This window comes from Mytilus edulis, chromosome 11 (assembly GCF_963676685.1).
Source record: "Mytilus edulis chromosome 11, xbMytEdul2.2, whole genome shotgun sequence".
Classification (NCBI taxonomy): domain Eukaryota; kingdom Metazoa; phylum Mollusca; class Bivalvia; order Mytilida; family Mytilidae; genus Mytilus; species Mytilus edulis.
In genome coordinates, this window is record NC_092354.1 from 13,253,442 (window position 1) to 13,494,489 (window position 241,048).

Below are 241,048 nucleotides of genomic sequence, written 5' to 3' on the forward strand. Positions count from 1 at the left end.
TTAAAAGCTCCCTTTTTTGCATGACAATCAAGCGTGTTACGGTTTCAACTGTTTATTCATATAAGCCCGACACACTCCAAAGAGAAGTACTGACTCAGTAATAGGGAACGCTATGACTGCCTTATGTTAATGATCAGTATTATATGCAGTGCTCACAACATTATATGCAGTGCTCACAACATTATATGAAGTGCTCACAACATTATACGCAGTGGTCCAAACAGTATATGCAGTGGTCACAACATTATATGAAGTGGTCAAAACATTATATGAAGTGGTCACAACATTATATGCAGTGGTCACAACATTATACGTTTTTTGTTGATGAAGGTTATGATCAGTGATGGTGATGATGATGTTTGATGTATGGTGAGATTGATGTATGATGAGATGATTCGAACAGTTGTTGAAGTCATGTCATCAAGGCAATTTGATTGAAAACTATATCAGAAACAAAATAACGCCTGCTATTGTCTGCAATTCGACAGATATAATTTTATTAATTTATTGGAAGTTCATTCTGAGGAAAAGATGAAACTAAGAGGTGAATGAATGAACTAGTTCTGTTCGTCGTAAGAAATACGCATGGCATAATGTAAGTTAAATAAAGAAAATTTGAGTTAATGAAATATCGAAGGAAAATTTGTATGATATATTCCTCGAGTTCATTTCCTACTGAAGAACTTTGGCAAGGTGCCACTTTATAGTCAGTACTCAGTTTTAAAAAGCTTAATTGCCATTTAAATAAAATAGTCAGCTAAGTACCATATTACGCAAGCTTATATATGTCACGATAGAGTCATTTTTGGCATCGATTTTCAGAATTTGGCATTTTTACATGAATAATTATCTAACAGATATGGAAAATGCAGTTTAAAGCATTTCATTGTAGGTGTTTAAAATAACTTTACATCAATTATTCCATTTTTTTACAAGCTTTTTAGCACGCCAACCAGTTTGTCTTCTAAATATGACCAGCAGTCTTATATAGAGATATAAACTTTCATAAGAAAAATTAACCCTTTTAAGACCAAGTTTAACATTTTCATTTCAAGTTATCATGTCTTATGAAAACTGAGTTTGTTGGGGTGATTAAAACGTTTAATACGTTTGTTCGTCAGTCTGAACGGTTAATAAAAGAGAGGTAACTCTGCAAATTTTCAAACAAACCACAAGCACAATCAAACTACTGACGTACTGTTTACGCGGTTAATCATTTAATCCGATGGCTGTCGAATAACTCACATAAATTTTCATCTCTCTATAAACAACTAAAGAAAACCCTCAACACGGAACAAAAAAAGCTCTTACCTCATTGAAAGTTTAAGATATATATCATTTTCTATATATATATATACTTGAAAAATAATATATGGAATTAAAGTAGTCCCGTGATAGGTATTTGAATTAAAAAAGTCTTTCTATTTAAAGCTAAAATGAAGATCGAATTTAAAGACTAATGGTGTTGGTTTCTTTAAATATTTTTTGATAATTTCATGACATGGGAAATTATGATAAAGTGAATCCCTTGATGGAGGGGCTTCATGCTGTATGAGATGGAAGATTTTCTAATTTGACTTCATCTTAGTAATGACAATTTATCGGATTTTTCAGTAGCACAATATTGTTAAAGGATTTATGAGTTTCATACGTTTTGTTTGGTGTATGATATTAGACTCTCAGTTTCTTAAAGAACCATGAACACAAAATCTGTTGATCGGTGTACCATGCATGATTTATATGTTGAAATTGAATAATGTTATGAAAATAAATAAGCAAAATCCAGCCGCAAACATTGTCTTGAACGGTTTGGTTTGTGTTGCTCAGTCTTTAGTATTCAATGTTGTCTTTTATGTACTATTGTTTATTTGTTTTCTTTTATCGTTCGCCTCTCATTATACTATTCTCTAAAGGTGATATTAGGGTCTGATGTCCCCACACATGCTCTATTCTGGCGTTTTTTTACCTTTTAAACGTTTAATCTCGATAAAATCCCCCAAAAATCAATACTATAATGTTTTTTTTTCTCTGTTTCTTATTGTACTTGTTTAATAAAAAAATATACGTTGATATTTTGAGAAATAACCTTTAATGAATAAAACTCTCTTATTATTTTTTTCTGATTTACCCAATCTCACCAAAGTTTAATATCCCATTAAAAAAGATTTCATAATTCTTTTCCTTTTTTCTGTTTATTCTTGTGCTTGTTTAATTCCAAAAATAAAGACGTGAATATCATGAGAAATAACCTTTAGTTAATAATTAAGACATTCTTAGTAAATGTTTTCTGATTTAACAAAGCTTACCGAAGTTTGAATTCACAAAAGTAATGATTTGTTTATATATCTTGAATATGAAAGTAAACTTTCGATTGGTCAAGTTTGTTACATGTACCCTATTATATGTATATTATATACTGTAAGTTTACCTGCAGTTAACTCTCATTCTTACAGGTGTTTACATGGTAGAATGTCATCTAGTACATCTAGTATCGGGTGGCGGTTATTTATTTGAAAGTATTGTAACTTCCATGTTGGATCGTGGCAGTAATTGATAAGCTAATGACGTCAAACAATTTAGTTGTAGGTGCATATTTTCTTTTAAGTATATGATTGATGACGTCTTTATCTAATACATTCGTTTATTAGGTACGGGGTAATAATCGTGATGCATTTTGTAAATGATACAAGAATTTAATACCCAGGAAAATGTGTATGAATGGATTAATTATTTTTGAGAAGTTATCATAGTTAAAATCATGTAAATGATACAAACCTATTTTGCACATCTAGTGTTTAAAACACACATTGTTATTAGAGACAGTTGTATTATAGTAAAAAAAAACAAAAAAAACAAAAAAAAAAACAAACTTGCGCGACCGGACCACGAAAAGTAAAGCGATGGGAAATTAAATTGCCTGTATTACAAGACAGTCAACACATATACTTAACTTAATACAGTTGTTTGTTTTTTACAACTTAAAATGATGATTAAGAAGTGTATGAGGTACGTTATAGAGGCATTATATAGACTAAACAATTCTGTGAGAAGTTGCAAAATCGTTTTTGCTAGTTTCAAAGAATGCATGATAGGAGATAAATAAATCAAATATATGTAATTGAAATCTACACAATCTGAGATAACCAGAGTTGAAATTCTTTTGAAAATGGTAAGTTATCTATTGTCATATATGAAAGTGTGTTTTACAGCTATCCATAAATTAATTATTTATAATTCATGTCAAAATGCCAGATTTTAATTGGTTAATACGAGGGAGATAATATATTCTATTCCATGGCAAATACTCTATTACCCTTCACAGATACGCTAAATTAATTTTGCACTTTATGAGATACGGATGGTTGTTATGTACAATACGTCATAGTTATTATTTTTGAATTTTAATGGTAATAGACAGTAATAACATAACATTCAGTTTAATAAATTGAATAACACAAAGTTGCGCGGATGATAGAGCAGATTGTTACCCCCGAAAAGACATTGTCAACCTTATTTTAATAAGAAACAAGTTTTATGTTTGAGCACGTTGTTTCAGATGAATTATATCTTATGTAATGAAGAACGTCATTACAAGACCTGATTAAAGTAATATTGTGTTTCTTTACATTTTCAGAATGTCTGTTGTAAGAGGTTAAAGATATTTCTTTCAAATAATATGTTTAGAAAAGTATCGCGCTTATCACTACAATCTATAAAAAGTCACTTGTTAGAGTAACAATATCACATTAAGACTGAAATAATGAATATTGAATACGCCAATGACATTGGACGACCAAAAAAAAAAATCAAATATAAAAGAAAAAGACGATGTGGTATGATTGCCAATGAGACAACTCTTCACAATAGACCAAATGACACAGAAATTAACAACTATAGGTCACCGTACGGGTTCATGTTTTCGTGTTGATAATAGTCTGTTATTATCATTATTTCCTTATGGCTGGACGTTTGTCGTTTGCTTATTTTCCAGTATTTTTCTTAAATTAGATTATTATAATATGCAGTTGATAAGGATGAGTACAAGTTTGTCCCAAAAGAAATTCTAAACAAAAGTGACAAACTTATGTATTTTTTTCTTACAAATTAAAGTTTGAGAATATAAAAACAAAATATCTTAAACAGGTTACCAAAAGTGAAGTCATTATTAATCAATGTGATAAACAAGATACAGATTTAAATATCACATATGAAGACACAAAAATTATTTCAAGCCCTCTATAAAAGAAATCATTGAGCGAGTGTAATTATGAAAATCATCATTGTGCTATAATAATGTTTTTTTATGTATTGAATCATTGAAATTTTTCGTTCTTTTAATTATTTGAGATTTCTTTAGACGACACTTTTTTTCAAAATAAAAAAAATACCACTGTATTTTTCTTTTATTTGTAAAGTTTCTTCTTCAATAAACACATTCTTCTTCATATCTTTTTGTTTCTTAGCTATCATTTTAGAAAACGACGAGTATAATATTGGAGTTTTCATATCTATTAAGTTTATCGTAAGCTTTTTACATTCTGAATAACTTATATTAAAAAAAAAAACACTAACTTTTTTCAGCACTTTGGACTTATTAACTTATAAGGTATGAAATCTTGAATCTAAACAATTTCTGTATTGAACGCTTCCTAGAAGCGACAATGACTTACATACATTTTTGTTTTTAAATCTATGTCAGTCAGGAAACTACAAGTTCGGCATAACTGTTTAATTGTCAAAAAGTGTATTTTAAAATAAAATTTCTTACAAATTAAAGCTTGAGAATATAAGAAAACAAAATATCTTAAAAAGGTTACCAAAAGTGATGTCATTATTAAGCATTGTGATAAACATGATGCAGATTTAAAAATCACATATGAAGACACAAAAAATTATTTCAAGCCCTCTTTAAAAGAAATCATTGAGCTAGTGCAATTATTAAAATTATCATTGTGCTATAATTTATTTTTTTGTATTGAATCATTGACATTTTTCGTTCTTTTAATTATTTGAGATTTCTTTAGACGACACTTTTTTTCTTTACTTTGTAAAGTTTCTTCTTCAATAAACATATTCTTCTTCCAATCATTTTGTTTCTTAGCTATCAGGGTTATTTAAGAAAAGTTACTAATCAAGAAAAAGTCAGAAACAATGTCTACCAAGAGACAACACATTCTATAAGTTGTCGCATAGTGTCCTTTTTTCCTTAATTGTTCAATTATTTCCATTTTAACATGAGTTCGGCATGTTCAATTTTCTTTATTTTGATTGATAGTTAGGCATTTATGTAGATTGCATAGACAACATTTCGTGGTATTACGTTCATGTTTGTTAGTATTTTACAAAGTTCATATTACATCATGCATCCTATTCACATATCAATATATAACGACAGATGTTGAAAAACCGGTTTTGCAACAATAACAAATTGACCAAGATATTTTCATTGAAAAACATTGTCAATAAAGTACATTATTTTGACAAGTATAAACTTGACAAGCCCTTTTTATTAGTATAAATGTATTCCCTTGAATAACGTTACTGTATGATATGATAAGGGACAACATAAAAAAATTCGATGCAGGTTAAACAAATAAGTCCAATCTTAAATGTGTTTGGACCTTTCATGAAAATAAAATGTAACAAATCGTGCAGAATGGTCATTTAGGGGGTTGGGGCTCATCTAAGATACCAGGCTTATAATTCGGTATGCTAGAGGCTTGTTTCGTCTACACAACACTCATTGGTGAAGACTCATTAGTGGCACTTTATTGAAAAACGTTTGAATCCCAACTCAAATATGTAGAGGAAGAGCATAACGAAGAGAAAATTAAAAAGAAGTGAAAGGTTTTATGGCATGTACGTCATTGGAATTAATATTAAATAAACTCATCACAGATAAAAGGATTAAAATTTAGTATTTGCACAAGACGCCCGTTTCGTCTACAAAAGACTCATCAGTGACGCTCGAATCAAAATAAGTTTAAAAGGTCAAATAAGTACGAAGTTGAAGAGCATTGCGGACCAAAAATTCCTAAAAGTTTTGCCAAATACAGCTTAGGTAATATATTTGAGGTAGAAAAGCCTTAGTATTTCAAAACATTCAAAATTTTGTGAACAGTTAATTTTTAATTATGACCATAAAAATGATAATTCATGTCAACACAGAAGTGCTGACTACTGGGCTGGTGATACCCCCGGGGAATAAACACTTCACCAGCAGTGGCATCAACCCAGTGGTTGTAAATAAACTCATCACATGGTAGTTAAACATAATGCATATCAACACATCTTTGTCTCGATGAATAAAAAACTTATGTTTAACAAAAAAATAGAAAGTAATATAGTAAGACTAGATACAAATAAAAAATGTTATATAGGATATAAGATTTAATACGACAGAGACAATTTCATGTACAATGTACACATACAGTCCGTATGGGTAGACTTTACATAGATAAATTCAGCCGTATAAGAAAAGCAAAATAAGAATGTTAAATTTGATGTATGCCTTTTTGTGCTACTTTGTTACATTTGTTGTTTATGTAGTGATATTAAGATGATAACACAATATTGACTGTTGTACCCCTATTTTTGACATTTTTACTCTTTGAGTATGTTTGTTTTGTTCATGCATCGTTGACAATGTAATGGAATTTGATGCGACTGTCATACAAGTGAGAGGTTTAGCTAGCTATAAAACCAGGTTCAATCCACCATTTTCTACATTAGAAAATGCCTGTACCAAGTCAGGAATATGACAGTTGTTATCCATTCGTTTGATGTGTTTGGACTTTTGATTTTGCCTTTTGATTTTTGATTTTCCTTTTTGAATTTTCCTCGGAGTTCAGTATTTTTGTGTTTTTACTTTTTCCGTATGGAGTTTAAAATGACCATTCTCAATAATGGGCAAAATTGAACAGCTCTCTCATATTACCATAAATTTAAAATAGAAATGGGTTCCTAGCTAAGCTACAAACCTATCAGCCAGATATCTAACACAAACAAGTCAGAGTTGTATATTATTCAATGAGTCAGAAATAATCAATGAATGTATTCAAATAAGCGTTAAGAAAATCAGATATTAAAAAAAACCTCATCAAAACTCTATACAATTTATTAAGTGGGCAAGTAGAAAATGCAGGGTGCAAATTGATTGCATAGTTTATTTAAAAATTTATTCACATTACCAGTATTAATGTTGATGCATCAGCATATGCACATCAATGTTTCCAGTGAGGTACGCCCAAAGACACTACAAAAACCCCACCTTTCATTGTTGAGGAACCCAAAGGGTGACTGGGGAAAAGAAGTATTGTCAGTAATCCGACAGTAAAATCCTTGCTAAAGTGGTGCGTCTGTTAATTTGTGCAGGATGCATAAATTCACAGCCACGTCCGGTCAAAATTGTGACGTTAACATTGATTTCTGGTGAAAAGAGAGTACAAGACTCTCTTCAAGTTGAAAAACTTTGCAACAACTCTTTGGTGCAAATGTAGGTAGCCTGTTGCAGTGCTAAATTTCTGACATATCCGATTTACTCACATTTTCCAGTGGCGGTCCAAATTTTCGGCCTTTTATTCCAATCTACCCCTATTACAAGACCATCCTTTTTGCATGTATTGTTGATTTGCTCTCATCCAGAGCTTATATCAAATATTTGCGTCTGGATATTATGCAACTAACAATCAGACATTGTTCAGAAAACAACACTAAAATGCATTTTAAATACATCTCATCAATGAATATTCCTATACCGGTTAATCAATATTTTAAAAATAAGTTACGAGGTGTGGGGTTGCGGAGGGGGTCCAGGAGAAATATATGTGAATTAGATGTTTGTATCCTACATTAAACTTTTAATGTGGTTCCTAAATGTGTCAGACCAGTCCAACATTTTCGTGTTGCTTAGTCTCTAGTTTTCTATGTTGTGTCTTCTGTGTTATTGTTTGTCTTTTTATTTTTAGCCATGGCGTTGTCGGTTTGTTTTCGATCTATGAGTTTGACTGTCCCTCTGGTATATATCGTTTCTCTTTTTCACATTCAAGTAACTCAAACATGTAACTATTCTTTTAAGAAATATTACGACCTTAGAAGACAATGTGTGTGGTATGTCTTTTTATCATGCCAAATGTTTAATTCTTCTTCCACTTCTTCTTATTCATCATAATTTTGTTTATTTTTATCAATATCATTATTACATAGCATTAGTATTGTATTATCTTAGCATTGAATCTTGTGTTTACATTAATTGCGATCTTGAAATACACGGATTTTCGTTAAAGAAAAACTGCGCGTTTTCTGTTATTTTTGGGGGGTTTCCTAAAAGAAATGTTGAATTATCTTGAAAGAGACACATTTGTGGTTAGAAAAGAGGCTGCACTTGTGATATTTGCTCAATCCAGATTGAATACATTGAATATCAGATTAGTACCCATATTTTGCAAACTCATCGGTTTTTTTTTAAAGTGCATTATGTGATTAGTATAGTCAGTTGCGAGACTTATCTTGAAAATACAAAAGTAAAAAATAATAAATAATCTTTTTTGAAAGTATGCCTAATCTGTCTACGCAGTTAGTCTCATTTCGTATATGCAAACCATTTTGTTTTCTAAAATGGTCCACCTTGTTTCAGTATATTACTAATTGCATCTGTATATTACTAATGCATACACTTGTAAAATTTGTGCAAAGTGCTTCTCGATGTTGTATTTCATTTTGCCTTTCAAAAGAGGCAGATGATACCAATTAGACAATTAACACTGATATTATGCAGTGCCTTAATTATGGCAACAAACGACAAACGAAGAAAAAAAATAAAAACGCAAAACAATTTAGAAAAAAAGTGAAGGTTGAGCAAAATGAACGCCATCAAAAACGGATGGTGACCTAAACTTACCCATGCGAATAAGCAGATCCTGCCACAGATATAGCACCCATCTTGTTAGATTCAACCCCAGATATCTTGGATGAGTGTTTAGTAAAAACAAAAACTATGGATACTAATATCGAATAAATGATAAATACTCCATATGATGGTGCTACTGATTTTTTTTACATATGTGTGGATAGGTCATATATTTTGTTATAAAGTTAATTTCACGGTCTATCATACGAATTAAGAAAAATATTTATGAATAGATTAATATAAAAATACCGGCTGTTTGCTAAAAAAATCCAACATTCAAAATATAAATGTTACCATTAATTAAACCATAATAAATAAGATGAGTTTTAAAAACAAATTGGAAGTTATTCCTTCCTTTGACAAGCTTATTATTCTCCTAGAAAGAATGACTATAGTAAACAATAAGATATTTTTCTTTATATATTTAACACTGAACACTAACATAATAACAAAATTGTGCACCTTTTTATTAGAATCTAGTCATTATACAGGACATTTTAAGAAAAACATGGTTAATTGATAAAATTGAGAATGGAAATGGGGAATGTGTCAAATAGACAACAACCCGACCAAATAAAAAACAACAGCAGAGGGTCACCAACAGGTCTTCAATGTAGCGAGAAATTCCCGCACCCGGAGGCGTCCTTCAGCTGGCCCCTAAACAAATATATACTGGTCCAGTGATAATGAACGCCATACTAATTTCCAAATTGTACACAAGAAACTAAAATTAAAATAATACAAGACTAACAAAGGCCAGAGGTTCCTGACTTGGGACAGGCGCAAAAATGCGGCGGGGTTAAACATGTTTGTGAGATCTCAACCCTCCCCCTATACCTCTAACCAATGTAGTAATGAACCTGGTTTTATGGCTAATCAAACTTCATGCTTATATGGCAATGTTAAAATACCTCTAAAATGACAACATTACGTCACAGGAATACAGTAAAAACAAATGCAAGAATACTCAGGACAGAGAAATACATACATAAATAATACAATAGTACATTTTAACATGTAAACCACAGAATAAGGAAATTTAACACGGTTTTAGCTTGTATAATTTTGAATAGTTCATTTATAGTAATGCATATATAGAGATGGTATGTTACACATTTTTGGTCATGCTTGTTTTTACATTAAAAAAGTTCAATACAAATTCATGCATATAAATTATATTTCGATCTATTTCGAGATATTCTTAGTTAACTTGTTGTACCAAACAAAAAAATATGAAGATATTTGTTTTTATTTTAAAAAAGACATTCTCAACAATCTACTAATGTCCTATATTTTGGCAAGACGTTCTTGTCAAAGGAATTTTTCTTCGAGATGTTTTCTTTTTTATTGTTAGCATTTTTACATGTCAGCATCATTTGTATATCTAAGTATTGCATCTTAAAAGTTTTAAAAAAATGAAAAAAACAATTTCTTTGGTAATGATTTAAACTAGCGTCGTTTTTTTAACATATTTGTTTTTTAGTTTGGGTTAAACAAAATTTAATACTGAAACAATGCCTGATGTTTAGTGTGTTAATATTATGTTGAAAGACTGAACTAGATGTGAACGTCAAAAACAATGAAAAAAAAAGAATACTGCCGACAGAATATGGACACAATATATTTTGATTTGCTTCATATATTTTGTAAAAATATCTGAACGACATCTTATTTTATGTCAAAATTTTCGAAAACAATGAGGTTACTAACCCATCATGAGACATGTATGTGATCAACCAACGCAAGTTCAATCATAAAAAAAAAATATTGCACTTCACGATCATTTGAAAGACATAGCTAAGTGTTTATTTCAATTTCTCAGACGATATCATTATATTGATCCTTAAATCACATTATTTCAAATAAATCAGTTTCGTATTTAAATTAACTTCTTAGAATGTAGATTTTAAACTCTTTTAGGGCAATTTTTAGTAACAACAAACAAAAGAACTATGTCAATTGGAAACTGCTTTGATACTATAACTCCCCTTGAATTTTACTAGGTAACATTTGTGTTCGCTATGGAGATTCCGTATATCGTCAAGTTATTGGAATTCCAAAGGGGACTAGCTGTGCACAACTTATTGCGCTAAAATCAGCAAAGACCCATCGAAACAACATCTGATAAAAACACTTTTAGATGTTTGGATGATATATTGACTTTCTATTTCGCTGCACTCCTGCATAGTAGCATGTGCCACAGCAGTTAGAATTCATGCTTGTAAATCCCACTTTTCCAACAGTTCCAACCCCCTTTTGGTCCATTATTTTCTATCCCTTAATGGCCTTATGAACATTCTTTTTATACGCCCGTTTACGGGACGTATTGTATACCGTTGTCTGTCTGTCCGTCCATCTGTCCGTCCGTCTGTCCGTCCGTCGTCAACATGTCGGACATTAACTCAAAACGCTTTAACTAATTTGTATAAAACTTTGGTGAATTTGTCATATCTATTGACGTGAGCTCCCTTTCGTTTTTAATAAATTTCTGAGTTATGGGGTTTTATTGATTAAAAAAAGGGTGATTTTCCAGTTTCCGGACAATAACTCAAGAAAGCTTTCACCAACTTGCAAGAAATTGTGGTGAATTGTTTATATCTATTAACTCAAAAATGCTTTCAGCAATTCTTATGAAACTTTGGTGGATTGTTTATATCTCTTGATGTAAGCTCCCTTTGGAATTTTATAAATGTAACATTTTATATTTCTGAGTTATGGGGTTTTATTCATTAAAAAAGGGGGATTTTCCAGTTTTCAGACAATAACTCAAAAATGCTGTCAGCGATTCTCATGAAACTTTGGTGAATTATTTATATCTATTGATGTAAGCTTCCATTTGATATTCATAAATTTCTAATATGACATTGAGAATGAATTAAACTTTATTGATCTTTATTCTTTGAAAATGTAACGGGCGTATCATGCGCTCATGGCGCAGCTGTTTATTTATTTTGCCATTCAAAAATATTATTAGATGAAAATGAAAATAGGAAAATCATCAGTATTGGCAGAATGATAGAAATTCTTACAAGCCTGATAGTCATTTTACATGCCTGGGCTGAAGAGCCTGTGCCCAACTGTGTAGACTGTATGTGTGGATCTAACATGGCAAATTCTGACCTGTGATCTTTGGGGGATGTTGGTGTGTATCTAAACATGTCATTTTGTTTATTAAGGACTTATGCAAATGTTCATATTAAACCAAAAATCAGATCAGTTTAGAACAAAATAGATTGTTTAAAGTCACCTATGGCTAGTGACCTGAGGCTATTTTAAACTTGACCTTGTGACTTGAGTGTGGTACCCTACTACCCCATAAGTTTAATTGTTTTACATAAATCTTTGTTCCAGTTGTATAGATTTCGAAAATACTGCTAATGAGTGAAATTCTCATATTAATCATGTGTCTGCATAAATCTGACTAATCTTTTAATCCCCTATCCACTTCACATACATCCCCACAAGGGTGACAAGGGAATAGAAAAAATGTCACTCTTGATCTTCAGCGTCTTCTTGTTAAACCCTTTTCATGTGGGGCATTGGTTTGGTTGTGCGGGATGGCCTATTATAGGACATATACATATTGTATGTTAATGTATAGTTAACTGTCTCGTCCTATATTTGCATGAAATATTTGTCACTGGATTTTTTTATAACCAACAATCAACCAATCTTCACATGTACATATCCATATATAGTGTAGCTTACACCGTTTTCTTAGTATTTCCCTGGTTTACTTTTTGGATGATGTACAATAATGTCTTGCATTTTGAAGAACACTATTAAAATAAAGTATTGTTAAATAGAATTTGAGAAAATTCATGTTGAATTTGACTACAAAGCAAATATTCATGTATTTTGCTGTTAAAATTATTATTTTTAGGTGACTTATTTAGCAAGAATGCATTATTAGTATATTTTTCAAATAATTCCTGAGTCATGGACAACAAAACAGTTCAATTAAATGAATATATGTAATGATATATTATAAAGCATTGAAAGTGAGTATTTAATATGGTTCAAAATAATATTAATTAACAAAATAAAACAATATTAAATTAACTTTCCTGAAACAATGCACAGAGTCATAACAGTTGTCCTTTAAAAAGGTTGATTAAACAAAATGTGTTAATTATTTCATCATGTACTTAATGCGTCATATTGGACAAAATGTTGTGGATGTTGCATCTCCTCTCCAGATGAATTATTGGAATGAATAAAATATCTATAAATAATTTATCATGTTAGTTGCTAGCTAAAGGTGGTTTACAGTTAAAAAGAAATACAAAACTTATTCAAAGAGCAAAGTTAGCAGCATTACTGTATTTTTCTTCATGTGAACTCTGTCATTTTTTATATAAATTGTGTCCTGTTAGCATGGTTAATCAAAATCCATTAATGTCTTTTGACTTGTTTTGGTTTTGGGGCTGCTGTCTTTTTGGCATATAGCCAACATCTCCTTTTTTCATGTTTTCAATGTTAGCATGAATTGCAATCCACATCAACAAATATGTTACATGCACATGCATATATGTGTAATGTTATCTAGTTGTAACATTCAAGCGTTTATATTTATATTTAAATTTCATCATTAAAGGACTTTCTATTCATGAGCCATATTTTTCTACATGTGTTTTGGTTTCTATTTTTTGGGGGTTGATATATCATTGATATCAATATCCCACATCTTCTCTCATCATGCTCAATCATATCTTTTCTGCCTTTTTTACATGACTAATTTATTTATTATGTTTATAATTATTTTATGTTTAACATTGAATATGTGAAAAATAAAACGAAAACATTATATCTGTAAGCATAATTTTGTTTATGTAAATATGGTATAAACTAAGTATTTCATGAAGTTCAAAATATTTTTTGTATATATTGTATTAACAAGTTAATTGTCACGAAATTGACTTAGTAAACTTCTTTGTATGTCTCAAAATTAAATTTTAAAAATGTCTATAATTCTTATTCAAAATAAATAATTAAAATATATTTACTGATCATGAATTCATGACCATGCAAATGTGACATTAGAATAGGTAAAAATCAGGATGTTAATCCTGAATAGGTAATAATCAGGAATTGTTATATACATGCTATAGGTAATAACAGATTAACCATCAATAGTTTATTGCCTTGAGAGATGAATTTTAAACTGTCATGGGTATTGAAGGTGATTTTTGACTGATGTTCACAAATTTCAATTGTCCTCTTCAAAATGTGGATATATTCAAAATAAATTAAAAATTTAAAAACAATATGAAACAACAGGATATAGTTTTATGTTTGGTATTTTGGATATAATAAATGCAGTTTTTAAAGTGATATGAGTATTGATTAATCAGCCTAAAAATGGGTAAATAACTAAAATAAAATAAGGAAAGTGTTGTCTGGGGTTAATAAACTGCAAAGCAATATTTAATACAAGCTGAAATAAGTAAAAAGTATACTGGGTAACACAAAAGATGTCAAATTAAACTCTAGTTTACTACTAAATTTAAGAAGGAAATGTTAGCTATTTTAGATTGCTAAAACTTTAAAAGGGAGGATTTACCTTCAGAGAAAGGTCCTACATTTACCTAAAAAACGTTTATTCATTCGTGACACAAAATTCTTATATGCACTTAATTGAGGAAGGGAAAGTCTATAGCATAGTATTACTGCATTTAATTCTCTCTTTTTCATCCTTTAAACTTATCTTTGTAGTAATTTATAAAAGAATCACCTGTTGTGTTTTATAAAGAAATAACTACATTGTATGTCTACCTTTAAGGAATTGATCAAAACAAGTATGGTGTTAACCTCAATTAATCCTTCAATGAAAGTACACACCTAAGAAAACATTATATAGAAAGAAAGACAATATCTTTGAGAATTTAGACCCCCAAAAAAGGTTTTATTCTTCTTGTTGTATGGGACTTATAAATTCAGTTGTATAAGTCCTAGAACTTTTTTATCAAGCAAAGTATGAGTGTTAGTTTTCTCTTGGGTAACTACAGTTATTGTAATTGTGACTTTCTTCTAGGTATTGTATATAGTATTAGATTAGTTACAGTATTACAGTACTTTATTATCAATGTATGTTTTTTTTTGTAGAATTCACATTGGTTTGAGCATAATTCCCAGCCAGAATATGAAGCCAGCTACATATTGCACTGTGATTTTGATGCATAGGAAATATAGATGTCACTGAGTCACTCTAATAGCTGCAAATTGTAAAACATTTGATAAGTTCATAATTTAGTGTTAGTTCTTTATTGTTTTGCGGAAATAACGAATAGCATTATGCCATGATGGAGGGTAGTAATGCCCTTTACAGTCAGACGTCAAAAGGCCATTTTCGGCTACCGTTAGCGTCAAATTGGTTAAAATTTTACCATGATTCGTCAAAATATCCATATCGTGATTCGTCAAAATATCCATATCGTGATTCGTCAGAGGTCTCAAATAATAATCGTTACCGTTATTTTTGGAAAATATTTAACGTGATTCGTCAAAATCAGTCGATTTTTTTATTGTCTGAAAGAACGTATGATTTTATCGACCTGCACCAAAAATACCGTTAACGTCATCGTTAAGAAAGAAATTGTGCATTGAACAAATTGCAAACTTACAATTTGTATGGAAGACCACATTACTGGATGACTACGAATACCTTGGATAATTATTCATATGAAATAGCAATTTTGGAATTTGAGAATTCATAGTGATAGTGCATCCTACATGTATCTGAATTCCATGAATCATTGTACCTTGGATAATCATTCATTTAAAATAGCAATTTTGGAATAATGCATATTTATAGTTTCAGTGAATATTAATAGTGCATCATATCTGAATTTAGGAATACCTTGGATAATCATTTATTTAAAATAGTAATTTGGAGAATGATAATTTCTAGTCTCAGTGAAATGTATAGTGCATCACATCTGAAATTAATGCTGCATTGCAATTGTTAACTACCAACAGGGGGTGTTAAACAACCCTGATAGCCCATAAGGGTCTTTCACTGTCCGTCACTATTGTTCAGTGTCAAATGTCTGCTTGCTGTACTTAAAGTCTGAATGTACATGTATATTAATCGTAGTCTAAATTACTGTTCAAAGTGAAACTGTCATTTAATACTGGTCAAGCATATTAAACAATACATGTACTTCAAAGTATCGTTTAATTGTCTCGCCTGCCACAAAAGTTGAAGTATGCATGAAATAGGTAATGCAATCTGGTAGCGGCGACAGTGTAACCTATTTGTATAAAGCTTTACATTTTTGAAGCTCAAAGACCTGGATGCTTCTTATCTTGTATTCAGATAGCAAATATGTTATGAAGTTTCTGTCTGTCATATGTCTATCGCACTTATATGACTGCTTGATAAAAATTACTGTTTTTTGAACAGTGAAATACTCTCTTATGTTTAATGAGTACATGTAATTGGATAATTTTATTTGGTATATGGGTATCTTGCAAGGTCTTCATGTCTGTCAGGTAGGGTTCACCTGACCTTGAATTTATTTAATGGATCAGTGATTTAGGTTATTTAGTTAGAAGTTACATTGTCAAGTCCGTTTCTCAGATCCTTTAAGCACTAGATCAACTATAGTTGGTGTATGTATGGAATGATTGTAAGGTGTTTATGTCTGACTGGTAGGTTTCATCAGACCTTGACCTCAATGTCATGGTACATTGAACAATGTTAAGTTTTTGTGGTTTGGTCTATATCCCAATGTTTCTCAGATGCTATAAGCTATAGGATCACTATATTTGGCATATGGAATAATCGTATGGTGTACATGTTTGATTGGCATGTTTCATCTGACCGTGACCTCATTTTCATGGTTCATTGAACAATATTTTGTTTTCATAGTTTGGATGTTTGGTCTATTTCTCAGATACCTTTGTAGTATAAACCACTAGATTTGGATCATGGAATGATTGTAAGCTGTACATTATCTGTCAGTCTTGGTCAATTTGACCGTTACTTCTTTTTCATGGATTATTGATAATGTCATGAATGTACAGTGTATGTGATACTTTCAATTGTAGTAAAACTTTCATATTACAGATTTTCAACATAAATTCAATTATGAACGTAGGTAAAGCATACGTGACAATTAGCGTTTGCACTCTTGTTTATATCTCCATTGATCATGTTGATCATAGCTGCTTTTTGTTAAAAATAAGTCAGACAACTATTTACAATGATTAACATTCATTTGATAATATTGTAGTCTTGTATAATGTAAAATAATCAGAATAAGGAGATGTGGTATGAATTTTTGATGACACAACCATCAACCGTAGACCAAGTGATATAAATGCTAGTAACTATAGGTCACTGTCCATCCTTCAACAATGAGAAACACTAATACCGCAGAATTGGCAACCTATAACATGTGACACAATGTAAAAAAAATCAGACGAGAAACCCAACAGTTTGATTTATATACAAAAGCAACAAACAAACAAATATATATGAAAAACAGCAACAAACAAAAGCCACTACAAACATTCACAAATTAGCCTGTGTCAGGGTGTTGCAACCCACCATACATGACTTGTGTTAGCATTAAAGTAAAATACTTATAAAAAAAGTATTGATACAAAAAAAAAATAAAAACTTAAGAACCATATATGACTACCAACATTTGTAGAGGTCACCAGTTGGCGACAAAATTTAATAACAATAAGGTCAGTTAAGGATATAAAACAATAATTCCTTGATGATCATTTCTGAGGTCTCCTTTTTTTCATAGATCCATTGATGACAAATGTATTATGGTTTACCAAAGTCTGTTATATATGTGATCCAATATTTACAGGTTTTTGCCCTGAGGCATGTTTCTCTACAGATCCATTTCATTTGCTTTTAAATAAATGCCTTCAAAATATCTCAATATCTTTTTGCAACCATTTCAATATACACAAGTAGCATGACAAGGGCGTGCCTGTATTATGTACTATAAGCGAGCTGATTGTTTTAATTTTATTTAAGGGATGAAGCATATTTTTGGGGTTTTAATTTGCTATAATTCGAAAACTTTAGTAAAAGAAAAATAATAACCAAAAAAATAGCTTTCAACAAAAAACAAAAACAGTCATGAAGACTAGTGGATTTTATTTTTATAAGATGATGATAAATAAAATGATGTGGTACTTGTTTGCAAATAAGACAAAAATTCACCCGAGACCCAACATGCCCAATTGCATAGAAGTTAGCAACTCTTGTTGGAAAATTTGATGAGGTCAGAATATTTATTTCCAACATATAGGCGGAAAGATTATATATTTTCACTCAGACAAATGAAGACTAGACCTAAAATTCTATAGATATGCAAATATCATTACTGCCAATGGTTGATACAAGCAAAGAGGGATGTTATTGTCCAAAATGGTGAAATTTCTGATGAGTGTAGTGAGTAAAAAAAAAGTTGGAAAATTTCATTAATAAAAATATTTATGTCTAAGGCACGCCCAAATCAGTTCTGCTAACGGTACGGTTGCCATCATTGCCGTATGAAATAAGACCTCGGGAATAAGCAGTTTAAAACGGGGATAAGTATGACAAGTATGCATATTCCCACTGGGTTTACAATATATTGACTGTTCTGATGAAGCAATGTGATTCGTAAAACTACACCTTTGACTTAATTAAAAAGTTGTTCTTTTCTATAATTTTGAAAAGTATAAACTGTAAAATACTGTTAAAGATACATTTGGTTACAAAGAAATTGGAAAATCTTTTTTCGATTCATCTGAAAGGTGATTTTTTTTTCATATGTAGTATTGCATTGCATATAAATCAGTCCCATGTTAATTTACTGGTTCAGAATTTTTTTCAAAGATATGTTAGGCAAGGGAGTGTAAAAAAAGTTGATAAATTTAACAAACAACCAAATTAGTTGCGAATACCAAAATGTTCAGTGGCAAATATTTCAATATACTATTTTTTTTTACAATCAGTTTCTATTTAAATCAATGTTTTAGATGGGTGTGACAATTGTGTCTATTTTGTAACAACCTTCTAAATACGCAGGGGAAATTTTTTTACAAATGATTTAGCCTATCCCGGAATGTCAGAAACTTTGCATCTGTGACTTTTAATAGTCTTAATGACTTGATCAATGTTTGGAAGTTGCGACACTTAGCTTTGACTATATAATGGTTGTAGCAAACATATTTTCACTGTAACAACCTTTTCGGCGTTTAAACAGTTCATGTATGACTGTTTCAACGTTTTTCGCGTTGGGACAGTTATAAAATAACTGTTACAACTTTCAAATGGTTGCAGCAGTCGTATCATAACTGTGCCAACATTTTCGGCGTTTAAACAGTTTAGTTATGACTGTTGCAACGTTTTTCTAGTAGGGACAGTTGTAAATCAACTGTTACAACTTTAAAATAGTTGTATCAGTCCTATAATGACTGTGACAACTATATTTAGCGATGTGCAGTCGATTTATGTCGGAGACAAACACTTTTAAAGTTGGAACAGTTGAAAATAACTGAAACAGGTAAATTTTACAACTGTTACAACTTTGACAAATATTATCAATAGTAGAACGACTGTTACTGGTATGAACAGTTGTTTTTTCGTCCAGTAGTGTCTATTGTTTTGCTTTTTTAACTATTTTTGATTCGAGCGTCACTGATGAGTTGTTTGTAGACGAAACGCTTGTCTAATATTTTTTTTTAATCTTGGTATCTAATGTCCGTCGGATAGGGACGTTAAATCCGAGGTCCCGTGTTCAGGGAGTAGCACGCTCTTTGCACGTAAAAGATCCTTCTCAACAAACTGTTTTTGAGTGGTCCATAAGTGACCGGTTGTTTGGCAAAATTATTTCATACTGGTTCTGGCTTTGTTACTTTTTTCTGTGGTTTATAATTTAATTATTTGGTAATTTGATTTTCATGGTCCAAGTTTTGTCTAAAATCTGTTAGTATTCATACTTTGATGAGTTGAGCCTTTTTTCAATTAATGTTTTATAGTTTGTACTTTTATGTCGTAGTGTTACACCACTGTCTTTGGTTAGGGTGAAGGTTGGCGCCAGATAAAACTTTCAAACCCGCTGCATTTGTTTGCACTTGTCCTAAGTCCGGAACCTGATGTTTAGTGGTTGTAGATTGTTGATGTTGTTCATAAGTGTTTCTCGTTTCTCGTTTTTTATTTAGATTAAACCGTTGGTTTTCCTGTTTGAATGGTTTTACACTAGTCATTTTTGGGGCCCTTACCTGAGCTGTATTTGGCAAAACTTTTTTAGGATTTTTTGGTCCTCAATGCTCTTCAACTTCGTACTTTATTTGGCCTTTTAAATAATTTTTCATTCGAGTGTCACTTATGAGTCTTTTGTAGACGAAACATGCGTCTGGCGTAAATATAAAATGTCAATCCCGGTATCTATGATGAGTCTAATTATAGCTTGCTGTTCGGTGTTTGCCAAGGATCCGTGTTGAAAGCCGAACTTTGACCTATATTGATTTATTTTTACATTTGTGACTTGGATGGAGAGTTGTCTCATTGGCACTCATACCACATCTTCTTTCATCTATCTATGATGAGTTTATTTACAACTACTAGGTTGATGCTTCTGAGGGTGAAGATATTCCCCCGAGTGTATCACAAGACTAGTTGTCAGCACTTTTGTTCAAAATTCAAAGTTTTATATTCAGTTGATAAACAATTAATGTTATTTCTGGAAGTAAAGCTGGTATAGATAAGGTTATTGATCATATATTCACAAAGAATATTTCACCGGAATGTGAATTATGGTACTTATCTCTGCTTGTCGTTAATAATCATGCTTCTCGTATCAGATTTATCGTTTTCCTGACCTTTTTATTTTTTTTTTATTTAATCAATGTGTTGTTTGTTTGATCTCAGTTTTTCATTGGTCATCATTCGATTATGACGTCAAATTTTCTTGCTTTCCTCTGAATTTTCTTATTATGACGTCATGAAAAAGGCGACAATGCCTGATGACGTCGCATAAAGAGAACACATCATTGTGCATGTCGTTCGAAAAGAATGAATAACAGTGTCTGCATATTGTCTAAAATTCAATAAAGAAACAGAATCCACCACCAAATCTCATGAAATACGATATTTATCCACTCTCGACTGTTTAATGTTAAAATTAACTGTCTCGAGTGGATAAACCTCTTATCACACTCGATGCAGTGGAAGAATCTCTATGTATCCATCAGTTTTGTTACAAAAGATATATATGAATACTCATTGCAACATTAACATTTATATTTTTTTTAGCTATCAGCCGTTTGCTCTTTACTTTTTTGCAATAAGCCAAATTTCACCATTACTATCAAATGATAGTTTCTTTGGAAAATATAATAATTCTGCATTAACAGCTTGATCTGACTGACGAAATGTCCTTACAAGACATTACTAAAACCACTCCATTTTGTAACTGCTACATATACGGTTCATCGTAGTGTAACATACATAGGGTACGTAACTATTTCACTGTGAGTTCGTACCAGAGTATTTACAGCCAGGGCCTTACAATATGTTGCGTTAGTTTGGTAAATTGCATAATCGGGGATATTATACATAGACGATGTGCACAAATATTTATTATGGTTTGGGTTATTTAACGATGTTTGCCAACTGAAGATAAATTTTGAAGACTTTGGTTATTATCTAGAAAACTATATACTAAAAAAAAAAAAGAACTGCAACAACCTAAATTTTTCTTTTACAGTCGGTAAAATGTTTCTTGAATAAGCTCCGCTATGCACAAACTAGACCCTGCTTCCGCGATTCGCCAAAAAACTAGACTTCAATTTTATGGCCAACCTGTGATCACATCAGTAACCCAATATCGATAGATCCAGGTTCTTCTCATTAAAAAGAAGAAGGTAACAACCACAGAAATAGCGTTAAATTTCACATGTTTCCGTCGCAACGTTAAACAATTTTTCAGATAAATCATAGTATTGATGAATCTAAAATTACAACAAGCGAATTGTCTGAACATTCCTAAATTTATGGCAGAAAATAATTCTGAAAAAAGATGAATGAAAGACTGAACATAACTGGTTGATTTATTGTTCACTTTTTAGAACTAGTCAGATTACAATTACCGTTCAGATAAAAATTGGTTTGCTAGTGACAAATATCGGCACAGACAGTAATGAACCTTCTTCGTGCAAATTCCTTTTGGCCCACACGATCTTAATTTAGTGCAGTGCTGAGACACCGTCATCAAACTGCAAGGTCCGAGGTACAAAAGAAAAGCTGCTAGGACCTGAAAAAGTTTGAGACTATGTAAATTAAGTTTTTTGTATCCTATATTAATTTTTTTGAGATGGTCTTTTAAATGTGTCAGAAAAATCCTTTATTTACACGTTCAAGCAACTCGAACATATACTATCTTTAGTAAATATACGACCTTAACATGTTTGTAGTATGTTTTGTCATCCTGTCAAATGTATGATTCTTCTCTATTTTTTATCTTGTTGTTCTTTTTGTTATTATTACATATCATCATTAGTGTTTGATTTAAGCATTAGATTTTATATTTACATTTAATTGCAATCTTGAAATACTGGGATTTTCTCAAAAAAAAATTACACGTTTTCTATTATATTTTTGGGTTCTCACAAATAAAGAAGAGCTATTCAAAGATTTAAGCATTCTTCAAAAACTAGTTTTTTTTTACAACTATATTACACAAACAATTATCAAATTATTGTTTTAACCCGAAATTATACATTTTATAGGAAAAAGATGGGGAAACTGAACCCAAGCGACAACCCCTATCAATAAAGTATCGAAGTAAACTGTGTGGTATCTATTTTATATTGTCAACTGAATAGTTCTTCCTAATCCTTTGGTGATTCGTATTATTTTAATGTCATTATTCCATATCATCATTATTGTTATGTCTTAGCGTCGATTCTTATATTTACAATTCTAATATGACGTCCTTATTTCGCTTTGTAAACAAAGCTGTGTTATAATTAGCACAAAATATGTTTGACACATTCGCACAAACTTACTGTTTATATTCGCGTTATTTTCATGTTATCCTGATAAAATATATACATTTTAGCAGCTTACATAAATTTTTATTATATATTGTTTATCAAACAACATATATTTACCCTGCTATTAGTTTTTAAACTTACTGAATATGAAAATGTAATGAACATACTCCACTTGGAGGAAACGTCCACAGCCAAATATTTCAAGGTATTTTGTACGCTTCGACCTATAAAAATACTGTATTTGTCCTATTAGAATCGAAATAATTCCTTCATGTCATGCTCCATACTCATTTTAACATGGGTAGGCATTATATGTGACCATATTTTACACCTTACTAACGCGCAGTGTAAAATATCGACAAATATTATGCATACTTATGTTAAAATGAGCATAGAGCATGGCATTAAGGAATTATCTCTTAATTAGTGACGTTCCTCAAATACTGGGATTTTCATTGAATACTGCATGTTTTCTGTTACTTTTATAAAGTTTTCATCTCAAAAGTTATTTAATAAAATAACATTTCTTGTATCTATTTCATCGTTTTATTCAGTGACACCATATCGTTGTATGATTTAATATTTTCAAACGTTATGTGTTTTGTTTTGGGGAAGCTACTGGACTGTCATCGTCCGCCCTGTAGTCATTTGTTGTAGTGGCAAGGTATATATGCTAAATTCAAATATGTGATATGTTAACTAAAATCAAATTTGCAATAAATCTCTTAGATTGTTCTGCATATATCCTTAAGCGATATGTGTGGAACTGGCATATAAAATATGTAAAAAAAATGTAATAAATCCTACAGTCATTTAGGGGAAGAAGCATCTAAGATACCAGACGTATGATTTGGTATGGTCAGAGGCTTGTTTCGTCTACACAAAACTCATAAGTGAAGACTCATAAGTGGCGCTCTATTAAAAAAGTTTGAATCGAAACTCAAATATGTAGTGAAAGAGCATTACAAAGAGAAAATTTCAAAGAGTGAACTGTTTCATGGTTTCTATATCATTGGAATCATTATAGAATGGCGTTTGAACATAAGGGAACAACACATATTTGTTAGATGAATGAAAAAGCCTGTGTTAAATAAAACAATTGAACGTAATATAGTATAGAGTTATGAAGAGGAAAGAATAAAAATGACACCCCGAAAATTTTATGGACACCATCACGAATAAGTTGATCTATACGATTTTTCTGTGTCTAAACTAACTAACTACATTTTTACCACGTCTTAGATTGTGTTTTACCATCTACGTCGTCTTGTCTGTTGAGTATCGAACGTCACCTATTCCCGAATATGAATGTTTTGCCGAGTGTGAATTTGCATTGCTTTTAGACGTGTCTCTGTATTTTACATCAAACATTCATGTAAGTCTGGTTCGATATTGTTTGATGTCTTATCGTTTGCGGTTTGAATTCTATTTTCATTTTCTTAATGTATGTAAAAGTTAAGATAATTAATCAGCTAGTTCATTGAGATGATTAAATAAAAACAGATTAAAACGACAGATAATTTCATGTACAATGTACACATACAGAGTTTAAAATTACCATTCTCCATTATGGGCAAAATTGAACAGCCCTCACATATTACCATACATTTACAATAGAAATGGGTCCCTATTTAGGCTACAAATCTATCAGTCAGATATCTAACACAAACAAGTCAGAATTGTATATTATTTCATAAGTAAAAAAATAATCATGAATGTATTATTTACAATTATATATAACACAAAAAAACAAACATCAAAACTCTCTACAATTTTCCATAGTGGGCAAGTAAAAAATGCAGGGTCCATATTAATTGCATAGTTTATTTGAAACATTGTTTACATTACCAGTATTAATTTTGATGCATCAGCATTTCCAGTGAAGTATACCCAAAGTCACTACAAAAAGAAAACACCTTTCATTGTGGAGGAACCCACATGGTGACTGGTGAAAAGAAGTATGGTAACTAAACCGGTTGTTAAACCTGTGCTAAAGTGGAGCGTCTTTTAGTTTGTGTAGAATACATAAATTCACTGCCAAGTAAGGCCAAAATTGAGACGTTGAACTTGATGCCTGGTGTAAAGAAAATGCAAGGCTATCTACAAGTTAAAAAACTTTGCAACAACTGTTTGATGCACCTGTAAGCGGCCTTTTGCAATGCTTAATTTCTGTCCATATCCAATTTATTCTCTTGTTCCAGTGGCTGTCCAAATTTTCAGCCTTTCATCCCCGTCTACCCCTTTTACAGAACCTATCTTTTTGTACGTATTGTTAACGTGTTGTTGAACAGAGCTTGTATAAAATATTTTCCACTGGATATAAAGCAACTAATATTAAGTCATTGTTCAGGAAACAACACTAAAATGCCCTAAAAACCATCCTATCAAAGCATATGCATATACCAGTTAATCGATATTTTTTAAATTAAGTTACAAGGATTGAGGAAGAGGATTGTCCAGCAAAAATAAATGTGAATTCATTCAATGTATGCTTTATTACACTTTTGATATGGTCCCTAAATGTGTCAAACCAGTCCAACATTAACACGTTTAAGTAACTCGAACATGTAAATAAACGACCATAGAAGACAATTTTTATTAGTGTGTCTTGTCATCCTGCCAAATGTTTAAATCTTTTCCACTTATTCTTCTTCATCTTTTTTTCAATCATGATCCTTATTGCATATGATCATTATTGATTTATCTAAGCATTGAATCGTATGTTAATATTTAATGGATGTCTTGAAATACTGGGATGTCTCGTTAAAAAAAGAACTGCGTGTTTTCTGTTATTTTTTTGGGGTGTTTTCTCAAAAATAAAACATGTGGGGTTTTCTTCAAAAGGACACATTTGTATTTTGGGATATAGGTTGATATTGTGATATTTGCACTATCGAGAATGAATACGTTTAATGTCAGTTTAGATCCTTTATTTTGCAGACTTGTCTTTTTGTTTTGTAAAGTGCATTTAGGTAGACCATTTGTACTAATCTTAAATAAATGATAAATACAGTGATGGTGCTACTGGACTATTAATACATACCTGTGGAAAGGTCATTTTTGGAATATCGAAGTATGATTGTTATGAAGGTAATTTAACGGTCAATCATACGAATTAAGATTAACATTGATGAATAGATAGATATAAAAATATCGTTGGTTTGTAAAAAAGTCCAACATTCAAAATATAGATGTTAAAATTAAAAGAATTAAACAATAATAAATAACACGGGTTTTACAAAGAAATTAAGAATTATTCCTGCCTTTGACAAGTATGTGTACCTACGATACGATTGTATGAAATAAACACAGTTGTTACAATGTTTTCAATTTGTCTTGTGACAATGTAAGAACAGTCAACTGTATTGAATACAATGGATATGTTCCAACTGTCATTATCACAATCCCGCTTCTTTTTTTTGTTGTGACATCACATAATGAGGTTTCTCATCGAATTTGTACTTACATGAATATCACGATTGGTGCCATGTGTGACGCATCATCTGGTTACATTTCCGAACAATTTCAGATCACTAATCGCGTTTGGTGTGGTTTGTTTGTCAGTTTTTGTTTTCTATGCTAAGCATTCTTTTGTACATTTTTGTCGTTTTTTTGTTTTGCTTTTTGTCAAATGAGTATGTAACGGACTCAGTAGTATAGCGTTTATAAGGACACTGTGAGTATAATATAATGACACAACCTTACCAATTATTTATGGAAGTATACCCTTCCTACTTGAAGAAGGCGTTCAAGTAAAATCACCATATAGGCATATTATTTGACAACAAATTATCAAGGTGCATTATTGGTATTTCCTTTCAATTTCATGCATCTTAATTTGTATAGTAAATACACTGTACTGATATTTTACTATATTTCATCCAAAATACACATGTTACAAAAATGCAAAAAAATAACTCAAATTATTTTTTTGGAAATCATTGTTTACAATTTCAAAATCCCAAACAAGTTTTAGCTTGAAATGCCTTTGTGCAGTATTGGTAATAAAATCCCTTAAATACCTTTACTGGCTGACATGATTTACTTGTCAGACCAATCCTACGTGTGCATGTTCAAAGACATCGAACAACTAGCTTAGTTTGTACATTTTGCCTTGATATTATATCATCATTATATTTCTATTTAAGTTGTGAATCTTTTTGTTTTTATATTTAATGACGTTCTTGAAATACTGTTATTCTCTTTAAATACTGCATGTGTCTTGTTATTTTTCACGAATTCCTCGAAAAAATCATTTCATGAAAATCACATTACTTGTCTTCGTTTAGAACAGATTTTCAATTGGATTTTTCAGTAACACAATATTTGTTGATGAAATATATTATTTTTGAATTTAAAAATAAAATAAATTATGCTTTGTACCTGTCAGTCACTGTGAGAAACATCTGTCTTGTAGCTGTTGGCTGCTATGGCATGATTTATATATTAATTTTATTTGAATTTCTATAACAAAGTATGCAACCACTTCGGGCAATACATCCCTAAAATTATTTGGCTTTTCTCATAAAACAATACTTGGTATGTGAGGATCCTGGAGTTTACTGAAAAAGCTTTTGTTTAACCTTCAAAATGTTTTTGTCTTTTCACAAACGTGTAAAATTGCTTCAAAAAATCAGTATCATAGTTTTATTTGTTTTCTTTTCCTTCTCCCTTGTTTATTAAAAAAAAGTAATAAGTGAACGAATATTCTTTAACGAAGAACAGAATAAAATATATATCTGCTTCAAACAAGCTGAAAGATGTGTAAATTTATAAATACATTTGCATAAGGTAATGCTATATATATCTGAATTGTTAAAAGTAATACTTCCCAAAATGTTAAGCGCTATTATGAACTCACATTTGTATAATATTTGAATACCATTCTTACAATTGTATACACAAATTAGCCTGCAGTATATCATTGATCAGGTGACGATTATCCATTGGACGAGTTTAACTTTATCATCATTGCTGGGTCGTTACATTAAATGAATAGAGTTTGGTTTCAGAGGTCCATTGTTGTTAATATTCGATATAGTTAATCGTGTTATCTTTATCAAAATATAAATAAAGATATGATTCAGACCTAACGGTATTAGTTTTATACTGTATTTAAAGTTCGATGGGATAGATAAGTCCAATAAAGTCACTATAAGTTATCAATAACACCCTCTTTATAGCGTAACGTGAAATTAAAGGACACATTGGACAGTGCTAGCTTCTTTTCACTCTTTATTATAAGGTTCTCTATGAACATGATGACGTATGTTGATAAAAATAAAGAAAAAAAGTTCATAGAAGTGCCGATTGTTTGTTGAAAACATGTCTTTTAAATGTCACACATATGTTGCCAATAAAAAAAAATCATTGTGATAATATAAGTTTCAGAGAAAATGCTTTTTTTTATATTTCAAAGAATACACTTTCCCTTCCTAAACAAGAGATGTGTTTTTAATATTGTAATGAAACAAAGTTGAGCTATTTTGTTCAATCCGTCTTTCAGTTTCAAATGGGACAATACTAGTGGCAATGATAATAAAAGTCAAGAGTACCATAACTGATATAGGACACGCCTTAGAGTATTTTACATTTTTTCTATACGGTGCTCCATTTTCATTATTATTATATTTTCAAGCCCTTGATGAAAAATGAATTTAAAGAAAAATATAAGAATACTTTTGTAACTAGAATACAAAGTTATGATGAAAATAGAAAACTCAAATGCTGAACTAAGTTTAGAATTAGTGAACAAAATTTAGAAATAAAAAAAAAGTTGAAATTATACAATTCCTAGAAATGATATAATATGTAAACTGTGCCATTTGATGGAGGATGAAAAACACTTCCTGCTTGATAGTAAAATTAACTAAAAAACTAAGAAATAATATAGTTGAAAATTGTTTACCTTCTCATAATTATGTCTCCTACCCAAGAACTAAAAGTAGAAGAAACGCCTCTATCATGGAACTTATTTTTTGAAGTTGGCTCCTTTATAAAATAGTCATTTGAACTGAGGGCAGAAACCTTATATTTTTTATCATGTGTTCATTCCTTATAGAATTGTTATTTCTTTGCGTCATAGTGTATGGTTTTGTTTCTTTGTTGTGTCTCATAAACTAATAATATATATATATGACAATAACGATATTATTAAATTATGCTGTAATAATTTTTTAGAAATGTCAATAGACAGATAATGAATAGCCTACATTTTATGGAGATAGAGTCCTAAAGATAATCTTAAACATTTCAGGGAAGGTAACGCTAGGCCACCTAAAGCTGAATTATAAGTTCAGTCTAGGTGGCCGAGTGCTCTAACGCGATGAACACAGTGCAGGCGATGTTGTCTCGATATCCCAATAAGCATGAGTTCGAATCCCGGCGAGGGAGGAACAAAAATTGGCTACTGCAAATTTGCTGGTTTCACGTTGTTGTGCTGATATTTAGAGTAGTTATGAATATAAAATGTGTTTTCAGCCCTGTATCACCATCACTGGTGATCCAATGGATGGATATGTCGTGGAGTTGTCACTTGTTTAGACGTATTTATCAAAATTATTATTTCTGTGACTGTATCTTACGATCCTTTACGATATATATTTAGCTAATATGCAATCAATTCCATCTGCATGCCTAATATATCATGTACTGTGTAACAACTCTTGATTCTTCTGACGAGAAAAGGTAACACTAGGCCAACGAAAGCTGAATTATTAGTTCAGTCTAGATGGCCGAGTGGTCTAGAGCGATGGACACAGTGCAGGCGGTGTTGTCTCGATATCCCAATAGCATGAGTTCGAACAACAAATTGCTTCCGCAAATTTTCAGATGTAACATATTGTTCTGATTATTAGAGTAGTTATGTATATATATATATATATATATATAAAACAAACGTTGCACTTTGACATTGACATTTGATTTTCCTTTGTTTAAATGTACTAATTAATTACTTAGAAAACAGCTCAATGATACCAATGGGTTTTAAAAACATATCGCATCCGGAGGCGGGTTTCAGCTGGCCCCTAAACAAAAATGTGTACTAATTCAACGAAAATGACCTCACACTAAATTCCGAAAAATATAAATGAACCAAAATTAAAAAAAAAAACTCTTCCTATACCTCTAGCTAATGTAGAATAAACAATCACACATCAATACGCACAGTAAAATCGTTTAAAGAAGTCCGAGTCCGATGTTAGAATAGGTGACAGAAGAAACTAAGCAAAATGATAATGATACGTAAATTAACAAAGGACTAAAGCAGTTAGTGGCAGGCCAGCTCCAGACCTCAATTTAACTGATGGAAAGATTAGGTCTTCATCATATGCAAATCATATGCATATACATACATTTGAATAAAAGAAAAACATAGAACAAATACATTAGTATTTCATTTATAGTCCATTGTTAATTCAAGTAAATACATCTACACTTTACTCTTACGAAATTCTAATACGTAACACATTATACACATATGTAACCAAATACTAATAGTAAATAGTTCTAAAATAAAAAGTTCCTCTTCTTTCGTCACTGCTCGTTTATAAAAATCTATGTGCAATGAGTAAAGACAGAACTAATGGATTTAACTTAGATTTTGATTATTTTATGAAAAAGGCAATATGAAAATAAGATGATATGGCATGATTGCCAATGAGACAACTCACAACAAGATACCTATTGACGTAGAAGTTGATGATCAACTGGCGCCCTTCAATGAGCAATCTGTAACAGTCCCCGAAATGACAAAAGTAAATATAAGAATCCAAACAACAACAAACTACCGGTCTGATTTTTTAGAAAAAAAAAAAAAAAAAAGAAAACCAAATATTATATACAGCAGCAAACGACATGACTAATGAATTTTGATGAATCTCATGTAGACAAAACGCAAGTCTGGCATACTAAATTATAAGCCTGGTATTTTCAATGTCATTCTATGTTATTATCAATCCGGGACCGATACCTCCTCTGGTAAACTGTAAGTCTCAGTAGTAACAACGTATGCAACGTATTCATGCACAATGTACAATGAGCCAAAGGATTTCTGACCCTTTCAAGAAGCCTTAGGCTGATTGATATTTTAGTCTTAGATACATGATTTTTTTACTAGTTGTTATTGGCTTTAAACTAGCTATCAGTATGTGCGAGTACTCTCAGAGTTGTTGTTAGGATGATGATGATGAGTTTTTTTTATACGACTTTGGCTACCCATGAGGGTCTTGTACGGTCGGCCAGTTGTTAGGAATGAATAAGGAATGAATAAATACCCTGCCACGTCTTTTTTGTTAAATGTTTTTTTTTTCTGCTTTGTATCGATCTAATGAGTTAAGTTTTTTTCAACTAATTTTTCTCAAGTATGTTCTTATTTTTTGCTGTTACACCACTGCCCCAGGTTTAGGAAGGCTTAAGAGTAGAGTTTGTCTTTTTGTGTCGTAATTTTATAATAATGTCTTAGATTAGGGTGAAAGTTAGCGCCTGTTAAAATCTTTAAACCCGCTGCATTTTTATGTACCTTCCCTAAGTCAGGAACCTGTTGTTCAGTGGTTGTCATTTATTTTTGTGTTTCATAGGTGTTCTCGTTTCTCGTTTTTTTATAAAGATTAGACCGTTAGATTTCCTGTTTTAAAAAATTGTTTTACATTAGTCATTTTGGGCCATTTATAACTTACTGTTCGCTGTGAGCCAATGCTCAGTGTTGAAGGCCGTACTTTAACCTATAACTGTTAACTATATATATATTGTGACTTGGATGGAGAGTCTCATTGGCACTCATATCACGTTTTTTTATTTATACTGTCCCAAGTCAGGAGACTGTAGTTCAGTGGTTGTCATTGATTCATGTCTGTGATACTAGTATTTGTGTTTCGTAAACTGTTTTGCAATAAATGTCGGGGCTTTCTATAGCCGACTATATGGTATGTTTTGTTCTCATTGCTGTAGGCCTCACGGTTGCTCATAATTGCTTACGTTCACTTCATGTGAACTTTGGTGAATAGTTGTCTCATTGACAATCATAATAAATCTCTTTACTTTAATGAACCAAATATTTGTATCTATCAAAGGATTTAGAGAAAGATTTAAAGTAAGTTGGTTTAATATTGTATATTACCCTATAGATAAGTATGGTTTGTTTTGTCGTTTCATTGCCGTTTTCCTACATCATATATTCATATAGATAATCGTATGGAAAATAAAATAGATAAACATTCAATGCAAAAAAGTTTATTCTATTAGCAAACAGAGATGAAGATAGTAAATAATAATATGACAACTTCGGTTTTTATTGTCGGTTCATTAGTTCTCTCTAAGTTTTCTTACAGACGCCTCCATTATCATGATCAGTGTAGCCACTTTGACATGTCTCCCAACAATTGCCATTCAGTTTGATTTCATTTTCTTTGCAATACAGTCTCTGAGGTCGTGTGACCTTTATACCGGGTCCGTCATTTGGTTCGCAAACACAGCATCCTACAGGTCTATAACCATCTTTACATTTAGGGTAACACAGTTCGGCGAGTCTTTCTTCGTTATTTCGACAACTTTGCCTTTGTGCAAGAGTTTTCCGTATACCTGGGCCGCCAGTTGGTGTACATATACAGCATCCACTTGCATGGTATCCACCTTTGCATTTTGGATAGCAAATACGTCCTTTCATCTCTTCGTTCGATCTACACCTTTGTCGTTGGAAGAGTGACACTTTTATGCCTACGTTTGTTTTTCTGCACGTGCATCCATCGTCATGATAATGACCCGGACAGTTGTTACAACAACCCCATAATGTGCAACAACATCCCTTTCCATATATACGTGCATCGCTCCAACAACTGGTACCATCATCTCGTAGTCCAGAAGGACATGCTGTTTTATCAGGTGTTCTACCAGAACCTCTTCCGTAGCTATCTAACCAACAACTTGTCCCGTCGTCGCGTTGATTAGGAGGACAATTTGCTTTATCCGGAACACGACCGGCTCCTCTTCCATATGAATCTTTCCAACAACTTGTACCGTCGTCACGCATTCCAGCTGGGCAAGGGCGTTTATCAGCTGGTCTGACTTTTCTTCGATATTGATCTGCTTGTCGTTTGGCTATACCTTCGTGCATGGCTTCCAAACCTAAGCCTGTAAATTAAAACAGTTGTGATTGGGTTTGATTGGAAATTATGTTTTGTAAAGGTGCGATAAACTTCAAATAGAGCGACTTTAAAAACTTCGTCCGCTTGCATTGGATATGTGTGATATGCGTTACTTCTTGTCGAAACTTAATTCAGTCTGTTCGAAACGGAACATTGTAATTGCATTATATCATTATGCTAGAGACTTCAGAATATCCGATATCGCTTCTAATAATCACCACGCAAGGATTGACAAGACATTAGGATATTTAATGAATTTATCAGATGTTGTGAAAGTTTGCCCCAACGTTATCACAGTTTGTTCATAAGACATTTAAGCAACATGTATTCTCTTAGATAACAACCAAATCAATATCAGCATTTATCGGAGGTTCAAATTTATAAACATAAGATTGAACATGTCAATCACTTAACTGAATATGAGAATATGAAAGTGATGTGCCATCACATACTTTATTAGGGCTGATAAATTATTATTTACAAATATAGTAATATGCCAAAAAAATATTATCAATAAAGTTCTGAATAAATGAAACTGTTATATTCACAAGCATTTTAGATTGCGTTCGATAAACATTTTTTTTTTATATTGACATCTATTTTCTAAATCAATTTACGACATTTGAAAATGGATAAACTACTGTTGAATTTAATTTAAGATGTTGTGCACGGAACATATGTATGTACATATATTTTATATAAGATAATGAGTGATTTCATCATTTTCCAATTTTTATTCTTACCTAATTAAAAAAAAAACACGCAGTTCCTGTATAAGCAATTTTAAGCTGCACATTACTTTGGATATGTTTGAAATATCCCAAAGACAGCATATAATTAATACAAAACTTGTAAAATGAGTATGCATACATACCTAATACCAAGATGATACCAAGCCTCAGCAATAACATTGTTGAATAGTATATTAATCAAAAGTAAGATTGTTAAACACTATACAACATCACATGATATAAACGTTTATTTTATAGGCAATTAAAAAAACACAGGAAAATTGAACAATGTCAATCGTTGAAACTCCGCCTTCTTTAGTATTTTGTTACAGATTATTTTTTATGCTTTAAATCGATTCAATCGAATTTAAAATTTTGATATTAAACTGTTAACATCAAGTGCGTTATACTTATTCGTCATATCATCACCAATAGTAATAAAATTGATATCAATAAATTAAATTAAATTAGGTCGACGCATTTCGACCTTGTATATCATTTTCTCCGTACATTTTCATGCGGTGGCCATTCATGCTAATGGAACTATGTCGAAATGAAGTTGCAGGTGGAAATTACAAAATTGATCATGTGATTAGATAGAACAGTTCTCGACTTGAATATTCAAATTATTACCGATTTCAAAAAGATTAAAGTACAAAATTAAACCCAGAGACCTTTTTTATCAGTTTGTATTTCCAAATAAAGCAGTATGTTTTTGAATGGTTCACATTGGCCCTAAAATTGAATAAAAGTTATTTTAGTTATAAAAATTAAAAACAAATGATGATAAATTATCTAAAGATATATAACAAAAACAAATTCAACAAACGTTGGCTCATTATAACTATTGTGATATCGTTATGATGTCATAATTATGCACTCTTATAAAATTATAAAAAAAAAATAACAATGCTGGCTAATTATTGCATAAATTTGATTTATGAGTTTGACTGTTCCTCTGGTATCTTTCGCCCTTCTTTTCGATAGAACATCATTTTTCTGCGTCCATGAAATACTTCTGTTTAAAAGTACCTCAATATTCAATGTAAAAACTGGGGTCATGGACCTTATTTATGTTATAAAACATTGTAATTAACAAAATCATACTAACCTCCTATGGTAATATAAGGAAACATAATTGTTCTTCAATGAGGTGACAATAAATGATGGAATTTGTTGAGCTTCAATGAGATGATTGTTATTTAGAAATTTACCAAAATTTCAGTAAAAAGGGAGTCGAGGGCCTTAACATCTTCAAAGATTCAAAAAACACAAAGTTTGTCAACAAGTTCATTATAATTTTCTGATCTTAATTGATAGTGATAGCCAGTTTTGCTGTCGAAGGTTACATTTTTGAAAGACGTCTTCCTCCATTTATTGAAACTACACGTCACGATAAGAGTGCTGAGAGCACTAACAACCAAACAATTTAATAGCAAAATGGTAAATCATGTTCACTTGATCACTGATAAAGATTATACACGATAAGATAATAATAAAATAATAATTTGTGAATGCTGCATGCAGATTAATTCCTTTAGCGATTTTGACTATACTTTAAGGTAGCACAATACAAAGATTTTTTCATCCCCAATTAGACACCTTTAAACTGATGCAATTCCACTCATCTTTCTTTAAATTTTATAAATGAGGTACCAAAAGAAAGAAGAAGGATTAATCTTTCAAATTGTGATAATTTCATTATGACATAATTATTACATAATTAATTGTTATGTAATAAGTTGCCATATTGTGATGTCCATACTTGAATGAATTTAGCTTCTTTGTTATTCATAGCATACCAAAATATTTTATAGATTCTTGCACAACACAGTTTGACCTCCAACACGGTGTCTCAGATTTTTCCTATTGCATTTCATTCTCTCATAAATCTTCAATGAAGTTTGCAACATCAATTCATAAGAGACCACTAAATTCAATTGGGTGTAAAATTTGTTCTATTGATGTTTTTGGAAATCTGAGACACCGTTTTGGAGGTCAAGCTGTGTTGTACAAGAATCTATAAAATATTTTGGGATGCTATGAATAACAAAGATAATTTGAAAGATAAATCTTTCTTCTTTCTTTTGGTACCTCATTTATAAAATATAAAGAAGGATGAAATGAATTACATCAGTTTAAAGTTGATTGATTTGGAGTGAAAAAATCTTTGTATCGTGCTACCTTAAGTCGATCACCTCTTCAACGATTGCATTGGATTTTGAATTTACAAAATTGTGGATCTTTGCTTCACTGTTCAAAGATATACAAATTGTCGAACGCGCAACTTGTGAAGTGAAATTGGTACTGTTTATATTAATAAGGCGATGTTACTTCAACATTACAACTAACAGAAGAAAGAAAGATAACCCAAATATTTAATTACCAGTTCTATTACATTTATACTTGCTGGTATGCGTTATAAGTTCTTTTGTAGTATAAAACTTTACTATAGCAGCCTCTAATAAACTAAAAAATATCTTATTGCTCATTTTGTATTCCTTCAAGTAGAATAACCCCCTTTTCCTGCAGCAAATATTGTGTAGGCAAATAACTGTTTGGGAATCTGCGCGTAGGCATACTATCTGTATAAGAATATGTTCATAGGCAAAACAACTGTTCGTGAAAAGCTGCGTAGCAAAGAGAAATGGCGCACAAATGAGTTTAGCTAGCTATAAAACAGGTTAAATTCATTATTTTCTACGGAATGTGACAGTTGTTACAAAAAGAATTTAAATCACGTTGGTTAATAGTAAATCTTAAAGCAGCATATCTTGTGGGTTATGCCCTGCCTCATTACTAAAAGTTGACTTCAAATTTTCAATAAAAAAACCTTTTTAGGGTGATTCACCCTGAGCAGATGGTCCAAAATCAGGGTTGCAGATACCAAAGGGACAAGTCAAAAAATTATGTGCAGAAAGAAAAACACCAGAACATACATTGGCTAAGTATAATATAGATAAAATAAAATCAACAGTCTGAAAAATCCTACACAGAAAAGTGAGGAATAAGCGATACGATCGCCAAAACAACAAGACAAGAATTATCGTTAATATTCCAGGCCTGTAATCAAATCCTGCTCCACAAGTTGTACCCATAAGGATGAATGTTAAGTGAGAAATGTTTAGAAAGTTAATTATTTAATTATTTCAACCGTTTATACTTTACTTTCCAACTGTCAACCTCCAATTTCTCAACAGTAACATCACATCTACCTAATAAGTTTATATTTTTACACATCTCGAACACTTTTGTTTTTCATTTAGCAACAGCATAAAGAATTGTATATTTTTTAAAATTTTATTCAAACATATGGACAGTGTAATCCTTTTGTTACCAATCCTTTATAATCTGGAAGTTACTATTCATCCACTTGATATTAGCTCTTGTTGTCTCAATTGCTCTATCGAATGCTGCTGTTGAAGCGCCTAAATTTGGCTGACTATCCTTAAAAGCTTCAACCTGTCAAAAGATAAATATGTGAATGTTAAATGAAAACTGAAGGGCAAAATAAATAAAGAAAAGACTACAGACAAAAATGAATATGACAAAGATATCAAAACAAATAAAGGTAGAATAGAAAACAAAATTTTAAAGCCAATTCATTTATCTAAACATGCTTTAAAAAATCTTTATCGACGTTCAGTATGATTACTCCTAAGCAATATCAATAACAATGGGTTTGCCAAAGCATTTGTTATAAACATGGGAAACGAAAAACTATAAAAGAAACAAGAGATTAAGCGACAGGTTGAAGCTTTTAAGGATATCATATTTGTTACATTTTTGACACCGGACCGATTAATACATTATTTTTTTTCTAAGAACACCAGATAAAATGAATAAGTAGTGCACCTAGTTAAGCAGAAACTACTAACAGTTCTGTCGCGTCTTAGTACTTGTTCAGAAGGTTTTATAGGCTGTAATGTATCAATCGGTCCGGTGTAAAAAATGTAACAAATATGATATGGTAAAGTTTCAAATATCCGCTATTTCTGCCATTTTTTTTTAGCGTTTTACGTCCCCTCGACACATTTTAATGACTTCAATGACCCGTCTGATCTTCCTCCCCAATACCACCTTTTAATGACTTCAATGACCCGTCTGATCTTCCTCCCCTATACAGCCTTTTAATGACTTCAATGACCTGTCTGATCTTCCTCCCCTATACCACCTTTTAATGACTTCAATGACCTGTCTGATCTTCCTCCCCAATACCAACTTTTAATGACTTCAATGACCCGTCTGATCTTCCTCCCCAATACCACCTTTCAATGACTTCAGTAACCCGTCTGATCTTTGACAAAATTTAGATTTGTAGTATGCTACAAATTTTGTTAAACTAAACTCATTTTTGTTGAACAAAACTCACCTTTGTCCGTACAAAATTGAATGTCGAGTACAAAACAACAAGAGTCCCATTCGGCGCCCCGTAAGCCCCGTTAGCAGATAAACGCCAGTGATCTGTACTTGTTAGCAGATAAATGCCAGTGATCCGTACTTGTTAGCAGATAAACGCCAGTGATCCGTACTTGTTAGCAGTAATTGCTTTACTTATGACAATCGTTGTGCTCATAATATAATCATTTCATTATATACAAAATATTACATAAAAAGTTTCCATGATGACAAAACTTCCTTTGTTTCACTGGTATACAGAAAAACTCACTTACAATTAAAAATAAAAAGATGCGAACGCATCCAATAAAAGTTTGTTTTTAAAATCATGAAAAAGAATATACGGTATCGTTTAAATGATAAAACGCTTAGGAATTAAGAATAAAATGGAATGACGTTTGCGCCCTACGGTTAGGGCATTCTTTACGTTATATTATATATATGTCGATGTACAATTTGTGATTTTGTACAGGTTATAACATGTACAAAAATGTTGTACATGTTATAATTTGTACAATGCAAAAATATAAGTTGAAACATGTAAAAAAGTACCTCATACATGTTACAACATGTACAAAATATTGCTTAAAAATGGTTTTAACTTGTTCAAAACTTGAAAATAAATATGTTTCTATCATTACAAAGGATGCCATGAACTTCAATAATATTTTCATATTTTGTTTGTTTTTGTCCATTCATGTTAGTGTGAAATCGTTTTGATACAGTTAATGACCAGATAAATAATTTTTATGATTACTTTATACCTGAAGGTGTAATGGTCGTTTAAATTAAAAATGATAGAATTTGTTCATACATTGCCAAAATGTAGTATATATTGTGATATGATGAAAAAAATTGATAAATGATAGGTCACCGGGCTTTTTCTTAAGCTAAGAGGGCTCTTTCTGGAGGTGTTATTACTGCTGTCAATACTAGTGAGGGTTTATCTGAAATTTCAAATTTTGACATCAAGCATGAAATAAAGAGGGCCCTTTCTGACCATCAGACACAACCTGATGCTTTGACAAAAAAATCTCATAACCTAGAGTAAATGTTCTCTCCCAAGGTGAAGAAATTATCATCCATATTTCGTCTATTAATAGGGGCCATGCTGATTCGATAAACATAAAAGGCGTGGTGATGAATGTGAATGAACATGGCGGCTATAAAGTTGGAACTGAAGTTGAGCAAATAAACGGATTCTTCAGTAGAAACCAGGTTCAATTATTTTGCAACTGCAAATTTAAATGCGTCTGAAGTCTAAGTGAGTGATATGAGTGTGAGAGAGATAGTGGGTAAACTAGTATTGAGCGGAGGGAAAGGTTTTGTGCATTGTCAGTGTAAGAAAGGCAGTTGTAAGTCTTGTAGATTTTAATGTAGAAGAACTAATTTTGTGTGCATTTAAAGTGTCGCATGTCTCTGTTTTGTAACAACAAGTAAACAAATATTGCTTCTAAAATTTATGAAAATGTAGTATTTTTTGCATGCTGTAGATAATCCCCCTTCTTTTGCTTTTGATTATTGTTCTTTATTATTCAATCAATTTCAACCAAACATGTACAATGATGTATATTCTGCTTTGTTATCATTTTCAAATTTTGTACAGGTTAAAAGCATTTTTAAGCAATATTTTGTACAGGTAATAACATGTACGAGGTACTTTTGTACGTGTTATAACTTGTATTTTAGCATTGTACAATTTATAACATGTACAATATGATTGTGCATGTTATAACCTGTACAAAAGTGCAACAATTGTACATGACATATACATTGATGAATCATATATATATAAAATATGTGTATCTTACTTTTGATGTCTTATTTTAGTTTAAAATGCACGCTTTGGGTAGTTACATATTTTAAACTACACAACGAAAAAGAATATATGATCTGTAAATAAGCTCAGATTTTATCCAACCATAAATGCACGTCAGAATAATAAATTATGTTATAACAAACCAGTAAAATTCTCATATAGACTGCAGGGATGGGGTCGATTACTTTAAAATGTAATCGATTAAATTACAATTACTTTGCTAATAAAATGTAATCGATTACATTACAATTACACCCTATTTCATATGTAATCGATTACATTAGATTACTTTTCTTTAAAGTAATCATGATTACTTTTGATTACTTATGATTACATTGTATATTGCAATAACAAAGTTTTTTTTATAACTTTTTATTATCACAAAAAAGCTAATTTTGGTGATTTTTGTAAAGCCTTAATTTATTCATGTTTTTTAAAAGAATAAAGACAAGTACAGTGTAACATGTGTATTTGATAAAATAGCTATAGACAAGTGTGATTTCTCTATGTAAAAGATATAACTTGATTTTATTTCTACAAATTTTAACCAACCCCATAATTAACAAAAAACTTGAACAAATAAGGAAAAAATTAATTAAGTATAGTTTTATTGTCTGTTGGGACATAATTGACACATCCATGAATGTTTTTACAGGTGTTAATCACTACTTCCTAATTTTTAACAAACAATAGGTGAGCTTGGGTATTAAAATTTTATTGTCTTTATAACAATATCAATAAAGTTAAAAGTGCTTGATTGTCATTATTTTTTTAAATTTTATAAATTTTTAATCTAATTAATAGAATTATGTCAGGTGAAAGCACAAAACAGCTTTGTAACTTGGAAAGTATATACATTTCTCTTTAAATTAAGAAACAGTTTAGAGTAATAAAAGATATTTTGTATTGATGAAACTTCTGACATCAGCTATTGTTCACTATGCATATTGTTTGTAATATTATGTCATATGTATATATTGAACATGTACTTGTTTATACTGATGAGTCGTTACACTCAAAGTTAATAAATAATAAAAATTGGAAAGCACATATTATACACAAATTCATGGAAAACTAAAAAAAATCAATAAATGAAATCTGGTTTTAACTTCCATTTTGAATTAAGTGGGCTCATTTATTTATGTCGACCATCACAGTCAAAGAGGAACTAAATGTTTTCTGCATTTGAATTTCAATGTAGTTATGTAAAAATATTGGGTAAACTTTTATGAGATTGGAGTTAATATCAGAAGTTTTCAATCAAAGAAAATAAATGCTTTCAAGGCATATTCTTGTATCATAAGAGCTCAATCTCACAAAGAAATATAAGAGAGGCAATTTTCTTTAGTAAACTGTTAACAAAATAAAACACTTGGTTATACAAACTTGTTATACAATTTATCACATTAAACAAGGTCCCATCATTGGGAATACTAGTTTCATGATTTTTCATTCAAGCTTTACATTTTCTTATTTTCATCTTGTATATCAAAAATTATTTTCATATATATATACAAGATTTGTAATCAACAAGTAATCATATGAATGTAATCTTAAAGTAATCACAATTACACCTGTTTTTGCCATGTAATCGATTACATTACGATTACATGTAATCAGAAATTGCATGATTACTGATTACATAGGATTACACTGCAAAATGTAATCGATTACAGCTGATTACGATTACTGATTACGATTACCCCATGTCTGATAGACTGTATCTGTACTCGATCGTACTGATTGTTGAAATTTTCGAGACATGTTTCTATAATTGAAACACGTGCATTGCCAAAACGATTTAAAGTACTGGTAGTGGTACCCACTTCAAATAAATTATTTCTATCAAATTAAAAGGCAAATGTTTAAATCAGATTTTGTTTTTGCTTTTTAACAGTTCTCATCATAACAACAGTTGTCTTTCCTGAGCCATCGAAATTGTGAAAATAAACATAACGAGGGACGAAAAACTATGCTTTAAACACGTGCCTTGGAAAGTTGTAATTAAAATCTTTTTTAATTAGATGACATGTGACGCCATTTGAACACATCATTTCGTAAAATAATGCATTCAACACTTTTATTAATTAGTCTATTACTACCTACATCTATAAAATGCAATCAGCTAGTTATTGATTTTCTGTCAACTCGTAATGAGTTCAAGGCAAATTCCGAATATTGTATGATCAGGTTAAGTCTGAGAAACCCGAAAAAATTATACAAGATGGATAAAAAATTGAACTGAAATTTTATCTTTCTTTCGCAAAATCTTTTGTAAATTATGATACTTAATCGCCACAATTTTCATTTGTTTTTTCAATATGCAAAAATGGCGACCGCCAGCGGTAACCCTGTTTATATTGATATCGTCTCTGCAATCTTGACTGATGGCGTACATTAGCTGTATGGTATGTTTTATGATTTATTTGTACCTACTAAAGTGGCTATTGAAGTACATGTATGCAATAAAGTTTAGTTACTTGTTACAATACAATCAATGTTCATGCTTTTTTTTAATAAATAAGAAGTGATATCAGTAACTGCAACAGGTTACAAATGATAAACGAACTCCTAATAATATTTCGATTGCACTAACAAATAGTTTTTATGGTCTCCGGCAGTGCAGCAAAATCGTGCTTCCAAACAACAAGTCTACTTATATTATCTACTCAATGATGCATCAAAGTAATTTTAGCAATCCTTGGACATAAAACACACCGTTTCTTATTCAGTGCTTTTTGTAATGTTATTTGTATTTTGGTCATTTATTTCCGTTTTCAGTTATTGTTTTGTCAGTTTGTATTCTACTTATAAGTTCAAATATCCATTCTGTTTCTTTCGCATCTTAAACAAATTCAGTACTGGTATAATCTAGTCATTATCAACATAAAAGTAAGCAAGAAATATCTTGTGGAGAATTGTCTCATTGGCAATCATACCACATCTTCTTTTTAATATATAGCAACTTGGCAATGTTCTGTGACGTATACTGCTCTCACTTTTTTTAAATAATAATCTTGTTATCAGTCCATCTACTCCGCTCAATGTTGTAACCTTTCTCAGTTGACTTCAGATATTTGATTTTGATTACCCCAGTAACGATACAAGGAAGAACAGTCAACACTAAGGTTGTGAATTCGAACTCCGCATGTGCGGGTGCACTCGACTCCAATCTTAATTGACTAGAATATTCAATTTTCCTATCATACCTTTGTATCTTCTCTTTAGTTTAAAACAAAAATTGAGAATGGAAACTGGGAATGTGTCAATCAGGGGCACTGGCAAATCTAGAATTTTTCATAAGTTGGGGCCCACTGACTGCCTACGAGGGGGCCCGCTCCAGTCACGCTTCAGTGATTCCCTATATAAGCAACCAGATTCCCCCACAAAAAGCCCCCCCCCCCCTTCTGAGGGGAAAAATCCAGCATCCACAGGTGGTCTTCAGCTGGCCCCTAAACACATATTTGTTCTAATAGTATATGGACGTCACATTTAACTCCGAAACAAATACATCATATAACTGAACCGTAATTTAACAAAAACCTACAATTAACAATTGTCAGAGGTTCCTGACTTCAGCTTGTGAAATAAAATATATGGTACGTGCTATACTGCCTTTCTTTATCTATACTGCAGTGTTTTGTTAACTATTCACTTATATTATCTGAAGTAATATTACGTGTTTGTTTGTTAGTAAAATAGTCGACGTTGTGAAACGTCCTACGCAATAACTGAACGATTAAAAAAATACATGTACAATTATTCTCTGTGCATATTCAATTACAAGTTTTCCATAAAATTACACACCTGTGCAAGGTTACTCAACTCTTACATAATTTTCTGAAGGTAAACATGTAGATTTGTTTTCAAACTTTAGTATATTTAATTTTCTTTTGCATTTAGATAGCACTGCACGAATTTGTTCTAGGGCATACTGTCCAAAACTATTCTGGGGTACACATTTCATTACCGAATGTGATTATCAACAGTGATAAGGAGTTGTATTTTCCCCTTTGACTAATAAACGGAATCACATTCTATGGGATATTTTACATGCAAATTAACATTTATACGAAAAACAAACATGACAGCAACTACCTCCGGCAGTCAAGAATGAGCAAAACCTATACCATATAGTCAACAAGTATATTATCTTTTTGTTGGTGAATAACAGAACTTACAATTTTGTTTCGTTTAAGTATTGTCTTCTGTATTGGACAGGTTTATTCGTATTATTTGTTGTTTTCTAGTTAATAGAAAATAGTGTGATGCTATTTATATTAAACATATTAGCATATGTGTAATCTTGACTTATGGCTGACATTGGCTATATGTTTTCTCATTTATTTGTACTTACTAAAACAGTGACTAATAAATGATTAAATAAAACTGAGAATAGAAATGGGGAATGTGTCAAAGAGACAACAACCCGACCACAGAACAGACAACAACAGAAGGTCACCAATAGGTCTTCAATGCAGCCAGAAATTCCCGCACCCGGAGGCGTGCTTCAGCTGGCCCCTAAAAAAATATATATACTTGTTCAATGATAATGGACGTCATACTAAACTCCAAATTATACACAAGAAACTAAAAGTAAAAATAATACAATACTAACAAAGGCCAAAGGCTCCTGACTTGAGACAGGCGCAAAAATGAAGTACATATATGTAATAAAGTTACGTAACGTGTTACAATACAATCAATGTACATGCATTTATTTAATTAATAACAATTACTTTTGAAACGTGCCTTATGCCAGTAACTGCCAGATATTTCATTTGTACTCTATAAGGTTAAAAAAGATTAAATAACTCAGGAGAATATCTCCATTGCACTAATGAATAGTTTTGATAGTCTTGGGCACAGTACTGATATTTAAAATAAGCCTAAAATCACAATAGCTTTTGTTTCACATTCGAGCGAACCAGCTCAACAGGTTTTTAGTTTGTGTCGAACAACTGATATTTTTCATTCTAGCGATTTGAGTTGCCATAAAATCTGTGTTTGCGACTATCAAAATATCAATTGATGGCGGCAACATTTGAACTACAGTATTGCTTTTTTTTTTTATAGTTATCTTTATACGGAAAATCTTACTAGCAATTTAATTTTTGGCGTTTTCTTTTAGATAGATTCATTAACAAACTATCTGAACAAAATTCTGTTTTTTTAATTCATCTACGTCTGTTGAAGCAATATGACATTTTCGAAAAAAGGTTTGTTGGGTCAGATCAAGTTATTTTGTCCTTACAAAGTAGTACTATCATATTTTAAGAAAAGCGAGCGGGATAAAACAATAGCTTTATGTAATCATGCTAATGTACAAATAATATATATATAAGGAGATATAATACGATTGAAATTAATCTTAACACGGAGAAACATATCCAATAAGTTATTTTCAATTACACAGATTAAGAAATTTGTCGAAAATCTATGCTCCAATACTTAGTATTACAAAAACATATTCCCTTACTGCAATGAGCATGATTATTAGAATATGGATAACAAAAGAAAAATAACCATACTAAATTTTACAAAGTAGTACTATCATATTTTAAGAAAAGCGAGCGGGATAAAACAATAGCGTCATGTAATCATGCTAATGTACAAATAATATATATATATTAGGAGATATAATACAATTGAAAATAATCTTAACACGGAGAAACATATCCAATAAGTTATTTTCAATTACACAGATTAAGAAATTTGTCGAAAATATATGCTCCAATACTTAGTATTACAAAAATATATTCCCGTACTGCAATAAGCATGATTATTAAAATATGGATAGCAAAAGAAAAATAACCATACTAAATTCTAATCACTTGTGTCCAAAAAATATATCATTGCATATAACTATACTTATATGGCAATTAGTTTTACACTGATAAAAGAAGCTAACTTAAAGTACTTAGTTTGCAAATTGTTTTAATTGCCAGACTATATTTTCATGTAATTTCATCGATTTACTATTTATATATCTACATGCAAGTTTTAATTATGCACCAGCTGCTCAACAATACAGCATGTACATTGACATTTCTTGTATTTCCGCCTACCCAACATAATTTCAATGCATAGTTTAGTATGATCTTGAACATTTCTTTGTTAGAAAAGGACCGAGAAGGTATGTTTAGTACAAAGTAAAACAATTTTGTTTAATAGTTGAGTAGACAATTTTCAGTTATATGAATTGTTTTTAATAGTTATCAAAGGACTAGGCTTATCATTTAATACGAGTTTTATCTAATATGAAGCTGTTTTTCTTCAAAACTTGTCCTGTTCTAATTTTATAGAGACATTTTTATAAATTGTATGATTTTAGTGATGTCTTTTATTAAGTTTAGAAGATATATTTTTAATTTTTGTCATCCATATATTTATTCTATTGGATAACATCAGTTAGCTGTATGTATTTCGAATCCATTCTTAATGTTTATTTTGATTTTGTAAATCTGTAAAGTTTGTTCTTAGACAATTTTGTCTCTCTGTACCGTTTAGGCATGACCTCATACACTACATGTTTAAGACATTGAGCTTGAACTCTGTGATTGCCAGTATTCGCTGATAAGGTATAATGTACAATGAAAATAAATCCAGAGATAAGATGTTTGCTTTGACTGATTAAAATTGTATGTAATTTCTTTTTGACAAACGAAACAAAAATGTGTACTCATACGGTATAAAATTTATGTGCACAAATTTTGTGAGAAAAAGATATATACGACTTCAATTAGGTACGGTTTGATGACTAGTTAATCTAAGATTATTTGGTTTATTTAGAATTGAACTCTTTTTAAAATAAAATGATTAGTAGTTAATTCAAATGATTTCTATTATTAACGCTTTGACGCGTTAATTTTAAAATGATTGTTCATCTTCAAGTAAAATATAAAGCACTGTTTTATTCTTTTTTCTTTGTACTTTGCATTGCAACTTAAAAGTTTTGTTATACTAACTTGTGCTCTTCGAGTTTGATCATGCAGTTATTTCCAAGAAATTTAATGACATTTAGAGAAACATGAACTGAGATGGTGAATTATCGTAATTTATAACCACTAGAAATTTTACAGAAAGCCTACGTTTTTTTTTTACCTCACCGGGTTTATCCTTACATAACAAACACGACGCGTGTTACATGTGGAGTAAGATCTGCTTTATCCTCAGGAGCCATTGGTATAACCCTGTCTTGATTGGGTTCGTGTTGCTTAGTTTTACGTTTTCAATATTGTGATTTGAATATAGTTGTCTGTGTGTAGGTCTTATTCATTCTGGGTTTGTCAGTTTATTTTACACGTATGAGTTTGAATGTCTATTTGATTTCTTTCACCACTATTTTAAAATATTTCTTCGACGAATTGAACATTCTTTATACAACACAACAATAGCAACTAGATGGAGCTGCTTATCATTTAACGCACCTGACTGTATCATGTTTGTTTTTTATCGACTTATTGTTCTTGTTTGATCCGTTAGTACGATATGTCCTAATCAATCCACCATTTTTTCTCAAAATGTCCTGTACCTAGTCGGGAAAATGGAAATTGTTACTTTCTAATTCGTGTGTGTTGCATTGTCATTTGGTTTTTTGGTGCATTTCAGTGTTTCTGTTGTTTTGTTGTTTTCCTCATTTTTTTGTGTTTGTAGCCCGGATTTGTCTTTTTTCTCAATCGATTTATGACTCTTGAACATCGGTATACTGTTGTTGCCTTTAATCATTAAGAATGTATTGCTTACTTTTGGAATTGCATTAGGACGAAAAAGCGTTGACCGAAACACATTTTGTATCAATGAATAACCATATATATCACATGTTGGTTTTTTTCCTATGCATTGTTGCTATATTGTCACGGGAAGCACGTGTTGTCTGGGCATACAATAAAATATGGAATGCCTATCAATAGTTTTCAACCAATTAGAAGTTTGGCTTCTTATGCAGCATACATATAAAAAAAATATACCCAGCTTGTAACAGAAAACATATTTTATTTGTAAAACTCTGTAATCTTTTATCGACAATGCACTTTTATTCTCTTTACTTAATTTACGTTTATGATAATAAGTTAAATAGAAGAAGTTGTCAAACATCCTACACAACAATTCAACGATTAAAAAATCCTTGTTAAATATTTGTCTGTGCATATTTAATTACAATTTTTGACAAAAGTACAAACATGTGTAAGGTGATTACATATCAATAAGTTTTTTTTCTGAATTTAAACATGTAAATTTGCATAGCGACATTTAAGAAAGCATAATTTAAATAAAAAGTTACATCATTAGTTTACGAGGAAGACATGTGTTGCTAAAGTTTTAAAAGTCAATCAATAGCCGGAGAATGCACTTCAACCTTATACTTGTTTGGCTTTCTAACTATTTTGTCCTGAGCGTCACTGATGAGTCGTGTGTAGACAAAACGTGCGTCTCAAATGATAAGCCTGGGGCCTTTGATAATTTTAATTTGAAAAAGTAATTGTTATACTTATATAATACAAAATTTGAATTATTAATTAAATATTTATATCTGCCAGACTTAAACTTAGTAAATATAGTGAATATGTTAAGAATATTTGGTGGTATATTAATGCTAAGATTTATTTTAGAATTTAGTTAACAAACATTGCCAAAATGACTCCTTTATAATTTATAAAAATGTTTTGACAAACATGACAAATTATTTTTGATTTCAGTCATTACGGGAGTCTTCTGGACATCAAAGCGACAATTGGTTAACATTTTATGATGTTGAAAGTTCTACTTTTGCTTATATTAGTGGCATTGACCCTACAAGGTATTTGTTTGATATTTCAAGTTGCAATGATTGTTTTTTGTTTGTTCACACACTTAGTTATTTCATTGTAGCCGTTTTATTTTATTGGTGAAAAAAAACACCCTTTCGACTGGAAAATTCTATTCCATCAACAAGAGCTGGAAAACTCGTCTTTACTCTATGATTAAAAACATAAATCATATTATGAAAAAAAACCAGTTTGCTGTTATACATGTAGCCGTGGATAATTCGAGAATACGCCATTTTATCTAACAATTAAAAAATTTAATAACATTAAAATATCGTTATAATATTTTTTCTGAACATATTTCTCTTTTCAAGAAGTCAATGGGCGTCGATATAACCGACACCGACGTCATCATAACCGGAAGAAAGGTAAGACACACTTATGTTTCAGATAAACTCATCATAGATACCACGATTCAAATTTTATATATTTGCCAGACGCGCGTGTCGTCTACAAAAGACTCATCAGAGACGCTCGAAGCAAAACTTGTTTAAAGGCCAACCTGAAATAGTGGTAAAATTACATATTAATTTGTACTTACTTTACAAACCTCGATCTACAATGAATGCTTTGTCGAAATTTTTAAAGGTGAAAATGTGATCATTGTCCTCCTCTGTCAACTTTGAAAGAAGTAGACTACTGGTACTTAAATTATAAATTACACTGACAAACCGACCGTAGACGAAAAGACAAACAAAAGTCTATAAAACACGATGTATGCACATAACTAAAATCTGCGAAACACGCAGTTCACATAATCATAATCATATAATAACTTTATTCTATTCCTTAAACTTGCGAAAATTCATCCTTGCCGTTATATAATCATCACAAGGTAATATTATGTTACATAGACGTTAATCACTGTTGATTATACTGCATTATCTATCTCTCACATTGAAAATATACACCCTTAACAAGTCATTCAGATCTAATTACTAACAAACCGTGCCCCACTTCGATCCAAGATGAGTTGAAGTATCACTTGACAATTAAATTTGAAAAAAAGAAATGTTATGCTTTGCATTTCTAGATCGCTAAAAGAAAAAAAAGTTGTTATGCTTATGAGATGTATGTATTTATAATTACAATTTTTGTTTCAATGATTTTAAAGTTTTTGAAGATACAACATGTACAATAATCATTGCTTTAATCACAACTAAAAATCAAAGCAAAATATTTTAAATTTATGTAAGAAATAGTGAACGCTCTATTAACATTTCAGAAGTATCTTCCTGGCGCCATTCTAATCAGTACAGAGGTAATGTCAAACAATATTTTTCTAATTCTTATATCGATACAATAATGAGATGTCCGTTTTTAACCGGATTTTTGTGACAAAAATGTCGGTTATTGATTTGGGGATGTACGGCGGGCTGTCGGGTGGTCGGTCGGTCGGGCGGTCGGTCGAGCGGTCTGGCGGCAACCAAATGTTGTCCGTGCATTTACTCATGAACCGTTCATCCAAAGCTTTTAAGATTTTAATATGATGTTACTGACAACAAAATGAAGGTCAAGCATGACGATTTTCATTTTTACTGTTCAGGAGTTATGGTTCTTGAAAGATTGAAAAATGGAGTTTCCAGTCGTGTCCGTGCATTTACTCATGAACTGTTCAAACAAAGCTTCCCAAATTTTAATATGTTGTTACTGATGACAAAATGGAGGTCAAGTTCAAGAATGACGATTTTGACTTTTACCGTTCAGGAGTTATAGTTCTTGAAAGATTGAAAAATGGTGTTTCCAGTCGTGTCCCTGCATTTACTCATGAACTGTTCAAACAAAGCTTCCCAAATTTTAATATGTTATTACTGATGACAAAATGGAGGTCAAGTTCAAGAATGACGATTTTGACTTTTACCGTTCAGGAGTTATTGTTTTTGAAAGATTGTAAAATGGCGTTTCCAGTCGTGTTCGTGCATATACACAACTGTTCAACCAAAGCTTCACAAATTTTAATATGTTGTTACTGATGACAAAATGGAGGTCAAGTTCAAGAATGACGATTTTGACTTATACCGTTCAGGATTTATGGTTCTTGAAAGATTGAAAAATGGCGTTTCCAGTCGTGTCCGTGCATTTACTCATGAACTGTTCAACCAAAGCTTTTCAAATTTTGATATGTTGTTACTGATAACAAAATGGAGGTCAAGTTCGATACTGTTGATTTTGACTTTTACCGTTCAGGAGTTATGGTTCTTGAAAGATAAAAAATGGCGTTTCCATTCATGTTGTTGCATTTACTAATGAACCATTCAACCTATGCTCTTTCAAATTTTAATATGTTGATACTGATGACAAAATGGAGGTCAAATTTTATTTTGACGATTTTGACTTTTACTGTTCATCAGTTATGGTTCTTGTGATATTGCCAGGACACAAATAAATGTTAATAAATCCGGTTTGCTGTCGTTGTGACAGCCTCTTGTTTTGTAGTGCTATTGAAACACTCTCATGTTCACAGACTTAATATTCTAATGTCTATAGTTCATTGTCGGTACATGGAGATCGTTTAGTTTTGTAGTTGGTTGCAATAGACATTATCGTCATTTTGATGTCCACGAAACTTGTCCTTATAATGTGCGACACGTGAACTATTGACGTCCTACAACAACCCCTTTGTATTTGTTGTGTTGTCATTCATTATTGGTCTAATCAAACCATATGACAATGAACTATAGACTTTAGAAATTGTTTCATCTTACCTAAAATGTGAAGGATTAAATTGAGTTCGTGACCTTTTATAGCTGACTATGCGGTATGGGCTTTGCTCATTGTTGAAAGCCGTACGGTATCCTATAGTTGTTAATTTCTGTGTCATTTTGGTCTCTTGTGGAGAGTTGTCTCATTGGCAATCATACCACATTTTCTTTTTTTATAATTAAGCAAAACATAAAATGCTACAGTGTTTTTATTGAAAACGTGTAGGGTTCAGCTTTCCTAATAGAAGTTTTTTTTAAAGTGAATAACATGTTTGGTTTAATATGATATATATCATATTATAAGAAACTCCTATCTAAACCCTTAGTCTAAAATAATTCTTTAACTATGCATTTATTTATACGAAATATAAACTGATTTCCTCATTTTTGAAACTTCTGTCAGACCTTGTTAAAACAATCAAAAAGTCTATGTATTTCGAACAAATGAAGTGAGATTTTACTTATATTTTTCATTCAATGTCAAGACCTAAACGTTTATGTGTATTTGATAATATATACTAGTTCAGGTATTTCACATCCAAAATTTTATGGAAATATTCTTTATAAAGCACAAAAATGTCAGTATTCTCCTCAGAAACTAACAAAACCTTTAAATAGACTTATTAAAAGGGGATATAGTTACGATACTGTTGTCAGGTCATTAAAGATTGCATATTTTGGCTTTAACATTGATTCACTGATAGGGTCTTTGCATCGGAACTAAACACATTTACTTCTAAAAAAACAGTTGTTGGCATGACACGGGTTATGTTCTTCTCATATATTTTATGATAGTATGATACTAAACCCCTAACGGGAGGGATTGTACCTGATATTCATATGATGAAGACATAATCTTTCAATCAGTTTAATTGAGGTCTGGAGCTGGCATGTCAGTTAACTGCTAGTAGTCTGTTGTTATTTATGTATTATTGTCATTTTATTTATTTTCTTTTGTTACATCTTTTGACATCAGACTCGGACTTCTCTTGAACTGAATTTTAATGTGCGTATTGTTATTCTTTTACTTTTCTACATTGGCTAGAGGTATAGGGGGAGGGTTGAGATCTCATAAACATGTTTAACCCCGCCGCAATTTTGCGCCTGTCCCAAGTCAGGAGCCTCTGGCCTTTGTTAGTCTTGTATGATTTTAAATTTTAGTTTCTTGTGTATAATTCGGAGTTTAGTATGACGTCCATTATCACTGTACTATTATGCATATTTTAGGGGCCAGCTGAAGGACACCTACGGGTGCGGGAATTCTCGCTACATTGAAGACCCATTGGTTGCCTTCGGCTGTTGTTTGCTCTATGATCGGGTGGTTGTCGCTTTGACATATTCACCATTTCCTTTCTCAATTTTAGTCAATATATAAACGATACAAGGCAATATATTTCCAATATATAATGAAATTAAATACACTGTACCAAAGTAAATAAATACCGAATTGGTCTATTATTTACAGAGTGCTACTTTATTATCAAAACCTTTGATTTAAGGCAACTACGTGATTTTTGTGTTATTTAAAAAATTGTATTTTCACACATAAAATCAAAAATTCTTAAACCGATATAAGAACTTTTTTGATTGAGTTAAGCCTTCCAATTGATATTTTATCGTGTGTTTTTCTATGTTGTGATGTTATGCTATTGTTTCAGAAAAAGGGAGAAGGTTTGGTACCATTAAAACGTTTAATCCCGCTGCAAATGTTTGCACCTGTCCTAAGTCAGGAATCTGATGTACAGTAGTTGTCGTTTGTTTATGTAATTTATACGTGTTTCTCGTTTCTTGTTTTTTTTTATATAGATTAGACCGTTGGTTTTCCCGTTTGAATGGTTTTACACTAGTTTGGGGCCCTTTATAGCTTGCTGTTCGATGTGGGCCAGGGCTCCGTGTTGAAGGCCATACATTGACCTATAATGGTTTACTTTTATAATTGTTATTTGGATGGAGAGTTGTCTCATTGGCACTCACACCACATCTTCCTATATCTATTAAAACTGTAAACATAATATTGGTCTGCTTAAAATTTTAAATGCATTGGCAGCCATTTGAATCCTTAATTCTCATTTTGAAAATTCAGTGCAAACTTTTGTAATGCCACGATATTTTTAATCTTTCCAAATTGTTCAGATACTTTAAAACATATGTATGTGCTTTGCAAACTAATGTTTTTCATTTAATAGTTTAACAGTTCGTCCAATTTATTTTATTTTATGTTCAAACTTGTGTATCGTTTCTATTGTTGACTAGTATATGTTAATTGCAAACTTAAAACTACTGGTTAAATTCTACATCCTAACATGGATGTACCAACCTGGGACGCAGGTGATATGTCCTAACATGGAGGTACCAACCTGGGACACAGGTGATATGTGTGTGTCTCAAAAAATCATTGTTAACGAACATACTGCAGAAGAACAACAACTGGCTGTTATAATTAGAACTTAAAACCTGCTTGGTTAGTAATATCAGATTTTACGACTGTTTCTGTAACATTTTAACCCGTTGGATCACATTCGGCGTAAGGAGGACGGGATAGGGATAACGGCAAATGTTTATAACGATCGTCATCTTTGTAGCAAATATTCCATAACTGTCAATTAACTCGTGATTTCATCCGTTAATGTGTCCACGAAATGATTTAAACCATTAAAATCGTCCCTACAAAAAAAACAACATCACCATTTCCTTTAACGTCAAAACAACACTTCAAATATGCTATCAACGTAGATAATGTACAATTATTTTCAAATATTTAATAAACATGTAAATGATATCGACAAGCATATGATTATTTACAGATAGTAAAACAACCCGATATGGCAGCTACAGACAAGGAAGATATACTACGCGTAGAACAACCCAATATGGCAGCTACAGACAAGGGAGATATACCACGCGTAGAACAACCCAATATGGCAGCTATAGACAGGGGAGATATACCACGCCCAGAACAACCCAATATGGCAGCTATAGAGAAGGGAGGCAACCCACGCCTGTACGAGAAACCATAACGCCGGTTGATCGTGGACAAAGTACTCGTTTACCGCTCAATCTATATCCATATCTATATGATCTAGAACTTCAACCTTTTATGTATGAAACAAATGCATCAAACTTCTATTTTATTGGGAAAGTTAGGATTGATATGGAATGCAAGCGATCAACAAACGAAATAGTTCTACATAGCGACAAACTTATCATTACATCTGTTAGAATACAACCAATGTCACCTGGACAGAGTGAAATTATTCCTACAATAGAATTTGATACGGTCAAGCAGTTCCTGATTTTGAAAACAACTACACAATTAGTGAGCGGGTCGAAGTATTCTGTTTTTATTGAGTTCCGTGGACCTATTACATCTAAATTGGGCGGACTTTTTCAAACCTCATATCAACGTGGAAGTGATACAATGTAAATAAAAATAAGATAAGTTATTAGTATAGAATACCAAATAAATAGCAAATATCTATAAACCCAAGACGGTCGATTATATCATTTCAAATACATGACACTTTTGATTGAATTACATTTGGCTTTATATTGTTGCACACAGCAATCACCACTATCAGAACAATATTGTTTTGACCTAATAAGAATAGCCATTTTTATAGTTTATATCAGGATTGTTGAATAATAAGGACAATATATAACAAGAACTACTAGTAAATAAATTAAAGGTTTGTTAATTATTTACTGTTATTTATGTGTTTTCAGTTATGTTGTCCAGACACAAATGGCGCCATATTATGCAAGAAAAGTATTCCCATGTTTTGACGAGCCTGCAGTTAAAGCAAAGTTCAGGGTGACTCTCATCAGGAAAAAACACTTAATTTCGTTATCAAACTCGATAAAAACACGATCCCGAGATTTGTAAGTATTATTCTTTAATATTTCGTAAAAAACTCGGTATATGCTGATGGTGTTATAGGTAGGTTCCACTGAATTCTTTAGAGGTGTCTAGTCATGTTTTCGTGATTTACTATACAGTCAACTAGATTTTTCCTACAAATGGTTGGGGCAACCCTGGGTCACCATAATTAGACTGTGATGATGTCGATTACATTGTTTTAAGGCTTCGTTTTCTCAGTATTTATTGTATGTACGCATTGACTTGTAGCTGTTGTATTTTCATTTTTGACGTAATATGATCGTTCTAACTTTGACCTTTGAATAGACCTTATTATATTGCATCGTTTACCTTTTTGTTTCCTACTTTTGACCCTCATTTAGCTTCTTATCGCCATTTCTCGTTACATAGACAATAATAGTGCACTGACTTGACATATCAACGATATAAGGATGAGGCTTAGAAACGGGGAAATGCGAGGCTCTGCAGTTTCCCCCCGTTTCCGATCTAATTCTTATATCGTTGATATGTCAAGTCAATGCACTATTATTGTCTTTATACTGCTATTTAAAAAAAACTATTTTCAATTGTTGTTTTTAATATGTTAATATTATTAATTGATTTAAATATTGGGAAACTTCCCCCTTTTATAAAAATGCCTCATAGCATGCAGGCGGAGAAGTATACAACACAATGCAATGTACATTACCTGCTGAAACCCGTAATCGGTGGTGAAGGAATTTGTTTGAGATGAAATCAAATATCAACAATAAAAACATAAAAAAAGTATAAAAACAACAATAATCTGTGCATCCTCAGGAAAATATAAATTTTTCAACTGTTTTCATTCACATGTCTTCCCTTCCCACCCCCTGTAATGTGTTTGAAGGAAAGGATATTAGTCATTACATGTTTGTTTGTATCTGCTTTAATCTTATGGTGCAAAATGCAGAAATCGGAAAGGCAATCGCTGAATATATTCGCTCATACTAGTTAAACGAATTTGATCTGAATCATTTTTATCCATAAAGAATGAACAATAAATCATGCATTAATAAAAATTCTAACAGATTAGATTCTGACTAATAAACTACGTAAATATGGCTTAATGCAATCAGATTTGAAATAATGAACCAAAGATCAGTTACCACTCAAAACTTTTTTTCGGTGTTAAAAAATCATAAACAAAAATTTGTATGTTCTAAATAAATTGAAATAGTTTCATATATCTTCTACTTTTTTTTATTTATACCGCTCTATTCATTTTGTTGCAGAAGAAACGACTGGGTGGCTGATCATTACGCCGACACCCCGTTGATGTCAACTCAATTATTAGCCTTTGTTGTTTGTGATTTCAAATCTAGAGACGTCATAACTTCAAAGAATGTATTAGTAAGTTTATATAATGTAATTTGTCAACACTCGAATAATCTAACCTAATTATCATTTCATTCTGCTGCAAGAATGATGATAAATATCTGCCGAAACCAGTTAATTGAGATGTTGAATTAACTCATCATACATACTAGGATTTTGTACCCCAGACGAGCGTACCGTGTGCAAAGGACGCATCTGTAAAGCTCGAATTATAAAAAAATATTTAAAATCGAACTTGAAAGCAGCGAGGAACCAAAATTCTGATATTGCCAAAAAAAAAAGCCAGAGTAATCTATTCTTTGGGCAAACAGGCTTTGGTATTTCGAATTATGAAAAGTTTTTCAACAGATAATTTTGATTTTAAGTAATATTGCTTTCAAAAAGAATTATTACCACACAATAGACTTAAGAATTCTATTAAACACTGAAACAAATGTGGACTGGTGAAATCCTCTTGGTATGGAGGTATACGTAGTGTTCAACTTCCACGAAAGGATTGGAGTGTCAAATGTGACAATGTTGTGTGTAACAATGATTATTCCGGGTTCCACAGTTGAATGTTGGCATTCTTTTCTTTTGAAATAAAAAAATTTGCTAATCACATGCGTATCGAATCTCAACTTACAGTCAACAACAAAGATACACGAATGTGGATTTAAAAGAGGATGACTTTGAATGTCCGTCGTGTATTTTTCGACCCTCTTTTATACATGAACCATATACATTCGATTATTTTGACGCAATTGAACCAACTGATCGGCAGTATTGAATACATATTTGAAATCTGGTTTACAAATAATCAATTATCTCGATTAAAACGTTGTTATCACAGAAAGATGTTATTTATTCAATTTTACCATTAAAAAAAACCACAAAAGGATTGAAAATGGCTTAATACATCATTTTAAATATGCTTAACAAGTATTCATTTTACATTAGTTCAGAATTTGGACGCGTCCAGCAGCATTCGACCAAACAGCATACGTTTCAGACCTTGGAAGCAAAGTTCTGACTTTCTATGAAGAATATTTTAATTATCCATTCATGCTTCCAAAACAAGGTGAGAAAAGTATGTATTAGAATTTATACCCGCTTCCGAAACACGATGAGATGTGAGAGGTACATATATACGAATCCATTTTTGATTCCGAAAAACAGTGAGAGGTACATGTATACGAATCAATTTCCGCTTCCAAAATAAGGTGAGAGGCATATGTAGAAAACTTTCAGTTCCAAAACATGGTGAGAGGTAAAACTATACGAATCGATTCCTTCTTTTAAAAGAAAATGATAGGTATATGTATACGAGTTAATTTCCGTCTTCTAATCAAAATGAGGGGTAAATTCATACTTGTCAATTTCTGCTTCCTAAACTAGAAGAGAAGTTAAAGTCAATTTCCGTAAGGTAATATGTATATGCAAACGAAAGTTTTACGTTTTTATCACAATATCACTGTATACAAAAGAGGTACGATAGATACCAGAGGGACAGTCAACTAGAACAGAACACTTTGTTTTGTGTAAAAGACCAACATACAATCAATAAGTTTGTTCACACATTGTTGTCAAAATAACGGAATTTGAAGCGACTGTCATACAAATGAGAGGTTTAGCTAGCTATAAAACAAGATTTAATCCACAAGTTCTACATAAGAAAATGCATGCACCAAAGTCAGGAATATAACAGTTGTGATCCATTCATTTGTTTTGTTTGATTTTTTTATTTTACCTTTTGTTTTTCGTTTTTTTAACATTCCTTGAATTTCGATATTATTTTTTTATTTTACATTTTATTTAAAAGTTCGATGGAAAAGATGCATTTAACATACTTACTAAATCTTAATATATTTAGTGAGAGAACCATTATCTTTATAGCGGAACGTAAAGTTTATGGATACTGCTCATTTCTTTTCTTTCATCCTAAAAAGAAACTGTCACAAACATTCGAATTCATTAAACATAAGGTGTTTTTTTCAAACATTTTGAATTTTCAGTTTATTACTATAAATATGTAATTAAGTCATGATTTTGTAGATTGGCCTTATTCGCACGTGTTTGTTTAATTTGCAATGTATTTTGCAGTGTATTGTTTACTTTTGAAGATCTGATAGGTATTCTAGATTATATTGTATTTGCACTATATTTTGTAAATAGTTATCAAAGGTACCAGGGTAATAATTAGGTACGCCAGACGCGCGTTTCGTCTACATAAGACTCATCAGTGACGCTTATATCAAAATATTTATAAAGCCAAACAAGTACAAAGTTAAAGAGCATTGAGGGTTCAAAATACCAAAAAGTTGTGCCAAATACGGATAAGGTTTATCTATTCCTGGGACGTAACGTATTCTTTTTCTTTTCAAGATGTAATTGGTGTCCCAGATTTTCTTGGTTCAATGGAAAATTGGGGATTGATAATCCAGAGAGAGGAAGCTATGTCGTACATTCCTCAAAAAACATCAGAAATCTTTAAAGAGTTCGTTACCAATGTTTTATCGCATGAGTTGTCACACGTGGTAAGTAGAAAATAAACAAATGATATTCCTTCTTTCTTGAAATATGATAAATTTGTCTTTCATCTTAATCGTGTTTTGATTCAGATCACACCCTGGTGCTTAATTGAAGAATATCATTAATCGTAAATTTTACGGACGCCATCACGAAGTGGTTGACCGTTATGGAATAACCGTTTTACAGATGATATTGGATATGTTCCTTACGTCGTAACTACAATCCCCTTCCTTTCGTCGTGGATGTAACCTACCGAATAAGACTGTTTTCCGGGTTTGTTATTACATAAGCAACACGACGGGTGCCACATGTGGAGCAGAATTTGTTTACCCTTCCGGAGCACCTAAGATCACCCCTAGTTTTTGGAAGGGTTCGTGTTGCTTATTCTTTAGTTTTCTATGTTGAGTCGTGTGTACTATAATTATTGTTTGCCTGTTTGTCTGTTTTATTTTTAGCCATGACGTTGTCAGTTTATTTTTGATTTATGAGTTTGGCTTTCCCTCTGGTATCTTTTTATCCAGTACTGGTTAACAGTTATTGTTTATTTCGAAATATTTATATTATCAGATTTATTACATGATACATAATAGAGAACACAAAAGTTATTATGTTAAAACTGATGATGAAAACAAAAAAATGAAGAGATTATGTATTTCCTACTTTTATCTTGTATTTGTTTCCTTAGCGACACGCTGAACAAATGACAGACACAGTGATATCTGATACATAATTAACATATATATATAAAACTTCTGGTTTAATCGTAGAATATCTATTTTGCAAACTGGCATCAACATCATGTAGAAAGCTAGTAATTTAAAAAAAATCTTATAAGTGGATTTTCACGTTTGAATTGTTTTACACTATTAATTTTTTGGGCCCTTTATAACTTGCTGTTCGGTGAGAGTCAAAGCTCCGTGTTGATGGCCGTACATTGACTAATAATGGTTTACTTTTATAAATAGTTACTTGGATGGAGATCTGTTTCATTGGCACTCATACCATATATTCCAATATCTATATAAACACTCTTTGATTGAATATTATTTCATTTATAACTTTATATTTTATTTTGCAGTGGTTTGGAAACTTAGTGTCACCTTCATGGTGGGATGACTTATGGCTGAATGAAGGATTTGCCAGCTATATCGCATATGTTGCAATGAATTCTGTGGTACCAAGTTGGTTACCGGTAAATATTTGATTTAAATGCAATATTACAATACTATATTAACTTACTGTCATGCGTATCACGTGTACCTGATTTGTTATAACATGAATAACACGACGGGTGCCACGTGTCGAGCAGGACTACAGCAGATATTTAACTTTGCAAGGGTCCTCAAAAAGTTGATTGTTGCAAAGGTTCTTTAAAGGGACTTATATATTCATATAGCATTTTTGATTTTTAGTTAATTTTAATGAAGTTAAAGATCATTGAATTGTAACTGTAACTTTTCTACAAGCCATGTTCGATATTTAAGATCTATGTTAATCAAAATTTTTAGAAAATGATCATTTCGAATAAAGCCATTTTACATTAGGTTGTTTTTTTTTGGTGTTGATGTACACTTCATCAGACCAAAAATTTTGTAAATTGCTGGAAACAAAAAATGTTTAAAAAAATTACAACAGAATAACTCATTATATGGAATAATACATGAAGTATTCGTTTAACAACTACTACGTACGCATATTCAGTAAGAAAATAAAAAGTCCGACAAAATGAGGTCCAAATTGAAACAATAAACAAAAACATTTACCATGTTACAAGTATTTTCTAATTATGAATAAACAGAACTTGTAATGGGTTTGCATAGAGAATAAAATTGTATTATTTCAACTGATAAACGACATATGTACATAACATATTAGAGGAAACGTCAAGGAAAAATCAAACAAAAATTGACATTAAATAGATCATCGGTGTATGTTTCCCCGAGAGGCAATACTATTATACTTTGCCAAAATGAAGATTTAATTTGCACAAATATAATCAAAAGGACGGCTCACCGCGCTATTTATTAAGCTATGAGCCGTTGCAAATTGCATAAATTTGGTTAGAGTTATCATGACAAAAACATGTATGTGCATAAAATAAGTCTATAAGATAAAGTTTAGAAAAAAAATGTGAGAAGATCGGTTTTATAACATTTTTTTAAGAAAATGAAAATAAAATGGTGTCACCAAACGTGTTTTCTTTCTTCAAGTAAAAATAATAATAAAAAAAACATATTATTTTAATTTTGTTGTTTTCAAACACATAACAACAATATTTGCCACAGTATGTCCTTGAAGCTATAAGATAATTGTCACATAGTAAGGATAGTACACAACCAAGTCAAATGAACAAAGTTTTAAAAGTGGATTCCATGTTCTTTTGATGAAGCAATAAGATAAAATCGTAGTTGTTGTTATTCATATCTTATCAATAGATACAAGAAGATATGGCATGAGTACGTATGTGACAACTTTCCGTCCATGTCTCAATATACAACAGTAAGGTAACAGCAGGTCAAAATGCCTGCATCAAACTTGCGTAGTTCTATCATAAAACAATCCGCTGCAGCTATTTCAATAACAATAATTTAGTTTCGATCTTCTCGCTGGTTGATAAAACGTTTTTTTTTTTACCGACAACTACATATTTAAGGTATTACATAAGATTTTCATCTAGATTTTTTGAAACTATGCTATGGATAGTTGTCTCAATGTCACTCATACCACATCTTCATATATTTGTTTACAATTTATATAAGTTATATTCACAGTTATGATGAATCAAAACTTTAAATATTCAGAAATGTTTATCGAACCCTATATCTATGTGTCTATTTTGTAGCTTTATGATTATGTGATATCAGATGTTCAGACGGCTTTAGCATTTGATGGTCTTATTTCCTCACATCCTTTATATGTCCCTGTTACTAGTCGAGATGACATAGATAAAACATTTGACGCCATTTCCTACAGCAAGGTATGTATACAAAATGGAGAATTGAAACGGGGATTGTGTCCGAGAGACGATAACCGGCATGCGAGCATAAAACAGACTAAGGTCACCAAATCCCGAACATGAAAGCGAGTAACGCTTGTTCCTAAGGAATAATGAATACTACTTCACCGAAAATGGACGAAACACTAAACTTCGAAACATATAAATGAACCAAAATTTAAAAAAAACAACAACAATCAAGTGCACAACATTTACAAAGGCGAAAGGTTTCTGACGGGACATGCGCAAAAAATGCGGCGTAAGAAATAGGCTTTGTGATAATATAAATGTAACTATCTATTAAAGTAAAAACAATTCTCAATCAAGTGATTGAATATGAACTTCTTACTCTTATAATACTTTAGAGCGTTCTATATGTGTGGTACTTTGTAAGCCTTCATCACTTTTGATTTTGTTTAAAAGTCGATTTAAATGCAATTGTCAATTCAAGGAATATGCCACTAACTATCATCCACGTAATTTTAATATAGTTTGTAGAGGTTTAACTTGCTATCAAAACAGGCCTAACTCAGCATTGTTTTCTGAAATTGTCGTTTACTAGTCGGCAATATGGCAGACGTTTTTTATCTGTGTCGTTGATTGATAACGGTTGATTGATTTTGTTAGTTTTTGAAGGATTTCATGTTTTTTAATTGGCCTTGGAGTCTTATTGTTTGATCAGGAGAGTTCAACGCTATTTTCTGTATTCTACATTATTTCGCGGAAAATGTGGATCCAGCTCAATTAACATCGTAGTCAAATTGACCTGTCATAAGTAGGCTTCGTAGTAGCAATTCTTGACCTTAATCGATTTGAACTTTCGACAGCCAAATAGAATGTTTGTATCTTCAAACAAGTGAAAAAAACTTCTTAATATGATTTGTTACGAAAAATAACTCTACATTGACAAAAAGAGATAGAATGTGACAATTCATTTTTACAAAGACGACCTCACATGAATAAAATTTGAATTTGAAGAAGGTTTAGATTACACATGAGCACATTCTTTACAATTAAAGATACTGCCTCTCGACTAATTCAAGAATTACACATGGTAGTTTTCTTCAATTCCAGATAGGTACTATATTGAATAGTTTAAGCTGGTCGTTATCCAATCAGTTTCATCGATAAAAAATTGTTAAATTCTTATTTGTATAAATAGTTTTTCTTTGCATTATAATTTTTTTTTTCATGATGAAATAATGTTATGTTTAAGTGGGATAAAATAATCTACAAACTACATATAAAGACTAAAAGAAACGTAATATCAAAATTCAATGTGTGATAAGAATCGTGTTAACTGAAGGTTTGTTTATTTTTAGGGTGGATCTATTTTTAGAATGTTGCAATTCATTGTTGGAGACGCAACATTCCGAAAAGGTATACAGGTAAGCCACAGCAAGATCCTTAGTAAACATATTCAGACAGTTTCATGCCAGTCAATTTCAGTACTGTATAGTAACATTTCGGATAGATCAGTACGATTTTGATGCGGTAAGGTAAAACAGCTACTAAACATGGACTAAACAGTTCTGATTAACCCAAGTGGATAAGTCTGAAAATGAACAGAAAACTGATTTTGAAGTAAGATTGATTTTTCTGTGTTTTAAGAACTGTTAAGACTGACGAACCTATGCACATCATACCGATTTCAAAGCTCCGGCATATATTGTACTTGAGTCGATTGCACAGTAAAGCTGTCTTTAATAATGTCCATCCCGTATGCTATATATGAAGTATAAAAAAGCCTCATTTATTAATTATTAAATTGTTTGTAACAATTTCCAACTATGTTAACAACCACTTTGACTGATAGAATTAAAACCCCAGTTGCATTCGTATAGTATAATTTATTGAAAAAGATATGCAATTAGAAATTTTAATGACAATACGTTAAGGAGGAAACACTTTACAGGAACAACTACCCAGTTGTACATTAAGTAAGATACGACAAAGTTATGAAATAAGATAAACCCATCAACACATTTGTCTGTGGTTGTAAAAAGAAGAAAAAAAAAATAAAAAAAACTCTCAAAAATATGTTTTGTCGGTATCAAATTTGCTAATTTCATTCATTTGCAATGACATGCAAAAATAAAATACCCCAACTCCATATTTCATCTTTGAATGTTGTATGTAAATCACATGCTTGTATTTTTGAAGAGATTAATTAGAGAGAAAGAATACGGAGTGATGGGCCATGACGATTTCTGGGAGGCTCTAAGGAAAGTAAGCACTCCTACATTTGTTGTTTAGGATAGACACAAGACAATCTAAAATATAAACAGAATATGTGGTATGATTACCAATGAGACGACCGAAATGACACAAAAATTAACAATTATAGAAGTTCAAATTTATAATATTTGTCACAGGAGCATTTGTCAAGAAACAACATACGCTGAAAATATTTAAAGTGTAATCAAGCTGCCTTTTCTACATATGTTACCTAGCAGAAAAGGCTGACTCTAAATTTTGCCTTCTACAAACATTATTGTTATTTTTGTTTCAAACCAAAAAAAATAATAATAAAAGAAATCCAGAACTTGGGTAAATTGTGTTATTTGACATTTAATGAGCTATTGAAGACGTATATGAAAAGAAAAAAAAGAAGGGATATGGTGCAATATATTTCAATCTGTACCGTAGGGAAATAAATGCCTAAACATGACCTAGAGAATTATTTATTCGGTTTACTAGAACATCTACGTGCTGTTCACGTGTTTTCAAAACATCGATTGAACACTTTCCTCTTACTTGAAAAACATTTAACTATTATATAATATCCTTGATATCAATAGACGTTTACTTTCTTATCTTTAACTTCAATTTCGTCACTTGTCATTTAAGTCTTGTTATGATAACAAAGGATTAACGTTTGAACAAGTTCTTACCCTTTTGTCGTGTTAATAATGTTCTTAATACCATATAAAGCATACTTTGTATCTATTGGAATGTACAGTACGATCAATCTACATAATTTACAAATTCAAATAACCTCGAATCATAATTAAACATGGATTTAGACAAGTTAGAGCTTAAAAAGACTTTCACGAACTACTGTTTTATCCTTCTAATTTAGCAAAGTATAATGGATGGAAATAGTTATAACAGGTATAACAGGTATAAGAATTATAAGCCACTTGATGTTAAAGGGATAATGGACACTTGGACGTTGCAAATGAACTATCCAACAGTTTTCATGGAAAGAAAAGGGTATGGCATGAAACTGAGTCAATCCAGGTATCTTTTGGATAAAACTGCTACTGATCCTGGAACCTTTACCTCACCGTTCGGGTAAGTGTCATATATCAATTATCTAAAGTATATGAAGGATAATGGGAAACTACAGCAATGTTTTTTTCTACCTAGTATCTTACTTCCAATGGTAAAAATAAGGGTTTTACCGTTAATCTGGTCTTTCAATAGCTTAGCACATTTATTAATCGTGTATATTCAGCGTTTTACATAAGCTTGGATCTTTAATTATAGTTCACCTACCTTGTGTTGAACAGTTCAGTTAAGGTGTTATTGATTATGACAACACTTACCTTTTATGCCTTTCTGTTTGATGGTAAAGACAATGATCATACTAAATCGACATATTTCTTTTCCAGGTATAAATGGGAAATACCTTTTACATTTACAACCCAAAAAATTAAAGATTTTGACCAGAATAAGGATGACATAATCTGGATGAGAAAAGATGGTGCAGACGGTACGTATATTATTCAGGAAACGATTTCGTTTTACTTTATTTTCAGTCAGAAGTTGTGGTGCTCAAGTTAAAAATAATTGAATTCCTATTTCAATAGTCTTGCCGTGCATACATGTACCTACCATAGATGGTGTCTTTTTACGTTATGTGTATTCAACAAATCGCATAAGATAAAAACACACACAATAACAAATCTGAAATTGATTTCTTTATTTCACATTTTCATGTGCACAATGTACATTAAGTACAGTTTTAACCGAAAACAACATAATAATTGTAATCCTCTCACACAATATGTTTAAAAATATATATTTATAAATATAGTTGCTTCTGTTCATAAGGATACGAACTTGTTGTGGTATCTTGGTTTTATTTTATTTGTTGGTATCTCGGAATGCTATGGCATGTGATACGGATTTTGCCATGCATTATTTGCTATGTATTACATAGAGAAAAATACGTGGCAAAATTCGTATCCCATGCCGTATCATCCCGAGATACTAATATCAGCTCGAGGGCCTTAATGCCCGAGGGATGATATGGGTCAAGAATGATACGGCATGTGATACGAAATTTGCTATGTTTTATACGCTTTATCATATAATTACAGAGGATAGTATATAGGATTCTATCATTTTTTTTTTATTCCATATATATGTTCATGTATAAACATAAAAGTTGTTTCTCCTGTATATTGTGGGAGTGGTGTAACATAGTGATATTTGATACATCAACTCCTTTCACTTTCAGTTTTCTTACCAAGAGTTAAATGTGGAAATGGCTGGTATATAGGAAATATAGGACAATATGGATTCTATAGAGTAAATTACCCAGAAGACAATTGGGTCAAATTAATAGATCAGCTAAAGACGGATCATACGGTACATTATATTTATTCATAACTTAAAGTTTACTTATAAGATTTCGTGTTAGCTTCATTTGGTTATATATAGCGCAACATGTAGGTAGCTTTACATATTTTGCTTTCGCTGCTTTTGGGTATGATTGTTCCTGATGAAATAGATCCAGACAGACTTCGAAAGCTATATATTTAGCAATGTAATTTTTAGTATAAGTATTGAAAACCATAGATGTTTGATCGAATAAAAATTTAATAGATAAATGACATTAATGGAAAAGGCATAACTGGTTACTACGGTAACTACGGTATCAAACCCACTGAATCGGGCTTAACGACTATTTTATAAATTGTTGAGTTGTCTCTTTTTTTATTCAATTTATTGTTTTCCTATTAGTGCATCGATAAAAACGTAAATAAGAGGGCTCGCGGGTATAAATCATTTTTTTCAACAAAAGATTTCGCTATATTTATCTATAAAATGAACTTATTTTATGCTTAATAGAAGAATAAAAAAAGGTGTGACCGTTCATTTAAGCTCACAATCTGCCTTCGAAAGATGCATACATTTTTGTAAAGGTACTAGTTTTCTGTTGAACTAATAGGGGAAAAAAGGTAATATCGAAATAAAGAAAGCACTAAATTACAGAAATCGCTCAAGTTTTACAAAAGATTAGTTTAAGTACAGCTTATTTGAAAATAATAATAAAAAATATAGGTCAACGATGAGTTAAACAATATCTTTCAATTTTAATGCCAAAACATGTCATTTGTGTACCAAAGGGAGATAATTTGTAGCCTTTTCAATGATATATACATTTTAAAAGTCATCTTGGGCCAAAACGAATTGATTTTTCTGAATGATTTTTGTACCATATGATAAAGTAACAACTAATAAAGTAATAAACTAAATTTTTAATGAAAAAGAAAAATGATTTTTTTTTCTGAAATATTTATACCCTATAACCTATAACCTCCATAACAGTTAAGGAGAAGTAGCCGATGCTAAAGATGGACGAACAAAAATATCAGCACCACAGAACTAATGTACTTACTTTTAATACCAGAGTCAGTAGATTAATGCATACAAGGTTGTATAATGTCATATTGTCCCTGTATGCTTCAACAGTGCAAACGTTCCTGAACCAGGAATTTTGTTTAGAAAACTTTTAATCAATTTTGAATAGTTTCAACTTAAAGAGTAATTCTACAAGCATGTATACGTTTTTTTTGTGTGGCACAAACAGATCGGTTTTTTGTTAAGCTTTTAATTTGAGTTTTTAACCCGGATGTAGTAGCAAAGGTTATAATTTTTTGCATCAAAAGACAAGTGATTTTGAATTTATTACGAGTTTCTATTATGCATAATGTTAAATAATAACTCCGTTTTGATCCGAGTGATGGCGGTTCATTATGCCAAAACATATAGTTCAATACGTTTGTCTATTTTATTCTAAGACAACAGGAAAACATGTTTTCTTTTAAAAACTGGTATGTTTTAGTTTGTAAACCGGATGTTTTTATGTTTTAGGTTATTCATCCTGTAAATAGAGCTCAGATAATTAATGATGCATGGAGTCTGGCAAAGTAAGTACATGTAAATAGAGCTCAGATAATTAATGATGCATGGAGTCTGGCAAAGTAAGTACATGTAAATAGAGCTCAGATAATTAATGATGCATGGAGTCTGGCAAAGTAAGTACATGTAAATAGAGCTCAGATAATTGATGATGCATGGAGTCTGGCAAAGTAAGTACATGTAAATAGAGCTCAGATAATTAATGATGCATGGAGTCTGGCATAGTAAGTACATGTAAATAGAGCTCAGATAATTAATGATGCATGGAGTCTGGCAAAGTAAATATATGTAAATAGAGCTCAGATAATTAATGATGCATGGAGTCTGGCAAAGTAACTATATGTAAATAGAGCTCAGATAATTAATGATGCATGGAGTCTGGCAAAGTAAGTATATGTAAATAGAGCTCACATAATTAATGATGCATGGAGTCTGGCAAAGTAAATAAATGTAAATAGAGCTCAGATAATTAATGATGCATGGAGTCTGGCAAAGTAACTATATGTAAATAGAGCTCAGATAATTAATGATGCATGGAGTCTGGAAAAGTAAGTATATGTAAATAGAGCTCACATAATTAATGATGCATGGAGTCTGGCAATGTAAGTATATGTAAATAGAGCTCACATAATTAATGATGCATGGAGTCTGGCAAAGTAAGTACATATACATATAATACACTTACTGCTGTGTGGTTCATATAGTTTCATATAACAACAAGAATTCAAACATAATGTTATAATCACATTTGTCAGTTGCATTAGATATTCATCATTGTCATAAGAATGAAGACAGTTCAAAAGGATACCATTATAACCGCTTCCAGGTTTTTTTTGTCATAGTGGAAGGCCTTACCGGAACATATAGTTGCCAACTTTCTTGTTCATTGGTCAATTAGTGGAAAGTCGATCCTACCACATCTTCTTTTCCATGAGAAAAAACTGGGAATGTTTATGACTGGTTTAATAGATTAAATATAAGGAAATGTATGCATATCTTCTAAATTTTGTATATACTAGAGTTATCAAATCAAGCGTATGCAATGAGTTTTGTATAGGGTCGATTAATAGCTTGGAATAAGTTCGAAATTAAACAAATAACAATGATATTTATTGATGATTTTTTACCTACTCGGCTGGCTATACTCTCCAGGAGGAAAACTAAACTAGTAGGGCATCCTAACATTATACTGAATCAAAAGAGTAATTAATAGATCAATAAAAACAGTAGACTACCTAAACCGATTGGTAACATCCTATAACTAAGAAGCTGCGGATATCGTTTCATCGCGAACCCGGATACGCAAGTGCAGCGATACACCTATAAACCACTATACAGCTATAACAGGTACAAGGGTTACACTAATGACTGGACCGAATGACAGGACCGAATGACAGGACCAATTGACAAATGCTAATAACTTTTTCATTTCTCAAAGGATTGATCTGAAATTTGAAATATAATAAGATTTCATCATTTGATAAATAGATTTAAGAAAAAAATTAAAAAGTTTTGTAAGAAACTTTAGAAAATGTGACATGACCAACTTTGATAATGACAGGACCAACATCGAGAATGACAGGACCAAATAAAAATGCTGATAACTTTTTTGTTTTTCAAAGGAATTATTTCAGATTTGAAATATAAAATGGTATGTCATATTTTGAAACCAAAATGTTATAAAAAATATAGATTTATTTTCAAAAACTTCCGAAAACGTGACATGACCATCGCTGCTTGACAGGACAAACCTCGACAATGACTGGACCAGATGAAATTGCTAATTTCTCTTTTATTTCTCAAAATATTTTTCTGAAATTTGATATATAATAAGATTTCATCATTTGATAAATAGATTTAAGAAAAAAAATTAAAAAAAATTGTAAGAAACTTTAGAAAACGTGACATGACCAACCCTGATAATGACATGACCAACATCGACAATGACAGGACCAAAGTAAAATGCTAATAACTTTTTTAATTTTTTAAAGGAATTCTCTCAGATTTGAAATATAAAATAATATGTCATATTTTTAAAAATAAATGTTATAAAAAATATAGAAAGTTTAAACGTGACATGACCATCGCTGACTGGCAGGACCAACCTCGACAATGATGACAGGACCAGATGAAATTGCTAATTACTTTTTATTTCTAAAAAATATTTTTCTGAAATTTGAGATAAAGTCAGATTTAACTATTTTATACATAAAAATAGGAATAATATAGGAAAAAAATATTAAAAGCTTGCTGTAATGTGACCTGACCAACACTGACAATGACAGGACAAACCTTGACAAGGACAGGACCAAATAAAAATGCTATTCACTTTTTAATTTTGCAAAGGAATTATGTCAGATTTAAAATAAAATGTGATCTCATCTTTTAAAACATCAATTAAAGAAAAAAAATCTAGATTTTTTTTTATTGCTAAAACATGTAAAACGTGAAATGACCATAGTTCCTACTATAGAAATCCTGGTTGAAATTAATAATAATAATTAAAAAACACACATTAAGATTGAATGATTTATAAGTTTTTAGAAAATAAGGGAAAAAGCTAACTTTATTTTTCATTTGGTCCTGTCATTCGGTCCTGTCATTCGGTCCAGTCATTAGTGTAACCCCAGGTACAATCAGTTTTAAAAGCCTCAATTACAAACAAAATCAAACTGAATTTAATTAAAAAAATATTGTTTTCTTTTTATCTCTAATTGGTATATGATTCTGTATCAACTATTTTTCTTTTAAGATCGGGTGACCTAAGTATGAAAATAGCCCTCCAAACTCTTGAATACTTATCAATGGAAGATAGTAATTTCCCTTTTGATGCTGTTGGTAAAGAAATTACGTACGTAAGGAACATCCTAGAAAGTACAGATATATATGCTGACTTATCGGTAAGCTTTTCTTCATTTCTTGCGTTTTTGTTTGTTTTAAAGGATATAATATCCTTACAAAATTATACATGTATATCTGTTTTTTGTTTTGTTATATTAACAAACTTTTCTACAATTGTCCGATTTTAAATTTTGAAATTATTTAGAAACTAAGGTTTCAACTCCCTCAGGCAAAGTTGACTTTAGATGAATTGGGCTATCAATTTTAGATATTTTTGTCATATAGCTCTTCAACGGTTTCAGTACTTATATTTCCTCGAATTTCAAATATTTGGCTATGAGTGTTTCCGATGAAGGTAAATCCAGAAAAGCGCTTCGGACGCATTAAATTTTTATATGAACGCCAGACGCGCATGTCACCTGACACAGCATCGTTTGGGGTATATTTACCCACACCCATGTAGAAACGCATGTGTGCCCACACAATCGAAGATCATAGCTATTCCAAGTATAATAAGAATTCTACTGTAATTGACAAATAATTATACTTAATGCATTGTATACATGTTAAACTGTATCTTTTTGCCTTGTTGTAGGCATTCTTGAGTAAAACATATTCCCCTCCATTGATGAGGCTTGGTTACAATAACACTGGATCTGGACATTTAAAAAAGTAAGAAATACCATCTAAAATCAATAACATAAACAGTTCCATTATATCTGTACCAGATGCGCAATGTATCATCCATTATATCTGTACCAGATGCGCAATGTATCTTCCATTATATCTGTACCAGACGCGCAATGTATCTTCAATTATATCTGTACCAGATGCACAATGTATCTTCCATTATATCTGCACCAGATGCGCACTGTATCGTCCATTATATCTGTACCAGATGCGCAATGTATCTTCCATTATATCTGTACCAGATGCGCAATGTATCTTCCATTATATCTGTACTAGACGCGCAATGAATCTTCCATTATATCTGTACCAGATGCGTAATGTATCTTCCATTATATCTGTACCAGATTCGCAATGTATCATCCATTATATCTCTACCAGAAGCGCAATGTTATTCAGCATGTTTAGTGATGCTCGAGATGCTAGTAAGGCGAGATTGGTATGCTGTATTCATTTGTTGGTGATTAATCATAACAAATTAGTCGCTTATCATTTTGTTTCAAGAGAGTATCACTTGAATAGAAATTCAACCCAATACCTCAATCGATCATTAAGTTAACGTAGATGAACAACATATTTCAATCTTTAGAAGCACTCTTGCAGTTAAACGCCCATCTGGCGTAATTATGAAATTTAATCCTGGTATCTTTGATGAGTTTTTATTTACATACTACGATTTTTTTTCAAATAAGAGTTTACTGTGAACTTGAGCGTTTACAAATCAATTATTTCATAGATGACAATGTTGTGTGTGTTTTGCTCATTTGAAGTCCGTACGTTAAGCTATAAATGTAAATGTTTCTTTCATTTTGTGTCTGATGCAGAGCTGTCGCTTAGGCAATAATACCACATCTTCTTTTATCTATAATATAATATTTATTTAAAGCTAACACATTTCTATTAAATAGAATTTTTTTTTCAATGAGATAAAACAAATCTTTCTTTAAATCATTTTTTGGCTCATTTAAAGTGTTTTACATAACTAGTTGTAACAACTGTATTTATATTGTAGATTACTCAGAACATTAGTTTTAAGGGAGGCATGCAGATATGGAGATCAAAATTGTATTAACTTCGCCATCAACTCGTTCCAAAATCTGATGACTAGCACCGGTAACACAAATCCGTACGTTTAAAAGTTCAGGCAGTAACGTTAAAGATCACTGAATGAAAAGCATTTCCTTGCAAAACAAACATGGGTTTCATAAGTTTTGCCTAGGCTAGTGGAAAATATTGAGTAGACAGTACTGGGTAACATCAGATACTTGCTTGAACATTAAGGGGATTTATCACTTTAGGAAGGCGGACATTTGGAAACGTACTTTACAGATTTTGCGGAGAAGACACTTATCTTATTGAGTAACTTCTCTTGTTTTCACGATTTGCAAATGTTGAACTCTTACTACAAGGAGGAAATCAATTAAATATCAAAATTTTACAACAGACAAATCCGTCACAAATCATTTATCATATTTCTGAATAAAATATAAGGCGTCCTCATCACCTTATAAGGGAATATAACACAAAATGTGCATAAACGGTTAAAAGTAGGTGCAAACCTTCCTCCGCGTGAACGGTTTTGTTATTGCGTTGAAGACAAATTGAAAGCTTTTGACTGTTCTCTGTTTTTGGTCCGGTTATTGTCTCTTTGACTCATTTCCCGTTACTGTTCTATTCTATTCAGAAAAATAACATACACATTGTCTATCCATCTACACCAACAGTGTTATATGTCATAAGATTGAGAGTGTATACCTTTGATAACATTTTTATTTTCCAGTATTGATGTTGAGTTGAGATCAATCGTGTACAATACAGCAATACAATATGGAGGTCAGGCGGAGTGGGATTTTGCTTATAAAGGATACACAACATCTAATACTGGCTCAGAAAGGATACTATTTATATACGCCTGTACTTATACTAAAAATGTCGCGATTCTAAACAGGTTCGTGAGTTTGTTTATAGCTGATACACACCATTCAATTATGAATCAGAAAGGCTGCATTTTCTATATGCCAGTTCTAATACTAGAAATGTCACGATCGTAACATTCTATACTTTTGTTTGATTCAATGTTTTTCAAAGACTTTGCCGCATAAGAAGAAAACTTAAAAGTCATGGTTGATGATTCAGATATAGATACTTTAACAATAGAATGTGTAAGGAATTTACCTTTTTTTATTATGTAGCAAGAAAACGAGTCCCGTGAGCCCATTATTTCTTTTCGTATCTGAAAGCATAATATAAGAGCTATCTTCTCATATTTTATCTCAAATTCTATAGTGAAATTTTCGTTTTATGACAGAAAATTAGGGTTCAAATGCATAATGCAAATACATGCAACACATATTTTTTTCTTTACACCAGGTTTCTGCAACTTATCTTAACGGACGCTGTTCGTAAGCAGGATGGTGAAAATGTCCTGCGTCTTGTTTCACGGAATCCAGTTGGTAACCCTCTAGTGTGGAAACTTTTAACAACAAATTGGAATGTTATGATAACCCGGTAAGTAAAAGTATTCAGTTTTTGGATCGCTGCACTGAAGTCATTTTTATTACCTAAAGTTTGGTATTTCATCTAGTTTAAGTGATAAGGGTTCATTGTAATTACAGTTATTAAGCTGTTGTTGTAAATATGGAATTAAATTTTTATTTGAATATCTAAGATGCAGATGAATATGTTTGTACACATATATATTAATGTCTGACTAACATGTTTTATATAACTTTCATTATTTGGTTAAACTGTTGCAAATTAAGACAGACATTCGTTGTATGATGTAAAACTGTGCTTTTCAACGTACACATTTTCATTTATATAATTCCATAAATTTGTAAATTTCATAAACAAGAACTATTTTGAATTAACTCTTGACATGTGACATAATATTTAAAAAAAGTGTTAGGTAAAGATTCTGTTTTTCAGTAAAGATTGGATGAGATATGTTAAATAGGACCATGATTCCAAGGCCAAGTCATCATGAAAATTACTTAGGTCGCAATGATACGCATATTCAGAATATGTTTATATCAGAACATTTTATAAATTTGGTATTAAGATATATTTGTATATACTGTTTGTTGAAATCTCCGAATAAGGTTTAAATTATTTGACAAAAACTCAAGTGGTTGTTTATTCCGTCTTGTTATATCACTATTTAGAAGCTTGGATGGCATTTTGATCATTCATTTTTTTTTGAAGGTTTTTCTCTTTGAATTTAGGCAATATTACACAAATCAAAAACAAGTACTTACTTATATACTATGATAAAGTTCCGATCCATTAACAGGATTTAATCCTTATTTCGTCGGTACAGCTATAATTTTCCAAATCTTCTTTGTGATGTCTTTCTGCTCAGTATATTTCACACTACCTTGACTGGTGTATTAACAAAGTTGTGACAATTGCACTTTTTCTGAAGTTCGTCTTTTGACAAATGCACTTTTTCTGAAGTGCCTATCAGTAAATGGTCGACTGGGAACGACGATAATTCTGAACATCTTTAACTCTTTAACAGTGGCATCATCAAAGTAATTTTCAGCTCATGATCAGATGTACACTTTGGTATTTTCAAATGTTCATTTATTTCGTTTCAGTTTTGTAACACTTAACTACCTGATAGGTGATGTTACAGCCAAGTTTAATACTGCAGCTGATTTACAGTCGGTAAGACGATTAAGCAAGAGAAACACAATAATTGTATACATACATGTACATGTACTGCATCTTTTTAGTATCGGTTGCTAGTAGAAACATGATATATACTGTGGATTCATTGATTTTCGTTGGTCAAAATTTTCGTAGATAGAGGAAAACTTGTATGTTCGTGGATACTTAATTTTATGGTTCTTCCGAGGTATGCATACAATAAAATTGAGAATGGAAATGGGGAATGTGTCAAAGAGACAACAACCCGAACATAGAGCAGACAACAGCGGGATGTCACCAACAGGTCTTCAATGCAGCGAGAAATTCCCGCACCCAGAGGCGTCCTTCAGCTGGTCCCTAAACAATTATATATACTATGTCAGGGATAATGAACGCCATACTAAACTCCAAATTGTACACTAGAAACTAAAATTTAAAATAATACAAGACTAACAAAGGCCAGAGGCTCCTGGCTAGGGACAGGCGCAAAAATTCGGCGGGGTTAAACCTGATTACGAGATCTCCCCCCTCCCCCTATACCTCTAGCCAATGCAGAAAAGTAAACGCATAACAATACGCACATTACAATTCAGTTCAAGAGAAGTCCGAGTCTGATAATAGAAGATGTAACCAAAGAAAATAAACAAAATGACAATAATGTATAAATAACATCAGACTACTAGCAGTTAACTGACATGCAAGGTCCAGACTTCCATTAAAATGATTGAAAGATTACGTCTTCATTATATGAATATCAGGCACAATCCTTCCCGTGAGGGGTTAAGTATCATACTTTCATAACATATATGAGAAGAACATAACCCGTGTCATGCCAACAACTGGTTTTTAAATAAATGTGTTTAGTTCCGATGCAAAGACCCTATAAGTGAATCAATATTAACGCCAAAATTTGCAATCTTAAATTACCTGACAACAGTATCGTAACTATATCCCTTCCTAATAAGTCTATTTAAAGGTTTTGTTAGCTTCTGAGGTGAATACTGACATTTTTGTGCTTTTTTAAGAATATTTCCATAAAATATTGGATGTAAAATACCTGAACGTATAAGAAGTCCGCATGTTGAGCTATATTTACGATTGATGCATGTTGCGCTATATTTACGAATGATGTCCTTATACCGATGATAAAATTTAGTAAATGTTTTGACTAGTTTGTGATATCGAAAAACCTGGTGTAATAATTTTTCAGTTATACATAAATTTCTCTCGTTAAAATCTAGAACATTGTTACATACACGAGCTAATCGTACACGTTGAGATATATAAACACCGTAAGATGGTGACAAGTGAACGTCACCATCTAAAAATGGATAATTAACGATAGTACATGTAAATGAGAAATCATCTCTTTTATCATAAATTTTAATATTAAGCTTTCCATTAATGATATAGATATCATGATCGAGGAAAGGACAGTAGTCATTGTTAGTATTAGCTTTATTAAAAGTTCAACAGGATACATTTCTTTAGTATACATACTGAATTCGTCATTATTGAGAGCCAAACTATCATCCAAATATCTAAAATATTTTATTTGTGTATCAGATGTTGTTTGAATGGTTCTTTGCTGATTTGAGTCATCAATTGTAACTAATAGCAATACAAAAATAGGTCCGCAATAAGTAGTGCACAGTTAGTCCCCATTGGAATTCCGATTACCTTGCGATATACGGAATCTCCAAAGCGAACAAAAATGTTATCTAGTACAACTTCAAGGACAGATATAGTATCAAAGCATGTCCAATTGACATATTTTTTTGTTTATTGCTACTAAAAAATGACATAAAAGAGTTTGAATATATATATTCACATTCTGACTTTTTAAATGCCCATTTCATTAGATGTGTGAATTTTTTCTTAATGAGAAAGTGAGACAATGTGGTATATAGGGTAGAAAAATCAAAACTTTTTTTACCAAGTATACTGGTAAGAAGAATAGAAGCCTATAGAAAATTTGTCATTTGTTGCACATTTAATTTTGTGGTTTACCTGTACCCGCGATTCCACGAAAATTGGTATCACACCCGTATCTTCAGTACATGTATATCATTAAATATAATATGTCAGGACAGACGTTTCCTCTCAAACTTTTCTACCTACTGTGTAGCTGCATACATGTAGGCTTAAAGAACCAAAGTTTTTTTTAATTTGCAGGGTTTGAAATTTGAACAGATGTCACACAGATTAAATTGACCGATAACGAACATCTGTTACAGATGACCGCATATGTGATCCATTTTACAATCCAAAGTGAATCTTGATATCGTGATGTATTTCAATGCTGAGTCAAACTAGAAACATTTACATAATCATTTGCTTGACTCTACAAAATAAGCAGTATTATTAGGGAGGAAGATCAGACGGGTCGATGAAGTCATTAAAGGGTGGCGAGGGGGAAGTTAAGCATGTGTAAAACGTTAAATAAAATCGCTCAAATAGCGGATCTTTGTCATCTTCATTGTTATCTGTATGAATTTTCTTTCTTTTTTTGCCTATCAGTTTTCATTTAACATTCTCATATGTTTCTTTTGACAGATTCAAGATTTTAAGAATAGTCAGCCAAATTTAGGCGCTTCAACAGCCGCATTCGATAGAGCAATTGAGACAACACGAGCTAATATCAAGTGGATGAGTAGTAACTTCCAGATTATAAAGGATTGGTTACAAACTCTACCTTAGTTGGATAAACAGCGCACTTGTCTTTTCAAAATGATTCCACTGTCAATATGTGTGAATAAAGAATAACAAAATATATACAATTTTACATATTATTGCTGAATGAAAAACAAAAGTGTTCAAACCTAACATGATAATTGGGATGTTTTAAATATCAATGTATTAGGTAGATGGGATGTTACTGTTGAGAAAGGGGAGGTTGGCAATTGGAAATTAAAGTATAAACGGTTTGAATAATTAAACAATTAACGTTTGTCACTTCAAATTGATCCTTATGTGACTATCTTTGGAGCAGAATCTGATTAAAGGTCTGGAACACTAACGATCATTCATGTGTTGTTGTTTTGGCAATCGTGCTGCTTAGTCCTCAGTTTTCAGTGTTTAACTAATCCCTTTGATATCTACAACCCTGACTTTGGACAATATGCTCAGAATGAATCAACCTAAAAAGTTTTTATCTATATAAAACATGTGAAGTAAGCCTTCAGTAATGAGTCAGAGCTTAACCCACAAGATATGCTGCTTTAAGGTTATCTACTAACCAACATGATTTAAATTATTTTTGGAACAACTGTCTCATTCCGTCGAAAATAATGGATTTAAGCTTGTTTTATAGCTAGCTATATGTAAACTCATTTGTGCGCCAAAACATTTCTTTTTGATACGCAGCTATTCATAAACAGTTGTTTTGCCTATGTGCATATTCCTATACAGCTAATTTGTGGAGCAAGATCTGCTTACCTTTCTGGAGCACCCGCGATCACCCCCAGTTTTTTGTGGGTTTCGTGTTTCCATAGTTTTCCATTTTGTGTCATGTGTCCTATTAATTGTCTATTTGTCTTTTTCAATTTTAGCCACGGCGATGTTCACTTTCGATCTATGAGTTTGACTGTCCCTCCGGTATCTTTCGTCCCTCTTTTTTTGCCTACGCGCAGATTTCCCAAAGATATGTTCTTACGCAATATTTGCTACGAGAATAGAGGGTTATTCTACTTGAAGGAATGCAAAATTTACAATAATATATTTTATTAAATAAAAATGAGAATGAAAATGGGGAATGCGTCAAAGAGACAACAACCCGACCAGAGAGTAGACAATAGCCGCAGTCCACCAAGTTGTCTTCAACGCAGCGAAAAACTCCCGCACCCGGAGGCGTGCTTCAACAGCACCTTAAACAAAATTGTATACTAGTTTAATGGATAATGGACGTCATACTAATTTCCAAAATAGACACAGGAAACTAAAATTAAAAATCAGACGAGACTAACAAAGGCCAGAGGCTCCTGACTTGGGACAGGCGCAAATATGCGGCAGGGTTAAACTTTTTTTATTAGTTTATTAGTGGTATAAATGTAACTGGTAATTACATATTTGGGTTATCTTTCTTTCTTCTGTTAGATGTAATGGTGAAGTAAAATTGCATTATTTATATAAACAATACCAATTTAACTACACAAGATGCGCGTTTGACAATTTTTATATCTCTGAACAGTGTAGCAAAGATCCAACATATTTGTAAAATCAAAATCCAATGCAATCGTTGAAGAGCTGATTGACTTAAAGTATAATTCAAACCACAAAAGGAATTAATCTGCATGCAGCATTCACAAATTAGTATTTTAAGTTATAGATCTTATCGTGTATACATTTTGTACTCTTTATAAGTAATCAAGATAAAATTAATGCTACTAACTATTTTGCTGTTAGGTTGATTGATTGTTGGTGCTTTGAACATTATTTTATCGTAACTGGTAGTTTTAATAAATGGGGGAAGACGGCATTCAAAACATTACAGTTGACAGCAAAACTGGCTATCACTATCAATTAAGATCAGAACATTATATTGAACTTGATGACAGACAACATTAGTGTTTTTGGGATATTTAAAGATTTCCCTTTTTACTGAAATTTCAGTATATTTCTAAAACAACAATCATCTTCTTGAAGCTAAACAAATTCAGTTGTTTTTTGTCACCTTTTTGCAGAACAATTATGTTTCTTTATATCACCATATAAGGTAAGTTTGATTTTGTTAATTTAAATGTTTTATAACAAAAAACAAAGGTCCAAGACTTCAGTTTTTACATTGAAAATTGGAAGTCCATTGAACCGAATTCTCAATGACGTGGAAAAATTATCTTCTGTCGACCATTGAGAGTCAGGTCTACCTTAACCCTGGAATAAAGCAGCACATTACATTTATTTTAAAAATATAAGCATTCATAGTACAATGAAAATGATTAATAAAATAATATCAGTTTAATATATAAGAAGATAATACAACTTTAATTTAAATAGATATAATTTTATTTTTTATTTTTGACCAATGAGTTTGAACGTTCTTTTGGTATACGATGCCTCTTTTTGGGGAATTGATTTTACAATTCAATCTTTTCAAACATGTTTAGTTTAAGTAGAAGAAAAACGCTTAATCTATTCTGTGCAATTTAGTAAATATAAGTTAGTGTTGTGGTGAATTCAAGGTCATTAGGATATAGAAATAGACCATATTAGGCTAGTTTTGAACAAATTGATCGAATTATAATTAAAATAGGATACCTACACACATGTACAATTATCAATTCTAGGTATTTTGGTCCATATAAGTCATTGTTGTGGTCATATTAAGGTCGTAAACATGAAGAAATTGTCAGAAATCATTGTTTTGAGCGAACCTATATATGATGTTGTATAAGTTAAGATTAATATACATTAATATTTTTGTAAAAGACATATTTAACCAAAGTATGTACTCAAATACAGTTGTTGCTACTCTGAAAAACGTGATCAAGAAAATAAGGCTTTTCTGGTACATTTATTGTGGATTTGTACAGTAACAAGTTTAAAGCAAACATGTTAATATTTGACGCAACATTAAGAAATAAATTTAATTATGCCTGCCATACTAATGTTTGATGAACTCAAATAGCTTATCGAAGAAACCAGATTTTAATCATGTTATAATTGTGTACGCAAGCATCAATTTTTGACTGCATATAACTCATCAGTAACACCTACTTCAGAACAGACAGAAGGCTAAATCAAACAGCATTTAAAACCATAAGGGGCAAGGAGAATATTTAACTATGGTTAAAAAATCTTATTGTTTCAATTAATATTGACTAACCAGAAAATTCGCAAACGTTGTGCCAACTAAAAGATGTTTGATATTATTTGTTTAGATAAAGAATGTTCGCTTGTCATGCTTTGGAACTTTTGTCAGATTTTCGGAATCCTCTGGTTTTATCCATTTGAATGCCTTAAAAAAATTTGCCCATTGGCCCCAATTTTTCTTTTTATAAATCTTTTACATGTTTAATAAGCAATCTGTAAAAGATTTATAAAATCCTTGTTAAATTTTGATAGTTTTTGAGCACTCAAACTTGTCAATCATAAAGCTATGAAAGATCAAGAGAGAACATTTTCCCGACAAAATTTCAAAGGCTTGTATCTCGAAAACGAGCACATTGACATTTATATTTTTTTGTCTCTTTTGGTTCCTTTAATAATTCCCTATCAATATATAGTAGTGTTATGAAAAGCTTGTTTTTTTTAAAACTGAGTATTGAACTTCCTTAACAATAAATCTGTTCTGCTCAAACATTTTGTATACTTATAATGAATGTGAAAGTGTGCCTTTATATTACCAATAAAAACTTACTGACATTCCACATTTTCTGAACAATCGATCGATTTATTGAAAACACAAAAGTTCAGAAGTTTATCCAAAAGTTAGGACGTCTGTTGACATATAAAAAAGACTAAATAATGATTTTTAATGTTAATTGACATAGATGTTATTATTAGTTTTTTGTCGAAAAGGATACAATTCCCTTCCTTTTAAACAGATGTTTTCGTCAGTTTAAGAAGGTTATTTGAATACTCATATCGACCCAATGGTGTAAATAGTTATCAAAGGTACCAGGCTCATAATTGAATACGTCAGACACGCGTTTCATTTACACTATACTCACCAGTGACGCTCAGATCAAAATATTAAGCTAAACAAATACAATATTGTAGTGCATTGAGGACCCAAAATTCCCAAAAGTTGTGCCAAATACGGCAAAGGCTATATTACATTGTAATCTTGGTACCTTTGATAACTAGTTATATATGCTTGGGGTAGGAAAATCCTTATTATTTTGAAAAAAACATACTTTTGTAAACAGAAATGTTATAAAAATGACCATATAATTGATATTCATGTCAACACCGAAGTGCTGAGTACTTCAAGGGTGACATGACTCATTTTCATGTTTAATAACTGTTTCAATACATGGTAAAAACATACAACTTGCATCTAAACTTTTGAAGTTTCTCCGTCTATTGAGGTGAAATACCACAAAATCATAGTACGTCACATCCGGTTGTATACGAAAATAGGTCGAAAAATAGGTCGAAAAAATATTCGAACAGTTGTAGATGATTAATTCTCCATTTTATTGCAGTAAAACATTTCTGTTTCATATACATATGTCATGGGTATTTCAAAGCATCATAATTTTTTTATTTGGGGGTTTCTATAGAAGATTTTGTAAATTGAAGTTAAAGGGTTACTAAAGCTTGTACACAGATTAAATAAGGGGAGAAATTTGGTTGTTTAACTTCCAGTGATGGTTATTTTCTTATATGCAATGAAATGTTATGTGAATATTTTTCTGGACAGGATGAAATTTTACTCATGTCAAGTATTTCTTTATTTGTAGCAAAGATAAATTCTGCACAATTTTTTTTTTAATGTAAATTTAACAAAGATTAATAGTGGAAAATCAATGGTGGTATTACACGAGCTAACATTGACTTTTTGAACTTAAGCAACACATGTACTCCTGGTACACTAATGATGTAAATTGTTTATTTAAATTATGCTTTTTAAATGTCGCTTTGGATATTTACATGTTTGTAATCAGAAAAAACATATTGATATTTAATCACCTTACACATGTTTGTACTTTTGTCATGAATTGTTTCATAAGAGGCTAAACTTCTAATTGATTGAAATCAATCGATAGACATTCCAAAAATATATTGTATGACCAGAAAACACGTGCTTCTCGTGACAATATTTCAACAATGCCTAGGAAAATAAAACAACAGGTGATATACAAAATATGTTTTGGTCAACGCTTTTTCGTCCTAATGCAATTCCAAGAAAAAAGCATTACACTCTTAATGAAACAGGATAGATCTTACTAAGGATTCAAATAGGAAAAATAAGTCAATTAAAACTAAACATGATTAAAATATGACGAACAAAAAGACAAGATTCAAATCACACTACACGTGGAATTAAGGATCCTAACCTCAATTCATAAATCATTGTTTCGTTTATATTCAAACTTTACCGTACTTGCTATATAAAGTAGGACAACTTTGAATTAAAAGAAGCTTTTGGCAATATGAAACTTATTATTTTTTGTTTAAGTGGTACAGAACAACTACTGGATTCATTCTGTACAAATTAACAATACGTTTTAATCACATACAATTAGTAAAGTGAAATCGAGCACTCGAGTCAAAATAATTATGTGTTAAACTGTTGTTTATCTAATGAGATAACTTAATCTGTACAAATGTATGTTATGTGGTCGAAATTTCTTTCAGTTTAAATATTTTTGTCAATAGGTCAAAGTATATCGTTTGTCAAAACTTTGGAAAATTAAACGAGTCTTAATCAAAGTGTTGGGTATCCCTTAATCCGAATTATTGGTGGCATTTTGTATTTTTTTGTGTATGCAACATGAGAATAATGTACAACTCATATTACTCATTTATTAAGTGATGTAGACGAATGAAATAAGAATTATATCCCTACAGTGTTTACTTGAACTAAACACAAGGGGCTTCTTTCATTATAATTGGTTTGAAAATAAAATTACGATGCTGATTCATTATATAATCTAATAACATTTTGATCACGGAATAAATCATATCTGTCCTAGTCTATCATTTCCCTTAGAAAAAAACCAGTGTCATTACACCCTTGGTAGATAATACGTATAACACACATGTTCAACAAATGTAGTATTTACTTTATTTAATCTGTTTTAATTTGAGTGCCACTGATGATTCTTACAACGAATGCAGACAACATAAGCGAGACATGTATGAGAGGATAAGGCTTAACTAAAGGTTACAATTTCTATACCTTATGATTGGGATTTACAAAAAAAACACTCAAATTTAAATATTTTGTCAATAGGCTGGTAGATAAATTTAACCTTATCACATCTATGCTAATATTGATATTAATTTACAACAAAATGTGCATTGTTGTTAGAAATGGCAAATTTATTAGTTTTGAAAGTACGAGAGTTTGCTTTTCAAAATGTAAGATCAATATTGCATGAAATGGGTCACGCCAAAGAATTTTGTAAGAATTATCAAACTGCTGCTCTTCTACATTAGTTGCAAGTGGTATTTAGCAGTACAATGGCATTCTTGTAGATCTGCGATGGTCAATATACATATGGTTGATGTTTTAATTAACTTCCACGTTTTGTCAGTTCCAAAATGGTGTGCTGCTTTAAGAAATAAATAACTTTGCAAGTACTTTTGTAGCGTTTAAATTGTTCAAGTTTCGAACGATTGTGTAGCCTTTAAAGTACAATTGTATTCGTATAAACCTTTTTAAAAATAAACATAAATAATGCAGTTATGTCAGCTTATACAAAGATTGTTTATCATGAATGTTTTAATTAAATGTGTATATATTGCATGATTTACTTTAAAAAACATGAAAAGCTACTTCTATCCAAAAAATTTCTATAAAGAGTGTCATGGTATAACGGCGTTAGAATTTATGACATTTAACCAATGTTCTTGCATGTAAAGAAAGACAAAAAGAAAGGAATTTGCCCTGTATTTTAACCTTCCCTTTTTTATTTGATTTTTACAAGCATACCTTTTCCTGCGTAAGGCATATTGTGTCTGTTTTTAAAATAAGATCCCTTTGAAAATTAAATAAGGTTAAAATTGTTAGCCTGATGTGTCTAATCAGTTTAAAAGGTTTTTTCCTTCAATGTATTACTAATACCAAGTAATCATTTCATACATATGAAGAAGGAAAATGGTTAAATTTGCACTTACATGACATACCAAAGTTTCCGAATAGGAAACGACCGTGTTATCATCAACATGTGCATCCTTTAAAGAGAAGTGTTTACAAGTTAAACATTAATTGGGGTACAGTAATATCTTTCCGACATTCAATATTAATGTTAGATGCATGTGTAATAGTTATAGGATAAACAATATAACTAGTAGTGAAAATATAATGAAACGTGTGGTTAAATATCTAATATTAGTTCAATGTTTTAATAGCTAAATCTTTGATACATTTTCACTAAAATATCCAGAAAGTATATACCCCATCATTCTATAGTTGAAAGCAGCTGGACATCAATTAGATTGTGTGTCTTTAATGGGCTTATAATTAAGTATGAATGAGCGTTTTTCCTCGGTGACGTATTATCAAAACAAACGAATTTCGTAACCAAAAGAGCATATTGAAAATCAACACACCAAAAAAAAAAAAGAAATTAAAACTAAAGTTATACAAAGAAGGTAGTAGTAACTTTCGGCTTTCCAATAAATTCAACCTTTTACAAACATATAAGTTAGCAAATGCAATTAAAGCAGGTATCAACAAAAGTGGCATCAAAAACAACAATTATTCAAAATGTAATGTATTTATTTTTATTCCAGGGAGCCACCGCACTAAACCAACTTCGTTAAGTCCCTTAAGTTCACACATAATGTATCAATAAAACCTAAAACATCATAGCTTATCAACGTAATTTATTTTAAAGACGGAAGGTTAAAAATTTTTCCACTTCTATGTTATCTTAATTGTGTCACAAATCAATAGGACTATGACAAAGAAGGCCATAAAAATCATACTGTGTTATAATTTATGTAAAAAAAATTTACGATTTACGATCTTAAATATGCAATTAATAAATAGATCGAACAATGTTGATTGTGTGTTCGTTTTATCGACGTCTGCAGATTCACAAAATATGTTATTTAGAAAAGTTGTCAGCTAAAGAAAAGTGTAAAAATAGGGGATTAAACTAGGTTGTATAGCTTGCTTAACTTCCAAAATGTATGACAGTTGTTTGTATTTCTGTTTTGTTGAAAAAAATTGAGTGATCAACTTTGGAATCCAAAAATTGGGGCGAGCGAGTGATTTGAAAATTTTGATAAAAAATATTTAATTTGCAAGCTGAGGCTGATGTTTCGCTATCAAAGAAGGGAAGAATTTATTACATCAGAACTGAAATCGTCTGTTTGTCATAGACGCTGGTACTGTGATGACCGTTATTGTTATATGTAATGTTAACGTCTAGCAACTTGGGGAGGAAGTTCTATCTGTAGTTTAATCTCTTGTTCTAGTTCTAGTACTAATGCGACCTTATTAGAAAAATGTTGATTGTTAATAGAAAAAAAAATCAATCATCAATATTCATAAAAGTGAAATTAAATTGTTTATTTGCCCTTCTCGAACAAGAGTCAGGGAGGATTACCAGATAATAAGAAAAGATCGGTCAAGGAAGGTACACAAATGGTTACAATAGTATTAAAATCCTAGAAAATTCTACTTCCTAATTAATCGAATGTGTCGATGAGACACGATTTGTTACTAGCAATATTAACTGAGGGCATGATGAACTTGTGGTTTGAACAGATCTTATCTTTATCAAAGACTACGTCAACAATAAACTCATTACATTGACATCACTGCTTGTTGGAGACTACATATTTCCTCCGCTTTGATGGAACATATCAACCATATGAAATTGAAGTACCTCATTTTCTTGCATTTTGATGTGTAATTCCGAATATAAAAAATGGCCTAAACTTTCTACTTAATTTGAGTTGTTATAAAAGATGTTTATGAGCCAGGGACACATGCTAAGGAGAGAATTTTGGCGGTCCTTGCACGTGGATTATCTCATTTTTTTGGCAAGACCGTTTAAATTCAAGATTAGAAAATAATTATGAATTCACAAAATAAGAGCGCATTATTTTGACCCTATTTTAAAAGTTATAATGGGCCAAATCTTGTTATATATGTTTAGATATTTTGTCATCATTTTTATAACTAAAATTACTTTCATTTAATTTCAAGGTGAATGCGAACCGTTCGAAAACATACTCCTTTAATTGACAATACAGACTGATACAAACGATCTGTAAGTTTAATTTTTTACTTAAATCTGTTGAAGTTGCTAATAATTTGAATATTCAAGTCTACAATTATTGAATATTCAAGTCTACAATTATTGAATATTCAAGTCCAAAATGAATGAATATTCAAGTTTAGAATTTTTGAATATTTAGGTATAAAATTATTGAATATTCAGGTTTAAAATTATTGAATATTAAAATATAAAATTATCGAATGATCAAGTCTAAAATTATCATATCACATGATTAATTATGTCATTTTAAGCTAAAGTATCTTTCAGACATAGTTCTCTAAGACATTGTTAGTAGGAATGGTCACGGCATTAAAAAGTTCAGAAAATGATACACAATGCAGAAATGCTACAACCTACTATAATTTTTGAAATAAATTTTATCATTATTTGGGATGATGCTATGATGAATATGTTTAAATCACTTAATGTTAATAATTTTAGATTAAGATTTTAAATTTGGTTGAGTTGATTTAAACAAAATTTGAGACTAAAACAGCATATAGACGGAGGCGGAGTTTAATGATTGACATTGTTCAATTTTCCTGTGGTTTTTAATTGCCTATAAAAATACATTTTAAGCTGATGTGAAGTTGTATAGTGTTTGTACCTCACTGTTGATAAACATACTATTCAACAATGTTATTGCTGAGGCTTGGTGTCATTTTGGTATTATGTAAGTATGCATACTCTTTTTTTTATTATGTTTTTATATGAGTAATATGCTGTATTTTTTTTTTAATGTTTCTAGCATATACCAAAGTAACATGTTACTCAAAATTGCAATTACAAGAACTGTGTGTTTTTAAAAATAAGAATAAAAAATGCAAAATGATGAAATTGCTCATAATTTTCAGTTGAATGAATTCAAAAGATACATACATATATACATACGTTCCGTGCTGGAAATCTAATATGAGATTCAATAGCAGTTTATCCACTTTCAAATGTCGAAAACAAATTTAGAACATACATTTACAGATGTCTATATAAAAGAAATAGTTAAACGAACGTAATCTAAAATGATTTTTGAACTTAACAGTTCTATTAATTCAGAACTTTATTATTATCATTTTTTGGTACATTAGTATATTTGTAAATAATAATTTAAAGCCCTATCAAATTATTTGATGGTACATAAACTTTATATTCTCATATCCATTTGATTGATTCTATCTTAGGTTTTTAAATTTTAACCTCCAGTTAATGCTATTATCGCTATTTTACGAATTTTTTATTTGATCTTGCTGACTGATAATTTCCTTACTCAGCGGAGTCGAGTGATATGAACATTATCGCATGAAACTAAGGGATCTCGTGCCGTTGAGATTGAAATTATCAACGTCTTCGTAGGTAAAATAGCGATAAACAGATTTTCATTGGCCATCTCAACTCGATTGCTTTTCTCAATTTCGCCATAACGACACAAGAGAGAAAATCAATCTCGTTGAAATGACCAACAATAATCTATAAATATTGATTTGGTTGTTACCTAAGAGAACAAATGTTGATTAAAAGTCTTTTGAACAAACTGTGATGACGTTGGTGGAAATTTAACGACATCTGATTTAAGATCAAAAACCATATTATCTTGTAAGTTCTTTCTTGGTCCTGCTTAAAAGCGACAACGGAATTTATAACATCATTAGAATTATATATTCGATGAGATATAACGCATATCACACATGATCAGATGCACAATGTCAATTTTTATAAAGTCGTTCTATTTGAATTTGAATTTAATTGCACCTTTACAACTGTTTCAATTTTACAGGCATATGTTTGGAAGCCGTACATGACGGTATAGCCAAACGACAAGCAGATCAATATCCAAGAAAAACTAGACCGGCTGATAAACGACCTTGTCCAGCTGGAATGCGTGACGACGGTACAAGTTGTTGGAAAGATTCTTATGGAAGAGGAGCAGGTCGGGTTCCGGATAAAGAAAACTGCACCTCTAATCAACGTGACGACGGGACAAGCTGTTGGCTAGATAGCTACGGAAGAGGTTCGGGTAGAACACCTGATAAAACAGCATGCCCATCTGGACTACGGGATGACGGGACCAGTTGTTGGAGTGATGCCCGTATATATGGAAAGGGATGTTGCTGCACAATCTTTGGATGCTGTAACAACTGTCCAAGTGGTTATCATGACGATGGATGCACGTGCAGAAAAACAGATGTCGGCATAAAGCTGACACTCTTCCAACGACAAGGATGTAGATCGAACGAAGAAATGAATGGACGTCTTTGCTATCCAAAATGTAGAGGGGGATATCATGCAAGTGGATGCTGTATTTGTACACCGAATGGCGGCCCAGGTATACGGAAAACTCTAAGACAAAGGCAAAGTTGTCGTAGTAACGAAGTAAGACTTGCCGAACTCTGTTACCCGAAATGTAAGGATGGTTATAGGGCTAAAGGATGCTGCATCTGCGAACCGAATGACGGACCTGGTATAAAGATGACACTACCTCAGAGACAGTATTGCAGAAATAATGAAATCAAACTGAATGGCGTTTGTTGGGAGACATGTCAAAGTGGCTACAGTGATAATGATAACGGAGGAGTCTGTAAGAAAATTTAGAGAGAACTAATGAACAGACAATAAAAACCGAAGTTAACATAATGTTCTTAACTATTTTCATCATCTTTTGCTTATATAATAAACTGGTATGCACTATATGGTTATCTGTTTTATCTTTCATACGGTTATCTTTATACTAATTATAGATGTGGTAAAACAGCAATGAAATTACAAAACTTACCGTAATATCTCTAGAGGGTAATACCACTATTTAAACAACTTACCTTAACCTTTATCTTAATATTTTGATAGATACACATATTTGGTTTATAAAACTCGAGGGATGTGGTATGAATGTCAACGAGACTACTACCTATTAAATGTAGTGAACGTTAGCACATATAGGCAACCGTTCGACCTTTAACAATGAGAACAAACTTTACAATTCAGTCGGCAAAACAGGTCCCGACAAGAAAAATATGTGCAATTCAATTGAGAAAACTAACGGCCTAATTTTTAACAAAACAGTTAACGTAAAAACATTATCACACTTGAAACAACGACAACAACTGGCTTTGTACAAGTACAAAGAAGAATGTGTTTGTGTGCCCTTAACTTTGTACTTGTTTCACTTTCCAACGATTTTGATATCAGCCTAATTAATGAGTCTTATGTAGACGAGATGCACGTTTGGCGTATTAAACTATAAGCCTATTACCTTTGATGACTATCTCAACCCTTTCCAAACAGTGGTGGAACAGCACAACAGAAAAACAAATCATAAAAATCGGTTAAAAATCCCCAATTGATCAGACCGATTCAAAGCAAATAAAATATAAACAAAAACACAGACCGGACGTTGCTGGATATTTTTATTTTATTTCTCATCCATTTATAACAACACAAAAGACGATAATTACAGATCTGAGAGTGCTCGCAGTTGAAGGTAAATGAAACTGATAAAAAAAACCATGTGACTGACATACCAATCAGTACGCATCCTATATCCAAAGGATTTAGTATATAAACGTAATAGCAAAATAGAGAAAAGAATGACCTTGGGCAATGAAAAAAAATGTACGTTTAGCACTACCCTTAGAACACTTTGTATAAAGGGAGTAACCCATCCTATATTTTATGGGGTTGTCTAATGGCGACAGGACAATATACACTTATTGCAATGTTTTTAATATTTCATTTATACATAATGATTGAATTGTCAATAAATGAGGGGCGAAATATACCAGAGGGACAGTCAAACTCACATATTGAAAATAAACTGACAACACCATGGCTAAAAATAAAAAAGACAAACAGACAAATAATAGTACAGAAGACACAATATAAATAACTAAAGACTAAGCAACAAGACCCCCATTGAAAACTGGGGGATGATCTCAGGTGCTCCGAAATGGTAAGCAGATTCTGCTCCACATGTGGCAAACTTATTATTATCTAATGGTTATTGCCTGCTACCTTTTTTATGAAGGATTATTTCTCGTATCACTCTTCACGGAATAACGTGAAACAAAAAATGCATTAATTTGATTGGCTTATTTAACATCATGAGAACGTCATTTTAATGTCTAAGCGTTAGGTCATAGATGACATTCGAATGTAAAGATAATGTACTTTTTTTGCATGGCAACGGAAATATTAGTATACCTTGCCAAGGCTTCCTTGAAGGGTCAACAGCACTAATACTCAATGTGAACTCTAAATGAATACAGTTTTTAGAGGTTAAATTGATGCATGCTAGATAATAGCATACAATCATATTGAAGATACTATGCTACGACTGATTTGTGTTTAGTATGCACGAAATTCATCTAAATTCAGAAGACAAGTCATAGTGGTAAATTCCTTCTTTTTTTTGTAATTTCTTAAAAACAAAATGCCGGTAGTTTTCGCGTTAAATTTTTTAAATTATCTCATCATTTCGGAGATTTTTACAGCTTACTCATAATTATAGTAAAGTGTATCACATAAATGAAGTTACATGTACTTGAATTACAATAATTTTTTTTTCTCGAATAAATGGAATACAAACTTTTTGGTACTGTATTTCGTCTAGTCTTCCAATGTTTTGCTTGCACATATAAACAACTAAATAGTACTTTGAAATAAAAGAAAATCAAGGGTCAATATTAAAGTGCAACACATATTGTTGTCCTAAAATTAGCATCAAGGTTGAATACTCATGTCTCGGATGCATGAACACTTAGATAGATGAGTTTCTTAAATGCTTTATTCATAATTATTTACGTCTATATATTTTTAGCTTTAAAGTGCTTCCGTTTATGTATCGTAATATAAAGTTCTAACGTCTTTCAAGGACAAGTTTTGTTTATGGTTTTGTTCAAATAATGATAATATAGCGTCTTAACAATTCTTCATATTGGTATACACAAGGACCGATTTTTCTTTATTTACTCAATCAGATGCACCAGTCTTGACTACTTCCCCTATCCAATGAACTCCAACAAAAAACCAAGCTATACATGTTGAGTGATATCTCTAACGCTTTAACGACACACATGTGGAAAACTACGAGAGCCCTTTTGTGTTTATTTGTCTACTGGTTTAAGCTTATAAAACGGAAACAACACCTTATTTTTTTTTAAACAATTAAAAACTGTATTATAAATAAACATCATCAATTTAAATTGATTAATTCATTGTTGTTTTTATGCTGACAAATTTGACAAAAATAACAAATCTACACCGTACAATTTGTTTACTATTTATATATGTACTTTCTCACAGGATACCTGTGTAATTGGAATTTACTTATTCTTTTATAATATGAAATATTCATTTTAAAATCTAACATGCTTGACCAGCACGCTATTATTCCACTTTATGCTTTTCGTTATTCAGCTTCTTCAGGAACGTAAAAAATTCAAAAAGCAGTATGTACAAGGACGAGCAAAATGATAGAAAAGGGTTTCAGAATAATATGCTAACAATATAGGGTACATTCGTAATAGATGGATGTTGCCAATAAAATGTTCATTTGCAGTTGAGTTAAACAACAAAATACATATTCTAATTTTACTTAAATTGTCAATAGGATACATATAGTAGTGTTTATGTCATTTTAATGAAGATAGATATTGAAAAAAAAATCATTATCGGTACCAAGTTATACATTTTTAACGGATTTAGACTACACTGACGTTTTGATAAAACAAAAAAAAAAGTAATAGAAGGCAGAACAAATAAGAAGGATAGGGAGCATTGAGGACAAAACAAATCCAAAAGATGTTTTCAAATATAGCCTAGGTTATCTACTTGACTTAGTTGACAAAAGTCTAAATAGATCAAAGGTACCAGGATTATAATTTGATACGCCAGACGCGCGTTTCGTCTTCATAAGACTCGTTAGTGACGCTCAGATCTAAATAGTTATAAATCCAAACAAGAACAAAGTTGAAGAGCATTGAGGACAAAAAATTTCAAGCATTTTGCCACATACGGCTAAGTCTATCGTTGACCAGACTGAAACATGCATATCCCATATTTAACCAGTATTTGACCTGAGCCTAATTAGTTTTCAAACTCTTTGTTCCAATATTATATCATCCATACATGTTACTAGAAATAAAAGTAAAATACAGAAAAGCTTGTCTTCGACTTATTTTAATACTTGAACCTCGTAATTATGAATTTACCTCACCTGATTTGAATTTTACCAACTTCGCCTATAAATTGAATATTACTTTCTTAACTAATTTGATATTCAAGAGCTTGCACCTACTGACCGGACTTTACCAAAAAACATCAGTGTCTGATCAGTAAGTTTATGAACCAGTGTTATGTCAACGAATGTTTCGTCTTTCTAAAACAACAAAGCTCATTGGAAGATACCAAGACCTTGTAAATAATATGCCGTATCAACTTCACAAATATTGCATGAAAGTTTTAAGATATAGGTTTAAGGTACGTTGTTAATAATCTTTATCACGTATTATATTACTCTTTTTTTTGTGATGAAAAATTATTGACCTTTAGAGTTCAGTCAATTTTTGATAACAAACTTTTGGCGTTGCTCGAAACACATGCATCCGCAAATGTGATGTGGTCATTTGTTTTTTGTTTATTCTTGTCTTTTTTTTGTTGCTTATTTGCTCTGTTTATATGGTATGTTTATTTCCTTGCTGACATATATCTTTGTTTTGATATTGACTAAAGATTATTATACATTGCTTAGTGTTGTACCCCTATTTTTAACATTGTTATCTATTATCTTTTAATTTTAAACACATTGTTGTTAATATAACTGTCATACATAAAGGCAACAGTAGTATACCCTGTTCAAAACTCATAAATCCATGGACAAAAAACAAAATCGGGGTAACAAAATAAAACCGAGGGAAACGCATTAAATATAAGAGGAGAACAACGACATAACACTAAAATGTAACACACATAGACAAAATCCCACGAGAATAACAAATATAACATATATATATAACATCAAAACCATACAATAGAAAGGTTTAACAAGCTATAAAACTTGGTTTTTAAACCGCAATTTTCTACATATTACGTTAAAGCCGAAAGCGAGTTGTTAGGAAAATGACAGTTAATTGCCTTTCGTTTGATGTGTTTATGTGATCTGCAGTCAGTTGTATCCTTTCGGGTCATATTTTGTATTTGTGCCGCTGCTTTGTCAATGTACTGTCGACTTAAGAGTTTGAATCTTTTTTTTTTATGTCTTTCGCCTCTTTAAGTGGTGATTGAAAAAGGACTCTAAGACTTGATCAATACTCGACCAAAATAGTGAGCGTACTCCACCAACGTCGAACTGATCCCTGCAAAGTCTGCACCGTACTCAGATTGATTTTGAACCTTACTTGACCAATATATGTCTACTGTAATAATAATGAGTGCATAACAATAGACCACTTATTTTAAATAGGGTTTTCTCCGACACATCACTTTCTCATATAGTATTTCTTTGTCAAATTTCTAGCAAAGGAAGCCAGACTCGTAATAAAAAATTACACATAGGCCAATAATTGTTAGGACTTGGCATACCAAAACCTAATAACATATAAATGAAAAAAAAAATCAAAAAAAATCATACAACGCTTAGGCCAGAGGCTCAAAACTTGGAACAGGCGAAAAAATGCGGCGGCTTGCCTATTCTAAAAACATGTCAATATGCTCAACACACTGGTGTTGCATACTCTGATTAAATGTTTGCTCATCATCTAAGAGTTAATGAGTCGTAATGTGTGAGCCTTTTTCAAACATGTCAAATACGATGTATCAATTCTTATTAAAAAGAATGGAATTAATTTAAAAAAATATAACTGCACTTCCCACCCCTCCATATCAATATCCTGAATTATCATCGAGCCAGATCAATTATAAAATAACAAACGTTGTATTTTCCACGTTCTATTACTGCCGATCTCTATTGCAGATACTCGAGAAACGTTTGCCATTCAAACCACCGTTTATGATTGTTTACGTCAAATTGAAGTTCCGATTGCTCCGTTGTACAGCAGATTTTGATTTTTAAAACCTGTCGCATGCGTAACAACAGTAGCCGCTAATACGGTGAGTTTCCTTTCGCTTGTATAAGTTTCTTACAAAGAGGAATACTATTGATATTTATACCAAATCAATTAGATTGAAGTAAACGTTATACATGAATGTAGAAAAACAATTGTCGGTAGATGAGGAGACATATTTTTTACTTTGTTTCTATAAATTTATGTCAATTGCACAATTTGCTTTAAAGGTCAAACTTAACTCTACGATTGTTAAAAGGAGTTCACAAAAGAAACGCTACATGTCGGGCAACAACTTTTTTTTAAATAAAAGACAATGTTTCAATTTAGGAATTTCGAATGTCAATATAATATTATATTTTGCTTATTTCTATATAAGTCCTTCTATATGGACCTTCTAATTTGTGAGACGAGATAAACTTTTGTCATTTCTGGGCCTTATATACATTGACTATGCTCATTGTTAAAGTTGGCACGGGCGCCTTTTGTTACTAGCTTCGTGTAATTTCAGATTTTGGTGGAGAGTATCTCACTACTTCTAAAACCACATGTATCTCTCTATTTTTATATTGTATTTTCAAACTTATTTGTTGTATATGTTGCCGTAGTGATCCAATTAGTCAATAAAACAAATTAAACAGAGGAAACAAGAAAAGAGAAACGAAAGATACAAGAGGGACAGTCAAACTCATAAATCGAAAAAATAACTGACAACACGATGGCTAAAAATGAAAAGGACAAACAGACAAACAATAGTACATATGACACAACATAGAAAACTAAAGAATAAACAACACGAACCAAAAACTAGGGGTGATCTCAGGTGCTCCGGAAGGGTAAGCGGATCCTGCTCCACATGTGACATTTGTCGTGTTGTGGTATGGTATGATTGCCAATAGGAAAACTCTCAAATTTTAAGTGACATGGAAGTTTACTGGTATAGATCGATGATTAACTCAGTCCACATATTATGCTACACATATTTTAAGTTCAAAACAATACATGAAAAAAATATGATATACAGTAACTAACGACATCCAGTTAAATAATTTATTTGGCATAGCCAAATACATAATGTGACAGGGTTAAACATCTATAAAGGCACAAATATTTCCCTAATATTAGACAGTTCCATGTAGCAGAAGCCTTACTTGTATATTGAATATAAACTTTCCAAACTTTTGTTTTACAATATCAGATCAATATTTTGAATAAACATTGGATAAACAAAAACATTTTTCATATTTTATTCTGATGAGTCTTCGCACTAAATTTTTTTCGTTTTCATGTTAATGCAAAAGTTTATTCTTGTTGTAGTGATACTGCGCATGTGCATAAAAACAAGAATATTCTGGTTGTAACCATTAATTATAATTTCAACGTAATAAACTTTTATGATAATTCATTTTTAAAGGGTTCAAGATTTATTGTTCTATATACAAGTCAGGGCAACTGGCTAAAAAAATTAACGCAATAACACACATGCAAATAAAAAAAAGATAAATAATTAAGGATGCTATTTGCATTTTATTTGAATAATCTTGTTTATGAGTTATCTATAATTATGTTAAATATACCAGAATATAATCAAATATTTCTTATCTGTTGATGTTCACATGCATATTGAAAATGTCAAACTGATAGTTTCTGTAGGTAAATTATTTATTTTGCGCAATTTCAAACTTTGAAACCTTTTATTATACTTGTCCATAATTTAGTTCAGCGTAGGATAAATGGCGTCATAATGTTTTGTTACTTTTCACCGTCAAGGTTGAACACTAGCACGTAAGTAAGTCTAAATGGTAAGAAACTGGTTGAATATGCCAATAGAGTTCTCAGCCGTGAAGGTTCAAAACAGAAAAAAATGATGACGCAATTTACAATTATATCATTTCATTTATTATACTCATACACAAATTATGGAAAAACTTGTTTTTTAATCAGACGGTTCATACAGTTAATATTTATAAGTAAATGCAACAGTTACATAGACAAAAAATGCAAATAATTTCACGTATCTTTGTAGAGTAATAAAACAAATATAGCTGGCTTTACATTATGAGAGAATAACCCGTGAACTTTTCATTGAAAATTTGTTTTGCGGTTGGTTTTCTCGTTTAATTGTTTCAAATCTTATCATGACGGGCATTGTACAGCTAACTCTACGGTTCTAAATTTGCTTTTCTTTGAAGGCCGTACAATGAGTTATGGCTCCTTAGATCTCCCTCATTTGGTCTCCGGTTGACATTTGGAATTATAACTCCTCTCCTTATTTATTAAAATTACTATTGACAAAACGTGTTTTTACTTGTGCTTGAGCACTTCAAGTTTTCCTGTGGACAAAGAAAAGTAACAAAGTTATATTTCGTGCGATGCCGATTTCATGTCACGTCATTTCGCTTCACAAAAGGCAATAATAGAACGTAAGATACATATGTATATTTTTTTAACAATTTATCAGCTCAGATTGCAAACAAGATAGTTTAAAAAAGTTATGAAAGATATGTAGGTTCAGGATTTAGAGCAGCAACAAGTGGTTGACCTCAGCAAAATGTGTTTGTATTTTTATTAATCAGATATATCACCATCATTTATTTAAAACTATTTGGGGGTTTCATTTGGTCTAATTAAGGCCAAAAGAATCACACAGAATTTGTATAATAGTATTGCTAGTCATTTTCTTATTTTCAGTTTTTGTTCGTTTATGATTGTTGTCATTTTGTTATTTCCAACCTCCCCTGTATGGGTAATCAAAACTGTTTTTATTTTTCCGATAAATAACATTTTTGAAAAGTGTGGTAACTGATGACTGTAAAAATCTTGATTTTATTCTTCAAGGGTTCAAATTCTCCACTCTAACAATTCTACTTCACACCATACAGCATTCATCATTACGCCTTGCCATGCACAATGCTCGATACACCATTTCAATTTAAAAAAAGTTTTATTCCAAAACTACTGAATTCTAAACGGAAAGTCCCTAATCAAATGGAAAAATCAAAAGCTCAAACTAATCAAACGAACAGATAACTACTGTCATATTCCTAAATTATTACAGGCATTTTCGTCTGTATAAAATGGTGGATTAAACTTGATTTCATAACCTATTCCTCGTACAAAATAACAACATAACCTAATTATCTTAACCCATACACTATTACAACTATTACAACAATTATATCATAAATAATTCCCCATTTCTCTTTCATATTTGAATCATTTAAGATTCGAGTTATTGATAGTTACACTCAATGTGGTGAGTTTCGTGGATATGTTTTTTCTTTAAATTTTGAAATATCTTAACATTGAGAATACAAACTTCAACTGAAAACCATACAACATCTCTCGTGCGAGATCAAATTTCCTTTCATACCATACATCAACACACCATACACCTTTTTTATATACCGTTGTACCATTCCCCATACACCCTATCATATCTATTTACTATAACACCATACACTTTTTAGTACATTCCCCATACACCCTATCATATCTATTTACTATAACACCATACACTATTTAGTACATTCTTCCTCACCATTCCCCATACACCCTATCATATCTATTCACTATAACACCATACACTATTTAGTACATTCTTCTTCACCATTCCCAATACACCCTATCATATCTATTCACTATAACACCATACGCTATTTAGTACATTCTTCTTCACCATTCCCAATACACCCTATCATATCTACTTACTATAACACCATACACTATTTAGTACATTCTTCTTCACTATTCACCATACACCCTATCATATCTATTTACTATTACACCATACACTATTTAGTACATTCTTCTTCACTATTCACCATACACCCTATCATATCTATTCACTATAACACCATACGTTATTTAGTACATTCTTCTTCACCATTCCCCATACACCATTCGCAGTTCCCCATTCCCTTTTCCCTTAATATCATACGCAATTCATGCAATTAAAACCATTCAAAATTACAGGCAATATAACAACTATGACGGAATTACAAATTACCAAATATCTTAACATTTATAAAACGAAGTAAAATTAAAAACCCAAACAACATTATTCTTGCAAAATTCATAATTTCCCGTTGCAACATATATAATTTCGTATTACCACCAATTGAGTTGAATCTGTACCAAAATGCTGACATAGGCGGAGTTTGGACAATTGACATTTATCAATTCTCATGTGGGTGTTGCACTGCCTATAAATTAATGTAAAACCCTTCCAAGCTTTATAGCGTTTTGTCAATCCAACCGTTGACAAGTAAACAATTCAGCAATGTTAATGTTGAGGCTTGGTGTCATCTTGGTATTAGGTATGCACACTTATACTTTACAACAATTCTTTATATATAACATATTTTTTTAAACTAATTCTGTATGCTGTATTGCAGTCGTTCCGACATATCTCCAAGAAATATATGGTGTTAAATGGTTAAGATAGTTGTTGCATTGTTCTTTCTTAAATTGTTGGAACATGAAAAAATACAAAAATGATAATTGATATTATCACGCAAAATGGTAAACTGAAACCGTTTATAATAACCATGTTTCTAAACCAACGAGTTAAAATCTGATAGACTGGAATCAAATAATTGAAATTGACATAAACAAAACTAATAAAGAAAAACAGATCATCCTTCACATGAAGTTTCCGGTTATTTGGCACCTGTTGCCTTCTGGTAATAAGAAATCCTTCTATATGTTTTACATATATGTTATATTGTAGTAAACTATTTCAAAAAGCAAGTTTACTTCCCCCTTTATACTACATAACTTGGTTAAAATTTAATTTAAAGTAAGTTTATTGTAGTAAAAAGACCAGAACGGGTTCATACAGAAACATTTATAAATCATAGAAAACTGTGTAATCAGCATGATTTCATCAGATGACAATACGAACACCAAACATCTATGCTAAAATGAGGCATAGGAATTGCAATTCAATCTCAAACCCGCTGGTGTAAATTTTTGTATGCATATTATATACATTTTTTCATCTATTGAATTATGCCACTGCTGGAGGACGTTTCGTCCCCAATGGTATCACCAGCCGAGTAGTCAGCACTTCGATGTTGACATGAATACAAGTTATATGGTCATTTTTATAAATTTCCTGTTACAACACTTTTTTTTGAAAAACTAAGGATTTTCTTATCCCAGGAATAGATTACCTTAGCCGTATTTTGGCTAAACTTTTTGGAATTTTGGGTCCTCAATGCTCTTCAACTTTGTACTTGGTTGGCTTTATAACTATTTTGATCCGAGCGTCACTGATGAGTCTTATGTAGACGAAATGCGCGTCTGGCGTATTAAAAGTATAATCCTGGTACCTTTGATAACTATTGTGCACGAAAACGTTAATTGAAAACAACGCAATTTAACATTGTTTTGTTAAAGACTTTTAATTCTTTCGAGAAAATACAAATCAATAAAAAGAAAATATAGCACCAATTTTTAAATACTTTTGAATACGTCGACCACATTAATTTTAAAGATTATTATTAATATCATTATTTTGGCCTATAAAATTTTTGTATTGCATTTATCAACTTTAATATCATAGAAATTGCAAAATACAAATGTATTCCTTGACTGACGTTTTGAATTTTATGTGTTTCAATAACGCGTCTGATAATTTGCTTATTTTTTGTTTAAGCCTTTTCTTAGAGAAATTAAACGAGTTAACGTAAACGACATTGACGATTTTTTTTTTATAAAATTGGGATAAATAAATAACCTCTGATATAAAAGTTTGGGTCAAACATCATATTGCCAGGTCAGTGTTTTATCATGTTCATAGTGCAAATAAAAAGCAACATCGCCTTTTTAAGCCATCAACATGGTAGTTTTATACGGTACATTGAGTTGTTCTATAGCGAAAGGTTTGAATAAAGTTCTACATTAAATAACGCATTTCACACATGATTAAATGTAAGTTGACAATTTGTTTTGAGAATAACGATGAAAAATAATGAAGTGTATAGCACATTTACAGAAAAGAGAAAGTAATATGTGTGTTCATATACTTAAACATCATGCTACTGTACTTTATTCTTTGTCATCATCTTTTAGTTTATACGTTACTTTTAGTGAGTTAAAAAAGAAATAAATCTGTGTCTCCGTTGACCGCTGAAAGCCTATTGTTTTTCAACCTGAATGCAAACTATGTATAATTGAAAGCGTCAAATTTCAAATTCTCTGCGTTGCTAACATTTATAAAGAAAACCTGAATGGGATATATATTTGTTGTAGCAAATTTTCTTTTAAATTGGAAAAAGTTGTTTATTTGTTGTTCAATATTTCGAATAAAGGCAAATTAGGATAAACGTCAAACAAACAACCATTTGCTAAAATGTAGTATGTTAAATGAACTTGCATTTTATGACACACTCAGTGTCGTTATACAGGTTTATACCATTGGTAGAACAATCTTATCATGAAGATAGTCTGAATATCACAATAAATCCGAAGATTGCCTGGAATTATTTTGGTTTAATTTTCTATATGATGTTCAGAACAGTAAGACCGATCGAAAAAAAGTTTATTGATCACGTTTATCATGTTTATTGGCACGTATCTATATAATATGTCTGCAGAAGAATAAATCCCATGAGTTTCAATTTACAGGAATATGTTTAGAAGGCCTTCAAAACGAAATACTGGAAGGTACAGTCAAACGTGAAGAAGATGAATACAGTAGGAAAGTTAGACCAGCTGATAAACGTCCTTGTCCAGCTGGAATGCGTGACGACGGTACAAGTTGTTGGAAAGATTCATATGGAGGAGGAGCAGGTCGTGTTCCTGATAAGGAAAACTGACCCTCTAATTAACGTGACGATGGGACAAGCTGTTGGTTAGATAGCTATGGGAGAGGTGCGGGTCGATTGCCAGATAAAACAGCATGTCCATCTGGACTACGAGATGACGGTACAAGTTGTTGGAGTGATCCTCATATATATGGAAAGGGATGTTGTTGCACAATCTTCGGGTGCTGCAACAACTGTACATGTGCGAGTGGTTATCATGATGATGGATGCACGTGCAAAAAAACAGATATCGGCATAAAGCTGACACTCTTGCAAGTGGATGCTGTATGTGTACACCAAATGGTGGCCCAGGTATACAGAAAACTTTTGCCCAAAGGCCAAGTTGTCATAGTGACGAAGAAAGCAATGGCGCATTGTGTTACCCAAAATGTAGAGATGGTTATAGGCCTGTAGGATGCTGTGTTTGCGAACCAAATGACGGACCTGGTATAAAAGTCACACTTCCGAAGCGACTTTATTGCAAAGATAATGAAACGAAACTGAACGGCGTTTGTTTGGAGGAATGTCGAAGTGGCTACAGTGATCATCGTAAAGGAGACGTTTGTACAAGAATTCAGAAATAACTATTGAACACAAACAATGAATTTATCATTTTAAACTATCTTCTATTCTGTTTGATTATATATTAAACTTTTTGCAGTTCTATTTAGTCTTTTTATTTTCTACACTGTTATCGTTATGAATAATATTGGAACATATCATTGTGAAGTTAACAAAAGGGAACACCAACTAGAGGTTGTAATGTACAATCTTAAAAACTATACGTCGAATCAAATATTTATTATTAAGTGTGTTTGCCCAGAAAAAAAACCCATCTATCACATTCTACTTTTTACGGTTTTGTTGTCTATAGAGCTTACAAACTTAAAAATTACAAAGATCTGTAATATTATGTTTAATTGGTAGAAAACATTGATTGTATAATTCGACAACTAAAAGACAACTAAATAGTATATGGTCTCATAAGGTGTCGATATCTTCAAGTGTCGCACAAAATCATGTCTTCCTCGTTCTGTTTATGCCGTCTTTTTTCTAAATCCATGGGTATGAGTGGGTATGGGTGAATGAAATTATTGTCAATGAGACATGCATTTTCTAATCAGCTGTTTCTAGCTTTGGAGCAGCTAGCTGAAAGAAACGGCAAGTTATCTCATTTGTGTATTCATCGTCTGATTGTACAATGTATCGTGATGATAAGTTTAGCCCTATCAACAGATTTATATACTTTGTTCCGAAGTTGTGTTGTTACAACTGGGGATGTTTGGTTGCCCACAAATGTGTGTAATCCTGGTACATTAAGTATGTTCTTCTCAATGTTCCTGTGTGTCAATGGTTGCAATTAGTTATTGAGTGTCATGTCATTTTTTCATTTATTGTAGACCATAACAGTGAATCCGTTGTTAACTATTTTGAATTGTTTAAACTTTTCCGTTTCGGGTTTTCTAATGCAACATCGTTTGTAGCGTTCATTTTGATTAGATAACGTCACAAGTTTTAATGGCATCAATTCACAATTTTGACGTTGTTTTTTGTCAGTTTCATTTGAATGGTGATAGCGATATTGTATTTAATAACTTGCTGTAATATACCAATATTCCTAAGTCTTTACAGGTATATGATGACGCTCAATTGAGAACTTTTACGTAAAGGAATAGGTCCGGTAAGGGCCGATTTTGGACTCAAATTTCAGGTTCATCTAACGAAAGATTTTGGACACTTTTTAAACACTTAAGTGTCTATTTCATTTAATTCAATTAGTTTATGTGAAAGATTTGAACTGATATAGTCATTACAAACGCTCCGATTCAAGCTTAAATATGAAAAATATATCAAATATGCCAAAAAACGTCACTTTTCAGATGGTTTTTGTCAAAATGAAAGTGACCGCATCGGCCGTGTTCATCCTCAAACTTTATATATGTTATGTATTATCACCAAATACAACTTATATATCAATATTATTAATGAACACGCATGCGGCCACTTTCATTTAAGACAGAAACCGTCTAAAAATTAACTAAAATGCTAAAATTGTGAAGATTTCAGTAATTTAGCATGACTTAAGGATGAAAGTACCCGATATATGTGCATTGTATTGTCAAAAACAGCCCATATTTATGTACCAGAAGCATTCTACTTTCCAGTAAATAGATAAAAGATTACATTTTCACAATTTTGTAAAACTGCTATATTTTGGGGCCAAAAAGGGGTCTTACTACTTTACAACATCTTTTTATTTTAGTATTTAACAACAGAAAAGTGTCGATACAAGTTACGCCGCAAATCGTCTCAAATCTTATATACCATACAAATAAAAGGAGTTGGCACCAATACCGTTAGAACAATTCGCCAGGACGTGACAAGATGTAGTAAAAACTAGACTAGGTCATCGTAAAGTCTTCAACAATAAACTATGATAAAATATGTAAAACAATTAAAACGAGAACAACAAAATAAACGAGAAACACATATTGTATACAGCAACAATCATCAACCACAATTGCAGGGTCCTGACTTGGGACAAGCACATATATAAAGTAAATAAACACCAAAAGCTCTAAGAAAACCAAACATCATCGAAAAAGATACATTTTGCAGTAGAACACCTACTTTGTCATTTTGAGGAAAATTCAAAATAGAAAGTTCTTATCATATGGAAAATCAAAAGCTCAAACACATCAAACGACTGGATAACAACTATCATATTCCTGACTTGGTACAGAGATAAGAATTAGAACTCCGTAAGCAAAAAGTGTAATTTCCATTATTTAAGTTATTAATAGGATATTTTAAATAGATTTAATTGGCATTCATATGTTCAACAGTAATAATTTTATTTAAATATTTGAAGAACTCGTACTTTTAAACAGAAGGTAATAAAAGGGCTGCATTGTTAATAAACCACAACGGGATTGTTGTCCTAAATAAATAACTTTTTAATACATTTACGGATGCATATCTACTTAAAGCACTTAGATAGACGGATGCACCTTTAAATAATAACATAATTATATATCTTTGGTATTTGTAAATACTTTATTTATCGTCGCTAATATTTGTCCTTGGCCGGAGTTTTATATGGGTCTTATTGCGTTCTAGCATCAATTAAGAACATTTTTTTATTAATAGTATTTATGAATAGCTCTACCAGAGGGAGAGTTTTAATAGAATGACATGTAAGATAAAACTTAATAAAAAAAATGCACGACTTACAACTGACAATAGTGTGTTTTATTTTATAAATAATGAAAGAAAATTGATCAAGATTGCCTCTCTGTTTATATAGTTTTTAAATACACACTAGAATCAACTACGAGTATTTCTTTTGTTTTACTACAGTCAATCTCAATAAATCAAGTAAAATGGTGTACTAGTAAAAGCTAGTTTTACTTTTCATTTGAAAGTACTGCACAAATGCAGGTATAACCCCGCCACATTTTGTAAGTGTGTGTCTGTCCCACGTCAGGAGTCTGTAATTCATTGGTTGTCGTATCTTGCTGTGTTACATGAACTTGAGAATAGAAATGGGGAATATTTCAAAGAGACAATAAATCGACCAAAGAGTAGATAACAGCCGAAGTCGACCAATGGGTTTTCAACGCAGCGAGAAGAAAAAGCACCCAGAGTTGAACCTCATCTGGCCCTTACATAGAAATGTGTACTAGTTCAGTGAAAATGGACGTCATAATAAACTTAAAAACATAAATATTAACTTAAATTACAAAAAAAGACTAACAAATGCCAGATGCTCGGAATATTTTTGTTTTCGTTCATGTTTTTTTTCTCTCGTTTGCATGGTTTTACATTAATCATTTCAGTGTCCTGTAATTGATAATTTCTTGTCATTTGGTCTCTTGTGAAGAGTTATCTAATTGGCAATTTTCTTTTTCTATTGTTATCTGTTACATTATACACATATTATTTTTAAAATAACACATTGTTGCATTTACTGTGTTTTTGTCTCTACTCATGCCAAATATATTGTTTGGTATTTGTCGATGCTGGTACATGTAAAAATGTGCATAAACATTATTATTCTGGATTTTCAAGCTAATAAAACACTTCAATGAAGAAAAATCATCTCAAAAGAGGGACGAAAGATACCAAAGGGACAGTCAAACTCATAAATCTAAAACAAAATGACAACGCCATGGCTAAAAATGAAAAAGACAAACAGAAAAACAATAGTACACATGACACAACATAGAAAACTAAAGAATAAACAACACGAACCCCACCAAAAACTAGGGGTGATATCAGGTGCTCCGGAAGGGTAAGCAGATCCTGCTCAACATGTGGCACCCGTCGTGTTGCTTATGTGATTACAAATCCGGTAAATAGTCAAATTCGGTAGGTCACATTAATGAAAGGGAAGGGGATTGTAGTTACGACGTAAGGAACATATCCGATATCATTTGTGAAACGGTTATTCCATAACGGTCAACCAATTCGTGATGGCGTCCGTAAAATTTACGAAGGGATGATTTCAACTTCACCATTTGGAACTCTTGGTTTAATAGCTTCCTTGTGAGCAGTAACCCTCTATCAAGAAAATCATGATAGGAAATGCAAGCACGGGAATATCGTATCAATTGGGAGATATATACCCCGTATGCAGGTGCTGCTGGAATATTGCTACTTAGAAATGGAAAGTTCACAATTGGAAAGCAGATATCATCTCTTTTGTCGTAAAGTTTTGTTTTCAACCGACCCTCATTGTCAATTTGTAGATATAAGTCAAGATATGAAGCCGACTTATCTGTATCTGTAGTATCCTTTATCTCCAATTCGATGGGATAGATGCGTTCCACAAAGTCACCAAATTTTGAATTGTTTAGTGAAAGAACGTCATCTATATAGCGGAAAGTAGAGTTAAAAGATATTGTTAACTTGCAAGAAATCAGCCTCATAATAATAAAGAAACAAGTCGGCAAGTAGAGGGGCACAGTTTGTTCCCATTGGGATGCCGACAGTTTGTTGACAAACACGTCCTCCGAACGTTACAAATATGTTGTCAATCAAGAAATCAAGCATCTTGATAATATCGGTTTCAGAGAATTTTTTGTTTGAATCAGAGTGATTCTTTACAAAGTATGATTTATCCCTCCCTAAGACAAGATACTTGTATCTACGTTGGCCATTCTTTTTTATGAAGCAAAGTGATACCAACTCTTTCAATTTGTCTTTTAGTTTGGAATGTGGAATACTTGTATAAAGAGTAGAAAAGTCAAATGTTTTAATACTGTTACAAGATGAAAGAGAGTTAGATTGTATGTACTCTAAAAGATCTTTGGAATTTTTAGTAATCCACATCTGATTCACGCCACCTCTAGAATAGGCAGTTTCACAATAACTTTGAAGCCCGTCTTTGATTGCTGATAAAATAGATGTTAATAATTTATAAAGAGGTTTCGTGGAGCACTTGGAAGACCCAGCAATATACCGTTGTTTGTAAGGACACTTATGTAGTTTAGGTATCCACTACAAAATGTATAACCACTATTAGAACCTAGTCTTAAAGATTTTTAAATATAATTTATATGGATGCCTTGTGATTATAATTATATCAAATTTGATCAAACATTTCAAACCTGTTTATGTTCAAATACAGATACAAACATCAAGCACATAATAAATGACAAATATTGTATGCTATGCACAGAAAATATGGACACTAACTAAACATGCATCGTATTGCTCAGCCTTTAAAGTGAGAAATGAAAAATAAATGATGATTCGATTAACAAACTCCCGTTGAGTCTATTTTAATCATATGTAAATATGGACAGATATAATCAAAAGTTTTTTTATTTATTGTATAAATGCAAGATAACAACAAAAAAGTATTCAAATTTAAAACCAATCATTTTTCTCATCAACTAAGAATAAAATACGAAAGCCTCGTGCATTTATTAATATTTCCGATGGAAAGTTATTACAGAGGGCAGAATAAAAGCCCCCCCCCAAAAAAAAAAAAAAAAATAAAATAAAATATAGACAAACATAGATACGAAACAAGGATGGAAAACAGATCGTTGCTTAACTGTAATTTTTTTTAGAAAATAATGGTAAAAATAAATTAAAACAGAGATATGTTTTTAAAATATATAGAATAACGAAATCTCTAGACCCTCATGATTGTTTTGAAGTTCATTTATATTTAAAATTTGTTTTTGACAAACGAGAGACAACCCAACTTTAGTTATCATCATCTCCAGCTACAATTGGAGTATACCTAAAACACTCATATCTTCCATGCTGTTTTACAGACCTTTCGTGATTTTCTAGTTTTGTCGGATAAATACACACCTTCAAACATTTCAAAGCTTAAATTCATTTTTGATTTTACAAATCATTAGAACAAATAATAAAACCGGTTGTTGGCAGATCCTGGAAGTCAAAGTTTGAGATCTGTTTTAATCAGAGTGACGTGTAATGCCATTAATATTGTTTTCGTATAGCGTAAATTGGGTTATTTTAGTTGTAGTATTATCTTGGTTTATTTGGTGTCTCCAATGAAAGTGTCAATATCAAACACACGAAAATAAATCAAACACTAAAAATTGAAACTCAAAATCGCAAAATATTGTTATGTTAATTGTTAGCAAAAATATTTTATGTTATTATATCTTCCATATATTTACCACAATTCCATACATAGCCAAATCTGCACAAAAATAACTGATATAAATTTTTTGACAACATTACTATTATACCAGTTTTAATTAATTGTAATTTTTCGGAAATTGTTAAGACGTTACGCGCGATGTTCGTACCTCATTGGAAAATCGGTGTAATTGGCAAGATGCAAGTTCAAAATATATAATTTTGTGATATCATATTCATTGCTATTTTTCGGATTTTAAAAATTAATGGTTTTTTAAATAAAAATGAAAAAAAAAATTTAATGAAACTATGTTTTATGCTGCATGCGACAAGCTTCATTTTAATAAAAAGGACTATGTTAGACTATCCCGCGTAACATATTTCATTTATTGTAACCACTAAACTATGATTTTCGTCTTAACTATTAAATATTTTGAAAAACGTTTTTTTCCATTACTTAACAGAAAGGTTTCTTCAGTCTCTTATGAATTTATAATGACGTTATGATGACGTCATAGAAAAAATGCGTTCCATACTACAAGGGCAAATCTGTCCCACGGGGAGAAAAATGGGATTTTAGATTTGAGAATCAAAAACGTTTATCTAAAATGTAAAAAGATCAGTATTTGTATTTACTACATCAATGTTAATTTGCTAAATTTTATGAAAAATGATATATGGTAATTTATGAGCGATTTTTCAAAGGCTTAAAAGGTTGTCGCACCGCCATTTTTTGACGTAAAATCGAACTCATCTCAAATTTACGTCAATTGTTTGCTTATCATTGCTCTTATAATGGTAGAATTGTATTATTATTTAAAATGTTATTTTTCTTAACTTTTCAAAAATGTAAAATACATCAACTTTCAATAAGTAGTTAAAAAGAATGTCGCGCTTAAAAACAACGTTCTAGTCTAGTTTTGGTTTGAACGTTGCGAAATATTCGCGACGTTGTGTTACGCTTACATGTACGAACATCGCGCGTAACGTCTACGAAAACACAACGTGAATTTTTATTCATACGTGTCATAAATATGCCAAGCTATTAATGCTTAAACGACGTTGTACTGCCAGAGGCATAAGGATTAAAATGTAAATCCTTGATCATCAATAGATGGAAAAGGAAATAGCAGCAAATTATGGAAACACTTGCATAATGTAAATGGTAGTGAAAATCATCATGACCATGCACTCTTAAATGACTGTAGTATTAAACCAATTACAGACCCTAAAAGCATTGCTGATACTTTCAATAATTATTTTACAAATATTACTGAAAATGTTAATCTTAATTCAAACTCAAGCACCAGTTGTTCTGGAAAACTTGATAATTATATTTCATGTCGTGTACCAGAAAATGTCTTTTTTACCATATTACCACAAATAACTAATGAATTTGTTCTCCATCAATTAATCACACTTGATGAGAAAAAGCAACAGGTCTTGATAATATCAGTGCAAAGTTTTTAAAAATGTCATCACACCTAATTTCAGTTCCATTAAGCCACATTTTTAATTTAAGCATCAGAAAATCAGTATACCCACCGTTATTCAAACTGGCTAAAGTTCTTCCAGTTTTTAAAAATAAAGGTTCAAAAAATGATGTTTTTAAGTACAAACCTATTGCAATTTTGCCATTACTATCTAAGATCCTTGAGCGACATGTAAAAACTCATTTGATGAATTTTCTAAACAAATATAATCTATTGTATGTCATGCAATCAGGCTTTCGTGCAAACCATTCCTGTGAAACTGCTATGACTTCTTTGTTAGATAAATGGTTAAAAGCCGTTGATGAAGGAAATTTAGTAGGGGCAGTATTTTTAGATCTGTGTAAAGCTTTTGATCTTCTAAATCACAAACTGCTCCTTCAAAAATTACAAAAATATAAATGTTCTTATAATTCAATTCATTGGTTTACTTCGTATTTAGCTGATACAAATCAAGTCGTATCAATTTCAAATACTTTTTCAGATGTATCTACATTAAAAGCAGGTGTACCTCAAGGGTCCGTTTTAGGTCCTATATTATTCTTAATATTTATTAATGATTTGCCTTTGTGTAATCCTAATCCTAATCTTGATCTTTTTGCTGATGATAGCACTATTTCTGTAATTGGAAAAAACAAAAAGTATATATGTCAAACACTCAATGTTGTATTAAAAAATATTTGTCAATGGGTTGATGAAAACAAAATGTTAGTTAATGTGCCAAAAACTAAGACAATGTGTATAGGTTCAAAACAAAAACTGTCTGTCATGTGTAATGACACATTAAATGTATCCATTAATGGCCAAAAGATTAATGAAAGTCACTGTGAAAAAGTCCTGGGTATTTTTGTTGACAAAACTCTTTCTTGGTATGATCAAATTAATCATATATTAATCAAAAAAGTTAATTCTTCTTTAGCTTTATTAAAAAGAATCAAGAAATACTTGAATCACAATGCACGAATTCTATTTTACAATGCGTATATTCTTCCACATTTGAATTACTGTTGTTCAGTATGGGGAAACTGTAACAAGTTTTTAGTTGACAGTTTACTAAAATTTGCAAAAAAGGGCAGCTAGAATCATTTTAAACGAACACGATATTCGTCAACCATCTAATGAACTATTTAAGGAATCTGGAATTATTCCTGTTACTAAGAGAATATTTTACCACAAATCATTATTAATGTATAAATCAAAACACCAACTGGCACCAAAATATTTATCCAATCTTATTGTGCCTACAAGTAGTAAACAATCGTACAATACTCGACTTTCATCATCGGATAATTTTATTGTCCCTAAATCAAATACAAAATTATACAAATCAAGTTTTTCTTTTAGTGGTCCAAAAGTGTGGAATTCACTGTCCAGTGAAATTAAAAAATCAAAAAGTATATCTGCATTCAAAAACTCTTACAAGTCATTTTATTTTTAAAAGTGTTGAATTTATACTGTTAACATTGTATGTAGAGAGCCTTATTGGAAATTGGTTTAATCCAAATGAGTTACTCTCTTTAAATAAAGATATTATTATTATTATTATTATTATTATTATTATTATTATTATTATTATTATTATTATTATTATTATTATTATTATTATTATTATTATTATTATTATTATTATTATTATTATTATTTGTATTATTATTATTATTATTATTATGTACTGCAATAGAGTTCATTTACATTTATTTCATAGGATATTTGAAGAAAATTATAATCAATTGAAAAGTAATTTGAATAAAAATTATAATCAATTGATAAGTAATTTGAATGTTTAAGATTGTATTTCTTTTTTTTCAGCTTTGGACCGCGATGTCCGGAATTATTTGCAGTTGCATCCGTATCCGATTCCTTCATTACATTAACTTTGTCGTGTTTTTAGTTTGAGAAATTCAATGATTGTTTGTCAATAAATGGAAAAATAAAAGCAAATATGAATGAGCTTGCCACGACTGTTGTTCCAAAATTAAACATTTTAATTTGAAGAAGCACCAAAATTACAAACACCAAAATAAAACACTTGCTCTTCGAGAGAAACATCCAAAATATCCTGACGCCAAAATTTCCCAATTTACGGTATTTCTTAGCATAGTGCGAATTCAGAAGCATTCTACGAATCAGTCATCCTGAACATACATACAATGCTTGCCGCTGTATGCTTAGCAACTAACTCTGCATACATGTATCCAACTGAGAAGATTGGCAAAATTGATTTTGACGACTGTTTTACATATTCATATATATCATTCAACCAAGATATTTACGCAAGTACTTAACACAATTTAATGCTAGGAAATACCAAAAATCTATTGGGGAAAATCTTTATCAGATAAAAACTGGTTAACAAGGAACAATGTAACATAGGATCAAATCCTTTTTTCTACAAAAATGTCAAATGAAGATCATAGGCAGATACTATTTCTGTGGTCTATGTTTCTGTGGTTTTTGAAGATGAAGGATAATAATAAGTAATAGCAGTTTTATCTTAAACACCACAAACGAAGTTCAATTTGACATGTATTGGTGTATATGCATAGTTCCCAGTGAATCTTTTCCGTAAAATAAAATCATCGAATATATAACTGTTGCCTCTTTAGACAGAATTCTCAAAGTCTTAAACATATTTGTTTCTATATGTCATGTAGAATGAACAGTATTCCAAATTACCATGTCAACTGTCATACTTACAAATCTACTTCCTTCTTCCTGCCTTGTTGTCCCCGCAGATAAAGCCCCAAACAACATCGTTTTTGTGTGTAAAACTCATTACATTAACTGCTTGATAAACGAATTAGGTATTGACAATTCACTTGGAAACTCAACATATACCCTCACGACACTTACCAAAGAGGAAATCCTGGATAATCATAGGTCTGTTCTGTGTTACTTTGGAATTTCAACCAAAGATAAAGAACTGGATCTTCCATCACTGTATTGGATACCTAAACTACATAAGTGTCCTTACAAACAACGGTATACTGCTGGGTCTTCCAAGTGCTCCACGAAATCTCTTTCTAAATTATTAACATCTATTTTATCAGCAATCAAAGTTATTGTCAGGTGGTGTGAATCAGATGTGGATACTTAAAAATTCTAAAGATCTTTTAGAGTACATACAATCTAACTCTCTTTCATCTTGTAACAGTATTAAAACATTTGACTTTTCTACTCTTTACACAAGTATTCCACATTCCAAACTAAAAGACAAATTGAAAGAGTTGGTATTGCTTTGCTTCATAAAAAAGAATGGCCAACGTAGATACAAGTATCTTGTCTTAGGGAGGGATAAATCCTACTTTGTAAAGGATCACTCTTATTCAAACAAAAAAATTCTCTGAAACTGATATTATCAAGATGCTTGATTTCTTGATTGACAACATATATATTACGTTCGGAGGACGTGTTTTTCAACAGACTGTCGGCATTTCAATGGGAACAAAATGTGCCCCTCTACTTGCCGACTTGTTTCTTTATTATTATGAGGCTGACTTCCTCCAGGAACTTCTTAGGAAGAAAGATAAGAAGTTAGCAATATCCTTTAACTCTACTTTCCGCTATATAGATAATGTTTTTTCACTAAATAATTCAAAATTTGGTGACTATGTCGAACGCATCTATCCCATCGAACTAGAGATAAAGGATACTACAGATACATTTAAGTCGGCCTCATATCTTGACTTACATCTACAAATTGACATGAGGGTCGGTTGAAAACAAAACTTTACGACAAAAGAGATGATTTCAGCTTTCCAATTGTGAACTTTCCATTTCTAAGTAGCAACATTCCAGCAGCACCTGCATACGGGGTATATATCTCCCAATTGATACGATATTCCCGCGCTTGCATTTCCTATCATGATTTTCTTGATAGAAGGTTGCTGCTCACAAGGAAGCTATTAAACCAAGAGTTCCAAATGGCAAAGTTGAAATGATCCCTTCGTAAATTTTACCGACGCCATCACGAGTTGGTTGACCGTTATGGAATAACCGTTTCACAAATGATATCGGATATGTTCCTTACGTCGTAACTACAATCCCCTTCCCTTTTATGAATGTGACCTACCGAATTAGGATTAGACTATTTACCGGATTTGTTATCACATAAGCAACACGATGGGTGCCACATGTGGAGCAGGATCTGCTTACCCTTCCGGAGCACCTGATATCACCCCCTAGTTTTTTGGTGGGGTTCGTGTTGTTTATTCTTTAGTTTTCTATGTTGTGTCATGTGTGCTGTTATTTGATTGTCTTTTTCATTTTTTGCCATGGCGTTATCAGTTTGTTTTGGATTTATGAGTTTGACTGTCACTTTGGTATCTTTCGTCCCTCTTTCGTTGTCATGTCTTTGAGTAAAATATATATTTATCAGTCTAGTAAAATACAGGAAGGAACACAATACCAATTTCACATTTTAATAATTATTTGGTATGAAAAACAAACCGTTAGCTGATGATAGCGTTTCTTTGTTTACATTGAATATAGTGTCATAACATAAATAAAGCCACAACTAAAATCCCTAACAACAGAACCAAAATCAGAAACGTTACGGTATATCCGTTTCTTTTTTAACAAATTCATAGACTTCGTCGTCCCTTGCACAGATAATGCCTGTCTCGCATTATATGACCATTGAAACTTTTCCGCGCATTATTTCGTGGTAGATTGTCTGCCTCAATTTCTTTAAACTTTAAATATGCAATAACATGGACGTTAAAGAGCCACCCATCATCATTTAGGGCACACTAATGGTTTATGTTTCATGTTTGATTGAAGACAAACGGCGTAAAACAAACTTATAATTCTCTACATTAATTCCTGTATCCGAACTGTAATTACTGTTATATCCTAAGATTGTAAACTTGATGAAACATATTATCAATAATTACTTTATTAGATAAAAGAAGAAAAAAAGAAAGCTAAATCGTATGCAATTGTCTTCTATTTTAATCAATCACTCAAATAAAAGTTATCGCGTTAAAATAACATACTTCTTCATGAGTATAACACTTTGAATAAACAATCGTATTATATAAGCATGTAATACGAAGTCATTATAATATTATTTTTCAAACAAATAAAATAATAATTCGATATATTATACAACAAAGGATGTATATATACTATAAAGTATATTGATTAAAACCGTTTACACCGAGTAATTTTTAACATACAGAAGACTTTCTAATGCACTTGCTCGTTTTTCTTTTAAATATTAATATCTTATTTCATCTATATTTATAAATAGTGGCCTCGGTGGTAAAGTGTTCAAAGTAGTTACTACTGTAATCAATATCCAGTCAACACTGAGGTTGTGAGTTTGAACCCCGCTTTTTCAGGTGCACTCGACTCCAATCTTAATTGACTAGGATTGTCAGTTTTCCTATCGAAAGTCGATTGTTTTCTCCGGGCACATAGGCTTCCTACACCAATAAAAACCAGCCGACAAGAAATAGCCAAGACGAAATGCTTAAAATTGGCGTTAAAACACAAAAAGAAAATCATATAAAATCTATATTGATGTTATTACTCAATTATATGAACAAAGCAATTATATTCATATCAGGCTTTAAGTCACTTTTTTCAACTAAACCACGTGTATCAGTTTTCGCTACGACAGTTTCTTTAACCAATCCTGTACTATCTTATAGTTTTTTGCCATCCATTTAATATTAAAGTTTATTTTCTCAATGGACTGTTGAAAAGCTCTGGCTCCTGAACCAAGATCTGGAACACTGTCTTTAAAGCTTCTGACCTGAAAATAATATTGCATTATATTTATAAACGTAGACGAGAACTAGTACACGTATTCTTATCTATAATAGTAGTTTACAAATTTTCCAATGAAAGTATTTATTGGCCAGTTCTTTCACGTTTGTTATCTTAGATAATCTTAATTCATTTGAAAACACATGTACATGTTTGCTTAATTACACTCCAGAAGAAACAGTGGGAAAGTTCTGACTTGGAAGTTTCGGGCGTTTGTATTGGTACTTATTTTTAAAATTACCTAAAAGTTTATACTATTTGATATAATATGTGGTTTGTTTGTTTACATTTCTCTTACATTTGTTGATTGTATTGTGTTACTGTTCTCGTTTCAACTCATTGACATATCACAGCATCGAAGCTGCTTCGAGTGAAGTTTTACATTGTCATGACAGGCCTTTCGTAGTCTTTATACAGTGTTCGCCTGTTTTGCGACCTATATGTGTTAATATCCACGTCACATCACTTAGTTAATAATAATCTCATTGGCAATTTCACAGCTTCATTGTGTTGTATTTGTTCATTTTTTGTCATGTTTATGGAACCATCCGCCCTGTTGTCAATGTTCGGATTCTGACAAGATATAATTGATACATTGTGTAAGTTATTTTCCGTGAATTAACTATGAAATGATCATAACGTTTATGTTGAAATCCATCAGACAAAGTTGACTGAGTCGGTCACGTTAGTTCTTTTTAGATCCATGTTATTTTAAGGCATTTATCCTTTTAGGTCAAGTTACGATCTTCAACACGGAGCCTTGGCTCATATCAAACAGCAAGCTAAAAAGGACCCCAAAAATACTGGTGTAAACCTATTCAAACGGTCAGCAAACGTTATAATCCCCATTGAACATGTGGAGCAAAAACTTTGTTTTAGCACTATACAATGTCGTACCGATTGTAACTGAAACTCTGTGTTAAATTTAGCTGTAATACCAGTAATCAGATGTGAAAATGAAAACGAACCACCGCCATACCTGCAAAATCATACAAAAGATATACATTAAGTCTTCAAATTTCCCAGTAAATGTATTAATTAATAAACAGTGTTGTAATTGGTAAAAATCATCAGAGAACTTTAAAAACTATGTGTGACAGAAACAAAGTAATACAACATTGTACAATGTAGATGGACACGATGAATGCATTGTACCAAATATTCTTTGATTTGATTTTTATTATCTTATTTTTTTTGACATTTTATCTCATTCTGTCATGTTAAGCACTTTGCTAAATGTATACTCTCTTAAACGTTCGGGTTTTGTGGGTTGTTGATGACCCATGGAGACCTAAAGTTACTAAATTACGTTCTATTGAACTCTCTTGTGATTGTTGTCTCATTGTCAATCCTGACTCGTGTCATATACTTTTGTTATTGAAATTACATAATAATCGTAAAAACAATATTTGGTTACCAGACTTCTCAAAATCCTCAGTAGGTAAACCAGAACTATTCAATAACCAATTAAAACGAGATATGCACATTTCTTTTTTTTTTTTAATTTGAACAATTCTCCTTACCAACAATTCTTTGACATTTTCGGGATTCCGACATGGTATATATTTTATTACAGTTACATCAATTGTTGTTTTGCAAATTGAATTGCAACAACAAAAACATTTAGATGAATTAGTGTCAAAACTAATATGGGCATAACAATTAACTCCTTAAATACATAGCCACACTTCACCATGCGACTTTACATATTTTGAGTAAATGTATTCACAAAAGATAGAATAAAAACATTTAAATATTATTGCAACTATAAAAATACAATAAACAAGAATGTGTCAATAGTACACAGATGCCCCACTTGCACTATCATTTTCTATGTTCAGTGGACCGTGAAATTGGGGAAAAAACTCTAATGTGACATTACAATAGAAAGATCATATTATATTGAACATGTGTACTAAGTTTCAAGTTGATTGGACTTCCAACTAAAAAACTACTTTGACAAAAATCTTTAACCTGCAGCGGGTCGGTCGGTCGGACGGACGGACAAACGAACGGACACACAGACCAGAAAACATAATGCCCCTCCACTATCGTAGGTGGGGCATACACATTGTAATTTCAATAACTGTGTTTCTTGTACAATTCACGATAAATATGTGAAAAACGTCAGATACCAACTATTCTAATACTTACTGTTTAAAAATTACATCCCAGTTTCCCCGGAAAAAATCCCATACTAAAGATCTACCAATAGCATTTCTAGATATATAAACAATGATGAAAAGTGCATCCTGCTTTCGAATCTCCTCGGGAATTAATGTAAATCCAAGGAATCTAAATTATAAGTTAAAACCATATAAAAAATAGAAAATTACAACAAGAATCGAACTGCAAACGGAAAGTCCTGTATCAAATAGCAAAATCAAAAACTGAGACATATCAAACGAATGATAAAAACTGAAATATTCGTGACTTGGATCAGGAATGTCCTTGTTCAAAACAAATGCTATTTTTTGGCGGCAAGATTGTTGTGTGTGTCTTTTTTTACGGAGAAAATTGGAGTGCCCGGTGAGAACCATCGATCATGATCACTAACAATCGAACGCACGAGCGATGGTCGAACTCAAAACCTCAGTGTTTACGGGATAAAGATACAGTAAATGAACTTCGAAGACCATCATGCCACCGATAGAGGCTCCTGTTAAAAATAGAACTTAGTCTACAAACTAATCGCTTCACAGACAAATTTATAATCTCATAATGAACATTTGCAGTAGAATGCGTTTTACACATTGATATGTTATGCATGTTATGGTTTAAAGTGATTGTTTTTACTGAGAACTACAAGATTTAATAAATGTACATGTACAAAAGTGAACAGTACTATACAAATATATTTGTTCCAAAAAAAGTGTCAAATATAAGCCTTTAATCATATTAGAAACACACCTGCTTAAAACCCAAACATCCCTGCTGCAGGACAGGGAAATCAACAAAGCAGCCTTTTCTGTAGCAACATTCGATGTCTTATATTTCTTATATGCAAAATCCCATTCCTCTACAGTCCCGTATCGTATGGCTATACAGTACACAGTCGATCGCAGATTGACATCAATTCTGACAAAAAAATCACATTGTATTGATAATGTATGTTTGACGGAAGATAAAAATGGTCAGTATTTCTTACTTGATTTATGTACTTTAGACTAGACAGGAATCAATCGTTCCGCTTTTAATAGACCATCGTATTTATACATTTGGCAAAATTCAAGGCATTTGTTTTAACCAAAGATCATATACGGGTGTATTTTAAAATTAAGAATGGAAATGAAAAGGAGCTAAAAAGGCAGAAAAACCCTATGGCCAATGGGTTTATAGACAATTTACATATTTATTGTACTCACGGATTAGTTCCATCTGTCGTTTCCATTAGCTCTTTAAAAAGCTTCCTAGAATTTTCAATGCAAACCTCATGACCATATTTGCATGCATGTGCAACAACAGTTCTTCTCAAGTATCTGAAATATATCAAAAAATGTCAGACGAACACTTATATTTGTATCGTTACTCAATGTTGACTTGAAGATAATCTTTGTTTATCATATTTGTATTGTTACTTATAGGATTTTAACTTGCATCAGCAATTGACGATGCCTAATGTGAAGCAGGAATTTCTTACACTGAAGGAGCAACTCAGGTCAGCTCCGTTTCCTTGTTCGGTTCAATTGATCTCGTCTGTAGTTTTCTGTTTTAGATATTTGTAAGTCATGCAGTCGTCAATTTCTGTATGGTTTGTATTTGACTTACGATTTGTATTCGTTCGGTATCGTCCAACTATTTCACAGCTTAACTCATTTCATTATTGTATGCTTATTTTTGGTTTATACAAAACGATTTAAATACTTTTATGTTACGTCTATTGAAGCTGCTGATCAGTGGACCAGAGGTTTAATAATTCCGCTTACACATTTAGCATTCTGAGTGGTTAATGTTATTTACATTTTTTGGAAAATATTGTTATATATCAATGTAATCAGACGATGATTCTATTTTATAGGCAGGTAGAATATTTAAATTTCACACAGCAAGGCTAATTTTGTACTATAAAAATGCAAAAGCTCAACTTAACGTGACCAAACAATTTAATTCAAGACTTTTATTGTGGATTTTTAATCATAAGTCTTTATAAGGAGATTTATTTCGAAGAATTAAAGTGCAATTGATTTTTCAATATCCCTAGAAGTCACGTGCTTCAGTTATTTCATGTTTAAGCTTGACACGAGTTCAGCTCAAGAAAATTTAAGTTGTACAATTTGCATTTGTTTCTGATTTGAATGGATTGTTAATGACTTCATGAAAAATTTATATTTTGATAAATATAAAAAAGTCAAATAGCATAAATACCGAACTCCAAGCCAAAACAAAAACGGAAAAGCCTTTTTATTAAATGACAAAATAACAAACATTTTTTTCTATATTTGGTTCTGAGTAAGGTATTATATTACAGCTTATCACAAAGTAAGAACAACATGAACAACTTACATTTCTAAATGACTTGATCCTGAGTTGTCCATTCCAAGCTTATTGAAAGGAATTGTATACGTTGCTTTCATGAATTTCTTTAATATATAAAATGAACCAAAATGAAATTTTCAAATTGATAAATCAACCAATCGATGTATTATCATATATCTATACAGCACGATTAATATTATAACAAAAGACAAATTTGAGGTAGACATTAGTGAACAAACAATCTGCAGATAAGCTATCAATGTAAATAGATAAGGCTTAAATGCAATTCATATGTATCAAATGTTAAACAGCTTATATCAGAAAACACAAAACGTCTAATTCCAAAAAGCTAACAAAATCGTGCAACTTAAAGTAAATCTCATTTTGTGTTTGTTTTTGACATTTTCGACATTGACAATTGCATTTTCTGATCACGGTGAAATTGTATAAACACACTTACAGAGAAGCTTTCCAATTGTGAACTTTTCATTTCTACATTGTTTTTTGTATCAACATTCAAACAGCGAGTATGTAACTCACATTTAATACGATAATGATTGTGTTTCCCATCCATATTTCCTTGATAGAGGATTGCTGCTTATAAGGAACCCTTTAACTAAGAGTCTCGTGTCGTGAGGTAGAAATCACCCCTACTTTATTTGTACGGACGCCGTCACGAGTTGGTTCTCAGTTATGGAATATATGTTTTTCAGATGAAACATGATGTGTTCCAATCGGCATAGCTTTAATCAAGTCCCGTCCCTTACCTATCGAGTTAGAATTATCACCGGTTTACCATTTATATGAGCAACACGACTCGGGAAACATGTGGAGCGGCATCTGTTTAACTTTCCAAATCACCTGAGATCATACTCTATAGCAGCGTTCATATTGCTCTGTATTTAGTTTCTTTATTGAGTTTTGTGTACTGTTGCCTATTGTTTTTTTTTTTTAGCCAATGACTTGTGAGTTCATTTTTGACTCACGAGTTTTATTGTCCCTTTGTACATTTCGTCTCCCTTATACTTACAGAGAAGTTTCCATATAAGGCTGTTCTTTCAAGCATTCCATCAACATAACCTAATTCCCCCGACGCCGCCCAAAACGGTAAAACATTTTCCTCAGTCGACAAGTATTCAACTGTTTGAAGGGCTATATTCATCCTTAGGTCGCCTGATCTAGAAGTAGATAATTTTAATTGAAAAGGTTCATTTTAGTAACATATAGCAGTTTGAATATTTTAATTTATATTGATCATAAGAGCAAATCAAGTGTATGTGCCTTTTGTGTTCTTCAACATATATGTCCTGGAAGAATACTAAAACAAGTTTTCTAGCAGAGGTCGTTTTATCGCTTTAATGCTTTCGCACCTTTCGGAGTTTCTGCGATTCTGTTTGTTAACTTAATTTGTATATTCTTTATCGATTTTTGAGATTTTAACAACTGCCGCCCGTATATGTGATAAGCTTTTTTTGTGTTAGCAACGTAACTTACACAATACAGCGAAAAAACCTGCACCCTGAATCGGTCTTCAGCTGGCCACTTAATTAACAAAAATGTGTTCAGTGAAAATTGACGTCAGATTGTACTCCGAAACATATTAATGAACCATAATATAAAAAATACAAGACTAACATGTATTGTTTTGAACGAAAGGACAGATAATGAGGCAGGATCTGCTTACCATTCCGGAGAATCTGGTATTAACATCAGTTTTGGTAGGGTTCGTGTTGCTCTGTCTTTATTTTCTGTGTTGTTTTTTCTTGTGTACTATTATTTGTCTGCGTGTCTTTTTCATTTTTAGCCATGGCGCTGTCAGTTTATTTTCGCTTTATGAGTTTGACTGTTACCTGGAATCTTTCGCCCCTCTTTTATTAGGAAGTTGTGTTTCTGTTGACCATTGCGTAGACATATTTTTTATTCAGTAATGTATACCGTGATGTACCAGAACTAGCTTTGATTGGGTAGCTTAAATTCGTTGCAGGTAAAATTTCAATGTGTCTGTGCGAATGAAACTTGTTTCGAAGAACGCTAGTCGGGTATGCTCAAGAACAAAGGTTTTGATACCAGACTTAAAACATCGTTTAAATCAATGTGCCATTCCGCTTGGAGTAAGCGTAAGAATTGGATTAATCAGGTATGTTTGAAGTTTGGAGCTAAGATTTTATAATAACAACACAAAGAAGCCGTAACAAAAGCGTAGTGTACATGTACAATGCAAATGTAAGTAAGTGACTGTGTACTTAGAAAGATGCCAATAATACATAAACAAAGCACATGTGTATAACTACATTATTAAACGACTTACTTGGCCAAATTCCACGCATCATTTATAATCTGAGCCCTATGTATTGGATGAATTTTCTGAAAAACGATCAAAAGTGATGTTTACGACAAAAGGACAGAACATTGTATATAATACAAACAAACATACTTGCTACGTATACTGTTTTTTTTTAATCCTTTTTTTTTTGTAAGGAGCTAGATTTTGTTTTATCTTTTTTATAATTATTGTAGTTTAAAAATTTACAAAGCTATTTCTCAATGCTTTTTAACAAATTCTAACAAAAATATAAACAAATCTTCCGCAATACAAACATTTGATTTTCTGGAGAAATTCTTTTTATCATGAACAGGTCATTTTGGCAATAGAGACCAATATATGTAAATAATACCAGTAGTAAATACAGTCAGACATAAAAAAAAAAAAGAAAGAGTGAAAACAGCCAGATAAAAAGAATGTCACCGGTATTGCATTGCTGATGTAGATAATTCATAGAAAAAAATATGTCGTGTTTTTAAAACAGATACAAGCCTCGTAAATTACAGAAATATGCATAAAAAAATGTTGACAAAACACAATAGAAACTAATAACTAAGTAATATGCACTCAAACCCCACTAAAAAAAACAATGAATGTCAGGTGTTCCGCTAGGGTTATCCTATTGAGTAATCAGTATTGGAGCAAGTCATTTCGTACCTTGACAATTTTGACAATTTTTCCCTCGGTTTTAGTTTATTACCCCGATTTTGTTTTTTTTTGTCCATGGATTTATGAGTTTTGAACAGCGGTATACTACTGTTGCCTTTATTTGTATGTACCTCCGTCATTTCGTACCCAAATTTGCCATTTCGTACCCACAATAATATCTTTTTCGTACCTTATGAGCCAAATTCATCTACAATTTCGCCCTCATGGACCTTTATCTGTTTCTTATATATATAAATGATTGAGTAATTGTATAATTGGGGCATGTGTAGTATACGTCTATGAAACAGTTGTCACCAAGACATGTAACACATATAAATCTTACATGAGGTCCGAAAAAATATACATACACATCTCTCATGAGGTACGAACGGTAAACATGCATACCTTTCATGAGGTACGAAATGGTCAACATATATATCTTTCATTAGGTACGAAATGGCATACAAATAAATCTTCCATGAGGTACTAAAAGGCATACATATAAAAATGTCACTTCCATGGGGTACGAAACGGTTTTGCCAGGGAACGAAATTCGGGTTACGAAATTCTTTTTGCCAAGGAACGAAATGCGAGTTACGAAATAGTTAGGGAACGAAATGACTATAAATCTCATCAGTATAAATACAGTCAGATCAGTCTTTAATTGTTGGATCAATTTCTGCCAGTTGCTCTCGGGATAATTAACCCTGTAGTAACCATACTGCATAACGTTCCCGAGGTACCAGTTATCCATCGATTCACCGGACAATGCATTGATAATTTCAACTGAAAGAAAAAAAAATGTTTTGTATAAATTATAATATTTTTGTGTGTATGGTAAAGTTTCCACGATTATTCCAAAGAAAATAACACATGATTAGTATTATGTTGTCAATGTGGTTTGCATAACTTAACTTCAGCAGGCACGCTCAAATAAAAAATGGTTGAACCCATGGATGTATGAATACCAAATACGTATGATAAATATGACCAACTTTACTAAATATCAATGCTCTTGAGTTTTACTTTAATAAATGGGTCCCGTAATATAATAATTGTTCAATAAGTGGAAGAACATGAGACAACTATTCACCTGCGTTCATCTGAAGTGTATATAAGTAATGACTACGTCACCGTGACACCTTCATGAGAAAAAATCATTTTATGTTTTCGATCTATGAGTTTGACTGTCCCTCTGGTATCTCCTCGTTTGTTTTCTGTCTGTGCTGCAACACTCACTCTAAACCAGAGGGAGAATATATTATAACATACTGTGCTGCATTCAGTAACACTCACTTCAAACAAGAGAGAGAGAATATATTATAACATAGTTACCATCTTCTCCATCTTTTCCCATCCAGCTGATATCAGCGTCTGATTGGTTGAAATATGAAGTCGATTTACTAGTGAATGTGAAAGGTATTTCCCATTTATATCTAAAATGAATTGGAGCGCAAAGGTTTAGTGAAAGATAGAATAACCATGTAGCAACAATTTAGGTATTTACACAAATTTCCCAAACAACAATTTTATTTGAATTTGTATACTTTTCATATGAGTTTCACGTGAATCTCTTGTGTTTCTAAACAATAACACTAATTTTGTAGAAGCATTCGAAATATCCCGACCTTCGTCTCTATTTCAGTACCTACCTTTTGCATTCATTGCTAATTGATCCTTGTATCCATAAACTTCATGAAACATGCAACTGAACATGAAGCAACCACAATTTTATGAATTGACTTTAACGTATAACTATTGCAGAGTTGATTTAATAACTTATGAGCATTGGAAATAGTATGCGGACATTTTTTTACGATACATAACATGATCTTTTACCCCGATTTGTATCGTAAGGTTTATTTCAGATAAACAAATAAACTCAGTAAAGGTTCCAGGCTAATGCATCAATGTACAGTTAACGTGAAACAATTGCCCAAACGGAGTAGTGAAATCTCGGATTCGTATCATTAGATATATATCAGATAAACGACATAGTGACAACAACTGATGAAGTCGCTATACAGTTAACGTAAAACACTTACCCAAACGGAGAAGTATATGTTCCTGGATCTGTAGCATTTCTATCTAGTAGATATCTAGACTGGCTTATTCTTAAATTATCTCCTGTTCTCTCCATGAACACAGTTGGAAAATTCATCTGAAGTGTCCAAGTATCCATAATCTGTTTGACATTTTGAACTCTTTCTGGTTTACCGTCTGCTATGCTTTGCTGAAATTAAATACCATTTAAGCTTTTTTAGGTAACATCCGTGATATGTATGCATAATCAGAAGTAAGACTCATTACCGTCCTCTGTGATACAATAAGTACTTTTCGTATTGACTTTGATTTATATTTGATAAAAATAAAAGTGATTTCAATCGTATTATGTAAAATGTATAAGGTCAAATTCTTGGAAAAGACGCGGTTTTAGTGCTGATAAACAAATTTAAATGAGAAAATGTGCAATCTCAACTCGTCTTTCATTTGCTTCTTGTATGCACACATAATTTTTTAATTTCATAAGAATCAACCATATTCTAAAACAAATCAAGGATATACATTTGAAATTCAAGTAATCAAATTATATGCTGTTTTTTGTCTGATTGACCAGTACCGATATTGAACATAATGATCTTATATCTATGAAACTTATTAAACGGAACTGACCATGCTGACTGAACGTCATTAATTCGTTTTGTAACTAGAAATGTTAAATATTCATACCTCTGATAAAGCTTTCCATAAATCGTCATGAAAGGCAGCTCCGTATGCTTGTTTTTTAAGATATCTCTGTAACAGTTTTAAATATTTTGTTAAGTGTTCATCTATATATTCAATGTTAACAAATGCAAAGTCCTACATTTTAGATTTGATATGAAAAAAAATGAACAATATGTGTTTTGTTACAGGATATCATGTTCACCACATTCTGAAAGACTGGATACATTGTAGGTAAACTCACTCTTAAGACATCATTAAGCTTCACCAACATAACGTCATATATGACACAAATATTGCATTGTGAACAGTTGTTATTTATTCGGTTGATGGATTCGAGCTTTTGATGAGGGACTTTCCTTTTTCAATTTTCCTCGCAGCTCAGTATTTTTGTGACTACTTTTTATATATAGCCGAGGGTCACTAGACATTAAAATCGTATTTTCTAAAGGTTATTGGTGTATAAACTGGGTCGATTAACTCACAAATGACCTTTTTGTTTTTGAGTAAATGACAAGTATAACACACCCATTACCTTTTAAAAAATTAGTTTAATTTTTATAATTCTTTACCCAAACATTTACAAGTTAAAAAAAATAATTTTATCGTCGGCTATTTATGTAATAAATAGCATCAATTTTAAAATGTTATTTTAATTTTCCTTGGGAGTAAGACGCCATATTGAATATCTGAAATCAGTAAATTGAAACTAGGGCGTACAACTAATGGCACAACCATCAGCTTAAGGGTTCTAAACGTTCTCTAAAATGTAATGCTTTAATATCTTTGTGCTTCAAAAGAGAGACGAACGATAGCAGAGGGACAGTCGAACTCATAAATCGAAAACTATACTGACAACGCAATGGCTAAAAATAAAAAAGACAAACAGACAAACAATAGCACTTAAAAACACAACATAGAAAACTAAAGAATAAGCAACACGAACCCCACCAAAAACTAGGGGTGATCTCAGGTGCTCCGGAAGGGTAAGCATATCCTGCTGCACATGTGGCACCCGTCGTGTGTTCATGTTATAACAAATTCGGTAAATAGTCTAATTCGGTAGGTCACATTCATGAAAGGGAAGGGAATTGTAGTTACGACGTAATGAACATATCCGATATGTTTTGTGATTCAACATGTTTAATCCAAGAAAAGTACATTTAGTTATGTATTTTTTTTTTATCTTATTTTGTATGGAACCCCGGTATCCTGTGTATGTGTTTCGCAAATAACTAGTTCACAGTAACGATACAAATGTAGTTTCGGCAACATGGTATATCGAAGCATAAAAAATTATCAAAGGTACCAGGATTATAATTTAATATGCCAGACGCGCGTTTCGTCTCAATAAGACTCATCAGTGACGCTCATATCTAAATAGTTATATCGCCAAACAAGTACAAAGATGAAGAGCATTGAGAACCAAATTTTAAAAAGGTAGTGCCAACTACGGCTAAGGTAATCCATTCCTGGGATGAGAAAATCCTTAGTTTTTCGAAAAATTCAAACTTTTGTAAACAGGAAATTTATAATAATTACCATATAATTTATATTCATGTCAACACCACAGTGCTGACTAAACCATGACGAATGCCATACGGTCTACCTTAGCTATGTCGAAGAAAAACTGTTTGAAAAAAATTACATGTACTTATATCGTTAAAATGTTACAAGCGATATACTGATTGACAATAGCTTAAACCTGATTGATTTGTATTGAAACATTTTCTAAATAAGTGCGACATACACATGAACATCCTATAGTTGAAGTCCCTTTGGAGTTGACATACTCTGTCAACAAACTTACTTGAAGTCCCTTTTGTGTTGACATACAATCTCCCTCTTTCAACAAACTAATAACTTGAAGTCCCTTTGGAGTTGACATATTATCTCCCTCTTTCACCAAACTTACTTGAAGTCCCTTTGGAGTTAACATACTATCTCCCTCTTTCAACAAACTTACTTGAAGTCCCTTTGGAGTTGACATACTATCTCCCTCTTTCAACAAACTTACTTGAAGTCCTTTTGGAGTTGACATACTATCTCCCTCTTTCACCAAACTTACTTGAAGTCCCTTTGGAGTTGACATACTATCTCCCTCTTTCAACAAACTTACTTGAAGTCCTTTTGGAGTTGACATACTATCTCTCTCTTTCAACAAACTTACTTGAAGTCCTTTTGGAGTTGACATAATATCTCCCTCTTTCAACAAACTTACTTGAAGTCCCTTTGGAGATGACATACTATCTCCCTCTTTCAACAAACTTACTTGCAGTCCTTTTGGAGTTGACATACTATCTCCCTTTTTTAACAAACTTACTTGAAGTCCCTTTGGAGTTGACATACTATCTCCTTCTATCAACAAACTTACTTGAAGTCCTTTTGGAGTTAACATACTATCTCCTTCTTTCAACAAACTTACTTGAAGTCCTTTTGGAGTTGACATACTATCTCCCTCTTTCAACAAACTTACTTGAAGTCCCTTTGGAGTTTACATACTATCTCCTTCTTTCAACAAACTTACTTGAAGTCCCTTTGGAGTTGACATACTATCTCCTTCTTTCAACAAATTTACTTAAAGTCCTTTTGGAGTTAACATAATATCTCCCTCTTTCAACAAACTTACTTGAAGTCCTTTTGGAGTTGACATAATATCTCCCTTTTTCAAAAAAACGTACTTGAAGTCCCTTTGAAGTTGACATACTATCTCCCTCTTTCACCAAACTTACTTGAAGTCCCTTTGGAGTTGACATACTATCTCCTTCTTTCAACAAACTCACTTGAAGTCCTTTTGGAGTTGACATACTATCTCCCTATTTCAACAAACTTACTTGAAGTCCCTTTGGAGTTGAAATACTATCTCCCTCTTTCAGCAAACTTACTTGAAGTCCTTTTGGAGTTGACATAATATCTCCCTCTTTTAACAAACTTACTTGAAGTCCTTTTGGAGTTGACATAATATCTCCCTTTTTCAAAAAAACTTACTTGAAGTCCCTTTCTAAATGTTTCTTCTCCAAGAAAGAACCTCAACATTCTTATAACAGTTGCACCCTGAAATAAAGAGTTTGAAAAGCTGTAATGCTAGACAGATGAGCTGGAATGCTAGACAGATGATGTTTAATCAAAACCATCCTTTTCCGTACCCTTTTCGCATAAATGTGTAAATGTAGTTTAAAACAATACCTTTCCGCTTAAAATATAAGTTTAAGAGAAACTGGACTTTCCAAATAAACTATAGTTCAACTAGATCCATACCTTTTTGTATGAAATTCCATCAAAGATTTCATTGATTTGACTTGGATGAGCGACTGGTACATAGATAGGATGTGAGGTTACCAAACCATCCAGATCGAAAACGTCCTGTAAATCTTCAACCACGAATTGATCAAACTGTAGAAACAAGAAGTAAGCATTTAAAGTGTATACCACAATATACATTTATTTAAAATTTGTTTAGTCTAACGGTTTGTAATCTTTAATTGTGTTTAAGTTCACAAATTCTAAGTCTACAAGTTTGATACAATATTTCTATAACAAGTTTAACAAGTGAAACTGTGAGCTTCTGCTCACTGATGATACTCCCGTCCAAATGTGTTCGGTAAACAGGAAGTTGTCGAGGGATGAATCTGAAAACGCATCACACGGTATAGCTGACTTATATCAAGTCTGAAACCAAATATCAGAAATCCTGGTAGTGCAGTTCCTGAGAAAAATGTGACGAAAAATTTCATATTGGCTATCAGGTGTAAAAATGATACAAGTGTTCGGTAAACAGGAAGTTGTCGAGTGATGAATCTGAAAACGCATCACACAGTATAGCTGACTTATATCAAGCCTGAAACCAAATTTCAGAAATCCTGGTAGTGTAGTTCCTGAGAAAAATGTGACGAAAAATATTCATGGGACGGACGGACTGACTAACAGACTGACGGATTGATGGACTGATGGAAGAACAGACAGAGGTAAAACAGTATACCCCCTTTTTTCAAAGCGGGGGTATAAAAATGAAGTATGTTCAATTCTTTGTGTTCACAATCTATTTTTGTAATTGTTCATAAACGGGATAAAAACAGACTACTTCAAATAAATGTTTGAGTCCTCATTACATATTGATGGCACACAGAGAAAATTTCAATTGTTATTTATTTATATCCTTTGTCCAAAACAATAACATGACAACAAGCCGAGTTTTGTTTTCTTCTCGTTTTCGACTTTACCACTCTGGGTCTAATAATTACAATGAAATCAGCTTAATATACCAAGATAGGACATTCAAGGTCTAGACCATCGTATCAAATGGGTATATATAGTCTATAGGCAGTGTTCATGAATGTATAATGATAATTCAATTCATTAATTATACGAGGCGTATAATTTTAAAAGGCAGACTCGCATTTTTCTACAAAGATTAAATGATCGGTGATGTTCGACTAAAAAAATTCGATAAACAACTCTGAAAGGTTTTACGAATAAAATATATTCCGCTGCTAGAAATCTTAATTATTTCAAACAATTTAAAGTCTTGTAAACATTTAGTTTATAAACATGACGAAATCAGATCATGGGAGTCAACAAAGAAGTGCATAGTAGTTGGATAATGATTTTTTTTATATTTTCCCACTAACATAGATTTTCTTGATGTTTAATTAATGTATATATACACATGTTTAACATACCATCAGCCAATCTGGGTGGACGTGATCGACTCCCATGTATTCAACAAAGCTGGCAAATCCTTCATTCAACCATAAATCATCCCACCAAGATGGCGTCACTAAGTTTCCAAACCACTAGAACATAATGTACTGCAATTTGAGATTTTGGTGCGAGCATTTTGTATGGTGAATCCTTCAATAATTTTCAATACATTTGAATGGAATCACAAATACTAAAGGTTATTGTAACGTTTTCACACCAATACACTAATCGCAGAATTCTTTGTATGCTTGAACTGTCGCATTAGGAATAACCATCGAACGGATGAAGTAACTGTGTTGATCTTGGAAGTACTTGTAACTTTGATTTAACAAATAATATTGAAGTCAGATTGTATATCGAAAGATATAGATATGACATAATATCTCAGACTTGTTTTCACTAACACTATAATAGTCCGAAAGTAGCTAAAACTTAATATAATTTAAATATAATTATACTAAAATATTTCCTCAATGAAAAACAATTTTAGTCATTTTAAGGCATTTAAAATTTAATTGTATGTCCAGCAAGCAATAAACTATACCTAAAGTACACGTATATTTGCTTCTATGGTGTAAATATTAAGGAACGCCATACAATACGCACAGAGGTTTGCATTATTTGTTTGTTTGGTTTTTGCTGGAGAGGAGAAGGTATAGCTATGGAAATTGAGTTTTTGACATTATAAAATGTTTTTTTTTTAAAATAATGTAATTGATGGTATATTTCAATGAAAAACAAATCATATTAAAAAAAGATTTATAACCCCTCTCTCCTATATTTTAAATGATAGTATTCTTTGGTAAGATTTGCATCTTTTTTTCAAAATAAGACAATTGCAAGATCAAGGAAAATCTGTATATAATTCGTAATCTAACAGAAATATGGTTATTAAGCTTAATAGTATTAAATACATCGCTCGAAAAAATGGTATTGACAATTCATTTAGAAACGCAACATATACCCCAAAGTAACTTACAAACGAGGAAAATCTAATCAATTATTATGTTTGGTTACTGTTCCTTTATGACTGTTTATCAAAGATTAAACTGTTTTGGTTACCTCGACTACAAAAGTGTCATTACAACATTGCATTGTTCGGGTTTCCATTTATTCTGTGAAATCACCTTCTAAATTGTTAACGTAAATTTTATCAGCAATCACTTCTAGATCTGTGAAAAAGCTTAATCTAGCAAATGTGTAAATCTGATGTGAATGATAGAAAATCCCGAAAGATACAAAAGGATTCAAACATATTAAGTCGTATTCCCCTCGTTGTAGTATTAAACATTACACAAGCACTCTGTTTTCCAAACAAAACAAAAAAGTAAATAATTATTTCTTCTTATATCTAAGTTCAATTTAAAAAGGGGTAAGTTAAGATATGAATGTTTGTGTAGGAGTGATAACTTGTACTTTTAAAATATTTATAAATATGCAGACATCCCACCCTTCAGAACATCTTGACGAGAGGAAATCAATATAACAAGTTTGAAACAATTTAAAATTACTTGATGTGCCAGTTCATGTGAGACGACTACAGCTACCCTCTGTTTGTTTGTCTCTGCTGACTCCATTGGATCATACAACATGGCCGTCTCCCTGTAAATAATTAGTCCCCAGTTCTCCATAGCACCGGCAGCAAAATCTGGTACAGCTATCATGTCTATCAATTATAATATACACATTGAAACAATCAAATGTCAAATGATAATGATTATATACGGAACAAATGAATAAGATTAGATGATTACTATTCTGATTGTAAGCAGGGCGCTTACCACTTCCAAGTTCTCGGTAATGGAAACAAAATATAAGTCTTTTAAACACACCACATAAATCATTTTCAAATGACACAGTTCTTTTTATAAATCTTATTTTTCTGTACTTTTCATGTTTTGGTTTCTTCATTGTTTACCTGTGAAGTTTTTGTGTTTGGGAATAACGTTGAAAGATATATTAAAAAAAGTTAAAGACTATTCCATACTCAAAACGAACGTTAAATTTACTGACCAATATTGTCCGCTAGTATAAACCGACGTTTACTTTATCAGTAATAATTACTGTATTGCTGTCCGTATAGAAGTTTTACGAACTCGTGGTTCATGGAAAATAAACTGTCACTTTTGTTTTTAAAAAATCTGTCTTTATATCAATTCAATTTGACTGTCCCTCTGGTATCTTTCGCCCCTTTTTTTCTCAAGTAAGTTATCTTCAAATTATCAAGACGAAATAACAAAAACTATGAAAGAACACATTGACATACATACAGTTGTATTGATAAATTGATAAGTTAATAACATTGAATAATTTCGAACGCAATTCACGGGAATCATATATAATTATAATGAATGTTGTACAATGAATATTCATTAGCTGAAGACATAAACTCTCATACCTGATTTCGGTAGAGGGAATGGAATATCAAAGTATTCTTCAAAATAGGTTAAGCATTTGACGCCAACATCTAAAGAGTATGGAGTTTGACCAACCGCCTCCGGACGTGCCCATGCTCTATACTACAAGTATATCGTATGCATGTATATAATTTAAGTTTCTTTGAAAAGCATTTTTTCTGTTTTTCATGCATGAAATTTCTATATTTCTTTATACCAGTGTAAATGCTTTTACATCAGTTATATTATAATTCCTATACGATTTGCATATCTTCAAATTCCTAAATATGCTTGATCCGCCAAAATGTCTATTCTTGATTTTTCCTTTCATATTTATAATCATATAACCGGAGATACTTTCGTTAGCTATAAGAAGACTGTGTCTATTTAACTGTAATGTATTCATGAGCAGTACGAATCAATACTCTGTCTTTAGTTTTCTATGTTGTGTCTTGTGTACAATTGTTTGACTGTTTGTCTTTTTCTTTTTAAAGCCATAGCATTTTGAGTCTATCTTCGATCTATGAGTTTGAATGTTCCTCTGGTAACTTTCGTTATGCAAATGTATGAAGAAAGGTAAATTTGAATACCGATATGTTTCTGTTGAGAGATAATGATAAGGATTCATCTGGTCCAAATGCATTTTCAAACTGAATTGACATGAATGACATGTACAGATGTTATTTCTATTTGTATCTTTTGTATAAAAAAATAACTAAATGTATTTATAATCCACATGATCATGACAAAACTATGGTTGTATCAACAATATAATGTCGAACTATTCTACAGTTAAGTCTTTAAAGATACAAAAGGTGCGATCTATTCTTTTTAAATCTTCTTTTTTTCATTGTTTGTATAACAAATATTTTATGATGTTAGGTGAGGTAAAGAAAATATGTGATTTTATTGACTTTTGAAAAAAAATACTTAGGTTATCGGCCGAATTGAATACTAGTTTTCTTCGTTTATTTGCGATACAGCAAACATTTTACCATAAGCTTCACGTAAAAGCTCGCGGCTATATTTGTTTTTATATGTGAATGTGCTACTTAATAAAATTAAACTGCAATTATATATATGAAATTTTAAACAAAAACCTTACCTCCACGTTATTTTTAGTAGTTTCTATTGTGTATTTGAAATCACATATTATGAAAGCCAATAAATAAGTTGACATCTTTGGTGTAACTTCAAAGGAATCGGCGATCCATCCATTTCCCCTAAAATACAACAAATACTGTTTGCATAAATCATATTAAGGGAAATTCAGTTGACAGGCAGCACAACCGACTAAAACGAATTGTAAATATATCTACAAATAGGCAATTAATGAAACTCGTGTTATCTTTGAAAATGATTGTGATCCGTTTCTTTATATGTGCCTGTTCAATAGTTAACATCTGTATTAACAAATCGCAGTCAAGTTGATGACTAAAGTTATGTTGAAACGAGACCTCACTATAGTTTTGTTAAAGCAGAGATACACTTTCATGTTCATGTTGTTGCAAGAAATCAGAAAGAAAGGAAAATGACATATATGAAAAGGAAACATACATATTTTGATGACCGTACTTTGACCTATAATGGTTTACTTTTATAAATTGTGACTTTTCTCATTGTCACTCATACCACATGTTCTTATATATATTTACATTTTCTAACCTGGTCATATTACTAGTTATTGGTGTGTTTGACAGTGAGACCATGTGTTGTTTGCGTACAAGTGTAATTTTAAATTGTGCTTTGACTGCCGGCTCATCAAAACATGGAAATGTTTTTCGTGCGTCTGTTGGCTGCATCTGTGTTGTTGCAATATAACTGTCAAATAAACAATCCAACAGTAAATAATCATAATGCAAACTGAAAGTAAAATCATAACTTAAGATCAATTAATACATATACCATGAATTCATTATTATTCGTCCGATACCAATTTTCGTGGAGTTCGTGGGTACAGGTGAACCAGGAAATTAAATGTTAAAGGAATAATAGCTTTTCAATAGAACCACGACATTAAAGATCCACGAACATGTAAGTCTTCTATAGACACGATAATTGGTACCCACGAAAATAAATGAATCCACAGTACATGAAAAAAGGAACAATGATTAGAGTATGTTTTGCATACTTCAAAAAGCAATATAACGAACATAAATATGTTTCAGTGTTTCATTCCTGCCAAAAAGGTTTGCTTTTTCAAAGGAGATTTTCATTTGATCATATTATAGAGACACTTATCTAAGACAACGAAACAACAAATACTTTTCATCTTTCTTCTATGTGAAGACTCCTGATTTCTACTTACATAGTATTATTTCCACGTTTGTATGAACTTTGATAAAAGCCAGCCAGATCAGGAAGTAAAGGTCCAGTGAACTCACAGTAAACAGTATAGATCGACCCGACAATAAATTGAGTGTTTGTTTTCAAAATCAGGAACTGATTGACAGTGTCAAATTCTATTGTAGGATTTATTATACTCTGTCCAGATGACATTGGTGTTATCGTCACAGAACTTGTCGTAATGTTAAGCTTATTGCTGTGTAGAACTATTTCATTTGTTGATCTCCTGCATTCCATTTCAATTTTAACTTTTCCTTTAAAATAGAAGTCGGCTGGATTTCTATCATATATAAAAGGTTGAAGTTCTAGATCATATGAAACTGGATATAAATTGAGTGGTAAACGAACACTTCGACCTCCAGGTGGCGTTGCAGTTCCAGCTGTAGTTGTAGGTTTAGATGTGGTTCTAGGGGGGAACCACATAGGTTGCCATGGTTCAAAATTACCATATTGTGTCGTTGTTCTGTCTGCAAGTAATCATGCATATCTTAAAAACATCTCGTGTTCAAAATGATCACAAAAATACAAAGAAATTCGATAAAAGCTAAGTTCTTGAAACCCATGTATCGTTTATACTTTTTAAGGGTACTGTGCAGTCATTTTATAATGATATTACTACAAATTGATAAGTAGATGATTTACATTTAATTAGAGAAGTGAAAGTGGTGTAAGGAATATACGCCAATAAGACAAAACAGTAATACAAATAACAAACAAACATCTAGAGGTCAAGTTTAGTCTACAACAGTAGAGAGGAGTCTGCACAATATGTCTGGCGTTAAATCGTGCCATGTCTAAAAAGATCAAATCTAACAAATATATTTGAATACGAAATTAAGTCAATAGCAACTTTTTTATATTTAACTCTCGTAAATTGTTTAGGAAGCGAAAAACGCAGATATCAAAAAAACAAAACCCCTAAGGATTAGCACGAAATTATAAAGAAGCGATGCTGAGTGTTTCAACAGAGCAAAATCCGCCTTATATAATTGCATCATCCGCCATGTGAAACAACATTCATTTGAAATCACTAAAATCACACAACTATACACATCCAAAATTGCAAAAATATGTCTCTATGGTTTGAGATTCTTACAAATTGTATTGCCCAACCAAATTGTGATGGTATCTGTAAAACTTATAGCGTGTCGATATTTGTCGTAAAGCATTAAGATATGAACAAGAATAATTATTGACAAATTTTCTTATTTTGTACAAGACGATAACCATGTGAGTTGTAAAAAGGAACGTATGTTACCAATCAAGTTGTATTAAGAGCACATATATATAATTTATCTAAGCCCCATCAGTTATAAAGTTTTAAAATTTGTTCAAGATGTTGTTTTTACATGTAGTATACTGGGTTTTTTTAATGATAGTTTGTCTTTTGTTTGCCATGATCTTGTCAATCTATTTGATAACTTGTGATTTTGAATGCCCCTTTATTATCTTTTGCCGCTCTTTAATTGTGGGGTATAACTTGGAAATTTTAAAAGATTGGATTTATAATGAATTATTTGCTTTAGAAATTTGAATCTGTAACCGATCGAAGGCCAGTTAAGAAATGTTATTTGTATCATGTTTTGTTTAACTTCTGTGTAATTAAAAACAAAGAATTTAGGCGAGATGTCCTTTTTTCTATAGATTAGTTTTGTAATAATGATTTTAAAGTTGGGTCAAAATTAAATCTGCTTATTTATTTGTGAAAGAGACTTCTGTAACTTAGTTGTCATATTTTCCATTATCACTGGTATACATTTGTTTAGGGAACATCGCAAGCACTCCTCCGGGTGCGGGATTTTCTTGCTGTATTGGACACCATTGGTGGCCTTCGACTGCTATATGCTCTTTGGTCAGGTTGTTGTCTCTTTGACGCATTCTCCCTTTCCATTCTCAATTTAAATCTTCATGAATATAAATCAGTAGCATGGGACTCGATACTGTTAGATCAAACCTTGGACATTCTAAGTAGTCTTCTACTCCGATCTTCGTTGACAAGGATTGTCAGTTTTCTTGCTGAATGGCGTTATTTCTTTCAAAGTACTTTAAATTCCTGCACCAATACAGATATTGATGCCATGGTTTATTCAATGTCATTTAAATAGAACAAAGAACCAACAACCAACAACCATAAACAAGATATATATTTGGGAAATTAATATATTATTGTATATGAACTATATTTCTATTGCAACATACATAATTATAACATACCTTGTAGGGTATAGTCCAAAAACACACATAGGAGTAGTATTTTCATCATCATAATAATTAGCAAACTGCCTCGATGTCCAGAAATATGTAGTTACAGCTGTTCTAAAGCCTATTAATCACACAAAATAACAAATTATAATATGCCCAATAGGCCTTTTTTTATTATGAAATTATCATTATAAACATACACAAAAGTCATGTATTCGATAACATGCATTAGATACTTATCAACTATTTGTTAGAAAAACATCATGTCATATTTTTGAAGTTAATATTACTAATTTTATGTGATGATAATCGAAGACAATTGTTCAAATTTTTCAAAGCAAAGACGTTGGGGTTTTTCACATTTCAGTTAAACGATTATTCCTTTTAAAATGTAATTCATGCTGCAGCTTTCTGTTGACTTTTACAAATTAAACAACAATTGTATTGTTTGACCTTTTTAACTTTTGGTTTTGAAATTCAAAGCTGAGTCTTGTGTAGCAAAACTCAGTTCAAAAGAAGTCCGAGTCTGATGTCAGTATAGGTAAGAAAATAAACAAAATGACCATGATAAATAAATTAACAAAGGACTACTAGCAGTTACTGACATGCCAGCTCCAGACCTCAATTAAACTGATTGAAAGGTCATATCTTTATAATATAAATATCAAGTACAATCCCCCCGTTAGGGGTTTAGTATTATATCATCATAAAATATATGAGAAGAACATAACCCGTATCATGCCAGAACCTAGTTTTAGAATAAATGTGTTTATTTCCGCTGCAAAGACAATATTAAAGCCAAAATAGTATGCAATCTCTGATGACATGACAATAGTATCGTAACTATATCCATTATTAAATAGTTTAACAAAGGTTTTATTAGTATACTATAATATGTTATTGTAAAAGATGATAAACAACGTCAGTACCAATAATCCATACTTCGAGATCATCTTGTATTATTTTTGAAGGTTATACGGAATATTTATCAACAAGATGTTGGTGTCTTCCAATAAACTATTTTATATAAAGGACGACGAGACGTTATTTTGCATAACCCTGGTTCACCAACTTTCTGGTAAGTCACATGTGACGTTTAAGCTGGGGTCACACATTCCCGATTTTTACCACCTTCCTTGACAGGACCATTCAAAAGTCTAATCAAGATCCTATGAATCGTGGATGGAAATTCAAACTTAAAATAAAATTGTAAAAAAAATTCATTTAATCACGACAACAATCAGATTTTTGTCAGGAAGCGTCGATAATGAACCGTTTCAACGAGAATTTGTCCCAAAAACCCGTTTTCAATCTGATTCTAATCCGGTTTGATCTTTTGTATGGTAAAATTTGACCGAACTTGTCACGACAGCGTCCCGATTCTACCGAATGTAATCGGACAGAGATCAGACAGTGACCAGACAGTGAACCTACGCTGACGGAAGTTATCTGTTAGAAAACTGTCGGCATATTCGTGATTATCATGTACTGTCGGGACATAATCCTATCACAATCCGCTCTATCGTATTGCAAACGGCTTTGTCTGGTCTCAGTCGTATTGGGTTCTGTAATTGTCGGGACTCTGGCGAGTGTATCATTGACGAATTCCGTATTGATAACGGGACTGTTCACAATCGACAGGATCTGAATGCAATCTAGACTCAATCGGCAGAAAAACAGTAATAAAAAATTTCTCCAGATCACTCCCGTTCCACAGGACACCGTCCATAAAACACAGAACATTGTTAAGATTTTGATCCGATACAGCAGAATCTGTCACGACATAGTCACGCTTTCAATCCCACTAGATAAAATCGGTTGAGTTTCCCCCGAATGTTATGAGACGCACCTAACTGTCGGGGTGCTTGGCCGAACTATCCGGACCATTCCCGACTCGTAGGATTCTGTAACGAACTAAAACGACTGCAATCGGACAATGATAGGACATTCCGGATAATTGGGGATAGTAATCCGACTTTTTCATTTTTCATGTCTTATCGCTGTCTGATATCGAACGGGAGCAATAATCGGCAATGTGTAAACGCGGCATTAGCAAGGGCTGTGTAGCAGCCGCCAATTTTTGAATGACTAACGATTTAGATATCCAATATGCAGGTAAATTTGTTTTATTGCTACTAAGGTTATATTGGTACTAAATAAGAGAAAACGAATGTCTACATAAATATGAAAGCTAACAACTTGCAATTAAAATTACCATTATATACTTGATCATGATATCATTTATAAACCTGACTATTTAGTTTAACATTCAGAACCAGCTTTTTTAATTGTTATGATCATTCCAAGTTTGCTTGAGATGTATAAGTGTACTGTTACCACGGACTCTACAAAGTGATATGAGAATCTTAAACCTACCTGCACGTTCTTTTGTCAATGAGGAAAAATTGAATAATGTGACATTTTTATACTAATATTATATATACTTTTTGAACATATGTTACATAAAATATTGATAAGTTTTTGGATTAGAAAATTGTTTAATCACGAAAAAAACAATTCAAAAAAACTAAAATCTCTTCCTCATATTGGTATAAATTAACAATTATATGGAAATTTCTTCTTACGTTTCTAATTTTACTCACTAAATATTTCATAATCAAATCAGGCGAAAACGTTTAACGTTGTATAATGTAACATGAGAAAAATCATTAAGTATATATCTAATTTTAGATTACCATGGGCAATAAAACAGAGAGAAGGGATATACCAAAATAATAAATCTACTCAAAAAAATTAGTCAATCTCAGGGTAAAAAAAAAACAACCAAACTACAAATGGACAAACAAAAGTATTAGTACACAGCACAGAAAACCGAAGATTTAGCTACAAATCCCTACTTAAGACGAAAAAAACTGCAGGTAGTTTTTGGGATTCGTAAAAAATACTATTCTTTCAGAAATTCGGATGACATTCCGACATATGCATGTTTTGCCCCTCTGTATATACAAAATAGGCAATGACCAAATAATATACGATAGTCACTGCAGGTTATATTCGGACCTACTATTAAATAGGTCAAACTACAATAATTTAAAAACAATATAATTATTTTGAACGATTAATTGCAATTCGGTTAATTTATAAAAATTCTGATCAGCATTTCAATTTTTAACAAAAAAAAGGTTATTTTTCATTAATTAAACTTTGATAATGACTGTTATTATTTATTCAAATCAAATCAATGTTGTCGATTATTGATTTTTCATAATATCTTGCCCGGTTTTGATACGTTTGTTGAAGATGATATTTATATTGTACCGTTTAAAATAAATGTCCTTTAAACAATCTTAATGCTTTTTTATTACTTACTGTTGATCAATCAATCCATGTATGAACGCACGTACAAACATCTGAAATGTATTTTATATTGAATCATAACTTTAAAGTGAAAATCATTTACTACAGATGTAAGCATATATTATTTTATTCATGCTTTCAGTTATTGCATTACAGGATTACTGTTTTATTGTTATTTAGAAGAGTATGACAATAGAAGAAACATTTAAGAAAATGGCATGGTATATGTTTGTACTCAGGGGAAATACATTGAGTATTTATTATGGTTTTTTTAATCACTATCAGAATACTATTATAATTGTTAAAAGATACACACTAATGTTTTCGAAATTCACAAAGCTTATTATAACCATTGTACATATCTAGAATTTTATTTGCTCATTCCGACATTATTACATCTTTTAATTTAAACTTGATTTTATTAAGACCAGTGGCCCTGTCCAACTTTTTCGGAGCACCCGAATCGTTAGAAGCCCAACTTTTCACACGACATAGGTTTATTTAGAGGTTTATCTTCAACAATAGATAGGTAGGTTAACAGTTATAACATGTTATATGATTTATCAATAAATCAAACAGAAAAGTTTAAAGATGTGCAATCAGAACTTAACACAAACATAAACAACGTGATATAAGACTTACCAACATCCGTTACATGACATAAGACTTACCAACATCCGTCACGTGACATAAAACATACCAACATCCATCACGTGATATAAGACTTACCAACATCCGTCAGGCGATATAAGACTTACCAACATCCGACACATAGTGTGTAAAAAACCAGAAAAAGCAACTAATGTAATAAATATATGAATTATCTAAGGCTTACAAATCATATGCTATACATACAAAGCATGGTAATCGGCGGGAAATATAGAGTACCTACATACTTTAAGAATAAAAAAGGATAAATAAATAATGACGCTTTTCGCAATAATGATATCATAAATGAATTAGTGTGTTGAGTAGTAGTAGTATTATATTTAATTATGATGATAGATAAACGAATGTTATCAAATATTCATTATCTGTTTATGGTTTACGTTAACGTGTAGGTTGGAAATGTCAAACTGATAATGGTTGTCAGTTAAATCATGTTGCAATTGTATGCTTTAAAAATTTGTTAATAATAACTTGTCATAAAGTAAGGTATACATTTATAAATGTCGCGCCATTTTTCGTCACAATGATTGTTCGTTGAGAGATGGATAATAAGTTTTAATTAAAGTGTTAAACATATAACATTGTTAACTTTGTCTTTCTTTTTTAGTACTTTCAGTATTTTTGGCCAAAAACAATAAGAGCCTCGCCTTTTACGAATGTCTCACTTTATACAAAAACTGATATTTTCCTTACATTGTATATGTAACAAGTAAAATGCTCTTAGTTAACCGTAGAATCGTTATTTCAATAGATTCTGTTATGCATACTTTTTTCGATAGAAATATAACACGAGTATATAATGAAAATGTAGAATGTGGATCTTATCTTTTATTGGTTCCTTTTCTAAGATCGCAAATAAACTGCCACGGAATTGAATAATGCTGTCAAAAATATAAATGATGACATCTGAGCTAAGGATTTACTATCCGTTTAATACTTATTAATCTGGCAAATCAAGACTGTTATTTTCAAGTTAACTCAAGATGAATTTTGCTTTACGATTAAGATCCTTAGCATATTTCAAAATGTGTTATTTATTCATCTAAATTAAACATCTTTTTTAGATTGATTTGTGTCTTCTGTACTATTATTTGTCTGTTTATCTTTTTTTATTTTTAGCCATGGCGTTGTTAGTTTATTTTCAATCTATGAGTTTGACTCTTCCTCTGGTATCTTTCGTCCCTCTTTTAAGCTTTACTAAGAAATTTATAAAGTGTTATAAATATTCATAATTTGAAACTTTGTTTTACTCTTCTATCGTTTATTATTGACGTCATTTTGTAATTTCAAACCTTTCTCGTATGGCAAATCTTTTTTCTATGTTATATGTCTGATGAATTAATAACAATTCTAATATGACGCGCTCCTTTCGATTTGTTAACTCCGTGATAAAATTATCGATATATCTTTACTTAGCGCTTCTCAGAGATATACATAACAATGGCAGTTACAATGTACTTCCCACTTAAATCCACATGTATTGAAACCTATTTGCAAACCCTTTGCCGATTTTATTGTTTTAAAAATTGCAATTGAAAAAAGAGAAAATAAATGTTATTCTTATTTGGATTCATAATAATAAGTAGTAATGCACATGAGCTCGGAAAAATAAAAAAAATAAAGATAAAAGTAAATTCCGCAAAAGTCTATTACTGTTATTGGCGCATTTAAGTTATTTCATAACATGACGTCATACAAATAAAAACGCTTGAGTTTAACGTTTTCTGTTACGTGAACCATCGAAATTCGTATAATATTGTTTTACAATTAATTTTTGAGGTAGGTTTTGTTTTGTTTTCTATTCCATTATTCGCATATATAATGATTTCATCAAGTCAACATGGCGGCTCCTTAGTTACGAAATGTGAACTTTGGATTTGAAGGTATCTTACGAGAAAAACATGTAAATTTTAAAAATGGCAAATGTTAGGTTTGGGATTTAAAAAAATTAAACAGATTTTTTTCTATCGGTTATTCACGTAATAATCTATGCAAACTACATATTTATTAGAAATGTTTGATCTTTATCGAACAGGGAGGAAACAAGGACAGCCACACACACAGCATAACCACCCTCGCTTCAGTTTTTTAATGACCGTATTTGTCCTGTTAGAATCGAAATAATTCATGGAAGCCATAGATTGTTGGAAATTTACACATGCCCTGGGCCGTGATATTCGTTAACTTTCCCTCGCTAAGGCTCAGAATATCACGGACAAGGCCATGTGTAAATTTCCAACAATCTATGGCTTCCATGAATTATTTCTTAAATATCATTCTGAGTTGAAACATCCTTTGAAACAATTGATAAATAATAAAGAGTACGTCCACGAAACGCATCTTTTTTAAAGAATTACTTACGGACGGACAGGGGTTACACTTAATGCCTCCTCTAATGACGATGGAGGCTTGCAAAGAGAATTGTTTTCTAAAACTAACTATATAAAAGAAATTTTTACTCTTGCTCAGAACATTATAATCCTTTTCTGCAAGCAAAGGCAGTGATGCAATTGGATTTGTGTTGCAAGCCTATACCATGTGACTTTTCAAATATAAAAAAAAAACTTTCGTAGGTATAAACAGGATTTATAATCTGTCTAACACCTCCATTATCTTTTTTGAAATTTTTATAAATGTTTTTTCTTCGTTGAATTAGCAAAAATAAATTTAGTTTTTACAATGCTTCATGTATATAAATAATGTTAGCCCTTTTATCAAATTACACCTTTTCCTAAGAGAAAATATTAATTTTCTAAATACATGTATGACAAATGTACTTAGCCAATTAACAATACCAGAAAGACTAATGTAAATAAACTCATCATAGATACCAGGACTAAATTTTGTATTTGTAAGGGTAGAAGTACAAATTTTAGGATAAATGAATGATTATTTAAATCAAGGAAACAAATCATAATGAAAAGGGTCGTGCTTTTAGATTCAAATATTTTGATCAAATTGCTCTGTTTTATAAATGCTTAAATTTCATTCTATTCTTTGTATTAACAGTTTATAACACCTATTGAAGATTATATCTATATCAACATGCTTTCAAACCTGTTTCTCCATATTTTTCGCAGTTTTGCTATGATCACACTACATCAAGCGTGAATAGACAAAATTGCAGTAGAAATAAGAAATGCAACAAAAACAACTGGAATAACCAACAGATTAATTAACTGGTCACTTCTAACACTATCGGCTAATTCGTAGCGTTCAGTTTTCATTGTCAGAGTAATCTGTTGTCCAAATAATTATGACGTCTTGAAAGGCTATTATATTTTTTTTCTTTGACGCCTTACTTCGACGTCATAACACCAAACTCATATGTTCAGATGGACTTTGAGAGGGAATTTACTGCTTTATTAAAACGTTTAGCTGATTTCTCCTTAAGATGCTTCATTTTAGAAGTATAAAATATATTTTTGAACCAAACTCGGTACATTTTGACGGACCTGAATTTCCGTATAATGTAAAACAAAGGTTCCGGAAATTCGGGTCTGTCTAAATTTTACCGAGTTTAATGTAAAAATTATTTTACAATCTACTAAAAAGAAATCAGATAAACGTTTTAAAAAATGCAGTCGACATGTTCCCGCCTCGGATGGAATTGTTATTTATATTATTATTTCTGTAGGGATTAATTGGAAATATTTTGCACAAACAAACACATAAAAGGTAAGAATTTTTATATATGCAATTTTTTTTAGCCTTCAATGAAAATTTGATGGCTAAATTGGGTCTCAAAGTTGAGAGAAAATATGCTCTCAAAGTCCATCCGAAAATGGCGGCTTCAGCATTATGACGTCGAAGTAAGGCGTCAAAGAAAAAAAATATAATAGCCTTTCAAGACGTCATAATTATTTGGACTAAGTAATCTGTAGAACAGGGAGGAAAACAGAAATTCGGCTAGCTTTCCTTATCCTTTACAATTGGAATCGAAAGCACATACCATGTGCTGGGTTTGAACTGTACTTCAGTCAGTTTTGGCAGTCTCGTGGTACATAAGTTTAGACCACTCAGCCACCAACTTAACTAAGGACCTTGAAGACATCAAGAGGTCAATATAAATTCATCAACAAAAGACAGGTGAATATACAATTATATTCCCCAAACACTTCTGAAATCAACCAATACGAATTTGTGACGACATTATTTGTAAAGTAAAATTGCTGTCATTAGAACAATTACTAGATATGATGCAATGTGTTTTCATTGTGATTAATGTGTACTTAGAAAAAGACGCGTGATAGTCAACGTACAAGGCTTATTCCTTTGGAGTAATGCGACTCCTCATTTAGTTTGTTATTTTGATTTGTATTCCTTAACCGATTTAGAAGATTTGAAAAACGGTAGGCTACTGTTGCTTGATTATAAGTATAATAAAGTTATCATATATACCAAAATTGAAACTACGGACGCAAGATGCGCGTATTGTCAAGAAAAACTCATCAAAGACGCTCGAATAAAAAAAGTTAGATAAGCCAAATAAAGAACAAAGGCGCCGAGCATTGCGGATCAACATTCCGAGAGGATTTTAAAAAAAGTTAAGTAAGGTAATGTATTCCTGGCCTACCATAATGTGCAAATGCAGTGTTATTTTTCAACGATAATAGGAAACTGTTAGACTTTTTAAATTGTCTATTACAACATTTGGCTGTCTATGTCTATGTTTCAAGAAAAAAAGCATTTTCTATAAATACGATGCAAGTTTTATTGTCTTATGATTATTACAAAGATGAACAGTTATAAGTTGGAAATTGTATACATTATAGGTATACACAAATTATTGAAATATTTCAAATTAATAAACAAGCAAAAATAAAATGCTAATATATTTACTATATTTTTAAGATTTGATTAAGACAATGACCTTCAATCATACACATTAATTATCATACCAATAACACATTCATTCTAAGTGTTAATTTATTCAACAGAGATTGATACTTGCATATTTCTGGTTTGATTATAATGTAGGTTATAGTTCTATCGTACACGTGCTAAGAGTTATTACTTAACATCAGTTGTAGTTTAAAATTGATTGCATCTGCAACCTGAATGCAAGTCCGGTTCAACAGGATAATTTTATTTTGAACAATATTAGTGCAATTGCAATATCATTGAATAAAACACACTATAAAAATGTCTAAAACTTTATGTTTAAATGAATTAAGGTAACTATCATCAATTCAAAATAAAGTGGTTGTATAACGGCGCCCTTAATCCCATAAGAAACGTCAAATAATTCATTTATACTGCTTGTATGTCGTTCTGTCGATACCAATATGAAAATAAACGGATGATTTTCCATACACACGATACAGATCATTATTGTAAAAAGAAAAAATGAAAAGGGGTTTCTCTTGAATATATACTTGATAAGTTTATATGACAAAGATAATCATAACCTGTCTCTTTAATTCGGTCAAATATATACTAATGAAGGCGTGCAAATGATTTACATTTACAAGTATATTACTTTCACATGCATAAATATAACTTCGTAAGTAAAAAATGTTCTTATTATCTTCTAATATTATCACATGATATGCTTAAATGCTTAAATGCGTTAAAGCAAACAATAACATATCGTATACGAGATGCAAATTAAATGAAGGAAATTCCATATATTACATGTTTTGTACACATTATTATGTTTCCATGGTTTTTGAACAATCAATTAGTCGTTAGGCACTAAAACTATACTATTTATCAATAAAATAAATGTGAGAGTTTTTATATAAATATATGGTATCAACGTTTTGTAGAAGACGGAAGCATGAAGTTATAAAAGTACGAAAGTCGTGTAGAGAACCAGGAAAGTACTAAACATCCTTACATTGTATCTCATTCTGGTAAAAGTAATACAGATTACTTATACAATAATTAAGTACAAATTATAATGCGTACATCATTATAAAGAGTTCACAATATATAGTATTATAAAAATAGTAGTAATAATCGTTTACAGCTGGTGCTGGAAACAAGAATGTTAAACGCAAATAACATTTACACGTATTGGTTTTAATTCATTTATGATTTTTTTTTTATAACTGTTATCACTCAACTATGTGATAACATGCATCATCATTTCTTATTCAGCCTCTTAGTTCATGTTTCCTACTGAGCCACTTTCTTACATCTATCAGTGTTATCTATGACATTGTTTCTAACCAGTCCTGTACTATCTTAGAATTTTTGGTCATCCAATTTATATTCAGGTTTATTTTCTCAATGGACTGCTGAAAAGCTCTTGCTCCTGATCCAAGATTTGTAATACTGTCTTTAAAAGTGTTGACCTGTAATATAAAAATGTCACAAATTTATCATCATTATAAACGCAATATAGACTTTCATTAGTATACAAATTTAATCTATAAAAAACTCATCATAGATACCAAGATTGACATTTTGAATTTGCGACAGAGGCGCATTGCGTCTACAAAAGAATCGAGGCACATTTCAAGCTTTTAAATAATTCCCGATTTTGGAGTTACATCACTTAGTGTTTTGTCTTTATAGCTAATTCACACCTTGTTGGTTCATTGTCCAGTAATCCGGTTTTGTTAACGTTGACCATTTTGAAAACAGTTTGTTAAAATTATTTATAGGACAAACTGAATCGTTTTCCAGTCAGAATTTGGAGGACTGCTCCTCATATATAACAGTGAACATTTTATCATTCAAGTGTTCGTGATCATTTTAATGTCATGGCGTTGTCAGTTTATTTTCGATTTATGAGTTTGACTGTCAATTTGGTATCTCAAGTCCCTCTTTTTAATCCGTTTAACCCCTTTTTATTTCACTTTTTTGTTGAGCTGCCTTATCGGCAATTATACCACAACTCCCTTTTATACCAACACTATTTTGTTTATGATTGAATCAGATAAACACTGATAACTCATAGACATGTAATCTTAAAAAAATATCAATGCTGTAAGTTTTTAATCCATTATATCAAGAATGATAACCTTGATATATATTTTCGATGTTTATGGTTGGTTTTCTCAGATAAATTCACTATTACGTTCTTATCATTTCATAACTTGCCGTCAGCTAAATAAAGGCAACAGTAGTATACCGCTGTTCCTAATCATAAATCGATTGAGAAAAAAGCAAATCCGGTTTACAAACTAAAACTGTTGTGATTTAAAACTTTTAGATTGCAGTTGACTAAAGTCGGACGTGGCAATTCATGTTAGCTAATTAAAATAAATGTGTCAGGCGCTTTATATTTGTAGGACTCTAAAGTGCGATGGGGACGCTAAAATGCGATGGTCACGCTTAAGTGTGTTGGCCTCCGCTAAAGTACGATGGTTTGATACGCAAAAGTGCGTTTTTCTGCAAATACATGCATTGACGTTAGCAACGTTCGACAGCATCAGGACGTGAATGTTTGTCCAGATTACGGATTTTTATTACACGAGAAAAGAAAGAAAAGAAGAAAAAAAAATAATCATGCACAATCTGGAAATTTTGGTCTTTGCTGGAAGAGGTTTACTTAATTTGTGAAATTGTAGAAAAAACTTTAATCAAAACAGTAACTTTCTAATTGAATTATTCAATACAAAACAAATACTATATGGTTTGTTATTTCTGTTAAATAATAAATATATGTCAATTAGAGAGCAACCTAACAAACAGATGTGTATATGATTGCCAATACGACAACTATCTATCTTCGACCTAATGTCATTGAAATATGCAACTTTAAGTATGACCTTTAACATAGGGAATTGTCTTATAACATATCATTTTATTGCTAAAAAACGACTTCCACTAAATTCCGGATGTATTAAATATATTACAGTGTAACATTTACACCTTTTGGACAACTATCGTACTTTAAATAAACATAAGAAGATGTAGAATAAACTATCCATCCAATCCCAAATACTGTTCATGTATGAGGATAATAATCATACGGCCGTCAACGTAAAGCATTGGTCCATGCCGAAACTAGCTATATAGGGTTACAATGTATAGAATTACCAGTGTAACATAATTCTAAAGAGAAAGACTACGACTTGACACATAATTAAAATAATAAACTAAAATGTAATAGGACGTCAGCAAAAAACGAAAACCATTGCCTGAACCACATTCCCGTTATACCATCAGACTTTAGCGTGTCATACCAACGCACTTTAGCGTGATTTCTGATCGCAGTTAAAAAACAAACAACCATCGCACTTTAGCGTCTGAAACCATCGCACTTTAGCGTCTGACACCATCGCACTTTAGCGTAGACCATCGTACTTAAGGGTGACCATCGCACTTTAGAGTACTATCGCACTTTACAGTCCTACATATTTATAAAGGCAACAGTAGTATACCGCTGTTCAAAACTCATAAATCCATGGACAAAAAACAAAATCGGGATAACAAACTAAAACCGAGGGAAACGCATTAAATATAAGAGGAGAACAACGACATAACACTAAAATGTAACACATATAGACAAAATCCCACGAGAATGACAAATATAACATATATATATAACATCAAAACCAAATACATGAATTTGGGATAGACAAGTACCGTGACACGTCTTATCGCAATGTGAATTTACACTCAAAAATAAGAGAAAACAAACGACACAACGTTATAATGTAATACACACAGAAACGAACTATAATATAACAATGACCATATTCCTGACTTGGTACAGGGCATTTTTAAAGGAAAAAATGGTGGGTTGAACCTGGTTTTGTGGCATGCCAAACCTCGCACTTTTATGGCCATGTGAAATATAACATCAAAATGACAACACAGGACTACAATATAAATAAATTGGAGAACACAATAGACAAAGAATCACACGAACAACAGCCAACAAAAGGCAACAAGTTCAAAATTTTAATACGCCAGAAGTGTATTTTGTCCACACAAGACCCATGTGTGACGCACAGATACCAAAGTTTGAAAGCCGAAACGAGTACAAAGTTGAACAGCATCGAGGACCAAAAGATCAAAAAGGTTGTGCCAAAAACGGCAAGGGTTTTCCGTTAAGTTACCAGAAAATCCCTATAATTTAGAGTAATTTATACTTTTGCAAACAGTAAATTTAATAAAATGAATATTCAAAAGATGTACATGATAAAGCTGAAGTATTATAATATTAAATGCCTCATTACTGGGTAAGAGTTATACAATATGACATAACATTAATAATATTGACGTACCAATTTTAGGTCGAATTCGGTGTTGAAGTTTGCTGTAATACCAGTTATCAGACGCGAAAAGGAAAATGCACCACCACCATATCTACAAAATAAAAAAATAATGACATTTTTAAAATATTTCATTGTTGCATTTACAACAGAAAACAAATCATGATGGAAAATGTAAATATTGTTCAGTTATTATCATGCATATTATAAACAAGATTTGCAAAAGGTGAAATTTTGTTTCCAAAGATAAATAAAGGCAACAGTAGTATACCGCTGTTTAAAAGTCATAAATCGATTGAGAGTAAACAAATCCGGGTTGCAAACTAAAACTGAGGTAAACACATTAACTATAAGAGGAAAATAACTTTGAAATAGAGATATAATTAATGTTGTTATTTTTTCTACCGGCAATAATAGTTATCAAAAGTACCAGGATCATAATTTAGTACGCCAGACGCGCGTTTCGTTTAAATAAGACTCATCAGTGACGATCATATCAAAATAGTTATAAAGCCAAACAATACAAAGTTGAAGAGCATAGAGGATCCAAAACTCCAAAAAGTATAAATCAGCTGCCAACGAAGGGCCTTCGTTTTAGTTGTGCGGGATGTTATAAATGTTCTGTTAGTATAAAGATAGTTAATCGTTTTAATCTAATCCCTGGTGTAGAGAATGTTGATTGCCATATGTGTGTGCAGATTAAGAATCATCGCTACATGTGTGTAAAGTGACCGTAGGTAGTACTTGATTTTTTCATAACCAATAAATCTGTATTTCATGTGTGTCAACATTTCCCAGGCGGACTCTACTTTTTGTAATAAGGGTTAACTTGAAATCGATCTGAAGACGCATGCTATATTTGCCATTCAACCTAATAACATTAAATCTTGCATACATTATTTTACGAAAGTGAAAATCAATACAATATATGTAGAGGAAGTGAGTTCTCTATATCTATTGGCTTGTAACCGACTTATTAAACTAGTAGCTGTTCCGAAAACTGTTAACATTGTCTAATGAAGCATTTTGTATCATAAATCTTCCTTTTCTTGTTTATAATATTTACGTTGTAATGATAAATGAACGAAAAATTGAATATTTAAATGCTCTTCAATACAAAGCAAGTTGATTAACGTTATCATTTCCTTATCCTAGAAATAAATTTGTTATCCTTATTTTCTATTAACTATTTTAATAATCATTGGAAATATTATTTCTGTATTCAGTTTTATGAAGTTTTGTGTTCCTTCTCCTTTATTTTATGCATGATTTCAAACAAGGACTCGACGTTGATGAAAATTAGAAGATTTTGAATGAGTACCAATGAGACATCTCTCCATCCAAGTCACAATGTGTGAAATGTAAATGATTATAGGTCAAATTACGACTTCACACACGAGACATAGGCTCACACCGAACAGGTGCACAAAAATGCTGCTAGTCCTAAACGTTTTATATTTACATTACACCTAATGGATGATTACTATATAAAAATGCAACAATCAAACTTATTACAATTTTCGTCGAAGGTATTTTGCGATTATTTTTCGACTTCAGTGTCAATCCTATTATTGATGTATAAATGTGACTATGCTTTTAGTTTAGGAAGACGCTTAATCCAGAAACTTAATCGTTAGAGAATTATCCTGGTTTCTTTTAAACATAATTATTATGGTAATGCAAATTGAAAGCTTCGGATTTTGCTGTTTATGACTGACTTAACTACTATTCAAATAACATCAATTGTTATTTCTTTCTTCTTATTTTAAGTCAGGTGTATGAACAAATAAAATAAAAGAAACACAGAGACAATCTTATTATTTATACACTATATACATTGGTTTTTTCTCTCTTTAAAAATGCAATAGTTTGAACTGTTTTATAATTGTCATCTCATCTACCTTAATGGTTGACTATTCGATATTGATTTTGCTCAATGTTGACTGTAAACACCAGTGTTTTTCACACTTGTGCATAATTGTACCATTTGAGCTTATACTACATGTCTAGTGTGTTTTAAGATAACACTTATGACCAGTGCATTGACTAACATCCAATACAGTAAATCTGATTGAAAATGCATTACTCCGGATGAGTAAACGTTGATGCCCTATAATGATCAATTGTAAGAACAAAGTAACAACCGTAACTCATGGAAAATTTGCATATGGCATATCAGCATACGGACTCGTGAATTATTCTAGGGTAAATGAGTTCCTTTAAAATTAAAATTGATCCTTGAAATATTTGTTGCGGTCAAGTGCATTTTCAGGATTCACATTCACCAAGAACACTCATTCCCACACAAATTAAAAGCAAATATGTGTATATGGTATTTTATTTACAAAACTAAATTTCATATCATATTCCTTTGTCAAGGGTATGCTCAATTTTCTGTGATTGTCTTTTTTTCTTTTTTTGATATTTCCATAATTATTACATTAATTTGTATAAAAATATGAAACTAATCCAAGTAAATAACAATGATAGTAAACTGTGATCTTTTATACCTTGATATACTTTATTCCTTTTGCTCAATGGTGAAGGTCGTGCATATAGTGGATACTTCAAATGTCAAGATTTGTTTTATTGTCATATATTATCATTATAAAGAATCTAATTTAATATCAAACATGTGTGTATAAATACCAGATTAATCAGTTGTTTGGAATGTCCTTAACCTGACTTCAACAAATTCCAAAATCCTAATTATGCCTAAATTTGCTTCTTTAATTTGGTTCAGACAATTTATTATATTTCGCCAAAATACAGCTTACGTTGTTCGTTCACCAATATGTATATGGCTTGGTTTTCTCCCGACAGTTTTCAAGCTGATTGTTGAGCAACATTCTTAAATTTTGTAAGAACTAAACATGGTTTGGGAGGAATTATATGACGAAATAAAAATTTGGAAAGAAAATGTGTGATACATAAAGTAACTTCATTTTCAAAGCGTGTTTTGCCATAATATCATATAAATGTCAGTCGAAGTTGGTGAAAATACTGACAATCGAAAGAGAATATAAATTGCTTATCAAATGAAAAAGAGGAAACTCAAACAATTAAATGCATGGAAAACAACTGTCATGTTTCTGATTTTTAATAGGTATTTCATCAGGTAAAACATGGTGGATCAAACCTGGAGTTATCGCTAGTTTAACGTGTTTAACCTTTCACGTGTATGACAGTCGCATAAAATTCCATTATATTGACAACAATATGAAAACAAAACTCTAGATTTATATTCAAAAAATTGAAAACAACACGTTTAATAAGTCCAATGCGTCCGAAGCGCTTTTCTGAATTTACCTTCATCAGGGAACGCTCGAGGCCAAACATTTGAAATCCTATAATAGAGACATGTATTTCTTGACCTTTTTTTAGCTGGTAGTATACCATGCGGCGGATATACTAATTATTGATATGTGCATTAAGAAAAACAAAATACTGAAATATTGCCTTTTATTAAAAACTGTTTTATTAAATAATAATACATAAACGACCTATTACATAATTCTAGAATATTCATTTACTCGTTTAATTGTTTCTGAAAAGGTAGGACGATAAAATAGTACAATAAGAGACGCATAAGAAAAGCCGAAAAAAACACCACCATCCAAACCAACAACACAACCAGAATAAACTAAACAAACACCTGTAATTTGCGCAAATCCAAACTGGACGAAAACCAAATGTGAACTTGGATTCTAGGGTTAAAACGTACACATGCTGAATGTTCTTCCTTTTACTTGTATACACCTAAAGCAAGGCAATAAATCAAACCCGTACACAAGAGCAAGTTTTGCTCTTACTAACAATACTCCGTACACATGACGTAACCATTCTGTTAAATAGATTGGCCAATTGTGATTAAATTAGCGAGGGGAATAAGATATAACCGTATGTACCATAATAAGAAAAAGAACTTGAAAAGAAGTGATAGTACAACAAAATACCAAAAGGGTAAAATGAATAAACTTAAAAGGGTATGGAAATGTTAGTGTATATAAAAATGATGAAACAAGAAAAAAAAGAAAGGCTTCGGTAATATCAATATGTGTATTACAGATTAAACCTATAAAATTCGATGTGTTTCAAAAACAGATATATCATCTGTATTACAAATGAAAGATACATATGCCAAAAAGGATAGCTAAACTCATAATTGACAAAGAACAGACAGTGCCATAGTAAAAACAAATTACTGCAAAGACAAACCACAGTCTTCAAACACAACATCGAATACTAAACCACAAACTTGCAAACAACCGACTAATTGAAATTCCTGGTGAACAGTTGTCTCAATGAGAATCATAACACATCTCCTCATTTTAAAATTAAAGACTGAGCAACACGGCCCTAAAAAATCCGGGGTCGATCAGTAATCATATTCACTTGTAACACCCGTCGTAATACTATTAGTTACGTTTCTAAATTATGAAACTAGTGAAGTCAATTCTATTCAATATATATTTTGTTAAATGAAAGATTTTCAAATTTGCATTTTATCTGTGAGCAATCAGGAACAGGTATTGTCTTCATAGTATCTGCATTAATGTCAGATTACATTCCTGAACACACGAATAATAAACAATCCTCGTATAATTTCAGAAAAGACTTGAATATAGAGTTATCGGAAGTTTGTCTCCAGTATCATCTGCTTTCTCGTGCTATGTTAAAACCATCATTTTGGATTCTCGGCATAAGCTCTATTATCAATACTTCCACCATGGTACGGATTATTCAATACAAAAACCTCAATCAATGATTATTGGCAATTAGCCATTTCTTAATTATATCATAATTCATGTCCATCCAGCGTATATTACTCTTTGTTTTCTCTATTGCCTGGTAGAAAGCTCTGGTTCCTGTCCCAAGATCTGGATACACACTCACAAAAGAATGCATCTGAAAAAAATAATGTCTCACTGTGTTAATGCATTAGTTTGTACATTTGTAATTCTTTTTATAATAACAATCATGAAATTTAAAACGTGAATCAGATAATGCAAGATTTTTGTTTTTAATAATGTTTGTTTTCCTTCAACCAATATCTTAAACACATATAAAATGAAGCATTTGGTTGTCTTTACATTTAAATATAATAAATAATGCTTTGGAAGAACGTTTTTTTTTTCTTTTGTTTATAAAAGAAACGAAAAAGGACAACATAGTATTTTACTTAGCACGAGTTTTGATAATAAAAAACTATCAATGGAACAAGGAACAATGTATTTGCAATTATGCATTTTTTTTTAAACAAGTTGTATCATAGAAAACAAAAATTTAAAAAAAAAGAGAAAATTTAGTATAGATGGAGGAAAATGAAACACGAAAGACAGAGATTATCTAAAACAATAAATAATAGCTATTATGCAGATGCTGAAATATAAAGAAAAGATAATAATGGGAAAACAATTAAAAATAGCAAAACATTATATGAAAAAAATTATAGAAATAATGTCAAACATCAGATCCTTAAAAACCATGAAATTTCTAAAAAGAAAAGTAGTAAGTCTGTACTCGATGTGTTATCTACATGTATTTCAAATTGTCTTGTCTTTCTATGTCTCATCGGCTTTCAAAACCAAATTTATCAACAACAACAAATATTATTAATAGTTAATAGATTAAACATAACGAACATGAAAATCTATAAACATGCAACGTGCAAAATTCTACATCAACAAATGAAATTACCATACATGCAACCACAAAATATTATATTATTGAAAATGTTGAAAGAAATTTTATATTAAAGTAGATTATTAATATTTATGTAATTTGATGATATCTTATATAATACAATATGCTTACCAAATTTACTAGTAGTTAGAAAATGTGAAATTGGATTGTATCGTCCATCTGTTCTATCGATAAGCTCAATTCCATCGACTTGGATCATACAAAATATGTCACGTTTGAAAAGTCTTGTTCTGTTAATTGTTCCCGGGATATTCTGATACTTCAAATTTGCGAATGAACAGATGAATAAGTGTCATATTTTATGAGATTTTGTTTGACCAATAACGTACCCCTACATTAATGTATATGTAAAAAAGAAATTTAAGAATGAGTTGAAAGTTGAATCAGTGAATTCTCTGTTTATCTGATAAAAGTGAAAATTGGTAAATATAAGTTCGAAGATTTCGATATAATAAAACTGTAAAATCGATCATAAGCAAATATTGGGACTTTTTTTGCAAAGTTGGTACGATTATTCTAACAAGATAAATACATGTATTTCACGGCATGTTTAAATGTAATGCTTCTTTTTTCAACTTAATTTATTTGCCTTGTTACCAAAAGATGGCTTTTTAACAGGGGTTGGAGTAAAAATTTTGATAAATCTTAGTTTTGTGTGGTTAAGGTTATCAATAAAAAATGACGCTCAAATCCAAAAAAGTTAAAAAGGTCAAATAAAGTACGAAGTTGAAGAGCACTGAGGACCAAAATTCATAAACGTTATGCCGAATACAGCTAAGGTTATCTATGACTGAGGTAGAAAAGCCTTATTATTTCAAACATTAAAAAATTTGTAAACAGTCAAATTATAAATATAACCATATCAATCACAATTCATGTCAGCACAAAAAGTACTGACTACTGGGCTTGTGATATCCTCGGGGAAATAAATCTCCACCAGTCGTGGCATCGACCCAGTGGTTGTAAATAAACTCATCATAGATACCAGGACTAAATTTAGTATATACGCCAGACGCGCGTTTCGTCTACAAAAGACTCGTCAGTGACACTCAAATCCAAAAAAATACTAAAAAGTCCAAATAAAGTACGAAGTTGAAGAGCATTGAAGACAGACACATGTAAAGAAACAGCATATACTGGAGATGGCATAATGATACATTTGTCTCCGTGACCGCCTGCATTGTATACAGATCTATAAATACATTCTAAAGCCTTAATTACGTCAATAACATAACCACGGCTTTACTTTGGCTGAAGGTTTAATCACAAAAATCGTTGCTGGTATTTGACGGCTACATTGAAATTAGAAATATAGTCATTTAAATTAATCGGAATGATTTTACCAATACAAATTTAGGTAGCTTAAAGTTCAATGCCTTATCATATTAAGTTTATTTTTTTCTCTATTGCTTTAACCGTTTAATGTTCTAAAGTTTTAATTAAGAAGCTTATCAACATGCTTACTAAAACCAAACTAACAAAAGCAACATAAAAACTTACTGCACAACATGTATTTTACAACACAAATATAACAACACCATATTACCTGTTTGATATCATAAACAGTATTGAAACTGGAAGTTATTCCACTGAATAATTTCTCAAATTTCAAAACACCTTGACTGAAACTAAGAGTTGTACAAAATGTTGAATATCAATTATTCATGTGTTTTTGTATAATACATACAGTAACCTATGAGTAATATTCGCATATGTGTAATGCGAACCTGGTGATATCACTCACAAATTCTTTCGAAATAAATTCAATGTATTCCAGGTGAAAATTCTGTTAATGAATTAATTAACTGTTATTAAAGAGGATACGCTTTTATAAAAAATAAAACTGTTCTTTCAAGACAAAATATTTTATTTCCATAGACACACACGTGTACAAGAGGTCAAAACATTATAAAGTATACATATGAATCGACGGCAGAGTAGTGTACGATATTAGCACGTGATTTTCATGACATTGAGAAATATACATTATATATATTACCTATTGAGTTTAAAGGATTACATATGTACAGAATTCTTTCTTATTATTCAGAAAGTGATTGTGAGTACATAAATATATTTAAATGTATAAAAATTGCATCTATAACAAATAAGTAATCTTTCTAAGGAAAGTACATACTTTCCTATACACCTTTATGTTGCAAAATGAAAGTAAACCGATTAATTTCTGCCTTGAAGGATATTGTAAGTAATAATTAGGTACACGATTTTTTCTAAGAAGTGATACACTAGGATGTGAACAAACACACAAATAGTAATATTCGTCGCCAATATTTTGATTACATAGATGACATATCCTCTTTTCTTTTAAAATATTTTTCCATCTTCCCTTTCAATTGGGAATTTAAGATTAAGACATATTGCTGTTTAAATATTTTTTAAATAGCTGTTGTGCAAATTGAACATTTTGAATGCCTCCAATTTTGGCCATGACAGTTTAAATCTATACAAATCGACCGTGCAAGACTCTCATTGTTTATAAAGGTCGTTATAAACCACCCTCGTCGTTCTATAAAACATCGACATTTTGTATCATACGAATCTTTAGAAGACATAAATTTGTTTTATGTCGATGAAGTGTGATGTATACTATATAAACGATAAATGACGATATTTTATGTTTCCTTATACTCAAGGTATACAGTAGAATGAAGCCACAAGATCAATTATTAAATATTCTGTACTTACTCATTGAAAATAAAATCCCAGTTTCCTCGAACAAAATCCCATACTAAAGATCTTCCAATGGTATTTCTAGATATATAAACTATAGTACTAACTGCATCCTGTTTCCGAATCTCCTCGGGAATTAATGTATATTTAAGATATCTATATAAAATAGACAAAAACATAATATAAGTTTAAACATTATTTAGGCGTGTCCTATATTTTTTTTTACGTCTTGATTACACATTAAAAGACAAAATAAACTCATTTACACTAGAAGAATTCTAACAATGTTTGAAACTTGTTTATAGCATGAAGTTTATTTCGTTAATTTGTTATAAAAAGTTTTAAATCATTCAAAATAAACATTTTGATTGGCTAATTTGAGTGTACGTATTTAACGTCACTTCATTGTCTATATTGTAGAGGTGGATTTGTATTGATAGCCACAGACGGGTAACCAGAATTATCAAGCGAATTAAGGCAAAAGAAAATGACAATTGAATTTATTAAAGATTGGATTCGGACGTTTCTAACATGTGCTGGTTTTGAGGTTGCAAGTCAGTCATGACGGGTTAGTGAATATAATAGTTAAAATAATTCGAACAATATGCCACCGAAGTATCCCAGACATTTTAACTGTATCATGTTAAAGGCTGCAAAACATTATTCTTGTCCAACATATTTCCAAGTAAATCATTTGGTGGAAAAACAAATTGTTGGTTGATGCCTTCAAAAGTGAGCACATATACATGTATATCAAAAGTAGTCACAATTGTTCAAAATGTAAACTTTATTTCCCTTTAAATACACACCTGCTCAAAACCCAAACATCCCGGCTGCAGGACATCGACAATAACAAAACAGCCTTTTCAGTGGCAACATTCGCGGTCTTATATTTTTTATATGCAAAGTCCCATTCTTCTACACCTCCGTAACGTATGGCTGTGCAGTACACAGTGGATCGCAGATTAACATCAATTCTGAAAATATATACGGATTAAGGAAATTTGCATAATGTACAGTTAAACCTGTTTAAGGGCATACGATACATTTACAGGGGAGGTAATGGCGTTGCTTACGTAAAATGTTATTTTCGCGACGTCAAACTGTGACATATCGGGAAAAGATGCATTTTTCGACTGATTTTTATCATTCAAACGTAATCAACTTGAAAACGAGTTCATGTACGCCTCTTTTTTATAAATTACATTTGGTTTGATTAAGTATGAAGATTATTTGAACCAATTTTCATGAAAACGTCAATAGTGCTATTTTTTTAAATTTGATAAATGTACAGCAAAAAATGACGTTTTTTTCTACACTCATAAACATTTGATAAATATGAGTTGTTTGTAAAAATAAACTGCATAAATTTATAGGCCATTTATATGAAACAGAAATTACAAATAATTTAACAAAAAACAGCTTGTGTATTTTGTACGGATTTAAAAGATGCTAAGTTTAATTAGATTATCAACGCATACATTTTGATATGACTAAACTTAAGAAGATGCTTGGTTAAGACAAGTTTCGGTTAATGCAAGATTCATATTAAGGGCATACGATACAGTTTTGATCCCGTATTTAAATTGTGATAAAAATGTCCATATATGATATTTTTTACCTGATTTAATCAACACTAATTGCCGTTTCTTTAAAGTTTTCAGTATTACGAAAAAGTAAATACGATTGTAAAGGAAAATGAATGATGTTTAAGTTAGAAGTTTACTGGAAAAATTCCATACATAATTAGTATGCAATTTTTTTTTCGTAGAATTTTGTAAACAATTGTAGTATATAATTGACTGTTGTACTCACGGGTTAGTTCCGTCGGTCGTGTCCATTAGCTCCCTATATAGTTTTGTTGCATTTCCAATACAATCTTTGTTACCATATTTACATGCTAGAGAAACAACAATCCTTCTTACATATCTAAAAATATATAAAAGACTAACTCATTTCTCTGATTCTGTATTGTTATCCAACGATGATGTGAGAACAAAATTTGTTATCACGAATTCATCAAGTATGCGAATGCTTTCTTAAATCTTACACACATCAGCTCTTGGAAAGTTTGAATACAAACGGGTTCTATCAAATCCCTTAAACATGAATCATCTTCATCTGAAAAATGGTTATTTTAACTCAGGAATGTTTATTTTTTTTTATTTTTTGATATACCATAAATTGAGGTGCATACGTTGCTTCCTATGTTTCACGTTGTCATAATTTTCATGTTAAAAGAATGCCATCGTTATTTGGTTAAGTTTTTATTTCCCTGTATAATTGGATTAAACGTTTTATTGATTTGTGTTTGGCGGTTTTGCTCAAGCAATTTTGCGGTTAAGACCACAGTGTGTCTTTTTCAGCTGAAAAACATATTTATCTTAAAAATCCTAAATTTAGAAGTACTTACGTTTCTAAATGAGCCGATCCTGAGTTGTCCATTCCAAATTTATTGAAGGGAACTGTAAACGTCGCTTTCATGAATTTCTGGTAGTGTACGAAAGAATAAAATCATTAAAGAACAATTAACAAGTACGTATATTAGTATATCAAACACTTTTACATCACCTCATCTTTGAAACAGAGGCCATAGTCATTATGCAAACAGAAATTTAAAAACTTCAAACGATTAACAGCAATAAAAATAATCCTTACAGAGAAGGCACCAACAAACGTTAAAAAATGTCTTGTACTCAATGCTCGTCAACTTCTTGCTTTATTTGGCCATATTAACTTAGTTTGATTCGAGCGTCATTGGTGAGTCTTTTGAAGACGAAACATGCGCCTGGCGCAAATACAAAATTTCGATTCTGGTATCTATGATGAATTTATAGAACATAAAAGGAAACATCCGAAATAGAAAAGGACAGCTTAGACTTATTTTCACCTAAGCACTTGATTTCACTCCCGGTTTTTAGTGGAGTTCGTGTTGTTTCTTATTTATCATTTGTAACTGTTGATGTAAATGTCTTTTGGTTTTATGAATCTTTGTTTACTCCTTGGTTTTGATTGTTATTGTCTATTTCAATTTTCTTTTTTGTGTGCAAATTTGACATTTTCAAGTAACAGTGTCAATGCCATTTGTTTATAACGGTGTAGATATAAACTCTTCCTTACAGAGAAGGCTCCAAACAACGCTGTTCTTTCGAGCATGTCTTCAACATAAAGTAGTTCGCCTAAAGCTGCTGAATACGGTAAAAAGTTGTCTTCTGTCGACATGTATTCAACTGTTTGAAGGGCTATGCTCATCTTGAGGTCGCCGGATCTATAAATGAAAAACAACCATTTGAAATAAGTCGACTGACTCAAAGAATCAAAGAGATAATAAGTCGATTTAACTTAAAAAAACAAAATAAAGTGAAAATTTACAAAAATGTAACTAGTTTATAATCCCAGATGCTTGAAAAGTTATATTTTACATAAGCAACATTTAAAGTAAATTTTCAAGGAAGGTGTCATACGCTAATTCGTAAAGTATAAAGGTGTACCATAGCGTACGAGCACTTATTTACAATACTTACTATTGTATAAAGTTACAATAGGTGTAAAAGGTTGACGAATCGGCGTGATAATCGTTTAGTACAATAAGTCATTGCGCATGCCATTACTCGGGTATGCTTGAGATTAAAAGTTCGGAAGCCGGACACCAAATTAATCTTATCAAAAGTGTTAGACTATTCTAGTGAGAGTTGTAGACGTGGTATAACTCAATCAAATATTGTATTAACCAAAATGTATTGATAAATTTAGAAATCGCTAAAAACGAAAACTTAGGTGCCACATTCCTCGTGCAAAGATGGCCATAGATGAATGTGGTAATCAATTTAATATTTTGATTAGTTCGTATACATGCATGTAGCTTCAAACATTTTAACGTTTTTTTTCACATCCTTAGCTTTAAAATGCTTTATTTGAGCGTATTCGGGGACAGTGCGTCGGTGCTGTGGGTGCATACAATTCATAAAATATCACTTTAATAGTAATTTGAAATGATTAAATACATAATTGTGTTATGTTGACCTATCATTATCTTATCAATTGTGTAAGAACCGGGTATTAATGTAACATATGTCATAGTTTTATATGTAAACGACTTACTTTGCTAAGTTCCAAGCATCGTTTATTATTTGAGCTCTATTTATTGGATGAATTTTCTGGAAAAGAAACAATCATGAATCAATATTTTCAGGAATCTTTTGAAAATTCAATAAACAAAAGTTATGGATTAATAATAATCGAAAATAAACAAACAACGGATTGACAATAAGCATTACATGTTTCTGTTTTATAAAAATGGATGCTCATTATGTGGATGCATGATGTTTCGCTAACATAGAAGTTCATGCGATTACATTTATTTGTTATTTAATATTACATTGATTTGTCTTTTTGCAAAATTTACGAAAATTGAACATTGTAAAATCACTGCTATCTTTATCTATATGCTTAATATGTAAACGAATATTACGTTATAAGCATGGTATATTTGATTTGTCTTTATACAGCAAAAAGCAATTTGAGACGCCAACAGCGTTTAACTTTTAAAGCCAAATAAATTTTAAAGAAGATACCTTTTTTTGCTCCGATTAAAAACGGTTCACGAAAAGAAAATGTTAAAAATTTTAAATTATAATATTTAATATAAATATTCCAATGCCACTGGCGAGTCTGATGTACACGAAACGGGATTCTGGGTATGTAATTATAAGCTTGCAAACTATGGTGTGGGTTAACCTATTCAATTTATTCTTAAACGATGTACTCTGGTATTTTTAATGATTACGAGAAGTTTAACACATCTTTGTTTTATTCTTTCCTTTTACAAAAGAGCTTCCCAACAGACATTCGGTCCGATGGATGAGTATGTTATTTTTTATTGTATATTATCAGATAGCTTCATATCTGTCATTATGTTTTTATTTCATTTGTTCAACATAAGACGTTACAGATTGTTGTACACTTCTATAGGTGCTCTGAAATCTTTATAATGTTTAGTTTACAGTCAATTTGATGTATGCTTTGAATTAGCCTTCCGAGTGATTTTAAATTCAAGCGTCTCTGACGATGCTCTTGTATGCAACCAATTTATTTGGCGTACTTATTTTAACATAATGGTCACACAAATGTTTGAGTAATGTGTACAATACCGTCATATTAGTCTTCAGTTGCTGAATCAGTTTCTGCCAGTTGCTCTCTGGATAATTAACCCTATAGTAACCATACTGCATGACGTTCCCGAGGTACCAGTCATCCATTGATTCAGCGGACAATGCATCACTAATAACAACTGAAGAATAGTGGATAAAATAATGTACATGTGAAGCTTTATCATCGAAAATTTTAGAAATTATCCAAAGACGTCAACAGATAGTAAATAGACCGTACCTTTTTGTGCATAAAAAGTAATATTTCAAACGGATGAAAAACAAATGGCATATTGCTGACTAAATACATGCATTTTTCTTGATCGAAAATAGTAGATTTTATATGTATGACATCGACAGTCCCATAACATACCATTGTATTGACAACAATGCATGAAAATAGATGACACTTATCATCCATAAGTAACATGTGTAAGATCAAAATAGTTTTATTTTGTCCAATTCTTATTCTCGAAATTCTTCTGAAGTATCGTTTTTTCTCAATTAAATATTTTTATTTAGGGCTTGATTATATTTAGTTTAGTTAAATGCTCTGACGAAAATAAAACGTTCTTATATATTTGACAACCTTTGTTTAAAAAAGAAAGTAATAAAATCAACAAAGAAAACACTCGATACACGCACAACAAAAGCATTACGTATCAATTCGATTATATACAGTACAAGTTAAAGGAAACTTGAAGAAACAATAGGTAATAGCATAGTTACCGTCGGTTCCATCTCTTTTCATCCAAGTAATATCACTGTCTGTTTGGTTGAACTTAGAAATTGATTGACTTGTGAATGTCACTGGAATTTCCCATTTATATCTATAAAAAAACCAACAACATTGCAATAACAAAGTACGAAAAAGTAATTACAATATGTGGTAAAAAAACCACATGTCCTTATATTCTAGTACCTACTGGTATATGAAAATCAAACGCAGGCAACCGTAGTTTACCAGGGTTTTAATCACATAAAAATTGATTTGAAGACCAAATGATTGTATAAAAACAAACTATACAACTGACGGAATCAAATTAATTCTGTTGCGAATTGCGATTAGCATTATCATTCTTCAAACTTTGTTTTCTCCTTTGACATTTTGTTTTACATGAAAGTTGCTCCTTCTGTTATAACTTTTGTCTCCGTTAATTATCTGATTTAATTGTTATAAGTTTCTCCCTTAAATTGTTATATGTTTCTCTGTTAATAATAATTGAGTATATCCGTAAATTGTTACGGCAACTCATTTCATTGTTTGCAACTTTACATTCATTAATATCTCGTGCTTTTATGCTTTATTTGTTCCTTTAAAAAAGTAAGGAAAAAGTTAGAAACGAGCTTGAATATGTGAACTGTATGACTGTATGATGTTTTACGAATACTAGAATAAATGTTAGATAAGTAATGTGTTTTTCATTATAAAACGTGGAATAAGTGGCGAATCTCTCATTCCAGCAAACAAAAAACACCGTGTTCGTAAACAATTACGTACGCAATAAACTCCAAAGGGATCGATGCCATGATAAATTAAAATAGTATGTTATGGTATATTGAAGGAATCATAAATATTTAAACAACATAGTAAATAGTCAGAAGACAATAAGTTGCGATGCTACAATGCATATAATCAAACCGTCTCTTAGAGCCTCATCTTAAACGGAAGTAGTTTCTTTTAATGCTTTTCTCCTCTTGTCAAAATGTAGTAATATATATGCATTGTGAACCTTTTTTCAAAGGTCAATTCTATTTAAAGGTCAGTCAACAGTTGTCCAGATGATGAACTTTATTCGTAGGATAAACTAATAATATGAACAGCAATATGAATACCACAACAAAACTTTCATAAAGATTTTAAGCATTTGTTTAATTAGGTGTATATTGCAATTTGGTAAAACCTAAAAAAAGAAAGATACCAGTTTAACAATTATTTGATTGAACTTTTGTTACACGTAAAACCCTTACCCAAATGGCGAAGTATATGTTCCTGGGTCTGTGGCATTTTTATCTAGTAGATATCTAGACTGGCTAAGTCTTAAATTTTGTCCTGTTCTTTCTATGAACACAGTTGGGAAATTCATCTGCAGGGTCCAAGTATCCATGATGTGTTTGACATCATGAGCACTACCATCTATTTTGCTTTGCTGAAATAAATATTTTATTGAACAGTATAAACCTCTTCCGGGTTACATCAATATCATATTTGTGCATATACAAGACCGTTTAAACCCTATCAGGGTAAATCTTTACTTTTTTCGGAACAAAAATTATTGATTCCAAAGTCAGGTTGAGCAATTCTTGATCATCATAGTATTTATATAGCTGTGTTCATTTTTAAGTTAAATTTTTGCCAAAAGAACCTTAACATGCAAAAAGTATTCATGTCAAAACCAGTTGTGAAAGAAGAAAATATTCACATATAATACAATGCACATATAAGGTAAACAAATACATACTTTAATAAAAAGAAAGAATGGAACAATGAAAATCGAACAGAAAATTAGAACGAAATGGTATATCTAATACTTATCAAATGTATTGATAGATTTGTCTATTATCTTTAGTCTTCAAAATGCTAAATATTCATACCTCTGATAAAGCTTTCCATAAATCGTCATGAAACGCAGCTCCGTAGGCTTGTTCTTTAAGATATCTCTGCAACAGTTTTAAATAGGATTTTTATTGTTGAATAAGTTGTCAATGAACTTGCTCGATTAGAACTACATAACCAATTTCGTCAACTACGAATTTAACATCAGGAACAAAACAATACCATTACAAGAGTGTTATAGTATACGATAACTACATTATAAAAATCGAATAACACATATTTGCATCGAAAATATTCATATATGTCTTCTTGCTGAATACTCGTTAAGCCATGTAAGGCTTTGCTTAACAAAATCTGGCTTTGACAATTTGCTGTTTAAGAATGATTTTCGAGATTCCAAAACCACCCACAAAGACGTTTTGGTCAGCTAAAAATGTCATAAACATTGGAATTACAACCAATTTTCGTGCTTGTTTCCAATCCATATTCAACGTTCTTTCGAGTCTGAAAAGGCGGATTTCAAGTTAGTATGAGGAATAGTACATAACTGTTGATTCATTGAGGAATACATAATAATACGATGTGGCTTTGTTTTGCTTTAAACTTGTTTTGACTATCATGTATCATGACGAGATTATGATTCATTAAACTTTTCAAAGGATGCTGCACTTTTAACTGGTAAGATTTTCTACCAGTGGCCCATATATAGGGAGTATCAAGTGTCCATTTAAGACTCGACTGTTGCCGATTCGAAGCATGATATTTTGTTATGTACTGTTCATTGATCTATCGCGATTATTTTTGTAGATGTGATAATGTAGCAAACCTCGTTAGTCCTTTTTCCAAAAAACTTACTTGAAGTCCCTTTTGAAATGTTTTTTCTCCCAGAAAGAACCTCATCATTCTTATAATAGTAGCTCCCTAAAATACATTAATATGTTATAACACTGTAACAACACTGTTGCATCAACTGCGCTATTTAATTATAATCGACAATTCTAAAGACAACTATGTGATTTAAAGATAGACTTAGGCAAGATATACTTTCTGTTATCCTTAATGTTCCTTGAGTATATGTATGTATTCGTTAACTACTCATTGCCTTTCATAACATTTTGTTTGAGCGTTTCTGGTCAAGGGTTGTACCAATAAAGCGCTTAGTTTGCCTCAAATTTATAAATGGTTACAATATATGTTCTTTTATATTACAATTAAAATAGTATTATTAGAATAATTAGCAGTGAATCAGAGTCAAATCAAGTCGTATGTTATTTGCTGAAATTATTGGTGATGCATGCATGGAAGGAGAAACTTATCCTGTCAATGCATACAGCCTCGTTTCATCTAAAGTTGATGTGAGTCCCGTATGAGATTTCTGTATCAAATATTAAGTTAAACTTACACAGAACCGTACCCTTCCTGTATAAGATAGGGAGTTAATATTGACCATACCTTTCCGTATGAAATTCGATCAAATATTTCATTAATTTGACTTGGATGAGACACTGGTACATAAACAGGGTGTGAGGTAACCAGACCATCAAAGTTAAAAACGTCTTGTAAATCTTCAACCACAATTTGTTCAAACTAAATAAAGTAGAAAAAGAAACAAACAGTTTATAACAACATATACATTTGTTACACATAAAATAATGCATCTGATTTGTATATAAACAAAGCTTTAAAACATCCTATTTTGTAAACTTGCGTCGTTTGTCTTTTTTCAAATTCCTTATTTTCTTACATTCATCTATGATCAGATTATTTACAACCACTAGGTCGATGCCACGTCTAGGGAGGTGCTTATTCTCGGGAGTATCATCAGCCCAGTAGTCAGCACGTATGTGTTGACATGATTTATAACTGATATGGTCATACTTATAAATAAACTTTGGGTTTTTTAAATACTAATGCTTTTTCTACCTCAGGAATAGATTACCTTAGCTGTATTTGGCAAAACTTTTAGGAATTTTTGGTCCTCAACGTACTTCAACTTTGACCCAAATTTTGCCTTTTAGATTGTTCTTGATTCGAGCGTCACTGATTATACTAGCGTAAGTACAAAATTTTAATCCTGGTATCTATGATGAGTTTATCTATAATAATATTCTTTAAATTATGAGGCAACAAGTGAAAAGTATCTTATTGGTGTAGAATCATTACATAACATACCATCAGCCAATCTGGGTGGACGTGATCGACTCCCATGTATTCAACAAAGCTGGCAAATCCTTCATTCAGCCATAAATCATCCCACCAAGATGGCGTCACTAAGTTTCCAAACCACTAGAAAAGAAAATGTACTTACAAAGTGAGATACCAATAAAAGTACAATTTTACAACTCGAGTTGCATGTCAAATAAGTGCTGTCTAGCTATATGATTTACAACAACTGTTACTCATTTCTCTAATGTATTCGTCGTTATTAAACATAGGATTATGAGATCTTCACGGGTTATATTTTAAAAAAATAAATGTGCACGTTGAACGACGCTCTGTGCTCTGGACATTAATATTTTCAATGACCTTCCTATACTACATGTGTGCGACATCAACAGTTTCGTATGTCAGACGCATAAAACGGTATCATTACACATTCGAGTTTAAATATGTCTTAGGTCCATGTGTTTGAAAGTTCATCAGCATTAGGTTAGGTGACATTTAAAACCTAAACGTGCAATGTACTATTGAAACATGCTAGTATTTGCGCAATGTCTATTAAACAGATGAAATCAATAGGGACTGGTGGTCTACTGTTACGCTACCGTAAAAACCTAGTGTTAAATGACAATTTCAGTTACAAGACTAGTTCAGATGCTTTTAGTTATACACCATGCAGTGATAGTTATACTGTGGTAAGAGATTCAATATTCACGTATGCATTTTAATAAATGATTGCAAAGTGTTTTTTTCAAATAAATCTGGTTTGACATACATTCAAGGGAAATTGACCAAGCATCTTTATAACCTTGCACAGAAAACTATAAGGGCTTGTGCAGAAATCCGAAATAAAGACGGCTTAACCTGAATCATAACTCCATAAGGAGTGCAAACTTAGTTCAGTAATTTGAAATAACCGCAAAATTAATATAAAAATGATATAAAAACACGCATAACGGATGTATTTTATGAGAAACCAGATATTTTTAAGTTGAGTAATATCCGTGTCAATACTGACTATGTTATCACTAAAGAGACCCGGATGTGTGTACCAATTTGCACATGTTACCTCAGGATTCTGATGTAAATAGGATATTGGTTCATTTTTAAATCTTTGTGGTTGTCCGGCTTTTTTACATTTTGATAAATATGTATATGAATTCAACCTGCTTTAGTTCAAATTGATTCATTTTTATGAAAACAACACCATGTTAGAACTTATGTTGTTTTATTTCCCGCTCTTTCTATTCGGAACAACTCTATACGTATCGTCCTTCAAAACTTAAAATGTGTAGATAAAATGATAATGCCAAAATATAATAGCATTTACCGATGATAGTAGAATTTGTTTTATTGGTCAAAGTTCTGTGATTCTCTTCAATGATGTCTTTTGTATAATCTTACACATTAAAAGTCATTGAAAAATACAAAAGATAACATGCGTTACACGTTGGTTTCTTTTTTTTGGAGATAAAACATCCAAAAAAGCTATAATGTTAAATTAGACAAATAGATGTCTCTAGACTTTTCAAATTATATATACACTACCCATAAAACCCAAGATGAGTTACAGATTATTCAGAACAAGGTTAGATACTTGATCGGAAAACATTCGTAGAAAAACCTTTAATACATGGGATCCATCGATAATTGCAATTTTTAAAAATTATAGTGTCATACTGTATTTCAACTAATTTTCGCGATTCATGTATCGTGTTCAGTACTTTCTAGTGAATTTATCGGCTACATTCTCACTGTTATGTTGTATTTATGTTAGAATTTTTTGTTGTTGATATAATTGGGAGAATTTATATTCGGTTGTTCTTTTTCGCAAAAAATTGACCCCAAAAATATGTTTGCATGCGAAATCTAATAAGTCTCACTTGATGTGCCAATTCATGCGAAACGACTACAGCTACTCTCTGCTTGTTTGTCTCTGCTGATTCCATTGGGTCATACAACATGGCCGTTTCTCTGTAGGTGATAAGTCCCCAATTCTCCATAGCACCAGCAGCAAAATCTGGTACAGCTATCATGTCTGTTTATAAACAAAAAGTGTATATACGAAAAAATAAAATACAATAAGGTGGTTACTGACATATAGCGATAGAAACAACATGGTGACGCTAGTCTCATCATAGATTTGGCACATTCGAGTTAACCCTCCTGCTATTGTAAAAATCAAACACCCTGTTATAAAATATCTTTGGAAGTTTAAAATAAGATTTTAGATTTTGGTTGCAGTTTTTGCCACTCGATCAGAACGTATTTCTTAACGAATTCTATAGTTTTTAGTTGTTGACAAATGTTCTACTGAAATTCAATTGATAATTATGACATTGTGGACCATGACAATAACTAATGCTAGACTAAAACTATCAAACTACCAGTGATTTAACACGATGAACAGTAAGTTTATGTTTTAAATACTAAATGCATGTCTTGGGTATCATTCAGAAGTATAACTGTCCTCTTTAAAAGTTATGTTCGGACAATAAATAAATAAACAATGCATAAAATATAAGCTATCATACCTGATTTTGGTAGAGGAAATGAAATATTAAAATATTCTTCAAAATAGGTCAGGACCTTGACTCCGACATCTAAAGAGTACGGAGTTTGACCAACCGCCTCCGGGCGTGCCCATGCTCGATACTATAAAATATATCATATAACATTAGATCTTTACAATCTCTTGTTATACTAGGTACACAATCTCTTTAGACAAAGATTTTTGTAAATGCCATATTTTCTGTTTTGTGTATGCTTATATAAGATAAAACGTTCAATACATACAGTTCTATATAAACACCAACCAAGAGTATTTATCAATTGTATTATAATTCGTATATGCAACAACTACCTTTACACTTTTGATATGATCAATTAAACTTTTTTTTCATTGGTTTGCATTTCGACAGACTATGTTTCAGGAAATACTTTCGTAATCTATGGAACAACATTCAAATGAATATAAATAAAGGCAACAGTAGTAGTAGTTCGAAATTCATAAATCGATTGAGTAAAAAAACAAATCCGGGTTAAAATTTTAATTGAGGGAAACACATTAATTATAAGAGGAGAACTACGACCCAACAGAAACACAGCACTAAAATGTAACACACACATGAACGAACTATAATATAACAATGACCGTTTTCCTGACTTGGTAGAGGACATTTTAAGAAAAAAATGGGTTGAACAAAGTTTTGTGGCTAGCCAAACCTTCCGCTTTTATGGCAATGTTAAATATAACATTAAAATGACATCATTTCTTGACAAGACTACAACACAAATAAATTGGAGAACATATAGGACAGAGAAACACACCAATAATAAATAATTGATGTAAATTGAGCTTAAGATGTAAACTGAATAATAGCCATATAGCAGCTGTCATTTCGCCTGTTCTCGCATGCATTTATGAATTTACAATCAATACAAGTTAGAACACTTGAGGTTGGGCCATGTTTTTTTAATTCCACAAAAAAAGGTATGATATATGCCTATAGAGCATCTTCTTACTTTTTTTGAATTCTTTGTAACCGGATTACATACTTACCTCTACGTTATTTTTAGTGGTGTTTACTGTGTATTCAAAATCGCAGATTATAAAAGCCAATAAATAAGTTGACATCTTTGGTGTAACTGCATAGTTATCAGCAATCCAGCCATTTCCCCTAAAATACGAGTGTATTGTTATCCAGGCCCAAATGTTTTATATGATTACAGTACTGGAATATTTCAAACTTGTTATCAAATATATGTAATATTTATTGTGTTATTGTATAGCAACATTACGTCATCCAGAACGTGAAAAAAGTTAACTTGCATTAATGTATAGCAGTACACAAATTAAAATAAAGCTTTCTTTGTGACGACATCAGCGGCATCAAAATGTGTTAAACAGCTATCTAGCTTTTGTAGTATAAAAATCTAGTCGGACCCATATTTTTTTAAATATCCCTTTAAGGTTACTTAAGAATTAATTGATGCAACCTATACTTTATTGTAGTTTTAACATGGGTAGACATTATATTCGTGATTATTTTTGCCCGAGCGATAGTGATTAGGACAATAAAGGTATTTTCTTTTTTTTTATGTGTATAAGTGAAGAGTGTTTGTTTGTAAATAAGCAAACGGCTGGCAATGTGATTTTTCAGAGGGAGCAGTTTTGAACAGCCAGCATGAACGGTTGTCGTATCTAGGTCAAATATGTCAATTTCGAAGTGCAAACCATTACAGTCATATTTAATTAATTGGTAACAATATGTGCATCATTTAAGAGTTTGGAAGTGTTTTAAGTTAATGAAATTTATAAAACGCGTGCCAATTTGATGAAATACATTATTCTGCAGTAGTCAATATACGCATGTGTAAACACATTTTATTGGATTTAGAGCATGTGTTTATTCACAAATCGAAAGAAGCGCGTCATATTAGAATTTATATAGACTAAGCACATTTATCCTGTTCTTAACTTCCACAATTCTGGTAAAAAATTCTTTGATAGAGAATGTCTTTCCAAAGAGGCTACAGTTCAAGGGTCTTATTGGTAACACTTTAAGAGCTTGAAAATTTTATTTGATATATCTGTCTATTTATATAAATAGTTCTATATTTTTTTTAAACCGCACGGGTATTCTAATAAATTATAAAATACATACACTCCCTATATGTAAGTAGCAAAGTTCTCAAAATACACTCAGGAAAATGTAACAGCACAACATAATATATAAAGAAAGAATTGAGTAGCATAATACAGTAAGCGCTGATTATATAAGATATAATATACAAGTAAATATTAAATAACAAAGACTAATGTTCAGTTCTCTTATTTGTAGTATTTGTATCAAAGGCAACAGCTGAGAAACAAAAAGATTCAAGGGGACCTTATTATATGGAATTTTGCATAATAAGTAATGAAAATTTGTTGTGGCCCAAACCTATCGCGGCTTTAAATTCATAAAAAATACCAGGATTGAAATTTTATACTATATCATACTAAAGATCATCAAATTATCTTGACTTTTGGTTTTACTCTCGGCCCTACAATCGCTACATACACGTATGCATATTGGTCATGAAACATATAAAATTGTCTCTTTAATCCACATGAGTAATTCACCGTTTAAAAATCTAAATAATGCATCCTGGTAAATACATCACATTGAAATTGGTTCAAGGCGTCATAAACTATAGACATCTTCCATTGTAGGTGTACAAGAAATGAAATTCCCACAAGACTATAGATTCAGAAACAGGTGAATTTGTTAATAATGTTTTCTTGTTCTAGCTAGATTTTCTCTTATTGCATAACCAAAATATTAGAAGTTCAAGTCAGGAAAGCATTTTAAAAACTAAAATTTGTATATTCTGATTATGTAGCATTGCACCATCTGTTACCTTCCTGTACTATTAGAAAGAGCTGTATTTGAAATCGAGGTCACGTTAAGCTGTCGAACCAAAGTAACGTCGAAACGAGCCTTCACTGCAGGTTCGTCAAAGCAGGGGAAAACCTTTCGAGCGTATGTTGGTGCAAGAAATGAGGTAGCCAGATAACTGGAATATTGAAAAGAAATATACATTATTTACTCTTTCTCACCTTGTCATATTACTAGTTATTGGTGTGTTTGACAGTGAGACCATGTGTTGTTTGCGTACAAGTGTAATTTTGAATTGGGCTTTGACGGCCGGCTCATCAAAACATGGAAACGTTTTTCTTGCGTCTGTTGGCTGCATCTGGGACGTGGTAATATATCTAATAACATAAAATAAAACAATTATAGTAAAACGATTTCTAAAATAGTTCATCACCCTTCATGTACAACGTGTTTATAAACTAATACCTATATAATGATGAGTTCATTTACAACCGCTGGGTGGATACCACTGTTTTGTGGAGGCTTTCTCCATTACGGTATCATCAGCCCAGTAGTCAGCACTTCTGTGTTAACTTATTTTTAATTTTAGTTTTTTGTGTATAATTTGGAGTTTACTATGACGTCCTTTATCACTGTACTAGTATATATATTTTTAAGGGGGACAGCTGTATGACGCCCCCGGGTGCGGGAGTTTCTCGCTACATTGAAGACCAATTGGTGGCCTTCGACTGTTGTATGCTCTATGGTCGGGTTGTTGTCACTTTGACACATTCCCCATTTCCTTTCTCAATTTAAACGTTAGTTATCATTAATATGGTCATAATTATATTTACACAACATTTAACTTTTCGAAATACTAAAGATTTTCGATCCCAATAAAAAGATCACCCTAGCTATATTTGGCATAACTAAATGGAATAGTAGGTGTTCAGTAAGTGCTCTTCAAATTTGATTAGTTTTTTTAACGACAAAAGTTTGTTCCATCGTAAAACATTGTGATATTTGTACCAATGGTGTATAAGGCAACAACGACAGAAATAGTTAATAAAGTCATCATTCAGAGATCAAGAATATTCCTATTAAATAATAAATGTTCATTTGCAATTTTTGCGGAATGCGTGCTTTTAACATTGGACTCAAATCTTCCCGTTTGAATGGTTTTACACTAGTAATGGTGAGGCCCTCTAATATACCTAATTGTTCGGTGTGAGCCAGTGTGTTCAAGGCCGTACATTGACCTATAATGGTTTACTTTTCTAAATTGTTATTTGGATTGAAAGTTGTCTCATTGGCACTCACACCACATCTTCCTATATCTATCTTATCATTATAAATATATGCACTTTTTACTGTTCCCTTTGGTGGATTTTTAATGCATGGTTTGCTTAGAATCTCCGAGTCTTTGTGCGTTGAAATGTAAAACTTGTACTTACATTGTAGCGTTGCCACGTTTATAAGAACTCAAATAAAGTCCTGCTAGATCACCGGTCAAAGGTCCACGGAACTCAATGTACACCGAGTAGTTAGACCCCATCATAAACTGGGTATTAGATTTCAGTATCAAAAACTGATTAACTTTGTCAAATTCTACGGAATGAGATATTTGACTTCCGCTTCCCATTTGCATAACCTTAATAGATTGTTCCGAAATGTTGAGCTTATTGCTGTGTAGAACGATTTCATTGGTTGATTTAATGCACTGCATCTCAATCGTAACTTTTCCTGTGAAATAAAAGTCTTTGGCATCTCCTTCGTACATGTAGGGTTGAAGCTCGACATCGTATAGTGTTGGATACAAGTTAAGGGGTAGTCGAACATTTCTAGTGCTACCTGGTGTTGTCGTCTGCTGGGCGACGGTTGTTGTCGCTAGCAGTGAACTGGAGGGACTAGGTGAAGACGGTCCTGCACAGAGGCTACCTGCAACATAAAATAAATATGACTTAAAATAGGATTATATTGAAAAAAGACTATAGCTACGAGAATGTTTCTATCAGTGACCGAAAGATGTAGAAGTGAGCAACTAAAGACTATCATATGATATTCAATAATGAGCGAAATACTAACACATAGCAAGCTGGGATAATGAAGCCACAACTCATTGTTCATTAATTCATCAATGGATAGATAGAAAGCTATTAGACGTCTAGCAGCAAGTATTGCACCTTTTGTGTATAATCTATATACTATTGATGAGATATTAAAAAGTCTGTTTCGCTCTTCTGATTTCGTAGTGCATGAGAAAAATGAATTGGCCTGTTAGAGATATACTTTGTGCATACAATATGTTCCTATCTAGCTGTAATCTACAAATCAAACGATTTGATAATGTATAAAAATTAGTTGTCCTAAGATTTCCAATGAGACAACTTTCCACCAAAGTTCAATGAAATTCATATAAATAATTACAGGCAAGCTTTCGCCCTTCAACGACGAGAAAAATATGTATGTTTATTTGTAAAACAGGATGCCAAACAATAATGATAGCATCTGATCATATATAACACTATTGATAATGCTTCTGTGTAAATGTTTTGTCAAGTTAAATCCACTTCATTTTCATCATAACAATTCTGCAATAAATTATGTTTTTAAAAATGATCAGTTGAAGAAGGCTATTTATTTAAACGTGAACAATGGTCGCTTAGTACAAACCCTTTCATGTGATAAACGTACCCTTTTCTGTGAATAATTTAATGCTATTTACAAATTTGTATATTACAATAAGTATGTGTAAATCATTTGCTTCTACTTTGATCTGTGCTGATTTATGTTTCATTTTGCGCACTTTTAAGTGTCACTCGGTCGGTATTAATACTTCTTTAATGTTACGTGTAGTACCTTTACAATAGGACGATTTATCATAATGCCCTTACTATATACTACTAAAGGAAGAGACCGATTTCATTGAGCCGCAACTTCTCTAAAACTTTTCAAAGTCAGAAATATTTTTGATATGGCTACTACATGTAGTGTTTTGAGCTTCTTAAATTTGTCTTTGAAACAATCTTTATTTCCACCAAAAATGCCAATTTTTGAGAAAACATCAAAATTCGGAGACCGTTCTGGATCCGTGTCTAATACGCTTTCACGCATGCTCAGTCGCCGCGATATGTAAAAACTCTTTGAATCATCACTTGCCATATTGTATCCCGATTTCGAGGGAATCTTCTAGTCTTTATAACATAAAGGGCTAGATTTCCATGTTTTCTCTTTTTCTCAAAATGTCATTTTGGATATTACTAAACGTGAATACGCTAGATTTCAAATAATAAACATAAACTTTGGGGTCAGTTTTTGATAGCAAATTCAATTTCAAATTGTGTATTATACATGTAGAACAATCGAATCAATACCTCAATGTATATTAATTTGGATTAGAAAGTAAATACGATATTTCTATTTCTTGACCGTGTTGGCGCAAAAACAAATTAAGCACAATACATTTTTTTTTCTAAATTCTTGATCGTGTTGGTGCAAAACCTGATCTTTATCAAGCACATGTCTAACAGGGTCAAAGTTAAAGTAACATACAAATGTCAATTACCACCAATAACGTCATCATGACCTTTACATAAAGATGACATAAAGTGACCCATGTCCTTAGATCTATAGATTGTGTCATAAAGATACATTTAGTTAATATTTCACTTACTGGGTAGTAGTTTGATTTCAAATATATTTCATTGTATTGTAAGAAGAATCTCAGTTATGTATTTTTACATCATTAAAAATAATAAAACATTATCTATTTAACAATAATGATGATAATAATCCATGTGACTTGATGATTTGAGCGATGTGTTACACGTACCAATGTTTGGTTAGGATGACGTAAACACCCCATCTTGTTATACATGTACTTGTAAACAACTACATTATGTGTGTCATTCTCTGATCAATGAACTGTTTGTAGTGTATGTAATTCGATGAGTACGCTACTTGCACTAGTACTGCTACATTTGTACTTACATTAACTATATTGTTCAATGGGCATACTTATGACTAATTATAACAAGAATTATCAAAAATATTGATTAACAGACACATCGATTATTCCAGAAAAGAAACATTTTTAATGTATACTATGTTTGCCTATAATTGCTTACATCCACTTCATTTGAACTCTCGTGGATAGTTGTCGTTCTCTCATTAGCAATCATACCACCTTCCTGTTATAAAGACAACAGCATCAAACAACACATGGTGCAAATAGCCTGACTTGGTACAGATGCACTAGCTATGCGGTAGGATTTAATAAGTTTTATGTGTACACCCGCAACCCAAATATTTCATTATATCTATAGACAACATGGTGTAAAAGTAAAGCGCAGTATTAAAGAAATTAGAACAAGTTAAACCACTACGAATGTACGTATTGCCTACAATGATAGATTAATACCCTACTGTATATAGAGAGCCAACTCGATTCTGGAACATCAAAATGTATACCGTTTTAAAGGAGAAATTACGCCCAGATTTAAGCTCTTAATCATATGCAAAATCTAGTTAAGGCCCCCGCAGATGGAAAAAAAACTTCGACAATTAGACGTTTCAGAGCTTGACACGTTAAACAGAAACATGACTTTCAGCAATAACTTAATAAGTCGAGAAAAAAAAACCTTAACTCAAGGCCCGAAGGCTTAATCGGAGTTCTGTATATGTCCTTAAAGTGAAGGTTCCAGTCTCATGTCAAAACATGCGGAGGAATAAAACAGCTGTTTTGCATGTAAGCCTATGGAGCAGTCAATTACAAGACTGCAATCTGAATATTGCAATAAGTAGGCGACCAACGTATATTCAGGGGGAGATGGCAGGAGGATATTTACCGCGCAAAAAAATGTTTTGCCCCTTTATACACGATAGGTTTCTGTATTCTGTGTTGCAAACAATCCATTTTTATGTTAGCTTTCTAATTTGAACTGTTTAACAATAGTCTCAAAAATTTGCATTAACTTGAAATTTTGACTTTTGAATTGTTGAAAGTTTGATTTGTGTTAAAAATAATTATGAATTAATGACCCTGTGTCTCTCCCACAAAAAAAGTCTTCAGCAAAACATTGAATGCAATTTAGTCCTTTCAGTATCTTGTTATCGATTTCGGTCATAATATATTTTGAGAAAAGACCCCCTAATACTACTTCATACTTAGTCAGTATTATTTAAATACTTTTCAATATTGGTTTACAAGATGCTTGTAAAACTGAATAATAAATGATTCAGTGTTTGTTAAAGTCATTCATGTAACACGAAACTTGATAACAATTGTACTTAACTGTGCAAAACAGAATATAAAAATCGTAAATGAGGTTTAAACTATTTATACTCTCAGCCTTTTATGTCAGAGAAACCTTATAGTTAAAAAATTATTTGCATATAAAATAACAAATAAAAAGTAGAACGACATATATAACGGATTTCATAATATTAAAGTAATACGAAGTCTTTTAAAAGAAAAGAACGCTAATTAGAGACAAGAGGATGTGCATAGGGGTCTACTGAATAGAGAATAATGGGCAAAAAATATAAAGTATAAAGAAAAATAACCTAGAAATAAAGAATAGAGAATAACGAGGCACAAAGATATAAAGAATTATAGAGAAACATGACATACAAATCAAAAGAATAAGAAATGAAGGACCCCAAATCCAGACCCTGGAATGAGGTTTAGTATCGCTGTAACTAAACCTCATTCGAACTAGTTTATTTTGATCAGCGACGAAAGATTGTTTTATTCTTTGTGTGTGCCTTTATTGGGTGAGGTATTTTCGACAAAAAAGATTTGTTTATCTTAAAAATTTTGATCACCGTTCTATCTACCTTTTTGTTCTGATGCGTCGTAAAGCAATAATCAATCAATCAAACTTTTTTCAACAAAAAATGCTATATTTAGCTTATATTCACTAGCTGTTTATATATATGCTATTGGCATGAACAATAAGGTGATACATAATTAAGACACACCAACTTTTAAGATAATCATTATGTTTGGATTTCGGAAGGGGCTGTTGACCCCCTCTGTGTCAATTATCAAGTTCAACAGCGTACATGTACAAATCAGTTTGACATATTTCTGATCACCTGCTAAAACCATTCCTACAAACCCGACCAAACGTTATTGTTTATATACCACTTGCCAATAATACTTATTGTTTTCTAACATTGTAAGCACTTGTTTGTTTAATGATTTACTTTTCTTCGGAATCCCTAATGACGAGGTGATTAACTTCATTACGGTGGTATCTAAAGTTCTTGTACGATTTCTAAACAGAAACAAAACTATACTAATGGTAATCTGTATGTCTACAGAATTAATCAGTCACTAAACAAGATCATGCAGTTGTATTCTCATTAGCTCACGAAAGAATGTAAATGTAGCTTAACTTTCAAATCGCATTTAGATATTGATTTTGTAACAATTGTTACAATTGAGTATGAACTTGGGGCGGCTTCGGGCAATTGCAAGTTGGTACATATTTTGCACGTTACGACTTCCACACATTTGGCAAGAAGTAACAAAATGAAAATGAAAGAGAACACAGACTATAATCTAGGCTATAAGACTAAACAATCAGTTTAGGGTTGTTGTTTCTTTGACACATTCTATGTTTCCCTTAGCAATTTTGTTGTTACTTGCAGAAGTGTGTCCCTACTCTAAAATCTAAACATTTGGTTACAAAATTCATGAACATGCACTGGAAGTAAAATCTTAGTGATGATTTTATATAAATAGTTTGAACATTTCAGAAATTCGGTTGTAAGACTGTCAATAGTCCCTAGACTGAAGACAAAATACTATCTTACTTGGTCAAATTAAGCTGTCCACTATTTTGCTTGCTAAACTTTCGCTGTCAACTATCTTGCTTGCTCAACTTTTGCTGTCCACTATCTTGCTTGCTGAACTTTCGCTGTCAACTATCTTGCTTGTTCAACTTTCGCTGTCTACTATCTTGCTTACTCAACTTTTGCTGTTCACTATCTTGCTTGCTCAACTTTCGCTGTCCACTATCTTGCTTGCTAAACTTTTGCTGTCTACAATTTTGCCTGCTCAGCTTTTGATGATCACTATCTTGCTTGCTCAACTTGCGCTGTCCACTATCATGCTTGCTCAATTTTAGCTGTTCACTATTTTGCTTGCTCAACTTTTGCTGTCTACTATCTTGCTTGCTCAACTTTCACTGTCCACTATCTTGCGTGCTCAACTTTCACTGTCCACTATCTTGCGTGCTCAACTTTTGCTGTCTACTATCTTGCTTGCTCAACTTTCACTGTCCACTATCTTGCTTACTCAACTTTTGCTGTTCACTATCTTGCTTGCTCAACTTTCGCTGTCCACTATCTTGCTTGCTAAACTTTTGCTGTCTACAATTTTGCCTGCTCAGCTTTTGATGATCACTATCTTGCTTGCTCAACTTGCGCTGTCCACTATCTTGCTTGCTCAGTTTTCGCTGTCCACTATCTTGCTTGCTCAACTTTTGTTGTCCACAATCTTGCTTGATCAAATTTAGCTGTTCACTATTTTGCTTGCTCAACTTTTGCTGTCTACTATCTTGCCTGCTCAACTTTCACTGTCCACTATCTTGCTTGCTCAACTTTTGCTGTCCACTTTCTTGTTTGCTCAACTTTCACTGTCCACTATCTTACTTTTTCAACTTTTGCTGTCCACTATTTTGCTTGCTCAACTTTCGCTGTCCACCATTATAGCTGATTTGACGAATCCTATGAGAGTTTCATTGACAACCCCGTCCATAAATCATAACCACTGCCACAACGGATATATAGAAAAAATAGATTTTATTTTACGAAACGAACCACAATATTTATATGCGACAAAAAAGGACATATAGACGAAGAAAAAATTATTAATAAGGTTGTATGCAATAACCATAATAAGCAATGTAAAATAAAACATTCAAAATATGTTCACCATATCAAAGAGATCTTGTGGAACATTTGAATAAGTGTTATATAATAAATTGTATGTTCAATTTAAAGTTTTAGGACAAGTATACATGTATGCATATCTCCAATCCGCCGGCAAATATTGCTTCAATCATATAAATGTAATACTCCGTAATGTTTCCGTCTACAAATGAGAAGACACACAAGCTTTCAATCGAATTAGAATGGCATTACAATGAAAAGTTGGGGATAATGACCGATTTTATTATTCTTTTTTCTGTCTATACCTATAAGAAGACACAAAAGTTGTAATGGAATTAGAACAAAAGATGAAGACAATAATTATCATTACAATGAGTAGTTAAATAATTGACCTTTCTTTTTTGACAGCATCTTTCAAATATTCAGATAAAAACACCTACATGAATAGTTTTTAAGTTAAGTAATAATACTAAAATAGTTCTATTCTCAAACATAATGTTCGTTTCGTCACAAGAATGTGGAGCGTAATGATTTAGTTTGTATGATATCATACGGTGTAAAACATATAATTCTACTTTGTCAAGCAGGACGTCAAATCGTTCTTTCTTTGTCTTCTGTGTTTTATTACAACAGTAGCGGTTACTTATCTCCCTTTAATGGGAACGTTGGCATTTTATGCGACACAATAAAACTATATATATACCGTCTAATACGACTCTACTTTAAGACACAAGTGTTTCACTTTTACGAGCATAAATTTAAAATTTCTTGCAATAATTGATCTCATAAAAACTTAAAATAAGTTATGAAAGTGTAATTTTCTCTTTAGTGCGCATCATAGAAATTTGGGGAATCTACCTCAAATAACAAGAATTTCAAACTTTCGGCGATTTCTTGGTGTTGTTTAGAAACCAGATGGAACTACAGACCGATCTTGATATGGTCAAACGAAATCACAATTGCATGTCAGTTTTGCTTCTTTTGGACTATGATTTTACCACACATGTAAAATTGAAAATGGAAATGGGGAATGTTTCAAAAAGCAACAACCCTACCATAGAGCAGACAACAGCCGGAGGCCACCAATGTGTCTTCAATGCAGCGAACTCCCACACCCGGAGGAGTCCTTCGGCTGGCCCCTTAAAAAATATGTATACTATATATAAAAAAAAAAGAAGATATGGTATGATTGCAAATGAGACAACTCTACACAAGAGACCAACATGACACACAATTTAACAACTATAGGTCATCGTACTAGTTCAGTGATAATGGATGTCATACTAAACTCCGAACTATACACAAGAAACTAAAATAAAAAAGCATACTCCTGAATTGGGACAGGCGCAAAGATGAGGCGGGGTTAAACATGTTTTTTTTTTAAATCTCAACCCTCTCCCTAAACCTCTTAGCCAATGTAGAAAAAACAAACACACGACAATACGCATGTAGTAAAACTTAGTTTAAGAGAAGTTAGAGTCCGATGTCAGAATAGGTAACAAAAGAAACTAAGCAAAATGACAAAAAAATAACAAAGGACTACTATCAGTTTCTGACATGCCAGCTCCAGACCTCAATTAAAATGACTTACCATCAAATATCAAGTTATATATCAACAAAATATATAATTGTTTCGTTATTGGCTTAACCCACAAGAAAACGATGACCATTTTAAAGTTAAAATGTCTCTGGTATATATTACTCTATCCAACAGTAAAGTGGTCAAAATAACTATGAGTTTTATATACAATTTATGTTTTTTACTTTTTTTTTACATACCATACATGTATTTCCTTTGTCGACCTAAAACGTATTTCCGAACAATGTTTTTCACTTTCTATATCTTAATGAATAATAAATTTTGCGACATAATATTACACCACAGCCTTGACCAAATAACAATAGTTGATTAGTTCAGCTTCATTTGGGTTATGTTTGCCATTAGTAGTTGAATGGACAAACACACCATATCGCCTTATTTTTTTGTTTAGACTGAGGGTGATTGTTGTATTTGAAAAAAAAGTACATAGCATTTTTATTGCTATTCCTTTCACTGCAACTCTAAATAATCTGTTCTTGTATCTTGAATAAATTACAGTTATCACAAAAACGAGTTGAACCAAGATGTGAAAAAAGGAATGTTCTACCATAATAAAGTTTGAGAGTTACATGTATCGTTCATTAGAAGTCCAGATCACATTCGATGAAAACCGAAAGTTGACCGGTGAATAGAAGTATGTTCTTCTGTGGTTTGCTTCAAATAGGAACTTAAACCCTTGCCTTTCCATTTGGATATGCGGGATTTATAAATACGCTGTCACGTTTGGTCACATTAGGGACGTTAACCCCTTGCAACAACTCTTTGAGGGATCCAACATTGGTCTGTTGCATGGTAGATTTCTGTCCCTATCCAATCAATACTAATTTTCGGTGACAGTCTAAAAGTGTCTGTTCTTTATCCAGAATCACCCCTATAACAGGACATTCCTGCTGGATTTTCAATAAATGTTTTGTTGTCTAAACATGCTTGAGATATTTTCCACTGGACATTTTAGCAAACAACATTTAATCAATCAATTCCGAGGAATAATATGTCATTGAAAAGAAACAGATTTTTTATTGAGAATAGTATACTGTTTCGTTGTTTTAATCAACATTTTTTTTAATTAAAAGAATCATAAGGGCAATAAGTAAATTTGTGGAGACAAAAAAATGTGAAATTCCGTGACATTCACAAGTCAGCAATACTTTCCAGTTCATTGGTCATTTTATAAAAGTGCAATTTTCAATTGCGCATTAATTAAAATAATAAAGATACATCCTGGTTTATCGTTGAACATTGTTATTGAACTGAAAAATTTAAATACGCAATTTTTAAAAATGGTTTTATCTTTCCATTGACCTTGATCATTTGTTTCACAATGGTTGGTTTGTATTTCGATACGTTGTCGTTTCATTTTATATAAAAAAAAAAATTGCACCATTGACACTTAAATGAAAATCAATTTGTTATTTTCCATCCGCATATGCTCAATAATATGTCGCAACGACCATTTGATTTTCGGGGGAGGCAGAGGGGATTTTAAAAATCAGCTTTGCACAAGAAACTGTATATTCAGCAACAAAAAAGCAGGGCACAAATAAATACAAAAGATAGCAAAAACGAAGTTGCGAAAGAAACGCGTAGCAGTAGATAGAAGTTAATAATACATCAGGAAAATAATCGGAACACATCAAGCTGAAAATTAGTAAATTTTGGATTTCATATGCACTTGAAAAATGATTTAGAAAGGCATACTTTTTGATTTTGAGTTTATGTCTCCATTTCTTATTTTGACTTTAAGTAAGGGGTTTATTCAGAAGTACTTATTATCATTTGTTACATTTCTGTGATACATTCTGATGACAAATCTCTTTTTATTATCATTATGTACGCTAGTACGAGGTGCAATATCTAATCTGATTTAAAAAAAAAAATGGTAAGATACTGATCTCCTTCCATTGATGAGCTAACGGATTTTGTGGCTGGAAACAGTTGAATCTGTATAGTGGAATTTCATTAAGATGACGTAAGATAACTTCAATTATTAAGATAAATATAACTATTTTAGATTTACTTGTCGCATTTTTTTGTAATTTAAAAAAAAACGATAATTTGGGTTATTGTACATCTCTTTACCCGAACAATCCGGTCATTATATTCCGCTGCAATGCGATCATATGAGAGATTGGTTGCATGAAGGCCTGAACCATTTGACTGATAAGTCATGCATCTCTAAAATAACTTTCCATGAAAACTTTCATAATAACTACCTATAACACAAACTACCTAAGAAATAACACAAACTATCTAAGAAATAACACAAACACAAACTACCTAAGAAATAACACAAACTACCTATAACACAAACTACCTAAGAAATAACACAAACTACCTATAAAACAAACTACCGAAGAAATAACACAAACTACAATGTACCTAAAACACAAACTACCTAAGAAATAACACAACACAAAATGTGAAGTTTATCCCACTGTTAACATGGTTTAAGGTTTAATAAATTTACTGTACACAAAGAAGATGAACGAACATCAAAGCAGTATTTTGGACAATCCAATTTAAAGTTGAATAGAATGGGTTTGTCCGATGTTATTATCCAGACGGACATTCATTATCGCCCATTGAAAATGACTTTAATACGCATTATACAAAACAATACAATACCTTTTGTTGGTGTTAAGCTGCGAGTGATTATTGCATTTGAAAAAAGTACATAACCTTTTTAATGCTATTCCTTTCACTGCAACTTTAAGTAATATGTTCTTGTATCTTGGATAAATTACAAGTACATTATCATAAAAACGAGTTGATTTAAGGAGGTAGACCTAGGTTAAGGGAAATAACTCTTAAAATCATCAATACGTTTGTGTCAACCATTTTCAAAAATATATTCTAAGCTTTTAGGTTACATAGATTATTTTCAATCTGTTTCAGGTGAATGCTTAAAATACATTGATGAACTTGACTTTTACAAACGCTTAACTGATTTAAAGAGTTATCTCCCTGAACCAAGGTCTACCCCCTTAAGATGTGAAAAAAAGGAATGTTCTGCCTTACGAAAATTTGAGAGTTACATGTACTTTTCCTTAGAGATCATTCCAGATTGCATTCGATGAAACCTCAAAGGTTGACTGGTTAATAGAAGTAGGGTCTTCTGTGGTTCGCTGCAAACTGGAACTTAAACCTTTGCCTTTCCATTTGGCTGTGCGGGATTTATAAATACGCTGCCACGTTTGGTCAGAATAGGGACGTTAACACTTGCAACAACTCTTTAAGGGATCCGAATTTAGACTGTTGCATGGTAAAATGTCCGTCTCTATCCAATAAAAATACTCATTTCCGGTGACAATTGAAAAGTGTCTGTTCTTTATCCAGGACCCCTATAACAGGACATTCATGCTGGATTTTCTATTAACTTGTTGTTGTCCTAAATATGCTTGACATATTTTCCACTGGACATTTTAGCAAACAACATGAATTTTTAATCAATCATAAAATTATCCGAGGAATAATATGTCATTTAAAAGAAACAAACTGTGTATTCAGAATAGTATACTGTTCCGTTGATTTAATCAACATTCATTTATTTAATTAAAAGAATCATAATAGTAATAAGTGAATTTGTGGAGACAAAACATGTAAAATTCCGTGACATTTTGACAAGTCAGCAATACTTTCCAGTTCATTGGTTATTTCATAAAAGTGCAAATTTCAATTGCGCATAAATTAAAATAATAAAGATACATCCTGGTTTATAGTTGGACATTTTAATTGAACAGAAAAATTTAAATACGCAATTTTTAGATATGGTTTAATCTTTCCATCGACCTTGAACTCATTTGTGTCACAAAATTAAATCACAATGACTGGTTTGTATTTCGATACGCTTTTATTTCATGTTTATATAAAATAAATTACGAACATTGACACTTGAAATAAAAACAATTTGTTACTCTTTATCTGCCTCTACTGAATAACCTGTTGCGACTACCATCTGATTTTGTGGGAGGGGCAGTTTTTTTTTTATTTATATACTTTGCACAAGATAGGATGAAAATGTACACGCACAAGGCAGACTTTTTGATTTCGAGTTAAATGATCATTTCATTAAGGGCAATATTCAAATTGCATAGAACTTCACGTGAGAGAAAAAGACACCCGTTCAAGTTAAATACTGGTTGATACTTTTTGTATTCATCAGAAAATTATAATTACGTATTTTTTTTTTTATACCCGTCAACCTTGAACTCATTTGTGACACAAATAATTTATAAATCCTGATTGTTATTTAAAAACCTTTAAATTTCTTTACATATAAACATGTTTTCGTAGGATACTTGCACGTATACAAACTTATTTATACCCAGTCTTCAGTTTGACTATTTTCTGAACAATAAATGTCCCCTATATAGTGTAGCAATAACGCCCGTAACACTTCCAATACCTCCAACCTCGGCTTTTGGGTTCGTCGGACTCTATCTTTCTTTTAATATTGTGTTTTGAGACTATATTGTCTTTTCGTCATATGGTCATGGCGTGGTTTGTCCCTAATTCCCGCGGCATTCTCCTACTTATACAGAGAAAATAAAATAATAAATAATTGAGAAAAAACACGCAAGACAACTTGACATTTCGTCCCTCTTCTCAAAACTGTACGTTGAACTTTTTTAGATTTCTTTTATATGCTTCTGGTTATTGGTATCTGTATGTCTCTCTGATTTACCCTACCATTCGTATTAATTAATTGGTATATTCATAATGTCCAGTGGCAAGTATTCCATGTATCCGAGGCGAATATAACATTCAACAATAAACCCCGTTGGTAAAAAATGTATATGTAGGTTCTACAAATTGGCCGACAGAAATGATTTGCTGGAAATATGCAGATACAGTGACTCCTTCGCTGTTCGAGATTAACATACTTATTCTAGATTAGAAACTTAAACGCCAATGAAATATCGCAATCCTGCATTTGAAAATTTGAAAATGTGATTACTTTCACTTGTTTTCATTTGACATTATATGTATTACCCAATCTCTGACTGTCAGACTGGTTATTTTGTGATGTCATGTTTTTTTTTACTGCAAACCATGGGCTTTTTAACTAATATATACAATAATATACAATATAAGTATGTACATAGTCGGAGTATGTCAAATCTATTTGTACGAGCTTTAAAAACAGGACCAAAGGCGAGTTCAACTACATCTTATACTTTCGATATTTTACATCTATCAGTTTTATCCTGTAATATACACCCGGCCAGTTGTGTAATTCCTACCAGTCGTCTCTTGTGTGAACATACTTTCTTGATTGTACTCAGACCGCTGAGAGGACCCCTAAATTACTTGTTCCGACATGAAAAATACTGGCATTACCGGTGTTTTAGCCTAGAAGCGGGGTGACAGATGACTGTATTTGCAAAAATGTACATATACATATATTAAGACGATGTGGTACATGCATGGATGCTAATGAGACAAATCTCCATCCAAGTCACAATTTATAAAAGTAAACCCTTAAAGGTCAAAGTACGGTCTTCAACACGGAGCCTTAGCTCACAAAAAGCAAGCAATGAAGGGCCCCAAAAATTACTAGTGTAAAATCATTCAAACTGGAAAACAAGCGGTCTAATCTATATAAAAAAACGAGAAACACTGTTATGTGTACAATAGTTGGGTGGTAGCATATAAAGAATATACTAATGTACCTCGTCAAACGGGAACAAAATGCACACATACATGTATAACAATAAATTAAAGTCAAAATTCAAGATATATGAATTTGACTTATTAATGTTTAAATTTATTGCGTCGTCTGAAATGTTATTGATACATTTGCATGTGACATACCGAATTAGACTATTTACCGGATTTGTTATCACATAAGCATGCAGCACGACGGGTGCCACATGTGAAGCAGGATTTGCCTACCCTTCCGGAGCACCTGAGATCACCCCTAGTGTTTGGTGGGTTTCTTGTTGCTTATTCTTTTAGTTTCCTATGTTGTGTCATGTGTACTGTTGTTTGTCTGTTTGTCTTCATCATTTTTAGCCATGGCGTTGTCAGTTTAAATTCGATTTATGAGTTTGACTGTCCCTCTGGTATCTTTCGTCCCTCTGTTGCAACTGGACATTAATAAGCAAAAACAAATACACCGACCTTAATATGAATCAAATATGTGCCACTGGTAGTTAAGCAAATCGTAATTACTCATCAAACAATTTATTACATTGTCTGTAGTATGCATGAAAATATTTGCCACTGGATGTAATATACCATTTCAAATAAACTCATACTCTAAGAGGCAGCATAAAAGGTTTTAATTCGAAAGTCTGTTTATTTCCTCCAATTGACAAATAACGTTCGTGCATTAAACTACAATTTATAGCGACGAATCAAATAATTCTGTATTAAACCCACAGTCCCACGCAATTTTATAGTAGATTAATGTTCACTATTAATATATAAAAAGAAGAATGAACTCTACCAGAGAAAAATATGCCATAAGTTAGCAACAATTATATATAGGTCACCATACGGTTTAAAACAATTAGAAAAACCCATACCGCAAAGCATTCTATACAATGCACCGGCATAAAAAATGTAAAACACCTCAAACAGAAAACTAATGTGCTGATTTATGTACCAAAAACATAAACGAAAAACAAATATGATAAACCACTTGACCAAACTTTAAGACAGATAAAAGTTACTTTTTTTTAATAGGATTATGTTAATGCAACTTGTAAATGTTTGCTCTAGTTTTCAGATTATGTATACTTCAGCATATTATATTCACTGGAGTGGCTATCAATCGGTGTGTCATGCATACATTATTACTAAAACTTGCCACTGAATAATCCTGTATAATAAACAAATTGTGTCCATCTCTTCCCAATACGTGAAATTAAGAGTGGTAAATCGTTTTTGAAAACCCCTCAATGGAAACAAAATGATTCAATCGAGAATACCGTTGATTCTTTTGGAAAAGCATAGGTATACTTATATCTAAGGTATAAATCTTAAATCTTAAATCTAAGGTATAATTTATGGATATGACTCCCTATTATAAAAAGTACATTAGTAGTACGGTAGATTTAATACTGTATGATTACATCACTACACCATACATGTACCGGGATCGTTTGGATACTTAAAATGAATTTCACATGTGATCAACGGTTAAAATATGTAAACTAGTTGTGTTTATTTCCCAACTTGATATTGTAACACAGCTATATATTTTGTGCAATGTCAATTTTAGCATGGAACACTTTCTCCACAATCAGGGGTTCATTAAGGGACGAAAATAAGTTTGACAAGGGTGTTACGATTAAAATAGCTATCAAGGAACTAACTATAAAAGTTACAGTATAAAACCGATAGTACGGCACTGTCATGAAATATTAACTTTTTTTTGTATTTGACACAAAAACTGCGGAATAGTTTCCCCAGTTTCTCAGCCTAATACAAAAGAGTTTATATGTTTTTTACGTCGACCTGATATTGTATATTTATTCGAATACATTCGAGTATGTGTTCCGTTGTGCGTCTAGCTATTTTACTACTTCGAGGTTTAATATCTTATCTGATTTAAAACAAAAAAAAACTGGTTATATACTGATATCCTTCCATTGATGAGCTATAGGATTTTGATACAAAATTTATGGCTTGAAACAGTTGAATCTGTATTTATAATGGAATTAAATTAAGATGGCTTAAGATAACTTCAATTTCTAAGATAATGTAACTATTTTAGATTTACGTGTCGCATTTTTTTTTTAAATTTACATAAAAACGATGATTTGTGTTACTGTATATTATCTCTATACCCGAATAATGCAGTCGTTACATTCCACTGCTCTACGATGGCTGCCATGCTAAAATGTGAGGGATGGGTTGTATGAAGGCTTGAATCATTTGAATAAGTCATGCATCTCTAAATAACTTTCCATGAATATTTTTACTATAAACAGATTTTAAGTTTATGCTGATTTTTCAAATATTTTAAAGGAGGAAACTTACACTGTCATTCTGCCAATACATAAAAAATAACACAAATTACTTATAAGAAATAACACAAACTACCTAAGAAATAACACAAACTTTCTACGAAATAACGCAACACAAAATGAAAAGTTTTATCCCACTGTTAACATGATTTAAGGTATAATAAATTTACTGTACACAAAGAAGTTGAACGAACATCAAAGCAGTATTTTGGACAATCCAATTTAAAGTTGAATAGACTGGGGTTGTCCGATGTTATTATCCAGACGGACATTCATTATCTTCCATTGAAAATGACTTTAATACACATTATACCAAATAAATTGAAATAATACAATACCTTTTGTTTGAGTTTAGCTTGTGGTTTAATAAACACAATAAGTGTTACTGAGTCTTTAGGATACCAGGTAGTTTTACGTACTATGCATTCAATGTCATCTTTAACAACGCATTTAAAAATGTCATTAAAAAATTTACTATTTGATCAACACAACTAGCTTTCCTACGAAGCTTCTCAAGGTAAAAGTAATTTACTGGTACATAATACTTTTAGGGACATATCTGCCACCAAATAAAATTATCACCTAAAAGTCAGATATTTTGCCTATTTCAGCACTATGTTTAAAGCAGAAGCAAGTCAAATAAATATTAAAATACGTTTGCTGCTCGAAGAACGCTTGATTCGAACTGTTGTTATTCCGTCAAAGTACTTGATTTTTACGACATTGCATGTACATATATACACATCTTGTGTGCTGGACGTTAAATCTACATTCAATTTAGTACATTGAGCAAGATTGTCGAACAGACACATTAAACTTGTGAATGCTAGGATGAAGGGGTCAAGCTTATCCGTCAATCATTTAAATGACTACAGAAATCAGCATACAACAAAAGAGTTTTCTGGTTACAAAATTGACACGATTCTAAGTTATTTTCGATTAATGCATTTTGATATAGATTTTCGGTGATTGCACTGCAATGGCAACTAGAGTTACGTCATTCTCAAAACAATTGATAGTTTTCTTCAACCATGAATTAACACTTGTCATGTTTTAAACAAAAGATTAACATTATTTCATTACCGCTAGTGTACAAGAAACTGATTTATGATATATACTATTGGCAATGGATGGGCTATTGTAGAAAAAAGTTATAATATCACAATAAACGTGTAAAATTTGTCTGTTGTGGTTTTGTTGTTTTAAACATTATTAAATGTATTTATCAAAAGACACTTTTATCCAATCATTTCTGTTTTACTAGGGGAAGTCCTAATCGATTATACATGTTTATAGGTTTAGAAAGGTGAAGTAAATGTTTTGATGAAACCTCAAGACAACATTTCAGTATTTAGTATAATCTTAAATATATTCCACTTCTTTATTCACTACCATGCAGTAGATGATCGACATTATGCAAGTGCACGTTCACATGTACATGTAGCAGACTTTGATTTATTAGGAACATTCAAATACGAAATAAAACTTAAGATGACTTTTTGGTCTGTTTTTTTAGGGTTAAATTCTTATAACAACTCAGTTTTCAAACGATTGGCGACTGACTAACATCAATTTTAGTATGGAAGAACTAATTTATAAACTGAAAATTTCAATGAAATATTTTATTCTCGGGTACTGAAGTCAACGTTGAGATCGTCTGAAACGTATTTATAAAATTTTCTTGAAAAGTTTTAATTTGATAACATGATTTATTTCATTAAAAATACACAATTATATAACAGAAGACCTAGACAAAATGATTGATGTCATAACACATATTTTTTGCATAAAAAATAAAATTTTGTAAACAGTCTAGGATATCCTTGTCGTTTATTTATACAGGATATACTAGTCAAGTAAGGTAAAATTTGTGTTAAATATTTAGGATAAATTAGATGTACAAATTATTGCACACAAATTACTTATTTAAGTTTATTTTAAAAGAATAAAACGTAAACTGTACAAATTTCGAATTGGCAAAAGTATATAAGTAATATTATTTTAAGCGAATTCATATCCAATGAATTATATAAAAAGCTTATGTTATTATATCATTATTGGTGCAATTAACGGTAAAGGGAAACTTAACGAGAAAATGATTAAACACAGCGAGAAGCTAATTAAGAAGAGTCACTTAGCCATGGAACCACTGACATCGTAATTAACAAACAATAAATATACACAATTACTTACATAGCTCCTGGCTTCCTGAATTTATAAGATCCTTACATTGATCAAGAATAGGTTTTTGTGGGGAGGGTGTAGTTGCCCCGACCTGACCGTCACTGTTTCCTCCAGAATTTGGCGGGTAAGAGCACTTGCAGTCGATAGTAGTACCGGAAGTTGTAAAATGCACTATAATTCCTACTCCGACAGCCAGACAAGCGGCTAACAGTGTCAACACGAAACCAGTCGCAGTGCTTACATAGCAACCGCTCTTTTTCTGTCTACTCACATCGTTCATACTAGAACTGTTCTCAATATTGTGAAAATCGAAACTCTCTGACTTCCCCATCAAATTAGCTTACTATACATACAGTAGATAGCTAATATACGTCTTACTCTCAATGTATCGTATTTCTTTGTGATGTTCTTATCAATAAACCGAAGTCTTTTAAATCCTCCCTAGTAAACAATCGGGTGTGTTCGCGTTATATTTTATTTCCTTGACCCATTATTTGCAATTGGATGTGTTTATGTAGGGTTTTTCCATCAACAGATTCAAATTTTAAACCGTATTTTAACCTCATTTTTTAAACCATTTTTTCAAACTGCGATCTTTAAACAACTAATTTTAATAATGTGATTCAAAGATCTATTATTAATAAGCGTGCCTTTATTATTAGACGATATTCTCAAGGTGATGTTGACAAATATTACAAAATACGTTGCACGTATCATAAAAGGAATCAACTCAGTGCATAAAACTGCTTCAATTGCATAATTTCTTTTTACTTTTAAAACTGTTTTAAATATATCCTTTTCAGTATTATATAAATGTTAAAAAGTTGAAACATTTTAATTATAGTTGATTAACCAATTACTTATAAATGCTTCATCAAATGACATGCCGAAAAGTCTTTTTACGTATGATCATTGGATGTCATCGAGAATTAAGATTTAAGTCTATGGTTTGAGGAGATAACACGAATGAATAGTAAAATCCTTACAATAAACACACCAAGATGTATAAATTAATTCGCCGACGTGACGTTTTTCTTTTGGAATTTTTAATTAGGAAATATTCATCTCGTATACTACTGATTAATATATACCTGTGAAGCATCAACATTTATATCTATACCATTCTCTGTGTGACGGAAAGACTCGGATAAAATTGTCAACTTGATGGGATGCCTAGGGTTAAGACATACATTGTATTGTGAATATGACTTCTGTACTTGAATGTACGATATTAAACGATCTATACCCGGTGGGAGTTGTTTAGGTTGTGCCGAACTTGTAAATACACAGAAACGTGTTAAGCACATATTAGATAGTTTGTTTCATTTAACATGTTGAAAGGCCCTCAATTGACATATTGATAAAGATACAGTGACAGAGACGTTAAATACAAATCGTCATTAAAACTTAATTCATTGATTGATTTGTTGATTGTTGTTACCTTAACGTCCAGTGGCAAATATTTCATTTATGTTCAGGACGAGAACAAATTAACTACATGTATACATACAATAGATGGGTCCTTTAATAGGTGTCTACAAGGATGAACGCTATGAAATGTGACCTGCCTCTGGCAAAAGGTAAATTGGATAGGGACAAAAATGTAGTCTGGTAACCTATCCCCATGTCCCTTCAAGAGTTGAAGCACGGGTTTTAATGAACAGAAGGTATGGCACTTTCCATGGGCTTCCTTCCTATTTACAGGAAAAGGAACGTTCAAAGAAAAAGTTATTCATTTACAGTAGATATACATCATATTGTGTGACAATAAATTTTAGAAAGCGAGAACAAAAAAAGGAGAAGTTGCTATTCAAAGTTAAGAGACCAAACGAAAACATGGAATCTTCACATACACATTATTCTGCCTCTAGACCAAACAGTTTGGTTCTTATACATTAATAACGCGTGATAATTGCAGAAGCAACCAATTTAAATTTCCAAGTTCTTGGTTTGACCCTACCGCAGAATTCAACCCGACCTCCTTCACTCGAAGCAATCAAGCTTCCATGAGACCAGGGATTCGGTTCGACGTAATCGCTAAATTTTCAATCCATTAAATATACTGTTAATACCGGAAATTATTCCAAAAAAGGACCTTTTTTAATGTTTAAAAAAACAACATTGGTCAATCATCAATCTTTAAATCTGTCACTGAAATTTAGTTTTGCATTTTATATTTCTTCGCAATGTGAAGAAGCTAGAAATATTGCAACAAATGCTAAGAACATGTACATAAAGGACAAGCGAGAACCAAGAAAAGATGAAAGCATATAAACATTATCATGAATCAGATCGTACTCGTCAGACGACATTTTGTGGCGGGATTAACACTTATCACTTCGATCTCGCGAGCGTTCAACCCCAGACGTTGTTTTAACAGATTTCTTGTCTGTTGTATGGAATTTAATTATATTCCTTCAAGATCGAACATGGATTTTGGAATACAAACTTGACATACGATGATTAATAGCTTAAAAAACTTGTTTACTTTATATATCTGTTTAAAGTTGCATCACGAAAAGCTTGATATCGATTTCAGCTATATACAGTCAGCAAGGAATTCATAATTATGTTTTTTTATATAACATTTTAGTTTTCGTCATCATTTTTGTTAATTCTATCTTCACATCATGCTTTTATTATAAATTCTTTATTATATTCATGACAGTTCAACTTCCAGAAGGTTTATGCCTTCTATACACAACCAGACGTACTCTGATAAACGGTACTACTTCATGATAGCCTAGCTCTCGGTATCCAATCCCAATCAATGGGGTATAGTGCTAGTACCCGTAACAGTCATTGAAATTTAAAATCCGGTAATAAATGAATGTTGACACGGATTGATAAATGTATGTGTTTGCATACGTATATTTAATTCATCTTCCATAATGGAGACAAGTATGTATCTACACATACTTCTCTCCTATAAAATAGTCGATATTGAATTTTAAATATTTACAGAGGTGTATTGTTCGTATGCCAAAACACGACAGTAAACAATAACTGTCACCCATATTTATGTTTCGTTTCGTTTCGAGAGAACACAAATGAAGTACTCGGGTTTAAATCACTAAACGATCATTCGAGTATCTCGTGTTTCAACGAATCGTGTTTGTGCTAAATAGACAAATATACAGTCTTTTCAAATCGTTTAATATAGATTTCTTTTTTCATGAAGCAGTATAAACATAAATTTAGGGACTGGAATCGATCGATTGATCGATTGGTGTTTAACACCACTGCTGACACCATATTGTCAAGTGTTTGTTGGTGCAGGAAGCCAGAGTGCCCGAAGAGAAACACCTACCTCTGATAAGAAAACTTACAAACCTAGTCAATAAAGATTGGAGTCGAGCACACCTGCTCCGCGCAGAACCGGGCTCAAAATTGTAACCTCGTTCCTGACAGGCTAGCGGTACATTAATTATAGATGCCGGTTTGAATTTGCATCACAATTTAAAATATTAAGCTTCATTTTCAAGTTTTCAACATATTGTTTAAGATATTGCAAAGTCCATGTTTTGCTATTGGAAATAAGAAAAATCATTCGGATAAAAAAAAAAGCAAATGAAGAAATTACTTAAGTGGTGCAAAACTTGACATTAGAGGATTTGTGGACAAAAAGTAACCACAGAGAAACGATCAAACCGACAAAATACAAATACAAAGTTCACTAAATGTTCTCCCTTCTTATGTGTAGTCAGTAGATTAAGTATAACAATAAAACAAAAAGACCTGCAGTATGTATTTCACTAGTCAAGAAACGAAATATTAAAATTGTGTCTACAACTGTTATTCTTTTACGCAACTGGTAATAGCAACGCTGTAATAACAACCAAAAACAAAAACGAAAGCAGTTTGCAATCAAGTAGCCGTAACAGATAAACCATCTCTTATTTAAACGTTATATAATTCTATCTTCAACAGGAGCCAATAAATTAATTGACACATCAGTTTATTTTAATTTTATTTTGGTACTACGAAGTCAATCACCTTCCGATGATCTACTTTAGACTAAATGATTTAGAATGTGATGTTTAGTTAAGATAGGGTTAATTTTTGATATTCTACCGACATTTTGAAGCTTGAAATATTTTCGATTGATTTATATGTGCAATCAAGTTGAAAAAATCAACATTCATGAATATAAGGTAATGATATATAAAAACCGCTTGTTTTGTAGCGTGCTTTGTAGTTTTTATTTTGTTAATTAATATTAAATGTTACGTTCCTGAAATAAATCAAGGAAATATTTAGTAGACTAGCTACTTACCTGTCACAGGTTAGGGGGATCCCGCTAACATGTTAAACTCCGCCATATTCTGCATGTACAAATGTATGTGCCTGTCCCGAGTCAGGAGCCTGTAATTCAGTGGTTTGTCGTTTGCTGACGTGTTACATATTTGTTTTTCGTTCATTTTATTTTTACATAAATTAGACCTTTAGTTTTCTTGTTTGAATTGATTTACATTTGTCATTTCGGGGCCTTTTATAGCTGACTATGCGGTATGGGCTTTGCTCATTGTTAGCCGTACGGTGACTTATAGTTGTTAATGTCTGTGTCATTTGGTCTCTTGTGGGGAGTTGTCTCATTGGCAATCATACCACATCTTTTTTTATTAGCTACACTAGTACTGTACCAACTTTAAGAAGTATTAATAACTTTTGAAGAAATATTGTAGTATAGACTTACTGATCGTGAATCAATTTTAAACTTTAAACTTGCGGCAATAATCGACTCAGTAAACCCTTAAAAGTGCATTTATACGTCATGGTGATATCGTACTTGTATGGGACAACAGACCGGACGTCTCCAAAGAAATTATAAAAAAAAATAGACTCCCAGTTGCAATACTGACATTCAAGCAACCAACAAAAAAGTTTATTTCAAGAATGAGTTAGCTGGTTTAAAATTAAATTGACAAAAAATTTCAAAAGTAGATTTCATCTTGCAATTGTGTAAGCTTGTACAATAAAATATCTTGTCATTGGTTAGATTCTATTAAGATAGTCAGTACGTCATTTCCAGTAAATAGTCCATATAAAAATTAAGGAAATACATTGCAAATATTACTAGTATCATAAATTTCTAAATAGTATTTCATCTTTTTATTTATACAAGTGTTTCTTTAAAAATCCATATATCTTTTTCTTTTTACTGGTAAAACACAAATAAAACACAAATATCGATTATCAGGCCTACATCACACACGCGCATCCTGAAAACTGATTATTGTGTCACTTGGCACGTGAGGTTAGAGCAAAAACTCAACATTTAGATATTATCTTTGACAGTTAATGAATTTACAGTAGAAATTTGTAATTTTGATTGACAGTTTATTTTCTGATGTTTGTTTCGCGTCTGTGGAAGTATTTATGGGTCATGTGCAGTTTTGATTAGAGAATAGTAGATTATTCATTGACAATTGACATAGATGTAAATAAAAAAAAAATACAGAAGCATTGTGTAAAACATATAAGTATGAGGGTATGGATAAGGGGATGGTCTTAATTTGTGTAATTCTTTATTGCTATTTTCTATTTTCTGTTTTAGCACCCCATATTTCTCTTTTCTTTATATTTTCCCTATGTTCCTTTACTATTAAAAGTAGCTGTTATAATACAAAGTTTAAAAGGTAAAATAAATTTAAGATGCAACGTGCAATCACAGGCCAGACCAAAAATGTTCATGTTTATATCTGCGATCCAACTGAAATAAAATTAATTTACCTTAACAAAGTAATGAAATGTTGACATCACAAACGTTTTATTTCAGTTTTATTTAAACAAATGTGTGCAAAATGGTTTTAATCAAAGGAAACTACATGTATACATTCAAATATCTTTGCTCATCAGCCAAGTCTTGATGACATCATAATTCTGTTCACCCCATGTAAGCTTATTCCGTGCACTCGCCAACGCCACTTTCACACGCCATGATTGCATGTTAACTGGAGACGTCTTGGCAAACTAAAAAAAACACAAAAAAACGGACACTGAACACAAAATTAAAGATTATTTCAATATTTTTGCCTCGAGTTCCTAAGAGACATGCATTGGCAAAATTCACACCTAGTGCATTCATAATGATACCTGTTTATTGTAATGTTATTGCAGTTGTAATGGTAAAATTGTCATTGTTTTATAAACTTTTAATTTATGCTATTTTATTTTGAGCCACAACTAAACTGTAATTTTATATATGTGTGTGTTAAGAACTGCATTGCGCATGCTCATCTTTTGAATATTTTTTTCAATAGCAAATGTGTGGAAGTTAATATCAGTTGGAGCTCTGCGTTGAGCAAAAAAAGTAACCAGAGAGTATTAGAAAATCATATTGTTACCCCTAGTAGGATATGTTTTTAATTGAAGTCGTCACCCTAACCCAATGAGTTAAAGAAGTACTGTCTTAGTTCAACGTCTTACGACTGACTTAGTATCTACAGATATGAACAGATAGTATGTTGAATTATCAAATATTTTACCCCTTCTACTTCATGGTCAGAAGTAAATGTTTCTATCAACTCTGGGAATATTTTATCCGGTTTTATTCCATCTTTAGCAAGTCTAAAAATAAAATATGCATGCTTAAGTTTAAATTGAAGAAACAAAAGTGACATCAAGGCTACGAAACAACAAACCAAAAGGCATCTAGACTTTACATAAACTATTATAACCACTACATATTTAATATTTCATATTTTGCTTAACATCACCCAAAAGCAGGGAAAAATATTTGATTCAACAAGATATGATTGAATTTTGCCTAACGCCTAGTACATTGCATGCATGTCAGGACGAACACATGTTTATGTGGTAATAATACATTTACAAATACATGAACTATAATTTGTGCTAGACCGTTGTGCAATATTTTGAACATGCTAGTTCACAAAGTAATAGTACGCCGGGAGATGCATATCAGACTACCAGCACACATTGATTTAGCTTCGACTTAACATATCTTGACCTTACTCCTAAATTCCGCATACATAGCGGAGAATCGTTCAAGTATTTGAATGGACTTTCCATGGATGTGACTTTCAAGGCGAGTACGAGACCACAGTAACGATAATGTAAAAAGGATAATTATATAGTTAAGATATGACTTTGAGACTACAACAGACGAAGCGTCAGAAGCAAGACCGCAGCATACGAAACTTCAAACTTGACATAACGAAGAGTCAGACATGAGACGTCATTTGACGAAGCTTCAAACTTAAGATTTCACATGACAAAGAGTCAAACTAAAGACTTCAAATGTCAAAGCTTCATACTTAAGACTTCAAAAGACGAAATTTCAAACTAAAGAATTCCCATGACGAAGCCTCAAACTTAAGACTTCATATAACGAAGCTTCAGTCTTAAGAATTCAAATGATGAAGTCATATTTGAGACTTAACATGACGAAGCTTCAGACTTAAGACTTCACATGACGAAGCTCCAGTCTTAAGACTTCAAATGATGAAGAGCCATACTTGAGACTTCACCTGACGAAGCTTCAGACTTACGACTTCCCATGACGAAGCTTTAAATTTCACGTGACGAAGAGTCAGACTTAAGACTTCACATGACGAAGTTTCAGATTAAAGACTTCCCATGACGAAGCTTCAGATTTAAGATTTCACGTGAAGAAGAGTCAGACTTAAGACTTCACATGACGAAGCTTCAAACTTAAGGTTTCACGTAACGAAGAGTCAGACTTAAGACTTCACATGACGAAGCTTCAAACTGCAGATTTCACATGACAAAGAGTCAGACTTAAGACTTCACATAACGAAGCTTCAGACTTAAGATTACACATGACGAGGCTTCAGACTGAAGACTTCACATGACGATGCTTCAAACTTAAGATTTCACGTGACGAAGAGTCAGACTTAAGACTTCACATGACAAAGCTTCAAACTTAAGACTTCCCATGACGAAGCGTCAGACTTACCACTTCCCATGCCAAAGAGTCAGACTTAAGACTTCACATGACAAATCCTCAATCTTAAGACTTCACATGACGTATATTCAAACTTAAGACTTCAGACTTCCAATGACGAAGCTTCAGACTAAAGACTTCCCATGACGAAGCTTCAGACTTAAGACTTCCCAAGACGAAGCTTCAAACTTAAGATTTCACATGACAAAGAGTCACACTTAAGACTTCCCATGACGAAGCTTCATACTTAAAACTTCAAAAGACGAAATTTCAAACTAAAGAATTCCCATGACGAAGCCTCAAACTTAAGACTTCATATAACGAAGCTTCAGTCTTAAGAATTCAAATGATGAAGTCATATTTGAGACTTAACATGACGATGCTTCAGACTTAAGACTTCACATGACGAAGCTCCAGTCTTAAGACTTCAAATGATGAAGAGCCATACTTGAGACTTCACATGACGAGGCTTCAGACTTACGACTTCCCATAACGAAGCTTTAAATTTCACGTGACGAAGAGTCAGACTTAAGACTTCACATGACGAAGCTTCAAACTGAAGATTTCACATGACAAAGAGTCAGACTTAAGACTTCACATAACGAAGCTTCAGACTTAAGATTACACATGACGAGGCTTCAGACTGAAGACTTCACATGACGATGCTTCAAACTTAAGATTTCACGTGACGAAGAGTCAGACTTAAGACTTCACATGACAAAGCTTCAAACTTAAGACTTCCCATGACGAAGCGTCAGACTTACCACTTCCCATGCCAAAGAGTCAGACTTAAGACTTCACATGACAAATCCTCAATCTTAAGACTTCACATGACGTATATTCAAACTTAAGACTTCAGACTTCCAATGACGAAGCTTCAGACTAAAGACTTCCCATGACGAAGCTTCAGACTTAAGACTTCCCAAGACGAAGCGTCAGACTTAAGACTTCCCATGACAAAGAGTCACACTTAAGACTTCCCATGACGAAGCTTCAAATTTTAGACTACGCATGACGAAGCTTTAGACATTAGACATCACACGACAAAGCTTCAACCTTTCAATTATATACACATGATAAAGCTTAAAAAATTGATGAGGCTTCAGATATAAGACTTCAATCAAGAAACTTAACATTTAACAATGCACATGAGCAAGCTACACATATTAAACTACTTATGACAAGGCTTCAGACTATTCATGTCATGATGACCAAGCTTCAACCTTAAGAATATACATGACGAAGCTTCAACCTTAAGATTACATATTACAAGGCCTTTAACCTTAACATTACACATGACAAGGCTTTAACCTTAACATTACACATGACAAGGCTTTAACCTTAACATTACACATGACAAGGCTTTAACCTTATTAACATTACACATGACAAGTCTTCAACCTTTAGATTACACATGACAACGCCACAATCTTAAGATTACACATGACGAAGCTTCATGACAACCTTAACATTACACATGACAAAGCTTCAACCTTAACATTACTTATAACAAAGCTTCAAACTTAAGATTACACATGACGAAGCTTCAATCTTGAGATTACACATGACGAAGCTTCAATTTCAATATTACACATGACGAAGCTTCAATCTTAAGATTACACATGACGAAGCTTCAATCTTGAGATTACACATGACGAAGCTTCAATTTCAAGATTACACATGACGAAGCTTCAATTTTAAGACTTCGCATGACATAGCTTCAATCTTAATGTTACACATTATGAAGCTTCAATCTTAAGACTACACATGACAATTAAGGCTTCAACATTAACATTACACAAGACAAGGCTACACACGATGAAGCGTCAGATTTAAGACAACGTGCCTTTAAAAAAAGAAACTCATCTTTATCCAAGAAATTCTCAACATGTATATGCTGTTGGCCATTTGAATACTTTGAAGTGTGCTTTATGTAATAGCGATACGGTTAAGTATATTTTACATCCACCAATGATTCTGTATTATTACCACCAACTTTATATTAAAGTGTCATCGGCGAATCTCTACACTGCAGAATAAATCATTCAATAGTCTTTTTCTGTACTCATTGTTTAAATTGATCTACTAAATACATACCTATCGACCACATCTGAATTCTCTGTAAGATATTCTAAAGCCAGTGACCGTCCAACCTTATTTTTAGACAGGTATAATAAAGCTTTGGTAAATTCTCCTTGTCGGATTTCCTCTGAGTTTATGGTGAACTTCATATATCTATTTGAAAGATAAGAAGAACTTTAAGACCGTTTTCTTTTTAGATTTATTAACTAAACAGTATTATATAAGCCTGATGTAACAAATTATTACCGTGGCAAAAACTCACAAATCAAACTATAACAGAAACAAACGATCAAATCGAGGGAGTTCTTTTATTTGTATATATGAATATAAATAATACCTCTGTAAGAACTTTGGGTCTTTACTGCAGGACAAAGCACGGAATAAAACCTTTCTTTCTGGTGGGCTACTTGTTGATTTGATTTTCCTAAGTACGAATTCCCATTCCTTTTTTCCACCGTGGCGGACTCCAGTACAATAAACAGTATCCCTCAGATTTACATCAATTCTGAAGTCAATGTAGTAAACTAATTAAAAGATTCAAATACAACTACATGCTTACAATATTTCTCGACTTCCTTACATTGTATCAGCATTTATTGTGGCTTCAATCATTTTGTAAGTGGTCTTCACAACACATAGAATTGACCCAAACAGTGTATTTTGTATTTGATAAACATTTCCGTCGATTAAAGGTAAATGTACGAGAGGGGTTCACAGAACGAGACAATGGTCCAAACTCTACGAAAAATGGATAAAAAATAATGGAAAGAAAAAAATAATTTGTCACAGAAATACGCGATAAACTTACGGATTACTTTCTTGACTCTCCATGAATTGTTTAAAGGACGACATTGCCATTTCTATACATTTTTCATCACCATTGTCACACGCCATACCAACTATGTTCTTTTTTGCAATTCTATAAGTTTCAGGAAAGAAAATAATATTTAGATGGTTAAAAGGTATTATCCTGCAATCAATGACGTTATGAAGACGGAGCACTTGAATGTTCAAAGGAATGTTTTAGAGACATTTTTAAGAATGTTTCATTGTGTCGACTCATTCATTGCATATTTGGAGAACAAATATGATCATTGGAAAACAAAAGAAAATGAGAAATTTTCCACTTACTCGTTTGAACGTACACGTAACAAGACTTTCGATAGCAATTAAGATTTATTGAATAAATTCACATTTTCCTATGTTTTAAAGAAAAATTTTTTACATGTAATACTTAAATATTAGGCAATTTAATGTTTACTCACTTTTCTGTGTGACTCTCTGCGGTATTATTATAACACTTTCGAAACTGTCTGGAAAATATTTTCTTTGCGAATTTCTGCAAATAAAAATGGTACCATATAAAGGCAACAGTAGTACATGTATACAGCTGATCGAAATTCATAAAATTGAGAATAGAAATGTGGAATGTCTCAAAGAGACAACAACCCGACCATAGAACAGACAACAGCAGAAGCTCCGCAAAAGGTCTTCAATGCAGCGAGAATGTCCCGCACCCGGAGGCGTCCTTCAGCTAGCCCCTAAACAAATATATATACTAGTTCAGTGATAATGGACGTCATACTAAACAACAAATTATACACAAGAAACTAAAATTATAAATAATACAAGACTAACAAAGGCCAGAGGTTCCCGACTGGAACAGGCTCAAAAATGCGGCGGGGTTAAACATGATTATGAGATCTCAACCCTCCCTCTATACCTCTGGCTAATGTAGAAAAGTAAATGCATAACAATATGCACATTATAATTCAGTCGAGGAGAAGTCCGAGTCCGATGTCAGAAGATATAATAAAAAAAAAACAACACAAAATGACAATAATACATAAATAACACCATACTAGTAGCAGTTAACTGACACGACAGCTCCAGAACTCAATTAAACTGATTGAAAGGTTATGTCTTCATCATATACATATCAGGCACAACCCCTCCCGTTAGGTTTTAATATCATACTATCATAAAATATATGAGAAGAACATAACCCGTGTCATGCCAACATCTGGTTTTAAATAAATGTGATTAGTTCCGATGCAAATACCTTCTTAAGTGAATCAATTTTAAAGCCAACATATGCAATCTTTAATGACCTGACAACAGTATCGTAACTATATCCCTTCTTAATAAGTCTATTTAAAGGTTTTGTTAGCTTCTGAGGTGAATACTGACATTTTTTATCAAGAAAAAAATGGTCGGTTGTACCTGGTTTATGTGGCATGTTAAACCTCCCGCTTTTATGGCAATGCTAAATATAACATTAAAATGACAACATTATAGGACAGGACTAAAATACAAATAAATGGGAGAACATATCGGACAGAGACCCACACAAATAATAGCTAACAAAAGGTACCATGTTTGAAATTTTGATACGTCTGACGTGCGTTTCGCCCACACAAGACAGTGACGCTGAGATGAAAAAAGTTCGAAAGCAAAACCATTGGCAAGTTTAAAGTTGATGAGCACTGTGGACCAAAAGTCAAAAAAGTTGTTCCTGATACGGCTATGGTTTTCTGTCTGGAATTAGAACATCCTTATCATTTAGAATAACTCATACTTTTGCAAACAGTTAATTTGATATAATGACTATATAATAGATATACATGATAAAACTAAAGTGGTGACTAACTACAGAAAAAAACGAATACATTACATAAAAAAATCTAAACCAGCACATACAAATACACAGCCAAAGCCATCAACACACAAAATGGCGTCACATTTGAATTTCTAAAAACAAAATTTTCCCCAAAATAAGAAAAAACTAGAATAAAATTAAAGATAAGTTTTGTAATTCTGATATAACATTTATTAATAACAATGAAAATTGCAATGCTAATTAATATCAAATTGTGGTAGTAATTAGATTATTAATTGTATTATCTAGCTATGTCGGTATTTCTTCTGAATCATGCCAAGAAATTGCCTCCGTTGAAATTCTGCAAACACCCCGTAGAGCAAATTACATGGATGATTAATATTGACCATTTGGTATATGGCCATGTTCTAAGCGACACGAACATTAAGGTCATAAATTAATTTCTTGAATGAAATCAAATCTTTGGCTACTAATGACAGCCTAAGGAGGTCGACCGGAATTTTTAGCGAGGATTTCTTGGCATGTAAACTGTAAACCAAATATATCGTATAAATTTCGTTGACCCAAACTAACACCTATCATGACAATTAAAATAATAATTAAATATATTAATTTTGCAGTTTCCTTTTTTAAAGTATCTACAAAATACTGTTACTAAGATATTAAATATATATATAATGTAATCCGTTAAATAAATTCATCAATCGAAAAGGTAACACATATCTAATTCGTAGTTGATATTAGTCATTGGTTCAAATAAATGCAAGCATTTCTTTTTTAAATGAGAGTTTATTGTTTGTATTCTAAGTTTTTTTACTTGATATTTCTTTTTTCTTATAACGACTGTTAAAAAATTGCAGAATATACTTGATTGGAGGCTTTCAACATAAAACCTTATACGTTGACATCAAACGGATTGAAGTGGTTGATTGGTGCATTCGAAATATCCACAGGATAATTGGTCAATGTCCCTTGAAACATCAGCCGATCAGCCTTTACTCTTACTCCTATGAATTCGAGATGGAGCTGTGTAATTAGCGGGAATTTTAAAAAAAATAAATCAGGTATCTGAAATTCGACATTTATTTATATCGTTATTTGGGAACGGACACCTTATTTTCACTGGAATTATTGATTTGTCATCAATTTTTTTCTGGAATTCCAGATGAGGCCCCATCCTTCACTCTTTCAATAAATAAATACAAAACAATACAGAAATCATATTTACAGAGAAAGTACTTGATAGTTTGGTTCTGTCTAACACATCTTTCAGGTAATCAAGTTCCCTCATTGCAGCTTGGAGTGGTATATAATCATCTTCATCTTGCAAATAATCCAACACATGAACAGCAATTTCTGTGGCTAGATCACCAGACCTAAAACATATAGTTTAATCATTTTCATTTAACAGTTGAGTAACGTTTAATTCATTTGGTCCTAAATGCTTTTAACTTTGTACTTTATATGACCTTTTTAACTTTTTTTGGATTCACGCGTCACTGATGAGTCTTTTGTAGACGAAACGCGCGTTTGGCGTAAATACAAAATTCAATCCTGGTACAGTATATATATATATATGTGATGAGTTTATTTGCACCATATTGTTTGTCACAAAAACAACCACCTCCTTCGACCATAGTTTTGAACAAGTTACCAATGTAATAAAGTGAATTATGTTTTAACGCCGCGATTTAAAAAAAACTCACAATCACTATTATTTTTTCATTCGTCAATGGTTAAGATTTACTGCAGAAATATGTTTCGATGAATAAATTTCACCATCTTATAAGTCGACCCATTTCTTACAGTTGTACTTTATCATGGGCAATGATAACCTTCTTAACTTCTTAATGCAAGCTCAATATCAAACATTTGAAAGCCAAAGACGTATAAAACCTAAGCACGTGAAATGTAATCAGTCGGAAAGCAGGTTGAAATAGAACAAAAGAATCGAAGCTCTTTGTTAGAGAAGGCGATAAATGTTTACTGTATTGTTTACTATGGTGACAAAATTTTTAAAAGTTAATAGAAACAAACAAAATTGCAATTTTCTTCTCAATTACGAGGTGTTTTATTTTAAAAACACCATTTGCATAAGTTTTCAATTTATTTAGTTCATAGTTAAGCAGAACAATTAGATATCAAGTCGACGACATGGGTATCTTTCAAGTTGGATGACAAAAATGCATAACCTCCGATTTTTTTGAAAAAATTACCACGGACGGAAACCAAATCAATCTATTACTTCAGTAATTTTCGTGTCTGCCCTTCCATTATGTGACTGAAGAAAAAATTCCAAAAATGGGTAACAATTGTATCGAAAAGAGAAAATCGAGCGCACCGTTTTATGTTAGGGCGTGTTTGAGTTGAGTATTTTGTCTTGATATCGTACAAAGCAAGAATATTTCATACATCGTCTCGCTTCAAATTCTATCATTATTATACATTAAAGCTACAGATTGACGTTATAACACAAAAAAATCACAGTACTAAAAGATGAATTATATAGATCAAGTGAAATACTTATCTAATGAGTCACAAAAACAGAGAAGGTGTGTTCGAATAGCTATTTTTTTACTGAAAGTACTTGACGACAGTCTTTCAAGTTGGATGATGAAAATGCATATCTTCGAAAAATTCCAATTTTTTGTGTGTGATAACTAGAGTTTATATTATAGTCTTCATACACTAAAAAAATCTAGTCTGCCCTTCCACGAAATATTTATTTCGAATTTTTTAAAATGTTTATGAATTTTCGAAAATTCCACCTGAAAACCGATCAGACAATAGTTTTAAGTTGAATCAATGCAGACAAGATTATTAACTGATGCTCATTAGCTAGTTGATACATTTGTCTTTAAAAATACAACTGACATATAAGGATCGTAATGGTGCAATATGGATAAATTTATCGGTTTCCAAGAGCAAAAATGGTAGCGCGTCATCCCTACAATGGCTTCCGTTTCTACGATTGTGAAAATGAACTGGCGTAATGGGGAGATAATGTTGACGAAGTAGCATCCTGACTGTAATATGACCCAAAGGGACACGAAAACAAGCGACTTAGTTTTTGCTATTAAGAGTTACTTATCGTATGTCAAATGGTTTATCACTGTTATTACGGGTTAATGTCATGCTGCATGTATCTTGTGAACAGAAGAGTAGGATGATATACAAGGTATAATATTTTGAAGAGAGGTGTACTCACTTTGCCAGATTCCAGGCGTCGTTTATTATCTGTGCTCTATGTATCGGAGGGATTACCTAAGCAAACAAAACATATATTTGAAATGTGTAAACACGTTTACTAAACTCCAATGTTACATGTACATGCTTCTTACTTAAAGAATCGATTAATTAAATTATCGAAAATTTTAAATACTTATTTTTCAATGTGGGTTTTTTATTATAAAAAAGAAACTCAACAGTTTCATCTTAAATATGAAGAAATTTTTATGCGTAACAAAAACGTTGTCCATCAATCAGTATGTATTTGTATTTATATATATTCCCAATGAATTTCTAATCTGATTTTCATATGGTACTGTTTATTATAAAGATTATATCTACCGTATGGTCTGTCTTTAGTTGGTTGATAAGATTATACCAATTCTCCTCAGGATAGTTCACCCGATAGTTCCCATACTGCATTAAGTTTCCAATGTACCAATCACTCGATAATGCTTTACTCATCACGCCAGAAAGTATCACTGTAAGGTAGAGGTAAACAATCACAATTATTGTCAATATCAAGGTTGAATTTGAATACATAGCTTTAGACCTATCAAGACTGATTTATAAGTACTAAATGGTGTAATGGTGTAAGAGCTCAATTGTTTATTTAAATGTAATAATGCAATATCAACCGCTGATGCATAGAGTAGAATTGTAGGAGACTTAAACATTAAGTCCGCTACACTTGGTAATCTGCATAAGCACACGCTTATAATTTGAAAGGATGTGTTGTGTGTTTCACTGATGAAGAAAAAACTTGAGCATGTATCTTAAAAAAAAATTTGTTAAATGAAAACAAAAATGAGGCATCTCCTTCTTTCTATATTATCAAATAAGAAGCCAGCATACGGTCATCGTTTAGCAAAAATCATTTTAAGAGTGTATATGCAAAGACAAAATAAACCTCACCATCAGAACCGTCTCTGTCCATCCACGTGATATCTTTGTCTGTATGGTCAAAACGTAAATTACTATTGGTTGTAAAGGTTACAGGTATTACCCATTTATATCTACAAAAGAGTAATTGTTGTTGCAATATGTATCATGATTCTATTTTCGTTATTCATAACTTAAAGCTTGACAAATGAAATTTGAAATGATGTTGAAGTTGGTCTGGTTGTTTTCACCCTCGATGGTAAATTCAGAGGAAGTGCACATTTTCCATTTTCATTGAAGATGCCACTTTCTTGTTGTTATAATTAACTTACAATCCAAGTGTCATTCATTGGTACTTATGCATTTTGTTTAAATGTTATCAACAAATACAAGTTGCGTGTTAATTTGAAGAAGAAAAAAAAAAGAAAAAGAAGATCACCCTGAGCGTATGCGTATGAATTAAATCTTACTCAAATGGCGAAGAATTGTCCTCGTCAACGTTTTCATGATCTACGATATATCTAGACTGTGATAACGTGAGATCATCCCCTTCCTTTGTTATTGTTACAGTTGGGTAGTTGGATTGTAGAATCCAGGTGTCCAGTATGTGTTTTAAATCCTGTACGAATTTAGATTTTCCATCAATTTTGGCTTGCTGAAATGAATACATGCATGGTTTTATTGTTATTTCAACAAACATCAAGTGGTTAATATTTCAGGAATATAGACAATCATAAAATTCCTGTGAAGTGAACAGTGTAGGCCAATAACTGTCGGAAGGTTTGTCATGCCGCTTGATTGACCGAAATGTATTCCTCACAAAATACCATATATGGAAACATCCTACCAGATTTTTACACAGGTTACTCAACGTGGCATTCTTGCTTCAATAATGTTCGACTGTAAATGACTGTTTATAAAATTGAGAAAGGAAATGGGGAATGTGTCAAAGCGACAACAACCCGACCATAGAGCAGACAACAGCCGAAGACCACCAATGGGTCTTCAATGTAGCGAGAAACTCCCCCATCCGGAGTCGTCCTTCAGCTGGCCCCTTAAAAATATGTATACTTGTACAATGATAATGGACGTCATACTAAACTCCGAATTATACACAAGAGACTAACATTAAAAATCATACAAGACTAACAACTGCCAGAGGCTCCTGACTTGGGACAGGCGCAAAATTGCGGCGGGGTCAAACATGTTTATGAGATCTCAACCCTCCCCCTATACCTCTAGCCACTGTAGAAAAGTAAACGCATAACAATACGCACATTAAAATTCAGTTCAAGAGAAGTCCGAGTCCGATATCAGAAGATGTAACAAAAGAGAATAAATAAAAGAAAATAAATAAATAAAAGGACAATAATACATAAATACATAAATAACAACAGACTACTAGCAGTTAACTGACATGCCAGCTACAGACCTCAATTAAACTGATTGAAAGATTATGTCTTCATCATATGAATATCAGGCACAATCCCTCCCGTTAGGGGTTTAGTATCATACTATCATAAAATGTATGAGAAGAACATAACCCGTTATGTACACATCTTATACAGCCAAAGGAATTTCGATACACCGTATGAAAGCAACTGCCAGATAGGAGAAGATAGTATAAAAAAACAACTGCGCCATGAGCGCATGATACGCCCGTCGTCTTGTGTAGAAGTTTTATGCAAAATCATCAATAGTTTCTGAAAAAGTTTTAAGCAATAACCATATATTTTTTTAGAGATACGGAGGGACATGTGAACCCCTCCTGTTGTTTTTTTTTTTTTTTTTTTACAAAAAACTAAATATAACTAAAAAAAAATTTGAATCAAAACAAAAAAGTATACAGATCTTTAGATTAATATAACAAAGAAGTGTGTAAAATTTTAAGTAATAATCATAAATTGTTTTTGATATACGGCGCGACATGTTAAAAAAACCTCCCCCTTTTTTTTTACAAAATACTCAATAACTCAAAAATAAGTTTTTGAATCATCACCAAAAAGTATACAGATCTTAAGATTAATATAATAAAGAAGTGTGTAAAGTTTTAAGCAATAATCATAAATCGTTTTTGAGATACAGCGGGACATGTAAAAAAAAAACCCCTTTTTTTTTACAAAATACTGAATAACTCAAAAATGAAATTTTGAATCATCACCAAAAAGTATACAGATCTTAAGATTAATATAAATAAGAAGTGTGTAAAGTTTTGAGCAATAATCAAAACTCTTTTTTTGAGATATGGTGCGACATTTGAAAAAAACACACCCCTGTTTTAGTTACAAAGTGCCCTAACTCAGAAAGTTTTAATCTTATTTTCACCAAAAAGTATACAGATCATTTGACCATCATAAGAAACAACTATATAAAGTTTCATGAAATTTGGAAAAGTTGTTCTTCAGTTACGGTGCGACATGTTTACGACGGACAGACGGACGGACACCGGACATTTGTATACCATAATACGTCCCGTCAAAATTTTGACGGGCGTATAAAAAAAGAGAAGAGGATTTGATTTCCAATGAAATAGCTATCCACCAGAAACTGTAAGCTATTACAATCTTCAGTGCTGTATTTGTATAGTACTAAGTATTAGAAATTTTGAAAGACTGATTTCATTGAGTGTCGGTTAAAAACGTATAGTTGCAAATATTTTAATTATTGTTCATGAAGAGAACAAATTAACAATTGGTACATTACGTTGGTAAGTCCAGTAATAAAAGGCCGTCTGGGTTGAGGTATTGGAAATAAAAGTGAATTTAAAAGGAACAGAAATGTTCCCATGAAATAGGCCACCGACACACAACTCTAAAACTTATTGCAAGTGTTTTTAACGTATAGATAGTGAATCATTCTCTCTAATAGAGGTATTTGGCATACATACCTTTCCTAAAGCACTATAGAGGTATTTGGCATAATACCTTTCCTGAAGCATTAAAGGGGTATTCGACATGAATACCTTTCCTAAAACATTACAGAAATCATCGGCATACATAATCTTCCTAAAACATTACAGCGGTATTCGGCACACAAATACCTTTCCTAAAGGATTATGGAGATCATCGGCATACATGCCTTTCCTAAAGCATTACAGAGGTATTGGCATACAAACCTTTCCTAAAACATTATATAAATCATCGGCATACATACCTTTCCTAAAACATTACAACGTATTCGGCATACATACCTTTCCTAAAGCATTATAGAGATCATTAGCATACATACTCTTCCTAAAGCATTGCAGAGGTATACGGCTTACATACCTTTTCTAAAGCATTATAGAGGTCATCGTGTGTAACCGTAGAATACTGGTACTTCTTTAGGAAACGCTGAATAAAAGTGTAGAAAGTGCAAATTAGTCTAGTATATAAATTATGGTATTGTACAGACGTTTCAATTTGCATTCAAGGTTATATAAATATATAAACCTCAAACATGGTCAGTCCTTCTACAGTTTGGACTATTTCTGTATGAATGGCGTTGCTTCCTTTTTCATTTTATGTGCTGTGCAAATTTTATGTGACTCTGCATTAAACATGTGAAAAAGTACCTGTATCATCATTTTGCTGAAAAAACCCCACCCCAAGGAACAATTGGTTGTTTGTAGTATCATAAGTTGGATAGAACCTGGCTACTGCAATATAGTTTTGCTATTTCATTTTGTTTTAGATAATGTGTGTCGTCAATTCCACAATTTAAATCGGAGTCCTTGGTAACTACTTATTGATCATTCATGTAAACGATTTTTTTTTCTGACACAAAATATTATACATCTAGCTATTTGGCAATCATACTGCATTTCATCAGTTTCAATTGTAAATGTACGTATGATAGTACTCTATGGTAACAAGACTTATTCAACTTACCTGTAGTCCTCTTTTAAACGTATGTTCCCCAAGAAAAAAATGCATCATCCGAACAATACATGGACCCTTAAAGTAGCATCAATAATTAAAATCAATTATTTTACCAATCATTCTGAGCAAACAAATATATACTTTCCATTAAACATATCAAAATCACACCCTATAACTGGCTTTCGGCACTGTAGATTCAATTGGTATGATGAATACAATAGAAAAACAATTGTGTCTTTTGCAGTAATACCTTGGCCGCGTTCAATATCGTAGCTGCTACGTACTGTTACGTATATTTGGACTATTGAACGTGTAGCTATAGACTAGCTGCTACATATATATTGATAGCAGCTACGTAGCCGCTACGAAGCTGCTACGATATTGAACTCAACCCTGGTAACAAGGTTGACTGCCTTTTACCGACAATCGGTAGGTCAAAACCGACGATAATTCATATTACTAAACTTCATTTTCATATGCAAGATTTTCATTGGCTAATATAGGGGAGATAATTCACTCTTTCCCATGACACAGAGGGGACAATTTTTTGAATGACACCCTCTCGTGAAGACAAGTCAAAGCTCCAAAAGTTATAGGGCAATGAATTGAGTTTACATCAAGTAATTAAAAGACAATGCTTCAGTTCTACGTTTTGGCTCAGAACGTTTTCATTGACTGTCACTTCTGTTTATTTTTTCTTATGCTCGTAACGAACGTAATGTCATAATAAAAAAATCTTAAAATTTAAAATTAAACTGTAAAAGATAATAATGATAGTATAATTAAGTATAGTAAATCAAAAATTAAATAACACATAGCTGAGAGGGTAAAAGAGCAGATTGGTACCCCTCGAAAAGGCATTGTCAATCTATAGAAGATGTGTCAAGCAGATATGTTACACCACAAAACATTAACATTAAAAGTGCAAGAACCCCGTTAGAATAGAAAGGCAACAGTAGTTTTCTTCTGTTCAATAGTCATAAATTGATTTAGTCCGAGATTACTCTGACGTCCAACGGCTGTTTTGCCAGACAAGCTGGGGCCGTGGGACGTCAGAGCTTGTCCCATATCAAAAACTGGATATATGCAGAAATTGATGGGTCTCTGTGAAAACTGTTAAATTATGGGAAAATAAAGGTTGGCAGGTAGGTGAAACTTACAGAAATGAAGAGATAAATGAAAAATGAACAGATTAATCCCCGATTTATATAATTCCAAGGCCCTCAATCGGCACCAGAAGCGACGAAGCAGCGCATCTGTTTTGGGTGTGCAAATATCCAGTTTTTGATATGGGACAAGCTCTGACGTCCCACGGCCCCAGCTTGTCTGGCAAAACAGCCGTTGGACGTCAGAGTAATCTCGGACTAAAATTGATTAAGCGAAAACAAATCTATCTTGGTCAGAAGGAAAACAAAGAAATAACGTCAACTAAAACAGGACAACAACGGAACAACAGAAACAAACACTGAACTGCTACAAAAACAAAGCCAACATACATAGAGATGAACTATTTGAAAACAATTGAAATATTCCTGAATTGGTACATGAACACTTGTGCCTATTTAATTAATATATGAAATAACCGATTTCATGAAAACCTTTCAGTGGCATACACCTGTATAATCTATATGAAATATTATTGCTTCTTCGATTTACTATAAACCAGTGCAAACAGATTAACTGCCACTATTGTAAAAGGGAAATTACTTTTTAAATATGAAATCAAACACAACCGAATTATCTTTTTTTTTATTATTATTTCACTGCTTGCCCAGCCACCGAAAGCATATGTATACTAAACTGTGTACCTTTTCATATGAAATATCATCAAACAATCCATCGATCTCGCCTGGAAATGAAACTTCTTTGTTAACAGGACGGCGCACAGCCATTCCATCCCACTTTAAACCATTGTGTAGTATGTCAAAAACAAAATCATCCATCTGGAAGTATATTTAAAACGATTAACAATTTTATTTTATATGAAAGAGAGGCGAAAGATATCAAAGGGACATGCAAACTAATAAGTCGGAAAAAACTGGCAACACCATGGCAAAACAGAAAAATAATAACAGATAAACAATAGTACACAAAACACAACATAGAAAACAACATACTGAGCAACATGAACCTCACCAAAACTAGATGTGATCTAAGAGGTGCTCCACATGTGGCACTCGTAATGTTGCTCAAATTAGTACAAAGCAGTTTATAAGTACACATTTTCTATTAAACTTGACATTTTCCATTGATGTGGTTGCCTTTTTAATTGAATTTCAGTTTCAACTTTATAAGATTGTGTTAATGATGCTACATAGTTACTGTCTTTAATAAAACTGAAAATTACCATGTTCCAGTCTGGGTACATATGATCAGGACCGGTGTATTCCAAATACGTCGCAAATGCTTCATGTAACCACACATCGCTCCACCACTTTGCTGTCACTAAGTTTCCAAACCACTGTTAAGAAGAACAAATTTTTGTAAAACAAATGCAACGTCTTTTACAAAACACTAGTTAAAAAATTAAATAGAATGGTATTTTTCTATTTTCTAAAGCTACATAAACAACTTTGTAGGCATTTCATAACGCAGTTTAAGAAATTTACAATATCGTTTTTATTTATTATTTTAAATCAGTCAAACATAAATATTTCTTTTGTGTGCCTTCGGAAGCAAAACATGTAGTCATTGTTCGTATCAATTGTAGGTCTTGTTAATACCGTAAGCTTTCTTTCTATTATTACAAAAAATTTGTGACGGGACAAATTCAAAATATTAACCTGAATATATCTTCAAGTGTCACAACGTATATCTTTCAATGTTACAACGTAATACCTCACTAAATTCTAACCTGATGAGATAATGCATGTGACACAAGCATAGCTACTCCTTGCTTGTCGCTTTCTGAGGATTCTTCCGGATCAAAGAGCATGCTTGATTCTTTATACAGGATAAGACCTAAGTTTCCCATCGCTTCTGGACCGAAGTCTGGAACAGCCACCATATCTACAAACATGTCACTTGATAAACGATGAACAAACATATCTTTATTTGATAAACCTTTTTTTTATAGTAATGACTCGAATCGACAAATGGAAGACTACATTATAATAAAGCATAGTGTTTGTAACGTTACTATTTATTGGATAACAGTTTTAAAACATTTGAAGTGGGCATAAACTTTACGTATATGATTCGAGATTGTACGTCTGAAACCAGTTACAACTCTACGACAGATGTTATTCATCGGATCACTATTGATGGTGATTTAAGGATGAAAACACATTCTGTATATGTAGTTCGTTAAAATAACAGACAAACAATTTAAAATCTGTAAATTTGCGAAAACAAAATTTTTTGTTCTTTCCTGATCGTGATTGTAACCCAAGCAACTGAGATATCGTGGAACCAAATCGCCTTGTTGTGGTTCTTAGCACTGTGTATGAGTGTCATAAAAATTGGATTGAACCTTAAGTTAGATCGCAGAAACAACATTGGAATGGACGGACGACAAGACGAAAGGACGGAGGATAAAAGGGTAAAACTGAGGCATACAGGTTAGAATGTAAAGAATTAAAGATATGTTTGACAGTAAAACTCTATTGCAATGTATGCTGAATTTTCTTATTTGATGTCGCACTCTAGTGTGTAGTCAAATATTTAAGATACGTATTACAAAATATAGTTACTCTTACCTGATTTTGATAAAGGAAGATTAACATCAAGATAGTCTTCATAATAGTTCATGATGTCAACACCAAGGTTTAAGGCATATTGAGTATGATTAGCCACATCTTTCCGGGCCCATGATCTATACTAAACAAAACGTTAATATATAGACGATTTGGTATGATTGCCAATGAGACAACTCTTCACAAGAGCCTTACTGACACAGAAATTAACAACTATAGGTTGTCAAGTTTGTAATTTTTATAAATTATTTTATCCAACAGATATCAATTTCATAGAACTATCAAAAATGTCTATAATATAATTTACTAAGATAATTATGTATAAACAGGTTATTTTTGACAGACTGAAATGTAGAATCCTTTTGAAAATGTAAATCTGCTCAAATTATATCACATTTAAGTGAGTTGACATCTAAACTAGACAAGAACTATATAGTCTTACAGTTACTCCATTTACAATGTCTGCGGTTTGCTCGAAATCACAAATAACGAAGGCCAACAAATATGTTGACATCATCGGAGTTTCTGCATAGTGATCAGCTACCCAATCATTAGACCTTAAATAAAGATGTAGCATCATAAACTAATGTCAAATCAGGTAGTCAGTGGTCTATCAAGAATATTTGGACAATCTATCCAAAATAGTTTAAAATACATATCAACCTATTAAGTGTTGGTCTATGACAAAGTATACAATTATATATTAATAATGTAAAGCTTTCAAATGGTTCTGATATTTTGTAAGATACTGAGTTGAGAATACAGAACACAGATTTTCAAAAGTATAATTTTTTCAGATAATTATTCTAAAATAGCGTCTGAGTTAATAGTAATCAAAGGTACCAGGATTATAATTTATTACGCCAGATGCGCGTTTCGTCTACATCAGACTCATTAGTGACGCTCATACCAAAATAGTTATAAAGCCAAACAAGTACAAAGTTGAAGAGCATTGAAGATTCAAAATTCCAAAACGTTGTGCCAAATACGGCTTAAAATAAACTATGCCATTGATAATTCAATTGAAAAACGTGTATTGTGTTTTTATTCGCCGTTTCAGAATCTAGAAGAAGAGGTGTATTTTCATTGTAAGTACACCAGCATGCTAGTTTTGTAATGCCATTGGTTGAATGTAATTGTTTAAAAGGCTATTAACCAATGGTAACGTTATTTGTATACGCTTTTGTTAATATTATTCTAAATTCATTAGATTCTGAACAGTTAATTTTAAATAATCACAAACTATAATTCATGGAGCATCTCACCTCACTTCTTGACGAATGACATCGGTATTGGACAAGGAAACCATGTGATTCTTTCTTACTAGAGTTATCCTGAATTTTGCTTTGATGGCGGGTTCATCAAAACATGGGAAAGCTCTCCTGGCCTCTGTTGCTTGGAAATGTGTAGCAACTTGATACCTGTAGGGGGGAAACAAATAATAGAAGTTATTTCCTAGACTTATCGTATCGTGATATGCCTTACTTCCTTCTTTCTTTAAAAAGTTAATTTCATAGTTTTATTCTGAAAAGTTGCACCTCTTTCAGTAAGACATTACACGGCATCTTATTTTTGCTTCATATTATACTTTGAAAATGTAGTTTCTAAGAAAAAACAGTGAAATTCAATTCACTTATATTGAACTCTAATTCACCCACACATGTAGTATAATCAGTATCCAAAGCCAGTAACTTAATTCTCTAGTATTGAGACAATTATAACTAAATTCACAAATCAAAGACAACAATTTAATTTATTAAGATTATACATTGCATCATAATGCTCCAAGATAGATTTTAAATTCAGTAATAATGTCATTTAATTTACAAAGCATGGAACTGAAATCAAGACTCATGTAATCTAATTGACAACAAAGAACGTAACTTCATTCTGTTTAGCCAACAATAAAACCAGGTTTAATCCATTATTTTCTTAGGAAAATGCATGTTCCGGGTGAGAAATATAACGGTTGATTTGCAGTCTTTGCGTTTTTGTTTAAAATTTTACGTTTGGATTTGTAAGCTTTGATAGACTTCCCCATGGGAGTTCCATGATTTGTTATACTTATTTTAATAAGAATATATATAACTTAATTCACAAAGAGAATAACTAAATTCACAAAGAGAATAACTAAATTCACAAAGAATGTAACGTTACATTGAGAATGGAAATAGGGAACGTGTCAAATAGACATCAACACAACCAGAGATTTAGAAGAGTATAACGTAATTCACTTACACCCATGTTCTATCCCTCTGACGTCGGTAGGAGCTCAGATAGGGACCAACCAGATCATATGTCAGTTTGCCTTTGAATGACATTTCTACAGTATAGGTCTCCCCAGCTGTCAGCTGTACATCCGATGTGAGTATTATTAACTGGTAATATGTATTATATTCGAGCGTAGGATATATAAGTTCTTCTGTAGACCCCATTTGTCGAATGACGATGCTGTTTACTGTGATATCAAGCTCATTACTATGGAGCACAATCTTATTAGTTGACTGTCTGCACATCATTTCAATTTTGACGAATCCATCGAAGTGAAATTTCTTGTATTTACCGTTGTATATGTGTGGTTGAATTTCTAAATGATATAATGAAGGGTACATGTCGAGCGGAAGACGGACACAGTTTTCTTCGTGAGAGGCGTCGGAACAATCACCATGTCCATCACACTTCCATCCGGGTTCGTAGCAACCGTTACCATCTGCGCATGTCAATTCATTTTCTTCACATGAGTTTTGATGAAACGCTGTATTATAGACAATTTGAAATTAAAATAATTATGATATTTGGTAACATCGTATTAGTCTTATTCAAAGAAAGTCTCCATACTTTTTCGGATTTTTTTTTTTTATATCTTTTATGTTTTTGTGTGTTAAGTTTCTTTTTTCATTTAGACTAAATCGTTAAAAATGCGATTAATACCAAATAGGATACATATTACATAATGCATATTCAATTTACAATTTGTAATGGTTTTTTCCTGGTATCGATGTAATATTTGTTACTGAGCGTGTACTTTCCTTTCTTTAGGCAGTAGTGTTATCCGTTGTTTATTGGTTCTAATTTTTTAATCGTGAAAAAAATCGACAAAATCGAATTATAGCCCTATAAAAAATAATATAGATATACATTCATGAAGTCCTACCTTTGCATGGTATCACCCAGTCTCCAGTTGTAATTCCGGAAGTAGCTATTCCAACATTTACGATGCGCAATGGATTACCCTTATCCGTCCACGCAATCAATATTTTTTCATTTCCATTTTTGACCTTGACAATGCTGTTTTTCCATGTGACAATAAAAGTTTTAAATTCATTAGAACTCAAAAGGGGATTTTTATAAGAACCTTTCACTTTCCCCTTTTTTCCTGCCCGCATGACAATGATCGTGTTTCCAGGTCCCCCTAAAATAATTTTGTAAAGGGGGTCGTCGATAGAATGTGTTGACATTAAAACCACTTCAATGGCGTGGCTTGCTTTGATTTTGAACTCAATCCTCAAATCTTCCGAGTTGTCAATGGTAACACCGTAGTCTGATAATAGCGTGTATTGATTTGTATCGCTTGTTGTTATGTTAATATCTGAGCATTCTGAAAAAAACATTCCAGGAGATAGAAATACAAACTGAGGGAGGAGTAACTCTTTTAATAAGTAATGTGTTTTATCAATGTTTGTTTGAGAATTCGTGTGATACAGAAGAAGAAGAAGAAGTATATGTGTTACCTAAAAGGTCCGTGTAACACTTATCAATTCAAAGTTTTAAAAAGTTTTAAAATTTGAGATTTTTGGAATTTTGATCAAAGTTTCAAAATATCAAAATTCCAAATTGTGTAAAAGTTTTGAAATTTTGAAATTTTAACCAAATAATCAAAATATTAAAATTCTAATTATCGTTTATAAATATGATAGTTTATAAATATGATCAAACTTTTAAAATACTAAACCTAACGTGCAATTTTGATTATTTCACTTTTTGAAAATTTGATTTTTCAAATTTTTGATTAAAATATCAAATATAGAAAAGGGGCGAAAAGAGGGGTACTTGAAAAACTGCAAAACGAAATAAAAGCGGAACGAAACGAAACAAAATGAAATGAAGACACACTGATACTTAAAAATCAATGTAAAACATAAAATCACAGACAGGCAGTTGTAACAGGTGAAAAATTGGATGACAAAAATATTTCTCAAAAGAAGAAAATTCATTTTAAATGCACAGCTCTGATACTGACCATTTTACTTGCTAGTTTTCCCAGCCCCCATATTTTAGAAGTAACAGTAAAAACTGACCAACTCGCAGTAGGTCAAATAGTATGGTAAGGTTGAGTATATAAAAAAGAAGATGTATATATATATATTCTACTGAACTTTAAGCAATGAAACGGCTCAATACACGTTGTATTATCTCATTTGATTTCAATTTTTTCTGTTATGCTTTACAACTTCTTACTTTCTGCAATCACGTCGGCAGATGCATATATCATTCCATGTTCATTTTGAACTATCGTTTTTAAGTTTTAATCAACTATTTCTGTTCTTTATAAATTGTTGGCCTTAAATATTCAGCTTTGAGCGTTCCTGAAGAAGACAGATCCAGAAAAGCGTTTCGGTCGTACATTTTAAAGTTTTGTATTCATTCTTTATCGAATGCATGACGATCATATATTGCCTTGTATCAACGATTTCAGATCTAAGTATTAGTACAGCAGGAATACTGAATTCATGGTGTCTCAATGCACGCTGAAATTAAGCGTAAGACCAATATTAGTAAGTTGGAGCCAGGATACTGCTATAAGTTATCTACATAAAGTAACCATAGATAGATACTAGAATTTAAAATATGAAGTTGCGCCAGACGCGCGTTTTGTCTACTAAATACTTATCAGTGACGCTCGAATCTAATTAAGTTAAAAAGGCAAATAAAGTCAAATAAAATTAAAAGGGCCAAATAAAGTCGTTAACATCCAACTAATTGTTCTGGTTTTGCAAACGCTGTATACATTTATATCATTAACGTATAACATAAACATTACTTTCAGCCTTCATGTTTGTGTAATAGTTGCCGCTGTACATTATTCGCCCATCTATCAATTTGTATGTGTCGACGTTTGGAAATTGAAAATCATTTTAAAAAGTATCATCAAGGATAAATAGTTTTCTTTTTGGGAATCTGATATATAAATATAGTCAGACACTTTTTTTTTACTTGGATACTTCAACGAGGGGCTTTAATACAGGTACATAAAAATACTCTGATCTCCAATTTACTGGAGAAAACAAAATCTGTACAAGCAGAGGACAAAAAAAAATATTCTGAATTAAAATTTCCCCTATGCCTTATAGTATTCACTTTTGAACCAAATAATTTCATTAATAGCGATGCAAAACTTAATAAAATTGTTTGCGCTCAGCGCATTTTTTTTCTTTACTTCGACAAAACAACCATTTCTCCAATTTTGAAGTTAAATGGTTGCACCCTTAGACAACGTTTGGACTGATGCTTGTATAAAGTATACGCATTTACCATAATAAATCCATTAGGGACCATAAAGGACCAACCACTGTTTTCAAATAGAAAATAAAAGGAAATGGATTTTTTTTTGTATGAAGGGATATCATTTTTCCGTATTTGTTACTTGTGCATTTTTAAGGGCATATCCATGAACAGTTTATTTCTGACGGTGAGAATTTCTTCCCTTTAAGATATATAAGCTATTTTTACCCTGCTTTAATCAAATATTTAATAAAAAAAATAAACCTTCATGTGCTACTTTTTGAGTAAAACACCGACTTCTTCTTTTAATTGTTTATTTTGTTATAAAAAGTGATTTGATATATTTCGAGCTATTTATTCCAAACTAAGAATCAGAGCAATGTTTACAGGTACCCGCTTTTCGCCCTTTTTCTCTTTTTGATATTTTAATCAAAAATCTAAAAAATCAAACTTTCAAAAAGTAAAATTATCAAAATTGCCCATTAGGTTTAGTATTTTAAAAGTTTGATCAAATTTCTAAACTATTAAATTTATAAACGATATTTAGAATTTTAATATTTTAATTATTTGGTTAAAATTTCAAAATTTCAAAACTTTTACACAATTTGGAATTTTGATATTTTGAAACTTTGATAAAAAATTCCAAAAATCTCAAATTTTAAAACTTTTTAAAACTTTGAATTGATAAGTGTTACACGGACCCTAAAACAATGCATTAAAAATTATACATGTGTTTTGGTAGAATTGGTTTTTGATTTGTATTTTGTGTCTTTACAAGATATATCATATCATATATATATATATATACAAATCGTCTTTAAACATCAACCCAACAATGTTAGATCTGTAAATTTGCGTTTATATATATATAAACGAGTGTTAATTGAAAACTACGTTCAAATCTATGATTGCGTTGGATAAAAACCGCAATTTTTATACGTATGCATGTAAAACAAATTTCGCTGTAGAAGGGTCTAAAAACAGCACAAACAACATTTTCAAAAAGACCAAAAAAGTGAAAAAGTATATTTAAACAAAACGCATTTGACTAACTGATGTTCTTTAACCCTGCTGACTGCCATTGGCGATTGCCAAATAAAATTGATCACAAGATGTAACAAAATGGATCTTAATACAATACTAAACAGAAAAAATTAACTTGTGGCCACGATTTTATGCCACAAACATACGGTGTCAAAAATTTTTTAGTACACCAGATCCGGATTTCGACAATAAATGTCTCTTCAGTGATGTTAGAGATCGAAACGGTATTTGGAAGGCCATATAAAAAGTACCTTCATTTTTAGATATATAATATATGTGTGTGTGTGTGTAAAGAGCCCTTTATATATATTTATATGTGTTTTGTTTCTTCTAGATGTCCTATTGGTTGTAAAACCACCATGCAAATCATTGGTGTGTGGTGTATTAGATTTTGTCTAAGTGCATGCGAGTTGTACAGTGGCAAGTTTTTTTTTCTCATATATATTGTATATTTTGCATTTGAATGTTTGTTTGTTTGCTTTTGATTGGCCAATTTAAAACGTAGATTTAAAATCGACCAATCAAAATTTGTTTATAGACTAGACCGTTGGTTTTCCCGTTTGAATGGATTTACATTACTAATTTTTGGGGCACTTTATAGCTTGCTGTTCGGTTTGAGCCAAGGCTCCGTGTTGAAGGCCGTACCTTTGATCTGTAATGGTTTACCTTTATACATTGTTATTTGGATGGAGAGTTGTCTCATTGGCACTCATACCACATCTTCATATGTCTATTTAAAACTAACAGATTGATTTTACATAGAGGTGTCGATTTTGCTAAGATTTTTAACTGAAGATCAATTAAGTATCAATTAGATATATTTTATTTTATTAAGTTTGTCATAAGGTTCGTGTTGTATATTGTCTTTATGTCGTTGTTTTCCATTCAATTTAGTATTTGTTTATGTTTCTCCTCTACTCATTATGATTATGTATCTTCTCTCATGTTTATAAAACCACAGGTTCCTCACAATATAACGGACTTTAATAAAATAACTATGATCATAACGGTTTGCCAAAACATGATAAATTTCAAATGTATTTTTAAACTGAGTGTTTCTCGATTGCTACAAGTGTACGTCTTACCAGTCTGTCTTCTGTTGTTAGGCAGATGTGAAGACAACGAGGTTCCAACAACGTATAATAATAACACAATGTTCCAAACCATTCTGTCAATAGAAAAGTTAACAACTTTATTATAATGATTACAAGCGAGAACATGTTCTTTTGTTTTGCTATAATTGTATTTCAATAAAAATGTAACGTTTCGATTTTTATGTTTAATTATTAAGGATGATTATATGAAAACTTAATTTGAATAGATCAATCAGAAGGATTGGTTTAACTCAATCCTTGTACACTATCTGTTGTGAAATTTTCCTTTTTTTCTGCTTTTTCAAATCATTCCGTCTCATGGATATGAAGGACTATTACAAAATAAAACATAAGTTATGTGTAAAGATCGATGTTAATTTAACTTTATCTAGTTCATTTATGTTTATAAAGTTGGTTGATAGATATTCCCTTTAATTTATGTAAATCTTAAAGGTAAACTTGGATATAAACAAATAGTCATTCTTGGCTTTCTCCTATTTGGAGCGATGCAAAATGAACACAAATACCAGACTGGTGATTTGGTACACAATACGCGAGTTTTGTCATTTCAACTAAATAAGTCTCATCGGTGTCGCTCGAAACAAAACTGTTTAACCTAGGTGTCCGTTTTGTGTGAGATGAATAATGATTGATTGTTGGTTGCTTAACGTCCAGTGGCAAATATGTCATGCATGTCCAGGACGAGAACAAGTTAACAATTAATACAATTTGTAGGTCTTTTAATAGAGGCCACCCGGGATGATGGTCGGAGAAATGTCGACTGCCAATGGAAAATGAGGATGTATTGGGTAGGGACATAAATTTTACCTGGCAACAGGCCATCTACGGACCCCTCAAAGAGTTTTTACAAGGGTTCCAAACGTGCGAAGAGTGTGGCACTCTCTTTACAGAAGGCATCGAATTTAACGTCCCCATACTGACCGGACGTGGCTGCCAATTTGATACATCCTGCACAGGCAAACGGGCGCCCCACTTTGGCAAGCGTTTTACTGCCGGTGGGAAGAAGACCCTATTTCTATTTCCTTGTCACCTTTTGGGGGGACTAGGTGAGATGTGTAGATACCTGTATATACATGTACGAATACATATCCGCTTCGAAATGCAACGTGCAATTGTTCATCGTGTAAGAAGAGTGCTCCGCTTAATGTGCATAAAGGAACCTTTTAAAAATTCTTTCAGTGTCCGTTAGTGGCATTTTACAAGGTGGAATCTATATAATTAAAATTTACGGCTTCATTTTGGTCGAACCATTTACAAGGACCTGGCGCGCGTTTGTATTTATTGAAGAATTTTTATCCCAAATGTGCATCATATATTCACCACTATACATGTACTTCAGGTAAATAGCAAACAATCAATCCTCTTGAACAATTTGCACGTGTACCACTTAAAAATATAGTTAGAGGAAAATCCTTTTATTGTGTGCTTTAACAGAAAAAACGAAAAAAAAACTCAAATCTGTTCTGCATGATCTTGCTACGTCTGAAGTTAAATTCTCTGCATACATATATTTCCTACTTATAAAACAATTTTATGCGTACACAACTAAAATTTTTTAATAAAACCAAAAAGTATATACATTGTTCTTGTTTTAGCACTAACTTTGAGCATGAAACATTTTCTTGAAATTTTCCGTTTCTCTGCTTTTTCGTATCATCATATAAATTTTATGTTTTTTATTTTTTTTTTTTTTTTGGACATTTTTCTGATTTTATTTGTCGCACTCTGATTTTCCAGCAGATTATTTGTCCTTCTTTAAATTATTATAAATCGCCTCTGATTAAACCACTTGAAATCTACACAGTATTAAACCGAACAGTGCTCTCCGATTTCAAAATTATTTCTTTATCACAAAAACACATCCCCACCCTCACAGTTATCATAAAGCAATCACACATAAAACAAATGTACAAAAACAAAACAGAATATATATACACCAACTCAAAACTTTTTATTACAATGAAAAACACTTTTTTTAAAAGACAACATTTTAAAAATCTGTTTCCGAACATTTTCAATTATATAGTCTAGCTTACCTTGCAAAGGAGTAGCATAAAAAGTTTGAACAATACACAACGCTTTTGACTAGTTTTGCTCGTGGTCAATTGTCGACAATGGTCAGGTAAATTTGGCTAATTACATTGTAAAAGTTCTCGGTCTTCCAATTCAAAATAATATAGATGCAATTAAAGATTACGGAACAAGATGGACATCTGCCTGTGAGACGTACTTTAAACACTAATTAACCCACACATGATTGCTACCGTTATCTTAATTTGAAATCAATTCAATTTAGATTTAAATGACATTGTCGAAAATAAATACATTTTGTTTTCTTAAAAAGTTCATTATCTATATGTTAGGCAAATTTTTCTCATAATATTAACATTATCGATTGTAAAATCCAATAGTCCTGAACTTCATATAATATTACATGTAATACACATTTGTATAGAATCATAACGATCACTGCTTTCCATTTAATCTCTCTTCTAACAGTTTTCCTTATTCATATATATTATTTATATACAAAAGACAAAATCTGCAATTATACTGACATCTAGAAAAATATAAAAGTGTGCGTCTTTGACCTTTGATCTTGATTTAACAGAAATTGAACCGTACGATTTTTTTACGACAGGACCAAACAGAGAGTAAAGATGGTCAGCTTTCGAATGTTAGGACTGGGAGAAAAGAAAGAACCAACACTAGTGAAAACATTAACAGAGAAATGTATAGACATTGCAGCTGGACAGTCAGTGTCATTAGTCTTGGTATCTATGATACGTTTATTTGCACATACTGAAGGGAATATCCAAATTATAATAAGTCTGAAATAAACAGTTTAAAACCATGCATGTAATCGATAATTCATATCAAATTTTCGTGTGTATTTAAGTCTAGAATTTATCTTATTAATTATCAAGATAACCTCCGTACACTACAGACGATCACATAATCCGACATAAACATAAACATAAATATAGATAGGTAACGACCTCGGGCAATAAGATTTTTCTAGGTCTTTTTGATTTTATGTTATATGTTAAAAACACAATAACTATTAGTTTAATCTGTATTAGTGAATTTGATCAGACAATTGAATGATTCACCTTTGTTTCACTTTCAATCTTGATTTTCTTTTCTTTTAATGAGGTTCGCTACTCAGTTTCAAAATAACAAAGATTTCAAATGAAGAACAACTTCACATTTTCTCAGAGCAGAGGACAACCGTTTAGAACTTGGGACATGTGTTCACGGAAAAACATGCAACGCTACCAGAACAACTGTTATTTTTACATGAAGATGACTGGCTTTCATTTAAAGAAAAGGGTAGAGCGTAGTGTGAAAGAAAGATGATTGATAAGATTCGAATCAATTCTCAAAAACATATACCGTTGGAGAAACTCATTAAAATCATTAACAATTACTGTTTAGAAGAAGTTTATTGGATACCAGTCTTCAATTGTATAGGCGAAACAAATCGTTAGCAACTAAATAAACCTACACCAGAACGCTTGGGGTCATCTCATATCCATGTAACGGCAAATAAATACAAATGAAAAGCAGCTTTTGCAAAACCTACAACAGCAAACACAACAACCACCACTTAGATATCTAATTGATGAAGTGTGTAAAACTTGGGATAAAGGAGAGTGGAAACCAACGCGACAAATTGCCGAGGTCGATTACATTCAATTTGGTATTTGGTGGTAATACAAAGAGAATGAGCGAGTTCGAGAGGTAATAAATAAAGATTTTAAGTTTGATTCGTGTAGGACATTGTTAATGATCACGAGTTGAAAATGTCTTAATCTACTACAAATGAAGATCCTAGTTGTCCTGTTGACATGATTGTAGATATTTTAAGTAAAGCCTCAAGCGGTTTAATCAGTCGTGGGTGTAATAGATTGGGAGATGGTGTAGAAAAGATCGGATATTAAGCAGTAGAAATATGTGAACATTCATATTAATGCAACTAGGAAAGTAGAAAACTTGATTCATACGTTTGATAAGAATATCATCTTAACACAGGACATAGTGTTCACAATTTTCGAACTGTTGGTACATACGTACATATTGGCTTATTTACGCTGGGAGGTTGGTTTAAAAAAAACAATATTATGTAAGTTCTTTTTGTTTTCAAAATGATTTATCCGAAATCATTCGGTTTCCGATTAAATTCTGGTGTCTTTACCTACATTCAGCAATATGTTTACTATTCAGCAATATTTGTTTTCTTGGATATTTTGTTCAATTTTCAATATATGTGATGTTTTGTTTCAAGTTGCTTATTCTTTAGTTTTCTATGTTGTGTCATGTGTACTATTGTTTGTCTGTTTATCTTTTACATTTTTAGCCATAACGTTGTCAGTTTATTTTCGATTTATGAGTTTGACTGTCCCTCTGGTATCTTTCGTCCCTCTTTTTGAAGGATTTCCTTAATCTTGTATTCTTTTAATATTTTTATTAATTTGTTTCATGTTGTAGTGTTTTATGTACAATTGATAAATGTGAAATGTGTTATACATGTACATATATATCGATTGCTCCTGTTACTTGTACAATCATGTGTTGTTTTAATATGGTGTATATGATTATGTCAGAATTCAAATGATGCAGATAAATTGCCTTAGTATAGTTGCATTTCTGAATTCTTTCAAGCAAATACATGATTGCTATGACACTACTAACACAAACACACACAATATATTCATACGTGCAAACTAGAAAACCGAACACCCTAACCACCATTTTATTCCAATGTCAAAAGCTTTAGTGAGAAATTATGATTAGAACCTATATAAAGTATTTGAACTTTTACGAAAAAAAATATATATGAAATTATATCCCCATAATAATGAAATGACGGGAACATTAACCAGTCAAATTATCTTACTTTGAATACAAAGAGGGACAAGCACACAATTTCAAATTAACGGTAGAACTATATTCCAATAAAAATAACACGTGAAAAGCTCAAAGAAACTGTGGTTTGATACTTTTGACCAAGACCGACCAAAATGCTCACTGCAGGATGTATATCTGACTAAGCTTTCTAATTCGCTGATTATGAAGGTTAATGTTATTCTTCTTGTATGTTGTGTATCTTCAGTTTACATACACTTTGGCTATATCTAAAGATTCGATTGCCATCGACTCCCTTTTCAGTCAGGATTCTACTTCGTCAAAATTATCTCCCCATTACGCCAGTTCATTTTCGCAATCGTAATAATGGAAGCCATTGTAGGGATGACGCGCTGCCAATTTTTCTCTTGAAAACCGATAAATTTATCCACATAGCACCATTACGATCCTCAAATGCCAGTTGTATTTTAAAAGACAAATGTATCTACTAGCTAATGAGCATCAGTTAATGATCTTATCTGCATTGGTTCGACTTAAAACTATTGTCTGATCGGTTGTCAGGTGGAATTTTCGAAAATTCATAAACATTTAAAAAAATTCTAATTAATTATTTCGTGGAAGGGCAGACTAGATTTTTTTAGTGGTTGAAGACTATAAAGCCTAGTTGTCACACTAAAAAAATGGTGTTTTTTTTCGAAGATATGCATTTTCATCATCCAACTTGAAAGACTGTCGTCAAGTACTTTTAGTAAAAAAAAATAGCTATTCGAACCCACCTACTCTGTTTTTGTGATTCATTAGATAGGTATTTCACTTGACCCATATATTTCATCTTCAAGTACTGTGATTTTTTTATGTTATAAAGTCAACCTGTAGCTTTGATATATGAAAAGGATAGAATTTGAAGCGAGATGATGTATCAAATATTCTTGCTTTGTAAGATTTCAAGATAACATATTCAACTAAAACACACCCTAACATAAAAAGATGCACTCGATTTTCACTTTTTTGATATAATTGTTACCCATTTTTTGGAATTTTTTCTTGAGTCACATAATGGAAGGACAGACACGAAAATTACTGAACTAATAGATTGATATGTTCTCCGTCCGTGGTAAAAAAAATTAAAAATCGGAGGTTATGCATTTTCGTCATCCAACTTGATAGATACCCATGTCGTCGACTTGATATCTAATTGTTCTGCTTAACTATGTAATAGATAAATTAAAAACTTATGCAAATGGTGTTTTGAAATAAAACACTTCGTTATTGAGAAGAAAATTGTCATTTTATTAGTTTCTATTAACTTTTAAAAATTTTGTTACTATAGTAAACATTACAGTAAGCATTTATCGCCTTCTCTAACAAAGAGCTTCGATTCTTTTGTTCTATTTCAACCGGGTGTCCGACTGTTTTGGCATATGTTCGTTCACGTGTCTATGGCGGCCGTCTCCGCATCTTCATTTTTCCCACTATCTCCAGTAAGTAAAAATCCAGCTTTGTTTTTTTTCAAATTGTATCCAATATTTAATTTGATAGTTTGATGCAAATCGAAAGAGATTTTATCACAGTGACAATTCAAACATGTTATGATAGTTCCTTGCATAATGAATAATGCCATATTGTTTCCATTTGAATTGGACTCCTAAATGCTGCGAAAGGAATGTTGATGATTTTGATGTCAACTGTTTATGTTTTTTAAAGAATTTTTATGGTTATCTTTGTTTGGAAGATAATGAAAGGTGGAAAATACTTCTGTTTTATGATGACACAGATAGTTTTTAATTTTTCTTTTAAAAGACTGTTTATATTGATAACACACACGTCCATTTTGATTTGTAAATAATCCAGGTAAAACATTAGAAAAGTAGTTTGCAGGTAAGTCTCAAAACTTTCATTCTTTTTTGTAGCAGATTTTTTACAAAATGTCTGTCCTAATATATTGTAGGAAGCCTACACAATGTAACTTATTTTCTTTTATCGCGTTTTATTTTTTGTAAAAAAAACTTCTCCCTTATGTTATTGTTTTCTCTATCATAAATTTTGTATGGAATTAACAAGAATCTGCGCCATGCATTTTTTTTAAATGAAGAAAGATCATTAAAAAGGGCTGATTGTTATGCTTAATTGGCTGTCTCATTATTCAAATCGTCAGAATAGGATACAATGGTACCTGTTTAAAGGAGCATATGGGGAGTTCAAAATTGATAAAAAAAAAACAAACAACATTCATCTTTCAACGTTTCAATTAATGTTTTTCATATAACAAAGGTTAATCACATTTAAGCTTGAACAATACTGAAATTCGAAATAAATAATGTTTACACAGAAAAATTCATGTAAATAAAACAGATACAATGTATGTTGGGTATCGGCTAATTGTTGTGTTCTTTACGGGAGTTAGAATTGCTATCATTGTTTCTTTACTTCGGGTTCCTTTATCCGGCGGTGATGCTACACAGTGGAGATAGATACAGATATGATACCAAACAATCACAAAGAACATCGTAAAGAACTTTAGGTATTGTGAAAGGATCTTTTTATTTAGTTATATGTTTTAATACAACATGTATTGTGTGCATAAAACTTTATACGAGTGTGCATACACGTATAGCATATGTATATTGTGCTTTAGTGTTTGCATATTTAGAATTACATGTCACCTATGACAACCGAGGTGTCAATCACTTTCAATTCGATAGTTGAAACCCACATACTGAATTTAAGGATACTTTTATAATGTAAATTGCAAGTTGCCTTGTATTCAGTTAAGCATAAAAGATAACATTTTTACCCACGGACTTTATAGATATATACATGCATCTATAAAATGACAAACGCTGAATTTCAATAAAAGTTGTATAATAGTATTAAAATATATTTATGAGACTCTTGCATCGATCAATTGTCCTATGTGTATTTCTTTGTGTTAACTATTTGGATGTTTTTCGTACAAACTTATCAGTGCTATCAACAAAATTTAGTATCTTTTAACATAAGTTTGTAGTAAGTTGTTTGTTATTTGACGTTAAGCAAACACAAGTAAATCAATTGTTTTTAGTTGTTTTAAAAACTCTGATTTACTGTATTGGTTGTCGTAGTATATTTTCTATCCATATCTCCAATCACTTTTTATCTATGAAGTAATTTCAAGTTATTTACACAATCTACTGTAACTTTGGTCGTATGACTGGGTTTAAAAGGCTGATTTTTATCTCACATGCATAGATATCATGTCATTGTTGTAACGTATTTAATTTGATCAATATGATTATACATAACAAAAATCTTAGTGAGGTCATCCTCATACGGTAATGTTTTCTATTCTGAAAGCCTTACATGGATGCAGAAACATTGGTACCATTTATGTTACTACTACCCCTGCCTCTGCAGGTGGACTGAGGGACAGATTTTGTTTTTATTTGAATAATACTATTTTCCAATAAAAAAATTAAATTTTAATAAAACTATAAACATTGTTTTGTTTCTGCAGTGTATATCATATATCTTTTATATTTGTATAACTTTGTAGAATCACGATGTGGGTGTGTTCAGTTTGTTATTGCCAAAATGAGAAGACCCATCAAGAATGTGGAAAATGCAAAAACGACAGAGATTGTGAAAAGATTAAAGGTGAATGCATGTCTATTCCGAGAATCATTTATATGATGAAAGTTGATTTAAAATAGTAAATCATCGGAAATAATTTATAAAAATATGCCTTTTTATTCTATTTATTACTTTCCTATTTAGACAGACATCAATGTCCAAAAGAGAAATATGATTTAAACACAATGCTGATCAATTTAAAAAAAATGAATTGAATTTGGTACATCTTAAGGTGAAATACCACCATTAATTGTTCCCTTATAAATGTTAGTTATGTTAGCACTTTAAAAAAAAAAAACCTTTGGCATGAGTAAAGTTATACCTGACAAGTTCTATGGACAAAATTGATTGGAACTTAAAAAAAACACTGTTTGTTATGTTTTATTGTTTAAGGATGGAAAGTTGTTAAAACTTTTGACGATTTCTGTGAATGAGGTCCTACAAAACAGATGTTTTTAAAACAAGGAGAAGTTATACAGGCAGCTAAAAAAAATAACAGCGAATGGTGGTGTGGCTTCAGAGATAATGAATGGGGTTGGTTTCCAAAATTGCATGTTGTACGATCGCGAAAATCTCAAGGTTTGTTTTCCAATAATCAGCTTTCTATTACTCAACATTAATATACTATATGGTCCAGCGTAAACCAATTATATATATCAGTAAAAACTTTACTTAAAACTACTTAAGACAATCTCAATTTCTATTCTCAATATTATTCTGCATAACAACTGAAATCAACACCACATATATGTGTCAATGTTTCAACTCATCAAAAACAGAATAACTTATGTGAATCGGGTTTTTTTTACAAATTTTGCCCTGTTCATCGTTATGTCATTTTCACTGGGAACAAATCGCATGGTGGGCCGATCTAAGCATTCATAGAAAGAAAATCTTACTATGTAGAAGATAAAGGCAACAGTAGTATATCGCTGTCCTCAATTCATAGATCGATTCAGAAAAAAAAAACATATCCTGGTTACAGACTAAAACTATGGGAAACACAGCAAATATAAAAGAACTACGACACAACAGAAACACAACACTAGAATGTAACAAACAGAAACGAATTATAATATGCAATGGTCATTTTCCTGACTTGGTGCAGGACATTTTAAGAAATAAAATTGTGGGATGAGCTTGGTTTTGCGGCTAGTCAAACCTCGCGCTTTTATGGCAATGTAAAGTATAACATTAAAATGACACAATTAAATAACAGGACTACAGTACAAATAAATGCAAGAGCATTCAGGACAAAGTGTTCCCCCACCCAATTCAAATGATAGAAAACTATTAACAACAATACCCCTACTAGATCCAATAAAATTATGATAATCATGATACAGGAATAAGAGATATAAAGGGGTCGACGAGGTTGAATTACGAAGAAAAACTATAAGTTTAAGAAAATAAAATTTGAATAAAGAAATACATTTTGCTTTCTACCATGTCACATTTAAAGGATTTTGCAGGGATTCTTCAATCTGGAAAAAGCACTACAAAATTTAGTGCATATTATTTCACTTTATTTAATTAACGAATGGGAATGCATGGAAAATATGAAAAAACAAATAAGAAAGAACATAGCTCTTGTCACCTGACTTATTATACACATGCTCCTGGTTTTGCGTTGATATTTTTATCAAGTTCATAAGGCGAAAACAAATTAACAAAAATACCGTTCTCCACCGAAATTCAAAATTGAAAGTCCCTTATCAAATAGCAAAACATAATTAAGTGGATGGAAACAACTGGCGTATACCTGATTTGGTACAATAATTTCCTTACTGGTACATTGTGGTATGTAAAACTGGATTAACCCTGGTTTAATAGCTAATGAAACCTTCACTTAAGTGTCTGCCAGGACAGGGTTTCGAATCCTCAAATTCTTGATGGGAAAACTGAAGGCGAAGGAGTTCATAATTTTTTAATGCAGTTGTATATTGGAATTTCAAATAGTACTCACTGGTGTTGTTCCTCTCTCACACCCAATTATAGGATTAATAGTTTATAGTCAAATTGCACCTTTCAAAGGAGTAGGTTCAGTAAGACCCCTTTTTGGTCCCAAAATATAGCAGTTTTACAAAATTGTTAAAATGTAAACCTTTAGTTATTTATGGGACAGTAGAATGCTTCTGCTACATAAATATCGGCTGTTTTTGACAATACAATGCACATATATCCGGTACTAGCACCATTAAGTCATGTTAAATTACTGAAATCCTCATAATTCTAGCATTTTAGTTAAATTTTAGACGGTTTTCGTGTAAAACGAAAGTGGCCGCATTCGTGTTCATCCTTAATAATGAAATGTAAGTTGTATTTTATGATAATACATAACATATATAAAGGTTGAGGATGAACACGGATGCGGCCACTTTCATTTTTACCAAAAACCATCTGAAAAGTGTCATTTTTCGGCATATTAGGTAGATTTTTCATATTTGAGCTTGAATCGGATCGTTTTTAATGACTTAATCTGTTAAAATCTTTCACATAAACTAATTAATTCAAATAAAATAGACACTTAAGTGTTTAAAAAGTGGTCAAAATCTTTCGTCAGATGAACCTGAAATTTGAGGCCAAAATCGGTCCTTACCGGACCTACTCCTTTAAGTCTGACCGTATCATGTTCAAACCTTTCGAATCCTTTATTCTGTTAATACAAACGCTCCGGAACATCTTGATAATGGGCAGATTCTTTAGGGTTCCTTTTTTTAATACATTAATAGCGTATATAAGCTTGGAGAGTTGTCTCATTGGCATTCACACCACATCTTCCTATATCTATTTACTAGAAATTTACTAACGCAATACATCTTTTAAATCATACTAGTATGATTATCGAAGCTTTTGTTACTGTTGGAATTTGTTATCATTAACCATCGCTTGATTAACATTATTGGTTCAAAGTATAAGTTCAACATAATTAAAAATAAAGAAGAAAATTGCAGAAGATAAAACGTGTTATCTTTTCAGGGATATCCATTGAAAATAATGTAACCCGAAGTTCAAAATCAGAAGAAACTATTTCGTCAACAGGTAAGCAACTGTACTGAATATATTTGTTTGGTAAGACTTGATCGGTTGAAGTCAATTAAATGACACATACAGCTTTTCTTTGATCGAAACAACATATTGCTGCCGTAGTTTTCCAGTAAAAACAGTTTTCAAAATCCCGTAACATTGTATGGAAGGATCATTGATATTCAATTATAAATTATGCTTAGTATAAGTCGAGTACAATGACTGATGGTATCCATCAACATCAACATCATTAACTTTTTCTGGTTGCTTATGGTGGTCAAAGTCGTACACATCTCAATTACTTTAAAATTAAAATAAAACTCACTGACACAAAAACTATGATTTTGCAATGTATTTGAATAAATAGTTGAGATACTTTTAAAAATTGACACTCAGTCGGCCCGCACAATTAAAAGACATACTGGAGTCAGCAGAATTGATTTTATAAAAAAATTCGATAGTTTATGTTTTTGTGTTTTGTTTCCAGCATTAGTGCTTCATAACAATTAAGTATAAATGTGTCCAGCCCTTTTTTGATGATATAATTGACAGTTTGTTATGAACCTTTTTTTTTTACCTTGTAAGTAATAATGAGCTGCTAACACATGCATTTAGTTTGCTTATCACATGATGGAAATTAATAAATGTTTAAGTTTACTAAACGCGTACATGATGTATGTAGCTTATTAAAAAAAACTGTGTGTCTAATGACCATGCACAGGTTCCAATTGCCATAGTCAGAATCTTGCGCCAATTGTCACATCACACAAAATGCGACTAGTCAGTAGGTTCATACTGTGTCAAAATCATGAACATTGTATCATTATTTGACTATCGATACTGCAGATACTTCATACAATTTCATCCCGGGTGTATTACGTACAGCAGATCTATGCTTATTTTTTCGAGTTTCATTGCAATACAAAGGTATATATATTACAGTGAATTTGTAGAATCAGTGGTCAGTTTAGGAATTATATATAATAACTAAAATGCACAGGGATTATGTATAATCACAAGAAAAACGTCAGGGATTATACATAATTAATAAAATGAATAAAAGTTAAATAATTTTTTCTATAAAATCATATTTAAACATCCTTATAAACATAAATTGTAAACTGTTAAGAACTATATTATTAGTTACATAGTGTGTTAGTGACCTAATACGATATATACGGGGTCAGTAAATTCCATATGGGGTGAGAGCGACGCTCGAACCCCATATGGAATCTACTGAACTCATATATATCGTTTTAGGTCACTTGCACACTATGTTATCTTACCGACAAACTTTATTTGTTGAATTAAGACCAGAGTTGTCTTCTTTGTTATCAACCCACATCTATCTATTGTTATATTAAAGTGTTCGAGTATTCAATTTTAAGAACCTTCTTTCATTGGTCTGCACAAAACAATTAATGTCAACAATAACAATTTAATATCAACAACCTTGATATAACAATAATGAACAGCAATTTCAATACATTTAAGTAATCAAATAGTGCAACAGTCGTAACTCAACTACTAACCGTGTATTGAAATAAGCCCCGCCTCCCTACTAACCTAATATGGAATATACACGTTATCCACTCGGACGCTTTTAACCAATAATATACATTGAAATGCATAGGAGGTAAGATAAATTAAGATGTTAGGCACAACATATTAAATGTGAAGAACAATATTTCAAAACAACGATCCATCTATTTTTACAAACTAATTGAGAATGATATTAACTATTACACATTTGCCCTGCTTTTCTACAAGCACATCTGTTTGGTTCACCAAACTTTTCCTTTACATATGGAATCAGATTTTACTACACGTCTAACAGAAATAAAGTTATCAGTACACACATCCGAGGTACACAATCTAGATGCTATCAAGATTCTGTATCGCTTTTTCTACTTTCCCAAGCATTCGTTCTGTCTGTTTATGGTCGCCATCATGAGCTGATTGGCCATTATAACAAAAGTGTGTCAGAAATAATATCTGATATTCTTCCTCAGTCATAATAACCTTCCATCATTACCAGACTGAACAAAGAAATAACACGACGGGTGCCGTATACGGTGCAGGAAATGCTGACCCTTCCGAAGCACCTGATTTCACTCCCGGTTTTTATTGGAGTTCGTGTTGTTTCTTAATTTTTATTTATAATTGTTGATGTAAATGTCCTTTGGTTTTGTGAGTCTTTGTTTACTCCTTGGTTTTGATTGTTATTGTCTTTCTATACATTTCGCTGTGTCAGTTCTCTCAGTTTGAAATGCTTGTTCATTTGAACACGAAATACACAAAACAGATGTTCCATGACCTTCTTCGCCATTTGTTTTACCACAAAAAACATGCACTGTGGATTAACATTTTTGTCAAATGATAAATAGTGCTTTTATTTCTGTATTGATATTGAAGATTTGTTATTTTTCTAGATCCATGCTTCCTCCTATCTTATTATAATGATGTAATAATGTAATCTGTATGAAATATGAGAGATGGTAGGAGCCTTTACACAATTTAAATCGTGGCAAACTGTTCAATTAAGACTTTCAAGGAATAAGAAAAAAACAAATACATTTTTTAAATTGTTATATCGAAACACAGTAACTTTGATTATCCCTAAATAATTTCAGGAAATTTGTAGAATAATTATTAAAAATTTTAACGTAAAATCACTGGTAATTTTCAGGGATTATATATATGTTTTCATTCTTAATGATACACTGATACATCAACCAACTTATCTTGCAGGAACAGTATTTAAGGTTTTGTGTGATTTTATAAGTAAATCCGATTACGATACAGACAATTTGAATGTTCGAAAAGGAGATGTTGTCAAACTAATAGACAGCCAAGAAGGTTGGCACTGGGTAGAGCATGGCGATACTGAGGGGTGGATCCAGGATAATCTTGTTCAACCAACAGAAGTCGTCCCTCTTAAAAGTAATTTAGTTTTCAATTGCCCCAATTTTATTAATAACACATTGTCTCGGTAAATTATCCAAATACATTGTGTAATTGAATGGTGTGTATATATTTTGAGTATTGTACAAATAAATTGATGT

At 31.8% G+C, this 241,048-nt stretch overlaps 6 protein-coding genes across 17 annotated transcripts; 2 read left to right on the plus strand and 4 right to left on the minus strand.

The window, feature by feature from the left end:
• Positions 1–32,136: 32,136 nt before the first annotated feature.
• Positions 32,137–34,189, minus strand: LOC139495173 (uncharacterized). Its single transcript, XM_071283369.1, has 2 exons — positions 33,938–34,189; positions 32,137–33,049 (listed from the first exon to the last, which is right to left on the minus strand). Exons 1-2 carry the CDS (start codon positions 33,972–33,974, stop codon positions 32,235–32,237), a joined length of 852 nt encoding a protein of 283 aa, XP_071139470.1. The 5' UTR covers positions 33,975–34,189; the 3' UTR covers positions 32,137–32,234.
• An 11,869-nt stretch (positions 34,190–46,058) lies between these two features.
• On the plus strand, positions 46,059–78,365 carry LOC139495178 (aminopeptidase N-like). Of its 3 annotated transcripts, none has more exons than XM_071283373.1 (24): positions 46,059–46,147; positions 48,711–48,811; positions 49,133–49,186; positions 50,044–50,079; positions 54,325–54,940; positions 55,244–55,399; positions 56,651–56,768; positions 57,693–57,813; positions 59,118–59,269; positions 60,343–60,456; positions 62,107–62,241; positions 63,582–63,647; positions 64,423–64,488; positions 65,342–65,556; positions 65,877–65,977; positions 66,728–66,858; positions 68,368–68,423; positions 71,168–71,315; positions 71,852–71,928; positions 72,956–73,069; positions 73,724–73,891; positions 74,314–74,451; positions 75,543–75,612; positions 78,151–78,365. In XM_071283373.1, the coding sequence occupies exons 2-24, from the start codon at positions 48,760–48,762 to the stop codon at positions 78,292–78,294; spliced, it is 3,048 nt and encodes a 1,015-aa protein (XP_071139474.1). In that variant the 5' UTR covers positions 46,059–46,147; positions 48,711–48,759; the 3' UTR covers positions 78,295–78,365. The 3 variants fall into 3 exon arrangements, with proteins under 3 accessions (XP_071139474.1, XP_071139476.1, XP_071139475.1); XM_071283374.1 differs by lacking the exon at positions 46,059–46,147 and adding an exon at positions 48,469–48,489; XM_071283375.1 differs by lacking the exon at positions 49,133–49,186.
• A 9,654-nt stretch (positions 78,366–88,019) lies between these two features.
• LOC139495175 (uncharacterized) lies at positions 88,020–90,184 on the plus strand. The gene is made up of 2 exons (XM_071283370.1): positions 88,020–88,173; positions 89,272–90,184. Exons 1-2 carry the CDS (start codon positions 88,137–88,139, stop codon positions 90,084–90,086), a joined length of 852 nt encoding a protein of 283 aa, XP_071139471.1. The 5' UTR covers positions 88,020–88,136; the 3' UTR covers positions 90,087–90,184.
• A 25,803-nt stretch (positions 90,185–115,987) lies between these two features.
• Positions 115,988–195,789, minus strand: LOC139495179 (aminopeptidase Ey-like). 10 transcript variants are annotated; one of them, XM_071283381.1, is made up of 23 exons: positions 142,148–142,288; positions 141,402–141,442; positions 138,084–138,192; positions 135,832–136,336; positions 135,189–135,344; positions 134,629–134,746; positions 133,526–133,646; positions 132,639–132,793; positions 131,106–131,219; positions 129,685–129,819; positions 129,415–129,480; positions 126,433–126,498; positions 125,748–125,935; positions 125,038–125,138; positions 124,349–124,488; positions 123,040–123,095; positions 121,762–121,909; positions 120,759–120,835; positions 119,621–119,734; positions 119,166–119,333; positions 118,410–118,550; positions 117,153–117,234; positions 115,988–116,241 (listed from the first exon to the last, which is right to left on the minus strand). In XM_071283381.1, exons 3-23 carry the CDS (start codon positions 138,133–138,135, stop codon positions 116,098–116,100), a joined length of 2,847 nt encoding a protein of 948 aa, XP_071139482.1. In that variant the 5' UTR covers positions 138,136–138,192; positions 141,402–141,442; positions 142,148–142,288; the 3' UTR covers positions 115,988–116,097. The 10 variants fall into 10 exon arrangements, with proteins under 10 accessions (XP_071139482.1, XP_071139484.1, XP_071139486.1 ...); XM_071283383.1 differs by having other exon boundaries at positions 142,245–142,281; XM_071283385.1 differs by lacking the exon at positions 142,148–142,288 and adding an exon at positions 142,061–142,085.
• Positions 195,790–200,312: 4,523 nt separating this feature from the next.
• Positions 200,313–204,691, minus strand: LOC139495181 (uncharacterized). The gene is made up of 3 exons (XM_071283387.1): positions 204,548–204,691; positions 201,009–201,090; positions 200,313–200,493 (listed from the first exon to the last, which is right to left on the minus strand). The coding sequence occupies exons 1-3, from the start codon at positions 204,679–204,681 to the stop codon at positions 200,359–200,361; spliced, it is 351 nt and encodes a 116-aa protein (XP_071139488.1). The 5' UTR covers positions 204,682–204,691; the 3' UTR covers positions 200,313–200,358.
• A 111-nt stretch (positions 204,692–204,802) lies between these two features.
• LOC139493992 (aminopeptidase N-like) lies at positions 204,803–222,410 on the minus strand. Its single transcript, XM_071282161.1, has 18 exons — positions 221,972–222,410; positions 221,056–221,572; positions 220,083–220,238; positions 219,260–219,374; positions 218,821–218,941; positions 217,977–218,131; positions 217,470–217,583; positions 216,931–217,065; positions 215,132–215,197; positions 214,529–214,594; positions 211,733–211,917; positions 211,296–211,396; positions 210,723–210,862; positions 210,361–210,416; positions 208,381–208,528; positions 205,798–205,871; positions 205,341–205,451; positions 204,803–205,037 (listed from the first exon to the last, which is right to left on the minus strand). Exons 1-18 carry the CDS (start codon positions 222,273–222,275, stop codon positions 204,803–204,805), a joined length of 2,799 nt encoding a protein of 932 aa, XP_071138262.1. The 5' UTR covers positions 222,276–222,410.
• Between the last annotated feature and the right edge of the window lie 18,638 nt (positions 222,411–241,048).

Bases quoted from the DNA above. Each gene is read 5' to 3' on its own strand.
- LOC139495181 (XM_071283387.1), bottom strand. From the start codon at position 204,681: ATGAAGTTCACCATAAACTCAGAGGAAATCCGACAAGGAGAATTTACC. The intron at 201,091-204,547 runs GTATGTATTTAG...TTTTATTTTTAG, and splicing joins AATTCAGATGTGGTCGATAG to ACTTGCTAAAGATGGAATAA. The intron at 200,494-201,008 runs GTAAAATATTTG...TGTTTTTTTTAG, and splicing joins CTGACCATGAAGTAGAAGGG to TTTGCCAAGACGTCTCCAGT.
- LOC139493992 (XM_071282161.1), bottom strand. From the start codon at position 222,275: ATGTCAACACATTCTATCGACGACCCCCTTTACAAAATTATTTTAGGG. The intron at 210,863-211,295 runs GTGAGGTTTATT...TCTACCTTACAG, and splicing joins GGACAGAGACGGTTCTGATG to TGATACTTTCTGGCGTGATG. The intron at 205,872-208,380 runs GTAAATATGATT...TTTTATTTGCAG, and splicing joins AACTATCAAGTACTTTCTCT to AAATTCGCAAAGAAAATATT.
- LOC139495175 (XM_071283370.1), top strand. From the start codon at position 88,137: ATGTTATTGCTGAGGCTTGGTGTCATTTTGGTATTAT. The intron at 88,174-89,271 runs GTAAGTATGCAT...TCAATTTTACAG, and splicing joins TGGTGTCATTTTGGTATTAT to GCATATGTTTGGAAGCCGTA.
- LOC139495173 (XM_071283369.1), bottom strand. From the start codon at position 33,974: ATGTTATTGCTGAGGCTTGGTATCATCTTGGTATTAG. The intron at 33,050-33,937 runs GTATGTATGCAT...TTTAATTTACAG, and splicing joins TGGTATCATCTTGGTATTAG to GCTTAGGTTTGGAAGCCATG.
- LOC139495178 (XM_071283373.1), top strand. From the start codon at position 48,760: ATGATGTTGAAAGTTCTACTTTTGCTTATATTAGTGGCATTGACCCTA. The intron at 65,557-65,876 runs GTAAGTGTCATA...TTTCTTTTCCAG, and splicing joins ACCTTTACCTCACCGTTCGG to GTATAAATGGGAAATACCTT. The intron at 73,070-73,723 runs GTACGTTTAAAA...TTTATTTTCCAG, and splicing joins AGCACCGGTAACACAAATCC to TATTGATGTTGAGTTGAGAT.
- LOC139495179 (XM_071283376.1), bottom strand. From the start codon at position 194,851: ATGGGGAAGTCAGAGAGTTTCGATTTTCACAATATTGAGAACAGTTCT. The intron at 171,534-172,029 runs GTATGATAGCTT...GTTTATAAACAG, and splicing joins ATTTCCTCTACCAAAATCAG to ACATGATAGCTGTACCAGAT. The intron at 125,139-125,747 runs GTAAGTGTTTTA...AATTCATTTTAG, and splicing joins ACATATACTTCTCCGTTTGG to ATATAAATGGGAAATACCTT.